The sequence below is a fragment of the Myxine glutinosa genome, chromosome 10 (assembly GCF_964187855.1).
Source record: "Myxine glutinosa chromosome 10, kmMyxGlut1.1, whole genome shotgun sequence".
In the NCBI taxonomy this organism is placed as follows: domain Eukaryota; kingdom Metazoa; phylum Chordata; class Myxini; order Myxiniformes; family Myxinidae; genus Myxine; species Myxine glutinosa.
Window position 1 is genome coordinate 135,852,283 of NC_136270.1, and position 207,766 is coordinate 136,060,048.

Consider the following 207,766-nt stretch of genomic DNA (forward strand, 5'->3'; position numbering starts at 1 on the left):
TGCAACACTAACACAAGTGCGATAAATGGTTTTGCAACACTAACACAAGTGCGATAAGTGGTTTTCAACGCCAGTACGAGTGCGGAAAGTGGTTTTTGCAACAATAACACGAGTGTGAAAAGTGGTTTTGCAACACGAACACAAGTGCGAAAAGTGGTTTTGCAACACTTTGCACAAGCGCGGAAAGTGGTTTTCAACACCAACACTTGTAGGTAAAGTGGTTTTCAATGACAGCACGAGTGTGAAAAGTGGTTTTTGCAACACTAACATATGCGAATAATGGTTTACAACACCAGTACGAGTGCAGAAAGTGGTTTGCAACACTAACACAAGTGCGAAAAGTGGTTTTCAACACAAACACCATTGCAAGAAGTGGTTTTCAACACTAACCAAAGTGCAAAAGTTGTTTTCAAAACTTGCACAAGTGCGGAAAGTGGTTTTGCAACACAGGCACAAGTGGAGAACGTGGTTTTCAACATGAGCGCAAGTGTGGACAGTGGTTTTGCAACACTAGCTCAAGTGCGGAGAGTGGTTTTCAACACGAGCACAAGTGAGACAAATGGTTTTGCAACACTAACACAAGCACAAAAAGTGGTTTTGAACACTAAAAGGAGCGAGAAAAGTGGTTTTCAACACTAGCAGAAGTGCAAAAAGTTGGTTTCAACGCCAGCACAAGTGCGGAAAGTGGTTTTGCAATGCTAGCACATGTGAAAAGTGGTTTTAAATGCCAGCACAAGCGTGGAAAGTGGTTTTGCAACACTAACACAAGTGCAAAAAGTGGTTTTCAATGCCAGAACAAGTGCGAAAAGTGGTTCTACAACACTCGCTCAAGTGCGGAAAGTGGTTTTCAATGCCAGCACAAGTGGGGAAAGTAGTTCTGTAACACTAGCTCAAGTGCGCAAAGTGGTGTTCAACACCAGCACAAGTGCGAAAAGTGGTTTTGCAACACTAAAAGAAGTGCGAAAAGTGGTTTGCAACAGTAGCACGAGTGGGGAAAGTGGTTTTCAACATGAGCCAAGTGCGATAAGTGGTTTTGCAACATGAACCCAATAGCGAAAAGTGGTTTTCAACACCAGCACAAGTGCGGAAATTGGATTTCCATGCCAGCACACGTGTGGAAATTGGTTTTGCAACACTAACACAAATGCGAGTTGTTTTTTTCAACACTAGCTCAAGTGCGGAAAGTGGTTTTCAACACCAGCACAAGTGCAAAAAGTGGTATTCAATGCCAGCACAAATGCGGAAAGAGGTTTGCAACAATAACACAAGTGTGGAAAGTGGTTTTCAACACGAGCACAAGTGCGATAAGTGGTTTTGCAACACAAACCCAATTGCGAAAAGGGGTTTTCAACATTAGCACAAGTGCGATAAGTGGTTTTGCAACACTAACCCAATTGCGAAAAGTGGTTTTCAACACTGGCACAAGTGCGGAAAGTGGTTTTCCATGCCAGCACATGTGTGGAAATTGGTTTTGCTACACTAACAAGTGCAAAAGTGGTTCTGCAACACCAGCTCAAGTGCGGAAAGTGGTATTCAACGCCAGCACAAGTGTGGAAATTGGTTTTGCAACACTAACACAAGTGCAAAAAGTGGTATTCAATGCCAGCAAAAGTGCGATAATTGGTTTTGCAACGCAAACCCAATTGCGAAAAGGGGTTTTCAACACTAATAGGAGCGTGAAAAGTGGTTTTCAACACAAGCAGAAGTGCAAAAAGTGGTTTTCAACACCAGCACAAGTGCCGAAAGTTGTTTTTCAACACGAGCACATTTGTGAAAAGTGGTTTTCAATGCCAGCACAAGTGTGGAAATTGGTTTTGCAACACAGACAAATGCGAATTGTGGTTTTCAACACGAGCGCAAGTGCGAAAAGTGATTTTGCAACACTAACACAAGTGCGAAAAGTGGTTTTGAACACTGACACAATTGCAAAAAGTGGTTTTCAACACTAACCAAAGTGCGAAAAGTTGTTTTCAACACGGGCACAATTGCGGAAGTGGTTTTGCAACACAGGCACAAGTGTGAAAAGTGGTTTTGCAACACCAACACAAGTGCGAAAGTGGTTTTGCAACACTAACACAAGTGCAAAAGTGGTTTTGCAACAGTAACACAAGCGCGATAAGTGGTTTTCAATTCCAGCACGAGTGTGGAAAGTGGTTCTTGCAACAATAACAAGTGCGAAAAGTGGTTTTGCAACACGAACCCAAGTGTGATAAGTGGTTTTCAACACTAGCGCAAGTGTGAAAAGTGGTTTTGCAACACCAACACAAGTGCGAAAAGTGGTTTTGCAACACTTGCACGAGTGCGGAAAGTGGTTTTGCAACACTTGCACGAGTGCGGAAAGTGGTTTTGCAACACTTGCACGAGTGCGGAAAGTGGTTTTCAACACCAACACTTGTGCGTAAAGTGGTTTTCAATGCTAGCACGAGTGCGAAAAGTGGTTTTGCAACACTAAACCAAATGTGGTGGTTTTAAACACCAGCACGAGTGCTGAAAGTGGTTTTCAACACAGGCATGTGTGGAAATTGGTTTTTGCAACACTAACAAATGCGAATAATGGTTTACAACACTAGTACGAGTGCAGAAAGTGGTTTGCAACACTAACACAAGTGTGGAAAGTGGTTTTCAACACGAACAAATGCGAATTGTGCTTTTCAACACTGGCGAAAGTGCGAAAAGTGGATTTGCAACACTAACACAAGTGCGATAAGTGGTTTTCAACACTAACGCCGTTGCAAAAAGGGGTTTTCAACACTAACAGGAGCGTGAAAAGTGGTTTTGAACACAAGCAGAAGGGCAAAAAGTGGTTTTTAACACCAGCACAAGTGCCGAAAGTTGTTTTTCAACACGAGTACATTTGTGAAAAGTGGTTCTCAATGCCAACACAAGTGTGGAAATTGGTTTTGCAACACTAAGACAAATACGAATTGTGGTTTTCAACACTTGCGCAAATGCGAAAAGTGATTTTGCAACACTAACACAATTGCAAAAAGTGGTTTTCAACACTAACCAAAGTGCAAAAAGTTGTTTCCAACACGAGCACAATTGCGGAAAGTGGTTTTGCAACACAGGCACAAGTGTTTAAAGTGGTTTTGCAACACCAACACAGGTGCGAAAGTGATTTTGCAACACTAACACATGTGCGAAAGTGGTTTTCCAACAGTAACACAACCGCGATAAGTGGTTTTCAATACCAGTACGAGCGTGGAAAGTGGTTCTTGCACCAATAACACAAGTGCGAAAAGTGGTTTTCAACACAAATCAAAGTGCGAAAAGTTGTTTTCAACACTAACATGATTGCAAAAAGTGGATTTCAACACTCGCAGAAGTGCAAAAAGTTGTTTTCAACGCCGTCACAAGTGTGGAAAGTCGTTCTGCAACACTAACAAAAGTGCAAAAAGTGGTTTTCAATGCCAGCACAAGTGCGAAAAGTGGTTTTCAATGCGAGCACAAGTTCGGAAAGTAGTTCTGCAACACCAGCTCAAGTGCGGAAAGTGGTTTTCAACACCAGCACAAGCGCGAAAAGTGGTTTTGCAACACTAACACAAGTGCGATAAATGGTTTTGCAACACTAACACAAGTGCGATAAGTGGTTTTCAACGCCAGTACGAGTGCGGAAAGTGGTTTTTGCAACAATAACACGAGTGTGAAAAGTGGTTTTGCAACACGAACACAAGTGCGAAAAGTGGTTTTGCAACACTTTGCACGAGTGCGGAAAGTGGTTTTCAACACCAACACTTGTGGGTAAAGTGGTTTTCAATGACAGCACGAGTGTGAAAAGTGGTTTTTGCAACACTAACATATGCGAATAATGGTTTACAACACCAGTACGAGTGCAGAAAGTGGTTTGCAACACTAACACAAGTGCGAAAAGTGGTTTTCAACACAAACACCATTGCAAAATGTGGTTTTCAACACTAACCAAAGTGCAAAAGTTGTTTTCAAAACTTGCACAAGTGCGGAAAGTGGTTTTGCAACACAGGCACAAGTGGAGAACGTGGTTTTCAACATGAGCGCAAGTGTGGACAGTGGTTTTGCAACACTAGCTCAAGTGCGGAGAGTGGTTTTCAACACGAGCACAAGTGAGACAAATGGTTTTGCAACACTAACACAAGCGCAAAAAGTGGTTTGCAACACTAGCAGAAGTGCAAAAAGTTGTTTTCAACACTAGCACAAGTGCGGAAAATGGTTTTGCAATGCTAGCACATGTGAAAAGTGGTTTTAAATGCCAGCACAAGCGTGGAAAGTGGTTTTGCAACACTAACACAAGTGCAAAAAGTGGTTTTCAATGCCAGAACAAGTGTGAAAGGTGGTTCTGCAACACTCGCTCAAGTGCGGAAAGTGGTTTTCAATGCCAGCACAAGTGCGGAAAGTAGTTCTGTAACACAAGCTCAAGTGCGCAAAGTGGTTTTCAACACCAGCACAAGTGCGCAAAGTGGTTTTCAACACCAGCACAAGTGCGAAAAGTGGTTTTGCAACACTAAAAGAAGTGCGAAAAGTGGTTTGCAACAGTAGCACGAGTGTGGAAAGTGGTTTTCAACATGAGCACAAGTGCGATAAGTGGTTTTGCAACATGAACCCAATTGCGAACAGTGGTTTTCAACACCAGCACAAGTGCGGAAATTGGATTTCCATGCCAGCACACGTGTGGAAATTGGTTTTGCAACACTAACACAAATGCGAGTTGTTTTTTTCAACACTAGCTCAAGTGCGGAAAGTGGTTTTCAACACCAGCACAAGTGCAAAAAGTGGTATTCAATGCCAGCACAAATGCGGAAAGAGGTTTGCAACACTAACACAAGTGTGGAAAGTGGTTTTCAACACGAGCACAAGTGCGATAAGTGGTTTTGCAACACAAAACCAATTGCGAAAAGGGGTTTTCAACATGAGCACAAGTGCGATAAGTGGTTTTGCAACACTAACCCAATTCCAAAAAGTGGTTTTCAACACTGACCAAAGTGCGAAATGTTGCTTTCAACACAAGCACAATTGCGGGAAGTGGTTTTGCAACACAGGCACAAGTGTGAAAAGTGGTTTTGTAACACCAACACAAGTGCGAAAGTGGTTTTGCAACACTAACACAAGTGTGAAAAGTGATTTTGCAACACTAACACAAGTGCGATAAGTGGTTTTCAACACCAGTTCGAGTGCGGAAAGTGGTTTTTACAGCACCAACACAAGTGCGAAAGTGGTTTAACACAAGTGCGAAAGTGGTTTTGCAACAGTAACAAGCGCGATAAGTGGTTTTCAATACCAGCATGAGCGTGGAAAGTGGTTCTTGCAACACTAACACAAGTGTGATAAGTGGTTTTCAACACTAGCGCAAGTGTGAAAAGTGGTTTTGCAACACAAACACAAGTGCGAAAAGTGGTTTTCAACACTCGCAGAAGTGCAAAAAGTTGTTTTCAACGCCATCACCAGTGCGGAAAGTGGTTTTGCAATACTGGAACAAGTGTGGAAAGTGGTTTTGCAACACTGACACAAATGCGAATAATGGTTTACAACAGTAGCATGAGCGTGGAAAGTGGTTTGCAACACTAACACAAGTGTGGAAAGTGGTTTTCAATGCCAGCACAAGTGCGATAAGTGGTTTTGCAACACTAACACAAGTGCGAAAGTGGTTCTGCAACACCAGCGAAAAGTGCAAAAAGTGGTATTCAATGCCAGCACAAATGCGGAAAGTGGTTTGCAACACTAACACAAGTGTGGAAAGTGGTTTTCAACACGAGCACAAGTGCGATAAGTGGTTTTGCAACACAAACCCAATTGCAAAAAGGGGTTTTCAACACTAACAGGAGCGTGAAAAGTGGTTTTGAACACAAGCAGAAGGGCAAAAAGCGGTTTTTAACACCAGCACAAGTGCCGAAAGTTGTTTTTCAACACGAGCACATTTGTGAAAAGTGGTTCTCAATGCCAACACAAGTGTGTAAATTGGTTTTGCAACACTAAGACAAATATGAATTGTGGTTTTCAACACTTGCGCAAATGCGAAAAGTGATTTTGCAACACTAACACAATTGCAAAAAGTGGTTTTCAACACTAACCAAAGTGCAAAAAGTTGTTTTCAACACGAGCACAATTGCGCAAAGTGGTTTTACAACACAGGCACAAGTGTGAAAAGTGGTTTTGCAACACCAACACAAGTGCGAAAGTGATTTTGCAACACTAACACAAGTGCGAAAGTGATTTTGCAACAGTAACACAACCGCGATAAGCGGTTTTCAATACCAGCACGAGCATGGAAAGTGGTTCTTGCAACAATAACACAAGTGCGAAAAGTGGTTTTCAACACAAATCAAAGTGCGAAAAGTTGTTTTCAACACTAACATGATCGCGAAAAGTGGTTTTCAACACTCGCAGAAGTGCAAAAAGTGGTTTTCAATGCCAGCACAAGTGCGAAAAGTGGTTTTCAATGCGAGCACAAGTTCGGAAAGTAGTTCTGCAACACCAGCTCAAGTGCGGAAAGTGGTTTTCAACACCAGCACAAGCGCGAAATGTGGTTTTGCAACACTAACTCGAGTGCGATAAATGGTTTTGCAACACTAACACAAGTGCGATAAGTGGTTTTCAACGCCAGTACGAGTGCGGAAAGTGGTTTTTGCAACAATAACACGAGTGTGAAAAGTGGTTTTGCAACACGAACACAAGTGCGAAAAGTGGTTTTGCAACACTTTGCACAAGCGCGGAAAGTGGTTTTCAACACCAACACTTGTAGGTAAAGTGGTTTTCAATGACAGCACGAGTGTGAAAAGTGGTTTTTGCAACACTAACATATGCGAATAATGGTTTACAACACCAGTACGAGTGCAGAAAGTGGTTTGCAACACTAACACAAGTGTGAAAAGTGGTTTCCAACACAAACACCATTGCAAGAAGTGGTTTTCAACACTAACCAAAGTGCAAAAGTTGTTTTCAAAACTTGCACAAGTGCGGAAAGTGGTTTTGCAAAACAGGCACAAGTGGAGAACGTGGTTTTCAACATGAGCGCAAGTGTGGACAGTGGTTTTGCAACACTAGCTCAAGTGCGGAGAGTGGTTTTCAACACGAGCACAAGTGAGACAAATGGTTTTGCAACACTAACACAAGCACAAAAAGTGGTTTTGAACACTAACAGGAGCGAGAAAAGTGGTTTTCAACACTAGCAGAAGTGCAAAAAGTTGTTTTCAACGCCAGCACAAGTGCGGAAAGTGGTTTTGCAATGCTAGCACATGTGAAAAGTGGTTTTAAACGCCAGCACAAGCGTGGAAAGTGGTTTTGCAACACTAACACAAGTGCAAAAAGTGGTTTTCAATGCCAGAACAAGTGCGAAAAGTGGTTCTGCAACACTCGCTCAAGTGCGGAAAGTGGTTTTCAATGCCAGCACAAGTGCGGAAAGTAGTTCTGTAACACTAGCTCAAGTGCGCAAAGTGGTGTTCAACACCAGCACAAGTGCGAAAAGTGGTTTTGCAACACTAAAAGAAGTGCGAAAAGTGGTTTGCAACAGTAGCACGAGTGGGGAAAGTGGTTTTCAACATGAGCACAAGTGCGATAAGTGGTTTTGCAACATGAACCCAATAGCAAAAAGTGGTTTTCAACACCAGCACAAGTGCGGAAATTGGATTTCCATGCCAGCACACGTGTGGAAATTGGTTTTGCAACACTAACACAAATGCGAGTTGTTTTTTTCAACACTAGCTCAAGTGCGGAAAGTGGTTTTCAACACCAGCACAAGTGCAAAAAGTGGTATTCAATGCCAGCACAAATGCGGAAAGAGGTTTGCAACAATAACACAAGTTCGGAAAGTGGTTTTCAACACGAGCACAAGTGCGATAAGTGGTTTTGCAACACAAACCCAATTGCGAAAAGGGGTTTTCAACATGAGCACAAGTGCGATAAGTGGTTTTGCAACACTAACCCAATTGCGAAAAGTGGTTTTCAACACTGGCACAAGTGCGGAAAGTGGTTTTCCAAGCCAGCACACGTGTGGAAATTGGTTTTGCTACACTAACAAGTGCAAAAGTGGTTCTGCAACACCAGCTCAAGTGCAAAAAGTGGTATTCAATGCCAGCACAAATGCGGAAAGTGGTTTGCAACACTAACACAAGTGTGGAAAGTGGTTTTCAACACGAACACAAGTGCGATAAGTGGTTTTGCAACACAAACCCAATTGCAAAAAGGGGTTTTCAACACTAACAGGAGCGTGAAAAGTGGTTTTGAACACAAGCAGAAGGGCAAAAAGTGGTTTTTAACACCAGCACAAGTGCCGAAAGTTGTTTTTCAACACGAGCACATTTGTGAAAAGTGGTTCTCGATGCCAACACAAGTGTGGAAATTGGTTTTGCAACACTAAGACAAATACGAATTGTGGTTTTCAACACTTGCGCAAATGCGAAAAGTGATTTTGCAACACTAACACAATTGCAAAAAGTGGTTTTCAACACTAACCAAAGTGCAAAAAGTTGTTTCCAACACGAGCACAATTGCGGAAAGTGGTTTTGCTACACAGGCACAAGTGTGGAAAGTGGTTTTCAACACGAGCACAAGTGCGATAAGTGGTTTTGTAACACCAACACAAGTGTCGAAAGTGGATTTCAACACGAGCACAAGTGCGATAAGTGGTTTTGCAACACAAACCCAATTGCGAAAAGGGGTTTTCAACACGAACAGGAGCGTGAAAAGTGCTTTTCAACACAAGCAGAAGTGCAAAAAGTGGTTTTCAACACCAGCATGTGCCGAAAGTTGTTTTTCAACACGAGCACATTTGTGAAAAGTGGTTTTCAATGCCAGCACAAGTGTGGAAATTGGTTTTGCAACACTAAGACAAATGCGAGTTGTGGTATTCAACACTGGCACAAGTGTGAAAAGTGGTTTTGTAACACCAACATAAGTGCGAAAGTGGTTTTGCAACACTAACACAAGTGCGAAAAGTGATTTTGCAACACTAACACAAGTGCGATAAGTGGTTTTGCAACACTAACACAAGTGCGATAAGTGGTTTTCAACACCAGTACGAGTGCGGAAAGTGGTTTTTACAGCACTAACCCAAGTGCGATAAGTGGTTTTGCAACACTAACACAAGTGCGATAAGTGGTTTTCAACACCAGTACGAGTGCGGAAAGTGGTTTTTACAGCACTAACACAAGTGCGAAAGTGGTTTTGCAACACTAACACAAGTGCGAAAGTGGTTTTGCAACAGTAACAAGCGCGATAAGTGGTTTTCAATACCAGCATGGGAGTGGAAAGTGGTTCTTGCAACACTAACACAAGTGTGATAAGTGGTTTTCAACACTAGCGCAAGTGTGAAAAGTGGTTTTGCAACACAAACACAAGTGCGAAAAGTGGTTTTCAACACTTGCAGAAGTGCAAAAAGTTGTTTTCAACGCCATCACAAGTGCGGAAAGTGGTTTTGCAATACTGGAACAAGTGTGGAAAGTGGTTTTGCAACACTGACACAAATGCGAATAATGGTTTACAACAGTAGCACGAGCGTGGAAAGTGGTTTGCAACACTAACACAAGTGTGGAAAGTGGTTTTCAACGCCAGCACAAGTGCGATAAGTGGTTTTGCAACAATAACACAAGTGCAAAAAGTGGTTTTCAATGCCAGAACAAGTGCGAAAAGTGGTTCTGCAACACTCGCTCAAGTGCGAAAAGTGGTTTTCAATACCAGCACAAGTGCGGAATGTAGTTCTGCAACACTAGCTCAAGTGCGGAAAGTGGTTTTGCTACACTAACACAAGTTCGGAAAGTGGTTTTGCTACACTAACACAAGTGCGAAAGTGGTTCTGCAACACCAGCTCAAGTGCAAAAAGTGGTATTCAATGCCAGCACAAATGCGGAAAGTGGTTTGCAACACTAACACAAGTGTGGAAAGTGGTTTTCAACACGAACACAAGTGCGATAAGTGGTTTTGCAACACAAACCCAATTGCAAAAAGGGGTTTTCAACACTAACAGGAGCGTGAAAAGTGGTTTTGAACACAAGCAGAAGGGCAAAAACTGGTTTTTAACACCAGCACAAGTGCCGAAAGTTGTTTTTCAACACGAGCACATTTGTGAAAAGTGGTTCTCAATGCCAACACAAGTGTGGAAATTGGTTTTGCAACACTAAGACAAATACGAATTGTGGTTTTCAACACTTGCGCAAATGCGAAAAGTGATTTTGCAACACTAACACAATTGCAAAAAGTGGTTTTCAACACTAACCAAAGTGCAAAAAGTTGTTTCCAACACGAGCACAAGTGTGAAAAGTGGTTTTGCAACACCAACACAAGTGCGAAAGTGATTTTGCAACACTAACACATGTGCGAAAGTGGTTTTCCAACAGTAACACAACCGCGATAAGTGGTTTTCAATACCAGCACGAGCGTGGAAAGTGGTTCTTGCACCAATAACACAAGTGCGAAAAGTGGTTTTCAACACAAATCAAAGTGCGAAAAGTTGTTTTCAACACTAACATGATTGCAAAAAGTGGATTTCAACACTCGCAGAAGTGCAAAAAGTTGTTTTCAACGCCGTCACAAGTGTGGAAAGTCGTTTTGCAACACTAACAAAAGTGCAAAAAGTGGTTTTCAATGCCAGCACAAGTGCGAAAAGTGGTTTTCAATGCGAGCACAAGTTCGGAAAGTAGTTCTGCAACACCAGCTCAAGTGCGGAAAGTGGTTTTCAACACCAGCACAAGCGCGAAAAGTGGTTTTGCAACACTAACACAAGTGCGATAAATGGTTTTGCAACACTAACACAAGTGCGATAAGTGGTTTTCAACGCCAGTACGAGTGCGGAAAGTGGTTTTTGCAACAATAACACGAGTGTGAAAAGTGGTTTTGCAACACGAACACAAGTGCGAAAAGTGGTTTTGCAACACTTTGCACGAGTGCGGAAAGTGGTTTTCAACACCAACACTTGTGGGTAAAGTGGTTTTCAATGACAGCACGAGTGTGAAAAGTGGTTTTTGCAACACTAACATATGCGAATAATGGTTTACAACACTAGTACGAGTGCAGAAAGTGGTTTACAACACTAGTACGAGTGCAGAAAGTGGTTTGCAACACTAACACAAGTGCGAAAAGTGGTTTTCAACACAAACACCATTGCAAAAAGTGGTTTTCAACACTAACCAAAGTGCAAAAGTTGTTTTCAAAACTTGCACAAGTGCGGAAAGTGGTTTTGCAACACAGGCACAAGTGGAGAACGTGGTTTTCAACATGAGCGCAAGTGTGGACAGTGGTTTTGCAACACTAGCTCAAGTGCGGAGAGTGGTTTTCAACACGAGCACAAGTGAGACAAATGGTTTTGCAACACTAACACAAGCGCAAAAAGTGGTTTGAACACTAACAGGAGCGAGAAAAGTGGTTTTCAACACTAGCAGAAGTGCAAAAAGTTGTTTTCAACACCAGCACAAGTGCGGAAAATGGTTTTGCAATGCTAGCACATGTGAAAAGTGGTTTTAAATGCCAGCACAAGCGTGGAAAGTGGTTTTGCAACACTAACACAAGTGCAAAAAGTGGTTGTCAATGCCAGAACAAGTGTGAAAGGTGGTTCTGCAACACTCGCTCAAGTGCGGAAAGTGGTATTCAATGCCAGCAAAAGTGCGATAAGTGGTTTTGCAACGCAAACCCAATTGCGAAAAGGGGTTTTCAACACTAATAGGAGCGTGAAAAGTGGTTTTCAACACAAGCAGAAGTGCAAAAAGTGGTTTTCAACACCAGCACAAGTGCCGAAAGTTGTTTTTCAACACGAGCACATTTGTGAAAAGTGGTTTTCAATGCCAGCACCAGTGTGGAAATTGGTTTTGCAACACAGACAAATGCGAATTGTGGTTTTCAACACGAGCGCAAGTGCGAAAAGTGATTTTGCAACACTAACACAAGTGCGAAAAGTGGTTTTGAACACTAACACAATTGCAAAAAGTGGTTTTCAACACTAACCAAAGTACGAAAAGTTGTTTTCAACACGGGCACAATTGCGGAAGTGGTTTTGCAACACAGGCACAAGTGTTAAAAGTGGTTTTGCAACACCAACACAAGTGCGAAAGTGGTTTTGCAACACTAACACAAGTGCAAAAGTGGTTTTGCAACAGTAACACAAGCGCGATAAGTGGTTTTCAATTCCAGCACGAGTGTGGAAAGTGGTTCTTGCAACAATAACAAGTGCGAAAAGTGGTTTTGCAACACGAACCCAAGTGTGATAAGTGGTTTTCAACACTAGCGCAAGTGTGAAAAGTGGTTTTGCAACACCAACACAAGTGCGAAAAGTGGTTTTGCAACACTTGCACGAGTGCGGAAAGTGGTTTTGCAACACTTGCACGAGTGCGGAAAGTGGTTTTGCAACACTTGCACGAGTGCGGAAAGTGGTTTTCAACACCAACACTTGTGCGTAAAGTGGTTTTCAATGCTAGCACGAGTGCGAAAAGTGGTTTTGCAACACTAAACCAAATGTGGTGGTTTTAAACACCAGCACGAGTGCTGAAAGTGGTTTTCAACACAGGCATGTGTGGAAATTGGTTTTTGCAACACTAACACAAATGCGAATAATGGTTTACAACACTAGTACGAGTGCAGAAAGTGGTTTGCAACACTAACACAAGTGTGGAAAGTGGTTTTCAACACGGACAAATGCGAATTGTGCTTTTCAACACTGGCGAAAGTGCGAAAAGTGGATTTGCAACACTAACACAAGTGCGATAAGTGGTTTTCAACACTAACGCCGTTGCAAAAAGGGGTTTTCAACACTAACAGGAGCGTGAAAAGTGGTTTTGAACACAAGCAGAAGGGCAAAAAGTGGTTTTTAACACCAGCACAAGTGCCGAAAGTTGTTTTTCAACACGAGCACATTTGTGAAAAGTGGTTCTCAATGCCAACACAAGTGTGTAAATTGGTTTTGCAACACTAAGACAAATATGATTTGTGGTTTTCAACACTTGCGCAAATGCGAAAAGTGATTTTGCAACACTAACACAATTGCAAAAAGTGGTTTTCAACACTAACCAAAGTGCAAAAAGTTGTTTTCAACACGAGCACAATTGCGGAAAGTGGTTTTGCAACACAGGCACAAGTGTGAAAAGTGGTTTTGCAACACCAACACAAGTGCGAAAGTGATTTTGCAACACTAACACAAGTGCGAAAGTGATTTTGCAACAGTAACACAACCGCGATAAGCGGTTTTCAATACCAGCACGAGCGTGGAAAGTGGTTCTTGCAACAATAACACAAGTGCGAAAAGTGGTTTTCAACACAAATCAAAGTGCGAAAAGTTGTTTTCAACACTAACATGATCGCGAAAAGTGGTTTTCAACACTCGCAGAAGTGCAAAAAGTTGTTTTCAACGCCATCACAAGTGTGGAAAGTCGTTTTGCAACACTAACAAAAGTGCAAAAAGTGATTTTCAATGCCAGCACAAGTGCGAAAAGTGGTTTTCAATGCGAGCACAAGTTCGGAAAGTAGTTCTGCAACACCAGCTCAAGTGCGGAAAGTGGTTTTCAACACCAGCACAAGCGCGAAATGTGGTTTTGCAACACTAACACAAATGCGATAAATGGTTTTGCAACACTAACACAAGTGCGATAAGTGGTTTTCAACGCCAGTACGAGTGCGGAAAGTGGTTTTTGCAACAATAACACGAGTGTGAAAAGTGGTTTTGCAACACGAACACAAGTGCGAAAAGTGGTTTTGCAACACTTTGCACAAGCGCGGAAAGTGGTTTTCAACACCAACACTTGTAGGTAAAGTGGTTTTCAATGACAGCACGAGTGTGAAAAGTGGTTTTTGCAACACTAACATATGCGAATAATGGTTTATAACACCAGTACGAGTGCAGAAAGTGGTTTGCAACACTAACACAAGTGCGAAAAGTGGTTTTCAACACAAACACCATTGCAAGAAGTGGTTTTCAACACTAACCAAAGTGCAAAAGTTGTTTTCAAAACTTGCACAAGTGCGGAAAGTGGTTTTGCAACACAGGCACAAGTGGAGAACGTGGTTTTCAACATGAGCGCAAGTGTGGACAGTGGTTTTGCAACACTAGCTCAAGTGCGGAGAGGGGTTTTCAACACGAGCACAAGTGAGACAAATGGTTTTGCAACACTAACACAAGCACAAAAAGTGGTTTTGAACACTAACAGGAGCGAGAAAAGTGGTTTTCAACACTAGCAGAAGTGCAAAAAGTTGTTTTCAACGCCAGCACAAGTGCAGAAAGTGGTTTTGCAATGCTAGCACATGTGAAAAGTAGTTTTAAATGCCAGCACAAGCGTGGAAAGTGGTTTTGCAACACTAACACAAGTGCAAAAAGTGGTTTTCAATGCCAGAACAAGTGCGAAAAGTGGTTCTGCAACACTCGCTCAAGTGCGGAAAGTGGTTTTCAATGCCAGCACAAGTGTGGAAATTGGTTTTGCAACACTAACACAAATGCGAGTTGTTTTTTTCAACACTAGCTCAAGTGCGGAAAGTGGTTTTCAACACCAGCACAAGTGCAAAAAGTGGTATTCAATGCCAGCACAAATGCGGAAAGAGGTTTGCAACAATAACACAAGTGTGGAAAGTGGTTTTCAACACGAGCACAAGTGCGATAAGTGGTTTTGCAACACAAACCCAATTGCGAAAAGGGGTTTTCAACATGAGCACAAGTGCGATAAGTGGTTTTGCAACACTAACCCAATTGCGAAAAGTGGTTTTCAACACTGGCACAAGTGCGGAAAGTGGTTTTCCATGCCAGCACACGTGTGGAAATTGGTTTTGCTACACTAACAAGTGCAAAAGTGGTTCTGCAACACCAGCTCAAGTGCGGAAAGTGGTATTCAACGCCAGCACAAGTGTGGAAATTGGTTTTGCAACACTAACACAAGTGCAAAAAGTGGTATTCAATGCCAGCACAAGTGCGATAAGTGGTTTTGCAACGCAAACCCAATTGCGAAAAGGGGTTTTCAACACTAATAGGAGCGTGAAAAGTGGTTTTCAACACAAGCAGAAGTGCAAAAAGTGGTTTTCAACACCAGCACAAGTGCCGAAAGTTGTTTTTCAACACGAGCACATTTGTGAAAAGTGGTTTTCAATGCCAGCACAAGTGTGGAAATTGGTTTTGCAACACAGACAAATGCGAATTGTGGTTTTCAACACGAGCGCAAGTGCGAAAAGTGATTTTGCAACACTAACACAAGTGCGAAAAGTGGTTTTGAGCACTAACACAATTGCAAAAAGTGGTTTTCAACACTAACCAAAGTGCGAAAAGTTGTTTTCAACACGGGCACAATTGCGGAAGTGGTTTTGCAACACAGGCACAAGTGTGAAAAGTGGTTTTGCAACACCAACACAAGTGCGAAAGTGGTTTTGCAACACTAACACAAGTGCAAAAGTGGTTTTGCAACAGTAACACAAGCGCGATAAGTGGTTTTCAATTCCAGCACGAGCGTGGAAAGTGGTTCTTGCAACAATAACAAGTGCGAAAAGTGGTTTTGCAACACGAACACAAGTGTGATAAGTGGTTTTCAACACTAGCACAAGTGCGAAAAGTGGTTTTGCAACACTTGCACGAGTGCGGAAAGTGGTTTTGCAACACTTGCACGAGTGCGGAAAGTGGTTTTGCAACACTTGCACGAGTGCGGAAAGTGGTTTTCAACACCAACACTTGTGCGTAAAGTGGTTTTCAATGCTAGCACGAGTGCGAAAAGTGGTTTTGCAACACTAAACCAAATGTGGTGGTTTTAAACACCAGCACGAGTGCTGAAAGTGGTTTTCAACACCAGCATGTGTGGAAATTGGTTTTTGCAACACTAACACAAATGCGAATAATGGTTTACAACACTAGTACGAGTGCAGAAAGTGGTTTGCAACACTAACACAAGTGTGGAAAGTGGTTTTCAACACGGACAAATGCGAATTGTGCTTTTCAACACTGGCGAAAGTGCGAAAAGTGGATTTGCAACACTAACACAAGTGCGATAAGTGGTTTTCAACACTAACGCCGTTGCAAAAAGTGGTTTTCAACACCAACCAAAGTGCGAAAAGTTGTTTTCAACACTAGCACAAGTGCGAAAAGTGGTTTTGCAACACAGGCACAAGTGTAGAACGTGGTTTTCAACATGAGCGCAAGTGTGGACAGTGGGTTTGCAACACTAACCCAATTGCAAAAAGTGGTTTTCAACACTAGCACAAGTGCGGAAAGTGGTTTTCCATGCCAGCACACGTGTGGAAATTGGTTTTGCAACACTAGGACAAATGCGAGTTGTGGTTTTCAACACTAGCGCAAGTGCAAAAAGTTGTTTTGCTACACTAACACAAGTGCGAAAGTGGTTCTGCAACACTAGCTCAAGTGTGAAAGTGGTATTCAACGCCAGCACAAGTGTGGAAAGTGGTTTTGCAACACTAACACAAGTGCAAAAAGTAGTATTCAATGCCAGCACAAGTTCGGAAAGTTGTTCTGCAACACTAGCTAAAGTGCGGAAAGTGCTTTTCAACACAAGCACAAGTGCGAAAGTGGTTTTGCAACACTAACAAGTGTGATAAGTGGTTGCCAGTGAGTTCGTGCCTCCACTCTTCTGGGCAGGCATCCCACGAGAAGTGGGAGAAGTATAAAACATGGACACTACTACGACTTCAAGGAAAGAAGTCTATTTCAAAAAAGTGGCTCTGGGGTGAATTAACGGGGGTAGAAAATATCAAGGTTTTGGATGGGTGCAGATCAGAGATGGTGGTGAACAGCTGTTTTAAAGACCTGGAGGGAGGAGTGGAATTGAAGAGAGTGAGGGAGTTTGTTCCAGAGGTGGGAGAAAAGAGGAATGAAGGAGTGAAGGTGAGCAGAGAGTCTTGACTTTGGTAGTTTCACCAGAAGAGGGTTGCTGGCAGCTTTTGTGTGACTTGTAGGATTATTTGGGGGACAGAGCACAGAGAGAGCTGGGGGAGCAAGGCTGGAGAAGAGTCTGTAGAAGACAGAAAGACCACCAACCTGCCTGCGGTGAGTGAGTGAAAGGCCCTCGGAGTTAGCTTCATCGCAGGAGATTCCAATGATTCTGAAAGCTTTGGTTTCAACAGCGTGAAGCCGAGCTCGGTGTGAGGCAGGAGCACCAGCCCAGAGGCGAGAGCAGTATTCCATTGAGCTGCAGATGAAAGCCTTGTATGTGGGGAGCTCAGGTGTGCCAAGGAAGGACTTCGCACGACAGAGGATGCCCAGTCGGTGACTGGCTTTGGAGGCCAGCTTGGAAGTGTGGTTTTCCCAGGAAAGGTCATGGCAGATAGTGAGACACAAAAGCTTGAGTTGACATCTTCTTGGAGAGGATTGTTCAGAAGGTATATCGAATAGAAAGTGGATTGAAATGTTCCACTTGTTTGACCAGTTTATGATTTTGTCCAGGTCTGCAGAGAGTGAGGAGGCTGCAGACTGCCGATCTATGGGATGATGTATGGAGCGGCAGAGAGTGAAGTCATCAGCAAAAAGATAGAGAGAATTTTCACGACAGTCGGAGAAATCATTGATGAAGAGGAGAAAAATCACAGAGCCAAGAACACTGCCTTGGGGAACTCTAGGCTGAACAGGAAGAGATGACAGAAATCCATTCAGGGCCACACGTTGACTACGACCAGAGAGGAAGTCCACAAGCCATGCGTGGAGATTTCCATGGATACCATAGGAGAGTTTGGTGAGCAGAGTGGGGTGCCAGACCGTATCGAAGGCATGCGATATGTCAAGGGAGATGCCCCTGATTTCCTATTTAGCATTGAGGACCTCCATCCATTGTTCAGACAACAGAAGCAGCATGTCCAGAGTAGAGTGACCTGGTCTGAAACCAAATTGATGATCAGAGATCAACCCATTGGAGAAGAGGAAGGATTTAATGTCAGAAGCGGTGATGGATTCCATGACCTTGCTGATTAATTGGGAGCAGGCCGATTGGTCTGTAGTTGCATCGATCTGTTTTTGCACCTTTTTTGTGTAAAGCGGTAATGTTGGCGGATTTCCAAGCTGATGGCAGATGACCTTGAGCAAAAGAGAGGGTGAAGAAAACAGAGAGAGGGTGAGATAGAGCGGCAGAGCAGGATTTTCGGACCTGTGGGCTGATGCCGTCTGGTCCAGTTGCAGAATCAGAGTCAAGGTTTGACAGAAACTTATCCACCTTGTCAGGACACAGAGTCCAAGAGCAGCTGGGTTTGACTGGGTAAGATGGGTACAGAGAGAGATGGGGTTTGGGACACATGATTTTGAGGCAAACACAGAGTTGAAGCATTCGAACTTGCCGTTGCAGGCCAACTTGCAGTTGACCCGGGCAGCTCTTGCAGAGCAGAAATTTGATGAACTGACTTGTCGGAACGTGGTATCCTATGACGGTGCCACGTGGAAAGTCACTGAGCTCTTCCGTACAGCCCATTCTTCTGCCAATGTTTGTCTATGGAGATTGCATGGCTGTGTGCTTGATTATATATACCTGTCAGCAATGGGTGTGGCTGAAACAGCCATATCCACCAATTAGAAGGGGTGTCCGCACACGTTTGGCCATGTGGTGTATCTGTTGCTTGCTTGGCTGTACTGAGGTACTGCTTGCACTTGTTCTCTGCCGACTGCCAATGATAACCATTGGACGCTCAACGTCGGTCGGTGTCATGGTAGCCGACAAAGTGATTTTTTCATTTAAATATCATTGGTGCAGTATTTTCCTTTTTTGGTGCATGTTCATCAAATAATATGGCATCCTCTTCATGACTGCAAACGGCCACCAAATGTCAGTCTCGCAAAAAATTTTAAAGGCTTCGTGTTAAACAATCGGCTCTTCTATTTAAACGGGGGAAGACATCCTTTCGGCACGATGAAGCTGAAGGCTGTTCAGCTTTTGAACGTCAACCTCCCTCTTCCATCAGCATTTACATCCTGCCGTCAGAAGTCAGGTAGCTGAATCTGTCAGTTAGGTGTGGCAATGCAGGTACATTGATTACAGCAAAAGGCAAATCCGTTTTTATTAATGGTACATATTAAAAAGCATAGCTTTCATCAACCAAATTGTTGTACCCACAATAAGGTCAAATTTACAAGCCAAAACACCACTGAAAACCGAGCACGTAGTGTCATGTCAATGAGCAAACAGCATTTGAGGTAGTCAAGGGAAGGATCAAGTGGATTCCATCGAAATTGCTCTCAAAGAGAAACTGTTTTCAGATTTGGATGCATCATCTCAAAAATAAAACAATACAAAAGAGAACATGACCGAGACATGGTGAGAGAACTGATTGGATCATTCCAACAAAAGAGATTTAGAATGAATGTCATCGTGGTTGTTGTTGCTTTAAGAAGAAAAAAGTGCAAAAACAATAATAAACAACAATCTACGGCAAGACAGACCGCAAGAGAGCAAAGCGAATGGCAATTACCTATCTCTGCTTTTGCATCACACAAATGCGAAACCATAGACAATGAGAAAAAGCAAGTGCTCACCATGGAATGCTTTTGTGAAGCAGATTTTAGATTAATACAAATAATATTGTAAGCAAAAGCAAAGGCAATCCTGTGATTGCTCACACAGGAGACACACAAAAACTGGATGAGAAAGGAGAATAGTGGAGGAATAAAGAAAACCTTGCCCTACAGATTTCTCCCATGGCGCCCCAAACCTTATAGCCCGTGGCGCCCCCAATCCTACGGCCGATGAGGCCCCCAATCCTGCGGGCCGTGGTGCCCCCAAACCTGCGGGCCGTGGCGCCCCCAATCCTGTGGCCAGTGGCGCCCCAAATCCTGTCGCCCGGCCTGACGCGGATGCTGAAACGCGTTGTGATGCCAACGGTGCGGCCGCTGCCGCCGATGGTACGGCCGGTCGATAGGACCGTTTGGTAAAGGATTAATGGCAACTTGTGGTTGAAGTTGTCTTGGCCAAGGTTGCTCCTGTTCTATCCCACCATATTGGTTCTCAAAAGCCCATCGTTGTTCTGGAACAAAAACTCTATTTCCATCCACGCCATCGTTGTGTGGGTTTCGCAACAAAACATTGCGTGGAGGAACTTCATTTTGGTTTAAAGGAAGATGATGTGGTGGGGGGACCACACTATGAAGGTTTGCTCCAACAGGAAGTGGTCTGTGAGGCTGTTGTGGCTGGATTTGTTGAGCCAGAGCAGGTGGCGCTGGATGTTGGGCTTCAACACGTGACTGCTTTGAAGGAACAGGAGATAACGTCGGTCCAATTCTTTTGTTTCCTTCAGAGAAGTACAACCAAAGGTGAGAATTATTAATTATATCATTTTAACAATAATGTCAATGATGTTACATAAAATGGCTTTTCCACGGAAAATTATACTGCAGCCACCGCAAGCACAACGCCAACGGGTTGGCCAGGTTAGCACGGATGCCCAACGCTACAATCACAGGTGAGCCATGAGCCTAAGATCTCTAAACTTTGAAAACATTTATATGCAGTACCTATGAGCGAAGGAATTCCACCTTCAAATGCACTTCCGAGATATCTAAATGCAGTGCGTTGATACCTCCGCTCCATGAACAGAACTTCTGAAGTCATACCCAAAAGAATACATAGTATCCCAATTATCCAGCAATTATTAACTTATTCCAAAGTATTGTTACATTTGTGGGGGTAGAGGATGGAATACCATAGTACAGATAGGATCCTATAGGAAGAGCTTGGACCGTGGACACGTAGGAGACATCTCGATGCATTAAGTAGGGAAACTGGAGCTTACGGCTGTTTACGTGTCTTCACACGTGGGGTGGAGCTATGGCAATCAGATAGGGGTGAAGACTACTTATTCCCCAGTATGTGATTGCCCTCGGTGGCTTTTCCCTATGTTTTTGTCCCCCGTCGCACCGCGGAGCGAAAGGGGGACTATGGTTTTCCCCTCCGTCCGTGTGTCCGTCCGTGCATGCGTCCATTCGTTCGTCCGTGCGTGCGTCCGTTCGTTCGTTCATCCATGCGTAAGCGAAGGACCGAATTCTAATTTGGTGTGTGGGTGCAATCCACGTCAAAATCCAAGATGGCCGCCACCATGTATGTCTGAACCTTGAGCAGAATATCTTGAAAAATAAGCGAAGTAACAACTTCTAATCTGGTGTGTGGGTGTATCTAGGCATAAGGAAGGACGCTATTGAAAATTGGGTCGACAAGTCAAAATCCAAGATGGCCACCACCATATATATATATATATGTCTGAACCTTGTGAGCGAAATATCTTGAAAAATAAACAAACTACTAACTTCTAATCTGGTGTGTGGGTGTATCTACGCATAAGGGAAGAACGCTATTGAAAATTGGGTCGCCACGTCAAAATCCAAGATGGCCACCGCCATGTATGTCTGAACGTTGTGAGCGGAATATCTTGAAAAATAAGTGAAGTACCAACTTCTAATCTGGTGTGTGGGTGTATCTAGGCATAAGGAAGAACGCTATTGAAAATTGGGTCGCCACGTCAAAATCCAAGATGGCCACCACCATATATATGTCTGTACCTTGTGAGCGAAATATCTTGAAAAATAAACGAACTACTAACTTCTAATCTGGTGTGTGGGTGTATCTACGCATAAGGGAGAACGCTATTGAAAATTGGGTCGCAACATCAAAATTCAAGATGGCCGCCTTCCGTCTCCCACTTTGTCAACTCATCACTTCACAGATGGGGGACCTAGGGGTAACGCTGGTTACAATTATAACAAGGCCAACCATAAAAAACCTTGTTACAATAACAATAACAACAATTTCATTTCATTTCAACAATTTCAGCCGTGCTTTATTTCACTCAATTCGTTATTGTGGCATTTAATTTGTCGTGTGTGTTTATTTGTTCTGTGGGTTCGAGCATAAACCCGTGTGGCTTCCGTCCAGGTAAGCACTTTGGTTCCCTCACTCGCGAGCGATGGACCAACCGCCAGTTTTGGCTACGCGCCTCGGAATAAAGGACCATTACGGCTATTCGTCGCCCAGTGGTTTTAACCACCGGTCTGACCGAACAGCATTATATATAGTACGGTATATTGGAAAGGGGTTCTGTGGCATCGACATCACGAAAACCACTGGCAAAAGTTTCCTGTCAGATTAACACAATGGAAACTAGAACGCCACTCACTAGAGCGCATACTCCCGCCATGGTTTAGTTGGAATAATACGTTTTGTTTAACATCCCCTCTCCCCAAAACAATAAATGAAAAAGAAAGTAGGCCCTAACTGTCAGATAATTTATTTTGATATATCTCGGAATTGAAGGAGAAAAACATCATTTAAGAATCAGAATAAAAGCTTTAATGCAGTAAAACAGAAAAAATCTTTCCCAAAAAAATTCCCCAAAAAAATTCCTGAATCCGGAATAATATCCTGAGCTTCACCAAAAACTAATCAATTCTTCCTTATCCCAAGGGCAATCATCCCACCAACTTTCATCCAAATCCGTTCAAAACTTTTCCAGATATCTTGTTCACAAACACACGAACACATGAACATACGAACACACACACACACACACACACGGACGGACACGATCGAATGCGTTACTCCCTTGCGGGAGTAATAAACCTGAAAATCGCATAGCCAGAACAATAATTATTTATTTGGTCTGGAAAGCTCATGCAAGGTTTCTTCTTCTTCAGTCTCTCACAACCCTGGGTGAATATGTGATCTTTTTTTTTTAAAGTTGGAATTTTGCCAAATCTGTTTTATTTGTTTGTTGATATACCTCAGCCATTGACAAATCTGGATAAATTATAGTTTTATTTGAGGTTCAAATTAACCCGGGAGATTGTGTCAAACGATGCCTGCAAGTCTGTACATGTGATAAATTAATTAATCATCCACAGTCGAACTCTTCTTCTTCACGCAATAACTTCCAGCTTCCAGACCGTACATCCAATGATTTTCAAATTTTGCACACTTGTTACTCTTCATGACTTCTACTACAGTATGAAGTTTCACGGCGATCAATGAAGTGGTTCAAGAGATATAAATGTTTTTATTATTTGCGTTTAATTAACGATGTCTGCCAAACCACGTTACCAATCGCAAATTCCAAAAGGACATTTTAGTAGACCGATATGCTGAACAGATCTGTGAAGTTTCCCCTCGATTGGATCACAAATGAGGGAGGAGCTAGATTTTAAATGTTTGTCCTTATAAACGTCATAACTCTGAAACCATGTGATGCATGACGTCATGCTCGTTGACTTTTTTGTTCGTCATGGGTATGCGATTCTGCCTGCAAAGTTTGGCCTCGATCTGTTCAGGCGTTTTGGAGAAAATTGGATTTTAGTGTTTTTCACTCAAAACAATATGGCGGCCGAACCACGTGACGTCATAATTACCATAAAAATATTCCACAGACCGAGTCCCTCCTATGGTGAAAATTTGCTCTCAATCGCTCCAATTATTGCAGAGAAAATGGTTTTTAAAGGAAAACAGAAAAGAAAATTCACGAAAAAAATTCCTGGATCCGGAATAATATCCTGAGCTTCACCAAAAACGAATCAATTCTTCCTTATCCCAAGGGCAATCATCCCACCAACTTTCATCCAAATCCGTTCAGAACTTTTCCAGATATCTTGTTCACGAACACACACACACACACACACACACACACACACACACACACACACACACACACACACACACACACACACACACACACACACACACACACACACACACGGACGGACGGACACGATCGAATGCATTACTCCCTGGCGGGAGTAACTGGATTGGTACTCGGTAGAGAGCATACCTCCGCCAGGCTGAACAGTTTACGGTTTGTATCCCACTGATGGGCCGGATCTACATCCCTACCTGAACCAAAATCAAATCGGCCTGTTCTCGTCATCGAACCAACTCATCCATCTAGTTGTCATAACCGGTCCATAACGTCTTAAAACATCATGCCATGCGTTTGCATCGTTTTTGGCCCCATCAATCAATTACGAAAAATGACAAATAATTATTGTATCCGGTTTCGGATCTTCACCAAAATTGAATCATTCATCCTCGTTAAAAAACCCAACATGTCCACCAAATCTGTCCGTAACCTTTTGAGATATCCCGTTCACAGGCAGAGAAACGGGTGAAAACAACGTCCGTCCATCTTCGGTGGCGGAAGTAAATTTGTCAGGAAAAATCAGCAAATTAAAAGCTTATTGGGTGGAAGGAGACGAATATGAAGAAGCAGCAGCAAAATAAGGGATCACTTTATGTAAATAAAAGCATGGATAATGGAGCTAAAAATAAATCCATAAGGGATCACCATGTAAATACAAGCATGAATAATGGAGAGAAAAATAAATCCATAACGTTTCACTTTACGTAAATACAAGCATGGATAATGGAGATAAAAATAAATTCATAACGGATCACTTTGCATAAATACAAGCATGAATAATGGAGATAAAAAGAAATTCATAACGGATAACTTTACGTAAATACAAGCATGAATAATGGAGATAAAAAGAAATTCATAACGGATAACTTTACGTAAATACAAGCATGAATAATGGAGATAAAAATAAATCCATAACGTTTCACTTTACGTAAATACAAGCATGGATAATGGAGATAAAAATAAATCTATAACGTTTCACTTTACGTAAATAAAAGCATGGATAATGGAGATAAAAATTAATCCATAACGTTTCACTTTACGTAAATACAAGCATGGATAATGGAGATAAAAATAAATCCATAATGTTTCACTTTACATAAATACAAGCCTGGATAATGGAGATAAAAATAAATTCATAATGGATCACTTTACGTAAATACAAGCCTGGATAATGGAGATAAAAATAAATTCATAATGGATCACTTTACGTAAATACAAGCATTGATAATGGAGATAAAAAATAAATTCATAACGGATCACTTGACGTAAATACAAGCATGGATAATGGAGATAAAAATAAATTCATAACGGATCACTTTACGTAAATACAAGCATGAATAATGGAGATAAGAAATTCATAACGGATAACTTTAAGTAAATACAAGCATGGATAATGGAGATAAAAATAAATTCATAACGGATCACTTTACGTAAATACAAGCATGAATAATGGAGATAAAAATTAATTCATAACGGATCACTTTACGTAAATACAAACATGGATAATGGAGATAAAAATAAATCCATAACGTTTCACTTTACGTAAATAAAAGCATGGATAATGGAGATAAAAATAAATCCATAACGTTTCACTTTACGTAAATACAAGCATGGATAATTGAGATAAAAATAAATGCATAATGTTTCACTTTACATAAATACAAGCCTGGATAATGGAGATAAAAATAAATTCATAACGGATCACTTTACTTAAATACAAGCATGAATAATGGAGATAAAAATAAATTCATAACGGATCACTTTACGTAAATAAAAGCATGGATAATGGAGATAAAAATAAATCCATAACGTTTCACTTTACGTAAATAAAAGCATGGATAATGGAGATAAAAATAAATCCATAACGTTTCACTTTACGTAAATACAAGCATGGATAATTGAGATAAAAATAAATGCATAATGTTTCACTTTACATAAATACAAGCCTGGATAATGGAGATAAAAATAAATTCATAACGGATCACTTTACTTAAATACAAGCCTGGATAAGGGAGATAAAAATAAATTCATAACGGATCACTTTACGTAAATACAAGCATGGATAATGGAGATAAAAAATAAATTCATAACGGATCACTTTACGTAAATACAAGCATGGATAATGGATAAAAATAAATCCATAACGTTTCACTTTACGTAAATACAAACATGGATAATGGAGATAAAAATAAATCTATAACGTTTCACTTTACGTAAATACAAACGTGGATAATAGAGATAAAAAATAAATCCATAACGGATCACTTTACGTAAATACAAGCATGGATAATGGAGATAAAAAGAAATCCATAACGTTTCACTTTACATAAATACAAGCATGGATAATGGAGATAAAAAATAAATTCATAACGGATCACTTGACGTAAATACAAGCATGGATAATGGAGATAAAAATAAATTCATGATGTTTCACTTTACGTAAATACAAGCATGGATAATGGAGATAAAAATAAATTCATAACGGATCACTTTACGTAAATACAAGCATGGATAATGGAGATAAAAATAAATCCATAACGGATCACTTTACGTAAATACAAGCATGTATAATGGAGATAAAAATAAATCCATAACGTTTCACTTTACGTAAATACAAGCATGGATAATGGAGATAAAAAATAAATTCATAACGGATCACTTGACGTAAATACAAGCATGGATAATGGAGATAAAAATAAATTCATGATGTTTCACTTTACGTAAATACAAGCATGGATAATGGAGATAAAAATAAATTCATAACGGATCACTTCATGTAAATACAAACATGGATAATGGAGATAAAAATAAATTCATAACGGATCACTTTACGTAAATACAAGCCTGGATAATGGAGATAAAAATAAATTCATGATGTTTCACTTTACGTAAATACAAGCATGGATAATGGAGATAAAAATAAATTCATAACGGATCACTTTACGTAAATACAAGCATGGATAATGGAGATAAAAATAAATCCATAACGTTTCACTTTACGAAAATACAAGCATGTATAATGGAGATAAAAATAAAACCATAACGTTTCACTTTACATGAATGCAAGCATGGATAATGGAGACAAAAATAAATCCACAACGTACAAAAATACTAACCTTCACTCTGCACTCCTTCAGCCTGTTGTTGAATTTCCGCCATGGTTCTCACATCATCCTCCTAATAAATAAGTAAAGTGATTCAGCAAATAAATTGTAAAGTAAAGAAATAATAACTTCTAAATTGTAAATGGCCAAAAACAAGTGTCCAATGGCGTTCAAAATGAACATGGCATTCAAAATAATCATGAAAACACTCAAACAAATAAACAAATGAATGGGAAGATGAAAAACATTGCAAAGCTGGTGGATGAAAAGAGTGTGGGACTTCAAACAAATAGAGTGTCAGAGGCTGTAGAGCTCGATAGGCCATGTTGGAGCGTGACCCCACCTCGGGGTTGGTCCAGAGTGAGCAAGCGGTGCATTTGGTGCAGGGCTTTCCCGGTTCACGGACGTGCGAGCAGAAATGTTTATAAGTGATGTCCTTCTTGCGGCACACGTAACAGAGATGTGCACCACATCGGCACGTCATCTTGTTGCAGCCGTCGCTCTTCAACAGCTCGGCTCCACATTTGTGGCACTTCCGTACCAACGTAGCGGTCATCTTCTCCTCCCTGGCAGAAACGGAGAACATTCACGATGGTTAGCGTGAAAAGTGATTCAAAATAAAGCCTAAGCCGCACCAACTGATTTCTTCAGACGCGACTGGATGGTCGCGCAGATAAATCGGGCCCTGTCGGACCGATTAAACATGTTCGATCTTGGTTGGTCACAGTCGATATTTGTCTGTAGGTGTGGACCCCTTTACGACACACGCAACTGGACAAACGTGCTCCTGCAGAGCCAATCATAGAACAGTACTGCCTCTCACCTTCCTGAATCAAATCACAAATTTCTGGACTGAAGTACATGAGGATGAGTTGAGTCGGCTATGGTTTGACAAATCTGCTTTGCATGATATCACTCACATCCGAAGCTTATGCAAACCGTATTTTTAAAACAAAGGCCTTCACTCATGCTGTAGATGCCACTACCGGATGTACAGGTTCCCCTTACCACTCTGATGTCGTCACCTTCGTCTGACTAGCAAATCCACCAAAATTGCAAGACAATAGTTTTGGTTAAATTTTACCCGTGTTATTTCATTCTTCTCCTGTTACTGTACTTTTGACACGCTACTATTTCAAGCCGTGCCAGAGAGACCAATCATTGCTTATCTTCCTGGTTTTGTGGCGGAACCCATGATGGTCAGTCCTTTGGTGTGGTCTGGTATCTCTTAGCCGCTGCAATTTTCCATAATTTCTGACAATTATCCCATGGCCGTCTCGTTGCATCACGCTGGAAGAAATATGTTGATGTGGCCTAGGCTTAACACTGACAAGCTGTTGTTTTGTGAATACACATCCTTAGCCCGTCCCCCGCTCAGCCGGAGATGAAGTCTTGCATTCACTTCTGTGTGTCTGTGTGTCTGTCCGGGCCGTAACTTTTTTCTTTTTGTTAGGAAGTTCGTTTACCATTTGAGTTTTTGTCATAACATTCTCAACAAAGCTTTACTATGGGAATATGAAGACAAATTAATAATTTGGTCAACGGTCAACGTCAATTAAAATCGTAAATTTTCATCCATTTGACCTGAAATGTTAAGAATTTGCATATTTGGTCACTGAATTGGTTCACCAATAAAAAGCTAGGAGATTGTGTTTGCTTTTTTTAGATCAAAATGCCAAAGGTCAAGGTTGTATAAAATATCAATACGTCAGTAATCCAATATGACCCAATTCATCCAGCTTAACCTGTGTTCTGTGAAGGTCAAAAGGTCTAAGGTCAATCAGGTCAAGGTCACAATATCAATTTCCATCCGATTGAATTGAAATTTTAGCAGGGTTTGCATATTGGGTCACTGAAGCCTATTGCTTTTGAGGTCAAAAGGTCATGGTCACTAAAATCGTCCATTTTTTTTTTGCATTTTTTTTTTTGCCGTTTTCGTCATGTTTAGCATACGGAAGAAAAAGTCCGAATACAAAGCGGACATGAATGGGCTTTTCACTTTCAGATGCTTCATAGTCCTTTAAGATGCGTTTTTAAACAGGCCATTGAGGTATTTGCCACAGAGATCCTATTGAGTCCCGCTTGATAAATCTACCCTCAACATCTGCCTCGTTCCATATAACAAAATGACGAGTTGCCACATGTCTGAGTTGCAACGACTTTGCCTCAAATGCTACAAAGAACATTTGCTTTTATTTGAAACAGCTAGACCATATGCAGATTATGACATATTGACCATATGCAGATTCAATTGACCAGTTTATTTGGAATAAACACATTGCAGTGACACAAAGTTATTGGCGGCAGGATATCCTGGAGGTGCAAATACTTGAATCCGAGCTGTTCTGCATGGGTTCAAATCTCAGCCCTTCTACAAGCTGTCATCGGTCTGTCAGCACTGGTCGTTATATGAATGAATGATCGTTTTAAGGCCATTTTTCCCCGCTAGAGCGGGGGTTAGCCTTGCGGTCCCCATGACAATAAGGGTTCCCTGTTTGAGGCAATGTTTTTATGGCCGGATGCCCTTCCTGACGCCAACCCTTAGTCGCCTCTTACGATGCACAGGGATACGGTGCACCTATTCTAAACCGGGGTACACACCGGGATCATTCATCCCAGCAAGCTGGTACTCAATTTGCCGACCTCGGAAGGATGACAGGCTGAGTCAACCCCCCTGGCGTTAATTCAGCGATCGACCGGGATTCGAACCCAGGATCCTAGGATCCCAAGCCGGCACCCTAACCGCTAAGCCAACACCAGGCTCTGAACATGGCATTCAACAATAAAGTCGGTCATTAGTCGACAATAAATCTCATGGTATCCTGCGCGAAGAGGTGAGTCATCATCGGACTGCTGAACAAATTACAAATGCCGGCCAAAATCACCTTTAGTGGAAGGTCAAGACTGGCCAGCCAGTTGGTGAGACTTGCACGAGAATCGTCCCCACCGGCCAACCCCAAAATAAAGCAGAAATAATTGGAGCTGTTAAAGTGGCAGTAGTGATAGTTGTGGTAGTGGTGGAACTTGTACATAGTCATGCCACACGAGAGTTCCAGCACTTCTGTCCCCTGTCTTGGGTTACTTGTGATTACTTGTGAGATGTATTAATGGGTTACTTGTGAGATGGTGTAATTACTTATTTTCAAAACACTTGTTTTTCAACCAGGTGATGCGAGATCACAATTCAGGAAAAGGTAAGTAGAACAAGAAAAAAAAAAAATGAAACAATTTTTCCATTTTAAAGAGGTACCATTTCCGTCTGCAGTAAAGCACCTTCTGGCTCATTCTGCACTACAAATCGGAATAAACGAGAACAGCACTCGGCAGAGCGCATACTCCGCCAGGCTTAACAGTTTATGTTTTGTATCCCACTGATAGGCCGGATCTGGATTTGGACCTGAACCAAAATCGAATCGACTTGTTCTTGTCACCTAACCAACTCATTCACCAAGTTTATAGTGTAGCAGCATAGCAAACCTGTTGTGCATTTTGTGATACAAGCACCAAATTTGGCACAAATGTACATTAATATGTTGCGAACATTTTCAGATATTGGGCCACTTGAAATTCCGTAATTTTTTTTTTCAAATTTTTTCAAATTTCGTAATTTCAAATTTTTCGGGTGACACCGTCACAATTTCGGTCTTCGAGGCCGGCCGATATAGTGGGGCGGCTTAGCCCAAATATTCAAAAGAATTGTGCATTTTGTGATACAAGCACCAAATTTGGCACAAATGTACATTAATATGTTGCGAACATTGTGTGGTCAGCAATGAAGACGAGAGTCTGAATTACATGTATGCAAAAGACCTTGTGAACCAGTGAAGCAAATACACGGGTAAGCATGAATTAAATCTAGGGCATGATATAATTTCCATGATGTTTACCTCTACACTCAATGGTGGAAGGAGGTAATGTTTTGATCCCAGCTTGTCTGTTTGTCTGTTTGTCTATTAGTCCACAAAATTCCAGACAAAGCTTGTAGTGGTGGTAGTTGTAGTGGTAGTGGTGATAACAGAAATTGTTATATAGAACTGAACTTATATTATTATTATATGCAGAAAATAACTTCATTTCTATATGCCCTGCAGTGGACAGGTTAATTGGTTTATGCACTGAAGGGGTCACCCTGGTGTGCACTGCTGTGTTCTGCCTCACTGAGTTGTTCAGGTATGATGTACTCAGCACAAGCTTCCGGTCGGCCCGGAGGTGGGGGTGCGGGGCCTGTCACGGAACGTCAAAACAAACGGCCTGCCGGGGCCGCCCAAAAGTCGGGCGTGAGGGGCGCGTCCGCTAATGGAACGCCTCTCGCTTCCCAGATCGAGGGCCACGTGGTCAGGAGAACCTCGTCCCTTCCGGTCACACTTTGCCTATCGGCCGGCCTCGAAGACCGAAATTGTGACGGTGTCACCCGAAAAATTTGAAATTACGAAATTTGAAAAAATTTGAAAAAATGAATTACGGAATTTCAAGTGGCCCAATATCTGAAAATGTTCGCAACATATTAATGTACATTTGTGCCAAATTTGGTGCTTGTATCACAAAATGCACAATTCTTTTGAATATTTGGGCTAAGCTGCCCCACTATTAGTCGCAACTCGTCCATAACCTTTTTAAATATCATGTTATGTATCGCTTTTCGCCCGATCTTTCAATGGTGAAGAATCACTGAGAAAATAAATAATTCCCGTATCCGAATCCATAGTCAGATCTTCACCAAAATCGAATCGATTCTTCCTTGTCTCACACACAACCTCTCCACAAAGTTTCGTCCAAATCCGTCCACAACTTTTTGAGATATCCTGCTATGTATCGTTTTTGGCCCTATCTCTCAATGGTGAAGAATCACTTTAAAAATTCGAGCAGCCGGATCGGGATGCGGATCTTCACCAAAATCGAATCATTTCATCCTTGTCACATACGCTACATCTCTTCAAAATTTCGTCTCAATCCGTCCACAACTGTTTGAGATATCTTGTTCACAAACAAACAGACAGGGATGAAAACATAACCTCGATCCACTTTCGGTGGCGGAGGTAATGAACGCAACAAGAACACATGACCTCAATCACAAAATTATCAACTTACACAGAGACTCGGAATTTTAAGTCCACAGATTTCTCGATCTGCTCGCAGAGAAGACCGATGTGGTCTTTCCACAACTCCTTGCATTTCCGGCATGACTTCTAAAAAATAGAAGGACGCGGCGAGCCAAAAATAAATTAACAAATAAACAAACAAATAAATGTCTCATTTAAAAATGCAAATTCAAACCATTTTAGAATTTTAAGAGGACACAAATCAAATGATTACGTCATCAACAGTGTGTCACGTGACAGGCTCTGATAAACGGCTTCTCAAATAATAAAAGGCAACATTGACTTGGAATGCACAGAACCCCCAGCGATATCGCAGGAAGTTGTTTCACCAAGAGTGCAGACACCCGTCGCCCAACGATTTCCACACAGGCTTGAACAACAAAAGATACGGTGGCTTTTTTATTCATTTATTTTCTTTTCTTTACCAAAGCGAGGCTCATGGAAGAGCAACGTAGAACTTTGAGTGGGCCAAACTTCAAGGGAATGAACAAACAGGATAACAGGAAACGAGGAGGAAAGGAGTAATGGGTGTAACCAAACTCAGCAAGTAAAATTATTGTGTTGGTAAAGGTTAATGGGAATAATAAAGGTCATGCGTCAGGATGGGGTTTGACACAAAATGGTGGTGGCACTGCTTGGTTGAAGTCCTGCAGGGAAGAGAGAGTTTTTACCGACATACACCTGAACACTCTGTTTAATGATTACTTTGTGGCGGACACAAAAGCCCACTGGCGTGGTGACATCATTCCGCGCACCAAGTGGGCGGTGGCCACGCCCGAGGGGTAGGCGTGGCCTCATGATATACACCGGGCGCGCAGCCCGGAGCGCGCCAGTGTTACAGTGAGCTCCTGAAATAAAGACGCTTATAAGTTACCGCTTGTCCGCTTCCTCCTTGCTCGCAAGCAGCGCGCGTAACGCCGCGCTTTACTGGTGACCCCCTTGACGTTGGATCTGCCGGAGCGATACTTCCACACGCGACGCCATTGCCATGGCCAACTTCATCAAACTTCCCGAATTTTGGGAGGCTCAGGCCGAAGTCTGGTTCGTCCAGGCCGAAGCCCAATTTCAGCTTCGGCACCTCACCGGCGATGACACGCGCTATTGCCACGTTGTCGCCTCCCTCGGGCCCGGCACGGCCGCTCGAGTTGTGTCCGTCCTTCGCCACCCACCGGACGGCCACAAGTACGAGGCACTCAAGCGGCTACTCCTAGCCACGTTCGGCCTCACGGACGACGCACGGGCCGACCGCCTCCTGGATCTCCCCGAGCTCGGTGACACGCGCCCGTCGGTCCGAATGGACCATATGCTGTCACTGTTGGGCGACAAAGCCCCCGGTTCTCTATTCCGGGCGCTTTTCCGTCGCCAACTTCCAGCACAGGTTCGCCTCGCGTTGGCCGGGACCGGGCTAACGGAACCCCGAGCATTGGCAGCCGAGGCGGACAAGTACTTCGCCACTTCGGACACGCGGGCGAGAGTCGGCGTGGCCGTCACGGCCCTCGTGGCTGATGCTGCTGATGCTGATGCTGCTGATCCACAGCATCAGCTTATACAGCATACACAGCATGCTGATACGCACCTCGTGACCGCCGCCACGCCCCGCCCACCGCCGAGGGGGAAAACCGCCACCGCGGGGAAACCTGCCAACTCCACCGGCCTGGCGGAGCCAGCCGCGCTCCTCCAGCTCCACCACCTGGTGCTGGTTCCACGCCAAGTTCGGCCACGAAGCTCGGCAGTGTCATCCGCCATGCTCCTTCAACAGGTCGGGAAACGCCTGTACTGGGCCGGCGCTCAATAGTGGCGATGAGCGCCGACCGTTCGAGCAGCCTGCTGTTCATAACGGACACCTTCTCCGGGCGCCGTTACCTGTGCGACACGGGAGCGCAGGTGAGTGTCGTTCCCGCCGGCACGTCAGACAAGCACGCCGCGGGTGGGGGCCCCGCACTGCTTGCCGCGAACGGGACGCCCATCCGTACGTACGGAAAACACTGCCTCTCTCTGCGGTTCGGAGGGCAGGTTTTCCGATGGACGTTCGTCACCGCCGACGTGCCCATGGCACTGCTTGGCGCGGACTTCCTGTGCGCTAATGGGCTCCTGGTCGACGTCAAGCGCAGACGTCTTGTCCAGGCCGAGACGTTCAGCTCGCTCGCTTGTGCGTTGCCCAGCTCAACGAGCGGCTTGCCAAGCGGCTTGCCGAACGGTTCGGTTCCGGCCACGTTGGTCTGTACGCTTCCGGCAGCGGACACATTCACCCGCCTCCTCGCCGGCTTCCCGGCCCTCACGCGGCCCACCTTCTCGGCGGGGGCCGTCAAGCACGGGGTGGCCCATCACATCCCCACCGTCGGGCCACCGGTCTACGCCCGGGCATGCCGCCTCGAGCCGACGAAGCTGGCGGTGGCAAAAGCAGAGTTCGCTACCCTGGAGCGACTCGGCATTGTTCGGCGCTCAGAGAGCACTTGGGCGTCGCCGCTGCACATCGTGCCGAAGCCCGGCGGGGGATGGCGACCGTGCGGGGACTATCGCCATCTCAATGACGCCACGACTCCCGACCGCTACCCCGTCCCCCACATTCAGGACTTTTCCGCCCGTTTGGCGGGCATGTCCTTCTTCTCGAAGGTGGACCTCATACGCGGCTACCATCAGGTCCCCGTCAGGCCGGAGGACATCCCGAAGATGGCGGTCATCACGCCATTCGGACTCTTCGAGTTCCTGCGCATGCCCTTCGGTCTGAAGAATGCGGCTCAGGCGTTCCAGCGACTGATGGACAGCGTCCTGCGTGACTTGGATTTTGTCTACGTCTACCTGGACGATATCCTCGTCGCCAGCGCGTCCCGCGAAGAGCACCTACGCCACCTCCGCACGCTCTTCGAACGCCTGGGCCAGCATGGCCTGATTGTGAACCCCGCAAAGTGCCGGTTCGGCGCCACCATAATCGATTTTCTGGGGCACCGTGTCACCAGGCACGGAGCCGTCCCCCTGCCGGCCAAGGTGGAGGCGGTGAAGGGGGTTTCCGCGCCCCCGCACGATCAGAGGGCTGCAGGAGTTCCTGGGCATGGTGAACTTTTACCATCGGTTCCTGCCCCGTATCGCCCAGCTCCTGCGCCCCCTGCACGAAGCTCTCCGAGGTAAGCCGGGCAAAGGCGACGTTACCTGGACCGAGCAGATGGACACGGCGTTCACGGGCGCGAAGCTCGCCTTGGCTAACGCCACCATGCTCGCGCACCCGGCGCCCGATGCACCGATCGCCCTCACCACCGATGCCTCGGACTACGCGGTGGGCGCGGTGCACGAGCAATGGGTGCGTGGAGCTTGGCAACCGCTGGCGTTCTTTAGCCGGCAGCTTCGCCCGCCCGAACGCCGTTACAGTACCTTCGACCGCGAGTTGCTCGGGCTTCACTTGGCGGTCAGGCACTTCCGCCATCTGCTCGAGGGCCGTGCGTTCACTGCCTTCGTCGACCACAAGCCGCTGATCTTCGCGATGGGCAAGGTCACCGAGCCGTGGTCGGCCCGGCAGCAGCGTCACCTCTCGGCCGTGTCCGAGTACACGACGGACATCCAGCACGTCGCGGGGAGGGACAACCCGTTGGCGGATTGCCTTTCCCGGGACGTCGCCCACGCAGTCCACCTCGGCATCGACTATGCCCGGATGGCAGCGGACCAGGCCGATGACCCCGACGTCCAGGCCTTGCGGACCACTGTCACGGGCCTCCGCGTCACCGAGGTGGCGTTCGACGGCGCGGGCGCGGCCCTCTTGTGCGACGTCTCCCTCGGGCGTCCTCGCCCCATCGTGCCCGCGGGCTGGCAGCGCCAGGTGTTTGACGCCATCCACGGCCTGTCCCACCCGGGCGCGAGGGCCTCCCAAAGGCTGATCGCCGACAAGTTCGTCTGGCATGGCCTCCGGAAGGCCGTCCGCGGCTGGGCCAGGACGTGCCTCGCGTGCCAGCGCGCCAAGGTGCACCGGCACACCCAGGCCCCGTTGGCCCCGTTCACGGTGCCGGAACGCCGGTTTGACCACGTCCACGTAGACCTGGTGGGACCTCTGCCCCCCTCGCGGGGTTTCACCTACGTCCTCACCATGGTGGACCGCACCACCCGGTGGCCGGAGGCCGTGCCCTTGGCGTCGACAACGGCGGCCGATGTCGCGCAGGCTTTCATCGCCACCTGGGTCGCCCGGTTCGGCGCCCCCTCAGACATCTCGTCCGACCGCGGCCCCCAGTTCACCTCGGAGCTCTGGGGGGCGGTCGCGCAGGGGCTCGGGGTCCGGCTGCACCGAACCACGGCCTACCACCCCCAGGCTAACGGCCTGTGTGAGCGATTTCACCGCTCATTGAAGGCCGCGCTCCGGGCCACCCTCCGCGACGGCGGCTGGGTCGACAGGCTCCCCTGGGTCCTGCTGGGCCTCCGGACGGCGCCCAAGGAGGACCTGCGCGCATCCGCGGCGGAGTTGGTCTTCGGGCAACCGCTGCGGGTGCCGGGCGAGTTCCTCCCCGACTCCACGGCACCATGGTCCGCGGCACAGCAGCGCTCCGCTCTGCAAGAGACCGCCCAGAGGTTCGCCCCGGTGCCAACGGCATGCCACGGGCACCCACCGACGCATGTCGCCCCGGAGCTTCGCATGGCGGAGTACGTCTTCGTCCACCGGACACCACTGCGGCCCCCGTACGACGGGCCTTTCCGCGTGCTGGAGACCGGGGCGAAGCACTTCACCCTGGACATCGGCGGTACTCCTGACCGCGTTTCGGTAGACCGCCTCAAGCCGGCCCACCTCGATGTGGACCATCCACCGCCAGTGGCCCGACCCCCACGTCGGGGCCGCCCCCCTGCGGGCGGACCCCCGGCACCGCCCAGCCCCGCCGCCCCCCGGTCCTGCACCCATCCCAGGGGCAGCCAGGGGCATCCCACCTGGCATCCCTGCACCCCGGACGCCGCCGATCGCCAGGGGTCGCTTCGCCGGGTCATTCGTCTGCCCCGCAAACTGGCCCTCCAGGTGCGCGGGAATTCTGGGGGGGCGCGTGTGGCGGACAGAAAAGCCCACTGGCGTGGTGACATCATTCCGCGCACCAAGTGGGCGGTGGCCACGACCGAGGGGTAGGCGTGGCCTCATGATATACACCGGGCACGCAGCCCGGAGCACACCAGTGTTACAGTGAGCTCCTGAAATAAAGACGCTTATAAGTTGTCCGCTTCCTCCTTGCTCGCAAGCAGCGCGCGTAACGCCGCGCTTTAACTTCCCCACGCTATCCCCAATCCAAAAACCACCATTAAACCCCACCATTCTGTTTGCACCTGCTTCAGCCAACGCAGAATTGGTGGGGAACACCTGAGTGTGGTGCAGGGACACTCTGCCCCATGAAGGGAATATTAAACGGGAACATTAAAGGGAATTCCACCGTGAGGAGACAAATTGCAGGAAGATGACATTGCAAGCTGGACGAGAGGTTACTACACAAGGCGGTCTCGGATTGGATGACAGAGACGAGACCATTCACCGATATTTTATCCTCGTGCTATCGAGCCGTTAGGATAACAGAAAGCCATTGGAAAAGCTTGGGGGCTTCCATCCTCCTGCACGTGGTTTCAAATTGGCCAATGAGCATTTGGGCCACGCACCACATGCACGGGATAGCTGAACAAATGCTCGCACTCCCCATGCATGCAACAACGTGTAGATAAATAATTTTGAAAGGAAACCTTCTTTATATAGCAGTTAACCACCATCCAGTCATACATTTCCTGCTTTAATGCAGATGTGTCAAAGATCAAGAAGCAGCGACAGGACAAAGTGTGTGGAGCGGCGAATTATTATTTAAAAAATTTGCTTCATGAAAACATCGAGTTGAGGTGGTTTTCATTGCACAGTAAGTGCTGTCGCTATCGCCTGTCAAGAAAATCCGTATTAAAGAGAAGCTTGGGTGAAAAAAACGTTGTTGGCAGTCGAGATGAGTAACAACGATGCCCCGCTGCCTTGGCTGCAAACTCAAACTTAAGAACTGTAATGAAAATGTATCCAAGTTGAACCCAGGTGTGATGCTCGCATGAACCACTGAGGGGTGTCTATAAGAACTCAGACGTCTGCGGCACCGGGCCACTCCTGCGACATTTAATCTACTAGGGCATGCCCGTACTATATATAAGCTAGGATGTGCCCGTACGTGGGTGCCCGTTCCTTGCCAAAAAAAAAAAAAAAAAAAAATTTGTGTAGGGGTGTGTGTGTGTAAACATCCTAGGGCGTGCCCGTACGTGGGTGCAAAAAAACATGCGTGCAAACAACAACAACAAAAAAAAACTTTGAAACCACGTGGCAGTAACGACCACAGAACCCCCCCCCCCTCTATTTACATGAATGGTTTGGTCCATTCGCAACGACCACAGAACCCCCCCCCTCTATTTACATGCAATGGTTTGGTCCAAAGCGAACGGTTTGGTCCATTCGATGTGATTCGATGATTCGATGTGAATGGTTTGGTCCATTCGCAACGACCACAGAACCCCCCCCTCTATTTACATGAATGGTTTGGTCCATTCGCAAAGCCAAAGCGAACGACCACAGAACCCCCCCCCCTCTATTTACATGAATGGTTTGGTCCATTCGCAAAGCCAAAGCGAACGACCACAGAACCCCCCCCCCCCCCCCCCTCTATTTACATGAATGGTTTGGTCCATTCGCAACGCCAAAGCGAACGGCGAACGGCTAAATCGCCATAGCTCGGTAAGTACTTGTCCGATTAATTTCAAACCTTGAAAAGGCACATCCTCGGGTCCCCAGCAATATACCTGGCAAGTTTCAAGTATATCGGACCCGTGGTTGTCGAGAAACAGCGGTCACAGACACACAGACACACAGACACACAGAGATTGCTGGAATTATAGATAGACTAGGGCATGCCCGTACTATATATATGCCCGTACTATATATCTATCTAAAATTATATCCCCCCCCTCTATTTACATGAAATGGTTTGGTCCATTCGCAACGCCAAAGCGAACGGCGAACGGCTTGCGAGTACAGTGACAATCCCCCCCCTCTATTTACATGAATGGTTTGGTCCATTCGCAACGACCACAGAACCCCCCCCTCTATTTACATGAAATGGTTCGGTCCAAAGCGAACGGCTTCCGGAGTTTGGTAAAGAAATCGCCATCGCGTACACAAACGCGCAGGAAAGCGAATGAATCGCAAATTCGTTTTTATTAGTTTTAAAACATCGTTTAACGCCAACATAGCGCCAACATAGTTTGCAAACGTGAAATAAATGAATACGCTCTCAAATGTGCCATCCGAGGCAGAGTGTGTCCGCCACGTTCGGCACACGCGCTAGTTCGCTGCTCTCTGATTGGTTGAAGCGTTTTTTGGACATATCTCGGTAAGTAATTGTCCGATTAATATGAAACCTTGAAAAGGCACATCCTCGGGTCCCCAGCAATATACCTGGCAAGTTTCAAGTATATCGGACCCGTGGTTGTCGAGAAACAGCGGTCACAGACAAACAAACACACAGACAGACACACACACACACAGAGATTACTGGAATTATAGATAGATGACATGTAGACTCGGATGGTGCGTATATGCAGATAGTCTAGGCTTGCTTGCATTGACTAATATTATTGATCCTTTCTATATGATGCCATGATCCTGATATATATATTGCATGATTGTATTCTACAGGATGTTGCCAGAGATCAGATTGCCATTAAACCTACCTACGGGACAAAGTTGTGGACTTGATTGATTTTCCACTACAATTAATGACAATCTGATCTACGTACACATGAGCAAGTACAAGATGACCTTGTACGCGATTCTTTTGTCTCGGGACTCAGCTCCTCAACCGTTAGACAAAGGCTTCTTGTAGCTGAGGACTTGACGTTCACGGAAGCTTTACGGCTAGCTCACGTCTACACTCAGGCTCAGGAACAATCTGACGCGTATGACCACACGCGCATCACTGTGGGGATGTCTCGTCAAGCCCGACCGGAGAGAGCTACCGCCGAGGACGTGGGAGCAGACTCGACATCACTGCCGGCATCCCTGGCCTCTCCCGAGGAGGACCCAGATCCAGGCTTGACGGCAGCCGCCGCTGCGGGACCGAAGCCCGGACGAAACGCTACGTGTTACTTCTGCGGGAATCGACAACATCCCAGGTCGGCGTGCCCGGCTCGGGAAGCGATATGTCATTTGTGTTCGACCAAAGGGCACTTTGCAAAAGTTTGCCGAAAAGCTGCGCGGGGCAAACAAACTCGCTCGACATTGAATGTGCTTATCGCCGAGCAAAAGGGCCGAGCACAGAGCGGGGCGCCTCACCCGACTTTGATGAGAGGCGCACCTCCTCGTGGGCCCCTGGCTGCACGCTCGACCTTGATGAGATTCATCGGGCCGACAAAACAAATGGCGCAAACACGACCGAACGCGGAGCGACCGTCCTTGGCCGGTATCCGAAAGTCTCATGATGGCTTTGAAACTTCTCGCGTGACACGAGCGCCATCCGAGGGCTGCTCATACGAACTACAAGCTCCTGCTTTGGCACAGAAAACTGCAGTTGGTTTTGAAACTACGCGCGTGACACAAGCGCCATCCGGAGGCTGCTCGAACGAACAAAGAACTTTAGCTGGCATTGGATCTACACGCGAGGCGCGAACGTCTCGCTCGGATGGCTCGATACCTGCAGGACCACCCGGCCTGGCTCAGGCCATTATCCCACTTATGATCGAGGGAACTTTTGCTCGGGCTTTAATCGATACGGGGTCCACAGATAGTTATGTCGATCATCGACTGGTGCAAAAACATGGATGGCCGATCCTTGGGACAAGACGTCGGATCTTTATGGCCTCTCAAGGGCTTAGGCTCAGCACAAAAGGGGAATGTCGATTGAAGCTTGTGATAAAGGGACGAATATTTCCAGATGTACATCTCATGGTCTTACCAGCATTATGTGCCGATATTTTGCTCGGACATGATTTTCTTAAGCGACATGGACGGTTGGAAATGGAATTTGGTGGTACTGATACGCTTGCTGTGTGCGCTCTTACAGGGATGGACATTGAGCCGCTGTCGCTGTTCCCCAATATGACAACGGACTGCACACCTGTAGCGGTAAAATCGCGGCGTTACTCACGAGCTGACGCGCAATTCATTGCGGAAGAAACGGCCCAGCTCTTAAAGGAAAGTATCATAGAACCTAGCCGGTCGCCGTGGCGGGCCCAGGTCTTGGTGGTACGAAGTGAAGCGCATCGCAAATGCATGGTAATCGACTATTCGCAGACGATTAATCGATTTACACAGCTGGACGCCTACCCCCTACCGGGGATGGACGCCCTGGTTCGACAGGTGGCCCAGTACTCGGTCTATAGCACTCTCGATCTGCGTAGTACGTATCATCAAATCCCCATCTCAGGGGGCCGACAGCATCTATACCGCGTTTGAATCGGGTCAAAGGTTATACCAGTTCACCCGACTACCTTTTGGGGTCACGAACGGGGTCTCTTTTTTTCAGAGGGCTATAGACCTCATCGCTAAGGAGAACTTGACCGACGTCTTTGTATATCTGGACAATCTTACGGTTTGCGGGTATGACCAGGGGCATCATGATGCAAATCTGAAGCGCTTCCTCGAGGTCGCGCAAAGGTATCGCCTAACCATGAATGAGGCTAAGTGTCATTACTCCGTGCGCACGATAGATCTTCTGGGGTACACCGTGACCCATGGCTCTGTTGCTCCAGATAAGGAGCGTCTGCGACCCTTGCTCGATATGGCCCCGCCCTGCGATCGAGCTTCGCTGAAGCGTGCTCTCGGGCTGTTCGCCAATTATTCTAAGTGGGTGCAAAATTTCTCCACGAAACTCCGCCCACTTATGGCCTGCGAAGCGTTCCCCATGAGCCCTGCCGCCATGGCTGCTTTTCGGGGCCTTAAGTCCGACATCGCTGGCGCCGCTGTGGCGACGATTGACGAGAACAAATCTTTCGTTTTGGAAAGTGATGCCTCGGATCATGCGATAGCAGCGACTCTCTCCCGGGGGGGGGGGGGGGGGGGGGGCCTGTGGCTTTCTTTTCGCGGACTCTCACCTCCGCTGAGCGGAGGCATTCGTCTGTCGAAAAGGAAGCGTACGCGATCGTCGAGTCGAAAAGGAAGCGTACGCGATCGTCGAGTCGATTCGGCGTTGGCGTCCGTACTTGCTCGGACGATGCTTCCAAATCATCACGGACCAACAGAGCGTTGCGTTTATGTACAACACCTTACATGCTCAACACATTAAGAATGAGAAAATCACTCGCTGGCGTATCGAACTCGCTGACTTCTGCTACACCATCAAATATCGCCCGGGGAGGGATAACCCGGTTGCCGACGCCTTATCGCGGCCGGCTACGTGTGCGGGTCTCATATCTTTGGAGGGTCTGCGCGCTTTGCACGACACTATGTGTCAGCCTGGGGTGGCGCGTTTTGCTCATTTTGTGCGGTCGTAATCTGCCATACTCGGTTGAGGACGTTCGCCGGGTCTGTCGCGACTGTGCTGTATGTGCGGAACTCAAACCACGTTTTTACAACCCTCCCATGGGGACGCTGGTCAGGGCTACTAGACCGTGGGAGCGATTGGCGATGGATTTCAAAGGGCCGCTGCCGGTGTCGAGTAACTCTCGTTATCTGCTCACTATCGTTGATGAGTACTGGCGATTCCCTTTTGCTTTCACATGCGCAGATATGACGGCCGCCACAGTTATACGGTGCCTGCAGAACTTGTTTTCTATGTTTGGGTATCCGGCCTACGTGCATACAGATCGAGGTGCGGTGTTCCTGTCCCAGGAAGTGAGGAGCTTCTTGCTCCAGAATAATGTCGCTTCTAGCTATACCACCCCGTATAGACCACAGGCGAATGGACAGGTTGAACGCTTCAATGGGATTATATGGAGGGCCGTCACGCTAAGCCTCAGGTCCCTCGGCCGGGGCCTAGATAAATGGGCTTGGTCATTACCTGCGGCGCTGAACTCAATTAGGGCTTTACTATGTACGGCCACCAACCAGACTCCTCACGAACGGCTGTTTCACCACCCAAGGAGCTCGGGTAGTATCCAATCTTTACCTAGTTGGCTCGCTGAGCCGGGGCCGGCCTACCTCAAAGGCGCAGTTCGCACGAGCAAGTACGATCCCCTAGTGGATAAGGTGCAGGTACTCCAGGCTAATCCCGAGCATGCTCGCGTGATGATGGCAGATGGACGCGAGTCTACTGTCTCCGTACGCCATCTCGCCCCTTGCGGGGCCATCGACCCTTACGGGGACATCGACGAACTGATTTACGAATCTATGGACTCTCCCGGGGCTCCGCCTATGGAGCATCTGCCATCCCTCCTGTCGCCAGATACACCCCTGCCTGAAGGCACTGTGGTGCCCCTCCGACGCCTGCCTCCAGCGGCTACTCCGATGCAGGGGACTCCGGGCTTGAGGATGTAGTACCCAGTAGTTTCCGGACCCGTGCTGGCAGGGCAATTCGCCGCCCTGACCGCTACAGATGGACCGACTGACATGGACTGACATCGCTACTCTACTAATGCTGTCGCATGCTTGATTCCTGCCTAGCGGCAGTGTAGTTCTAACGGCGGGGAGAATGTAATGAAAATGTATCCAAATTGAACCCAGGTGTGATGCTCGCTTGAACCATTGAGGGGTGTCTATAAGAACTCAGACGTCTGCGGCACCGGGCCACTCCTGCGACATTTAATCTATGACATGTGGACTCGGATGGTGCGCATATGCAGATAGTCTAGGCTTGCTTGCATTGACTAATATTATTGATCCTTTCTATATGATGCCATGATCCTGATATATATATTGCATGATTGTATTCTACAGGATGTTGCCAGAGATCAGGTTGTCATTAAACCTACCTACGGGACAAAGTTGTGGACTTGATTGATTTTCCACTACAAGAACACGAAAACAAGTGCCCAAAATAGGAAAGGTACCTGTTTGGAGAATGTGGGTGGAGAATGTGGTGTTCTCCTGGTTGGAGAATGTGGCGTCAAAAAGCAATACCAGTATAGTGTGGGAATAGAAATACAAGGTTCGTTACTGAAGGTTGATATTTTTTCGGTGAAGTTTTGACGTGGAGTGTTGTGGAGCGTTGTGGAGCGTTGTGGTGCGTTGTGGTGCGTTGTGGTGCGTTGTGGTGCGTTTCGGCGCGTTGTGGAGTTACTCTTAATTTCTTTCTTTCATCTTCCCTTTTCGATGTATAGGGAGAGGTGAATATTTCAAATACATTTTGGAAGGTTCACCTGGCTGTGCCTGGGTGGGTTTGAGGGTAGAGGGGTAACAGCCAAAACCTGAATCCTTTTCAGGTTCCTCCTGATGACTCGATCTTCATTTACCATTCCAAGTTGCTCCTGAAGACCTTTCTCACCTTCACTCTTTCATTCCCCTTTTCTCCCACCTCTGGAACAAACTCCCCCACTCCCTTCAATCCCACTCCTCCCTCCAGGTCTTTAAAACAGCTGTTCACCACCATCTCTTATCTTCCCCCATCCAAAACCTTTATCTTTTCTACCCCCGCTAATTCACCCCAGACACACTTTTTTTGAAATTCCAACTTCTTTCCTGGAAGTCCATGCAGTGTCCATATGTTTTATACCTCTCCCACCTCCCCCCCAAGACCTCTCCCTCCCACAGTTCTCTCAATGTCCCTGCTCTCAAATGTTGTGTTTGTGTCCTTCCCCCTCTCTCCCCATCTTGTCAACCGCTCCCCTTATTTTGTTTTATGTGTCGGTTTGACTTTTTGTGCAATTAATGTTAGCTCTTTCACGAGCCTCGATCTTGTACACAAAAAAATATATATAAAAAAAAAGACTCCAGCTTTACCTTTTCCAGTTGCTCCTGAAGACTCCATCTTTACCTTTTCCATTTGCTCCTGAAGACTTCATCTTTACCCATTCCAGTTTTCCTGATGACTCCATCTTTACCCTAGTCAGGTCTCTCCTGTTGACTCCATCTTTACCCATTCCAGTTGCTCCTGAAGACTCCATATTTACCTTTTCGATTTGCTCCTGACTCCATCTTTACCCATTCCAGTTCTCCTGATGACTCCATCTTTACCCTAGTCAGGTCTCTCCTGTTGACTCCATCTTTACCCATTCCAGTTCTCCTGTTGACTCCATCTTTACCCTATTCAGGTCTCTCCTGACGACTCCATCTATACCTGTTCGGATTCCTTTCTGGTGGCTCCATCTTTTCCTATTCGAGTTCCTCCTGATGACTGCATCTTTACCTGTTCGGATTCCTTCTGGTGGCTCAAATGCTGTATTTGGTCAGTTATTTGATTACGCACAAACAAAATACAGCTCAAATTTTGAGCATCCTTGTATTATCGTACATTTCCAAACAAAATCAACAAAACACACCCTTGCTCTGTGGCTTGGCAAGGTGACGTCGACTCACCTTTAGGCACTTGGGATTAGGGCAGGAAAAAAAGGTGACGTCATCATCCACAAACGCTGCAAAATCACAATACGGACACCTGCAACGCAGTTAGAGAATGTGTTTAAGTCCATCAAGAGTGGGATGGTTGAAAATAGAACATTCTGCATGACATCACAAAAATGGCCAAATTGCACCATCAAACTATCAAAAAAAAAAAACTGCCCAAGTATCGTGTTGCTTTATCCGTATTCTACCAAGGTACAGTGTATTCTACCAAGGTACAGTGCGTTCAGAAACTATTCACACTCCTGGACTTTTTTTTCACTTTTTGTTGTGTTGCAGCTTGAATTTAAAATGGATTAAATTGAGATTTTTTTTTCACTGATCTACACATGATGATGTCAAAGTGTATGATGATGTCAAAGTCATGATGATCATGATGATCTACACACCCATGATGTCAAAGTGGAATTAACTTTTTTTTTTTTTTCATTTTTACAAATTGATTCAAAATGAAAAGCTGAAATGTTTCGAGTCGATTAGCTCAGGTGCATCCAATTTCCTTTGAACATCCTTGAGACGTCTCTACAACTTGATTAGTCCACCTGTGGCCAATAAATTGATTGGACATCATTTAGAAAGAAACATCTTTCTATACAAGGTCCCACAGTTGATAGTGCATGTGCATAAAACTGCATTGTGCAGAAACTAGTGCAGTACAGAAACTCTACCATCAAGTTCAAGGAACTGTCCATAGAACATAGAATTGTGAGGAGGCATAGATCTGAGGATGCCCAGTCGGTGACTGGATTTGGAGGCCTGCTTGGAAATGTGGTTTTCCCAGGAAAGATCATGGCAGACAGTGAGACCCAAAAGCTTAAGTGACAGAACCTCTTCGAGAGGATTGTTGAGAAAGTAGATGGGAAGGTTCTGAGGGAGGGTATAAAACAATTTCTAGAGTGCTGAAAGTTCCCAAGAGCACAGTGAGCTCCATCATTAGGAAATGGAAAGAATATGGAACACTCAGACACTTCCTCGAGTTGGTGGTGGCAGCATCATGCTATGGGGGTGCTTTTCAGCGGCAGAGACTGGGAGACTGGGAGACTTCTAAGGTTAGAGGAAACAATGAATGGAGCCAAATACAGGTAAATCCTTGAGGAGAACCTGCTTCATAGTGCAAAAGACCTTCGACTGCGGTGAAGATTTATGTTCCAACAGGACAATGACCCCAAGGATACAGCCAAAGCAACACTGGTTGCTTCAGAACAAGAAAGTCGAAAGTCCTTGAGAGGCCCAGCCAAAGCCCAGACTTGAATCCCATTGAGAATCTGTGGAAAGACTCGATTGCTGTTCACCGAAGCTCCCCATCCAACTTGACAGAGCTTGAGCAAATCTGCAAGGAAGAATGGGAGAAACTCCCCAAATCCAGAGGTGCAAAGCTGATACAGACATACTCAAGAAGATTCAAAGCTGTAATCGCTGCCCAAGTCACTTCTATGGACTCAGGGGTTGAATACTTATGTAAATTAGATATTTCTGTATTTCATTTTCAATAAATTTGTAAAACTCTCCAAAAACAAGTTTTAATTTTGTCATTATGGGGTATTATGTATATATCAGTAAAAACATTTTTTAAATTTAATGCATTTTAAATTCAGGCTGTAACACAACAAAATGTGAAAAAGTCAAGGGGTCTGAATACTTTCTGAAAGAACTGCAATGTAATTCATGTAAAAGTAACACTCATATATTGGTATATCGAAAGATGTCCTTCATATGATGCATGCACAATCTCATCCACGAGCTTTGAGGCGCATCCACACAAAATTATTCATCCAGAGTAAATAAGCACATTCTACAGCCAAGTTCTGTGTGAATGCAAGTTAACACGAGCACACTTTGGAGGAGTTAAACTGTCTGGGATCATCAATGATTATCCTTCTCTCTGAGAAGTCTGTGTGAACATGGCTCAATCATTTGCTCCAGTATGACTCGCTGAGGATGACAACGACCCACTATTAATAGGGGTCTCACCCTGACATCAGGTGCTGGTGTGGAACATAGGTTCACAGTTAGCAATTCAGTGGACATTTCATTGGATATAATTCTTCATGGAACAGCTTTCCAGAAATGCCTCCATGGACCGATTCCCTTGGCTGGTCGAGGAGGGGCTGGCATCGCCAAAGCAGGCTTCCAAAGCCGATCAGCTGATTGTTACAGCTGGTAGGGGTTAAACACGAGTGCTCACATATGCAGAACACAGAGAAATAAATGAGGCACCATTGCACCCCCCAAAATGGCTTAGCATGGAGTAGAGTTATTTCTCTTAGTGTCATCCATCCTTCACCAAAAAAATCCGAACATGCAAAACAAGGAAAGGTATTTCTTGAGAAAAACAAAGGCAAGCTCAACTCGCAATGGAAAGTGTTGATAGAGGGAAAGGGGTCAGTGGTGCAACTCAACCAACCTGTCAAGATTATTGTTGAAGAAAACTGAGATCGATTCCTCGACTTCACGTTCATTGTATTTTTGGAAGACTTTGGCTGGTAAGACTGCTTCTAGCTGTGCATGAGGAAAGCTGGCAAGGCACTTGGCTTCCATGCACTGAAGTCCTGCCTACACACACAACCACACCACACCACACACACACACACGAAATTTGACAAAGTTGTTGACCTTTGGCCTATGGTGACCATTTGACCTCAAAATCAATAGCACGCAATGGAATTGCATCAATAGCTTTAAAATCAAAATCAATAGCTTCCTTTTGACCGACTCCACCATTTGAATAAGTTTCGTGAAGATCGGTTTAAAATTGTGACCAGCAGGTGAGCAGGCGATCGACATAAAGACAATGAATCAGACAGAATAACATGCGCGACCAACCAATATACCAATAGAAAATCTTCGATTTTCACAAGTAACAAAAAACCAGGGTGCAGGAAGTTATTACCTGTGTCATCCCAAAGCCATGTCACACCATCGTTTTGATCCCAGCACAATTTTCACAGCAAATCATGATCTTACTTTTTGTCTCCTCTCCATTTCCCTCTCTATCCCTTGTACAAATGAATGAATGAATGATCGTTTTAAGGCCATTTTTCCCCGCTAGAGCAGGGGTTAGCCTTGCGGGCCCCATGACAATCATGGTTCCCTTTTTGAGGCAATGTTTTTATGGCCGGATGCCCTTCCTGGCGCCAACGTATTTTTATTTTTGCGCCAACGTATTAAAAACGTATTTTTAACTCGGTCACAAGAAACTCATTTTGCAATAAATGTTCGTTTCCCATAAATCGTACACTTTCAAAAATCCAATCTCACCCCTCCCCTCCAAATCTTCCCCATAACCCCTCCCCTCCAAATCTTACCCATCACCCCTCCCCTCCAAATCTTCCCCATCACCCATCCCTTTCAAATCTCCCCCCTTGCCCCCTCCCTCCTAAACTACTCCCTCACCCCTCCCCGCCAAGACGCCCCCTCGCCCCTCCCCTCCTAGACTCCTGCCTCACCCCTCCCCTCCAAATCTCCCCCATATCCCATCCCTTTCAAATCCCTCCCCTTGTCCCTTCCCTCCCAAACTCCCCCCTCACCCCTCCCCTTCAAATCTCCCCACCCTCATTGCTTCTCGATTTCCCCCCGCTCACTCCCCCTCCTCAAAGCGTCCTCCCCGCTTCTTCCCCCTTCAAACTCTCACCTCCATCTCCCCCAACCTTCTGCCTCGCTCTTCCCCCTCCTCAAATAACACCTCATTGTGGCTCACCCAATCACCATCAAACCTTTTGTCCGCCCCATCCTTCCCTTTCTCCGAGCTATTCTGAAATCTCTGACACACCTTCAACAGCTCTCCCTACCTCTTCCACCTCTTCCACATCTTACCCTACCCCTCCTCCCCCCTGTTCTGTATCTGATGCTCCCCCTTCCTCTTCATTAACGGTATGGACCTCAAACATCCGGGGCCTTCGTTCAAACTTAACTGATCTCTCCATACAGGTTGCTTCTGTCAAACCAGACGTGATCTGCTTAACAGAAACTTTCCTCCTTTATGATGTCTCTGATTCCATAGTATCTCTCCCGGGCTACTCCCTCCTCCGGTATGATAGACCTGAGCCTCGTCCTGGAGGCGGGGTTGCTATCTTTATCAAAAACTCTCTTCCTCACTCGCCCTGCACTGCACTCTCTCCACCTCACCCCCAGGAATACCTCTGGCTACGGCTTCCCCTTAGCTCCCACCTCTTGTTCATATGTGTGTTGTACCGTCCACCAAACAGTGATGACTCCATCTACATCTCGCTGTCTGATGATATGGACCAACTTCTATCTACTCATCCCAACTCTCTCTTCCTCATATGTGGTGATTTCAACTGTCATCATGCCAGTTGGCTGGGTGTGGGTACCTCTCTCACCAGCCATGGCTCCTCAGCAAAGGACTTCTGCGACTCACTGGGACTGACACAATCTGTCAATTTCCCGACCCGGATCTCAGTCAACGGAACATCTTCTCTTCTGGACTTGGTTATGACTAACTTCCCTGAAAATGTCTGCTGCTCTTCTTCTGCTCCGATCGGATCATCTGATCATGTCCTTGTTAAAGTGGACATCTCTCTGACCATCCTCAGGGAGCCTGCTCAGCGTCGACGAGTCTGGCATTTCACTCAGGCCAACTGGCACGGTCTTCAAGCAGCCATCAATCATCTGGACTGGTCTCCCATCTCTACCACCTCTGACATCAACTCATCCTGGGAATTCTTCCAAAGTAAATTGCTCTCTCTCATGCACAGATTTATCCCATCTCGTCTTCAGTTGTCATACCCTTCCTCCCGTCCATGGTACACGGAATCTTGTGGTGAGGCTGTTGCCCAGAAACAACTTGCCTTCGTCTCCTGGAAAGCAAATCCAACGGAAGGAAATCTCATTTCCTTTCACAAAGCCCGAAACAAGTGTGTGTCCACCCTCAGGAGAGCCAGGAAACAATATCTCTCCGTTCTCAAGACCGAACTCTCTTATCTGTCTCCCTCTTCCAAATCCTGGTGGCGTCTGGTCAAATCCGTTTCTGGTGTTTGTTCCCCCTCCATCCCCTCCCTTACCTCAAACGGCTATACAGCTGACTCCGCACGTGAAAAAGCTGAATGCCTCAACTCTGTGTTTGCCTCTAAATCTTGTGTCCCAAACCCATCCCTCTCTGTACCCACCATACCCAGTCGTACCCTGCTGCTCCTGGACTCCGTGTCCTTTCCTCCTGACAAGGTGGAAAAGTTTCTGTCAACCCTCGACTCTGATTCTGCAACTGGACCCGACGGCATCAGCCCACGGGTCCTAAAATCCTGCTCTGCTGCTCTATCTCACCCTCTCGCTGTTCTCTTCACCCTCTCTTTTGCTCAAGGTCAACTGCCATCTGCTTGGAAATCAGCCAACATCACCGCTTTGCACAAAAAAGGTGCAAAAACAGATCCTAGCAACTACAGACCAATCAGCCTTCTCCCAATTATCAGCAAAGTCATGGAATCCATCATTGCTTCTGATATGAAATCTTTCCTCTTCTCCAATGGCTTGATCTCTGATCATCAATTTGGTTTCAGACCAGGTCACTCTACTCTGGACATGCTGCTTCTGCTGTCTCAACAATGGATGGAGGTCCTCAATGCCAAACAGGAAATTAGAGCTGTCTCCCTCGACATATCACGTGCCTTCGACACGGTCTGGCACCCCGCTCTGCTCACCAAACTCTCCTCCTTTGGTATCCATGGAAATCTCCACGCATGGCTGGCAGACTTCCTCTCTAGTCGTCGTCAACGTGTGGCCCTGAATGGGTTTCTCTCATCTCCTCTTCCTGTTCAGGCTGGAGTTCCCCAAGGCAGTGTTCTGGGCCCCGTGCTTTTTCTGGTCTTCATCAATGATCTCTCTGACTCTCTCGAAAATCCTCTCTATCTCTTTGCTGATGACTCCACTCTCTGCCGCTCCATTCCTCTTCCCTCAGATCGGCAGTCTGCTGCCTCCTCACTCTCTGAAGACCTGGACAAAATCACAGACTGGTCAAACAAGTGGAACATGTCTTTCAATCCTGACAAATCTCACACTCTTACTATGTCTCTCCGAAAAGATCGACTGGACAACCCTCCCATCTACTTTCTCAACAATCCTCTCCAAGAAGTTCTGTCGCTCAAGATTTTGGGTCTCACTATCTGCCATGATCTTTCTTGGGAAAAACCACATTTCCAAGCTGGCCTCCAAAGCCAGTCGCCGACTGGGCATCCTCCGTCGTGCGAAGTCCTTCCTCGGCACACCTGAGCTCCTCACCACATACAAGGCTTTCATCCGCAGCTCAATGGAATACTGTTCTCCCCTATGGGCCGGTGCTCCTGCCTCACACCTAGCTCGGCTTCACGCTGTTGAAACCAAAGCTTTCAGAATTATTGGAATCTCCCGCGATGAAGCTATCTCTGAGGGCCTTTCACTCACTCACCGCAGGCAGGTAGGTGGTCTTTCTGTCTTCTACCGACTCCTCTCCGGCCTTGCACCCCCAGCTCTCTCTGTGCTCTGTCCCCCAAATATTCCTACAGGTCGCACAAGATCTGCCAGCAACCCTCTGATGGTTAAACTGCCGAAATCTCGGCTCTCCGCTCACCTTCACTCTTTCATTCCTCTTTTCTCCCGCCTCTGGAACAAACTCCCTCACTCCCTTCAATCCCACTCCTCCCTCCAGGTCTTTAAAACAGCTGTTCACCACCATCTCTTATCTTCCCCCATCCAAAACCTTGATCTTTTCTACCCCCGCTAATTCACCCCAGATCCACCTTGTTTGAAATTCCAACTTCTTTCCTGGAAGTCCTGGCAGTGTCCATATGTTTTATACCTCTCCCACTGCCCCCTTCCCACGCCCCCCCCCCCCCCCCCAAAGCCCTCGCCCTCTCTCAGATCTCTCGATGTCTCCATGTCTCTCGGTCCCTGCTCTCAAATGTTGTGTTTGTGTCCTTCCCCCTCTCTCCCCATCTTGTCTACCGCTCCCTATGTTATATGTTTTATGTGTCGGTTTGTCTTTCTGTGTGATTAATGTTCGCTCTTTCACGAGCCTCGATATTGTATACAAAAAAAAAAAAAAAAAAAAAAAAAAAAAACCCTTAGTCGCCTCTTACGATGCGCAGGGATACGGTGTACCTATTCTAAACCGGGGCTACACACCTGTATCATTCATCCCAGCAAGCTGGTACTCCATTTGCCGACCTCGGAAGGATGACAGGCTGAGTCAACCCCCCCTGGTGTTAATTTAACGATCGACCGCGATTCGAACCCAGGATCCTAAGATCCCAAGCCGGCACCCTAACCGCTAAGCCAACACCAGGCTTGTACATCTTTGACAAATGCATATTATCCCCTCCCACCACCACACAAGGCCCATCAACAAAACGAACATTGAATTCCAGTTAAAGAACTCAATACATCATGCACAACTTTGAACATCGAGAAGAAAAAAACAACGCAACAAAAATGTCAATCAATCCGTTTTCAAATTGTATTCAAGGATCAATTAGAAGAGACTATTGGCGTGACTCAAAACAAGTAATAAAACAAGAAGACGTCATACAGACCACGATACTTGCAAAATCCACCCATTTCATCCAGATTAAAATTTACGATCTCGATCAAAGCTCGGGTTAATAGGATGAAAAGTGATGATTTTTCAAATGAAAATTGATGATTTTAGAAGTTTCACCTTGAGTTGCCCTTTGACCTTTTGACCTCAAAAATAGTTGGTTTCCCAATTCAGTGAGGCGCTATACAAATGCTGTTACATTTTCAAGTCAATCGAATGAAAATTGATGAATTTTCAGATGAAAATTGATTTTGGAAATTTGACCTGGAGTTGACCTTTGACGTCAAAAATAGTTGGTTTGCCTATTTAGTGACTCGATATGCAAATGCTGTTCTATTTTCCAGTCAATCCGATTTAAAATGGCGATTTTAGAGATTTGACCTCCAGATGACCCTTGATCTCCAGATTACCTTTGACCTCAAAATCAATAGCTTCTCAATTGTGACGACCTCTACAACTTCGTGAAGTTTCGTGACAATTGGTTTAGAATTGTGACCTGCAGGCCGGTGACAGACAAACAAACAGACGGAACCACAAACGCAACCGACCAATATACAGGGAGGTGTGACGATTTTCAGAAAACTTGTACACAGTTATTTTTAGTCGAATTTCAATTTTTATTTTTTTTAAAGACTACATATATAATGCCATGTAATACACTGTAACAAAGGCATTTTAAAAATGTAATTCATGTTTGAAAAATGACATCATCTAAATGACGGCCGTTCTTGTCCAAGCATTCTTGCAGACGCGCGGAAAAGTTGTCCATAGACCTTTCAACCATGGCAAGTGGAATAGCTCGAATTTCTCTGGTGATGGCATCTGAAAGGGTCTCAAGAGTGCGTGGTTTTTCAATGTAAACCTTAGATTTCAGGTAACCCCATAAAAAATAGTCACAGGGTGAAAGATCGCGCGATCGAGGGGGCCACTCCACATCCCCACGGATTGAAATGAGGTGCCCTGGAAAATGTTCTCTTAATAAGGCCATTGATTCTCTTGAGGTATGGCAAGTAGCCCCATCTGGCTGAAACCAAACTGTAGGGAGGTCAATGCGACGTCGTCTCAATTCAGGCAGTAAGAACTCGCGCAACATCGTAACATAACGTTGTGAGTTTGACTGTCACAGTGCGTCCGCCTTCCTTGAAAAAATAAGGCCCAATTATGCCGAATCGGACTATTCCGTCCCACACAGTGACTCGCTCGCAGTGCAGGGGTCTTTGATGGAGTTCTCGTGGATTTGTTGCTGACCAATATCGGGTATTTTGCTTGTTTACACTTCCCGACAAGTGAAAATGCGCCTCATCACTCATGATGAGAACAGTGTCATCCCTCAGCAGTTCCAGCATTCTTTCTGCGAACGTAAACCGCCGTACGAAATCATTCTGCTGCAGTTCTTGAACCACCATGATTTTGTACGCGTGATAATGAAGGTCCAACTGCAAAATTCGACAAACTGATCTGTCTGACATCCGTAGAGCGCGAGCGTGCCGTACCGCTGACCGACGAGGGCTGGCCTCCACAGCTTGTCGAACCCTTTCGATGTTTTCCGGGGTCCTAACGGTTCGATCACCTACCCGAGCTGCTCCCGGCCTCACAGATCCAGTTCTCCTGAAGTTTTTTTTATCCACTTCAATATTGTGTTTCGAGACGGAACGGCACCACGTCGACCAACATTGAAGTGAGTACGAAATCTGCGCTGCGTAAGCACCACCGAACTACCCGTTTGAATAAACGTCTCAACAACAAAGACGCGATGTTCAATCGTCCACAGCTCCATGGCTACTGAAATGGCGCCTAACAACGAGTAACCAACAGCCATCACGCATGCGCTAGACCCCCCACTTGCATTGTTATACCCAATTCAACCATGAATTACATTTTTTAAATGTCTTTGTTACAGTGTATTAAATGGCATTATATATGTAGTCTTCAAAAAAAATAAAAATTGAAATTAGACTAAAAATAACTGTGTATGAGTTTTCTGAAAATCGTCACACCTCCCAGCCCTGTACTTGGGCTGGGATAATCGTCACACCCTGTACTTGAAAAATCTTCGATTTTGCAAGTAACAAACAAAAACTTTCTTTTATATATATAGATATACAGGCAGTCCCCGGGTTACGAACGAGTTCCGTTTTTAAGTCTGTCTGTAAGTCTTGATTGATTTGATTTAATGACAGACAAACAGACAGACAGAACAACAAACACAACTGACCAACATACTTGAAAAATCTTCGATTTTGCAAGCAATCATGAGGAACTTGTAGTTGAAGGATTATTCAAATTTATCTACGTTTCAGACGCACACGGCATGTAGACCTGTGACATGCACAACCAACCACTGCAAATGCAACAGAAGAGTTAAACGTCTCCAAAATGCTTCTCCTTTCTGTTCTCAAATACGTATCAGAAGGTATTATGTACAGAACTAACAAAGATAACGACATTAAAGATGGCACACAGCTCATCTTACATTTGAAATTGAATTCACTTGTTAAAACCACAGATGAAGAACAATGTACATATGCCATGAGGTCTGAAGATGTGGAAGTAACGTTCACACCAAGCTGTGCCACAATGTTTGAGCTCACACAAAATGGCTGATAAATTGGTCCATATTACATACGCAATGCACGACTTATCCTGAGGTTTAATAATCTCCGCCACCAAAGGTGCATGGAGGTTATGTTTTCACCACACTCTGTCTTTGTTTGTTTGTGAACAGGATATCTTAAAAAGTTGTGGACAGATTTGGACAAAATGTGGTGGTGAGATTGGGTGTATGACATGGACAAAATGATTAGATTTTGGTGAAGATCCGGATCTGACAATTTTTAAGTGAGTCTTCACCATTACGATATACGCCAAAAAAAAAATTAGAGCACGATCTATCAAAAAGCTGTGGACAGATTCGGACGAAATATGGTGGAGAGATTGGGTGTATGACATGGACAAAATGATTAGATTTTGGTGAAGATCCGGATCTGACAATTTTTAAGTGAGTCTTCACCATTACGATATACGCCAAAAAAAAAATTAGAGCACGATCTATCAAAAAGCTGTGGACAGATTCGGACGAAATATGGTGGAGAGATTGGGTGTATGACATGGACAAAATGATTAGATTTTGGTGAAGATCCGGATCTGACAATTTTTAAGTGAGTCTTCACCATTACGATATATGCCAAAAAAAAAAAATTAGAGCATGATATATCAGAGGGCTGTGGACGGATTCGGACGAAATATGGTGGAGAGATTGGGTGTATGACATGGACAAAATTATTAGATTTTGTAGTACAAGCATTTTACGAAAAATAGCTGTGCAACCTCACACAAATTGCAACAAAAACAAACTCAACGAATTTTGATTCCTGGATATGTCTTCTATCACATGAAAAAAGTCTTAAGGAATCGTCTGGGGGGGGGGAATTATGAAAATCATCAATGCTTAACCGGACCAAAAACGGATTTTTTTGGCCACAAATCAGTGTTCTTGCATGGTTGTTCAAATGACTTATTAATATATACCATGCTTAATGTTTGGTGAAGAGGATTTAAATCAATGAAGAATTCAAGTTTATAAAGAAATTCAGAACTTGACATCGTCATCATCATCATCATCATCATCATCACATGGCATCTGTAGCGAGTTCATGCAGCCAGATCCCCTGCAGTTTCCACAAGCTAGAGTACACTCAATGTTATTTTTCTTGCATGTGCATCTCAGGGTGCTGCAGTCAGCCTGACAGTTGCACCTGATCACCTGCAGCAGGTTTTCAGGAGCAGGAGCTCGGGCTGTCTGGAATGGCACAAGCCCCTCGTCGCACTCCTGACACCCCCACTCAGTCCGACGAAGTCCATCTGCCGATCCCTTCCATTCTTGAACTTGCAGGTACACACGCAGGCTGTGGTACATTTCTGCTCCTGCTGTTGGTGGCAACATCTGTGGTTGAACGGGAGATGAGCTTGAAGCCACCTTCTCACAGAAGCGCTGATGACGGAGGAAGTCCAAGGTGTCAGTGGGTTTTCCATTGTAGAGGATCACCAATGCTTTTGCTCCTGCATCAGCGACATCTTGCTTGGAAGCAAAAGGGGTGTCAAACACCTTGGCCTGGTCACGGAATGCGCTGCTTGCTTTGAATCGCTTGAGAGACGCTCCCTTTCCTATTCCATGGAGGCGAGATGTTGTGTCGCATCCAAGAACTGCATGTATAAAGAGCACGTGCTTGCATATGTCTGGACCAAGTACAGCAATACCCCGGCCTACGTCATTAATCGATTCCATAAGCCGTGACGTAACTCGGTTTTTGACGTAAACCAGGCGTAATGTCTTTAAAATGCCTTAAAATGAAGACAAACACCGTAAAACTAGAATAAATAACTGGAGGAGGCTGCGGCTTCGCCCTGAATCTTTGCCGCTCCCCGTCGGGAGTCCCTCCATTGTTTTCTATCGGTCGGGTCTTCTCCTCGAACGTGGTGACCGGCACGGACGTGTCGACCGTGAGCGGGCTTGTGTGCTGAGTGGCTCCGCGGCCCGCTTCACCACGGCGTGCATTACCCAACGTGTCCGAGCAGTTTCACCGGTGGTCGTGTCGTGTCGTCTGTGACGAACGAACGAGCTCAGGGTTCCGTGAACCCGGCCGCCCCGGGGATCGACGCTCGCCTCCGAGTCGTAGGCGTACCCGGTCTTTCCTTGAGCGGCCGAAGTTGCATGCTTCTTTTTTTTGGACGATGCGATATACGCAGAAACGACGACATACAGGCAGGCATTTGCAAATCCATGCACATGTGCACATGCACACATGCACACGTCGATCGGTTCGTCGACGCCGGATGCCGGCGAGGTGCCCGACGAGGCACCCCAGCTCGAGGAAAGGACACGGTCGTTCGTTTCACATTGGCCATGGGCCATGGGGCCTGACATCGTCGCGGACATTGCACACTCTGCACGGTGACGTGACCTGACGTCTGGCATGGACGGTCGTCCGAGCCGGCATCGTCGTCATGTTTCGCCGTTGCCACGTTACGTTGGTTGTTTTACACAGTAAAGGAACCTTTACACAGTAAAGGAATAATCACAAAAATACCAGCGAAAGGCAAATCAAGCACACGACCGCAGCACAGGACAAAATGCATATGGCGTCGCCTTTGTTTTGAATGAGAACCAGCAGCTACGCGTACGTACAGTATACTGTACGTACATTTTAAAATATTTTAAATGTGCTTTCTATTGTATTTTAAATTGTTCTTTTAGCTTCTTTTATTGTTAATTTATGTACTATTTTATTTATTTTAAATATATTTTTAAGGAAAAATTAATTTTTTCACGTCCTCCTATTGTGATGTAGGAGTGACGTAAAGTCGCACATAATGACGTTCGCTGCACTGAAATTTACTCTAGAAGAGGCGTAAAGTCAGATTTGACGTAAGTCGAAATGGCGTAAAACGGGGTATTGCTGTAGTTGTTTTGTAGCTTTGATGTTCCAAATGTGAGGCTTCTTTCTGTTCTTTTTTTGGCTCAGGACAAAAGAAGATGTCATGGGATTCCAGACTTGCATGGTAGATGAGGAGGATGAGGAGGTCTGTGTCATCACCATCTAGCTCAGTGTTGGTGGCAGCAGCAGACTGCACGGCCTTCTGCACAATCAGGAGGTCAGCATCCCCTGAAGCATGGTGCGTCTCAGTTTTTTTTCTGCAGCTCTTCACTCAGCATGAAAATGAATCGCTGCTTATTCTGTTTGTTTGCAAGGAACTGCTCCTTCATTGAAAGAGGCATGTCAGCTGCAAATGTCACAGTTGCGCCAGCATTTCCTTTCGAACGTCTCTGGTGTGTCATGTCCTTTGTGTTGGTGCTCTCATAACCATCAAACACGACAATGGCATTTCCATACCTCTTCGTCACATATTCCGTGTACTGGTGACAGATGTCTTTGTATGTTGCTCCGCGAGACCATGGGATGCGTTGAAGAAGTGCCCCTCCATCCAAGACATACTGGGTGTCATCATCTGGGATAATTGCAGGAACATCAGATCCGAGGAAATCCCTGATGGCACCAGCAAGGGCTTGTGTGCTTCTCTGAGAAAAAGAGAGGAATCAAAGAGTGCTGGTGGATAGCTGCATAGTTCATGCTTGAAGGCTGACTCTAGTTCATCAGCTTTTTGCGCAACTGTAATTAGTCTCTGGAAGAGAAGCTGTGGGTCAACCTGGACTTGATCACTATCAATCTTGACAGACGACTTCATGCCGAATGTGACTGCTTGGTATTTCTTCTTTAAGGTGTACTCAGCTGTTGTTCTTTCATCCATTGACCTTAATATCGATTCCCCAACCGACTGAGCTGAATCGACGTTAACAGTTGGGTGGGCATTGACTCCAGTGGCAATGCTCCGCAGACTTGAGTCATTGCTGAATGGATTTCGCTCTTGTAGATACTTGAGAACTGATAGAGTGTCTTCCTGTATTCCTGTAAAACCTCCCTGGCTGTTGTCCTGAAGGTAACCACGATTGGCTTTCCATTAATCTCTGTCTGGATTATCCTCTCACCAAAGTGTTCATGCAGCCTCGTCTTCATGTGGGTGTAGCCATATGCCTCATGTTTTGTGTCTGACAGTTTCGCTTGCATAAGGGTAATGAGATCATTGACAGTGATCTGCTCGTCGTCATTTTCTTCAAGATATTTTGCAACATCCAAGAATGTTTCAGTCTTCTCATCAGCTTTAGGCCTTCCAAGCTTTGCTCTCTTGGAGATTTCCGTGTTCATCTGCTGAGCCATGGGTATCTGCTTCTTTGTGCGGAAATTGACGCTGCAAGTCTGATGGTACACTGCATCTGCAGCGTGCAGGTCATGAACATGCAGAATTCGCGCCTTGACAGTACCTGACCAATCATCTGCTCGTTCGTGACATGTTGCCAGGAGCGTTTCTTTGAATTCAATGGTCTTGACTTGAAGAACTTCCTGCTTCTTCCTCTTTCTTCCAAACGTTGCTGGTCTACCACAAAAAAGGCAATCAGTCTGGAAAGAGAACCTCTCCTCAGATGACCTAAGTACTTGTCTGTCATTGCTTGTGCTTGGCTTTGACTCTTCTTGCTTGGTGTCATTGGCTATCTGCTGTGGGTGACAGTATGTGCGGCGACAGTCTTTGTGTACCTTTTCTCCAGGCACAGTGTCAATGCTGTCTTTTCTTGCGTTGCTGACCTGGTTGATGGCAGAACTTCCCTTTTCTCCAAGAGTTGATGCCGTTGACCCTCTCTCGTCTATAGATTTCTTGCAGATGGCACACACTTCAGATACCTCCATGGCTGAAAACAGAAACCACTATCTACACTTCGTAAACATCAAACACTTAGTATTATCACAACTGAAAGATGCCCATTGCAAAAAAATATAACATGGAAAAATATTGCTCTTACTGCTACTGCACGCTTTCTTACTAGGAACTTTACACTACTTATTTTACAGCTTTTTGTTTTACTTAAAACGAAATCTTTTCAGAAGATACACAAGAATATCCTTTTTGACTCCAATAAAGAATGAGCATGACCTCTAATCATCAAAATAAGATCAGAAGCAGATTCCCCACTGCTAAAAAAAAAAAAACTACATAGATGCATTATGCATTATTCTTATCTTGTTATCCCAAAATTACCTTGATGGTGACCTCGTAGAGTTTCTGTGACCTTATATCACCAAAATAAGATCAGAATTTGATTCCTCGACCCCAAAAACCTATAAAAAGTGGTATTACTCATGATTGTTTTGCTTTTGATTTTTTAAATAACAATTGTCACTAAGATGGATAGCGGCCATATTGGATTTTGCCGATTTGAGAACTTCCCCTCAGAGGATCTCTTAAGACTTTTTTGGGGTCAAAGAGGATATATTCAGGGACACAAAACAAGTGAGTGGGTTTTTGTTGCAATTAGTGTTTTTTTTTTTGTTTTTTTTTTTCTTTTGGAAACTGAATCGAGGCTCGTGAAAGAGCTAACATTTATTTCACAAACAAATCAACCAGACAAACAAAATATACAAAAAGAGGGAGCGGAAGACAAGATGGGGAGAGAAGGGGAAGCACACAACCACAACATTTGAGAGCAGGGAGAAGTGTGGGAGGGAGAGGGCTTGGGGGCAGGAGGCGTGGGAAGTGGGAGGGGGGTGTGAGAAGTATAAAACACAAGGACACCAAGGACTTCCAGGAAAGAAGTTGGTATTTCAAAAAAGTGGATTTGGGGAGAAATTAGCGGGGGTAGAAAGGATCAAGGTTTTGGATGGGGGAGGATAAGAGATGGTGGTGAACAGCTGTTTTAAAGACTTGGAGGGTGGAGTGGGATTGAAGAGTGAGGGAGTTTGTTCCAGAGGCGGGAGAAAAGAGGACTGAAGGAGTGAAGGTGAGCAGAAAGTCTTGATTTTGGCAGTTTAACCATAAGAGGGTTGCAGGCAGATCTTGTGCGACCTGTAGGAATATTTGGGGGACAGAGCCCAGAGAGGGCTGGGGGGGCAAGGCCAGAGAGGAATCGGTAGAAGACGGAAAGACCACCAACCTGCCTGCGGTGAGTGAGTGAAAGGCCCTTGGAGTTAGCTTCATCGCGGGAGATTCCAATGATTCTGAACGCTTTGGTTTCAACAGCGTGAAGACGGGCGAGGTGTGAGGCAGGAGCACCAGACCAGAGGGGAGAGCAGTATTCCATAGAGCTGCGGATGAAAGCCTTGTATGTGGTGAGGAGCTCAGGTGTGCCAAGGAAGGACTTCGCACGACGGAGGATGCCCAGTCGGCGACTGGCTTTGGAGGCCAGATTTGAAATGTGGTTTTCCCAGGAAAGATCATGGCAAATAGTGAGACCCAAAAGCTTGAGTGACAGAACTTCTTGGAGAGGATTATTCAGAAATTGGATGGGAGGGTTTTCCAGTCGGTCTTTTCGGAGAGACATCGTAAGAGTGTGAGATTTATCAGGATTGAAAGACATGTTCCATTTGTTTGCCCAGTCTGTGATTTTGTCCAGGTCTGCAGAGAGTGAGGAGGCTGCAGACTGCCGATCTGAGGGATGAGGAATGGAGCGACAGAGAGTAGAGTCGTCAGCAAAGAGATAGAGAGGATTTTCAAGAGAGTCAGAGAGATCATTGATGAAGACCAGAAAAAGCACAGGGCCCAGAACACTACCTTGGGGAACTCCAGCCTGAACAGGTAGAGGAGATGAGAGAAACCCATTCAGGGCCACACGTTGACTACGACCAGAGAGAAAGTCCGCCAGCCATGCGTGGAGATTTCCATGGATACCAAAGGAGGAGAGTTTGGTGAGCAGAGCAGGGTGCCAGACCGTATCGAAGGCACGTGAAATGTCAAGGGAGACGGCTCTAATTTCCTGTTTGGCGTTGAGGACCTCCATCCATTGCTGAGAAAGCAGAAGCAGCATGTCCAGAGTAGAGTGACCAGGTCTGAAACCAAATTGATGATCAGAGATCAAGCCATTGGAGAAGAGGAAAGATTTCATATCTGAAGCAATGATTGATTCCATGACTTTGCTGATAATTGGGAGAAGGCTGATTGGTCTGTAGTTGCTGGGATCTGTTTTTGCACCTTTTTTGTGCAAAGCGGTGATGTTGGCTGATTTCCAAGCAGATGGCAGATGACCTTGAGCAAAAGAGAGGGTGAAGAGAACAGAAAGAGGGAGTGAAAGAGCGGAAGCACATGATTTTAGGACCCGTGGGCTGATGCCGTCAGGACCAGTTGCAGAATCAGAGTCGAGGGTTGACAGAAACTTTTCCACCTTGTCAGGAGGAAAGGACACAGAGTCCAGGAGCAGCTGGGTACGACTGGGTACGGTGGGTACAGAGAGGGATGGGTTTGGGACACAAGATTTAGAGGCAAACACAGAGTTGAGGCATTCAGCTTTTTCACGTGCGGAGTCAGCCGTTAAGCCGTTTGAGGTGAGGGAGGGGATGGAGGGGGAACAAACACCAGAAACAGATTTGACCAGACGCCACCAGGATTTGGAAGAGGGAGACAGATAAGAGAGTTCGGTCTTGAGAACGGTGAGATATTGTTTCCTGGCTCTCCTGAGGGTGGACACACACTTGTTTCGGGCTTTGTGAAAGGAAATGAGATTTCCTTCCATTGGATTTGCTTTCCAGGAGACGAAAGCAAGTTGTTTCAGGGCAACAGCCTCACCACAAGATTCCGTGTACCATGGACGGGAGGAAGGGTATGACAACTGAAGACGAGATGGGATAAATCTGTGCATGAGAGAGAGCAATTTACTTTGAAAGAATTCCCAGGATGAGTTGATGTCAGAGGCGGTAGAGATGGGAGACCAGTCCAGATGATTGATGGCTGCTTGAAGACCGTGCCAGTTGGCCTGAGTGAAATGCCAGACTCGTCGACGCTGAGGAGGCTCTCTGAGAATGGTCAGAGAGATGTCCACTTTGACAAGCACATGATCAGATGAGCCGATTGGAGCAGAAGAAGAGCAGCAGACATTTTCAGGGAAGTTTGTCATAACCAAATCCAGAAGAGAAGATGCTCCGTTGACTGAGATCCGGGTCGGGAAATTGACAGATTGTGTCAGTCCCAGTGAGTCGCAGAAGTCCTTTGCTGAAGAGCCATGGCTGGTGAGAGAGGTACCCACACCCAGCCAACTGGCATGGTGACAATTTAAATCACCACATATGAGGAAGAGAGAGTTGGGATGGGTAGATAGAAGTTGGTCCATATTATCAGACAGCGAGATGTGGATGGAGTCATCGCTGTTTGGTGGACGGTACTACACACATATGAACAAAAGGTGTGAGCGAAGGGGAAGCCGTAGCCAAAGGTATTCCTGGGGGTGAGGTGGAGAGAGGGCAGTGGAGGGCGAGTGAGGAAGAGAGTTTTTTTATAAAGATAGCAACCCCACCTCCAGGACGAGGCTCAGGTCTATCATACCGGAGGTGAGTGGGTTTTTGTTGCAACAAAAACCCACTCTCCCAGTAACCTGGGAGAGATACCAAGGCATCAGAGACATCACGAAGGAGGAAAGTTTCTGTTAAGCAGATCACATCTGGTTTGTCAGAAGCAACCTGTATGGAGAGATCAGTCAAGTTTGAGCGAAGGCCCCGGATGTTTGAGGTCCATACCGTTAATGAAGAGGAAGGGGGAGCATCGGGTCCAGAACAGGGGGGGAGAGGTAGGGTAAGATGTGGAAGAGGAGGAAGAGGAAGGGAGAGCTGTTGAAGGTGTGTCAGAGATTTCAGAGATTTCAGAATAGCTTGGAGAAAGGGAAGAATGGGGTGGACAAAAGGTTTGATTGAGATTGGGTGAGGCACAGTGAGGTGTTATTTGAGGAGGGGGAAGAGCGAGGCAGAAGGTTGGGGGAGATGAAGGTGAAAGTTGGAAGGGGGAAGAAGCAGGGAGGATGCTTTGAGGAGGAGGGGTGAGAGGGGAGTCTAGGAGGGGAGGAGCGAGGGAGAGTCTCGGAGGGGAGGGGTGTGGGGGGAGTTTAGGAGGGAGGGGAGGGAAGGGGCAAGGGGGGAGATTTGAAAGGGATGGGTGATTGGGAGGATTTGGAGGGGAGGGGTGAGATTGGATTTTGAAAAGTGTACGATTCATGGGAAACGAACATTTTTTGCAAAGTGAGTTTGAGACCTTCGAGTCAAAAATACGTTTGAGGACACTGAAGGAGGGGTGGAGTTCTGGATAGTTTAGGGAATGTAGAAAGGAGGAACTGTAAGAGATGGTATTATATATAATTTTTGGAATGAATAGATTTGGTGAGCAAGACGAAAGCATCCTTTTGTAGGAAAAGAAGAAAAGGGTGTTATAATATATGAGAAAAAATAGTTGTTCAGGGGAGAGATTATACATTTCTAACCACGTGATCGCGAACGAAGAACGAACGAACAAAAAAGAACAACAAATAAACGAATAAGACCTGGGAAGGAAATATTTTTTTGGGGGTTTTTTTTTTTTTGAGTAGAGATATTAAACAAGGAGGTATGGGGTGAATGACTGGGACGAAACAGAGAACGAAAATAAATGCAGCGCATTCGACGAATCGCTGAGAGAAAAACAAAACCACAAGGTCAGAGACGGTACGGTAGCCAAGCCTACGAGTACAACTACTAGGCCTCAGAATACTCGATACGCATTAACCGACGATTGTGTATACATGTACGAAAAATTAGCACCGAAAATTTTCCAAAAGATACGCTATAGGTACATACACCGAAAGATAGATACAGTCTCGACAAAAACACAATTGAGAAGGATCACTTAGCTTCGAAAGCGTGAGCGCATGGAACAGCTTCGAAAAGACGTGACCTCGCCGTGTCTTAAATACAAAATGCCTGTACTATTGGTGAAGATCCAGATCTGACAATTTTTAAGTGATTCTTCCCCATTACGATATATGCCAAAAAATATTTATAGCACGATATCTCAAAAAGTTGTGGACGGATTCAGACGAAACTTGGTGGAGATATTGGGTGTGTAAACAAGGACGAATTGATTTGATTTTGATAAAGATCTGAATATGGATAAGGATATGAGAATTATTTAATTTTTAAGTGATTCTTCACCATTGAGAGATCGGGCGAAAAGCCATATATAACATGAGAATTAAAAAATATTATGGACGAGTTATGTCTAAACTTGGTGGACAAGTTGGTTAGGTGACGAGAACAAGCCGATTAGATTTTTGATAAAAGTCTGAATCCAGATCCGGCCTATCAGTGGGATATAAAACAAACTCTTCAGCCTGGCGGACGTGCACTCTACCGAGTGCCGTTCTAGGTACTCGAGTAGTCAGGACAGTGTGATGAGACGGTAACCAAAGAAACTAGAGATATCACACACTGGAGCAAATATTGTGCCTCTCATAACACAAGTTTTCATGGTTCTGTTTGGATATTGTTGGAATATGTTTAAACCGCAGCCGTGATGCTGACGCCCCCCCCCCCCCCCCCCCGAATTTCCATGTTTTAAACGTTTCCCAGTGTGTACCCTGGTCAGAATAGGTACACCGTATCCCTGCGTGTCGAAAGAGACGACTAAGAGGGTTGGCGTCAGGAAGGGCGTCCGGCCATAAAAACATTGCTTCAAAAAGAGAACCATGACAATTACAACTACATATGGGCAGGGTGCAGCCCGAAGTGGAGATCAGTTTCTGAGGTTTGGGACATGGAATGTAGGGACAATGACAGGGAGATCAGGAGAAGTAGTGGAAGTATTGGTCAGAAGAAGAGTGGACATATGTTGTGTGCAAGAGACGAGATGGAAGGGAAGTGGTGTGAGAATGGTGAAGGGTAGGCAGGGACAGAAATACAAGTTTGTGTGGCAAGGGTGCCCGGAGGGCGTGAATGGTGTTGGTGTCCTGTTTTCTGAGGAGTTTGTAGACAGTGTGGTGAGTGTGACTAGAGTGAGTGATAGGTTGATGATGGTGAAAATGATGATTGGAAAGCTCTTGGTGAACGTCATCTCGGGATATGCTCCGCAGGTTGGTCGAAGCAATGAAGAGAAGGACAAGTTCTGGTGTGCGATTGAGAAGCTGATGGAAAACGTGAAAGATGAGGAAGTTGTTGTGGTGGGAGGAGACCTGAATGGACATGTGGGAAGGAGTATGGATGGTTCTGAGGGAGTTCATGGGGGTTACGGATATGGTGTGAGAAATGGAGAAGGTGAAAGGATTTTGGAGTTTGCTGATTTGTTGATTTGCAATACTCAGTTCCAGAAAGAGGATAATAAGCTTGTTACATACACGTCAGGTGGGTCGACGACAACCGTTGACTACCTGATGGTGCGTAGGCGAGATAGGGGGCACCTCCGGGACACAAAGGTGATCCCGGGGGAGGAGGCTGTTTCACAGCACCACTTGGTTGTCTGCGACATAAGGGTGAAAGGTGCGAGGAGAGCTCGGCGGGTGAAGTACCAACCAAGAATGAAGGTGTGGAGGTTGAAAGAGGTGACAGTAAGGGAGGCATTAAAAGAGAGGCTGAGTAGGGTAGAGGATGATGTGGTTGAGCTTGAAAGTGGTTGGATGTCAATGAAAGCTAGTCTGTTGGGAGCCGTTGGTGAGATATGTGGATGGACAAAAGGACCACCGAGGCACTCGGAAACATGGTGGTGGGATGATGAAGTTGGAAAGAAGATTGACGAGAAGAGGAAGAAGTTCAAGGAGTGGCAGAAGGCGAAGGGTACGGGAGCAGAAACAGCAGAGCATGAAAGTTATAAGGCAGCCAGGAAGGCTGCAAAGAAAGAGGTAGCAAAGGCGCAGGAGGCATGTAGGAAAATGTTCGGAGAACGCTTGGATTCAGAAGAGGGTCAGAAAGCAGTATTCAGGATTGCAAAGCACATAGCGAAAGAGAGGTGTGATGTGATGGGGGTGAGTTGCTTGAAGGATGAAGTGGGACAAATCGTTGTCGACCCAGATGGAATTAAAGGAAGATGGAAAAGATATATGGAAATGCTGTTGAATACAGAGAATGAATAGGATGGCAACATAGAGAGTAACCCAGTTTTAGGACCGGCAGAGACGATAACTGAGAAGGAAGTTGAGGAAGCGATAAAAGCAATGAAGAGTGGAAAAGCGGGAGGGCCGACGGGAGTTGTGGGAGATATGTTGAAGGCAGCAGGAATTTGGCGTGTGAAGAGAATGACAGAGATCTGTAATCTGGTGGTGAAAGAAGGCCACATTCCAGTGGACTGGGAACTGAGTACCCTCGTCCCTCTATACAAGGGGAAAGGTGACCCTCTGGAGTGTGGCTCGTACCGAGCGATAAAGTTATTGGAGCATGGAATTAAGGTATTGGAAAGGGTGTTGGAGAGGAGGATAAGGAAGAAAGTGAAGATCGACGAAATGCAGTTTGGATTTATGCCAGGAAGAGGAACGACAGATGCGCTTTTCATTGTGAGGCAATTGCAGGAGAAGTACATGGAGAAGAGGAAGAAGTTGTTTTTTGGGTTTGTTGATCTGGAGAAAGCATTCGATAGGGTTCCACGCAAAGTATTGACACGGGCATTGAGGAAGTTAGGAGTGGAGGAATGGTTGATCAGAGTAGTGATGGCAATGTACAAAAGAGCGCGTACAGCTGTAAGGACGAAGGATGGGAACAGTGGTGAGTTTGAGGTGAAGGTGGGAGTGCATCAGGGGTCGGTACTAAGTCCACTACTATTTGTAGCTGTGATGGAGGTGCTGGCTCAGAACGTAAAGGAGGGTTTACCATGGGAGTTGTTGTATGCAGATGATCTGGTGTTGATTGCGGAAAGTATGGATGGACTGAAGGAAAAGATGAACAAGTGGAAGGAATGTATGGAGACAAAAGGTCTGAAGGTGAATATCGGAAAGACGAAGGTGATGGCAAGTGGTAAAGCATGTGGTGAGGTGGAAAGAACTGGGAAGTGGCCGTGTGCTGTGTGCAGGAAGGGTGTCGGAGTGAACTCCATTCAATGTACAATGTGCGCTGAGTGGGTTCATCAAAAATGTAGTGGTCTGAGAGGGTCATTTACCAGTGTGGCAGCTACATTCAAATGTAAGGTGTGCACAGAGGGAGCTGCAGATGGAGGAAATGTTGAGTTGGATCTTGGAGACGGCGTGAACCTGGAAGGTGTGAAAACATTTTGCTACCTCGGAGACATGCTGAATGGAGAAGGTGGATCAGACTCGGCAACGGTTGCTCGAGTGAGATGTGCATGGAAGAAGTTTCGGGAACTGAGTGGCATGTTGATGAGGAGGAGAGTGTCGCTGAAGCTGAAGGGAAAGGTGTATGCTGCATGTGTGAGAAGTGTTATGATTTATGGGAGCGAGACATGGGTAATGAACGTAGAGCAGCAACGAAGGCTGGAAAGGGTGGAAATGCGAATGGTTCGATGGATGTGCGGAGTATCATTGAGAGAGAGGAAGACAAATGATGAAATGCGAAAGATGATGGGAATATTGCCTGTGATTGATGCTGTGAAGAGGAACAGGTTGAGATGGTTTGGTCATGTGTTGAGGAAGGATGAAAGTGACTGGTTGAGAAGAGTGATGGAAATTAATGTAGAAGGAAGTAGAGGATGGGGAAGACCAAGAAAGACTTGGCTAAAGATGGTGGAAGAAGAAATGCGGGCAAGGGGGTTAACAAGGAGAGATGCAGGAAATAGGGCAAAATGGAGAAGATTGTCATGGGGACCGCAAGGCTAACCCCCGCTCTAGCAGGGAAAATGGCCTTAAAATGCATGTTGTTGTTGTATTTAACACCGCAGTGGATCCCGTAAATGAATTTCTGCTTCCTGGCAGAGAATCCATAGAAGTAAGGCAACAATTAACTCGTACATTTTACCACCAATGCCATTGTGACTTGCTCCTCTCTCCTTTCCTTGAGGTACCATTCACCACCACACACCTCAACCCAACTCTCTCCATCTCAGACATGGTGATTTCAATTGTCACCATGTAGATTGGCTGTGTGTTGGTTCCTCTCTCAGCAGCCATGGCACTTCAGCAATGGACTTCTGTGATTCCATGGAAATGACTCAATCTGTGAATTTTCCAACCTGGATTTCTCTCAAAGGCAAATCCTCCCTTTTGGACTTGATGATGACCAACTTTCCCGCAAATGTCCCCTGCTCTTCCTTTTGTCTAATTGGTTCATCTGATCATGCGATTGTAAAAGTCAACATCTCTGGCAATTCTCAGTAAGCAGCGTCAACGCCGGTGAGTCTGGCAGTTCACTCCGGCAGATTGGCAGGGACTGGAAGCAGCCATCTCTCTTGACTGGTCTCCCATATCTACTGCCCTGATGTTAACTCAGCCTGGGAATGCTTCTGCAGAATCCTGCTCTCTCAAGCACAAATCCATCCAGTCTCATCTTCAATTATCCTACGCTTCTTCCCACCCATGGTACAATGAATCCTATAGTGAGGCAATTGCTCTGAAACAACTTACCTTCTCTTCCTGGAAGGCTAAACTGACTGGTCAATCTCAGTGCATTCCAAAAAGTGCGCAACAGGTGTTTGTGCACTCTCAGGAGAGCCAGAAAACATCATCTGGCCAACCTCAAGAATGAACTTTCAAACTTGTCTCCCTTCTCTAAAACCAGGTGGCACTTTAAGTCTGTCTCTGGAGTCTGCTCCCCTTCAATCTCTTCTCTCTCTTCAACCACAGCTGACTCCGCTCGTGAGAAGGCCCAATGACTCTATTCTGTGTTTGCTTCCAAATCTTGTATCCCAAACCCCTCATTCTCAGTACCCATCCTTCCCAGTAGTACCCAACTGCTCCTGGATTCTGCCGTTTTCACCTGAAAAGGTGGAGAAGTTTCTTTCAACCCTCGACTTGGTGGACGTGCTCGACTTTCACCTTGGACCGGATAGCATCAGCTCGCATGTCCTAAAATCTCGCTGTACTGCTCTTTCACATCCTGTTTATGCCATTTTCACCCTGTCATTTGCGCTAGGTCATCTTCCATCTGCTTGGAAATCCATAATCACTGCATTACATAAAAAGTGCAAATACCGACTGCAAAAAACAATCAACACGAAGGGAAATAAGAATAAGATGACAAAAATGAAAAAGATAGAGAAGTCGAAGGAGCAGAAGAAAAATAAGAAGAAGAGGTAAAGAGGTTGAAAAGAAGAAGAACCTAAAAGACGTTCAGAGATGAAGCCAGTGGACAAGTAGTAGGTTGGGATTGGGCCAACATTGGTGTAAATGACAAACGTGAGCAAAACACCAATGCTTACCTTCGCAGCACCAAACACTGCTTCCTGTGCATATCGCACGAGGCAGGTTTTGCAGAACAAGTGCCCATCATTGCACTGCGTGATCTCTTCAAACACAAACTCTCCATAACAGCAGCCACACTCGATAAGCTGCCCGTCCTGCAGGTTCATCCAAAATAGTAAAAAATATTTTTGTTTGTTTGTTTTACTAATTCAGGCAGCCAATGATTTTCCATTTCAAAAGATAAATTCCGTTTCATATCATCAATGGAAAAATAAACATTAATTTGTGTACTTGTATTAAGGGATGGCAGGATGGCCTGGAGGTACACACACTCAGGTAGGCATGCATTCCTCCGGCAATCAGGTGCAGAAGGACATCAGAAGACACCAGCATAATTTACAAGAATAACAGCAAGCAATGGACAAATCAACAAAGTACACGGGATTTTAACCCAGGATCCCAATATTATGAGCCAAGGTGCCAAAGGGGAATGCTCAACAGGGCAATTCAAGCAACAGTGAAAAACTTGGAGGAGAAAGTATCAAGAGCCAAACTGAACATTATTACCATTGTATACTGCTCCTCGTTCATTTGCATTGCGAGTTTGAAGTCCTTCATCTGTGGGCCGGGGGCGAGAGGTGCGGGGAGGATTTGGACAAAGGCGTGCCACATCACAATCATGGAGAAAGTCATTTCTTCAAATAGCTCTCTCCAATTACACCAACAACAAAAAAATTGTTAAATCTTCATTCCACATCACCCCAAATGAAGAACTGTCATGCCGGTTCTTCACAGCCAGGGCGATTCATGAGTGTGTGCATGCCATCTGTCGAATGGACGTTAAGCCGGATGGCCCATCTACGATCACTAGTTGGTGTATGGTAAACATACCATGGTGTCCTTCACCAAAAGTAGGCAAGTAATCACAGGCACCCTGGCTAAATTACAAATTCCTGCCATGACTAACTGCTCGGAAGGCAATCAGCCAAGGCTGTCCCTGCCTGCCTCTCTGTCTGCCTGTCTGTCTGTCTGTGTCTGACACACACACACACACACACACACACACACACACACACACACACACACACACACACACACACACACACACACACACACACACACACACACACACACACACACACACACCCCCTGCTGGCGTGTTCTGAGTTAGGTGTGGCATCATGGCGGCAGTGTACGTGTGTGTGTGTGTGTGTGTGTGTGTGTGTGTGTGTGTGTGTGTGTGTGTGTGTGTGTGTGTGTGTGTGTGTGTGTGTGTGTGTGTGTGTGTGTGTGCGCGCGCGCGCGTGTGTGTTTCGTTGTTATGTTTGTGTTTTATTCGTTTATCGTCTTCTTCTTTCATAGTATTCTCTGGCCTCCCTTTTCTCTTCTCCACCTTTTCCCTTCAGCCAGCCACCCCCCCCCCCCCCCGCCCCCCGCCCCCCCCCCCTCAACGTTCCTTTTTCTTTCCTTCCTTACCCTCGTTATTTGTGTCGATTCATCGTGTTTGTTCTCCCTCGTCCTTTTACCTTCCCCACATTCCTTTTCGAGACGAGAGAGGCAGCATTAATCGTTTCATAGAAAGAAAGGTGTGTCGGGTGACTTTTTGAGGCCCACCGTGCACCTCCTTTTTGTTGAAAACGATTGTTTTCTTTATATTATACAGCATTTATTTTAGCTTTATTGCCATGAGGCTTGGATGGTTCATTTGGTAGTTTTATTTTTCTTTAATTCAAATTTTCTTCCATCCTCCCTCCTGCCGAGGATCGGTGAGTGCGGATGTGGTATGTGTGTGTTCGTTCACCAAGGAAATAGTGGCGGCACATGCAAATCGCTATGCTGCTTTCGAGAATCTGCCTCGCAAGCATGAAACATTGTGCACTCCTCCGGAAGGTTTTGCCGTGGAGAGTGTGGTGTTATGTATTGGAAATTTGATCTGGATGGAAAATGTCCGTGCGGCCTCACGAATGAGTAAACGAGTCATTGCGTTCGTGGCAAATGTCAATTTTGTTGCTCGTGTAGTTGAGCAAGGTTTGGTCTTAGACTCGGGGCTGTTTTTAATGGCGTACCCCCTAGCCTAGACACTCCTGCTCGGAAGGTAACAATCTCTAACGTCCCACCCTTCCTGAAGGGTGACTTGATTACCGCTGCATTGGCAAAGTATGGAAGAATCGTTTCACAAATGTTGACAATTCATTTGGGAATCAAGCAGGACGATGCAAAGCATGTGATGTCCTTTAGGAGAAGTGTTTACATGGTATTGAAGAACGACAATAAGGAGTTGAATTTAATGTTAAAATTCACTCAAGATGGGCACGACTACCAAGTATATGCTACCACAGATTCACGAAAGTGCTTTTTGTTTGGTGGGTTTGGGCATATGAAGCGGTTTTGTCCCAAAAATAAGGAACAGGCCGAAAATCGCACTGCAGTTCCTCCTCCTGTGGAGGGAAATGTAAGAGATGAAATTCCAAGTGTTTCCTCCAAGGTGCCTCAACCGACCCCTGTAAACGTAAACAATGTTGTATCAGAGGAGCAGGATGAAAGTGGGAACAATGGGTTCACTCTGGTTAAAAAACGAAAGTCAAAAATAAGAGATGCATCTCCAATCTCTTATTTAAAAAAAAAGCCTGTTACACTGAGCAGGATGGAAGTATTCCCAGTGGAGGGAATCAATTTGCTGCTAAACAGGCTCTGCAAGATGAGGAGGGTTCCAGTGGTGCTATGGACCAACAGAAACAAGATGATGTAAGTGAGCATATAAACTCAATTGAGAGTTGACAAACGTTTCTCGGGAATGACTTGCGGTCGGCTGTAGAAGATCGTGAGGAATAGTGTGAAGTTGTTGAAAGTGGTGGGGGGAAGGTAGACAACGTAATTTGGATAGGCCCCTGGTAGATGATCCTCTGGTGCCTGAATCATTGTCAGGCAGCGGAGAGGGTTCTGTGGTTCCTCTACCTCTCGGTGTGGGTGAACCACTGTTGCCAGAATTCTATGTCAGGTGGTGAAAATGTAAATTCAGTTCTTCAAACCCCCGGTGGGTCCGCAACAAATTCTATAAAGCAAAGTGGGGAGAGTAACGAGGGGGTTATAGTTTCAGAGGTAGAGGTATTTGATGACACCATGGAGTGTAAGGGTGATTCAGCCTCAGACTCGGAAATTGATGATGTAGAAAAAGTGCCGTTTCAGACCGATGAGCTGAAAGTCACCCCCTCGGATGATGAGATAAAGGTCTTTCTAAAAGGCTCCTATCGTAAACGGAACGTTGATTTGAGGGATTTTTTTTTTCAGACCTTCCGGGACTTATAAATCGACTCAAGGAAATTACTCGGAGTCTGAATGACTCCGTTTTTACAGATACAAATATATTCCGGTTAAAGAAATGGGTTAAAAAAGCCCAGAATTATTTAAAGAAAACCCAGAAGGATTTGAAGTCCTAACTCCTCCATCCTCATGGCTGAGGTGCGTTTTGGGAGTATAAATATTCATGGAGGTGTAGCCTTAGGGTGTAAACTCCAGGTTAAATCCTTGGTAAAGAGATTGAAGCTGGGAATTGTCCCGTTTCAGGAAACTCACAGGACCCTGAATTCTCATGCCGATTGGAGGCAGCTACCGAAAGGACAACTTTTCTTTCGCGATAAAGATTGCATTACTGCAGGAATTTTTCTTTTTGCATCCTGCTCTGCAAACCACCTCTGTCGTGTTCACTGAAGTTGTGCAGGGATACCTCACCACTTCGTCCTTTGTGTTGGATAGCTATAGCTTTTTTTCTTGTGAATATGTATGCTCCAAGTAAAAGCAAGGAGAGGAATGACTTGTTGTTAGAATTGACTGGGATTTTAAGGAATATTGGGTCCCATGATTTTATTGTGATTGGGGGGGATTTTAATTGCACATTAACCCCTGCGTTGGATTGCAATAGTGCGGAACCTCACCCTGAGTCAGCTAAGCCTTTAGCAGAGGCAGTTCGGTGGTTTTTATTGGATGATGCATGGAGGGTTCAGCACCCTAAAGAGTGCGGGTTTTCATGGTGTAAATGTGTAAGGAATATTGTCATGTTAGCGAGGTTAGATAGGTTTTATGTTAATAAGCAAATGATGAAGGATGTTTTGAGAACATATCTTATTCCATCGGGTTTCTCAGACCACAGTTTAATTGTCCTAGTTTTTAAACTAACATCTCGTTTGGAGGGGTATTGGGGGGAGGTCTTCTTATAGGAAATTAAATATAGATATGCTCAGTAATACTTACTTCCAAGAAGCCTTTCCGGTGGTGTGGCAGGACCTCGTTTGCAGAAGAGAGAGTTTTGTTAATTTGCGAACTTGGTGGGACAATGCGAAGGCGCAAATTGTTGTGCTTTGCCAACAGTTTCAAACGTTTACCTCAAAGCAAGGAAGAGTAGAGAAACAAGTTTTGGAAAGAGACTACAAAATTGCAAGGAAATTTAGCAAAACAACCGAATGTGCAGAAGCACAAGCTATTGGTGGAGAAGCAATCGCTTCTGAAAGCGATTGTAAATTATAAGGCCGTGGGTGCCATGATTAGACTTAGGATGGATTGCTTATATAAAATAGACGCACCTACTAAGTATTTTTTTAATCTGGAAAAAGAATCTGTGCCACAAAAGCAAATGGGATGCCTCAGGAGGCCGGGGGGAAAACATTTGTTTGTCACAATGCCAGATAAAGAAGGTCGTTTCTGATCACTTTACAAAGTTATTTTCTAATGTGGAAGTGCAGGAGAGTGCAATGGAGCATTTTACAATGGAGCTGCCTCAACTAAGAGAAGATCATAAAGTGAATCTTGGAACTCCATCGACGTGACATGAGCTGGAACAGTCACTGATGCCGATGACTACAGGAACAGCCCCAAGTCTGGATGGCCTTCCAGGCCATAAAAAAAAGTTCTGTAGGACTTTCTGGACACTTGTAGGCCCTTGCTTGCTAGAGGTCTTTTAAGAAAGCATTGAAGGTGGTGAACTTCCTCAGCTGCCGTAGAGCGGTTTTCTTCATAAGAAAGGAGACCCACAGCTCATCACAAGTTGGCAGCCTGTTTTGCTTGTATCAGTTGACTATAAGATTTTTGTGAAAGCATTGGCACGACGTTTATTGCCATTGGAGTCATTGGCACAAAATAAGCATTGGCCCTTATTTGGAAGATTTGATACATTGTGATTTTTATTTTTTTGTATACAATATCGAGGCTCTTTTAAAGGCAAACATTGATCACGGAAAGACAAACTGACACATAAAACATAAAACATATGATAAAGAGAGCGGGAGACAAGATGGAGAGCAGGGACATCGGGAGATCTGTGGGAGGGAGAGGGCTTGGGGAGAGGAGGCATGGGAAGGGGAGGGGGGAGGCGGGAGAGGTTAAAAAAAACACATGGACACTGCTAGGACTTCCAGGAAAGAAGTCGGTATTTCAAAAAAGCGGCTCTGGGGTGAATTAACTGGGATAGAAAATATCAATGTTTTGGATGGGGGAAGATAAGAGATGGTGGTGAACAGCTGTTTCAAAGACCTGGAGGGAGGAGTGGGATTGAAGAGAGTGGGGGAGTTTGTTCCAGAGGCAGGAGAAAAGAGGAATGAAAGAGTGAAGGTGAGCAGAGAGTCTTGATTTTGGCAGTTTAACCATAAGAGGGTTGCTGGCAGATATTGTGTGAGCTGTGCAAGCTCGGTTTGAGGGAGGGAAGCACCCTCAGCCTACTCCTGTTCATCATGGTGACAGAGCTGGTAAGCAGGAAGGTAAACATGAAGGTTATTTTGGGAAGGATATTGAATGCGGAAGATCGGGTTGTTGTGGTGGAAAGTAAGTGGCTGAATAATCCTCTCCAAGAACTGTCACTCAAGCTTTTGGGTCTCACTATCTCCCATGATCTTTCCTGGAAAAACCACATTTCAAATCTGGCATCCAAAGCCAGTCGCCGACTGGGCATCCTCCGTCGTGCGAAGTCCTTCCTTGGCACACCTGAGCTCCTCACCACATACAAGGCTCTCATCCACAGCTCAATGGAATACTGCTCTCCCCTCTGGGCTGGTGCTCCTGCCTCACACCTAGCTCATCTTCACGCTGTTGAAACCAAAGCGTTCAGAATCATTGGAATCTCCCGTCATGAAGCTAACTCCGAGGGCCTTTCACATATTCACCGCAGGCAGGTTGGTGGTCTTTCTGTCTTCTACCGACTCCTCTCCGGCCTTGCTCCTCCAGCTCTCTCTGGGCTCTGTCCCCCAAATATTCCTACAGGTCGCACAAGATCTGCCTGCAACCCTCTTATGGTTAAACTGCCAAAATCAAGACTCTCTGCTCACCTTCACTCCTTCATTCCTCTTTTCTCCCGCCTCTGGAACAAACTCCCTCACTTTCTTCAATCCCACTCCCCACTCCAGGTCTTTAAAACAGCTGTTCACCACTATCTCTTATCTTCCCCCATCCAAAACCTTGATCTTTTCTACCCCCGCTAATTTCACCCCAAATCCACTTTTTTGAAATACCAACTTCTTTCCTGGAATTCCTTGGTGTCCTTGTGTTTATACTTCAAAACCCTTCCCACACCGCCTCTCCCCAAGCCCTCTCCCTCCCACACATTCCCAATGTCCCTGCTCTCAAATGTTGTGTTTATGTGCTTTCCCCTTCTCTCCCCATCTTGTCTACCGCTCCACTTTTTATATACTTTTTGTTTGTGTGATAAATGTTAGATCTTTCACGAGCCTTGATTATGTATACAAAAAAAAAAAAAAAAAAGATGTGGGGAAAGATTTGAATAAATACAAACTAATGTTACGGATTCGTCACTTCCGTTGTTGTGGTTTTCATCCACTGTAAACATTTTTGATTCCATGTACTATTATTGTTGTCGTTTGAGGGAAATAGAGATTACTATTTGCAAAAGGGAAAAAGTTAATGTTTTAAATGAAACCGGAACCGGACGACGACGAAGAGGAAGAGGAGGAAGAGAAGGTGGAGCAAGTGAGTCGGACAAGAAGCCGAGCTGCTTCAAGGTCCTGAGCGAACGTTGACGAACGCGGGTCACGTGTGAACTTTGGGGTTTGTTGGGAAAGGGATTCCTGCGATAGAGTTGTTATCGCTGTGACAGATAAACCTGCGTGACAAGTTTTGCGGTTGATTCCGGAGACAATCATCGGAGTGCCGTTACGCCACGAGAACAGGCCGTCGGCCATTTTGACTCGCGCGCTTTGCGCATCGCTCAAGGTTTTTCACTTCGCTTCAACCATTCTCACCACATCCAGACGTTAATTTGGTGTGTGTGTGTGTGTGTGTAACGTGGCTTTGGAGTGGGAAATCTGCGGTTCGCCGATTGAGAGCCGTCAAACGTCCATACCTGAAGGTGTGATTTCCCCGTCGCTTCTCGAGGACACCTTCGCCCATCTTTGGCAGTGCAACTGCCAACCCAACGGGATTCTGGTCTCGAATGGACATCGTTCTGACGATCACTTGAGCGGATCGACTTTGGCTTGATGCCGGAATAGAGACATTGGGGAATGTTCTTCTTTTCGCTCACTTGGAGCACAGTGAGTTATATTGTACGAACCTGATGGTACCATCGTAGGAAATATATATTGGTTGTACAATTGATTACTATTGTTGTTGTACTTTTATTCTTGTGTGATCTTAATACAATACTTGTTTGTTGGTAACAATTGGTGTGGTTTCCCCATTGATCTTTGACATACAGAATAACACATCTTTCTGCCGTGACTCCTCTCGGGGCTCGGAGGTACACCGTGACCGGGGTTTGGGGAGGAGCACGTAACAGAAATCGGAGGCTCGTCTTTGCTGACAAAATTCCCAAATCTCGTCCGGGATTAAATTCCCTAACATTCGTCCGGGATCGAATTCCCTAACATTCCCAAAATTCCCAAATTTGGAATTTTTCTAACATTCTCAATTTTTTCAAAAAAAATTGGACATTTTTTGTGTGAAGGTTAACAGGTGTTAACTACTGATAGTCATCATGGTGTTTGACGCAGAAAAGTTTGCGGCGTCCCCGAATGAGGCACAGTTCCAAGCGTTAAAAAGATCGGAACTCTTGATATTGGCCAAATATTTTAACTTGGAGGTCCGAGTTAATATGAAGAAAGCAGAGATGCAGACATCGGTGGTAGAATCTCTGGTGGGACAAGGAACATGGAAAGAGGTAGCCTTGGATTGGTTACCCGAGGAAAAATAAAATGTGGAGCTCCGGAAAATGGAGATGCAACTGCAGAGCCAGGAAAGGTTAAAAGCAGAGGAAAGGAGAGCTGAAAAAGAACTCGAGGAGAGAAGAGCAGAGGAACGGAGAGCTGAAAAGGAACTCGAGGAAAGAAGAGCAGAAGAAAGGAGACCTGAAGAAGAAAGAAGAGCAGAGGAAAGGAGAGCCGAAAGGGAGTTAAAGGAACGTGACATTGAGTATCAGAAGGAACTTAAACTCAAGGAGCTGGAATTAATGGGAGAACGGAGAGAAGTAGTATCCATGCCGGCTAGTTCGACAACTAGTCAGAACACTTGGGATGTTGGTAGGCATGTGAGGTTGGTTCCACACTTCAATGAAAAGGAGGTAGACAAGTTTTTTTTACATTTTGAGAAGGTGGCTCAAATGCTAAAATGGCCTGTGGGGTCCTGGACTATGTTAGTGCAAAGTGTTTTTGTGGGTAAAGCTCAAGATATCTATTCGGCTTTACCGATTGACCAATGCGCAGATTATGAGAAAGTGAAGAAAGCCATTCTCAAAGCCTATGAATTGGTCCCTGAAGCTTACCGGAAAAAATTCAGGGATGCCAGGAAGGGGGAGAGTGAGACCCATGTGGAGTTTGCCAGAATGAAGGAAACCATGTTTGATCGGTGGTGTGACTCGAAGGGGATTGGGAAAGACTTCAACCTGTTGCGACAATTGATCTTGGTGGAGGAATTCAAACAGTGTGTCCACGCGGACATTAAAGTACATCTGGATGAAAAGAAAGTACCAGAGTTGTATGAGGCAACAACCGTGGCAGATGACTATGCCTTGACATGCAGGATGGGGTTCCACAAACCTAACTTCCTGCCTAGAGTTAGCCAGGGGAGTTATGATAAATCAGGGGCGGAGAACAAATATTCATGGAGGCGGCCTAGAGATGACTATGGGGACAAATCTGATACCGCGACTTTTAGGGATCAGAAGACAACAGTTGCAAGACAGACTTATCTTCCGGGGAGCCCGAGGCAGACCACGAGTTTTTCCTCCGGGCATACTTGTGCTTTTTGCAAGAAACCTGGGCATTTGATGTCCCAAGGTTACGCCCTGAAAAGGAAAAATCAGGAGCGGAGTCAAACTCGTGCAACTCCGAATGCATTGGCAAATGCGAGAAATCGTCCTTGGAGGACAGTGCCTTGTGAAGGTTCCCATGCCAAAGTTACGGCATCACAGAACGACCTTGTTCAAGAGGGTTACAAACCTTTTATTTCAGAGGGGTTTGTGTCACTGGATGGGGACTTAACGAACCAGAGACCTGTTAGGGTATTGAGGGACACAAGAGCACATCAATCTTTGATGCTTGAGGGCATTTTGCCATTGTCAGAGAAGACAGCAACTGGTGTTAGTGTTCTTTTACAGGGGGTTGGTGGCTATGTTAAAGCTCCACTTCATGTCATCCATTTGAAGTCTGATTTGGTGTCAGGACCGGTAACCGTAGGTTTACAAGCCATTCTTCCTGTAAAGGTAATCTCTTTCGTTATCGGGAATGATTTGGCCGGTGGTTGAGTTTCTGGTAATCCGATGTTTGTTGAAAAGCCTAGTATGGAAAATAACACCACACAGTTAGAGCAGGAGATTCCGGGTATCTTTCCATCCTGTGCCGCGACTCGTGCTATGGATAGGAAACGCTCTGAGGAGAAGGAGAAGGTACTGACGTCACGCTTTGCACAGGCACTTCTTGTCGAGTACCCTGAAACTAAGTGTCAGCACACACAAGTCATGGATGGAGGCAATGTTGGCAAGCTCTTTGTAGGTGGACTGAACTTTGACACAAGGGAAGATGTTCTGGACTCTGTCTTTGGCAAATATGGACCACTCTTGGAAGTGCTGCTGATAAAAGACAGGGAGACGCAAAAGTCGAGAGGGTTTGGCTTTGTCACGTTTGAAAACACAAAGGACGCCAAAGATGCACAAAAGGATTTGAATGGCAAGGATTTGGATGGTCAGACCATAACAGTAGAGAAGGCAGGCCATGGGCGTCGAGGGGGGCTACAGAGGAGGAAAACGTGGAGGTAGTTTCAGGGGTGGCTTTGGCTCCCGGGGTGGGAGTAGTAGTTTTGGTGACGGCCGCAGTCGTGATTACTACGGAGGCTCCCAGCAGCAGCAGCGCAGTTTTGGCAACTCTCGATGGGATGACTATTACGGTGGTAGCTGAGATGGGGACCGCTACTCACGTGACGACAGCACCCGACTCTACAACTGTGATTATGATTTTTATGATCAAGAGAAGAGTTGGAAGCACTGAGTGCTCAGGAGCAGCCGAGCCAAGATTCCTAGACGGATTAACCCGTGAACTCCACGTTCCTAAATACGTCCATGCAGTGAATACTTCCAGGCCTCACCACCCAACCACCATGAAACCTGGCTCTCAGCTCGGCCTCCTTCAAAAAGTGCTATAGAGTTGCTTTGCTTTGGATTTTTGATCACAACCCCTTAACCTTCATTCAAATTTTAAAAAATGAAAAATAAAAATCAGAGGTTGATGAGATGGAGTTTGGCTTTGCAGGAGTTCAACTTGGAAATTGAGCATGTAAAGGGCAGGGACAATGTCGTTGCCGATGCTTTATCCAGAGTGAACTAACTTTGGAAATTCCTGTAGGTGGTTTGGAAGTTTTGTTGCTTTATTTTGGGGAATATTAATTATTGTTGCTCACGTGAATTCATAATTTGGGTGTGAGTTTTACTTTTGCTTGTTAAAAGAGTTTTTGCTTGCAAAGAAAGTTTTCACTATGTTCAAACTTTCTTTCTTGAGGGGGGGAAGTGTTACGGATTCGTCACTTCCGTTGTTGTGGTTTTCATCCACTGTAAACATTTTTGATTCCATGTACTATTATTGTTGTCGTTTGAGGGAAATAGAGATTACTATTTTCAAAAGGTAAAAAGTTAATGTTTTAAATGAAACCGGAACCGGACGACGACGAAGAGGAAGAGGAGGAAGAGAAGGCGGAGCGAGTGAGTCGGACAAGAAGCCCAGCTGCTTCAAGGTCCTGAGCGAACGTTGACGAACGCATGTCACGTGTGAACTTTGGGGTTTCCTGGGAAAGGGATTCCTGCGACAGAGTTGTTATCGCTGTGACAGATAAACCTGCGTGACAGGTTTTGCGGTTGATTCCGGAGAGAATCATCGGAGTGCCGTTACGTCACGAGAACGGGCCGTTGGCCATTTTGACTCGCGCGCTTTGCGCATCGCTCAAGTTTTTTCATTTCGCATCCAGACGTTAATTTGGTGTGTGTGTGTAACGTGGCTTTTGAGTGGGAAATCTGCGGTTCACCGATTGAGAGCCGTCAAACGTCCATACCTGAAGGTGTGATTTCCCCGTCGCTTCTCGAGGACACCTTCGCCCATCTTTGGCAGTGTAACTGCCAACCCAACAGGATTCTGGTCTCGATTGGACATCGTTCTGACGATCACTGGAGAGGATCGACTTTGGCTTGATGCCGGAATAGAGACATTGGGGAATGTTCTTCTTTTCGCTCACTTGGAGCCCAGTGAGTTATATTGTATGAACCTGATGGCACCATCGTAGGAAATATATATTGGTTGTACAATTGATTACTATTGTTGCTGCACTGGTATTCTTGTGTGATCTTAATACAATACTTGTTTGTTGGTAACAATTGGTGTGGTTTCACCATTGATCTTTGACATACAGAATAACACATCTTTCTGCCGCGACTCCTCTCGGGGCTCGGAGGTACACCGTGACCGGGGTTTGGGGAGGAGCACGTAATACTAATTAAAGGCAGATCACATGGATTTACCAAAGGGTAAACTTTTCCCACCTGTGGAACAAAGTTCAACATTCTCTTCAATGTCATTCTTCTCTCCAGGTCTTCAAGACGGCTGTCCACCAACATCTCAAATCATCCAATCCAAAACCATGATATTTTTGACACCCATTAAACCACCCGCCATGACACTCCCCCCACCCCCAACTTCTTTTTTTGCGTCTCCCTCCATCCATATTGTCGACCCACTGTTTATGGAAGGAGAACTCCCCTGCTCCTCAACGTTACTCGCATCCATTGTTTGTCCATCTCTGTTTATTTTCTCCAACAACCCTGCTGTTGGCATTCCCCCCTTCTCGTTCCGCTGCTCTGTTGGTCTGTTGGTAATTTTGTATCCTGACCTGGATTTCTTTCTTGAGGGGGGGAAGTGTTATGGATGATCGAGAGCTGTGTAAAGTGTAACTCACTGTGTAAAGAGCTGTGATCGAGCTCTTCCACGAGCCTAGACTCTGCATTCAAAAAATAAATAAATAAATAAATAAATAAAAAGGGGGGGATTCATGTTTAACAATTTCAGTTCTACGAAGTCGTTTTGGATGAGAGAAGTGCATTCAATGTAGTTTATCGAGACTTTGAGAAGGAATTTGATGAAGTATCCCATATAAATGCTGCCGTTAGCCAAGGTGAGGGCTTGCTGAGTGGCTGGTCAGGTCGCTAACTGGATTAGTGATAGGAAGCAAAGAGTGGCCATGAGTGGGAGGATGTAAGTAGTGGGAAACCTCAGGGGGGCAGTCCGAGGACCATTATTATTCATAATTTATATCAACGATTTGGATAGTGCGGTGAAGAGTAGGCTTTCTAAATTTGCAGATGACACGAAGCTTGGAGTTGAGGTAGATATCAGAGAGGGGGTGATCTGATTCAGAAAAGTCGAGATACTTTAAAAGATTGGGCAAACGATTTGCAGATGGAATTTAGGCTGGATAACTGTAAGGTGCTGTGTGTGATGGGTAAAAAAAAAAAAATAGAGATTACATGATGCAAGAGGCCATCTTGGAGCATGTCACACAGAAGGATCAGGGGGTAGAAATATATTTTGGGGGAAAGCAGACAGGACATTGCCAGGTAGTTACAGGTAAACCAAACAGGATTTTAAGTTGTACTTGTAGGGGGATAAATTATAAATCAAAAGTGGCAGCTTTAACACTGTGTAAGGAATTATCGAGGCCTCATATAGAATATTGTGCATGGTTTGGGTCACTACATCTGAGGAAGGACGTACTGTAGCTGCCATAGAGCGGATACAGCATCGAGCTGCCAGACTGACTCCAGGCCTAGCTCAACTGAGCTATGAGGAGCAGTTGAAGGAGACAGAACTTTATACATTGGAAAGGAGGTGATTAAGAGGGGATATGATGGAGATGTTTAAAACAATGAAGAGTGTGGACAGGATACGTGCAATGGAGTTTTTCAGCAGAACGTACTGTTAGGAGCAGGGGCCGTAGCTTGAGGGGAAAGAACGTGACAGTGAGGACAGATTTAATGCAGGGGTCTTTCAGTTGGAGAGGTTATCATTTGGACGAATGATCTCTCAGGAAAGGTCGTGGCAGCAGAGGGATGGATACGTTTAAATAGGGTATAGATAGGTACCTGGATGCATTGGAGATATTGGCATATATGTAGATTGGAGGTAGCCTATGTATGGATGGGTGACGATACAGGGGTTGGTGCAGCGCAGGTATGATGAGCCGAATGGCCTCCTCCTGCATCAAAGTTCCTTGTGTATCCTTGTGTAATTCGCAAGTAGTTAAATAAACCACGCGGTAACATTTTATATTTGCTGGTGCTACCATCTTCCGTTGGGGATGAAGATGAAACTTTGTAATTTGTTCGAAGAAGAAGAATAAAAAATATAGGAGGAAGAAATAAAAAAAAAAACAACTCACTGATGACATAACCAAAGCAGGAAAAAAGACAGTTTGTTCCCCTACCTCCACCATTTCCTTGATCTTCCTCTCATAGAATTCCAATTCCCGCTTTAGCTCTTTGTGCAGATCATTTTTGAACAGGGGAGACACGCTGTACTTCCTGGGTCGGTCCAGGAGATGTATTGTAAGATCAGCAAACACCCGCCCTACAAACGACATTTGTCACACCACAGCAAGACCTTCATTTTACTTTTTACAGTATTATTACTCCCACCAGGGAGTAATGCATTCGATCGTGTCCGTGTGTGTGTGTGTTCGTGTGTTTGTGCACAAGATATCTGGAAAAGTTCTGAACGGATTTGGATGAAAGTTGGTGGGATGATTGCCCTTGGGATAAGGAAGAATTGATTAGTTTTTGGTGAAGCTCAGGATATTATTCTGGATCCAGGAATTTTTTGAAGGATTGTTTACCATTGGAAGATAGGGCTCATTTTTTTTTTTTTTACATTATCTTCTATATTTAACATTGTGATATGAAAATAGTTTTCATATTTGTTGTAAATGTAGTTTAAACTCGTGGTTATGCGTTAGAGCGGTGTATTTTGTCAGCAGCATCGTCTTCAAGGTTCTTTTTCTAATAAAGACATATTCTGTCATTTTAAAACCACCAAAGTGTGTATTAGGTTTCCCTGTTTCATAAAATGTATCGTTTGATACGTATAATGCTTTAAAACTGTTTTTTTGTTGTTTTTTTAACCACAGAAGAGATATCAACATTTACCTCAGCGAATGTCAATTGCGGTGTCAGTATTTGATGAACTTATAAAAACTTAGGTGAGTTATAAGTGTGACCAGCATGTGCACGGGATTCTTCCCAGAAGAATGAGTGGTCACATTAGCTTGTACGACTTAAAATGAACGAGTTTTGTTTTCACGTTTGGGCCAGTTTTACATGTTGTATCCCCGAGGTTTTACATGTTTCAAGGAATGAAACGAACGTTTTTCCTGGCTTACAATAATTTTATTTGAAGACACACACGCATCAAAATACACTCACTTATATAGAATTGAACGCTGAATCCGAAAATGTAAGTGAAATTGCCTTGTATTTTTTTTATTTTTACATTATCTTCTATATATTCTAAATATATATCTGTGCAGTGTCTGTCTTGTGTTGTCACTGAACTACTCCCTCAAACTTTTGTGAAATCGTACTATTCCAACTTGACCCATGGCGGGAGTATGCGCTCTAATGAGTGGCGTTCTAGTTTGAACAAAGAGTACGAAACAGAGTGCGGGTGTGCGTGAGACAGAGCGCGGGTGTGCGTGAGACAGGGCGCGGGTGTGCGTGAGACAGGGCGCGGGTGTGCGTGAGACAGGGCGCGGGTGTGCGTGAGACAGGGCGCGGGTGTGCGTGAGACAGGGCACGGGTGTGCGTGAGACAGGGCGCGGGTGTGCGTGAGACAGGGCGCGGGTGTGCGTGAGACAGGGCGCGGGTGTGCGTGAGACAGGGCGCGGGTGTGCGTGAGACAGGGCGCGGGTGCGCGTGAGACAGGGCGCGGGTGCGCGTGAGACAGGGCGCGGGTGCGCGTGACACAGAGCGCAGGTGCGCGTGAGACAGAGCGAGAGTGCGCGTGAGACAGAGCGAGAGTGCGCGTGAGACAGAGCGAGAGTGCGCGTGAGACAGAGCGAGAGTAAGCGTGTGCATGAGACAGAGCGAGAGTGAGCGTGTGCGTGAGACAGAGTGAGAGTGTGCGTGAGCCAGAGCGAGAGCGAGAGTGTGCGTGAGCCAGAGCGAGAGCGAGCGTGTGTGAGAGACAGAGCGAGAGCGAGCGTGTGCGTGAGACAGAGCGAGAGCGAGAGCGAGCGTGTGCGTGAGACAGAGCGAGAGCGAGAGCGAGCGTGTGCGTGAGACAGAGCGAGAGCGAGCGTGTGCGTGAGACAGAGCGAGAGCGAGCGTGTGCGTGAGACAGAGCGAGAGCGAGCGTGTGCGTGAGACAGAGCGAGAGCGAGCGCGTGCGTGAGACAGAGCGAGAGGGACGTAGGGGTGAGACAGAGTGAGCGTGCGCGTGAGACAGAGTGAGCGTGCGCGTGAGACAGGGTGAGACAGCGTGACGTGCGACAGAGTGAGGGTGCGCGTGAGACAGAGTGAGCGTGCGCGTCAGACAGAGTGAGCGTGCGCGTGAGACAGAGTGAGCGTGCGCGTGAGACAGAGTGAGCGTGCGCGTGAGACAGAGTGAGCGTGCGCGTGAGACAGAGTGAGCGTGCGCGTGAGACAGAGTGTGCGTGCGCGTGAGACAGAGTGTGCGTGCGCGTGAGACAGAGTGTGCGTGCGCGTGAGACAGAGTGTGCGTGCACGTGAGACAGAGTGTGCGTGCACGTGAGACAGCGTGAGCGTGAGACAGCGTGCGCGTGAGACAGCGTGAGCGTGCGCGTGAGACAGCGTGAGCGTGCGCGTGAGACAGCGTGAGCGTGCGCGTGAGACAGCGTGAGCGTGCGCGTGAGACAGCGTGAGCGTGCGCGTGAGACAGCCTGAGCGTGCGCGTGAGACAGCCTGAGCGTGCGCGTGAGACAGCCTGAGCGTGCGCGTGAGACAGCCTGAGCGTGCGCGTGAGACAGCCTGAGCGTGCGCGTGAGACAGCCTGAGCGTGCGCGTGAGACAGCCTGAGCGTGCGCGTGAGACAGCGTGAGCGTGCGCGTTAGACAGCGTGAGCGTGCGTGAGAGACAGCGTGAGCGTGAGACATCGTGAGCGTGAGACAGCGTGAGCGTGAGACAGCGTGAGCGTGAGACAGTGAGCGTGAGCGTGCGACAGAGTGAGCGCGCGCGTGAGACAGAGTGAGCGCGCGCGTGAGACAGAGTGAGCGCGCGCGTGAGACAGAGTGAGCGTGCGCGTGAGACAGAATGAGCGCGCGCGTGAGACAGAGTGAGCGCGCGCGTGAGACAGAGTGAGAGGGAGCGTGTGCGTGAGACAGAGTGAGAGTGAGCGTGTGCGTGAGACAGAGTGAGAGTGAGCGTGAGACAGAGTGAGAGTGAGCGTGTGCGTGAGACAGAGTGAGAGTGAGCGTGAGACAGAGTGAGAGTGAGCGTGTGCGTGAGACAGAGTGAGAGTGAGCGTGAGACAGTGAGCGTGCGCGTGAGACAGTGAGCGTGCGCGTGAGACAGTGAGCGTGCGCGTGAGACAGTGAGCGTGCGCGTGAGACAGAGTGAGCGTGCGCGTGAAACAGAGTGAGAGTGCGCGTGAGACAGAGTGTGAGTGCGCGTGAGACAGAGTGAGAGTGCGCGTGAGACAGAGTGTGCGTGCGCGTGAGACAGAGTGTGCGTGCGCGTGAGACAGAGTGTGCGTGCGCGTGAGACAGAGTGTGCGTGCACGTGAGATAGCGTGAGACAGCGTGAGCGTGCGCGTGAGACAGCGTGAGCGTGCGCGTGAGACAGCGTGAGCGTGCGCGTGAGACAGCGTGAGCGTGCGCGTGAGACAGCGTGAGCGTGCGCGTGAGACAGCGTGAGCGTGCGCGTGAGACAGCGTGAGCGTGCGCGTGAGACAGCGTGAGCGTGCGACAGCGTGAGCGTGCGCGTGAGACAGCGTGAGCGTGCGCGTGAGACAGCGTGAGCGTGCGCGTGAGACAGCGTGAGCGTGCGCGTGAGACAGCGTGAGCGTGCGCGTGAGACAGCGTGAGCGTGCGCGTGAGACAGCGTGAGCGTGCGCGTGAGACAGCGTGAGCGTGCGCGTGAGACAGCGTGAGCGTGCGCGTGAGACAGCGTGAGCGTGCGCGTGAGACAGCGTGAGCGTGCGCGTGAGACAGCGTGAGCGTGCGCGTTAGACAGCGTGAGACAGCGTGAGCGTGAGACAGCGTGAGCGTGAGACAGCGTGAGCGTGCGACAGAGTGAGCGTGAGACAGCGTGAGCGTGCGACAGAGTGAGCGTGAGCGTGCGACAGAGTGAGCGCGCGCGTGAGACAGAGTGAGCGTGCGCGTGAGACAGAGTGAGAGTGAGCGGGTGCGTGAGACAGAGTGAGAGTGAGCGTGAGACAGAGTGAGAGTGAGCGTGTGCGTGAGACAGAGTGAGAGTGAGCGTGAGACAGTGAGCGTGAGACAGTGAGCGTGCGCGTGAAACAGTGAGCGTGCGCGTGAAACAGTGAGCGTGCGCGTGAGACAGTGAGCGTGCGCGTGAGACAGAGTGAGCGTGCGCGTGAGACAGAGTGAGCGTGTGCGTGAGACAGAGTGAACGTGCGCGTGAGACAGAGTGAACGTGCGTGTGAGACAGAGTGAGCATGCGCGTGAGACAGTGTGAGAGTGCGCGTGAGACAGAGTGAGCGTGCGCGTGAAACAGAGTGAGAGTGTGGGTGAGACAGAGTGTGAGTGTGCGTGAGACAGAGTGTGAGTGCGCGTGAGACAGAGTGAGAGTGCGCGTGAGACAGAGTGAGAGTGCGCGTGAGACAGAGTGAGAGTGCGCGTGAGACTGAGTGAGAGTGCGCATGAGACACAGTGAGAGTGCGCATGAGACAGAGTGACAGTGCGCATGAGACAGAGTGAGAGTGCGCATGAGACAGAGTGAGTGTGTGTGTGAGACAGAGTGAGAGTGTGTGTGAGACAGAGTGAGAGTGTGTGTGAGACAGAGTGAGAGTGTGTGTGAGACATAAAACGCATGAAAACAAACAGTAACACACATGAAACTAAAAATAAAGTGAGCGGGAGATAGGAGGGGCAGAGAGAGAGGGAAGCACAAGAGTAGAGAAAAGGGATATCGGGAGATATGTGGAAGGGAGTGGGCTGGGGCGGCGTACACGGGATAAACAAGATGGACACTACAATGGATTTCAGGAAAGAAAACGGAATTTGAAAAAGGTGGATTTGGGGTGTTTTACCGGGGGTAGGAAAGATTTGGATGGGGGAAGACGAGAGATGGTGGTGAACAGCTGTTTTAAAGACCCGTTGGGAGGAGAAGGAATGAAGGAGTGAAGATGAGCAGAGAGTCTTGATTTTGGCAGTTTCACCAGAAGAGGGTTGCTGGCAGATCTTGTGCGACCTGTAGGAATATTTGCTGGACAGAACACAGACAGAGCTGGGGGAGCTAGGCCGGAGAGAAGTCGGCAAAAGACAGAAATACCACCAACCTATCTGCGGTGATAGAGTGAAAGGCTCTCAGAATCGGCTTCATCACAGGGGATTCCAATGATTCTGAAAGCTTTGGTTTCTGCAGCGTGAAGCCGAGTTAGGTGTGAGGCAGGAGCACCAGCCCAGAGGGGAGAGCAGTATTCCATTGAGCTGTGGATGAAACCTTTGTATGTGTTGAGGAGCTCAGAGGTGCCCAAAAAGGACTTCGCACGATGGAGGATGCCCAGTCGGCGACTGGCTTTGGAGGCCAGCTTGGAAATGTTGCTTTCCCAGGAAAGATCATGGCAGATAGTGAGACACAAAAGCTTGAGTGACAGGACTTCTTTGAGAGGATGGTTGAGAAAGTATATGGGAGGGTTTTCCAGACAGTCTTTTCGGAGAGACAAAGTGAGAGTGTGAGATTTGTCAAGAATGAAAGACATGTTCCACTTGTTTGACCAGTTTGTGATTTTGTCCAGGTCTGCAGGGAATGAAGAGACTGCTGCCTGCCGATCTGAGGGTTGAGGCAGAGAGTGGAGTCATCAGCAAAGAGATAGAGATAATTTTCCAGAGAGTTGGAGAGATCATTGATGAAGACCAGAAAAAGCACAGGGCCCAGAACACAACCTTGGGGAACTCCAGCCTGAAGAGGAAGGGGAAAAGAGAGAATTCCATTCACAGCCACACGTTGACTGCGACCAGGGAGGAAGTCCGCTAGCCAAGCATGGAGAATTCCATGGATACCATAGGGGGAACATTTTCAGACATTCAGCTTTTTGACGTGTGGTGTTAGCTGTGTGATGTGATGTGATGTGTATGGAGTCATAACTGTTTGGAGAACGGTACAACACACATGAACAAAAGGTGGGAGCGGAGGGGAAGCCGTAGCCAGAGGTACTCCTGGAGGTGGGGTGGAGAGAGGGCAGTGCAAGGAGAGTGAGGAAGAGAGTTTTTGATAAAGATAGCAACGCCACCACCAGGACGAGGCTCAGGTCTATCATACCGGAGGAGTGAGTAACCAAGGAGAGATACCAAGGAGTCAGAGACGTTTGAAGGAGTTATGTTTCTGTTCAGCAGATTACGTCTGGTTTGCCAGAAGCAACCTGTATGGAGAGATCAATCAGGTTTGAGCGAAGGCCCCGGATGTTTGAGGTCCATACTGTTAAGGAAGAGGGAGGGGGAGCATCAGGTATAAGAGAGGGTAGGGTAAAATGAGGGAGAGGAAGAGGTAGTGAGAGCAGTTGACAGTGTTGGAGGTTGCAGGACAAGTGGCAAGTGGCAAGTAGAGAGGGCAAGATGAGGAGGATGACAAAAGGCTTGGTGGTGATGTCGTGAGGCAGAGTGAGGAGTAATACGAAGGGGGGCGGGAGGGGGTTGGCCCAGGGGGAAGTCGAAGATTGGAGGAGATGGAGGAAAGAGTTGGAAGAGAGAGCGATGGGGGAGCAATCAGCTTTGCGGATCAGTTAAGATGGAACTTTGAAGAGGAGGGGTGAGGGGGAGATTAGAAGGGGCTTTAAAAAAAAAAATTTGAAGGTCAGATGAAAACAAATTTGAGTAAAAAGGAGAAAAGTTGAAAGATCGTGAAGGAGTATGGTGAATTACGTCATGAATAGAATTGGAATAGAAAGGTGAAATTGGCTGGAAAATATGGAGATGGAGGAAAGAGAATGGGAGGGGCAACAACGCGTGGTTGCAGGCGGGGGCAGGGGTTTGTAAGGCGAGAAGGAAATAATTTATTTTATTTTTGTTGTTTTTTTGTTAGCATCTCAAACATTAATCAAAGGGTAAGAAGTTCGGAAGAAGTTAGAGGTGAAAATAAAAGGTAGTACAGAGAAAGGACGATCATGGACACACAACGACTAACAAGGAAAGTAAAACACGGTTCGAAAAATCCGACGAATACTCACAAAAATGTACGAACTTTAAAACTATATTGAACTAGAAGCTCATAGTAAACACAAAAACAGCAAAAAACAGGAGAAGTTCGACAAAAACGATGAGGAGAAACTTATCCTTGATGATACCGCAGCAGCCAACCCAAAGGGCATCAACTGTGCCCAAGGAACCGGAAGTGGGATTTATCAGGGATTTCAACAACAGCCTTCAAAAACTGCTGATTTTTCGGAGCATCGATATGTACGTTAAGTAACAACAATTTACAAAAGATAGACGAGGTGTCATTAGTATGTTTACCAAATGTGTACCGATTTTTTTAAAGTAGCTTTCCTTTTCATTACCTCCACCACCAAAGGTGGATGGAGGTTATGTTTGCACCCGTCTGTCTGTCTGTGAACAAAATATTTCAAAAAGTTGTGGACGGTTTCAGACAAAATTTGGTGGAGAGGCTGGGTATGTGACACAGATGAAATGGTTAGATCTTGGTGACGACCCGGATCCGGATCTGAGAATTTTTAAGTGATTCTTCACCATTGAGTGATGGGGCTAAAACTGATATCTCAAAAGGTTATTGATGGATTCGGGTGAAACTTGGTGGACAGGTTGTGTGTATGACATGGACGAATCGATTCGATTTTGGTGAAGATCTGCATGTGGATTCGGATACGATAATTATTTAATTTTAAAGTGATTCTTCACCATTGAGAGATCAGGCGAAAAGCGATTATATAACATGTTATTTAAAAAGGTTATGGACGAGTTATGCCTAAACTTGGTGGATGAGTTCGTTTGGTGACGAGAACAAGTCGATTAGATTTTGGTTCATGTTGGATCCAGATCTGAATTATCAGTGGGATACAAACCACAAACCATTCAGCCTGGTGGAGGTATGCTCTCTACCGAGTGCCATTCTAGTCAAATACACAGTGCCATATCGGATGGGTGGAGATGAACACACGACCACTGCCACCTTAGGCGAGGCTAGTGGTCTATTGGAATTCTCTGTGAAGATGTTCGCTTTTGTTTGATCTTGGCCATTTCAAATATTAAGAGGAGGAAAAAAAACTATTCGGAGTGACTTGAGCATTCAATCTCATCTGTGATTGAAATCATGGAGTTTAACTTGTCAAATTAACAAAGAATAACACGTGTAATCGGAGTATGCAAACAATTTAGACATTTGTTAACCTACAGTGTTGACACATGGGAGAAGACAAAACACAAAAGACAAGGGAAGTGAATAAGGTGCACCAACAGACTGACCCGATTGAAAGGTGCACTTAAAGGATTGTCCATCTGCTTCAGAGACACCCTGCAGTGTTTCAGCAAGGACCTAGACAAGGATGAGTAAAAATACCAAATCAAATCAAACAAATAAAGGCAATTGCACCAGCAGGAACTTGTATGAAAAAGTGAAGGAGAAATAAATAAAATTTAAAGGCCACATGCACACATGTCATACAAATATGGCCTACAATTAACATTCAAGGCCCACTCCTCCATCGAGCTCAGTATATTGAGCATACCACCTCATCTATACTCGCATTACGTGACAAAACCTATATCGCTATATCAGACTCGGTAGCGTAACGGTTTGGGTGTCGCTCCAAGTGTGGTAGATCGACAGTTGTATTCTGACAGTCATGCCGAAACTTAGAAAATGGTATGTGCTGCTTCCTCCTTTGAACCCAGCATTTAGTTTTAGAGGACAGAGAACGGACAAAGACAGAGGTTTCGCACCCATGGGGAAGAGGACATCCCTCATTAATGTCAAGGGCAATGTCATAAATGTACCCAGAAGGCACTAGAAAGTTAAGTCACTTCCCTCAGGCTCACAACAAGTTGGTGTCTCCTGTATTTGTCTGCATGTGTAAGTGATTTGTGTTGCAGCTCCTTCATGGGCGAGAGACTATGTAGATAATATATACTGTTGTGGATATGAGAATTGTGTTTTTTATTGTGTTTTTTTTATTATTATTGCTTTATTCTGGACCCTCCTGCCTCCAGTCTGTTGTATAAAGGTCAAAGGGCGTTCCCGTAGTTAGTTCCATAAAGCATACATGAAGGACACTATAATATCCCTGTTCAGTAGTTTATTTCCTTATTCTGTGTATTAGGTTAAGGCTTTGTCTTCCATTAAAATGACACTCCATTGCACCAAGTGAAATAAGATAGATTCCCTTCATTCCCCATTCCCACTCCCAAAACTTCCATTGCCAAGCCTCAATTGCCAGCTACATCCCCTCCAAGCCTCCATTGCCAACTGCACTGGGCAGTTTGCCAGGTTTGCTACAGCTGTGGTTGCTGATTTCGCCCCAAAGCCGCCATTAAGCATGTGCTCAGCTCGGGGAAGAAGGGCGTGCCCGCCCATGGTCATCAAGGGCGGAGCCAGAGGGCCGTGCTGACCAATCAGGGCCGAGGCGAGCTGACCGATGGGCGTGTCCAAAAGGCCGGCGGCTTGATCGCCTGAGGCGCTATAAAAGCGCGCGCGCAAGAAGCAAGGACGACGTTGTTGAGTTGAGTGGTTGGACTGAGTACGAGACGAGTCAGACGAGTCCTGGAGAAAGCACGCGACGTCCACAGAGCAGCAGCAGCAGCCACAGCAGCAACAGCGGCAGCTTCAGCAGCAGCAGCAGCAGCAGCAGCCACAGCAGCAACAGCGGCAGCTTCAGCAGCAGCAGCAGCAGCAGCAGCCACAGCAGCTTCAGCCACAGCAGCTTGGGGGGACTTGACGGCAGTTTACGAGCAGGGCCGCGAAGGAACGGCGGCTGCTAAACGCGCCGATCGTGCTGCAGTACCCGTGGACCTTCCTCTCCCTCCAGCCATCCACCTCCTGCCTTTCCATCCTTTTGTGTACGTGAGTTTGTTCTGTGTGTCTTGTCCCTGGGTATTAATTAAGTTTGTATAAGTTAATAATTGCACTGTGTCTCTGATTCTTCTGTAAATTATTTTCTTATCTTTCCTTCTTCCTTGGTTACTTTGAGCGTGTAAATAGTAAGAATAAATTTAGTAGTATTTCCAACCTTTTTGTCTTCTTCTTCTTCTTCTTCTTCACATCCGTGTCGCCTTAGTCTTTTCCCCATTGAATATCTGTGGCGCGATCCGGCCAACGTTCAGGAATCGGGTTAGTCGGGGTAACTGTTCGGCCGCGGTGCCATCCGCTCGGCAAACCAACATCCTTATCCGCGGTCCGTAACAATTGGTAGTCAGGAGTTGGGATTCGAACCTGGGACTAAATTTATTTAGCCCAAATTTTGGAACACCAATTGTACTATTGGCAGTAACAATTTGTGTCGGGAGCGGGGTCGGACCCGAAGCGCGCTTAACGCGCTCAAAATTACAAGCTGCTGAAATTTGTTTTAAAGAAAAACCCGAATTTTGAAATCGCGCAATGGCTAGTCAAGGCGATCGGATGCCGGTGGGGGAACTAGAGGAGGGGTTAGGAGTAACCCAGGATCAGAGGGAAGAAATGGAGGAGAACAATGAGGAGGTGGTTGAGGAGGTTTCAGGCGCGCAAAATGTGTGCGCACGCACGCGCACACACACGAACACACACACACACACACACACACACACACACACACACACACACACACACACACACACACACACACTACCCGGCGTTGCCCGGGTTCTTTTTGAATGAATTTACTACTATAATTCAGCTTTTACTCACGGCCGTAGAAGATTGACTACAATAATTGAGCTCAGCTTTTAATCGCGAAATGCGCCCAGCCCGGCAGAGGCGGCCTCGACCGGCCTCGCCACCGAGCCTATAATCTTCCCGGGGCCCGTCCCGACATTTTTTTGTTTTAGAGGTTTCCTCCTATCTTTCACCGTTCAGGAGATTAGCGCGTGCAGACAAACAAACAAACAAACAAACTAGAAATCGGTCAGAGACCAAGGACTTGCCGGAATTAAAAATATGGCGGCCGAACCATGTGAGTAGTGTATATATGTTGCTTCTGGGACACTCTCATTTTCCCATTGACTTACATGTTAATTTTCCTCTTAACCTCATTGCCCATTAACGCCTCTATTTCTCCCACCCTAATCTTTATGAACCTTTTGTCTATAGTACCTATCCTTTATGTTGTTCATTAGACCACTCAAACACTACAAATATTTGTTTTCCCTTATAGACCTATAATCCTTCTTCTACATATCATCTGGCAGATTATCTTTGACCCACTCAAACATCAACCCATTCACTTACATGTTAATTTTCCTCTCACCTCTTTACGAACCTTCTAGCCTTTTGACACCTATCCTTAATGTTGTTCATTAGACCAATCAAACAATGATTCCCCCTTGGTCTTATGGTACTCTTACTATCAATGATCCCGAGTAGACCACTCAAACATCGATCCTACAAATATTTGTTTATGTGTGGGAAATAATTTAATTCTCTTGCCACTCCCTTCACCATCTAATATATTAACAAAAAAGATGTTTGAGTTTGGTTCTTTATTAAGATATTTTAACTGAGCTAAGACAAAATGGTAAACCTCCCTCAATGTCCTTGTCTGAGCACCTCCTGTACCACACACTTTTTGGTAGGCTCTGCCCACTTTTTGTTAAGCTCCGCCCACTTTTGCTAAGCTCCGCCCACTTTTGCTAAGCCCCACCCACTTTGTTAAGTCCCACCCACTTTATAAACTCTTCAGCATTGTATCATTTCCAGGTAAGACATTACATTATTTTCAGGGAATTTCCATCACATCATTTCCAGTTAAGACACGCCCAGGTTTGCCCAGGGAATTTCCACAGGAAATGACACCCACCCAGCCCTTCTTATAAAAGGCACCGACCACACAGGCTTTTTCAAACACGCTTTCTGCTTCACTTGAGAATGGACTACTATGCCGAAATGGAATGGGATAACTTTGCTATTCCTTGGAGTCCTACTACCTGTGTAGAACTCAACCTTCAGATTGATAAACTGGACTCGAACCTCTCATCAATGGAGGTAAGTTTGTTTATTTATTTATTTATTTATTTATTTAATTAATTACTTATTTAATTTTTTTTTTTTTTTTTTTTTTTTAGATGAGACTCGTGCGTGTAAGAGTTAACAAAGTTTATTTTAATATTCATAGAGCTTGATTTATACAAATAAAAATATTGTATTAAATTAATACATTATTATTTTCTTTCACAGGAAATTGTATCTGAGATACGAAATGAAAATTCTGCTTTTAACACAACTTGGGATGAAGTTATTTTTTTGTCTGAAGACATTTTGAACAACCAAGACCCCCAGAACGAGTTCTACCTTGATGACCCAGCCAAAGAGTTATACTTTGGAGATCCACAAAATCCTGAAAAAGAGTTTTACCATGATGATACTTGTTGTGAGTTAACAAAACAAAACCCACTGAACAAGTTCTACCTTGATGAGCCAGAATTACAAGTCATACATTGGAGACCCACAAATTTCTTAAAATTGGGAAAGCGGCGTTCTCCCTGATGGTCCGCAGTTATACTATGTGAGACACATCATAGAAACCCTAAAAAATTGTGAAACGGGAATTCTCCCTGATGGTCCGCAGTTATACTATGTGAGACACATCACAGAAACCCTAAAAAATTGGGCAAGGAGAGTTCTCCCTGATGGTCCGCAGTTATACTATGTGAGACACATCATAGAAACCCTAAAAAATTGGGAAACGGGAATTCTCCCTGATGGTCCGCAGTTATACTATGTGAGACACATCACAGAAACCCTAAAAAATTGGGCAAGGAGTGTTCTCCCTGATGGTCCGCAGTTATACTATGTGAGACACATCATAGAAACCCTAAAACATTGGGAAAGGGAAGTTTTCCCTGATGGTCCGCAGTTATACTATGTGAGACTTATCACGGAAACCCCCAATATTTCTGAAAATTGTGGTTCTACCTTGGAGATTTGGAAAGATGGTTATATTTTTGGAGACTCGGAATGGGGGTTTTGTTTTGATGACTCGGAATGTGATACCTATCTTGGAGGCTCAACAGGAATGTGGTTATACCTTGGGAACTTGGAAAGTTGGTTTTATTTTGGAGACTCTACCTGTGGGGTCCATCTTGGAGACTCTTTGCATTCTAAAGCAATGAACAATGTTCTTTGTTTAATGACGCTTGATTTAAGCAATATCAAGAAAGTTTGAGGAAGAAAATGCTGGAAAATCCTTTCTTCCCATTTCTACTTCTTCAAACTTGAAAGCCTTGAAAGACAGAATTGGGAGAAGAGGAAAAAAAATAAATGAAATACGTATTTTAAAAAGAAGGAAAAAAAAGATTATGTTAGGGTTAGGGTGGGATTTTGAATGTGAGGGTTAGGGTTGGGGTTGGGTTAGGGATGGGGTTGGGTTAGGGTTGGGATTTTGAATGTGAGGGTTAGGGATGGGTTGGGTTAGGGATGGGGTTGGGTTAGGGATGGGGCTGGGTTTGGGATGGGGTTGGGTTAGGGATGGGGTTGGGTTAGGGATGGGGTTGGGCTAGGGTTGGAGTTGGGTTAGGGATGGGGTTGGGTTAGGGATGGGGTTGGGTTAGGGATGGGGTTGGGTTAGGGATGGGGTTGGGTTAGGGATGGGGTTGGGTTAGGGATGGGGTTGGGTTAGGGATGGGGTTGGGTTTGTATATTATTATGACTCACTCACACATACACACACACACAAAAGTTAAGCCCCAACTGAAAAGTTGAGGGATTCTGTGTTTGGGGTTCACAGATCTCAAGAACGTATCCCCATTGTACACACAAAAGTTAAGCCCCAACTGAACAGTTGAGGGATTCTGTGTTTGGGGTTCACAGATCTCAAGAACATATCCCCATTGTACACACAAAAGTTAAGCCCCAACTGAAAAGTTGAGGGATTCTGTGTTTGGGGTCCACAGATCTCAAGAACGTATCCCCATTGTACACACACACAAAAGTTAAGCCCCAACTGAAAAGTTGAGGGATTCTGTGTTTGGGGTTCACAGATCTCAAGAACGTATCCCCATTGTACACACACACAAAAGTTAAGCCCCAACTGAAAAGTTGAGGGATTCTGTATTTGGGGTTCACAGATCTCAAGAACGTATCCACATTACATTTTATTTATTTATTTATTTTTTCAAGGGTATTATCTGCTTACTTGTGTTTTTTGTAATTATTGCGAGTAAAATGAACCCAAGATTTCTTCTCCATTTAAATCATATAATTTGTAGGTCCAAGGGACTGTATCCATTACATCAATGATTTTAAATAATTCACGAGTCCATTTTTGTGTATAACCTTTCTCAAAATGACTTTTCCATTTGTATATTCTTACAATATCACCAACTTTAAACTTGGGCTTTCTCAAATTAATCTCCTTTTCATATTCTAATTTTGTAAATGTTTCCGATGGTTTTGATTTTGTTGATGAATGAACTGTATCATTGTAATTATCTACAATATCCTGAATTAAATACACCCATTTTTGAGAACCGAGTTGTGTGAATTTTTTATATAGTCTCTCTTTCAAAGTACGATTAAAACGCTCAATAACAACTGCTTTTCCTTCATTAAAGGTGCTGTATAATTTAATACCCTTCCCCTTTAGAAATTTCATGAATATTTTGTTATAGAACTCTGTTCCCTCGTCAGTCCATAACTTCTTTGGTTTCCTTTTATCCCTATCAAATATTAGCTTAAAGGCTAACATTAAAGTATTACCTCTCTTGTTTTTCAAAGGAACAACCCAGGCAAATCTACTCCTCAAATCAATAATGGTTAAAGCATACCTGTATCCCTTATCATTATTTAGTTCGATTAAATCAGCGGACCATATGTGGTCAGTGTATTTAGAATAAACTTTCCTTCTTTTAAACTTTGTGATTATAGGTTTATGTAATTCATTAGCCAAAAGCTCCTCAGTCTTGATAACATCATTGGAGTTTAATAGTTTTTTGGGAAATAACCAAGACCAAGTTTCAATTTAACACTTATCATTTTTTTCACAATAAACCTATCAACTTTCTCTCTCAATGTCGGATTTCGTATCAAGGACAAATTATACAACATTTCTCTGTCTGCTTCATGTTTTTCATCCAATGTAGTGGTATTCCCATAAGCAATATCATGCTTCATACACACTTCATCAACCCTATTTATAGGCTTGGACCAAGGTTTAGGATTGTCAGCCTCATCTAATCTTTTATCCAGGTTTGTTCCTGGACCACAGAAAGAATATCCAGGTAGATGTAGTTCCCCAGGAATTCCAGTTGTTGTAAATTTACTTCCTGACAGAAACTTTTGTATGTCTCCTCCACTTTTAGGAGAGATGAATTGGCACTTTTTAGAGCCACACACTTGACATATTCCTTTTTGATAAACTCTATTATTTTTAGCTTTAACATGAGATATTTTTAGATTTAGTTTTCTTTTTACATTTGAGACAATAACTCATATTTATTTATCAGAAAAAGTCCGACAGAGTATCAAAACCTTTTTGGTTTTCAGCATATACATTTCTATCTTAATTTTTAAAACATAAAGAATCCTTAGGAATGCCTTCACTCTCTCCTCCATTTATTGACAAATAAAAACTAACTAAAGTCAATAACACCAACATCATCAACTATATGACCTTTGTCTTCTTCATGTAAATCTCCTCGCTGAACTCATCTCAACCATTTTTAAAATCATTATCTTAGTAAGAGTCGTTAATTCTTTATTTTCCTCTTCGGTGCGTTGAGATCGAGTTATTTGCTGTAATACACTCAATCTTTTACGAATCTCACCGATTTTCATCTTTTTATATTTTTCCTCCCTCTCTCTTTGCTCCCTTTCCTCCCTCTCCTCCTTCTCCCTTTCCTCCCTCTCCTCCTTCTCCCTTTCCTCCTTCTCCTCCCTCTCCTCCTTCTCCCTTTCCTCCCTCTCCTCCTTCTCCTTTTTCTCCCTTTCCTCCTTCTCCTTTTTCTCCCTCTCCTCCTTCTCCCTTTCCTCCCTCTCCTCCTTCTCCTTTTTCTCCCTCTCCTTTTTCTCCTTTTTCTCCCTTTCCTCCTTCTCCTCCTTCTCTCTTTCCTTCTTCTCTTCTTCAACTCCTTCCCTTGCTACCCTTGAGTTTGAACCCCAAAGAATATTATACATATACTCATCTGGATTTTGAGATATTCTTGTATCAATAATTATTTTTCTCATAATAGGATACCAATAAGATTTGTTGATGATTTCTAAAAGAGTTTTATATTTCATAACTTTGAGAAGTTCATTTTTATTTAATATTTTTAACAAGTCTCTATTTGTGGGTTTAACAATATCAGTATAAGGCCAGTTTTTTATGACAAAATTCCCATGTATATGCTCCAAATCATAAGGTATGTAATACCGAGCACCCTTTTCTTGTAGGTATCCTTGAATACAAAAATTATAATTCTCTTGTAGTCTTCTTCCTGCCATTTATGTATCAGAAATATATGTGAGATTAATATTATGACAGGTAATACCACCCCATCTTCCCACTACCAAATCGGTTTGTATTCCTCGGCTTTCTATCCTTATCTCATTACCTTCCTTCTTTGTCATGCTAACCATCGCTATACTATCATAGATTTTTCTTTTCTTAAAATCATGTATTTGTTGTTTACTAATTGTACTTCCACATAAATCCTTATCCTCGCCAAGCGGATAATATTCTTCTTTACGAGACCGATTCAAATCATGTAGGTCTTCTAAGTTTATTGAAAAATACCAATTATACCCAAAATCAGGCATATCATACCCCCATTTATTAATTCGCATATTAACTATATGTCCTTCTTTATAAAATTCAATTGTAAGCAGGTAGTTAAATTCAATGAGGAAAGGTGTATGGTCAGTATAACCAGGTGTTGTGGTTGTAAATTTTACTTGTTTAACAAAACGTGCTGTTTTCTTTCAAAATATATATTGTGATAAATCACTGTATCTAATTAAGTCATTCGCATCTGTAGGGTTTGGATAATTGATTAATTTATAAGTATTCTTCATATTAATATTTTTACTTATACTATATTTTTGTCGTTCAGCCTGTGCCTTTGTATAATAATTTGATAAATCAATATCCTGAGAGGATTCTCCAAAGATAGAACCATCTTTTCCAACATGTCATTTGTATTAGATTAAAAATGATATCATAAAAATTTTCATTATTGTTGAGTTGAAATAATACCACCTTTAGAGGCCATTTTTCCCCGCAAGCGGGGGTTGGCCTTTTTCAGGAACTGTGGTTGTTGTTGTTTTTTTCGGTCCCCTTTTTGAAGCAATGTTTTATGGCTGGATGCCCTTCCTGACGCCAACCCTTTTTGCCGCCTTTAACGACAAGCAGGGAATTACCAGTGAACTGGTACTCAATTAGCCGACCTCGGAAGGATGACAGGCTGAGTCAACCCCCCCTGGCGTTAATTCAGCGATTGACCGGGATTCGAACCCAGGATCCTAGGATCCTAAGCCGGCACCCTAGCCGCTAGCCCAACACCAGGGATACTGGTCAGTATAACCAGTATAACCAGGTCAGTATTCAGACATTCTGAGTTGAAATAATACATATAAACATAATTGACCACAACATTTAGAATTAATTTCTTGAACTTGAAATGTTTGATAAACACCATTCTGTAAGAATTGCATCACTTCAACAGGTGGTGGCATACCATAACTATCAAAATAATATTTATCCTGACTATTATGAATACAAACCCAATGAGAACCATTCTGTGTGTCTAAATTCATAATAATATTTTTTGTATTCTTGGACAACTTTGTTAATTCATCTCTCATACAGATTACCACGTGATCAATTTTTAGTTTTTTACAATACTTAGCTAGTTTTATATTTGACGTTGTATTCTTTCCAAATTGTTTACACCATTTATTCATTTATTTATGAGAAAGATACAATCCATGACCCCATTTAGTTAGTTTAACACCTGCTTGAGCGATAGAGGAAAGCATATCTCCAACCAACAATGTAGCTTTATCAGGTAGACTTTCAAGTTTTTGAGCAAAATCTACAATTACACCACTTCCACTAATTTGTTTCTCCAACTCCTTGTTATGTCTTTCCAATTCTTTTTGAGCTTTTAGTTGTGCCTTCCTTTCGTGAGCAGTTTTTACCGCTGCTGAAATACCACCAGTCAATGCTCCCGCCGCACTTAAACCAGCAAATAAAGGAATTAGAAACGGGAGAAATCCTCCCTCTTGTATTGAATATTTCTTTAACATAGGTTTTGTCATTTTAATTTAAAGTGATCCAGCATCATTTAGTGTTTTTACCTGCTCTCTTGTGAGTAAAACATCAATTCTTACTGCTCCTTTTCTTTGCATTGTATTAACATTAATAATACAAGGCTTTTGATTTTGAATAAAAAAACCTCCCTCTTGAATACAAGATGTTAATTTATTAAGATTGATTTGATTAACATATACCGATTATTTCCTACTCATTTATTTATGAGAAAAAATCTATGTGATATTAATCATTACACCATTATCTGTATTAATCTGTAATTCTGTTTCCTCAAAAAGCAAACAATAAGCATCAACTTCTTCATTCTCTCCTCTTTCAATGTATAGAGAAGTATCCACTCTATTAGACTTTATAGTTTCCTTTTGAGAACTCAGGTCAATTGCGTAGATTGTATAAAGTTTTTGAAATGCAACCATATCCAAAATAGGGTCATTATTACCGTTGCTTTCACACACCTTTTGGTAAGACTTGTGGGCTTCCGCATAATCATTTTTTTCCCAATCAATTTCCAATCTATCTCGCGGATAAAATGTGCCATCAAGAGAAACCCGAAGTTGTTTAACCTTAGCATTATCACTCAGCGCATTATTCTTATCAGTACCTTCATCTCTATCTGGTTTCTTAAAAATGAGCCATAGGTATCGTGGCTTTCCTTGAAGAACACCTAAATTCCAAGTGTAGGTAGTGTGTTCCAGTTTAACGTGTTGACATCTTCTTTTAAGGTATGATACATTTAGTGGTATCTTTGAGTTGTCTTCTATTTAACATCTCTTCCGTTTTAAGATGAGGAGTATATTCACTAATATACCAACACAAATCATTAATAACAAATTTATTATTATCACAAAAAGCATTTTGAGCCCCAAAAAGCAATCTATTTACATTATCATTCCTTTGTAGTTGAAATCTAATTTTAAGCCCATACAAAACTTTATCACAATCACAAAATCCAAATATACCTTTAAGAGGTACTGCTACGGTAAAACTATTCTCTGCTGTTGTTTCATCATTATACATTGCCTTCCTTTGACTATAACCAGGGTCAGCATTTGTTCCCGTTGACATATCAGGAATAAAACCTTCAACAGCTCCCTTACCCATTCTATCACTAAACGAATATAGTGTAAATTTCATCATTTCAGATGTAGCAGAGACATAATCAACCGCTTCAACCTCTTGTGTTCCAATATGCAGGCGGACACTATCAAACATTTTCCAGAAGAAATCATTTACGAGTGTAGCATTAGTATTATTCGCAGCCTTAGTGAATTTAAATTTACACAGCAAGAAACTATCAGCTATATTCAAGTAAGTTTGTTGATTATTTATTTCAAAACTTTTTGTTCCGTTTGAATTCCAGTCTGTTCCTGTTATAGCATTTACCTTAAAATAGTCTTCCTTTTTAGTGGAGTTTGAAATGATAATCGTATCATCCAAATCATAGATACTATCAATCGCTTCCATACTTGTATTTATATAGCATTAAAATTGTTGAAACCCTGACCCAAGTATTTTAATGATTTTTTGTCGTTCTTGTGAAGATAGTTGAGTTTTACCTTTTTTTATTTCTTTGATTGCTTGTAATTTATGAGACTCCTTTTGAGCATCTTTTATACTCTTTATAGCACCCGCAACTGAGCCCACGGCAGAAGCAGTTGAACCAATTAGGTCTTTATGTTTAAGAATGGTTGAACCAATACCCATTAGAGTATCAATTATCCCATCTCCTTTATTTCTAAATTGATGTCCCACACCCCGTTGTCTCTTTGGTTTATAGTATCCTCTACCAAGAAACATACCTTCACCCTTATAGTATGGTGAAAGGAACATCCCATCCCCTGTAATTACTTTCTATTTTCCCAACTCGTGTTTTCTCACAATAACCATTATTTATTTATTGAAAAACTTCACATAGGTGAATTCTGATGGATATAATTTCTTCATTAAAGGAGATCATACGATTATCTTGATCGGTTATCCTAAAATTTACTCTGTATATGGTTTTTCCTGACACAGGTAAATCGACAAGATTTTTTGGTTCCATATTGAATTTATAACCAATCGGTGTTGAGTATGCGCTGAATGAAAATATTGTATTTGTTCTTATTCCATCGTTATAAGCACCATCAATCAAATCACAATGAATTAATACCGAATTTATACCGGAGGATATTTGAATGACATTATCACTGTAAAACGTCCCGTTAGTTTCAATCTTTTTTGAAGAGAAACCCAATAGCTCTCTGAATGAATTTTCAATCGTGAAATCAACTTTATAATTATTTTTAAGTTTAATAGTTGATTTTGAAGTGTGTTTTTGAATATCTATTACAATATTTTTAGGTTCATCACCTTTTTCTTTCATAAGGCGAGAGACTTCTGAAGATATTTGAGAAATCTCGTAAGCTCCGGGTGAAACGGTTATAGTTTTATATCCACTTCCTGGATTATAACTAAACTTGTTGTTTTTCTCTGTGATATTAAAAAGGGTATTGTAAGTCTCCATTGACAACAAAGAAGCCTCATATTCTTTTGTGGGGTCAAGTTGTAGTGGGTAAGGGAATGAAGCTGTGTAATCACTCGTTGTGAAATTAAAACTAATAATTGTGCTTCTCATCTTATTTAATATCTAATAAAATATCTTTGTATTGACATTTATTAATTATTTTCATATTCATCAACTGATCTAAAATGGCTGAGGATTCATTAAAACAATTGTTGTTTCCAGCCTTCTTACTACCTAACAACAATAATAGCCTATTAACTAATTGTGGTGGGTCATTTGGAAGAAAACTAACACCCGAACCAAGCTTACTTAAAGCATCAATAATGTTTCTCCTTCTCATTCTTCTTCCTTTTACCAGCAACAGAAACTCCATAATCAAGTGAGTTTAGTAAATCAATATATACCCTATCTTCCTCTCTTTCCATATCAAGTGGTTCATCAAAATATTTTGAACCGCTGAATCCGGAGTTTGTTAGAAGAAACATTAATCTTGGAGTTAATTCAACATTTGGTTGAGCAGAACTTAAGAACACCAATTTATCATTAAATATCAATAACTTTTCTTTCACAAGATAGAACTGTGCTGGTTCTTCTGTTGGAATGAGACCAGCTCTGGTTTTTGAATCCGCTGAATATTCATTGTTTTGAAGAGCTTCCACAACATAATTAGGGGGTTGATTTACCTCCTCCAGTTTCCGAAATAATCCTTCATCATCATATTCTAATTCTCCAAGTTCTTGCTCTGTCATTTGACTAAAATCTTTGAGCATTTGAAGTTTTTTTGGAGTAAATTCTACCATGGGAACTGTAGGTGAAATCGTTTGTTGAGTTTTTTAAAGTGGTTTAAAAAATTTCTCTTGTTTTCTTTCAAAGGCTTCTTCACCAGTTAGTTTTTGTCTCCGTTTCTTCTTTATCTCTTCCTGTTGCTTTACAACTTTTGAAACCAACTCTTGATGTTCTTTAAACTTTCTTGCTCTTTCTTCGGTATTCATCTTCTGTATTTATTTATTGAAAAATATCATTTAATGAATTGTAAAGGTTAATGGGAAAATTTTCCTTTTCTTCGTCATTATAGTAAACTAGGGCGTGCCCGTACTATATATATATCTAAAATTATATCCCCCCCCCCCTCTATTTACATTAAATGGTTTGGTCCATACGGGTTTGGTCCCGTACGTGCGTGCAAAAAAACATGCGTGCAAACAACAACAACAAAAAAAAACTTTGAAACCACGTGGCAGTAACGACCACAGAACCCCCCCCCCCTCTATTTACATGAAATGGTTTGGTCCATTGGCAACTTTGAAACCACGTGGCAGTAACGACCACAGAACCCCCCCCCCCCCCCTCTATTTACATGAAATGGTTTGGTCCATTCGCAAAGCCAAAGCGAACGGCTTGCGAGTACGGTGACCATACCTTGGGAACCACTTGTCCGATTAATTTCAAACCTTGAAAAGGCACATCCTCGGGTCCCCAGCAATATATCTGGCAAGTTTCAATTAGATCGGACCCGTGGTTGTCGAGAAACAGCGGTCACAGACAAACACACACACACACACACACACACACACACACACACACACACACACACACACACACACACACACACACACACACACACACACACAGAGATTACTGGAATTATAGATAGATGTGTTGAAATAAATCCTTTTCTTTAAATATTTCATCAAATTCTTTATTGGTATTAATACGAGTTGTTATTTCTTCTTCACTAATACTTGTATCTCTGCTTTTCATACGTTTGCGTTGAGTCTCCTCATCGATATCAAAACCGAATGATAAAATCTTAACTCCATCACCACGCAAATGTTTAATAATTTATCTCATTCCTTCAGGATTAGTTTCTAAAATCCCAAGACCATTAGATTTTACTTTATTTAACTCACTCTTACAATGTGAATATTTTGTAGAACCAAGAGAGACCTCCTCAAATATTTGACCTTTGTTCCTCAATCGCATATGTTCCTCCATTGAAATGTAGTAATAATCTTTCCCTTCTACTTCTCCTGGTCGCATTGCTCTGGTTGTAGTACCTACAAAACGAATCATCGGGTGTTTTTAAAAAAAACTTGCAATCTTTTCATTTTTACTATTCAAGAGTTTAGATTTATGAAAGTTATTTCCTGAAGCAGATTTACCCACAAGATTAATAATAATTGTTGTCATTTATGTGTGTAAAATATCAGTTAGTATCTCATCTTGTTTCACAACAATATATTTATATTTTTCAATCGTGTGTTTCATATAATTTTCAAATTCTTTTTTACTACATAACGTAGAGCAATTATCTCTCCAAAAATTATTTACATCTATTGAATTTAATTTAAATAAAATAAAAGTATTGCCATTGTTTCTTATTCAGTGTCGAGGGAGTTGAAAATATGACTGACTAAGATAAATACAATTACAAGAAGAATGTCTCCCTCTTGTATAGTAGCTATCCATTACTGTTTGGTTTCTCTCATTAACACAATCATCAAAGATAACGAGGTTCTTTTTTGATTTATCTAAATCTTGAGGTGAAGGTATATCATCCGTATTATCACTGAGAATACAAGTTATGGGTTTTGATTTTGATTTCTGTGTATCACAAAATAGTTGTATTATATCCTCAATGTTGTAATCATTACCTTCGCAAAAGCGGAAGGTTATGTTTTGATCGCTGTGTATTTATTTGTATGTCTGTGTGTGTGTGTGTATGTTATTCGCATAACTCAAAAAGTATTCAACCGAATTGCATGAAATTTGGTGGGATGATTGGTTATTATACGGGACACATTTGATTAGATTTTGGGAGCAATCGGGTCAAAGGTCAAGGTCAAGGTCACGAAAAGGTCAAAATCGTATTTTTGTTGTTCTGTTCCCTACACTCCCATGCCAAGTACAGAACAGTAGCTGCGGCGAAGGTATGCGCTCTACCGAGTGCCCGTTCTAGTTTAGTTTGTTTTGAAGTTTAAATAAACCGATAATGTCTTCCTTTTTAAGACCCGCATTAAAACCTTGTGATAGTAGTTGATACTCGGGTTGAAAACTTGACTTCGTAAAAATTATTAAATTATCATAATCTAAAAAGTTGGGGGTAAGGAGCATCTTTAAAAGCAAAGAGGTTTTTCCACATCCGCTTGATCCAACTATTAGACATCTTAATGAATTTGGAAGATTTTTATGGTTGTTAAATTTTATCTTGTTTTCCCAAACGGGTAAAAAATCATTCATTTATATATTTGGAAAACAAGTCATCTAACTTTTTTTGAGCTATTTTAGAAACTCTATATTTTATCCTGAGTTCAGGTTTAATTTCAAAATAATTCATTATTTTATTTATATAGTATCTTGTATTAACATTTCCATTAAAATTATTTTGAATAATAAATATCATTAAACCCTGATACATTTCCTCAATACAAAGAGTCTCTTCCCTTGAAAGAAATGGTGTATTATCATCATAATACTTAACATTCATCTCTCTTATTAATCTTGTAAAGTAATTCATTTTTGGTTCTAATTTAAAAGAGTTATATATTTTTTATTTTTTTTTATTATCATTAATTAGAAGATAATCACAGAAAATACTGTTACAGATACGACTTTGATGGTATGGTGGGCCGAGCGGGATGGCCGCCGTATCCGTACAAGTTACCCGATTGTGCCCGAACTATACTCGACGTTGACGAGCCGCGCTATGCTGGCTCAATAAGAAAAAGAAGACACCCGGCTGGATTACAATCACACAATACGACACCAAGGGTTCAGTTCTCAAGACCTCCGGAGGAGATTATATTCGTACGGAAAGGTCAGATTACAGGGACAAGAGGGAAACATAGGAAGGTGGGCACTTAGACACAACCTTATATTAACCCTAGACAGACCACAGATAAACGGGACAACGCTGACTCACACGGGATTTGATGGCAAGGAAAGCGGCAGTCGATGGCTCAGGTGCACCTGTGCTCAGGGCAGGATCACGTACGGTGGTGTCCAGAGATGCGTGAAGGTATCACAGCGCTTGTGGGTCGCGACTTTGGTCTCAAGCTGGGGAGGTCGCTCAGCGCTCGGGAGGGTGGCGTCTTGTCCTTCCAAGCTCGGGGCGCATCTCACGTCACGTCCGGCGCGGGGCCGCGTATATCCGGCGGGGAGTCACGCCCTCGCTCGTTAGCTCCGCCCCATATGGCATCGGCCCATGGCTTCTCATTGGGTGCGGGGGTTACCGGCTCCGCCCTTGACGAGGGGCCGACAGGGAGCCCCCTTCTGGGTAACCCCGTCGAGCACATGTTCAATGGCGGCCAACCGAGCCGGAGTGAGGACGCAAAGCCGCTGTTGTTGTGGTTGTTGTTGGAGCTTGAGATGATGGGAAGAGATGCGGGGAGGTATGGGAAGGTCCTAAACTCCTACTGGTGCCATATCATCACATTCTGGTGCAACGAAGAGTCATAATTAATGGAAACAAGTCCTTAACTGACATAGATTAAGAATAACTAGCAAGATGTCCTATAATTGTCTACGTGTGGTGCGGGGGACCTGGGCACGACATTTAATGGGGGAATGAAGGGGAAGATCGGCTCTAATGGGTGTTGTTTACAGACAATGGGACTAGGGAATGGGGTAAGGGGAGAGTTGGGGAGTATCGGAGAAGATAGGGGAATATTTACAAGCGGATATGGAGGCCAAATTCCATATTCGCAACATTGCACCCTTCTCTACCCTCGGGGCGTCCCGACCCGATAAAGTTTTACCTACTTTAGTGTGGCACGCAATGTAGTTCCCTCTACTATTAACTCTACCCTGAGTGCGACAGTTTTACAGATATTCACAAATGAGTAAATATGTCCCCCTGCGACGTTGCACCCTTCTCCTCACAGAAACACACCCACAGGATAACCGAATCCGGAAAGAATCCTCAAACTAAACATACAGCCGGTAGGGAGCATTATTTACAAGACTACGCTGCTATTTACACTACGATCCAGGACCTGTTTTTGGAGGAACACATGCAGATGTTATGCATAGAGAGAGCGCGCTTGCCAACATCGATACACCAACCCACGAGTGCTCTGTGGCCGACGGCCTTTAATAACGTGCAGAGCACCCTTTCCCGAGCATCAACAGCACCACCCCACCACCAATCGGTGCAGTCACCATTGTTCAATGATTAAAAATAAATGCGACAACCCCTAACCCTGCAGGTGTCTCTTGCTCTTCTTGTGGTGCACTTGGTGGTGTTAACTATTAGTGGTTCACCTGTATGGCATAGGTGCCACGTTGACCCATAGGTCCATCCCCGGGTGGTGCTTGGCCGCAAACGAACTGCGGTCCATTGTGGGTGGCCACAAACATTGCGGTCCATATGGTGTACCGATCCAGGCAGCGAACAGCGAAAGTGCAGGCCCACAACTGCGTCGCCAGCACCTCTCTCTCCTCTCTCTCTACCCCAAAGCCAGATCCTCGGAGGTGGGAGACAACAGAAGAAACAAGTGAGTAAGGTGGTAAGGGCGCAAAAGTGCACGCAATACAAGATGATGCACACTGGGGGCACATGGGAACCAGGTGAGACAGGTACGTTCCTATCGTACGCCCCCCCCCACCAGGTAACCTACATGGCCCCTCCCTTACCCCTTACTGCATCCACACAACACAACACTACTCATAAACATCTACTTTACAAATCAACAAACATCCCTACTGTCTTCCCCGTTCCTCCCATATACCAAATTCGTCTTCTCTCCCTCCTAACCAATCAAATTTGCCATTTTCAACTCTCATCAAAATTTGCCATCTCCAACTGCACATCAAAATTTGCCATCACCAATTCATCATCAGTCCCTCCTAGGGAGGGAGAGATGGAATCACCCCAATGTCTCATCCACGTCGTGATGCGTCTCACAAATCCTCACAGCAATCTCATTTCCTGCACAAAACAAAGAAAACACAGGTGTGGAGTCATCATCATCACCACAGGTAAGTGGCTGCGTATGGTGCGACAGGTTCTTCAATCCTAACTATTTCCTAAATGACTTTAACAACTTTACACTACCCGGGGTCTCTCTCCGGCCAAACCATTGGCCCTCTTACACTATGGGTTCTAAAAACCAATTCCCATTGGCCAAACTGTGGTGCTCTTCAATTTGGGGTCTCACTCCCCCGATTCATCTCCCGGTGCCCTCGCACAATTTCTGGGCTGTGGCGTGTACCTCTCCCAGTGGGTCTACCCACCTGCACACCTCCACCACTGCAGTTGCCTCCGAGCTTACCTGCTCCTTGCCCTAACCTAACTACCTGGGGAAGGCCCTCTGGCACTCTCCCCACTCGGTGCCCTCTCTGGCACTGGGCTGCCCGATCCACACCCGGGATCCTCAGGCACCCACTCACAACTACCGGCTCCCAGAGCCCACCTGCGGCCTCACCTGGCCGACATCCTCACAGTGGTGGAGTGCCCAACCAACTACACACACTAACAGGCTACACGCCCAGCCATTTCCACAACACTAATGCACCCATTCACAACACCATTCTGCAACCGCACCACAAATGCCAATATCCAACCACAATTTTCCTGTACCCTCTACCTAACACTTACACTACCCGCCCCGGGTACTCGTGAAAGGGGTCCACTCTTCCCCCATCCACACCTTCGCACCACGCACACCACTCCATACCACTTACTCCAACTCTCTCCACACACCTGTACTTGCACCCTGTGCTCTCACACCTGGTGCCACCTGCACCCTTCTCTCCCCAAGCGCATTCGCGCTGATCCACACACTCACTACTCATACACTGCTCCACACACCTGTCCAATTGCACACCTGTGCAATCACACCTGTTCCATCCTCACACACACGGCATCATCCCAGCTAACTACTCCCTTCTGAAACTTGCGCTTCCCAGTCGTCCCTTTAAACTATTGCGCTCCCTCGTCATTATCATCCACTCTAATCTACCTGCGTCCCCACTACAGGTATCAGTCACTAACTAACCTTATCGTCACCTAATGTCAATCCTCGCTAGATCCCTACACACCATATCCTAACCCCCCCGGGCTAGTTTTCACTGCCATACACCCCATAAGCTATTGCGCATTTGCCCCACACATATGGGAAGGATGGTGGATTTGCCATCCCACCACATCGGGGGTCTCTCACTACCAATTTCGCACATCAAATTTCAACAAATTAAAAATTTGCCAATCACTAACCATCATCTGCCAATCACTACTGCCAATCCCTTGCCAATCGTCAAATTTTGTTTTTCTCTAATTTTGGGTCCAAAACACTAACCTCATCACCCAGTCTACTCACTAATACCTCTCGGTGCGCCAATCCCTGTCCAAAGCCCGGCTTCGTAAAGCCAAGCAATGGATGCTGGTTGTTCTGTGCCAGTGGCTGGCTGCATCCTGCCTTCGGTGCAGGGAAGGAGGTTTACCCGGCCCGAGATCCCACGCACCTTCTCGGCACGGAGCCATCCAATGTCCCGATCTCGACCTGCCGGAATTCCTCAACAAAAAGTGGTCGCCATGACGACTCTTTCTATCGGGCCGCCCGCTCCGCCTAGTGGAGCACGGACGTTCAAAGCGAGGCCCAGCACGCACCGAGGGCCCGATTCGGCTATAAGTCGTTCTAAACTCTACCCCGTTTAATGTCGATGCTTCACCTGCATGCTTACATCCCGAAGCCCGTTCCTTGCTCACACATCCCGCCGTGCCCATGCTCCTCGTACCTTTCCTTACACACCCAGGTACACCCATTCCACTCACAGCCTTGGTCACACACCTGACCACCGAACACTTTGGCACACATTCGTTGCTCGCACACCTCACCAATACACCGCTTCGCACCCCCTCCTCTGTCACCTCCTCTGTGACAATCACAGGTGTGCTCTCATTCGCACACCCAACCACGTGCCTCACTACCAACTCCAGCGTGCATTCCCACTCACGCTCTACCATTCCAGGTGTGCATCCTTCCATCCCAGGTGTACATCCTCGCTCACCTGTCACAACTAACTCACGCTCCATGTCACTCTCACTACTTTCACCTCCATTCCTGACAGCGCACTCACCCTTACTCTTGACAGCGCACTCTTTCCTCATGCACCTGTCCGTCACACACCTTTCTCGCGCACACTCTCCCGTTACACCCTCTGTAACACTCACCACAGGTGGACACTCTTCCTTACTTCTGACAGCGCACTCTTTCCTCATGCACCTGTCCGTCACACACCTTTCTCGCGCACACTCTCCCGTTACACCCTCTGTAACACTCACCACAGGTGGACACTCTTCCTTACTTCTGACAGCGCACTCTTTCCTCATGCACCTGTCCGTCACACACCTTTCTCGCGCACACTCTCCCGTCACACCCTCTGTAACACTCACCACACCACGCTTCCATGTGCTCCCTCGCACACGCGCTACGACCGACTCACTCTCGCCAGCACCCTCACTCCTTGGCACGCACTTTTTCCTCACACACCCCAGAGTCGGATTTTCTCGCACACCTCCTTTTTCGCACACCAGACCTGTCGCACACTTCACCAACGGCCTCTCACGAACACCCGGGTCCATCTCGACCCCCAAGCTCCTTAAATCCCCTGGCGCATCATACGCACGACCATATTGGTCACCACTTACACCGGGTCCTCTTCCTCTTCGCTTCTCCTCCATCACCTGCGAATCCCTCATCCGGTTAATGAGCACATCATCACGATCCAAACACAGACTTTGGACCAATTCTTTTATCTCCTCTTTTATCTCTTTGTTATCCCCTCTCCGTCGCTTCTTAATTTCGCTCACCCCTTCTTCCACTTCTTCTAATTTGTGCCTCACCTCTTTTATTCCCCGGTACGTCTCCTCAAGCTCGTCCTCCAAGGCTACCTTGACCGTTTCCATGTGCGTCCTTACCTGCCGGTCCTTCGTCTCCATTACCTCTACCACCTCGTCCAACCTCGTTGTCAGTCCCTCACGTATCATCTGACATTGCCTCTGTGTCGCTATCAAGTCGTTTTTAATTTCTTTTTGTGTCGCCTTTAAACCTCCTAATACCGCAGTGTTCCTTTGAACCTGCTCCACTAACTCCGTCTGTCCCACCGTCAGCTGCTCCACCTCCTGCGTCAGGTCCTCTATGCCCCCTTGTAACTTTACAGTCCCCTTTCTCACCTCCTTCTCCATGTGCTCCTTACAGTGCCTCACCTCCTCGCGCACTCCTCCGACCTCCTCACTCACTCCTCTTCTGATCTCCTCTCCCATCACTTGCATCTCCTGCCCAGATGCCACCCTCATCTGCTCCATTTCCTCCCTGTGAGCATCCAGTTTGGTTTCTACCCCCATTCTGACCCCCTCTATCTGCTGCTCCATTTGTTTAACTTCCCTTTCCGCTTGGTCCCTCATGTCCCTCAATTTGCCTTCCATACTGTTTTCTAACCCCTCTAACCCATTTTTCACTCCCTCTATCTGATTCTCCTGGGCAGCCATTCTATTTTCTACCCCCATTAACCCATTTTTCACTTCTTTTATCCCGTTGTCTAACCCCTCAAAATTATTGTCTAACTTCCCAAATTTCTTGTCTAACTCCTCAAAATTATTGTCTAACCCCTCACTGGTACCCCTCGCTTCGTCCCTCATTACCCCCATTTGCTCACTCTGAGCCCTCGCTTCGTCCCTTATTACCCCCATTTGGCCCTCCAATCGCTCACCCTGAGCATCCATCCGGTTCCCCATTTGTCCCATTTTGGCTTCTAGCCTGTCCATAAGGGCCCCCATTTGCAGGAGGAAAAGGTTCGGATCCACCAGGGGCGCTGTCACGGTCGCCGGCGCGGTGACCAGCGAGGCGCCATTTTGCGCGCCTGCTACCCTCGCTGTTTCGCTCTCCTCACGTGTCTCAATTTGGTCCTGGACCGACCCTGCTTCACTCTCCCCTACCGGACCCCAGCCGTCTTGATCCGCCATAGCGCGACTTGCAAAATTCGAGTTTCGTAAAACAAAACAAATTTCGGCCGCTCCAAATTTTGACCAAATTTTTTTTTTCCTCTATTCGTTTTTTTTTTTCCAAAATTTGGTCGGGCCTCGAATCTCACTCCCGACACCAATTGTTACAGATACGACTTTGATGGTATGGTGGGCCGAGCGGGATGGCCGCCGTATCCGTACAAGTTACCCGATTGTGCCCGAACTATACTCGACGTTGACGAGCCGCGCTATGCTGGCTCAATAAGAAAAAGAAGACACCCGGCTGGATTACAATCACACAATACGACACCAAGGGTTCAGTTCTCAAGACCTCCGGAGGAGATTATATTCGTACGGAAAGGTCAGATTACAGGGACAAGAGGGAAACATAGGAAGGTGGGCACTTAGACACAACCTTATATTAACCCTAGACAGACCACAGATAAACGGGACAACGCTGACTCACACGGGATTTGATGGCAAGGAAAGCGGCAGTCGATGGCTCAGGTGCACCTGTGCTCAGGGCAGGATCACGTACGGTGGTGTCCAGAGATGCGTGAAGGTATCACAGCGCTTGTGGGTCGCGACTTTGGTCTCAAGCTGGGGAGGTCGCTCAGCGCTCGGGAGGGTGGCGTCTTGTCCTTCCAAGCTCGGGGCGCATCTCACGTCACGTCCGGCGCGGGGCCGCGTATATCCGGCGGGGAGTCACGCCCTCGCTCGTTAGCTCCGCCCCATATGGCATCGGCCCATGGCTTCTCATTGGGTGCGGGGGTTACCGGCTCCGCCCTTGACGAGGGGCCGACAGGGAGCCCCCTTCTGGGTAACCCCGTCGAGCACATGTTCAATGGCGGCCAACCGAGCCGGAGTGAGGACGCAAAGCCGCTGTTGTTGTGGTTGTTGTTGGAGCTTGAGATGATGGGAAGAGATGCGGGGAGGTATGGGAAGGTCCTAAACTCCTACTGGTGCCATATCATCACATTCTGGTGCAACGAAGAGTCATAATTAATGGAAACAAGTCCTTAACTGACATAGATTAAGAATAACTAGCAAGATGTCCTATAATTGTCTACGTGTGGTGCGGGGGACCTGGGCACGACATTTAATGGGGGAATGAAGGGGAAGATCGGCTCTAATGGGTGTTGTTTACAGACAATGGGACTAGGGAATGGGGTAAGGGGAGAGTTGGGGAGTATCGGAGAAGATAGGGGAATATTTACAAGCGGATATGGAGGCCAAATTCCATATTCGCAACAATACATTGTTTGTATGAACCCTCATTATTAAGCCCTATTCTATCACAAGCCGGACAATTCTCTAATTGATCATATGGAGAGTCTGGAAATTCTAAATATCCTTCAGAACTTATCATATTTATTTGGTAAATTTTTACTTGAACTAAACGCAAGTTTATTCGTTAATAAATACAATGTTTCAAAGCACAAAAGACAAATTTCAATCAATCTCTACTTCGGTGGAAGATATAGAAAAATATGTCAAAGATGTTAAATTGAACAAAGATAAATATGGACATTTTTGGGTAAAACCAGTTATGGAAAATAACATGAGCCCCTCTATTTCATTTAAAGGAAGAGCTCTAACTATACCTGGAAAGACATCCATTAAAGTAAATCTAACAAAAGTTTCTCCTCTATGCCTGGCAATTTATTCAAAGCTTGAAAAAGTGATCGATCGCGATACTTTGAAAAAGAATGATAAGACCATCAACAATACTCGTGGAGAAATTAGTATTTACTTTAATAATCCAAAGGGTGTAGATCTAAGTAAAATGAATGATGTTAATATTTCTGGTGAAATGTCATTTCGTTCTATGATAGTTAGAGATTATTTAAAGATAACTTTTGATATTAAAAATGTAGAGATTGAATCTGTTAATGAAAGAAAGTATATAGATATTGATGGGAATATTTTTCCTGCTAATTAAATATGAGTCATTACAGCAGTGAAGATTTTACTATTTTATTGAACTCGGACGATAATGATAGTATTTCATTGAACTCGGACCATGGCGATGATAGTATTTCATTGAACTCAGATGATAGTTATGATGCTAATAGTTTGTGCTCAAATGATAGTTATGAGAGTAGCTTTATTGATGACTGAGTATGATTCTGAGTATTCATGTGATAGTTATGACTCAGATGATTCTGAGTGAAAAAGTGTTTTAGTTTAAGTATAGTTTCATATATAAAAAGCCTGTAAAAAGGCACTTTCTTCTACAAGTGTTTTATTTTAAGCACAGTTTCATCTTTAAAAAAGCCTCTAAAAAGGTGTTTTACTTTAAGTATAATTTTGCTATATAAATATGATCAAAGCAACGTATTGCGACATTTGTGAACAAGAATATAAACAATACAAAAGCCACCTTAAAACTAACAAACACACATTTAATCTACTTCACCTACTATCTCCTATTCAGAAGGAAACAAAACACTGTTCTGCCTGTAATAAAAATATCCTCAAGAAAGGCTTCGAAATACATCTTAAAACAAATCTACATTTATCAAATTTTATCACAACTAAAAACTCTGATGGCACATTCAAAGGACATATTAAAATAAGAGTCTTTAACTTCAAACCTCCTGAACCAGTCCATAGTTGAGGCTGTAGAAATAGTTAAACCTGCTGTTCAAACGTTGATTGAAAAAACACTAAAAGAAATGAAACCACTTAAATTTTATATGGGAGTAAAATTAGAAATGACAAAGGACGAAGGAGTTATAGATACACCATACATGAGAACTGAGCCACACTTTATATCTTCATATCAAGATTTTAAAACATCAGGAGTCTATGATGAACTTATTAAACAAGAGCAAGATGTGGATAATTCAATCGTAGGAAGTGGATTCAATATAGGAAAAATTATTTACATAGACATTCATATTCTTAAATCAGATCCTCTAAAAGCTTCTTCTTACATTGATTTACCCAGTGTTATCAAAAATAGAAAAGCAGTTATCAATATCAAAAATAAAGACAATAAATGTTTTCTCTGGTCTATTCTAGCACACTTACATCCTCCACATTTTCATGATGAAAGAGTATCTCATTATAAAAAATATGAGAATACATTAAATACGAAAGATCTAAAGTTTCCGATGACTTTAAATGATATTCCTAAATTTGAAAAGTTGAATAATTTATCAGTTAATGTTTATGGTCGAACAGAAACAAACAACATTCAGGTTTTAAAGCTTTCTGACAATTGTAAACAAACTCATATTAATCTTCTATATTTTAATTCAGATGAAAATTCACATTATACATACATCAAAGATATTACAAAATTAATAAAACCACAAGTATGTAAAAGAACAAATAAAATATATATTTGTATGCGTTGTCTTAACTTCTTCCATACACAAGAAAGATTAGATAAACATTCAAATTATTGTGGTGAACATAAATCAACGGTAATCAACATGCCCAAAAAAGGCTCAAAGATCACATTCAAAGATGAAAAGAAAACAATAAAACATCCATTTGTTATATATGCTGATTTTGAAAGTATTTTAGAAAAAATTGATACTGCTTCTCCAGATCCAAAAGAATCATACACAAATAAATATCAAAAACATACTCCTTGTGGTTTTTGTTATTATATCAAATCATCCCTTGGTGATGAATATAACAAGTTAGAGATGTATAGAGGCTCAAATACCCCAGAGGAGTTTGTGAAACGACTAGAAAAAGACTGTGTTTGATTAACCAAGATAATGAGAGAAACCAATAAACCAATGTCCTTAACAAGTAAAGAAAAAAGAGAATTTAGACAGCCAAAGGTTGCCTGTCATATTTGTGAGAAGAAAATTGGTGAAGGTCTAAAGGTTAGAGATCATTGTCATCTCACTGGTAAATATAGAGGTCCGGCTCATCAAAGTTGTAATATTAATTATCAACTCCCCTCTTTCATTCCTGTTTTTCTTCATAACAACGCTCATTATGATACACATCTATTTATCAAGGAACTCTCAAAGACTTCTGGAAGTATCTCAGCAATTCCAAACACGGATCAGAAATACATTTCATTCACAAAAACAATTCACACATCTCCGATTACTCATATCAGATTTATTGATACATTTAAATTCATGGCAAGTCCATTGGCTAACTTGGTTCAAAATCTTAAAGAGTTTCCATGTCTTTCAGAGTATTTTTCAGATAAAGATTTACTAACACAAAAGGGAATTTACCCCTATGACTATATGGACTCTTGAGAGTTTCAATGAAACACAACTTCCTTTAAAAGAAAATTTCGATAACAAATTAAATAATAGTCATATATCTGATAAAGATTATGTACACGCACAAAATGTTTGGAAAAAATATAACATTAGGAATCTTGGTGAGTATCACGATTTGTACCTCAAAACTGATGTGCTTTTGTTGACTGATGTGTTTCAGGCTTTCAGAACAATCTGTCATTCTGGATATGGATTGGATCCTGCTCACTATTACACTGCTCCTGGATTGGCTTGGTGTGCGATGTTGAAAATGACAAAACAAGTTTTGGATTTGATAACCGATGTTGATATGCTTTTGATGATTGAAAAGGCAAAGAGAGGAGGAATTTCACAAGTCTGTTCAAAGAGATATGCTAAAGCAAATAACAAGTACATTCCAAATTATGATCCATCGGTAGAGAGCTCCTACTTGATGTATTATGATGTGAACAACCTGTATGGCTGGGCAATGTCTCAGGCTCTTCCTTATGGAAAACTTAGATGGGTAAAGGAAAAAGATTACAAAAAGGTTTTACAAGATGTATGTATCTCTACACAAAAAGAATTGGATGATTCAAAGGTTGGTTATTATTTTGAGGTCGATTTGAAATATCCAGAGGAACTTCATAACCTACACAAAGATCTCCCATTTGCTTGTGAAAAGGAAAGTCCAAAGAAGGAGTGGTTAAGTGATTATCAACAATCATTTAATATAGGTGATTCAACAGAAAAATTACTTACTACATTATATAACAAGAAAAATTATGTTCTACACCAAATAAATTTGCGACAATATTTATCAAAAGGTCTAAGAGTAGAGAAGATCCATAGGGTTCTAAAGTTCAATCAAAGTCATTGGTTAAAGGGGTACATTGATTTTAATACACAAAGAAGAACAGAGTCAAAAACAGATTTTGAGAAAGACTTTTATAAATTGATGAATAATGCGGTCTTTGGTAAGACCATGGAAAATGTGAGAAAAAGACAAAATATCAGACTATCAACATCTTGGAAACAAGCATCAAAATTAATTAATAGACCGAGTTTTACTAGAGCTGAGGTCTTTAATGAGGACTTTTGTGCGATCCATTTGATTAAAGAGAGTATTGAAATGAACAAACCTATTTATATTGGAACATCAATTCTTGATTTATCAAAGTCATTAATGTATGATTACTTTTATAATAACTTGGGGAAGAAATATCAAAATGATGTTAATCTACTTTATATGGATACAGATAGTTTTATTTTGCAAATTAATACTGATGATGTTTATTCAGACATGAAAAAGGACATTAATATCTATGACACTAGTAATTACAGTCCAGAGAGAGAGTTGTTCTCTTCTAAAAATAAAAAGGTGATTCGAAAGTTTAAGGATGAATTAGGAGGAAATGTCATGAGTGAATTTGTGGGATTGAGGTCTAAGGCTTATGCTTATAAATACATTGTGAATAACGTTGAAAAGACTGATAAGAAGTTAAAAGGTGTAAGGAAAAAGGTTATTAAAGAAACAATAAACTTTAAGGATTATTATAACTGTTTAACAACAAAGAAAGAAGAGTTTAGAAAGATTAATGGAATAAGAAGTTATAAACATAAATTATATTCAGAAGAGGTGAATAAGAAAGCATTGGGGCTTTTGATGATAAGAGGTTTATTTTAGAAAAATGGAATTGATAGTATACCTTATGGTTATATAAGTATATAAGTTATAAGTAATAAGTTAAAAAAAGGGGGGTGGGGGGGTTAGGGATTTTAACGGGCTACCGCCACCTTTTACTGTTATATAAATGATAGAACCAAGTACCAACCAGACTAAACAGTGGAGGTGTAATCAACCTTGGTATATAAATGGTAAACATAACGAATGTGAAAAATATCAAATAGGTATAATTGAAAAGACAACTGGTAAAAAAATTTACAAAACAAATAAGAGAATTAATTTAAATACCGGTGAATTGGGTAAAAAAGATGGAAATATTTTTGAGTGGACGGAAAACTTTGATGGTTGTCAGGAAAATATATACTTTAATTTAAAAATGGTATGTGGCACTGGAGGCGCTCAAACAAGAACATTGAGGGAGGTTTCCCATTTTATCTTAGCTCAGTTAAAATATCTTAATAAAGAACCAAACTCAAACATCTTTTTTGTTAATATATTAGATGGTGAAGGGAGTGGCAAGAGAATTAAATTATTTCCCACGCATAAACAAATATTTGTAGGATCGATGTTTGAGTGGTCTACTTGGGATCATTGATAGTAAGAGTACCATAAGACCAAGGGGGAACCATTGTTTGAGTGGTCTAATGAACAACATTAAGGATAGGTGTCAAAAGGCTAAAAGGTTCGTAAAGAGGTGAGAGGAAAATTAACATGTAAGTGAATGGGTCGATGTTTGAGTGGGTCAAAGATAATCTGCCAGATGATATGTAGAAGAAGGATTATAGGTCTATAAGGGAAAACAAATATTTGTAGTGTTTGAGTGGTCTAATGAACAACATTAAGGATAAAACCACCGTTTAGAGGCCATTTTTCCCCGCAAAGCGGGGGTTGGCCTTTTCGGGGACCGTGGTAGTTGTTGTTTTTTTTGGTCCCCTTTTTGAAGCAATGTTTTACGGCCGGATGCCCTTCCTGACGCCAACCCTTTTTGCCGCCTTCAACGACAAACAAGGAATTACCAGTGAACTGGTACTCAATTAGCCGACCTCGGAAGGATGACAGGCTGAGTCAACCCCCCTGGCATTAATTCGGCGATCGACCGAGATTCGAACCCAGGATCCTAGGATCCTAAGCCGGCACCCTAGCCGCTAGCCCAACAACAGGGATAGGTACTATAGACAAAAGGTTCATAAAGATTAGGGTGGGAGAAATAGAGGTGTTAATGGGCAATGAGGTTAAGAGGAAAATTAACATGTAAGTCAATGGAAAATGAGTGTCCCAGAAGCAACATATATACACTACTCACGTGACCGATGACATCATCATTATTTGTTTTATAAACTAATTTATTCCGAGATTATGCTCAATAAATGGCATCTTGATCAGATGAAGTTTTGTACTTGTCGAATTATGACGTCATAATGGAGGCACCGATGACATCATTAACATATTTTATTCCCCATGGAGAGTTCTTTACAATGAGCCATGTCTCAATTTTTTCTATTCAGAACTTTCTGAGATATAGAGGTGCAAAGTTTTCTGGTTTTTCCAAGATGGTGGCCAAACCATGTGACTGATGACGTCATTATTTTTTCTCTCCACCAGTTTATGCCAACATGGTGCTCAAGAAATTTCACCTTGATCGGATGAAGTTTTGTACTTGTTGAATTATCGAATTATGACGTCATAATGGAGGCCTTGGGCCGAGAGAGTTCAAAATTGGGCACAGTCTATTCCAGGGCAAGACAAACGTGTGTAAAGTTTGGCGATTCTAGGTGCAACGGTGTAGACGTAGTACTGCGCACAAACAGACAGACAAACCACACTTTCTTATATATGTGTATATAATATATATATATATTTATTTATATTTAAGTTCAGAAGCAGGACAACAACCTCGACTGTACCTTGCGTGTGAGGGCGTAGTGGCCAATATTCAGAAAAAGATGCCTAATATCAGCGACCATAACTCGGCGGAAATCCTTTTTGAGCAGCTCACGAGCCTGATGCCAATACAACACTTCCCCCACCACAGGAAGTGCAGCCAAGTCAAAATAATTCAACTCCTCCTCCTGTAACACAAACGGCAAAATACCAATTCCAAGCAGTCACACTTTTACGCACTGAACATGGCATGATCGACACAAGGGGCTATGGATGGCAGAGACATGCACAGGGTTCATGGAAAGTCTCTTACAATGGCAATGGGAATTTGTAGATGATGGTGGACTCGAGCTAAAAGGAACAAATCACAATCCCCCCCTCCTCCCCCTAGTAAAACACAGTGGTGGTGTCCCTTTTTGTGTGGTGGTTACATATGGACTTGTTCATGCAATTGTGGACTTAAAGACAGACGTTGTTATGGACGGACCATGTTATTATGGACTTAACAAAAATCTAAATATCGTTTATATATTTTCGATTGCAGCTTTCTTTTCGTTTGCCGTAGTTTATTTCTATATTCCCCTTCTCAGATTTAGAGAGGAGGAAGATGAAGCAACAGAGGCCACTTCACATCTGGCTATTTATTGCAACGACATGAAGACAAGAGCTGGTTTGAGACTTTATTACCAAGATAGCTCACGTACAGTCTGATGCTTGAACCCACATCTCATAGCCACAAGAGGGTGTCACATGCCACCCTTTTGACAAAGACACTTAGTTGTAATGACGTGCCGGCACAGAATAGGCACATGCAATTTTTCTTTTCAAAACAACAAGCATTGATCAAACTCTTACCACGATCACATCACCAGCAAGTCCAAACAGCACACCACTATCATATCACCACCTAGCTCGGCTTCACGCTGTTGAAACCAAAGCTTTCAGAATCATTGGAATCTCCCGTGATGAAGCTAACTCCGAGGGCCTTTCACTCACTCACCGCAGGCAGGTTGGTGGTCTTTCTGTCTTCTACCGATTCCTCTCCGGCCTTGCTCCCCCAGCTCTATCTGTGCTCTGTCCCCCAAATATTCCAACAGGTCGCACAAGATCTGCCTGCAACCCTCTTATGGTTAAACTGCCAAAATCAAGACTCTCTGCTCACCTTCACTCTTTCATTCCTCCCGCCTCTGGAACAAACACCCCCACTCTCTTCAATCCCACTCCTCCCTCCAGGTCTTTAAAACAGCTGTTCACCACCATCTCTTATCTTCCCCCATCCATAACCTTGATCTTTTCTACCCCCACTAATTCACCCCAGATCCACTTTTTTGAAATTCCAACTTCTTTCCTGGAAGTCCTTGCAGTGTCCATGTGTTTTATACCTCTCCCACCTGCCCCCAAGCCCTCTCCCTCCCACAGTTCTCTCGATGTCCCTGCCCTCAAATGTTGTGTTTGTGTCCTTCCCCCTCTCTCCACATCTTGTCTACCGCCCCCCTTATTCCATGTTTTAAGTGTCGGTTTGACTTTTTGTGTGAATAATGTTAGCACCTTCAAGAGCCTCGATCTTGTATACAAACCCCCCCCCCCCCCCCAAAAAAACCCAGCCAGTCCAAACAACTCACCACCATCACATCACCAGCCAGTCTAAACAACTCAACACGATCACATCACATCACCAGACAGTCTAAACGTCTCACCGCTATCATATCACCAGCCAGTCTAAACAACTCACCATTATCACATCACCAGACAGTCTAAACGTCTCACCACTATCATATCACCAGCCAGTCTAAACAACTCACCATTATCACATCACCAGACAGTCTAAACGTCTCACCACTATCATATCACCAGCCAGTCTAAACATCTCACCACGATCATATCACCAGCCAGTCTAAAAAACTCAAAACGATGACATCACCAGCCCAGCCCATCTCAATCGAAATCTCTCACGAAATCGAAATCTCTCACTAAATCTAAACATCTCACGAAATCTAAACATCTCACTAAGTCTAAACATCTCACTAAATCTAAACATCTCACTCAATCTAAACATCTCACTTAATCGAAATCTCTCACTTAATCGAAATCTCTCACAAAATCAAAATCTCTCACTAAATCTAAATCTCACGAAATCAAAATCTCTCACGAAATCAAAATCTCTAACAAAATCGATATCTCTCACAATCAAAATCTCTCACTAAATCAAAATCTCTCACTAAATCTAAATCTCACAAAATCTAAATCTCTCACAAAATCTAAATCTCTCACAAAATCTAAATCTCTCACAAAATCGAAATCTCTCACTAAATCTAAATCTCTCACTAAATCTAAATCTCTCACTAAATCTAAATCTCTCACTAAATCTAAATCTCTCACTAAATCTAAATCTCTCACTAAATCTAAATCTCTCACAAAAACTAAATCTCTCACAAAATCAAAATCTCTCACAAAAACTAAATCTCTCACTAAATCAAAATCTCTCACTAAATCAAAATCTCTCACTAAATCTAAATCTCTCACTAAATCGAAATCTCTCACAAAATCGAAATCTCTCTCAAAATCTAAATCTCTCACTAAATCTAAATCTCTCACTAAATCTAAATCTCTCACTAAATTTAAATCTCACTAAATCTAAATCTCTCACGAAATCTAAATCTCTCACGAAATCTAAATCTCTCACAAAAACTAAATCTCTCACAAAATCTAAATCTCTCACAAAATCTAAATCTCTCACAAAATATAAATCTCTCACAAAATATAAATCTCTCACAAAATATAAATCTCTCAAACAACAACACAACAACATGCATTTTAAAGGCCATTTTCCCTGCTGGAGCGGGGGTTAGCCTTGCGGTCCCCAAGACAATCTTCTCGATTTTGCCCCCTTGCCGGCATTTCTTCTTCCACCATCTTTAGCCAAGTCTTTCTCGGTCTTCCCCGTCCTCTACTTCCTTCTACATTCATTTCCATCACTCTTCTCAACCAGTCACTTTCATCCTTCCTCAACACATGACCAAACCATCTCAACCTGTTCCTCTTCACAGCATCAATCACAGGCTCTATTCCCATCATCTTTCGCAATTCATCATTTGTCTTCCTCTCTCTCAACGATACTCCGCACATCCATCGAACCATTCACATTTCCACCCTTTCCAACCTTCGTTGCTGCTCTACGTTCATTACCCATGTCTCGCTCCCATAAATCATAACACTTCTCACACATGCAGCATACACCTTTCCCTTCAGCTTCAATGACACTCCCCTCCTCATCAGCATGCCACTCAGTTCCCGAAACTTCTTCCATGCACATCTCACTCTAGCAACCGTTGCCGAGTCTGATCCACCTTCTCCATTCAGCATGTCTCCGAGGTAGCAAAATGTTTTCACACCTTCCAGGTTCACGCCGTCTCCAAGATCCAACTCAACATTTCCTCCATCTGCAGCTCCCTCTGTGCACACCTTACATTTGAATGGAGCTGCCACACTGGTTAATGACCCTCTCAGACCACTACATTTTTGATGAACCCACTCAGCGCACATTGTACATTGAATGGAGTTCACTCCGACACCCTTCCTGCACACAGCACATGGCCACTTCCCAGTTCTTTCCACCTCACCACATGCTTTTCCACTTGCCAACACCTTCGTCTTTCCTATATTCACCTTCAGACCTTTTGTCTCCATACATTCCTTCCACTTGTTCATCTTTTCCTTCAGTCCATCCATACTTTCCGCAATCAACACCAGATCATCTGCATACAACTCCCACGGTAAACTCTCCTTTACACTCTGAGCCAGCACCTCCATCACAGCTACAAATAGTAGTGGACTTAGTACCGACCCCTGATGCACTCCCACCTTCACCTCAAACTCACCACTGTTCCCGTCCTTCGTCCTTACAGCTGTGCATGCTCTTTTGTACATTGCCATCACTACTCTGATCAACCATTCCTCCACTCCTAACTTCCTCAATGCCCATGTCAATACTTCGCGTAGAACCCTATCGAATGCTTTCTCCAAATCAACAAACCCAAGAAACAACTTCTTCCTCTTCTCCATGTACTGCTCCTGCAACTGCCTCGCAATAAAGAGCACGTCTGTCGTTCCTCTTCCTGGCATAAATCCAAACTGCATTTCGTCGATCTTCACCTTCTTCCTTGTCCTCCTCTCCAACACCCTTTCCAATACCTTCATTCCATGCTCCAATAACTTGATCGCTCGGTACGAGCCACACTCCAGAGGGTCACCTTTCCCCTTGTATAGAGGGACGAGGGTACTCAGTTCCCAATCCACTGTAATGCGGCCTTCTTTCACCACCAGATTACAGATCTCTGTCATTCTCTTCACACCCCAAATTCCTGCTGCCTTCAACATATCTCCCACAACTCCCGTCGGCCCTCCCGCTTTTCTACTCTTCATTGCTTTTATCGCTTCCTCAACTTCCTTCTCAGTTATCTTCTCTGCCGGTCCTAAAACTGGGTTACTCTCTATGTTGCCATCCCATTCATTCTCTGTATTCAACAGCATTTCCATTTATCTTTTCCATCTTCCTTTAATTCCATTGGGGTCCACAACGATTTGTCCCACTTCATCCTTCAAGCAACTCACCCCCATCACATCACACCTCTCTTTCGCTGTCTGCTTTGCAATCCTGAATACCGCTCTCTGACCCTCTTCAGAATCCAAGCGTTCTCCGAACATTTTCCTACATGTCTCCTGCGCCTTTGCTACCTCTTTCTTTGCAGCCTTCTTGGCTGCCTTATAACTTTCATGCTCTGCTTTTTCTGCTCCCGTACCCTTCGCCTTCTGCCACTTCTTGAACTTCTTCCTCTTCTCGTCAATCCTTTTTCCAACTTCCTCATCCCACCACCATGTTTCCGAGTGCCTCGGTGGTCCTTTTGTCCATCCACATACCTCACCAACGGCTCCCAACAGACTATCTTTCATTGACATCCAACCACGTTCAAGCTCAACCACATCATCCTCTACCCTACTCAACCTCTCTTTTAATGCCTCCCTTCCTGTCACCTGTTTCAACCTCAAGAAACCGATCTCCACTTCGGGCTGTACCCTGCCCATATGTAGTTGTAATTGTCATGGTTCTCCTTTTTTGAGAAAATTGTTAGTTATTTGAAAAAAGTGCAAGGGTGCCAATATTTTTGGTCACGACCAAAATAAAGAGGATGTAGTGTAATAAAGAGGTGGCACAGGGACAATGACAGTGAGGAATGTCAAATTACCTTTTTATCAAGAGAAAGGAAGATGGAGGATTCCGGCAGGACATTCAGTTCTGAAGATCGAACTGCTTGCTCTTCACCGAGTAAATCCTTGTTCTCCAACAAAAAGTTGCAAACACTGTGCCACCAGAAAGAGAAGAGCACATACTGTTGACTCCAAATAAAAGCCTTATGCATATATGAAGCATGTTAAAAAAATTTTTTTTAAACGCTGGTGTTTTTTAAAAACGCTAAAAAAGTCACAAAAAGCAGTAGCAAACATTACTTCGGTAATGCTACACGGCAATGTCGGGCCAAATGGCGTATTCATTTCCTTGTTTAAGGTCTACATAAGTATACAACCATCCTCCCACCACAGCCATCCCATAGAGTGCCATCCAGGTGAAAACTGTGTACTTTGCATATCAATTTCCAATTTACATATGGAATATGAATACTGTATATAAATACAATTGGTTCAATTCCCAACATAGCCTCAACCTCATGTAAAATGGGAGTATCAGAGGGACAAATAAAGTATGGAATGAATAGACAGGAATAGAGTATGGAATGAGAGGAGTTTGGGGCACGTGTGCTGGAAAATGAGTGCAGGGCACTCGTGACCCCACAGGAGTACACATCCATGCAACGGGGGCTGGCGATATATTCCCATCTGGAGGTGGAACTGGCAATTACCACAGAGAGCTAAGTAGTATGGCAGATATGTGCAGGAATTGTGCCTTTGATGATACAAGCATGGCATTTGGTACACAGAGTATGTCCAAAGAAAGACATTTGGCTATAGGGCCATCGCAGATTTGTCGTTTTTTGAAAAATGGCCGCCATTGTTGTCACAGGACAAATCTGCAATGGCCCTATAGCCAAATGCCTTCCTTAGAGCATACTCGAACTGTGTGCCAACTCTCGTGCTTGTATCATCAAAGGCACAATTCTCCCAAATATTTCACCTATCTGCCGTACTAAAAATTGGGCGCCATTTTTATTGGACACATCTGTGATGACTCTAATAATAGTCAGAATATTTAACTGTGTACCAAATACCATGCTTGTATGATTCAAACAACAGTTTATACAAATTAATATACCATATACCATATACCATATACCATAATATACCATATAAATGGCGGCCATTTTAAAAACATTACCACAGGGCAAATATATGATAACCCTATAGTTAGGGGTCTTTAATTATGTGCCAAATGTCAAGCTTGTGTGATCACAACAACAGTTTATACACAGTAATGTACCAAATATATGTAAAATAACAAGCAATGGAGACCATTTTGAAAAATGGCCGCCATTGTTGTCACAGGATAAATCTGCAATGGCCCGATAGCCAAATAGCTTCCTCAGGGCATACTCTAACTGTGTGCCAACTCTCGTGCTTGTATCATCAAAGTCATAATTCTCCCAAATATTTCACCTATCTGCCGTACTAAAGTGGGCACACACATGAATGGTACGAACAGGGAGTGTGGGGTTCTTGAAGCGACTCTCCATTTTATCTCAAAATGTTGTGGACGGATACGGACGAAACTTGGCGAACAGCTTGGGTGTATGACAAGGAAGAATTTATTTTGATTTTGGTAAAGATACGAATCAGAATGCAGATCAGGCATTTCAGGCAGAATCCAGATCTAAAAATGAGGCTAAAAATGATACATAGTTCTTACTACTGCACAATATCTCAAAAGGTTATGGTCAGATTTGGTCAAAACTTGGTGGACAGGTTGGGTGCCTGACAATGACGAATTGATTTGATTTTGGTGAAGATCCGAATTCGTATCCGGATCCAGATCCAGATACGATAATTTTATAAATCCTAGATGTTGGATGATGAAAACAACAAGCTGATTAGATTTTGGTGTAGGTCAGCAGATCCGGCCTATTAGGAGGATTCAAAACGCTTGGCGGAGTCATGCAGTCTAACGAGTGTCATTCTAGTTACCCTCACCTGAGGAGAGGGCATTGCATTTGGGACCATTTTTTTTTGTAGGTTTGTCTGTTTGTCCGCACAGAACGCGAGCATGGTTTTTTCTGCAACCATTGGTCGATTGCCAATAAAATTTAACCATAGGTCACATGGTACAGGCACCATCTTTGGAAAAACCAAAAAAAAATATGCACCTCTGGAGCTCCGAAACCACTCCATGGAAAAAAAATAAAAAAAAATAAAAAAAATAATCAAACGTGGCTCATTGTCAAGTACTCCCCATGGAGAACAACATATATTCATGATTATGTCATTGGTGCCTTCATTATGACATCATAATTAGAGAAGCAGAATGCTTGATCCGATCAGTTTGAAATTTATTGAGCATGATCGGCACAAAAATTGTTTGTATCGGAGAACTAAATTGATGATGTCATGAGTCACGTGCTTTGGCAGCCATATTGGATTGAACATAAACCTCCGTCGTGAATAAACCACACAACACAGCAGCTGATAAACACCACACAAAATACACCACACCAACACGTCCTGGCGAGAGTCTGCAATTGCTGATTGCGCTTTCTTGTTATTTCATGTTTTTCCATCAATATGATGAATTTAAAGGTTTTGCAATGTTCTCATTTACATCACACTTATGCAAAAGACGAAGGACGTTGTGCAGATCACAGTACTTGTGAAAACCAGAAAACAAATTTGACCTTAAAATAATTGGTGGTTGAATTGAATGACTAAATTGAATGACTAAATATGAAAATCCTATTCAAATTTCAAGTCAATCTGATGAAAATTGACGATTTTAGAAATTTGGCCAATGTTGCCGTTTTCATCTTCAGACCTCAAAATAATTGGGAGTTGAATTCAGTGATCCGATGGAAAAATCCTTTTCAAATTTCAAGACAATATGATGAATATTGAGGATTTCAGAAATTTGATGAAGTTGTTGACCTTTTGACCTCAACATCAATAGGCTTCTTGTCCATGACCAACTCTACCATTTGGTGAAGTTTCATGCAGATCGATTTAAAATTTTGACCTGCAAGCGATTGAAAGACACACCGAGCCACAGACAGACAGACCGAGCCACAGACAGACAGACCGAGCCAGACAGGGCGACAGACCGAGCCAGACAGAGCGACAGACCGAGCCAGACAGAGCGACGGACCGAGCGAGACAGAGCGACGGACCGAGCCAGACAGAGCGACGGACCGACACAGACAGAGCGACGGACCGACACAGACAGAGCGACGGACCGACACAGACAGAGCGACGGACCGACACAGACAGAGCGACGGACCGACACAGACAGAGCGACGGACCGACACAGACAGAGCGACGGACCGAGCCAGACAGAGCGACGGTCCGAGCCAGACAGAGCGACGGACCGAGCCAGACAGAGCGACGGACCGAGCCAGACAGAGCGACGGACCGAGCCAGACAGAGCGACGGACCGAGCCAGACAGAGCGACGGACCGAGCCAGACAGAGCGACGGACCGAGCCAGACAGAGCGACGGACCGAGCCAGACAGAGCGACGGACCGAGCCAGACAGAGCGACGGACCGAGCCAGACAGAGCGACGGACCGAGCCAGACAGAGCGACGGACCGAGCCAGACAGAGCGACGGACCGAGCCAGACAGAGCGACGGACCGAGCCAGACAGAGCGACGGACCGAGCCAGACAGAGCGACGGACCGAGCCAGACAGAGCGACGGACCGAGCCAGACAGAGCGACGGACCGAGCCAGACAGAGCGACGGACCGAGCCAGACAGAGCGACGGACCGAGCCAGACAGAGCGACGGACCGAGCCAGACAGAGCGACGGACCGAGCCAGACAGAGCGACGGACCGAGCCAGACAGAGCGACGGACCGAGCCAGACAGAGCGACGGACCGAGCCAGACAGAGCGACGGACCGAGCCAGACAGAGCGACGGACCGAGCCAGACAGAGCGACGGACCGAGCCAGAAAGAGCGACGGACCGAGCCAGAAAGAGCGACGGACCGAGCCAGACAGAGCGCCGGACCGAGCCAGACAGAGCGCCGGACCGAGCCAGACAGAGCGCCGGACCGAGCCAGACAGAGCGCCGGACCGAGCCAGACAGAGCGCCGGACCGAGCCAGACAGAGCGCCGGACCGAGCCAGACAGAGCGCCGGACCGAGCCAGACAGAGCGCCGGACCGAGCCAGACAGAGCGCCGGACCGAGCCAGACAGAGCGCCGGACCGAGCCAGACAGAGCGCCGGACCGAGCCAGACAGAGCGCCGGACCGAGCCAGACAGAGCGCCGGACCGAGCCAGACAGAGCGCCGGACCGAGCCAGACAGAGCGCCGGACCGAGCCAGACAGAGCGCCGGACCGAGCCAGACAGAGCGCCGGACCGAGACAGACCGGGCGACGGACCGAGACAGACCGGGCGACGGACCGAGACAGACCGGGCGACGGACCGAGCCAGACAGGGCGACGGACCGAGACAGACCGGGCGACGGACCGAGCGACAGACAGACAGACCGAGCGACAGACAGACAGACCGAGCGACAGACAGACAGACCGAGCGACAGACAGACAGACCGAGCGACAGACAGACAGACCGAGCGACAGACAGACAGACCGAGCGACAGACAGACAGACCGAGCGACAGACAGACAGACCGAGCGACAGACAGACAGACCGAGCGACAGACAGACAGACCGAGCGACAGACAGACAGACCGAGCGACAGACAGACAGACCGAGCGACAGACAGACAGACCGAGCGACAGACAGACAGACCGAGCGACAGACAGACAGACCAAGCGACAGACAGACAGACCGAGCGACAGACAGACAGACAGACCGAGCGACAGACAGACAGACAGACCGAGCGACAGACAGACAGACCGAGCGACAGACAGACAGACAGACCGAGCGGCAGACAGACAGACCGAGCAACAGACAGACAGACAGACCGAGCGGCAGACAGACAGACCGAGCAACAGACAGACAGACAGACCGAGCGGCAGACAGACCGAGCGACAGACAGACAGACCGAGCGACAGACAGACAGACCGAGCGACAGACAGACAGACAGACAGACCGAGCGACAGACAGACAGACAGACAGACCGAGCGACAGACAGACAGACCGAGCGACAGACAGACAGACCGAGCGACAGACAGACAGACCGAGCGACAGACAGACAGACCGAGCGACAGACAGACAGACCGAGCGACAGACAGACAGACCGAGCGACAGACAGACAGACCGAGCGACAGACAGACAGACCGAGCGACAGACAGACAGACCGAGCGACAGACAGACAGACCGAGCGACAGACAGACAGACCGAGCGACAGACAGACAGACCGAGCGACAGACAGACAGACCGAGCGACAGACAGACAGACCGAGCGACAGACAGACAGACCGAGCGACAGACAGACAGACCGAGCGACAGACAGACAGACAGACAGACCGAGCGACAGACAGACAGACAGACAGACCGAGCGACAGACAGACAGACAGACAGACCGAGCGACAGACAGACAGACAGACCGAGCGACAGACAGACAGACAGACCGAGCGACAGACAGACAGACAGACCGAGCGACAGACAGACAGACAGACCGAGCGACAGACAGACAGACAGACCGAGCGACAGACAGACCGAGCGACGAGCGACAGACAGACCGACAGACCGAGCGACAGACAGACCGAGCGACAGACAGACCGAGCGACAGACAGACCGAGCGACAGACAGACCGAGCGACAGACAGACCGAGCGACAGACAGACCGAGCGACAGACAGACCGAGCGACAGACAGACCGAGCGACAGACAGACCGAGCGACAGACAGACCGAGCGACAGACAGACCGAGCGACAGACAGACCGAGCGACAGACAGACCGAGCGACAGACAGACCGAGCGACAGACAGACCGAGCGACAGACAGACCGAGCGACAGACAGACCGAGCGACAGACAGACCGAGCGACAGACAGACCGAGCGACAGACAGACCGAGCGACAGACAGACCGAGCGACAGACAGAACGAGCGACAGACAGACCGAGCGACAGACAGACCGAGCGACAGACAGACCGAGCGACAGACAGACCGAGCGACAGACAGACCGAGCGACAGACAGACAGACAGACAGACCGAGCGACAGACAGACAGACCGAGCGACAGACAGACAGACCGAGCGACAGACAGACAGACCGAGCGACAGACAGACAGACCGAGCGACAGACAGACAGACCGAGCGACAGACAGACAGACCGAGCGACAGACAGACAGACCGAGCGACAGACAGACAGACCGAGCGACAGACAGACAGACCGAGCGACAGACAGACAGACCGAGCGACAGACAGACAGACCGAGCGACAGACAGACAGACCGAGCGACAGACAGACAGACCGAGCGACAGACAGACAGACCGAGCGACAGACAGACAGACCGAGCGACAGACAGACAGACCGAGCGACAGACAGACAGACCGAGCGACAGACAGACAGACCGAGCGACAGACAGACAGACAGACAGACCGAGCGACAGACAGACAGACAGACAGACCGAGCGACAGACAGACAGACAGACAGACCGAGCGACAGACAGACAGACAGACCGAGCGACAGACAGACAGACAGACCGAGCGACAGACAGACAGACAGACCGAGCGACAGACAGACAGACAGACCGAGCGACAGACAGACAGACAGACCGAGCGACAGACAGACCGAGCGACGAGCGACAGACAGACCGACAGACCGAGCGACAGACAGACCGAGCGACAGACAGACCGAGCGACAGACAGACCGAGCGACAGACAGACCGAGCGACAGACAGACCGAGCGACAGACAGACCGAGCGACAGACAGACCGAGCGACAGACAGACCGAGCGACAGACAGACCGAGCGACAGACAGACCGAGCGACAGACAGACCGAGCGACAGACAGACCGAGCGACAGACAGACCGAGCGACAGACAGACCGAGCGACAGACAGACCGAGCGACAGACAGACCGAGCGACAGACAGACCGAGCGACAGACAGACCGAGCGACAGACAGACCGAGCGACAGACAGACCGAGCGACAGACAGACCGAGCGACAGACAGACCGAGCGACAGACAGACCGAGCGACAGACAGACCGAGCGACAGACAGACCGAGCGACAGACAGACCGAGCGACAGACAGACCGAGCGACAGACAGACCGAGCGACAGACAGACCGAGCGACAGACAGACCGAGCGACAGACAGACCGAGCGACAGACAGACCGAGCGACAGACAGACCGAGCGACAGACAGACCGAGCGACAGACAGACCGAGCGACAGACAGACCGAGCGACAGACAGACCGAGCGACAGACAGACCGAGCGACAGACAGACCGAGCGACAGACAGACCGAGCGACAGACAGACCGAGCGACAGACAGACCGAGCGACAGACAGACCGAGCGACAGACAGACCGAGCGACAGACAGACCGAGCGACAGACAGACCGAGCGACAGACAGACCGAGCGACAGACAGACCGAGCGACAGACAGACCGAGCGACAGACAGACCGAGCGACAGACAGACCGAGCGACAGACAGACCGAGCGACAGACAGACCGAGCGACAGACAGACCGAGCGACAGACAGACCGAGCGACAGACAGAACGAGCGACAGACAGACCGAGCGACAGACAGACCGAGCGACAGACAGACCGAGCGACAGACAGACCGAGCGACAGACAGACCGAGCGACAGACAGACCGAGCGACAGACAGACCGAGCGACAGACAGACCGAGCGACAGACAGACCGAGCGACAGACAGACCGAGCGACAGACAGACCGAGCGACAGACAGACCGAGCGACAGACAGACCGAGCGACAGACAGACCGAGCGACAGACAGACCGAGCGACAGACAGACCGAGCGACAGACAGACCGAGCGACAGACAGACCGAGCGACAGACAGACCGAGCGACAGACAGACCGAGCGACAGACAGACCGAGCGACAGACAGCCCGAGCGACAGACAGACCGAGCGACCAATCAATATACTGTCGGACTCTGACATTCGCAGGAGATACATGTTCCTGAAAAATGCTGCGAATGTCGAATCCTTGAATGTCGGGGCAACGTTTCATTGGGAAAAAGGGAATCGGTTGCCGGCGGTTCCTGGTTCAAAATAAATGTGATTTTTTATTGTTGTTGTTATATATATATATAAATCTTAAGAACTCTAACGCACATAAATAGTTTCAAACAAAAATGCTTACAAATAAAAATAAAAACACTGGAGAGCTTTTCCAAAAGGTTAGCTCAATTTTTTTGCCACAAGCGTCATGTTACTTTATGGAAAACGAACCATTTGTTTTGCCTCAATCTTGCGTGCGTGCCATATAGTGTAGCAGCATAGCAAACGCAAACCTGTTGTGCATTTTGTGATACAAGCACCAAATTTGGCACAAATGTACATTAATATGTTGCGAACATTTTCAGATATTGGGCCACTTGAAATTCCGTAATTTTTTTTTTAAAATTTTTTCAAATTTCGTAATTTCAAATTTTTCGGGTGACACCGTCACAATTTCGGTCTTCGAGGCCGGCCGATATAGTGGGGCGGCTTAGCCCAAATATTCAAAAGAATTGTGCATTTTGTGATACAAGCACCAAATTTGGCACAAATGTACATTAATATGTTGCGAACATTGTGTGGTCAGCAATGAAGACGAGAGTCTGAATTACATGTATGCAAAAGACCTTGTGAACCAGTGAAGCAAATACACGGGTAAGCATGAATTAAATCTAGGGCATGATATAATTTCCATGATGTTTACCTCTACACTCAATGGTGGAAGGAGGTAATGTTTTGATCCCAGCTTGTCTGTATGTCTGTTTGTCTGTTAGTCCACAAAATTCCAGACAAAGCTTGTAGTAGTGGTAGTTGTAGTGGTAGTGGTGATAACAGAAATTGTTATATAGAACTGAACTTATATTATTATTATATGCAGAAAATAACTTCATTTCTATATGCCCTGCAGTGGACAGGTTAATTGGTTTATGCACTGAAGGGGTCACCCTGGTGTGCACTGCTGTGTTCTGCCTCACTGAGTTGTTCAGGTATGATGTACTCGGCACAAGCTTCCGGTCGGCCCGGAGGTGGGGGTGCGGGGCCTGTCACGGAACGTCAAAACAAACGGCCTGCCGGGGCCGCCCAAAAGTCGGGCGTGAGGGGCGCGTCCACTAATGGAACGCCTCTCGCTTCCCAGATCGAGGGCCACGTGGTCAGGAGAACCTCGTCCCTTCCGGTCACACTTTGCCTATCGGCCGGCCTCGAAGACCGAAATTGTGACGGTGTCACCCGAAAAATTTGAAATTACGAAATTTGAAAAAAAAAATTACGGAATTTCAAGTGGCCCAATATCTGAAAATGTTCGCAACATATTAATGTACATTTGTGCCAAATTTGGTGCTTGTATCACAAAATGCACAATTCTTTTGAATATTTGGGCTAAGCCGCCCCACTAATAACGCGTCTTGATCCCGGAAATAGTTGCCGTTTCAATAGCTCGGAGTTTAAGCTTGAAGGATGATCCGGTATTCTGTGTTATCTTACGAGGATAGATGTTGAGTTTAGATTGCATAATTTTAAATGTCCTGGCATCACAGTTCTTGTGCTAGAATTTCATTTTATTTTAGATTCAAAATAAAAGTTCATTTTAACTTACCAGGAGCCAGCCTCGCTAATCAGGGCAAGATATCGATGGTGTAAATGTTGCGCTGATCAGCGAGACTGGTTCATGGTACGCAAATAAAAATGAACTTGATTTTGGATCTAAAACAAAATGAAATTCTAGCACAAGGACTGTGATGCCAGGACATTTAAAATTACGGTATGCAATTTAAACTCAACATCCATCTTCATAAGATAATACAGAATACCGTATCTTCTCTCAAGCTTAAACTCTGAGCAGTTAAAACGGAAACTATTTTCGGGATCAAGACATGCCTTGGGAAGCACGCTTTAATCGTGTGCGGACTGCAATGTAAATTCCTGGTCCAAGTTTGTGGTTTGGTTCCGTGTTTTGTGAATGACCCAATGCACCTCCACATATGGTATGGAGGTTATTAAGTGCTTTTATACACCCATGTGCTCCTGTTCCACATTATTTTTCAACTTGATGCCAGCAAACAAGGTTAAATCGAGTGATGGAATACTCACCTCCATTCCTTCATCCCTCTCCAAACTCTCTGTCTATGGCAGAGAAGCCCATCTCCACACATGTCTTACTGACTGCCTCAACTCTCGTAGTCAATGTGTGGCTCTCAACGGAATCCTTTCATCTCTTCTCCCTCTCAAGGCTGGAGTGCCCCAAGGCAGTGAGTGCTCTGAGCCAAGCCCTATTCCTGATCTTCATCAATGATCTCCATGACACTGGAAATCCTCTTTCTATTTTCTGATGACTTCACCCTCTGCCATGACATCCCTCATCCTTCAGATAGGCAGGCTGTAACCTCTTCCCATTCATAACAATACTCTTCAAGAGGTTCTGCATTCAAACTCCTGGGTCTCACTATCAGCCATGATCTTTCTTTGGAAAAACAACATTTAAAAGTTGTCCTCCAAAGAAAGCCAGACGCAACCTGGCTAGGAATCCTCTGTCGTAAAAAGTCCTTCCTTGGCACACCTGAAGTCCTATCCACCTACAAGGCCAATCCACAGCTTGATGGAGTACTGCTCTCCCCTCTGGGATGGCTCCTACAAGGCCGTCATCCACAGGTTGATGGAGTACTGCTCTCCTCTCTGAGCTGGCTCCGACAAGGCCATCATCCACAGCTTGATGGCGTACTGCTCTCCCCTCTGGGATGGCTCCTACAAGGCCGTCATCCACAGCTTTATGGAGTACTGCTCTCCCCTCTGGGATGGCTCCTACAAGGCCGTCATCCACAGCTTGATGGAGTACTGCTCTCCCCTCTGGGATGGCTCCTACAAGGCCGTCATCCACAGCTTTACAGAGTACTGCTCTCCTCTGTGAGCTGGCTCCTACAAGGCTGTCATCCACAGCTTCATGGAGTGCTGCTCTCCCCTCTGGGATGGCTCATACAAGGCCGTCATCCACAGCTTTACGGAGTGCTGCTCTCCCCTCTGGGATGGCTCATACAAGGCCGTCATCCACAGCTTCATGGAGTGCTGCTCTCCCCTCTGGGATGGCTCATACAAGGCCGTCATCCACAGCTTGATGGAGTACTGCTCTCCTCTCTGGGCTGCCTCCTACAAGGCCGTCATCCACAGTTGATGGAGAACTGCTCTCCTCTCTGGGCTTTTTTTTTTTTTTTTTTCTTGTATGCTCAATCGACGCTCGTGAAAGAGCTGACATTTACTTCACAAATAAATCAACCAGACAAACAAAATATATAAAAAGAGGGAGCGGAAGAAAAGACAAGGGGAAGCACACAAACACTTGAGAGCACACAACATTTAAGAGCAGGGAGATGTGTGGGAGGGAGAGGGCTTGGGGGGAGGAGGCGTGGGAAGGGGGGGGTGGGAGAAGTATAAAACACAAGGACACCAAGGACTTCCAGGACAGAAGTTGGTATTTCAAAAAAGTGGAATTGGGGTGAAATTAGCGGGGATAGAAAACATCAAGGTTTTGGATGGGGGAAGATAAGAGATGGTGGTGAACAGCTGTTTTAAAGACCTGGAGGATGGAGTGGGATTGAAGAGAGTGAGGGAGTTTGTTCCAGAGGCGGGAGAAAAGAGGAATGAAGGAGTGAAGGTGAGCAGAGAGTCTTGATTTTGGCAGTTTAACCATAAGAGGGTTGGCAGGCAGATCTTGTGCGACCTGTAGTAATATTTGCGGGACAGAGCCCAGAGAGAGCTGGGGGGGCAAGGCCAGAGAGGAGTCGGTAGAAGACGGAAAGACCACCAACCTGCCTGCGGTGAGTGAGTGAGAGGCCTTTGGAGTTAGCTTTATCGCGGGAGATTCCAATGACTCTGAATGCTTTGGTTTCAACAGCGTGAAGACGAGCTAGGTGTGAGGCAGGAGCACCAGCCCAGAGGGGAGAGCAGTATTCCATTGAGCTGCGGATGAAAGCCTTGTATGTGGTGAGGAGCTCAGGTGTGCCAAGGAAGGACTTCGCACGACGGAGGATGCCCAGTCGGCGACTGGCTTTGGAGGCCAGATTTGAAATGTGGTTTTCCCAGGAAAGATCATGGCAGATAGTGAGACCCAAAAGCTTGAGTGACAGAACTTCTTGGAGAGGATTATTCAGAAAGTGGATGGGAGGGTTGTCCAGTCGGTCTTTTCGGAGAGACATCGTAAGAGTGCGAGATTTGTCAGGATTGAAAGACATGTTCGACTTGTTTGCCCAGTCTGTGATTTTGTCCAGGTCTGCAGAGAGTGAGGAGGCTGCAGACTGCCGATCTGAGGGATGAAGAATGGAGCGACAGAGAGTAGAGTCGTCAGCAAAGAGATAGAGAGGATTTTCAAGAGTCAGAGAGATCATTGATGAAGACCAGAAAAAGCACAGGGCCCAGAACACTGCCTTGGGGAACTCTAGCCTGAACAGGAAGAGGAGATGATAGAAACCCATTCAGGGCCACACGTTGACTACGACTAGAGAGGAAGTCCGCCAGCCATGCGTGGAGATTTCCATGGATACCAACAGAGGAGAGTTTGGTGAGCAGAGCGGGGTGCCAGACCGTATCGAAGGCACGTGATCTGTCAAGGGAGACAGCTCTAATTTCCTGTTTGGCATTGAGGACCTCCATCCATTGTTGAGAAAGCAGAAGCAGCATGTCCAGAGTAGAGTGACCAGGTCTGAAACCAGAATATTTTCTACCCTCGTTACCCCCTGTCCCACCCCAATTCCTCCTCCTTCCAAATTTCCCATTTTTCACTCCAGCCAGTTTATTTATGTGTCCATCACGTCCACCACAGACGCATCTTCCTGCCCCCCATTCCTCCTCACACACATTGTTTGGCCAAGTTTCCCTTTGCTATGTCCTTCCATTCAGCTGTTGGTGTTTCTCCCCTCTCTCTGCTATTCCTTTTGTTCTGTTGCATCTTGATCCGTTAAATGTTCCAGCTCTTCCACGAGCCTCAACTCTGTATAAAAAGGAAAGCACACATTGGTGAACCATGAGTGATTTATGCACGAGTCATTCGGTGAATAAGTGGCAGCATCTAAATGTGAATTTGGCAGAGGGCTGGTTGCAAATGACTCAATCAAATAATAGACTGGGCCCTGTGCCCTGTGGCCCTGTGCTTTTTCTGGTCTTTATCAATGATCTCTCCGACTCTGGAAAATCCTCTCTATCTCTTTGCTGATGACTCCACTCTCTGCCGCTCCATTCCTCTTCCCTCAGATTGGCAGTCTGCACCCTCCTCACTCTCTGAAGACTTGGACAAAATCACAGACTGGTCAAACAAGTGGAACATGTCTTTCAATCCTGACAAATCTCACACTCTTACCATGTCTCTCCGAAAAGATCGACTGGACAACCCTCCCATCTACTTTCTCAACAATCCTCTCCAAGACGTTCTGTCTTCTTGCTCAAGAAGCAAGCTTCCAAAAGTGAGATCAAGCTCAAGCTTTTGGGTCTCACTATCTGCCATGATCTTTCTTGGGAAAACCACATTTCCAAGCTGGCCTCCAAAGCCAGTCGCCGACTGGGCATCCTCCGTCGTGCGAAGTCCTTCCTTGGCACACCTGAGCTCCTCACCACATACAAGGCTTTCATCCGCAGCTCAATGGAATACTGTTCTCCCCTATGGGCTGGTGCTCCTGCCTCACACCTAGCTCGGCTTCACGTTGTTGAAACCAAAGCTTTCAGAATCATTGGAATTTCCCGTGATGAAGCTATCTCCGAGGGCCTTTCACTCACTCACCGCAGGCAGGTCGGTGGTCTTTCTGTCTTCTACAGACTCCTCTCCGGCCTTGCTCCCCCAGCTCTCTGTGCTTTGTCCCCCAAATATTCCTACAGGTCACACAAGATCTGCCAGCAACCCTCTGATGGTTAAACTGCCGAAATCTCAGCTCTCTGCTCACCTTCACTCTTTCATTCCTCTTTTCTCCCGCCTCTGGAACAAACTCCCTCACTCCCTTCAATCCCACTCCTACCTCCAGGTCTTTAAAACAGCTGTTCACCACCATCTCTTATCTTCCCCCATCCAAAACCTTGATCTTTCCTACCCCCGCTAATTCACCCCAGATCCACCTTGTTTGAAATTCCAACTTCTTTCCTGGAAGTCCTGGCAGTGTCCATATGTTTTTTTCCTCTCCCACCCCCCTTCCCATGCCTCCCCCCCCACCCCCAAAGCCCTCTCCCTCCCACAGATCTCTCGATGTCTCTCGGTCCCTGCTCTCAAATGTTGTGTTTGTGTCCTTCCCCCTCTCTCCCCATCTTGTCTACTGCTCCCCATGTTATATGTTTTATGTGTCGGTTTGTCTTTCTGTGTGATTAATGTTTGCTCTTTCACGAGCCTCGATCTTGTATATACAAAAAAAAAGGAAAAAAAAGACCAAATACAGCATTGGAGACATCAGGAGAAACCTGGATAGGATTCGGGTTTCAGCTGCTACTATTCATCCACCCTCAAACCCATCCAGGCAAAGGCAAATGAGCTTTAAAAATAATTTCCAAGAGTTTATATCTCCGTAGATATATTGAAAAATAAAGAGTAAAGAAAAAGAAAAAGAAAACAAGAGAGAAATAAAAAATAGGAAAGAAAGAAATTATGAGTAAAAGACACCAAAAAACAATAGGCAAAGCGCTTTAACACCTACTGTACTAACTTGTTGGAATCGTGGAGATGATGGGTTTTGATTAGATTTTCAAGAAAAGCTTTCTCAACATTCGGAAAGAAATCCATCTGAAGAACAAAAGAAGAGAAGGTTCAGACCAGGGTTATATACACACAAAAGTAATTTGTGGCAAAAACAATAAATGATATGATTTCCACGAGTTCAAACAATCAGTTGTAAAATGTTATGAGGTAGAAAGCAAAGATGCCAACTTATGGGAGTGAAGTATGATGCAAAGAGGCAGGATGACATGACAAAGAAAAATGACAACTGAAAAAAAAATGGCAAAAATAAGAGCAAAATTAAAAATGAAAAGCTGAAATGTCTTCAGTGAATAAGTATTCAACCCCTTTGTTATGACACTACAAACTGAGCTCAGATGCATCTACTTTCTTTGATCATCCTTGAAACGTTGCTACAACTTGATTTGAGTCCACCTGAGGCCAATTCAATGAATTGTACATGATTTAGAAAGAAACACACCTTTCCATAAAAGGTCCCACAGTTGACAGTGCATGTCAGAGAAGAATCTCTACTATGAAGTTCCAGGAACTGTTCGTAGAACTCCGAGATATCATTGTGAGGAGACCTAGATCTGGGAAAGGGTAAAACAAGTTCTAGTGTTGAAAGTTCCCAAGAGCACAGTGAGTTCCATCATTAGGAAATAGAAAGAATATGGAACTACCCAGACTCTTCCGAGAGCAGGACGTCCAACTAAACTGAGCAACCGGGCAAGAAGGACCTTGGTCAGAGAGGTGACCAAGAACCCAATGACCACTCTGACAGAACTACAGAGTTCCTTGGCCAAGATGGGAGAATGTGTCAGAAGGACAGGTCTCTGCAGCACTTCACAAAACTAGCCTTTATGGGAGAGTGGCCAGACGGAAGCCACCACTGAGAAAAAGGCACACGACAGCACACCTGGAGTTTGCAAAAATGCACGTGAATAACTCGGAGCATGAGGGAAATATTCTGTGGTCTGACGAGATGAAAATTGAACTATTTGGCCTGAATACAAAGTGCTACGTCTAACGGAGACAGAACACAGCCCATCACCCATTTAACACCATCTCTATGGTGAAGCATGGTGGTGGCAGCATCATGCTATGGAGATGCTTTTCAGCAGCAGGGACTGGGAGACTTGTACTGATAGAGGGAACAATGAATAGAGCCAAATCCAGGCATATCTTTCAGGAGAACCTGTTTCAGAGTGCAAAATACCTCAGACCGCAGCAAAGATTTACATTCCAACAGGATAATGACCCCAAGCATACAGCAAAGGAAACACTGGATTGGCCTCAAACAAGAACATGAAAGTCTGTGAGTGGCCCAGCCAAAGCCCAGACTTGAATCCCATTGATAATCTGGAGAAAAACTTGATGATTGCTGTTCACCGACGCTCACCATCCAACATGACAGAGCTTGAGCAAATCTGCAAAGAAGAATGGGAGAAACTCCCCAAATCCAGATGTGGAAAGCTGATACAGACATACCCAAGAAGGCTCGAGGCATACCCAAGAAGTATACTTCCCAAGAAGACATACCCAAGAAGAAGTATTGACTCATCGGCTGAATACTTAGCAAATTAGATATTTCTGTGTTTCATTTTCAATAAATTTGTCGAACTTCTAAAAACGTTTTCACTGTCATTATTGGGTATTTTTTGTTGATCAGTGACAAAAAAAAATAATTTCATCCATTTTAAATTCAGGCTGCAATGTAACAAAATGTGAAAAAGTCAAGGGGTATGAATACTTTCTGAAGGCACTGTACACACAGATGATATGATAAATAATTATTCAGGGTAACAGCAAAAAAAAAAAAAATCCAGTAAAACCAACCGCAAAAATGAAAGCAGCTCGATTGAAAGGACATGGCAAAGAAATATCACAGAACAAGATTATCTTGCACATCTAAAAGTAACAGTGAGTCATTAAAGTCGAGAGCATGCAGCCAAAATAAAAGGGGAGAAATCTCCAACAATATGAAGTCTCACCACTTCTTGGAGGATGATTTCAATGTACTCAGTTTCTTCATTCACCCACAGGACAGGCAATCCTGCAGGACCACCCCCAACTTCCGCCAGCTCAGGAGCTCCTGTGGGGTACCACCCAGCCACCGAAGCAGGCTCAGAATTTGCTGCAGGGATGTGTCGAGCCATCGCCTCAGGGTCTGCCGCAGGACCGACCCCAGCCACCGCTGCCGGCTCAGCCTTTGCCCCTGGGCCGCGCACAGCCACCGCTGCCGGGTCAGCCTTTGCCCCTGGGCCGCGCACAGCCTCCGCTGCCGGGTCAGCCTTTGCCCCTGGGCCGCGCCCAGCCACCGCTGCCGGCTCAGTCTTTGCCCCTGGGCCACACCCAGCCACCACTGCCGGCTCAGTCTTTGCCCCTGGGCCACACCCAGCCACCACTGCCGGCTCAGTCTTTGCCCCTGGGCCACGCCCAGCCACCACTGCCGGCTCAGTCTTTGCCCCTGGGCCACACCCAGCCACCACTGCCGGCTCAGTCTTTGCCCCTGGGCCACGCCCAGCCACCGCTGCCAGCTCAGTCTTTGCCCCTGGGCCACGTCCAGCCACAGTTGCTGACTCAGGCATTGCCACGGACCCAACCACCGCCGGCTGAGGCTTTGATGTGGGGCCGCGCCCAGCCACTGCTGTCGGCTCAGGCTTTTCCGCCTCGCCTCTCACAGCCACTGCTGGCTTCGGCCTTGCTGCAGAGCCTCTCACAGCCGCTGCTGGCTTAGGCCTTGCTGCAGAGCCGCTCACAGCCGTTGCTGGCTTAGGCCTTGCTGCAGAGCCGCTCACAGCCGCTGCTCGCTTAGGCCTTGCCGGGGCGCCACGCCCAGCCTCTACCGCGAGTCGAATTACTGCAATATCTCCAGCTGCTGCTGGATCCAGCCGGTCCATGGGGCCACACCCAGCTGCCACCCCCATCTGCCTTGCTGTGGTATTATGCCCAACCACCCACCCTTCCGACAGTTTTTCTGGGCCACGCCAAGCCTTTGCTGGCTCCGACTGTCCCGCTGTACTGCATCCAGCCACCACTGGCTCCAGCTGTGCTGTGGGGCCGTGTACTCCTGATGTTTTCTGCTCTTTTGCATGGCCGTGTCTTTTATCCTGTACCTGCTTTGTAATGATGTCCTGCTCTTTCTTCCAGGCACACTTTTCAGCTTGTCCCTGCCCCGTCATACAGCTTTGCCACTTGGCAACGTCTGGCTTCCACATGTCTTCCAAAACCACCAATGATGGCTGTTTGCTTTTCAAATGAGACACCTGGAAGAGAGCATTTTCTTCTCAACTATTAAGTGGGGAAAGGGGAGGGAATAAAATGCATTTTCCAGAATGTAATATTAAACCAAAGTCCTGCTTTGTGCAAACAAGGGAAAGACCTCAGCATTGTTCGATGTCCCAAGCAGATGAGCATTCATGCGATGTTGTCTCCGCGAATGAGGCAAGTTGTTGAACGACACTCCCAGTTCATCCCACGTTAGATCTACAAGAGGCTGCATATAGCAATTACGATAAATGGATGGCGATAAATATATTAACTCATGATACCAAAACAATTATTCTCCAATTTTGTTTCGCGAAATAGAATGCACTGCATTGAGATTGGCAAAAGATTGTCAAATAAGTGACATTTTATAACTACAGGCAGTCCCCGTTACGAACGAGTTCCGTTTTTAAGTCTGTCTGTAAGTCGAATTTGTATATAAGTCGGAACAGTTACGTACGGTTCACATCTAGCGTCAATTAGTCAAATGTTTGTCTTAGTATGTCGTATATATTTTACCGAAAACATCTATAGGTATAAAAAACATTAAAGAAACATTTCTTAAACTGTTTAGATAGAAAATAAAAGATAATGATTAAAGGTTGACACTTACTCTCGTTCCAATAGATGTCTTGTATACCTTGAAACGATCATACCTTGATATATCTCTCCGATATTATGGACCTGGTGTTGGAGAGGATGGACCTGGTGCTGGTGCTGGAGAGAATGGACCTGGTGCTGGAGAGGATGGACCTGGTGCTGGAGAAGATGGACCTGGTGCTGGAGTCTGGGATTGAGACTGCTACTGGAGAGTCAAGGTCTGATTCTGCTGCTGGAGAGTGTGGGTTTACTTCTGGAGTCAATTTCTTAAAGTAAACATCAAGGGAGGCTTGAACATAGCTTTTCTTTTTCTCATTATAAATGGCATTGTAGCAGCTGAGGCCGTCGGTAACTATCCGGTAAACTTTGGTGAACCTCTCTGCATTAGGATCTTGCTCCTCTAACTTTGCCATCCCTGCTTCAATGAGACGAAAGGCTTCAGCGAACTCCTTTGTCAAAAACTTCTTGGGTTCTGGGGTTTCTAGGTCCCGGCCTTCTTCCTCAAAAGCTATCATCTGCTGCTCCAGCTCCATAAGGTCCTCATTGGTCAGTTCTTTGGCATGGGATTCAAGCAAGTCTAAGACATCATCTTCATTGATGTCTAACTGCAGTTGATTATTACCAATATCAACCACAGCTTGCCTGGCTTCGGCAATGTCCTCAGCTGTAAACCCCTTAAAACCATGTGCGAATTGGGGGCACAATTTGTTCCACACTCCTTTCATGTTGGTTTTCTTCACTTCCTCCCAAGAATCTGCAATGTTTTTGATGCCATCGTAGACGTTGTAATTCCTCCAGAACTCCTTTAAGGTCATTGCATCATCTTGAATAGCCCTGACTGCTTGTGTGAAGGTCCGGCGTAAATAGTAAGCCTTAAAGGAGGCTACAACCCCCTGATCCATTGGCTGAAGTAGTGATGTGGTATTGGGTGGTAAAAAGACGACCTTTACATTGAGGTGAAGGTCATCTAAAGTGCTTGGATGTCCGGGGACGTTGTCAAGCACAAGTAGAATTTTGAAAGGAATCTTCTTGGCCAAGCAATAACATTCAGCAGCAGGAACAAAATAGTTCAGGAACCAATCTTCGAAGAGAGCTGTTGTTACCCAAGCCTTTGTGTTTGCCTTCCAAATAACGGGAAGAGATGCCGTGATGATTCGGCTAAGTGCCCTCGGATTTAGGGAGCGATACACAAGCATAGGCTTAAGCTTGCAATCCCCGAATGCATGACCACCAAGCAATAACGTTAGCCTATCCTTGGATGCCTTATGCCCTGGAGCAGTTTTTTCCTCTTTTGAAATGTATGTCTTTTCAGGCATTTTTTTTCCAAAATAAGCCAGTCTCGTCTACATTAAATATTTCTTCAGGCACATCACCTCCCTCCTCAATAATTGTTTTCAACATTTCAGGAAACGCTCTCGCAGCACTGACATTGGCACTCGCTGCTTCACCTTGCAATTTAAGTGTAAATTTACCCTCCCTTTGAAACGGTTGAACCAACCCCTACTCGCAACAAATTCTTCATCACAAGCACCTTCACTTGCTACACGTGCAGTTTTTAAATGACTGAAAAGGCTTCGAGCCTTTTCTTGCACTAAGCCAAGGCTAATAGGAATATTATGCTGATTTTGATCCTCTAACCAAATTACCAATAGCCTTTCCATTTCGACAATTAAACCACTGCGTTGCTTTGTGATAATTGTCGCTTTCATTGGGACAGAGCCTTTTACATGCTCCATTACTCTCCCCTTCTCCTTTTATAATTGTCCCGATCGTTGACCGACTGTAGCCTAACGCTTTTCCAATGTTTGTTGGTGTCTCGCCTCTCTCCGATCGCTTTATTATTTCCACTTTAGTTTCAATCGTGATCGTTTTCCTTTTCTTCGATGCATCACCATCACTTGCATCAGATTTACGCTTTGGAGCCATGATTACGAGGGTAAACACACGAAAATTTTAAGTCAAAACACAACGCACACAACAGTGTTTACGCGATCCAACTTAAAATGGCGACGATGGCGTGGCGTTGTTCTCCCTCGAGCCGACGAACCGCTGAAAACGCACAGTGTTTTGAGCGTCGCGCAGAGTAGTCCACCCGTTCGTTAGTACGAACCATTGTATGTAACTCTATTTTTTAAATAATAGGCTTTACGGAGGTCGGTACGTAAGTACGGGCGTTCGTAAGTCGGGCGTTCACAACCTGGGGACTGCCTGCACAGATAATACAACCTTTTCCCCATCATCAGCAAAGTAATGGAGTTGATTAATGCAGCACAGCTCAAAACACATCTCCAACATCTCCAATCTTGTTATGCATCCACCAAGATAACTCCATCTCAAAAATACCGTTTATGCTACGTCAACAGTGGAGAGATAACATCCAGTTCAAATATAGATTAAAAACAAGACCGAAAGTCTAACATCGGCGTAGCTGCGCTTGTTTGATACTCGAGTTGAAGAGGATAGTATGACCTGGCCGGAAATACCAGTTCACAAATATTGTCAGTATTAAATTATTTTGAAGTACTCTAAGTCTCTAACCTGCTAGTCACTATGGAAACGAAGAGATTGCATTGAGACTGGTTTATCCTGTATGTTGGTCAGTTAGTATCAAAGTGACCTCAGCACCATCCCGACACACACAACTGTGTGTGTTACGGAATGAGGGGTTTTACGGCGGTCGGAGTGAAAATCCTGCCACGAACCTCCTTGAGAGAGGACCCAGTGAGTTGGAACTCATTTTGCAACATTTATATTTTAAAGCAACATTTTCTTGGGAACTATTAACTCTCCAAGTTTCACTCTCGATCTGTTGCCGAGTTTATAAGATCTCACGATAAACAACGTTGCGGGTTTGTCGGCCTGGAGCATGTGCAGTTCCTCTCCTTATCTGGAGTTATCTGGTTGGCAAATATGCGCAGATCGAGTGGGTCTCCTACTCTACTCGCTGCAATGTACAGCTGTCCGTGTGTAAAAACACATGACAGGTTCGACCGCTTTGACGACATGTTCGGCCTGCACGGCATATCATAATAATAATAATAATAATAATAATAATAAAAATAACAAGTACAGATACATTCAAAGTACACCGCCCCCATGCCAAATAATTAAATATCCTACAACGCGGCATTGCCGGGGCGCCTCTGGCGCCCAGCAATACCGCAGTGCAGCTCATAGAGGCTGCATTGAGAGGGAGAGGTGTACACTAATTGATAGATTAATTGTATCATTAAAATCAATAAAAGATTATCACAAAATATTTTCTTAATCAATTGGCTAATAGCATAACTAAACCACTAGCGCTTCATCCGAAGATGTATGTTTTTGAAATTTAATTAAATGTCATTAATAAAAATTTTAATAATTAATTGATTAATCAATAAATAATTAATCGATTAATCAATAAATAATTAATCGATTAAATGATTAATTAATAAATCAAAAATATCCTTGATAGCCACATCACTTGGTCACTGTCATGTCCAAATATTAGCTTCCCAGCTCAAAAGGTGCCTGAGATATTGGCCAAATGAGAAAGAAAATAAATAAATGATTAATAATGAAAATAAATCAATAATAATCATTAAACAATTAAATTATTAATCAATTCGGTCACAGAACACATAAACCACCACCATTTCATCAGAATCTGTAACTGAAAAAAAAAGAAGTTTTTAGTAATTAATCGAATAATTAAATAATTAATCGATTAATTGATTAATTGATTCATCAATAAATCAAAAATATCCTTGATAGCCACATCACTTGGTCACTCATGTCCAAATATTAGCTTCCGAGCTCAAAAGGTGCCTGAGATATTGGCCAAATGAGAAAGAAAATAAATAAATGATTACTAATGAAAATAAATAAATAATAATCATAAAAAAAAAAAAATTATTAATCAATTCGGTCAGAGAACACATAAACCACCACCATTTCATCAGAATCTGTAACTTATCTGAAGAAAATTTTTTCCGTCATTAATCGAATAATTAAATCATTAATCGATTAATTGATTAATTAATAAATCAAAAATAGCCTTTGCAGCCAAATCACCTGGTCATTGGCAGGTCCAAATATCAGCTTCCTAACTCAAAAGGTGCCTGAGTTAATGGTCAGAAGAGAAAGGAAATTTGATTAATTAAATAAGTACTGAAGTAATCGCTAATAATTAAATAACTCCTCAATTAATTGATTATTCAAAAAACAAAAAATACCGTTTTTGACAAAGGACTTTCTCAGTACTGTGCCGATATTTCAGCTTCCTAGCTCAAAGGATGGCTGAGATATCGTCCGGACAAACAAACAAGAAAACAAGTACACATACATTCAAAGTACACCGCCCCATGCCAAATAATTAAATATGCTGCAGCGCGGCATTGCCGGGGCGCCTCTGGCGCCCGGCAATACCGCAGTACAGCTCATTGAGGCTCCATTGGGAGGGAGAGGTGTACACTAATTGATTGATTAATTGTATAATTAAAATCAATAAAAGATTATCACAAAATATTTTCATAATCAATTGGCTAATCGCATAACTAAACCAGTAGTGCTTCATCCGAAGATGTATCTTTTAGAAATTTAATTAAAGAAGTCATTTATAAAAAATTAAATAATTAATTGATTACTCAATAAATAATTAATCGATTAATCAATAAACACTTAATAGATGAAATGATTAATCAATAAATCAAAAATATCCTTGATAGCCACATCACTTGGTCACTCATGTCCAAATATTAGCTTCCCAGCTCAAAAGGTGCCTGAGATATTGGCCAAATGAGAAAGAAAATAAATAAATGATTAATAATGAAAATAAATAAATAATAATCATAAAAAAATTAAATTATTAATCAATTTGGTCAGAGAACACATAAACTACCACTATTTCATCAGAATCTGTAACTTAAAAAAAAAAAAATTTTTTGTCATTAATCGAATAATTAAATAATTAATCGATTAATTGATTAATTAATAAATCAAAAATATCCTTTGCAGCCAAATCACCTGGTCATTGGCATGTCCAAATATCAGCTTCCTAACTCAAAAGGTGCCTGAGTTAATAATGGTCAGAAGAGAAATGAAATTTAATTAATTAAATAAGTACTTAATTAAACGCTAATAATTAAATAACTCCTCAATTAATTGATTATTCAAAAAACAAAAAATACCGTATTTGACAAAGGACTTGCTCACTACTGTGCCGAAATTTCAGCTTCCTAGCTCAAAGGATGGCTGAGATATCGCCCGGACAACCAAGAAAACAAACAAGAAACCAGAGTGAAAACTGAGTACTCTCTTTCAGCGTGCGTCACTGCCGAGCCCCCTTTGGTGCCCGGCAATGACGATTTGCAATGCCTGGAGATGGCATAGGAAAGGAGCGGTGTACAACAAGTACAGGTACATTCAAAGTACACCGCCCCCATGCCAAATAATTAAACAAGTACAAATACATTCAAAGTACACCGCCCCATGCCAAATAATTAAATATGCTGCAGCACGGCATTGCCAGGGCGCCTCCGGCGCCCGGCAATACCGCAGTGCAGCTCATTGAGGCTGCATTGGGAGGGAGAGGTGTACACTAATTGATAGATTAATTGTATCATTAAAATCAATAAAAGATTATCACAAAATATTTTCTTAATCAATTGGCTAATAGCATAACTAAACCACTAGCGCTTCATCCGAAGATGTATGTTTTTGAAATTTAATTAAATGTCATTAATAAAAATTTTAATAATTAATTGATTAATCAATAAATAATTAATCGATTAATCAATAAATAATTAATCGATTAAATGATTAATTAATAAATCAAAAATATCCTTGATAGCCACATCACTTGGTCACTGTCATGTCCAAATATTAGCTTTCCAGCTCAAAAGGTGCCTGAGATATTGGCCAAATGAGAAAGAAAATAAATAAATGATTAATAATGAAAATAAATCAATAATAATCATTAAACAATTAAATTATTAATCAATTCGGTCACAGAACACATAAACCACCACCATTTCATCAGAATCTGTAACTGAAAAAAAAAGAAGTTTTTAGTAATTAATCGAATAATTAAATAATTAATCGATTAATTGATTAATTGATTCATCAATAAATCAAAAATATCCTTGATAGCCACATCACTTGGTCACTCATGTCCAAATATTAGCTTCCGAGCTCAAAAGGTGCCTGAGATATTGGCCAAATGAGAAAGAAAATAAATAAATGATTACTAATGAAAATAAATAAATAATAATCATAAAAAAAAAAAAATTATTAATCAATTCGGTCAGAGAACACATAAACCACCACCATTTCATCAGAATCTGTAACTTATCTGAAGAAATTTTTTTCCGTCATTAATCGAATAATTAAATCATTAATCGATTAATTGATTAATTAATAAATCAAAAATAGCCTTTGCAGCCAAATCACCTGGTCATTGGCAGGTCCAAATATCAGCTTCCTAACTCAAAAGGTGCCTGAGTTAATGGTCAGAAGAGAAAGGAAATTTGATTAATTAAATAAGTACTGAAGTAATCGCTAATAATTAAATAACTCCTCAATTAATTGATTATTCAAAAAACAAAAAATACCGTTTTTGACAAAGGACTTTCTCAGTACTGTGCCGATATTTCAGCTTCCTAGCTCAAAGGATGGCTGAGATATCGTCCGGACAAACAAACAAGAAAACAAGTACAGGTACATTCAAAGTACACCGCCCCCATGCCAAATAATTAAACAAGTACAAATACATTCAAAGTACACCGCCCCATGCCAAATAATTAAATATGCTGCAGCATGGCATTGCCAGGGCGCCTCCGGCGCCCGGCAATACCGCAGTGCAGCTCATTGAGGCTGCATTGGGAGGGAGAGGTGTACACTAATTGATTGATTAATTGTATAATTAAAATCAATAAAAGATTATCACAAAATATTTTCATAATCAATTGGCTAATCGCATAACTAAACCACTAGTGCTTCATCCGAAGATGTATCTTTTAGAAATTTAATTAAATAAGTCATTTATAAAAAATTTAATAATTAATCGATTACTCAATAAATAATTAAGATGAAATGATTAATCAAGAAATCAAAAATATCCTTGATAGCCACATCACTTGGTCACTCATGTCCAAATATTAGCTTCCCAGCTCAAAAGGTGCCTGAGATATTGGCCAAATGAGAAAGAAAATAAATAAATGATTAATAATGAAAATAAATAAATAATAATCATAAAAAAATTAAATTATTAATCAATTTGGTCAGAGAACACATAAACTACCACTATTTCATCAGAATCTGTAACTTAAAAAAAAAAAAAATTTGGGTCATTAATCGAATAATTAAATAATTAATCGATTAATTGATTAATTCATAAATCAAAAATATCCTTTGCAGCCAAATCACCTGGTCATTGGCATGTCCAAATATCAGCTTCCTAACTCAAAAGGTGCCTGAGTTAATGGTCAGAAGAGAAAGGAAATTTGATTAATTAAATAAGTACTTAATTAAGCGCTAATAATTAAATAACTCCTCAATTTATTGATTAATCAAAAAAAAAATAGCGTTTTTGACAAAGGACTTGCGCACTATTGTGCCGAAATTTCAGCTTCCTAGCTCAAAGGATGGCTGAGATATCGTCTGGACAAACAAGAAAGAAAACAAGAAAACAAGAAAGAAAACAAGAAACCAGAGTGAAAACTGAGTACTCTCTTTCAGCGTGCGTCACTGCCGAGCCCCCTTTGGTGCCCGGCAATGATGATTTGCAATGCCTGGAGATGGCATAGGAAAGGAGCGGTGTACAACAAGTACAAATACATTCAAAGTACACCGCCCCATGCCAAATAATTAAATATGCTGCAGCGCGGCAATACAGCAGTGCAGCTCATTGAGGCTGCATTGGGAGGGAGAGGTGTACACTAATTGATCGATTTATTGTATAATTAAAATCAATAAAAGATTATCACAAAATATTTTCATAATCAATTGGCTAATCGCATAACTAAACCACTAGTGCTTCATCCGAAGATGTATCTTTTAGAAATTTAATTAAATAAGTCATTTATAAAAAATTAAATAATTAATTGATTACTCAATAAATAATTAATCGATTAATCAATAAATAATTAATAGATGAAATGATTAATCAATAAAACAAAAATATCCTTGATAGCCACATCACTTGGTCACTCATGTCCAAATATTAGCTTCCCAGCTCAAAAGGTGCCTGAGATATTGGCCAAATGAGAAAGAAAATAAATAAATGATTAATAATGAAAATAAATAAATAATAATCATAAAAAAATTAAATTATTAATCAATTTGGTCAGAGAACAAATAAACTACCACTATTTCATCAGAATCTGTAACTTAAAAAAAAAAAAAATTTTGGTCATTAGTCGAATAATTAAATAATTAATCGATTAATTGATTAATTAATAAATCAAAAATATCCTTTGCAGCACAATTACCTGGTCATTGGCATGTCCAAATATCAGCTTCCTAACTCAAAAGGTGCCTGAGTTAATGGTACGAAGAGAAAGGCAATTTAATTAATTAAATAAGTACTTAATTAATCGCTAATAATTAAATAACTCCTCAATTAATTGATTAATCAAAAAACAAAAATACCGTTTTTGACAAAGGACTTGCTCACTACTGTGCCGAAATTTCAGCTTCCTAGCTCAAAGGATGGCTGAGATATCGCCCGGACAAACAAACAAGAAAACAAGAAAACAAGAAAGCAAGAAAACAAGAAACCAGAGTGAAAACTGAGTACTCTCTTTCAGCGTGCGTCACTGCCGAGCCCCCTTTGGTGCCCGGCAATGACGATTTGCAATGCCTGGAGATGGCATAGGAAAGGAGCGGTGTACAACAAACAACCAGAGTGAAAACTGAGTACTCTCTTTCAGCGTGCGTCACTGCCGAGCCCCCTTCGGTGCCCGGCAATGACGATTTGCAATGCCTGGAGATGGCATAGGAAAGGAGCGGTGTACAAGAAAGCAAGAAACCAGAGTGAAAACTGAGTACTCTCTTTCAGCGTGCGTCACTGCCGAGCCCCCTTCGGTGCCCGGCAATGACGATTTGCAATGCCTGGAGATGGCATAGGAAAGGAGCGGTGTACAACAAACAAACAAGGAAACAAGTACAAATACATTCAAAGTACACCGCCCCATGCCAAATAATTAAATATGCTGCAGCGTGGCATTGCCGGGGCGCCTCCGTTTCTTGATTAATCGATTAATCAATAAAAAATAAAAAATGAAATGATTAATCAATAAATCAAAAATATCCTTGATAGCCACATCACTTGGTCACTCATGTCCAAATATTAGCTTCCCAGCTCAAAAGGTACCTGAGATATTGGCCAAATGAGAAAGAAAATAAATAAATGATTAATAATGAAAAATAAATAAATAATAATCATAAAAAAATTAAATTATTAATCAATTTGGTCAGAGAACACATAAACTACCACTATTTCATCAGAATCTGTAACTTTAAAAAAAAAATTTTTTTTGCCATTAATCGAATAATTAAATAATTAATCGATTAATTAATAAATCAAAAATAGCCTTTGCAGCCAAATTACCTGGTCATTGGCATGTCCAAATATCAGCTTCCTAACTCAAAAGGTGCCTGAGTTAATGGTCAGAAGAGAAAGGAAATTTGATTAATTAAATAAGTACTTAATTAATCGCTAATAATTAAATAACTCCTCAATTTATTGATTAATCAAAAAACAAAAAATACCGTTTTTGACAAAGCACTTTCTCACTATTGTGCCAAAAGTTCAGCTTCCTAGCTCAAAGGATGGCCGAGATATCGCCCGGACAACCAAACAAACAAGAAAGAAAACAAGTACACATACATTCAAAGTACACCGCCCCTTGCCAAATAATTAAATATGCTGCAGCGCGGCATTGCCGGGGCGCCTCCGGCGCCCGGCAATACCGCAGTGCAGCTCATTGAGGCTGCATTGGGAGGGAGAGGTGTACACTAATTGATTGATTAATTGTATAATTAAAATCAATAAAAGATTATCACAAAATATTTTCATAATCAATTGGCTAATCGCATAACTAAACCAGTAGTGCTTCATCCGAAGATGTATCTTTTAGAAATTTAATTAAATAAGTCATTTATAAAAAATTAAATAATTAATTGATTACTCAATAAATAATTAATCGATTAATCAATAAATACTTAATAGATGAAATGATTAATCAATAAATCAAAAATATCCTTGATAGCCACATCACTTGGTCACTCATGTCCAAATATTAGCTTCCCAGCTCAAAAGGTGCCTGAGATATTGGCCAAATGAGAAAGAAAATAAATAAATGATTAATAATGAAAATAAATAAATAATAATCATAAAAAAATTAAATTATTAATCAATTTGGTCAGAGAACACATAAACTACCACTATTTCATCAGAATCTGTAACTTAAAAAAAAAAATTTTTTTTTGTCATTAATCGAATAATTAAATAATTAATCGATTAATTGATTAATTAATAAATCAAAAATATCCTTTGCAGCCAAATCACCTGGTCATTGGCATGTCCAAATATCAGCTTCCTAACTCAAAAGGTGCCTGAGTTAATAATGGTCAGAAGATAAATGAAATTTAATTAATTAAATAAGTACTTAATTAAACGCTAATAATTAAATAACTCCTCAATTAATTGATTATTCAAAAAACAAAAAATACCGTATTTGACAAAGGACTTGCTCACTACTGTGCCGAAATTTCAGCTTCCTAGCTCAAAGGATGGCTGAGATATCGTCCGGACAACCAAGAAAGAAAACAAGAAACCAGAGTGAAAACTGAGTACTCTCTTTCAGCGTGCGTCACTGCCGAGCCCCCTTTGGTGCCCGGCAATGACGATTTGCAATGCCTGGAGATGGCATAGGAAAGGAGCGGTGTACAACAAGAAAACAAGTGCAGATACATTCAAAGTACACCGCCCCCATGCCAAATAATTAAATATCCTACAGCGCGGCATTGCCAGGGCGCCTCAGGCGCCCGGCAATACTGCAGTGCGGCTCATTCAGGCTGCATTGGAAGGGAGAGGTGTACACTAATTGATTGATTAATTGTATAATTAAAATCAATAAAAGATTATCACAAAATATTTTCATAATCAATTGGCTTATAGCATAACTAAACCACGAGTGCTTCATCCGAAGATGTATCTTTTAGAAATTCAATTAAATAAATCATTAATAAAAAATTAAATAATTAATTGATTAATAAATAAATAATTAATCGATTAATCAATAAATAATTAATCGATTAAATGATTAATCAATAAATCAAAAATATCCTTGATAGCCACATCACTTGGTCACTGTCATGTCCAAATATTAGCTTCCCAGCTCAAAAGGTGCCTGAGATATTGGCCAAATGAGAAAGAAAATAAACAAGTACACATACATTCAAAGTACACCACCCCCTTGCCAAATAATTAAATATCCTACAGCGCGGCATTGCCGGGGTGCCTCCGGCGCGCGGCATTGCCGGGGTGCCTCCGGCGCCCGGCAATACCGCAGTGCAGCTCATTGAGGCTGCATTGGGGGGGAGAGGTGTACACTAATTGATTGATTAATTGTATAATTAAAATCAATAAAAGATTATCACAAAATATTTTCATAATCAATTGGCTAATCGCATAACTAAACCACTAGTGCTTCATCCGAAGATGTATCTTTTATAAATTTTATTAAATGTCATTTATAAAAAATTAAATAATTAATTGATTACTCAATAAATAATTAATCGATTAATCAATAAATAATTAATAGATGAAATGATTAATCAATAAATCAAAAATATCCTTGATAGCCACATCACTTGGTCACTCATGTCCAAATATTAGCTTCCCAGCTCAAAAGGTGCCTGAGATATTGGCCAAATGAGAAAGAAAATAAATAAATGATTAATAATGAAAATAAATAAATAATAATCATAAAAAAATTAAATTATTTATCAATTTGGTCAGAGAACACATAAACTACCACTATTTCATCAGAATATGTAACTTAAAAAAAAAAAATTTTTTTGGTCATTAATCGAATAATTAAATAATTAATCGATTAATTGATTAATTAATAAATCAAAAATATCCTTTGCAGCCAAATCACATGGTCATTGGCATGTCCAAATATCAGCTTCCTAACTCAAAAGGTGCCTGAGTTAATGGTCAGAAGAGAAAGGAAATTTCATTCATTAAATAAGTACTTGATTGAATGATCGTTTTAAGCCTGGTGTTGGCTTAGCGGTCAGGGTGCCAGCTTAGGATCCTAGGATCCTGGGTTCGAATCCCAGTCGATCGCTGAATTAACGCCAGGGGTGTTGACTCAGCCTGTCATCCTTCCGAGGTCAGCAAATTGAGTACCAGTTCACTGGTAATTCCCTGTTTGTCGTGAAAGGCGACAACAAACAGGGTTGGCGGCAGGAAGGGCATCCGGCCGTAAAACATTGCTTCAAAAAGGGGACCAAAAACAACAACAACCACGGTGCCCGAAAAAGGCCAACCCCCGCTTTGCGGGGAAAAATGGCCTCTAAAGGTGGTTTTTTTTTTGTTTTGTTTTTATTGAATGATCGTTTTAAGGCCATTTTTCCCCGCGAGAGCGGGGGTTAGCCTTGCGGGCCCCATGACAATCATGGTTCCCTGATTGAGGCAATGTTTTTATGGCCGGATGCCCTTCCTGACGCCAACCCTTGGTCACGCTCTGGCGATGCGCAGGGATACGGTGTACCTATTCTAAATCAGGGTACACACCGTGATCATTCATCCCAGCAAGCTGGTACTCAATTTGCCGACCTCGGAAGGATGACAGGCTGAGTCAACCCCCCTGGCGTTAATTCAGTGATCGACCGGGATTCGAACCCAGTATCCTAGGATCCCAAGCCGGCACCCTAACCGCTAAGCCAACACCAGGCTAATCGCTAATAATTAAATAACTCCTCAATTAATTTTTTTTTTGTTTTTTTGTTTTTTTGTATACAAGATCGAGGCTCGTGAAAGAGCGAAATTGATTTTAGCCTGGTGTTGATTGATTGATTAATCCAAAAACAAAAAATACCGTTTTCGACAAAGGACTTGCTCACGACTGTGCCGAAATTTCAGCTTCCCAGCTCAAAGGATGGCTGAGATATCACCCGGACAAACATACAAGAAAACAAACAAGAAAACAAACAAGTACACATACATTCAAAGTACACCGCCCCCATGCCAAATAATTAAATATCCTACAGAGCGGCATTGCCAGGGCGCCTCCGGCGCCCGGCAATACCGCAGTGCAGCTCATTGAGGCTGCATTGGGAGGAAGAGGTGTACACTAATTGATTGATTAATTGTATAATTAAAATCAATAAAAGTTAATCACAAAATATTTTCATAATCAATTGGCTAATAGCATAACTAAAACACTAGTGCTTCATCCGAAGATGTATCTTTCAGAAATTTAATTAAATAAGTCATTAATAAAAAATTAAATAATTAATTGATTACTCAATAAATAATTAATCGATTAAATGATTAATCAATAAATCAAAAATATCCTTGATAGCCACATCACTTGGTCACTCATGTCCAAATATTAGCTTCCCAGCTCAAAAGGTGCCTGAGTTAATGGTCAGAAGAGAAAGGAAATTTGATTAATTAAATAAGTACTTAATTAATCGCTAATAATTAAATAACTCCTCAATTTATTGATTAATCAAAAAAAGAAAAATACCGTTTTTGACAAAAGACTTGCTCACTATTGTGCCGAAATTTCAGCTTCCGAGCTCAAAGGATGGCTGAGATATCGCCCGGACAAACAAGAAAGAAAGAAAACAAGAAAGAAAACAAGTACACATACATTCAAAGTACACCGCCCCATGCCAAATAATTAAATATGCTGCAGCGCGGCATTGCCGGGGCGCCTCAGGCGCCCGGCAATACCGCAGTGCAGCTCATTGAGGCTGCATTGGGAGGGAGAGGTGTACACTAATTGATTGATTAATTGTATAATTAAAATCAATAAAAGATTATCACAAAATATTTTCATAATCAATTGGCTAATCGCATAACTAAACCACTAGTGCTTCATCCGAAGATGTATCTTTTAGAAATTTAATTAAATATGTCATTTATTAAAAATTATATAATTAACTGATTACTCAATAAATAATTAATCGATTAATCAATAAATAATTAATAGATGAAATGATTAATCAATAAATCAAAAATATCCTTGATAGCCACATCACTTGGTCACTCATGTCCAAATATTAGCTTCCCACCTCAAAAGGTGCCTGAGATATTGGCCAAATGAGAAAGAAAATAAATAAATGATTAATAATGAAAATAAATAAATAATAATCATAAAAAAATTAAATTATTAATCAATTTGGTCAGAGTACACATAAACTACCACTATTTCATCAGAATCTGTAACTTTAAAAAAAAAAAAAAAAATTCATTAATCGAATAATTAAATAATTAATCGATTAATTGATTAATTAATAAATCAAAAATATCCTTTGCAGCCAAATCACCTGGTCATTGGCATGTCCAAATATCAGCTTCCTAACTCAAAAGGTGCCTGAGTTAATGGTCAGAAGAGAAAGGAAATTTGATTAATTAAATAAGTACTTAATTAACCACCTTTAGAGGCCATTTTTCCCCGCAAGCGGGGGTTGGCCTTTTTCGGGAACCGTGGTTGTTGTTTTTCGGTCCCCTTTTTGAAGCAATGTTTTATGGCCGGATGCCCTTCCTGACGCCAACCCTTTTTGCCGCCTTTAACGACAAACAGGGAATTACCAGTGAACTGGTCCTCAATTAAGCCGACCTCGGAAGGATGACAGGCTGAGTCAACCCCCCTGGCGTTAATTCAGCGATCGACCGGGATTCGAACCCAGGATCCTAGGATCCTAAGCTGACACCCTAGCCGCCAGCCCAACAACACCAGGACTTAATTAATCGCTAATAATTAAATAACTCCTCAATTTATTGATTAATCAAAAAAAAAAATACCGTTTTTGACAAAGGACTTGCTCACTACTGTGCCGAAATTTCAGCTTCCTAGCTCAAAGGATGGCTGGGATATCGCCCGGACAACCAAGAAAGAAAGAAAACAAGAAAGAAAACAAACAAGAAAGAAAGAAACCAGAGTGAAAACTGAGTACTCTCTTTCAGCGTGCGTCACTGCCGAGCCCCCTTTGGTGCCCAGCAACGACGATTTGCAATGCCTGGAGATGGCATAAGAAAGGCGCGGTGTTCAACAAACAAACAAACAACCAGAGTGAAAACCGAGTACTCTCTTTCAGCGTGCGTCACTGTCGAGCCCCCTTCGGTGCCCAGCAATGACGATTTGCAATGCCTGGAGATGGCATAAGAAAGGCGCGGTGTACAATAATCACAATCGTCGGCATCATCATCATCATAATAATCATCAAAAGTGACTGGTTGAAAAGAGTGACGGAAATGAATGAAGAAGGAAGTAGAGGACAGGGAAGACTGAGAAAGACTTTGCTAAAGGTGGTGGAAGAAGAAATGCGGGCAAGGGGGTTAACAAGGGGAGATGTGGGCAAGGGGGTTAACAAGGGGAGATGCAGAAAATACGGCAAAATGGAGAAGATCGTCATGGAGCCCGCAAGGCTAACCTCCGCTCTTGCAGGGAAAATGGCCTTAAAATACATGTTGTTGTTGTATTGTTAAAGATCCTAGTCTTCCTGCGTTTAACATGATCGGACCACTACGTTCTGGCCGTCGGTACCGCAGTGTTGAAACATCCACCAACCCTTTCAGGAATACCTTATCCTAGTGTGGTCCGACTTTTAAACCATTAATCTTGACTTTTATATGTCTGCTTTTCTTTTCTTTTTTGGCTTCCTTTTTTGTTAAATTATATATTTAATTGAGAGCACTCATATTCAAATAATTCTACTGTCGTTCTGTGATATTCATGGATGCTACATATGGCAAAAAACTATCTGAATCTCTATCCGTCATGCCATTTACCCAGAGAAGCAAAAATAAAAAAGAAATTGCGACAGGTGGCAGCTTTTGTTCTGCCAGTGAATGGGCAATTATTTTTGATGGAGGAATAGATACAACCAATCAGGTTTTCCCCTGTGTCTTGTAGAACAAATCACACCACAGAATAGCACAGCAAATCCTCTGCAGTATACAACCTCGAACCCAACTTATAACATTCACAAATTAGAATAGAGCAGACACCTCCGCCAGGTGAACAGTTGGCATTTTGTATCCCCCAGATAGGCTGGACCTGCATCAGGACCTGAACCAAAATCTGATCAGCTTGCTCTTGTCACACACCCAAATCATCCCAAAGAGTTATGGCATAACTCATCCGTAACTTTTTGAAATGTTGTGCCATGTATTGTTTTTAGTCCCATCTCTCAATGGTGAAGAATCACTTTTAAAATTCTAGTACCCAGATCCAGATTTTCACCAAAATAGAATCATTATTTCCTTGAAACACACAACCTGACCACCAAAATTCGGCCAAATCCGTACACAACTTTGTGAGATATCCTGCTCACAGACAGAAAACAGATACACAGGACAGACACACAAGACAAACAGACAGGGGTGAAAACATAACCTCCGTCCACCTTCGGTGGCAAAGGTAATCACAGGTTGGGGTTACCAGGTGGAAAAAAAAATCATCTGTGCAAAGTAATTGGAGTGCAAAAATAAACAGATAAAAAGGGTCAGTACCGGAAAATGAGAGTCATCACCACTGCCATCACCATTGGACGAATCATCCGAAACGATGAGCACTTCAGGGGTACGTGCCTGGGTCCACTCTACGGACAAAGAGGACCATCGTGATGTTCAAGTCAACCACCACGATTGAGTCGTGCCAATAGAGTACAGCATTACAGAAACAAGCACATATTTGACAGTTGCGGTCACGGCTCGATTTGCTTCGGCCTGATACACCGGCAGTTGTTACGGCGATCGATATTCATTCGTTTCTCGCTGGAACAGCCAACTTTGGCGTGAGACTATTAACACCGACAGAAATGGGTACCGGCCACTGTGATCCGAGTTTTCTGACCGGAAAAAATTCCTTGTTCGTAGTTGGGCTGGTCTTGCCTGGAAACGTCAGGTGAATCAATTTTTCGCTCACGAGTCTGATCATTCATATACAACCAATTCCATTCCGCTGTCTAATGTGTCCTCTTCCATTGAGGTGCCCGTGACCACGTTCTGACCGCAATGTCCCTCTATCTGCGAATCCAGATGTTCAGGGCGCTGATAGTAGCATGCATGTTCTTCCGGTATCGGTTGCACCTGGTTTGGTGGCTGGTGGGGAGCCATCACCTGTTTCCCATGCCACGTCGTCGCCAGTCGTGTCTGCGACTCAATGTCCGCGAGTTTCTTCCAGATATGTTGTTCGACCCGTGTATTTGGGTGACCATGTGACTGACTTAAGGGGGGTAGGAGTGTAGTACCGTGTACGGCCAAGTGAGGCCGCCATTGGCATGGCCGAGTGAGCTCCGCCTGGATGGAATAAAATGGCGCTCGTTTCTCTCCATGTATCCTCCTCATTGTGCTAAAGATACGACATCTCAACGGTCTTTATCAGTCAGGGGGCAGCAGCTGTAGTTTAATGAAAACGAGAGTTCAATGAACACCTTATCCCAAGAAATCTTCAGAAACAAGTGCGTGGGCAGGGTGTACGAGTGGCAAATTTGATTGGTCGTGATGACTAAAACGCAGTAACATTTTGTTCAAGAACGACTAAACGGAAGGATTTTGAAAGTGCCAAAAGGCGATTTGTGTTCTGCAGTGTTCAAGTACATATTTAAATTTCATCAAGATTTTAAAGGTGTAAAAAAAAAAAAATTGGAAATTTATTCGCCGCCGGTGCAGCTTCTTTTACACCGCCTTGTTTAAGACATTACATTAGATATTTGGTGCATGTTGTTTATGTCCTTTATGACGTTGCTAAAAACAGGACGTTTCCTGTTTGGAATGATTTTCAATTTTATTTGACACCCAGACAGAGTAAAAATATTACCTTACTCCTCTCCTCGCATGACCGACGTGGAGATCGGTTTCTGAGGTTTGGGACATGGAATGTAGGGACAATGACAGGGAGATCAGGAGAAGTGGTGGAAGTATTGGTCAGAAGAAGAGTGGACATATGTTGTGTGCAGGAGACGAGATGGAAGGGAAGTGGTGTGAGAACGGTGAAGGGTAGGCAGGGACAGAAATACAAGTTTGTGTGGCAAGGGTGCCCGGAGGGCGTGAATGGTGTTGGTGTCCTGTTTTCTGAGGAGTGTGTTAACAGTGTGGTGAGTGTGACTAGAGTGAGTGAAAGGTTGATGATGGTGAAAATGATGATTGGAAAGCTCTTGGAGAACATCATCTGGGGATATTGTCCGCAGGTTGGTCGGAACGATGAAGAGAAGGACAAGTTCTGGTGTGCTACAGGGAAGCTGATGGAAAACGTGAAAGATGAGGAAGTTGTTGTGATAGGAGGAGACCTAAATGGACATGTGGGAAGGAGTATGGATGGTTTTTACGGAGTTCATGGGGGTCACGGATATGGTGTGAGAAATGGAGAAGGTGAAAGGATTTTGGAGTTTGCTGATGGAGCTGATTTGTTGATTTGTAATACTCAGTTCCAGAAAGAGGATAATAAGCTTGTTACATACACGTCAGGTGGGTCGACGACAACCGTTGACTACCTGCTGGTGCGTAGGCGAGATAGGGGGCACCTCCGGGACACAAAGGTGATCCCGTGGGAGGAGGCTGTTTCACAGCACCACTTGGTTGTCTGCGACATAAGGGTGAAAAGTGCGAGGAGAGCACGGCGGGTGAAGTACCAACCGAGAATGAAGGTGTGGAGGTTGAAAGAGGTGACAGTGAGGGAGGCATTAAAAGAGAGGCTGAGTATAGTAGCGGATGATGTGGTTGAGTTTGAAAGTGGTTGGATGTCAATGAAAGATAGTCTGTTGGGAGCCGTTGGTGAGGTATGTGGATGGACAAAAGGACCACTGAGGCACTCGGAAACATGGTGGTGGGATGATGAAGTTGGAAAGAAGATTGATGAGAAGAGGAAGAAGTTCAAGGAGTGGCAGAAGGCGAAGGGTATAGGGGCAGAAAAGGCAGAGCATGAAAGTTATAAGGCAGCCAAAAAGGCTGCAAAGAAAGAGGTAGCAAAGGCACAGGAGGCATGGAGGAAAATGTTCGGAGAAAGCTTGGATTTGGAAGAGGGTAAGAGAGCGGTATTCAGGATTGCAAAGCAGATAGCAAAAGAGAGGTGTGATGTGATGGGGGTGAGTTGCTTGAAGGATGAAGTGGGACAAATCGTTGTGGACCCAGATGGAATTAAAGGAAGATGGAAGAGATATATGGAAATACTGTTGAATGCAGAGAATGAATGGGATGGCAACACAGAGAGTAACCCAGTTTTAGGACCGGCAGAGAAGATAACTGAGAAGGAAGTTGAGGAAGCGATAAAAGCAATAAAGAGGAGAAAGCGGGAGGGCCGACGGGAGTTGTGGGAGATATGTTGAAGGCAGCAGGAAATTGGAGTGTGAAGAGATTGACAGAGATCTGCAATCTGGTGGTGAAAGAAGGCCGCATCCCAGTGGATTGGGAACTGAGTACCCTCGTCCCTCTATACAAGGGGAAAGGTGACCCTCTGGACTGTGGCTCGTATCGAGCGATAAAGTTATTGGAGCATGGAATGAAGGTATTGGAAAGGGTGTTGGAGAGGAGGATAAGGAAGAAAGTGAAGATTGACAAAATGCAGTTTGGATTTATGCCAGGAAGAGGAACGACAGACGTGCTTTTTATTGTGAGGCAGTTGCAGAAGTATATGGAGAAGAGGAAGAGTTTGTTTCTTGGGTTTGTTGATCTGGAGAAAGCATTCGATAGGGTTCCACATGAAGTAGTGACATGGGCATTGAGGAAGTTAGGAGTGGAGGAATGGTTGATCAGAGTAGTGATGGCAATGTACAAAAGAGCACGCACAGCTGTAAGGACGAAGGACGGGAACAGTGGTGAGTTTGAGGTGAAGGTGGGAGTGCATCAGGGGTCGGTACTAAGTCCACTACTATTTGTAGCTGTGATGGAGGTGCTGGCTCAGAACGTAAAGGAGGGTTTGTCATGGGAGTTGTTGTATGCAGATGATCTGGTGTTGATTGCAGAAAGTATGGATGGACTGAAGGAGAAGTTGAACAAGTGGAAGGGAAGTATGAAGACAAAAGGTCTGAAGGTGAATATCAGAAAAACGAAGGTGATGGCAAGTGGTAAAGCATGTGGTGAGGTGGAAAGAACTGGGAAGTGGCCGTGTGCTGTGTGCAGGAAGGGTGTCGGAGTGAATTCCATTCAATGTACAATGTGCGCTGAGTGGGTTCATCAAAAATGTAGTGGTTTGAGAGGGTCATTAACCAGTGTGGCAGCTACATTCAAGTGTAAGGTGTGCACAGAGGGAGCTGCAGATGGAGGGAATGTTGAGTTGGATCTTGGAGATGGCATGAAGCTGGAAGGTGTGAAAACATTTTGTTACCTCGGAGACATGCTGAATGGAGAAGGTGGATCAGACTCGGAAACAGTTGCTCGAGTGAGATGTGCATGGAAGAAGTTTCGGGAACTGAGTGGCGTGCTGACGAGGAGGGGAGTGTCGTTGAAGCTGAAGGGAAAGGTGTATGCTGCATGTGTGAGAAGTGTTATGATTTATGGGAGTGAGACATGGGTAATGAATGTAGAGCAGCAACAAAGGCTGGAAAGGGTGGAAATGCGAATGGTTCGGTGGATGTCGGAGTATCGTAGAGAGAGAGAGGAAGACAAATGATGAATTGCGAAAGAGGATGGGAATAGAGCCTGTGATGGATGCTGTGAAGAGAAACAGGTTGAGATGGTTTGGTCATGTGTTGAGGAAGGATGAAAGTGACTGGTTGAGAAGAGTGATGGAAATGAATGTAGAAGGAAGGAGATGACGGGGAAGACCGAGAAAGACTTGGCTAAAGATGGTCGAAGAAGAAATGCGGGCTGGGGGGTTAACAAGGGGAGATGCAGAAAATAGGGCAAAATGAAGAACATTGTCATGGGGACCGCAAAGCTAACCCCCGCTCTTGCAGGGAAAATGGCCTTAAAATGCCTGTTGTGTTGTGTTGTACTCCTCTCCCCGCATGCACGGTTGGGACAAATTCAGAACCAAAGTTCAGTAAAATGCAGGTAAATTTTCTGGTCCAAGTTTAAAATATAACATTAAATTGAAATCAAGTTGTTCCTCGATCATAAACTGAGGTTTGCAGACAGACAAAGTGAATCAATCGCTTAATCCTGACTTTCACTTCGTGGGCATGGGGTAACAATGATTTTTAAAAATCCTTACCTGCTTGGGAAGAATTTCTATTGTTCGGCAACCCCTGAAATTGCTTCATTTCCATCCTGCAAAAAATAAAAAGAATCAAACATTGGCTTTGACGAGTCGAGCATGGGCCTTGTTTGATCCCGAGAGCGTGTCTACAACCGATAAGTCACGCACTGCGCCGCGGGAGACAAAGGGCATACATATGCTTGATGCATGAGAGAGGAGGCATGAGAGGGGTAATGAAGCCATATAAATCACAGAGCGAACAACAGCACCAGGAAATTAAATAAATGACACCAACTATACATGGTGTTGCCTGGTGTTGACTTAGTGGTTAGGGTGCCGGCTTGGGATCCTAGGATCCTGGGTTCGAATCCCGGTCGATCGCTGAATTAACGCCAGGGGGGTTGACTCAGCCTGTCATCCTTCCGAGGTCGGCAAATTGAGTCCCAGCTTGCTGGGATGAATGATCACGGTGTGTACCCCGATTTAGAATAGGTACACCGTATCCCTGCGCATCGTAAGAGCATGACCAAGGGTTGGCGTCAGGAAGGGCATCCGGCCATAAAAACATTGCCTCAAACAGGGAACCATGATTGTCATGAGGCCCGCAAGGCTAACCCCCGCTCTAGCTGGGAAAATGGCCTTAAAACGATCATTCATTCATATTTTTCAACTACACATATATGCATACCAGCAAATGCAAACAAAACTATGTCAAACAACGCAACGTTAGACAATGCAGAACGGCAAATGCAAACAAAACTATGTCAAGCAACGCGGAGTTAGACAATGCAGAACGGCAAATGCAAACAAAACTATGTCAAACAACGCAGAGTTAGACAATGCAGAACGGCAAATGCAAACAAAACTATGTCAAACAACGCAGAGTTGGACAATGCAGACTGCCAAATGCAAACAAAACTATGTCAAACAACGCAACATTAGACAATGCAGACCGGCAAATGCAAACAAAACTATGTCAAGCAACGCGGAGTTAGACAATGCAGAACGGCAAATGCAAACAAAACTATGTCAAACAACGCAGAGTTAGACAATGCAGACCGGCAAATGCAAACAGAACTATGTCAAACAACGCAGACCAGCAAATGCAAACAAAACTATGACAAACAAAGCAGCGTAAGACAATCATTGGAATCTCCCACTATGAAGCTAACTCTGAGGACCTTTCACTCACTCATCGCAGGAATGTAGGTGGTCTTTCTGTCTTCTTCAGACTCCTCTCCGGCCGAGCTCCCCCAGCTCTATCTGTGTTCTGTCCCCCAAATATTCCTACAAGTCGCACAAGATCTGCCAGCAACCCTCTTCTGCTGAAACTGCCAAAATCAAGACTCTCTGCACCATCTCTTATCTTCCCCCATCCAAAACCTTGATCTTTTCAACCCCCATTAATTCACCCCAGATCCACTTTTTTTGAAATACCAACTTCTTTCCTGGAAGTCCTGGCAGTCCATGTGTTGTTTTTTTTACCTCTCCCACCCCCCAACCGCCCCTTCCCATGCCCCCTCCCCCCAAACCCTCTCCCTCCCTTGAGGGGGGGTGCATGAACTTGACAGAACTTATTGGAGAGGATTGTTGAGAAAGTAGATGGGAGGGTTTTCCAGTCGGTCCTTTCTGAGAGACATTGTAAGAGTGTGAGATTTGTCAGGATTGAAAGACATGTTCCACTTGTTTGACCAGTCTGTGATTTTGTCCAGGTCTGCAGAGAGTGCGGAGGCTGCAGACTGCCGATATGAGGGATGAGGAATGGAGCGGCAGATAGTGGAGTCATCAGCAAATAGATAGAGAGGATTTTCCAGAGAGTCGGGGAGATCATTGATGAAGACCAGAAATAGCACAGGGCCCAGAACACTACCTTGGGGAACTCCAGCCAGAACAGGCAGGGGAGATCAGAGAAATCCATTCCGGGCCACACGTTGCCTACGACGAGAGAGGAAGTCCGCAAGCCATGAGTGGAGATTTCCATGAATACCATAGGAGGAGAGTTTGGTGAGCAGAGCTGGGTGCCAGACCGTATCGAAGGCACGTGATATGTCAAGTGAGACAGCTCTGTTTCCTGTTTGGCATTGAGGACCTCCATCCATTGTTGAGACAGCAGAAGCAACATGTCCAGAGTAGAGTGACCTGTTCTAAATCCAAATTGATGATCAGAGATCAAGCCATTGGAGAAGAGGAAGGATTTTATATCCGAAGCAATGATGGATTCCATGACTTTGCTGATAATTGGAAGCAGGCTGATTGGTCTGTAGTTGCAAGGATCTGTTTTTGCACCTTTTTTGTGTAAAACGGTAATGTTTGCTGATTTCCAAGATGCTGGCAGATGACCTTGAGCAAAAGAGAGGGTGAAAAGAACAGAGAGAGGGTGAGATAGAGCAGCAGAGCAGGATTTTAGGACCCGTGGGCTGATGCCGTCTGGTCCAGTTGCAGAATCAGAGTCGAGGTTTGATTTTAAAAAAAACTTCTCCACCTTGTCAGGAGAGAAGGACGCAGAGTCCAGGAGCAGTTGGGTTCGACTGGGAAAGATGGGAACAGAGATGGGTTTGGGACAAGAGATTTTGAGGCAAACACAGAGTTGAGGCATTCGGCTTTGTCACGTGCGCTGTCAACTGTGTAGCCATTTGAGGTAAGGGGGGGGGGGGATGGAGGGGGAACATACACCAGAAACGGATTTGACCAGACGCCACCAGGATTTGGAGGAAGTAGACAGGTTTGAGAGTTCAATCTTGAGTGTGGAGAGATAGTGCTTCCTGGCACTCCTGAGGGTAGACACACACTTGTTTCGAGCTTGGTGGAAGGAACTGAGATTGCCTTCAGTTGGATTTGCCTTCCAAGAGGCAAAGGCAAGTTGTTTCAGGGCAACTGCCTCACCATAAGATTCAGTGTACCATGGACGGGATGAAGGATAAGACAACTGAAGGCGAGATGGGATAAATCTGTGCATGAGAGAGAGCAGTTTGCTTTGGAAGAATTCCCAGGAAGAATTGATGTCAGAGGCATTAGAGATGGGAGACCAGTTCAGATGATTGATGGCTGCTTGCAGACCGTGCCAGTCGGCCTGCGTGAAATGCCAGACTCGTCGGCGCTGAGGAGGCTCTCTGAGAATGGCCAGAGAGATGTCCACTTTAACGAGGACTGTTCTGAAATGGCCAGCAATGAGCCCAGATCTAAATCCCATTGAACACCTGTGGGAAGATCTGAAAACAGCAGTTGGGAGAAGGCACCCTTCAAATCTGGGAGAACTGGAGCAGTTTGCACAAGAAGGGTGGGACAAACTGCCAGTAGCGAGGTGGAGGAAGCTCATCATGGCTATCGGAAGCGCTTGACTGCAGCTGCTTAATCCAAAGTGTGTGCTACCAAATATTACGTCTACGGTGTCAATAATTTTGTCAATGCCATTTATTTAAAAGGATACATTAAGTTCTGAATCAAAAACAACGGTTCTGTAATATTAACAGTGAAATAAAGAATTAATGGAGACCAAATACTTTTGTGAATTTAAAGTTATTTTTCGAGAAAATTGTGAGTTATTTGAAAAAGGTGCAAGGGTGCCAAGATTTTTGGCCACGACTAAATATAATTATGTAAGAATGTGGGCAGGGGTATAACAGTAGACGTTGCGACCTTGAAGAGTGCCAGTCTACTTGATGATGTATTTATATAAATCGCATTAATATTTTTACAATTCATATTGTATTTTTCCCAATTCCATTTGGTGTCATTTTATGATCTTCAAGAAAACTTGTTTTAATCTGCCAACTATGGCTCCCTGTGCTAACACAAGCACACATGACGTCGTGTCGTGTCATTTGCTAAAGGAAGAAGACATATTCCCTCAAACTAATGAAAGGTGACACCTACTCCCTCTGGTTGGAAACTCCCTGCACAATCCAATATCAAGGTAACTTGGTCGTCAAACAATCCTAAATTCAAGTTTTGATCTTCACGCAAAAGCTCTGGTACATCAGTCTTTGAGGTTCTATTATTCACGTCGTTTTATCGAGCTCTCAAACCGAGCAATCAAAATAACAAAAACGACTAGAACGGCACTCAGTGGAGAGCATACCTCCACCTGGTTAGCCATATCACTCAATGGAGAAGAATCACTTAAAAAATTATACTATCTGAATCCGGTTCTTCACCAAAATCGAATCGATTCTTCCTTGTCAGACACACATGTCCAACAAGTTTCGTCCAAATACATCCATAACTTTATGAGATAACCCACTATGTATCGTTTTTGGCCCTGTCTCCCAATGGTGAAGAATCACTTCGAAATTAAATAATTCTCATATCCGAATCCATATTCAGATCTTCACCAAAATCGAATCGAATCGTCCTTATCACACACAGAACCGGTCCAACAGGTTTCGTCCAAATCCATCCATAACTTTTTGAGATATCCCACTATGTATCGTTTTTGGCTCTGTCTCCCAATGCAATGGTGAAGAATCACTTCGAAATTAAATAATTCTCATATCCGAATCCATATTCAGATCTTCACCAAAACCGAATCGAATCGTCCTTATCACACACAGAACCGGTCCAACAAGTTTCGTCCAAATCCATCCATAACTTTTTGAGATATCCCACTATGTATCGTTTTTGGCCCTATCAGTATCTCCCAATGGTGACGAATCACTTCGAAATTAAATAATTCTCATATCCGAATCCATATTCAGATCTTCACCAAAACCGAATCGAATCGTCCTTATCACACACAGAACAGGTCCAACAGGTTTCGTCCAAATCCATCCATAACTTTTTGAGATATCCCACTATGTATCGTTTTTGGCCCTATCAGTATCTCCCAATGGTGACGAATCACTTCGAAATTAAATAATTCTCATATCCGAATCCATATTCAGATCTTCACCAAAATCGAATCGAATCGTCCTTATCACACACAGAACCGGTCCAACAAGTTTCGTCCAAATCCATCCATAACTTTTTGAGATATCCCACTATGTATCGTTTTTGGCCCTGTCTCCCAATGGTGAAGAATCACTTCGAAATTAAATAATTCTCATATCCGAATCCATGTTCAGATCTTCACCAAAACCGAATCGAATCGTCCTTATCACACACAGAACCGGTCCAACAAGTTTCGTCCAAATCCATCCATAACTTTTTGAGATATCCCACTATGTATCGTTTTTGGCCCTATCAGTATCTCCCAATGGTGAAGAATCACTTCGAAATTAAATAATTCTCATATCCGAATCCATATTCAGATCTTCACCAAAACCGAATCGAATCGTCCTTATCACACACAGAACCGGTCCAACAAGTTTCGTCCAAATCCATCCATAACTTTTTGAGATATCCCACTATGTATCGTTTTTGGCCCTATCAGTATCTCCCAATGGTGACGAATCACTTCGAAATTAAATAATTCTCATATCCGAATCCATATTCAGATCTTCACCAAAACCGAATCGAATCGTCCTTATCACACACAGAACAGGTCCAACAGGTTTCGTCCAAATCCATCCATAACTTTTTGAGATATCCCACTATGTATCGTTTTTGGCCCTATCAGTATCTCCCAATGGTGACGAATCACTTCGAAATTAAATAATTCTCATATCCGAATCCATATTCAGATCTTCACCAAAATCGAATCGAATCGTCCTTATCACACACAGAACCGGTCCAACAAGTTTCGTCCAAATCCATCCATAACTTTTTGAGATATCCCACTATGTATCGTTTTTGGCCCTGTCTCCCAATGGTGAAGAATCACTTCGAAATTAAATAATTCTCATATCCGAATCCATGTTCAGATCTTCACCAAAACCGAATCGAATCGTCCTTATCACACACAGAACAGGTCCAACAAGTTTCGTCCAAATCCGTCCATAACTTTTTGAGATAACCCACTATGTATCGTTTTTGGCCCTGTCTCCCAATGGTGAAGAATCACTTCGAAATTAAATAATTCTCATATCCGAATCCATGTTCAGATCTTCACCAAAATCGAATCTAATAGTAATAGTCCTTATCACTTATCAGACACCCAACAAGTCCACCAAGTTTCGTACCGTCCACATCTTTTTGAGATATCCTGCTATCAGCTATGTAGCTGCATGACGTCATGAGGCCATTACTCCTAAGGCTAAACTACCGAACAGGCCGCAAGGCCCAGACAGAAGGTGCTTCGGATATCACTCCCTCCAGATCACAATCACCGAGAAATCAATCCCTTTCCTGATTAACAACATTTATAATTATCGTGATTTTCCCATTCTCAAGACAAGTTAACCTTACTTGCTACTGCACTGGTAGAACAACGTTAACGCTGCCCGCCGGGTTAACTCATCCATGCACCTACGGTCCACCTGTACCCCCCCTACCCTCTACCCTAGATACCCAACCTTGTGCAAATGTTGGCGAAGACCCCAAGAATCAAGGCTCCAGGTAACTCGAAGGCCACACTCACGGATGCGCAACACACGCTGCGTGAAGCAAGTTCAAAAACATCCCAGGCTCAAGTGCAGCGCGAATTCCAAAAAAAAAAAAACAGCACTTCCGGGTCAACACCAAGGCCTTCCGTTTCCATCAGCCCTCTTCACTAACGCAAGTGTTTTAATGAACAAATCGCACCAGCAATGATTTATATATGTATATTCCATTGATTCCATTCAAGTAATCGTAATTCTGATGACGCAGCACTTACACGGAAGGAAGAAACGAAGGAACACAATTTACCTCCAAAACAGCGGATGTGAAGCATACTCAACTCCATGGCATGTGGCCAAATTCAAATCACAAACGCTGACGTCATTCACCTGTGAAATACTGTACAGCACCTGGATCACAAGGATTTACTATTCCCCGAGCTGTTTGGTCTCCATGTCTACAAATGTAAAATAATTGCCAAAAACAGAAAACTTGAGTAAAGTTAACGCGGCAAAAAGCTTTCGTCTATACACCGCCCATGAATTCGTCGTTTTCACAAGAAATAACGGGTAAACATTTTCAAAGCACCATTCTAAAGGTGAGAACATGATAACAACATATCCGTACATGGACATCAATAATAGAGACAAAGTAGCAAATAATATGGACGCAACAAGGAACGTACAAGACCATATATTTATTACGTACTAACTCATCATGTCCCAAAAGCACGGAGGTATATAATAAACTGGAGAGCCAATGACGGCTGTCGGCTGAAGCTAGCGGAAGTTGCTTGGCGGCCATATTGGGAAGCCGATTGTGACATTCGTCCACATCCATCAGGGCAAGTAATACAATACACCGGACTCGAACATGCAACTAAATTGGAAGTTTATTGTTCAATATTTGTTATTTTTCCTTAGCTATCTGATGCCAATAACTGCAAATGAGGGTTGTATAAATTACAGCACTAGGTGGTTTGCCATTGCCTTCCCACTTCGCAGTAGCAGTAGGTAGGGCAGGAAGTTGTTCAGGGTCCTGGTACGAATCCCGATCCTGGTATTTCACGGGCAGGGCGACTGATCATCCTGGCGAACGTTAAGCCGGCTGTCTTGTCTGCTAGTGAAGGAGCTGGGGCTCCCACGTCGATCGGGGAATCGGAATCGGGGAATGGAAGCTGAATGACAGTTGGAAAGTGCCTGTAGCATACTTTATGATAAATGGATTGTCGGGGAAGGAACAGGCGAATTTGGTGACACAATGTCTACTAAAATTGCATGATATCGGTGCAGAGGTGGTTTCCTTAACTTGCGATGGACCGTCCGCTCATTTGACAATGTTACGTGAGCTAGGTGCCGACATCACGCCGCAGAATGTGAAACCAACATTTCCCCACCCAGCAAATCCCGAAAAGAAAATTTGTGTTGTACTCGATGCATGTCACATGCTTAAACTTGCAAGAAACTGTCTTGGATCCATGAAAATGATGGAGGATGGCAACAAAAAAGTCATCGCGTGGAAATACATCCAGGCACTCTTTGATCTGCAGAAGAGGGAAGGCTTGCGTCTGGAAAATAAGCTCTCCCGGAAACACATCGAGTGGAAGAGCAATGTCATGAAGGTGGACACAGCTGCTCAGACATTGAGCACTAGTGTGGCAGATGCAATTCGGTTTTGCAGGGACACTTTGCAACTATCAGAATTTCAGGGCAGTGAGGCTACCTGCCAATACATTGAAACATTGGACAAACTGTTTGACATTCTAAATTCTCGCAATCCATTGGCACGAAACTACAAGGCACCACTCATGACATCACGAGAAGGACTTTTCCTGCCATTCCTGGATACTGCCTACAGTTACTTGTCCAACATCAAAAACATGAATGGTCAAGTTATGACCAATACGCGTTTGAAAACCCCCTTCATTGGTTTCATGATCTGCATAGAGAGTGTCAAAATTTTGTATTTCACATATGTCAAACCTGCCTCATCTCCCCTGCGATACCTGCTCACGTACAAAATGAGCCAAGACCACATTGAACTTTTCTTTGGAGCGGTCCGCATTGCATGTGGAAGTGGGAATAACCCAACGGCCCGGCAGTTTGTTGCCGCATATAAGCGCCTCTTGATGCGACATGACATCAAGTCTGCAAGTGGGAACTGTTCTGCACAGGACTCAACCAGAATCCTGAATGCGGCTTCCTTCAAGTGCGTTGCAAAGCAGGCTGTGCCTGACGAGAGTCACGACATGTTGGTGGCCAGACGATACGACCTGGAGTTGAGATCGCCGGCAAAAGAGGACCACGACTATGCGGATATTCCAAATTTTGAGCAACTTTCCATCTTTACAGAGTCATGTGTTGGCTATATTGCCGGCTATGTGGTGAGGATGGTGAGGAAGACTCTGAAGTGTAGCCAATGTCTTTCTGCATTGACCAGTAACAACGAAGAATGGCAAACCACACCAATGTACAGCCTGATTGTTACCAAGAACAGGGGTGGCCTCATAGTTCCCTCGCACAGTATTGTTCGTGTCTGTGAGGCGACTGAACGCTGTGTCAAGAGGCTCCTGGCTGTAAGCAATGGCAAAATGCCTCGTGAAAGTGGGATAAGAGTGGCAATTTCCACTTCTGTCCTTTCTGAGGTCGGTCGGTCTACATTTGCTTCCTTGGATCGGCACATGTTTGACTGTGAGGCAGACAGCAACCATGTGTTTGCTTTAATACATTCTGTATCACAATCATACAGCAGGATACGTTTCCATCATGTTGTGAGAACACTCGATGATGACATGAAGGAAGAGCGCATCAGGAAAAAATATTGCAAACTGGTCCTGTTTGCTCACCAGTGAGGCAACACCAGAGCAAGCTGAAATATAAGAGCGACCTCATCTCTACATGGTGTGGGTGTGTTTTGTGGGTTAACTGTGAATTGTGTGGGTTAACTACATGACAGCGTTTCATGTCATTTATGTGACTGACTCACTGTTGATGTGTTGCTGACCCATGTCAGTGTAGAATAAACTCTGGTTATCATTATATCTGCGTGGTTTCTAACATCTCGGTAATAGAAACATACACATCTTAGTTACAATATAATGACTGAATTAAGTAACATCATATAACATGACAACAAATCAGATCTTTATATTGAGGAACATTATAGAACAAGCCAAAGAATGGCAAACGACGATGTACCTCAATTTTATAGATTTCTAGAAAGCTTTCGACTCCTTGCCCAGAGAAAGTCTGGGTCATAATGAAGGAATACAGCATACCTGGAAAATTAGTGAACCTTGTAAAAGCCCTTTACCAAGACTTTCAATGTGCGGTCGTCGACCAAGGTGAAACAACAGAATGGTTCAAGGTGAAGACAGGAGTTAAACAGGGGTGTAACATGTCAGGATTCTTATTCCTACTAGTGGGTGATTGGGTCATGAGAAGAACGATAAAGAACACCGAGCGGTAATTTTGGGCACTTTTTTTTCAAACAAGCTCTAAACCATTGGATTCCCCAGGAAAAATGCGTCTAGAACCAACTTCAAACTTAATGAACACCATTTCCTTAAAGAACGGGATTCTGAGCCCGAATATCAGTTCAAATATTAGTATTCTATATTAATTAAATAGTCGGCGGTCCTAAAATTCGCTCCAGCTGCATCATCAGTGCGCCACGCCTTTGCTTTGACAGGCTTACGATCGGCTTCCCAATATGGCCGCCAGACTATTTCCGGTGGCTTCACGGCGGCTAATGCTGCGAGGTGGCCAATTGGCTCTCCATATTATATACCTCCGTGCCCAAAAGACGTCCTCAGACACCTCGTACAGTAGATATACATATTGTACTAACAGTCGAAACCGCACCTTGTGCGGAAGGAATTTCGACTTTAGAAAAAGAGAAGCAGGTGAGATTCCAATTAATTAATCATCTATAATTCAGCAAGCAACACGATAATAACAAGCACGCTGTATTGCGCTGCAATACACGTCCCCTACCGGCAGTCTGTCGTCCGGAAAATAGTTGGGGAAATCTCCAAGGGGTTATTCATCCACAGGTTCTGAATCGTTCCCAATCGCTAATTACCTCAGGACGGGCTCACCTGTGATTCGCACTCGGGACTTCGATTTATGCACCTTGCAGACAGGTCAGCAGAAGCACGAGAAAATACGTTGTTTTTCAAGATCAATGATCGATGTGTATATAATATATATGTTGCTCGGCTTGGCTCCGCCCCTCCTGAAAGAGCGCGCTGTGTCACGCTTTTGACGTTCGCGAGACGAGACTGAGGGCGCGCGTTGCGGCTTGAGGAGAACTCTAGAAAAAACAAAGTGCCATAACTTTGTCAAAAATGATCGAATATGCAAATTTATGCACGGCTGATGCTGCTTTTCAAACTTGATCTGAGGTATGCTGAGACACGTGTGTCACGCCTCGCCTCGTTGATAAGCCCGCAAGGTAGCTCCATGGAGCGGCCTGCACGTATTGCACTGTGTGAATTATATAATTACCAACTCACGGTCTGAGGTACTAGCGATTCAAGAGATATCCTTTTTTTTTCTAATATTTTCGCTCAATGAACGATATCTGCCAAACAACGTGACATTTCGCAAATTCCAAAAGGACATTTTGGTAGACTGACATGCTGAACAGATCTGTGAAATTTCCCCTCGATTGGATCAAAAATTAGGGAGGAGCTAGGTTTTAAAGGTTCATGCCTAAAAATGTCATAACTCTGAAACCATGTGATGCATGACGTCATGCTCGTTGACTTTTTTGTTCGTCATGGGCAATGCGATTCTGCCTGTAAAGTTTGGCCTCAATCTGTTCAGCCGTTGCAGAGAAAAAGGGTTTTCGTGTTTTCACGAAAAACAATATGGCGGCCGAACCACGTGACTTGTGACGTCATAATTACCATTAAAATATTCTACAGACCGAGTCCCCCTTACGGTGAAAATTTGATCTCAATCGGTCCAATTATTGCAGAGAAAATCTTTTTTAAAGGAAATTAAAACTTAAAATGGCACTGAGTTAAGGATCATCAGAATTATCAGAATTCCCAAAGTTCAAAGTGCCATAAGTTTGTCAAAAATGATCGAAACGTCGTGAAGTTCGAACTTGACCTGTAACTTATCATGAGGAAACCATGTGCCAAGTTGAAATCATTAGCTTGAAGCGTTTAGAAAAAAAGTCCGAAAAACGGTTCTTTGCGTGACGGACGGACGGACGGACGGACGGACGGACGGACTGACGGACTGACGGACTGACGGACTGGCTGACAGACTGACAGACTGACGGACGAACGGAGGGACGGCGTGCAAACCTATAGTCCCCTCCGGTGTACACCGGTAGGGGACTAATAACAAGCATTCTGAGTATTGCGCTGCAATACATGTCCCCTACCAAAGTTCAAAGTGCCATAACTTTGTCAAAAATGATCGAATATGCAAATTTATGCACGGTTGATGCTGGTTTTCAAACTTGATCTGAGGTATGCTGAGACACATGTATGTCACGCTTCGCCTCGTTGATAAGCCCGCAAGGTCGCTCCGTGGAGCAGCCTGCACGTATTGCACTGTGTGAATTATATAATTACCAACTCACGGTCTGAGGGACGAGCGATTCAAGAGATATCCTTTTCTTTTATTTCTTTTTTTAAATATTTTCGTTTAATGAACGATATCTGCCAAACAACGTGACATTTCGCAAATTCCAAAAGGACATTTTGGTAGACTGACATGCTGAACAGATCTGTGAAGTTTCCCCTCGATTGGATCAAAAATTAGGGAGGAGCTCGGTTTTAAAGGTTCATGCCGAAAAATGTCATCTCTGAAACCATGTGATGCATGACGTCATGCTCGTTGACTTTTTTGTTCGCCATGGGCAATGCGATTCTGCCTGTAAAGTTTGGACTCGATCTGTTCAGCCGTTGCAGAGAAAAAGGGGTTTTCATGAAAAACAATATGGCGGCCGAACCACGTGACCTGTGACGTCATAATTACCATTAAAATATTCTACAGACCGAGTCCCCCTTATGGTGAAAATTTGATCTCAATCGGTCCCATTATTGCAGAGAAAATCTTTTTTAAAGGAAATTAAAACTTAAAATGACACTGAGTTGAGGATTTTTTTTTTTTTTTTTTTTTTTTTTTTTGTATACAAGGTCGAGGCTCGTGAAAGAGCGAACATTAATCACACAGAAAGACAAACCGACACATAAAACATATAACATAGGGAGCGGTAGACAAGATGGGGAGAGAGGGGGAAGGACACAAACACAACATTTGAGAGCAGGGACCGAGAGACATGGAGACATCGAGAGATCTGAGAGAGGGCGAGGGCTTTGGGGGGGGGCGTGGGAAGGGGGCGGTGGGAGAGGTATAAAACATATGGACACTGCCAGGACTTCCAGGAAAGAAGTTGGAATTTCAAACAAGGTGGATCTGGGGTGAATTAGCGGGGGTAGAAAAGATCAAGGTTTTGGATGGGGGAAGATAAGAGATGGTGGTGAACAGCTGTTTTAAAGACCTGGAGGGAGGAGTGGGATTGAAGGGAGTGAGGGAGTTTGTTCCAGAGGCGGGAGAAAAGAGGAATGAAAGAGTAAAGGTGAGCAGCGAGCCGAGATTTCGGCAGTTTAACCATCAGAGGGTTGCTGGCAGATCTTGTGCGACCTGTAGGAATATTTGGGGGACAGGGCACAGAGAGAGCTGGGGGTGCAAGGCCGGAGAGGAGTCGGTAGAAGACAGAAAGACCACCTACCTGCCTGCGGTGAGTGAGTGAAAGGCCCTCAGAGATAGCTTCATCGCGGGAGATTCCAATAATTCTGAAAGCTTTGGTTTCAACAGCGTGAAGCCGAGCTAGGTGTGAGGCAGGAGCACCGGCCCATAGGGGAGAACAGTATTCCATTGAGCTGCGGATGAAAGCCTTGTATGTGGTGAGGAGCTCAGGTGTGCCGAGGAAGGACTTCGCACGACGGAGGATGCCCAGTCGGCGACTGGCTTTGGAGGCCAGCTTGGAAATGTGGTTTTCCCAAGAAAGATCATGGCAGATAGTGAGACCCAAAATCTTGAGCGACAGAACTTCTTGGAGAGGATTGTTGAGAAAGTAGATGGGAGGGTTGTCCAGTCGATCTTTTCGGAGAGACATAGTAAGAGTGTGAGATTTGTCAGGATTGAAATGGCTGACATTTCATCTGGTGTAATCTGACAATGGTGTAATCATCAGAATTATCAGAATTCCCAAAGTTCAAAGTGCCATAATTTGTCAAAAATGATCGAAACGTCATGAAGTTCGAACTTGATCTGTAACTTATCATGAGGAAACCATGTGCCAAGTTTGAAATCATTAGCATTAAGCGTTTAGAAAAAAAGGTCCGGAAAACTGTTCTTTACGTGACGGACTGACGGACGGACTGACAGACTGACGGACTGACGGACGGAGGGATGGAGTGCAAACCTATAGTCCCCTCTGGTGGACACCGGTAGGGGACTAATAATAATAATGTAACGATGAATACAATACTTTATACAACATCTGCATACATAAAGTTGTCCATATATAAAGTTGTATTTCTGTCTGTCCATCCATAGAATCGGCCCCACCATTTTGCATACCGTTGGAATCCTCTTGGAAATGAAAAGGAAGGAAACCATTTTCAAACCTACAGGGTGGCCAGTCTGCGCATGTACAGATTTTCTGCCGCCTTTTTCATCCGTTTATGCCTTCCTTGTACATTGTACGTTTTGTGTGGCGGACACGAAAGCTCACTGGCGTGATGGCATCATTCCGCGCACCAAGCGGGCGGCGGCCACGCCCGAGGGGTAGGCGTGGCCTCGGGATATACACCGGGCGCGCAGCCCGGAGCGCTCGAGTGCTACAGTGGAGCTCTTGCAATAAAGACTCTTTTAACTTACCGCGTTGTCCGCTTCCTCCTTGCTAAACAAGTAGCGCGCGTAGCACCGCGCTTCAGTTTCATCGTTTTTCATAGCAGTGGGGCCCACCAAACTTGAATTGGTCTTCACGACCTTGGAACATACCTGCCTGTTGTAGTCCTTGAACACTAACTTACCTTTCACAAAGCCCAGATGTGATTGGGCCAGGGCGGGGGAATGCCATGCTGCGGAAAGACCTATTGTTATTAAGCTGCTCTATACACCTCAACCTGGCACGTGTTTAAAACATGGGAATTCTTATTTTAGTCAGGTTCACTATGTCAATAAATTATATTTCGTTCAAAATCATGGTAGATTAGCAAACCTATACATTTTTGGAAAGGTTATAGCATAAGGAAACTAAAAATCAATGTTTACATTTGGAGAGATACCTGTATGGCGGTCATTTTGGATTTTCAAAATGGCCACTGTAAAATACATATTTTGTTCTATTTCTGCCTCTAATTACCCTAAAAACTTTTAAAAATATACTAAACCTAGATTTTCAGGGACAAGGAATCCAATGAAAGTATCAAATTAGTGCTATGGGGAATGGTAAGACACGAATCAAAGGTTTTGAATTGCAAAATACTGTCTTTATATTCGCGATAAGTTGCATTAATCAAATACATGTTATCATTTTGTACAGGCAGTTAATAACATCAAAATGTGTCACAATAATTCATATCACCAAACATACACAGGCAGTCAGCAAAATCATATATACACATGCAGTCAGTATAACTTCACATCTACACAGGCAGTCAATGGCAAAATATACACAGGCAGTCAATGGCATCAAACATACACGATTACAGAATATGCCATTTAGAGTTCGTCATCACTGTCCTGTGTGTCGTATCCGACAATATAGTCCGCATCGTTTTCACAGTCCGTTCCACACAAGCAAAGGTCGGTCAAATTGATTGGCAAATCGAATTGGTCGAATGGTCGATCGAATCGAATTCGATGAATCCAATCGAATCGAATCGATCGAATTGGTCGAATGGTCGAACGAAGCGATTGGTCGAATGGTCGAATGGTCGAATTGGTCGAATCGAATTGGTCGGAATTGGCAAATGTAAACATTGATTTTCAGATTTTCCATGTAATAACGTTTCCAAAAATGTATAGGTTTGCTAATCTACCATGATTTTGAACTAAAAAACATCGTGAACCTGACTATTTGTAGTTAATGAGCCTTATCAACTCAAGAGGTTATGACGATCATTTCGGTGTACAACATATTGTGTATCGTAAAACTCCAGTAGAACTCCACAAAAAACATGCCACACACACACACACACAAACAAACACACATACACAAAACACACACACACACACACACACAAACAAACACACATACACAAACAAACAAACAAACACACAAACATCTGGTTTTTTCATTTCTGTTCCTCACAATTCTATCTCTCTCTTTTATTCATAGACACACACACACACACACACACACACACATACACACACACACACACACATACACAAACAAAAAAACAAACAAATACACACAAACACACAAACAAACAAACATACACACACACATACACACACACAAACATCTGGTCTTTTTCATTTCTGTTCCTCACAATTCTATCTCTCTCTTTTATTCATAGACACACACACACACACACACACACACATACACACACACACACACACATACACAAACAAAAAAACAAACAAATACACACAAACACACAAACAAACAAACATACACACACACATACACACACACAAACATCTGGTCTTTTTCATTTCTGTTCCTCACAATTCTATCTCTCTCTTTTATTCATAGACACACACACACACACACACACACACACACACACACACACACACACACACACACACACACACACACACAAACATCCATTTATAGTATACTAGTATAAACGCCCGTCTAAAATGACAGGTTGGAACTGTATATTCAATGTGAGCTAAATTCTGAAGCCCAAGCCTCATGTCAGGTGTGCTTACGTCTTCTTTATTTATGAGAAATCATAAGGAGGTAAATGAACACTCGTTGTACTCTGTGCACGTTGCACATCCCGTGGAGCGAATTTCACCTCCTTGCACCTTGTATTTATTGCTATTTTAAAAAACCTTTCTGTACAGGTTCCGTTTACAAGCCACCGTCTGCAATTCCAATTTAAGAGACATAATTACTCATTTATGGAAAATGTTTTTCAAGTTTGTTTTATTCTCAAAAATAGACCGTTGTGAACTCACATTTGTGTTTAAAACAAGTACAAAAAGTTTTAATCAAAACAAAAGCCGCGTCGATGTTACACAATGCCGAGATGCAGCTGTGCCTATAACGTCGATGTTATAGGCACAGGACATTCCTATTGATTCGATTACTTGATGTTATTTTTGTGCAAAGTGAAAATATATCTCGGCAATTTCCGGTGTGTGGCGACAAATTTTTAATATATCTCGGCATTTTCCCGTCTGTTATTTCAGGCGGTGTATGACTGACCATGCCACGATTTAAACAAAATATATATATCTCGGCAATTTCCCGTGTGTGGCGACACGTGAACGAAGCTATCTCCTCTCTCCACATTATTGTGACGACGTATAAATTAAATATTTCATCGTGACGATTGTCATCAAATGGACGAATTTTTAATATATCTCGGCATTTTCCCGTCTCTTATTTCGGGCGGTGTATGACTGACCATGCCGCGATTTAAAAAATATATATCTCAATGGACTTGAAGTTACAGGCCTTTGAGAATTCATTTCGTTCTATAAAGGGCAACTTTCATCGGATTTTCTTCCCGTTTTTTTTCAACCGAGTCTAAAACTATGTTAGCGACTGTGAACAATGAAATGATATATCGAATTTGATTTGAAATAAAACTGTGTGAGAGAGGAAGACACCACGGGCCTACAAAACAGGCCTCAAAGCTATGCGAGTTAATAAAATGGTGGATATTTGTTTATATGAAGGCTCTCCCAGAATGGGTGGAGCTTTGAGGTTTTGTCTTCTCTGCAAGAACAAGAAGAAGAACAAGAACAACAACAACAACAGCAGAGGGCACTCTATGAGCAGCGTCTGTGACGCGGCTAAAAATTGATGTTTAAAACCGACTGGAATCGTTTTGATGAAGGGGCACAGACACCTGTACAAACACACAAACTGACATTGTGTTTCATATGGTAGATGATGGGAATGAGGATGCTTGAACATTGTACACGGTATATTAAAGTGAGGAACTGTGCCATGGTGGAAGTTAGGAATGCAAAATGTGACTTTCACAACAGACTGGCTCAAATTTCGGTAATATTCATCCTGATGAAGCAGCACTTACACTTGGATGGAAGGAAGAGGTGAAGCACAACCACAAGAATGTTTGGTCTTGTTTGAAAAGTCACATGAAACCTTAACCAGGAATACCTCTCCTTCAAAAACCTGATGGATCATGGAATTTAGAGAACCAGACAATATAAAAACATTTTCCCAGCGTCTTCACATTGGATGCTTCCACTGCAATCTTCGGACCACTAATATATCGGGATTGAACTGTCTGTCTCTAATCTAGGAGCACAATGAATGTGGTGATGGTAATGATTCTGGAGCTTTCTCAACAATCCTCTCAAAGAAGCACATAAGTTTCAGATACCTCTACTCACTAATCTGGGAGTGTTTCATTTCAACAGAGCACATAAGTTTCAGATACCTGCGCATGCGCACGACTGCGCATGCGCAAGATTGGAGGTCAGGTCTCTTCAAAGCTGTCCAGGCGCTCACGCGTTTGAAGTTAAGTAATTTTTCACAATTGTGTTTTTGTCGAAACTGTATCTTTCTTTCGGTGTGTGTACCTATTGGTGTGTCTTTAATAGGATTCTCGGTGTTGATTTTTCATACCTGTGTACAGAATCGTCGGTTAGTTCGTGTCGCGTATTCTGAGGCCTAGTGTTGTAGGTTACCGTGTCCGACCTTGGCTTGAGGCTTTGTTTTTGTCTCAGCGGTTCTTCGATTGCGCTGCAATTACTTTCGGTCTCTGTTTTTTCCAGTCTTTTCACCCCATACTTCCTTGTTTAAAATCTCAACTCAAAAAACAAAAAACCAAAAAAATATTTCCTTCTCTGTTCTTATCCGTTTGTTCTTTCTTATTTGTTTGTTCGTTCTTCGAACACGTTGTTCGTGATCACGTTGTTAAAAATGTTTAAACTGTCCCCTGAAGAACTGTATTCTGTCGTATACTACAACACCTTTTTCTTCTTCTTCTATAAAAGGATGCTTTCGACTTGCTCACCAAATCTATTCATTCCAAAAAAAAATTCCATCTCTTACAGTGCCTGTTTCATACATTCCCTAAACTCTCCAGCACTCCATCCATCCTTCAGTGTCCTCAAACTTATTTTTGACTCGAAGGTCTCAAGAAACTTATTTTGCAACAAATGTTCGTTTCCCATTAATCGTACACTTTTCAAAATCCAATCTCACCCCTCCCCTCCAAATCTTCCCCACCACCCCTTCCCTCCAAAACTTCCCCACCACCCCTTCCCTCCAAAACTTCCCCATCACCCCTTACCTCCAAAACTTCCCCATCACCCTTCCCTTCCAAATCTAACCCCTTGCCCCTCCCATCAAAATCATCCCTATCACCCATCTCTTTCAAATATTCCCCCTTGACCCTCCCCTCCAAATCTTCCCCATCACCCATCCCTTTCAAATCTTCCCCCTTGCCCCTCCCCTCCAAATCTTCCCCATCACCTCTTCCCTCCAAAGCTTCCCCATCACCCCTCCCCTCCAAAACCTCCCCATCACCCCTCCCCTCTAAATCTAACCCCTTGCCCCTCCCATCCAAATCATCCCTATCACCCATCTCTTTCAAATCTTCCCCCTTGCCCTCCCCTCCAAATCTTCCCCATCCCTTTCAAATCTCCCCCCTTGCCCCTTCCCTCCTAAACTCCCCCCACACCCCTCCCCTCTCCCTCGCTCCTCTCTTCCTAGACTCCCCTCTCACCACTCCTCCTCAAAGCGTCCTCCCCGCTTCTTCCCCCTTCCAACTTTCACCTTCATCTCCCCCAACCTTCTGCCTCACTCTTCCCCCTCCTCAAATAACACCTCACTGCGCCTCACCCAATCACCATCAAAACCTTTTGTCCACCCCATTCTTCCCTTTCTCCAAGTTATTCTGAAATCTCTGACACACCTTCAACAGCTCTCCCTACCTCTTCCTCCTCTTCCACATCTTACCCTACCGCTCCCCCTCCATGTTCTGTATCCGATGCTCCCCCTTCCTCTTCTTTAACAGTATGGACCTCAAACATCCGGGGCCTTCGCTCAAACTTGACTGATCTCTCCATACAGGTTGCTTCTGACAAACCAGACGTGATCTGCTTAACAGAAACTTTCCTCCTTCATGATGTCTCTGATTCCTTGGTATCTCTCCCATGTTACTCCCTCCTCCGGTATGATAGACCTGAGCCTCGTCCTGGAGGGGGGGTTGCTATCTTTAGAAAAAATACTCTCTTCCTCACTCGCCCTGCACTGCCCTCTCTCCACCTCACCCCAGGAATACCTTTGGCTACGGCTTCCCCTTCGCTCCCACCTTTTGTTCATATGTGTGTTGTACCGTCCACCAAACAGTGATGACTCCATCGACATCTCGCTGTCTGATAATATGGACCAACTTCTATCTACCCATCCCAACTCTCTCTTCCTCATATGTGGTGATTTCAATTGTCACCATGCCAGTTGGCTGGGTGTGGGTACCTCTCTCACCAGCCATGGCTCTTCAGCAAAGGACTTCTGTGACTCACTGGGACTGACACAATCTGTCAATTTCCCGACCCGGATCTCAGTCAACGGAGCATCTTCTCTTCTGGACTTGGTTATGACTAACTTCCCTGAAAATGTCTGCTGCTCTTCTTCTGCTCCAATCGGCTCATCTGATCATGTGCTTGTTAAAGTGGACATCTCTCTGACCATTCTCAGAGAGCCTCCTCAGCGTCGACGAGTCTGGCATTTCACTCAGGCCAACTGGCACGTTCTTCAAGCAGCCATCAATCATCTGGACTGGTCTCCCATCTCTACCGCCTCTGACATCAACTCATCCTGGGAATTCTTCCAAAGTAAATTGCTCTCTCTCATGCACAGATTTATCCCATCTCGTCTTCAGCTGTCATACCCTTCCTCCCGTCCATGGTACACGGAATCTTGTGGTGAGGCTATTGCCCAGAAACAACTTGCTTTCGTTTCCTGGAAAGCAAATCCAACAGAAGGAAATCTCATTTCCTTTCACAAAGCCCGAAACAAGTGTGTGTCCACCCTCAGGAGAGCCAGGAAACAATATCTCTCCGTTCTCAGGACCGAACTCTCTTATCTGTCTCCCTCTTCCAAATCCTGGTGGCGTCTGGTCAAATCTGTTTCTGGTGTTTGCCCCTCCATCCCCTCCCTCACCTCAAACGGCCACACCGCTGACTCCGCACGTGAAAAAGCTGAATGCCTCAACTCTGTGTTTGCCTCTAAATCTTGTGTCGCAAACCCATCCCTCTCTGGACCCACCGTACCTAGTCGTACCCAGCTGCTCCTGGACTCTGTGTCCTTTCCTCCTAACAAGGTGGAAAAGTTTCTGTCAACCCTCGACTCTGATTCTGCAACTGGACCTGACGGCATCAGCCCACCGGTCCTAAAATCCTGTTCTTCCGCTCTTTCACTCCCTCTCTCTGTTCTCTTCACCTTCTCGTTTGCTCAAGGTCATCTGCCATCTGCTTGGAAATCTGCCAACATCACTGCTTTGCACAAAAAAGGTGCAAAAACAGATCCCAGCAACTACAGACCAATCAGCCTTCTCCCAATTATCAGCAAAGCCTTGGAATCCATCATTGCTTAAGATATGAAATCTTTCCTGTTCTCCAATGGCTTGATCTCTGATCATCAATTTGGTTTCAGACCTGGTCACTCTACTCTGGACATGCTGCTTCTGCTTTCTCAACAATGGATGGAGGTCCTCAATGCCAAACAGGAAATTAGAGCTGTCTCCCTCGACATATCACGTGCCTTCGATACGGTCTGGCACCCCGCTCTGCTCACCAAACTCTCCTCTTTTGGTATCCATGGAAATCTCCACGCATGGCTGGCGGACTTCCTCTCTAGTCGTAGTCAACGTGTGGCCCTGAATCGGTTTCTCTCATCTCCTCTTCCTGTTCAGGCTGGAGCTCCCCAAGGCAGTGTTCTGGGCCCTGTGCTTTTTCTGGTCTTCATCAATGATCTCTCTGACTCTCTTGAAAATCCTCTCTATCTCTTTGCTGATGACTCTACTCTCTGTCACTCCATTCTTCATCCCTCAGATCGGCAGTCTGCAGCCTCCTCACTCTCTGCAGACCTGGACAAAATTACAGACTGGGCAAACAAGTGGAACATGTCTTTCAATCCTGACAAATCTCAAACTCTTACGATGTCTCTCCGAAAAGACCGACTGGACAACCCTCCCATCCACTTTCTGAATAATCCTCTCCAAGAAGTTCTGTCACTCAAGCTTTTGCGTCTCACTATCTGCCATGATCTTTCCTAGGAAAACCACATTTCAAATCTGGCCTCCAAAGCCAGTCGCCGACTGGGCATCCTCCGTCGTGCGAAGTCCTTCCTTGGCACACCTGAGCTCCTCACCACATACAAGGCTTTCATCCGCAGCTCAATGGAATACTGCTCTCCCCTCTGGGCTTGTGCTCCTGCCTCACACCTAGCTCGTCTTCACGCTGTTGAAACCAAAGCGTTCAGAATCATTGGAATCTCCCGTGATGAAGCTAACTCCAAGGGCCTTTCACTCACTCACCGCAGGCAGGTTGGTGGTCTTTACGTCTTCTACCGCCTCCTCTCTGGCCTTGCCCCCCCAGCTCTCTCTGGACTCTGTCCCGCAAATATTCCTACAGGTCGCACAAGATCTGCCTGCAACCCTCTTATGGTTAAACTGCCAAAATCAAGACTCTCTGCTCACCTTCACTCCTTCATTCCTCTTTTCTACCGCCGCTGGAACAAACTCCCTCCCTCTCTTCAATCCCACTCCACCCTCCAGGTCTTTAAAACAGCTGTTCACCACCATCTCTTGTCTTCCCCCATCCAAAAGCTTGATCTTTTCTACCCCCGCTAATTTCACCCCAATTCCACTTTTTTGAAATACCAACTTCTGTCCTGGAAGTCCTTGGTGTCCTGGTGTTTTATTTCCCCCCCCCCCCCCCTTCCCACGCCGCCTCCCCCCAAGCCCTCTCTCTCCCACACATCTCCCTGCTCTCAAATGTTGTGTTTGTGTGCTTCCCCTTCTCTCCCCATCTTGTCTTCCGCTCCCTCTTTTTATATATTTTGTTTGTCTGGTTGATTTGTTTGTGAAGTAAATGTTAGCTCTTTCACGAGCCTCGATTCAGTGTATAAAAAAACAAAAAAAAACAACCTCTACTCCCTAATCTGGCAGTCTTTCATTTCAACAGAGCACATAAGTTTCAGATACCGCTACTCACTAGTCTGGCAGTCTTTCATTTAAACAGCGCACATAAGTTTCAGATACCTCTACTCACCAGTCTGGCAGTCTTTCATTTCAACAGAGCACATAAGTTTCAGATACCTCTACTCACCAGTCTGGCAGTCTTTCATTTCAACAGAGCACATAAGTTTTAGATACCGCTACTCACGAGTCTGGCAGTCTTTCATTTATGGCAGTTTAACTATAAGACCTGCAGGAATATTTGGGCCAGCTTGGAAATGTGGTTTTCCCAAGAAAGATCTTGGCAGATCGTGAGACCCAAAAGCTTGAGCGACAGAACTTCTTGGAGAGGATTGTTCAGAAAGTAGATGGGAGCGTTTTCCAGTCGGTCTTTTCGGAGAGACATAGTAAGAGTGTGAGATTTGTCAGGATTGAAAGACATGTTCCACTTATTTGACCAGTCTGTGATTTTGGCCATGTCTGCAGAGAGTGAGGAGGCTGCAGACTGCCAATCTGAGGGATGAGGAATGGAGCGGCAGAGAGTGGAGTCATCAGCGAAGAGATAGAGAGGATTTTCCAGAGAGTCGGAGAGATCATTGATGAAGACCAGAAAAAGCACAGGGCCCAGAACACTACCTTGGGGAACTCCAGCCAGAACAGGAAGGGGAGATGAGAGAAACCCATTCAGGGCCACACGTTGACAACGACCAGAGAGGAAGTCCGCAAGCCATGAGTGGAGATTTCCATGGATACCATAGGAGGAGAGTTTGGTCAGCAGAGCGGGGTGCCAGACCATATCGAAGGCACGTGATATGTCGAGGGAGACAGCTCTAATTTCCTGTTTGGCATTGAGGAACTCCATCCATTGTTGAGACAGCAGAAGCAACATGTCCAGAGTAGAATGACCTGGTCTGAATCCAAATTGATGATCGGAGATCAAGCCATTGGAGAAGAGGAAGGATTTGATATCCGAAGCAATAAATGGATTCCATGACTTTGCTGATAATTGGGAGCAGGCTGATTGGTCTGTAGTTGCAAGGATCTGTTTTTGCACCTTTTTTGTGTAAAGTGGTAATGTTTGCTGATTTCCAAGATGCTGGCAGATGACCTTGAGCAAAAGAGAGGGTGAAAAGAATGGGGGGGAAATTATGAGCCATCACACAAAATATATTTGGCCCACTCCCCCCCAGGCTGTTCTCGAAGGGAGCGGGTGTTTTTAGTTCCTGAAATATTAAATGGAGTAACAGAAAACAAACAAGGTTTCATTCTGATTTTTGCGGTTTATTCCAATGTCACTTGTTATTTAAATATTTGTGTTGAAGGTCCTGGAAAACAACTTTTTATCCTTTTTTTTTTTTTTGTACACATAATCGAGGCTCGTGAAAGAGCTAACGTTTATCACACACGCAAATCACACAGACAAACAAACAAACAAAGTATATGAAAAGGGGAGTGGTAGACAAGATGGGGGGGAGAAGGGAAGGCACATAAACACAACATTTGAGAGCAGGGACATCAGGAATGTGTGGGAGAGAGAGGGCTTGGGGGGAGGCGGCATGGGAATGGGGGGGGGTGGGGGGGGGGGGGGGAGAAGTATAAACACAAGGACTTCCAGGAAAGAAGTTGGTATTTCAAAAAAGTGGATTTGGGGTGAAATTAGCAGGCGTAGAAAAGATCAAGGTTTTGGATGGGGGAAGATAAGAGATGGTGGTGAACAGCTGTTTTAAAGACCTGGAGGGAGGAGTGGGATTGAAGAGAGTGAGGGAGTTTGTTCCAGAGGTGGGAGAAAAGAGGAATGAAGGTGAGCAGAGAGTCTTTATTTTCGCAGTTTAACCATAAGAGGGTTGCTGGCAGATCTTGTGCGACCTGTAGGAATATTTGGGGGACAGAGCCCAGAGAGAGCTGGAGGTGCAAGGCCGGAGAGGAGTCGGTAGAAGACAGAAAGACCACCAACCTGCCTGCGGTGAGTGAGTGAAAGGCCCTCGGAGGTAGCTTCATCATGGGAGATTCCAATGATTCTGAACGCTTTGGTTTCAACAGCGTGAAGACGAGCTATGTGTGAGGCAGGAGCACCAGCCCAGAGGGGAGAGCAGTATTCCATTGAGCTGCTGATGAAAGCCTGGTATGTGGTGAGGAGCACAGTTGTGCCAAGGAAGGACTTCGCACGACGGAGAATGCCCAGTCGGCGACTGGCTTTGGAGGCCAGATTTTAAATGTGGTTTTCCCAGGAAAGATCATGGCAGATAGTGAGACCCAAAAGCTTGAGTGACAGAACTTCTTGGAGAGGATTATTCAGAAAGTGGATGGGAGGGTTGTCCTGGAAAACTCCTGGAAATTTGGTCTTCCGTGACTGTACGAACCCTGATTTACCTTTCATATTGCGGATATCGATTCTCCATGACATTATCTCAACCTGATTAGATCAAAGTGGCGATTGGCTGAATTATGTTGGCATGGCAACCATCTCTGTAGCTTAGCTTATGCACATGATATTAAAAAAATACGTTCAAGATTTAGCTTTCCTATTACACATATATTTACCACCCAAAAGGCAGGGTACCTCCAGTATCAACTCTTTGTTCACCTATAAATTGGTTTTCATTTTCAACCACTTGGAGGATTAACACGAATCTCTTAACATAAGAGCTCCTACCCATGGCATGTTCATCAGCCATCACTGGGTCTTCACTTGATTTGAAAATACACTGGATGCTGTGAAGACACAAGGCAGGTTGTCTTTCAATAATGTGAGGACACAAGGCAAGTTGTCTTTAGATGCTGTGAAGACACAAGGCAAGTTGTTTTTAGATGCTGTGAAGACACAAGGCAGGTTGTCTTTCGATGATGTGAGGACACAAGTGTTACGGATTCGGCACTTCCGCTGTTGTGGTTTTCACCCACTTGACATGTTTCTGATATCATGTGTTATTATTATTCTCAAACTGTTTAGTACTCAGGAACAGCTATCTAAAGTTAAAAAGGTTAACGTAAAATGATACAGGAAACCGACCCGGAAGAAAAGGCGAAAAAGAAGAAGGCGTGAGGACAGTGAAAACGACGCGGTCTGAAAAAGCTCCGTACCGAGCGTGGTCGAGGCTGCGGCTCGAGTGAGAGCCGTCCGCCATTTCCCCCCGCGCGCTGCCTTCATCGGAATAGGTTTTTGTCGCGTCGGCTGGGCGTATCCTCCGGTGGTTTGCCGGGGACGGCTGTGCAATAAAGCGGCGTTTGAGGAGTACACGGCGATTCGCTGATTGAACGGCAAACGTGTACGTCGGCGCGCGTCTTTGGAGAGTGTCCATTCTACCGCGAGTTTGCTGGGTGTTGGACCGCGTGACTTCTGTGTCGCTTCGACCGCCTACGCCTCGATTGCTCTTGATCGGACATTGTTCCAACGATCGCCGAAGCGAATCAACTTCGCCTTGAAGGTTATAGAGACATTGAAGAGGTTCTTTCCATGTACTGGGAACAGTGAGTTCGATTACTTTAACGGGTGGTACCATCCTAAGATATATTGATTTTCTGGATTTGCTTTCATTATTGGTAATGTTATTCGTGTGTGGTTTTTAATATATTATTGGTTTGTTATTACCCATTGATGTGGTTTCCTTATTGATTACGACACGGAATAAAATATATTTTTCTGCCGTGACTCCTCCCAGGGTTCGGAGGTATACCGAGACCAGGAGGCCGGGGAGGAACACGTAACAGAAATTGGGGGCTCGTCCAATTGACTCGTGGGCTCGAAATTGGGTCTGCGTCCGGGATCTAAAATTCCCTAAATTTAGTCCGGGAAAGAATCTTGTGTTAAGGTTAACAGGTGTTAACAATAGTCACCATGGAGTTTGACGCAGATAAGTTTGCAGTGACCCCTCGTGAAGCACAGTTCAGAGCGTTAGTAAAATCGGGCCTCTTGAAATTGGCCAAACATTTTAGCTTGGAGGTCCGAACTAATATGAGGAAGGCAGAGATGCAGACAGTGGTGATACAATCTATGGTGGGATTAGGAACATGGGAAGAGGTAGCCTGGGATTGGTTACCCGAGGAACAAGAAATTTGGGGAGCTCCAAAAAATGGAGATGCAATTGCAGAGCGAGGAAAGAAGAGCAACAAAGGAAAGAGAACTCCAGGAAAGGTTAAAAGCCGAGGAAAGGAAAGCAGAAGAGAGAAGAGAAGAGAAACAAGCAGAGGAAAGGAGAGTTGAAAGAGAACTCCAGGAAAGGTTAGAAGAGAAAAAAGTACAAGAAAGAGCAGAGGAAAGGAGAGTTGAAAGAGAACTCCAGGAAAGGTTAGAAGAGGAGATCTCGCGAGATCTTGGAGACGGCGGCAGGGATTTTCGAAGCTCCACACGGTCTCCACGTTTTTCGAAGTTAAGTCTGTTCACAATTGTATTTTGTCGAAACTGTATTTATCTTTCGGTGTGTGAAGTTATTGTGTGCAACTTTGGTTGTTTCTCGGTGTTTATCTTTCATAAATTGATCGTCTGTTTGCCGTGTCGTGTCTTGAGGCCTTGTACAGTGTGCACTGTACAACCTTGAGGCTTTGTTTTTCTCTCAGCGGTCCGTCGTTTGTGATCCAATAACTTTCGTTCTCTGTATTCCCAGGCTTTTCACCCATAGCCTACTTCCTTGTGTAAATCTCAACTCCAAAAAAAAAAAAAAAAAAAAACATTTCCTTCTCTGTTCTCATTCGTTTATTCATTCTTATTCGTTAGTTCGTTCTTCGACCACGTGTTTCTCCCCCATTTCCCCAGATAGTTTTCACTCATTAACCTTCAATGTTTACACTTTCCCCTCAAGTTATGTATTCCGTCATATTTTATAACACCTTTTTCTTCTTCTTCTTTAAAAGGCTGCTTTCGACTTGCTCACCAAATCAATTCATCCCAAAAAAAATATCCATCTCCTATAGTGCCTTTGTTCTACATTCCCTAAACTCTCCTGCACTCCATCCTCCATCCAGCGTCCTTAAACGTATTTTTAACTCGAAGGTCACAAGAAACTCATTTTGCAATAAATGTTCGTTTCCCATAAATCGTACACTTTCAAAAATCCAATCTCACCCCTCCCCTCCAAATCTTCCCCATAACCCCTCCCCTCCAAATCTTCCCCATCTCCCCTCCCCTCCAAATCTTCCCCATCACCCATCCCTTTCAAATCTCCCCCCTTGCCCCCTCCCTCCTAAACTACCCCCTCACCCCTCCCCGCCAAGACGCCCCCTCGCCCCTCCCCTCCTAGACTCCTGCCTCACCCCTCCCCTCCAAATCTCCCCCATATCCCATCCCTTTCAAATCCCTCCCCTTGTCCCTTCCCTCCCAAACTCCCCCCTCACCCCTCCCCTTCAAATCTCCCCACCCTCATTGCTTCTCAATTTCCCCCCTCTCACTCCCCCTCCTCAAAGCGTCCTCCCCGCTTCTTCCCCCTTCAAACTCTCACCTCCATCTCCCCCAACCTTCTGCCTCGCTCTTCCCCCTCCTCAAATAACACCTCATTGTGGCTCACCCAATCACCATCAAACCTTTTGTCCGCCCCATCCTTACCTTTCTCCGAGCTATTCTGAAATCTCTGACACACCTTCAACATCTCTCCCTATCTCTTCCACCTCTTCCACATCTTACCCTACCCCTCCTCCCCCCTGTTCTGTATCTGATGCTCCCCCTTCCTCTTCATTAACGGTATGGACCTCAAACATCCGGGGCCTTCGTTCAAACTTAACTGATCTCTCCATACAGGTTGCTTCTGTCAAACCAGACGTGATCTGCTTAACAGAAACTTTCCTCCTTTATGATGTCTCTGATTCCATAGTATCTCTCCTGGGCTACTCCCTCCTCCGGTATGATAGACCTGAGCCTCGTCCTGGAGGCGGGGTTGCTATCTTTATCAAAAACTCTCTTCCTCACTCGCCCTGCACTGCACTCTCTCCACCTCACCCCCAGGAATACCTCTGGCTACGGCTTCCCCTTCGCTCCCACCTCTTGTTCATATGTGTGTTGTACCGTCCACCAAACAGTGATGACTCCATCTACATCTCGCTGTCTGATGATATGGACCAACTTCTATCTACTCATCCCAACTCTCTCTTCCTCATATGTGGTGATTTCAATTGTCACCATGCCAGTTGGCTGGGTGTGCGTACCTCTCTCACCAGCCATGGCTCTTCAGCAAAGGACTTCTGCGACTCACTGCGACTGACACAATCTGTCAATTTCCCGACCCGGATCTCAGTCAACGGAACATCTTCTCTTCTGGACTTGGTTATGACTAACTTCCCTGAAAATGTCTGCTGCTCTTCTTCTGCTCCGATCGGATCATCTGATCATGTCCTTGTTAAAGTGGACATCTCTCTGACCATCCTCAGGGAGCCTGCTCAGCGTCGACGAGTCTGGCATTTCACTCAGGCCAACTGGCACGGTCTTCAAGCAGCCATCAATCATCTGGACTGGTCTCCCATCTCTACCACCTCTGACATCAACTCATCCTGGGAATTCTTCCAAAGTAAATTGCTCTCTCTCATGCACAGATTTATCCCATCTCGTCTTCAGTTGTCATACCCTTCCTCCCGTCCATGGTACACGGAATCTTGTGGTGAGGCTGTTGCCCAGAAACAACTTGCCTTCGTCTCCTGGAAAGCAAATCCAACGGAAGGAAATCTCATTTCCTTTCACAAAGCCCGAAACAAGTGTGTGTCCACCCTCAGGAGAGCCAGGAAACAATATCTCTCCGTTCTCAAGACCGAACTCTCTTATCTGTCTCCCTCTTCCAAATCCTGGTGGCGTCTGGTCAAATCCGTTTCTGGTGTTTGTTCCCCCTCCATCCCCTCCCTTACCTCAAACGGCTACACAGCTGACTCCGCACGTGAAAAAGCTGAATGCCTCAACTCTGTGTTTGCCTCTAAATCTTGTGTCAAACCCATCCCTCTCTGTACCCACCATACCCAGTCGTACCCTGCTGCTCCTGGACTCCGTGTCCTTTCCTCCTGACAAGGTGGAAAAGTTTCTGTCAACCCTCGACTCTGATTCTGCAACTGGACCCGACGGCATCAGCCCACGGGTCCTAAAATCCTGCTCTGCTGCTCTATCTCACCCTCTCTCTGTTCTCTTCACCCTCTCTTTTGCTCAAGGTCAACTGCCATCTGCTTGGAAATCAGCCAACATCACCGCTTTGCACAAAAAAGGTGCAAAAACAGATCCTAGCAACTACAGACCAATCAGCCTTCTCCCAATTATCAGCAAAGTCATGGAATCCATCATTGCTTCGGATATGAAATCTTTCCTCTTCTCCAATGGCTTGATCTCTGATCATCAATTTGGTTTCAGACCAGGTCACTCTACTCTGGACATGCTGCTTCTGCTGTCTCAACAATGGATGGAGGTCCTCAATGCCAAACAGGAAATTAGAGCTGTCTCCCTCGACATATCACGTGCCTTCGACACGGTCTGGCACCCCGCTCTGCTCACCAAACTCTCCTCCTTTGGTATCCATGGAAATCTCCACGCATGGCTGGCGGACTTCCTCTCTAGTCGTCGTCAACGTGTGGCCCTGAATGGGTTTCTCTCATCTCCTCTTCCTGTTCAGGCTGGAGTTCCCCAAGGCAGTGTTCTGGGCCCCGTGCTTTTTCTGGTCTTCATCAATGATCTCTCTGACTCTTTCGAAAATCCTCTCTATCTCTTTGCTGATGACTCCACTCTCTGCCGCTCCATTCCTCTTCCCTCAGATCGGCAGTCTGCTGCCTCCTCACTCTCTGAAGACCTGGACAAAATCACAGACTGGTCAAACAAGTGGAACATGCCTTTCAATCCTGACAAATCTCACACTCTTACTATGTCTCTCCGAAAAGATCGACTGGACAACCCTCCCATCTACTTTCTCAACAATCCTCTCCAAGAAGTTCTGTCGCTCAAGATTTTGGGTCTCACTATCTGCCATGATCTTTCTTGGGAAAACCACATTTCCAAGCTGGCCTCCAAAGCCAGTCGCCGACTAGGCATCCTCCGTCGTGCGAAGTCCTTCCTCGGCACACCTGAGCTCCTCACCACATACAAGGCTTTCATCCGCAGCTCAATGGAATACTGTTCTCCCCTATGGGCCGGTGCTCCTGCCTCACACCTAGCTCGGCTTCACGCTGTTGAAACCAAAGCTTTCAGAATTATTGGAATCTCCCGCGATGAAGCTATCTCTGAGGGCCTTTCACTCACTCACCGCAGGCAGGTAGGTGGTCTTTCTGTCTTCTACCGACTCCTCTCCGGCCTTGCACCCCCAGCTCTCTCTGTGCTCTGTCACCCAAATATTCCTACAGGTCGCACAAGATCTGCCAGCAACCCTCTGATGGTTAAACTGCCGAAATCTCGGCTCTCTGCTTACCTTCACTCTTTCATTCCTCTTTTCTCCCGCCTCTGGAACAAACTCCCTCACTCCCTTCAATCCCACTCCTCCCTCCAGGTCTTTAAAACAGCTGTTCACCACCATCTCTTATCTTCCCCCATCCAAAACCTTGATCTTTTCTACCCCCGCTAATTCACCCCAGATCCACCTTGTTTGAAATTCCAACTTCTTTCCTGGAAGTCCTGGCAGTGTCCATATGTTTTATACCTCTCCCACTGCCCCCTTCCCATGCCCCCCCCCCCCCCCAAAGCCCTCGCCCTCTCTCAGATCTCTCCATGTCTCTCGGTCCCTGCTCTCAAATGTTGTGTTTGTGTCCTTCCCCCTCTCTCCCCATCTTGTCTACCGCTCCCGATGTTATATGTTTTATGTGTCGGTTTGTCTTTCTGTGTGATTAATGTTCGCTCTTTCACGAGCCTCGATCTTGTATACAAAAAAAAAAAGAAAAAAAAAAAAAAAAAAAAAAGAGAAAAAAAGCAGAGGAAAGGAGAGCTGCAAGGGAACTCGAAGCAGAGGAGAGAAAAGCGGACGGAGTTAAAGGACCGTGAAATGGCGCTTCAGCAGGAAATTAGACTCAAGGAGCTGGATGTAATGAAAGAACGGGGAGTGGTACCATCCATGCCGACTGGTTCGACACCTCGTCAGAACACCTGGGATGTTGGCAGACATTTGAGTTGGTTCCACCCTTCAATAAAAAGGAGGTAGCCAATTTTTTTTCACACTTTGAGAAGGTGGCTCAACTGCTAAACTGGCCTGAGGAGTCCTGGACCATATTAGTGCAAAGTGTTCTGGTGGGTAAAGCTCAATATATTTATTCGGCTTTACCGATTGACCAATGTGCAGATTATGAGGGATTGAAGAAAAACATTCTCAAAGCCTATGAATTGGTCCCAGAAGCTTACCGACAAAAATCCCGGAATGCCAAGAAGAGGGAGAGTGAGACCCATGTGGAGTTTGCCAGAATGAAAGAAACCATGTTTGATAGGTGGTGTGATTCAAAAGGGGTTGGGAAAGACTTGGAACTATCGCGACAATTGATCCTGGTGGAGGAATTCCAGCAGTGTGTCCACGAGGACATTAAAGTACATCTGGAGGAAAGGAAAGTACCAAAGTTGTATGAGGCAGCAACCATGGCAGATGACTATGCCTTAACCCACAGGATGGGGTTCCACAAGCCTAACTTCTCGCCATGACCTAGCCAGGGGAGCTATGGTACATCAGGGGCGGAGAACGAAAATTCATGGGGGCGGCCTCGAGATGACTATGAGGACCGCTCTGATACCACGACTTCAAGAAATCAGAAGACAACAGTTCCAAGGCAGACGTATCCTCCGGGGGGCCCGAGGCAGATCACGAGTTTTTCCTCCGGGCCGACTTGCGCTTTTTGCAAGAAACCTGGACATTTGATGTCTCAATGTTATGCCCTGAAAAGGGAAAATCAGGAGTGGAGTTTGAATAGTACAACTCCAAATGCAATGGCCATTGTGAGAAATCGCCATCAAAAGGGTTACCAACCATTTATTTCAGAGGGGTTTGTGTCACTGGATGGAGCCTCGACTAACCGGAGACCTGTTAGGGTATTGAGGGACACAGGAGCACATCAATCTTTAATGCTTGAAGGCATCTTGCCATTGTCAGAGGAGACGGCAACTGGTGATGGTGTTAGTTTACAGGGGATTGGTGGCTGTGTTAGTGCTCCACTTCATGTCATCCATTTGGAGTCCGATTTGGTGTCAGGACCGTTCACCGTCGGTTTACAAACCACTCTTCCTGTAGAAGGAGGATCTTTTGTTATCGGGAATGATTTGGCCGGTGGTCAAGTTTCTGGTAACCCGATGTTTGTTGAAAAGCCTAGTATGAAGCGCCATGAAGAGAAGAGTACCCTGAAACTAAGTGTCAGCACACGCATGCCAGGGATGGAGGCAATATTAGCAAGCTCTTTGTAGGGGGACTGAACTTCAAAACAAAGGAAGATGTTCTGGAGTCTGCCTTCAGCAAATATGGACCGCTTTTGGAAGTGCTGCTGATAAAAGACAGGGAGACACAAAAGTCAAGAGGGTATGGCTTTGTGACGTTTGCAAACTCAAAGGACGCCAGAGTTGCAGAAAAGGATCTGAATAGCAAGGAGTTGGAGGGTCGGACCATAACAGTAGGGAAGGCATTTCCTAGGTGTCGAGGGGGCTACAGAGGAGGACCACGGAGTAGTAGTGGTGGTGGCCGCAATCGATATTATTATGGAGGCTTCCAGAGTTATGGCAGCTCCCGAAGGAAGGATTTATCAGAGCAGTGGCCGAGAAGGAGACCGCTATTCATGTGACTACAGTGACAAGTGGTCCAACCGTAATTGTTAGGAAAGTTAGAAAGAGTTGAAGCACTGAATGCTGCGGAGCAGCCGAGCCAAGATTCCTACATGGATTAACCGTGAACGCCACGTTCCTAAAGGCGTCCATGTAGTGAACTTTCCTACATGGATTAACCCGTGACCTCCATGTTCCTAAAGGCGTCCATGTCGTGAACTTTCCTACACGGACTAACCGTGAACGCCACGTTCCTAAAGGCGTCCATGTAGTGAATATGTCCAGGCCTCACCACCCAACCACCATGGATCCTGGCCCTCAGCTCGGCCTCCCGGAAAAAGTGCTATCGATTTGCTTGACTTTGGATTTTTGATCAACCCTTTAACCTTCATTCAAAAGAAACAAAGTAAAAGTCAGAGGTTGATGAGATGGAGTTTGGCGTTGCAGGGGTTCCACTTGGAAATTGAACATGGAAAGGGCAGGGACAATGTCGTTGCTGATGCTTTGTCCAGAGTGAATTAATGTTGGAAATCTCTGTGGGTTGTTCGAAGTTTGTTGCTTTATTTTTGGGAGATATTAATTGCTGCTCACAGGAATTGGTGATTTGGGGTTGTGAGTTTATTTTTGTTTGTCCAAAGAGTTTACATGCAAAGAAAGTTTTCACTGTGTTCAAACTTTCTTTCTTGAGGGGGGGAAGTGTTAAGAATTCATCACTTCCGCTGTTGTGGTTTTCACCCACTTGACATGTTTCTGATATCATGTATTATTATTATTCTCAAACGGTTTAGTACTCAGGAACAGCTATATAAAGTTAAAAAGGTTAACGTAAAATGATACAGGAAACCGACCCGGAAGAAAAGGCGAAAAAGAAGAAGGCGTGATGACAGTGAAAACGACGTGGTCTGAAAAAGCTCCGAACCCAGCGTGGTCGAGCGTACATGGCGAGTGAACTTTGAGTCCTTGAAAGGAATCTCGTGCGATCGGTGTTATCGCTGGAGTTGTGGAAAAGCCTGCGAAGTCAGGTACAGGTGTGAGGTTCCGGAGAATCTTCGCCTCGAGGCCGCGGCTCGAGTGAGAGCCGTCCGCCATTTCGCCCCGCGCGCTGCCTTCATCGGAAAAGGTTTTTGTCGCGTCGGCTGGGCGTATCCTCCGGTGGTTTGCCGGGGACGGCTGTGCAATAAAGCGGCGTTTGAGGAGTACAGGGCGATTCGCTGATTGAATGGCAAAAGTGTACGTCGGCGCACGTCTTTAGAGAGTGTCCATTCCACCGCAAGTTTGCTGGGTGTTGGACCACGTGACTTCTGTGTCGCTTCGACCGCCTACGCCTCGATTGCTCTTGATCGGACATTGTTCCAACGATCGCCGAAGCGAATCAAGTTCGCCTTGAAGGTTATAGAGACATTGAAGAGGTTCTTTCCATGTACTGGGAACAGTGAGTTTGATTACTTTAACGGTTGGTACCATCCTAAGATATATAGATTGTCTGGATTTGCTTTCATTATTGGTAATGTTATTCGTGTGTGATTTTAAAAATATTATTGGTTTGTTATTACCCATTGGTGTGGTTTCCTTATTGATTTCGATATGGAATAAAATATATTTTTCTGCCGTGACTCCTCCCGGGGTTCGGAGGTATACCGAGACCAGGAGGTCAGGGAGGAACACGTAACAACAAGGCAGGTTGTCTTTAGATGATGTGAAGGCACAAGGCAGGTTGTCTTTCGATGATGTGAGGACACAAGGCAGGTTGTCTTTCGATGATGTGAAGACACAAGGCAAGTTGTCTTTAGATGCTGTGAAGACACAAGGCAGGTTGTCTTTCGATGATGTGAGGACACAAGGCAGGTTGTCTTTAGATGATGTGAAGACACAAGGCAGGTTGTCTTTAGATGCTGTGAAGACACAAGGCAGGTTGTCTTTCGATGATGTGAGGACACAAGGCAAGTTGTCTTTAGATGCTGTGAAGACACAAGGCAGGTTGTCTTTAGATGCTGTGAAGACACAAGGCAGGTTGTCTTTAGATGCTGTGAAGACACAAGGCAGGTTGTCTTTCGATGATGTGAAGACACAAGGCAGGGCGTCTTTAGATGCTGTGAAGACACAAGGCAGGTTGTCTTTAGATGCTGTGAAGAGTGAAGACACAAGGCAGGTTGTCTTTAGATGATGTGAAGACACAAGGCACGTTGTCTTTAGATGATGTGAAGACACAAGTCAAGTTGTCTTTAGATGATGTGAAGACACAATGCAGGTTGTCTTTCGATGATGTGAAGACACAAGGCAGGGGCTCTTTCTCTCACAACATCGATGCATCTCCTCTGCATTCAGATATCCAACAGATTTTCCTTGTTTCTTGTTCGACGTTTTCTGTAATAAGCTTCACATGAATTGCTGGGTCAGGGTACAACAGTTGATCTCCTTTAATCTTTAGCTCTCAGCTCTTCCAGTGCTCACAGTATCCATGTTCTTCCCTTTCGCTGCCTCCGTTGATGCCTGGATGGCCATTTTCTCGTACTCTCCTCCATAACCAATGACCTGGTTCTTCTCATCACCAAATACCTCAAACAGTACAACTGACTTTCTCATCAAGACCGTTTTTCTGCTCCCTTTTAGTGTCTGAATCTTTTCGACGTGAGTGCTCAGTAAAATCGACCCCTTCCTTTCGTCTTCTTGCGGTGCTCTTTCTGCCTTCCATGGCTGGTTTTCATCACCAGCTTTTTGGGCTTCGTATCACCAGAAAAACCTACTTCACGGCAAAGTTGCAGCACATCACCTCCATCTTCCTTGCTTCCAGGTTCAGGCTCTTTCATTTCATCCTTGCTCAGATGTTCCCGAGGATTCTTTTTTCCATGTTGATCAATTTTCTTCAGATTTGCTGCATCAGCTCCATGTTTATCGAGTACGAGCAGATTTCGATGTGGACTTGATCCCGATAAATCAACAAGTTCAAGGATACAGGTCTGGAGACTGAATAACTGCACACTAGGGTGCATCAAACGCACAACTATTTTTAAAAAGATGTTGGATTGATCTGTCCCAAATTTTATTTTGTTCCAATCATAAAATAAAGTTGCTATGCAAAATTTGGTAAGGTTTGGACATCATCTTCTGGGTCCACCTCACCATTTCATATTTTGAGTCGGTGGTATCAGAGTTGGAAATTTGACACGCAGCTGTTTTGAGGCCCATAAATAAAAATGAAAGGATTGACTGATTGCTACATATAATAACTCTTTGTAAAGGTATTATTGTGCTCTGTAGCAATATATCATCATCATAGGGATAGGGATACAATTCATTTATATACAAATAGTCAAAATAATGATTTTTTTCAAAATATGGATATAAAGCTAAATGAAGAGTATTTTTAAAATATAATATATAAATTAAAGAATATCCTGAATGTTGTAGTCATCTTGTCTTTACAGAGATCTTTTAACTAGACAAGATGATTAAAACAATTATTAGGCTATACTCTAATAAAATTGGATAATTGATTTATTTGTTGTACATAATTATGAAATGACATTATTGTTACTAATACTACCTTTTTCTTTCAGATAAAACAATGGATGGCACAGTAAAGAAAGCATCTGTTGCAACAAGAGAGTCCACCAAGGTGTTTGGTCTTGGAAGTGCCATAACTGAACAAGATTCCCAGATCAATGGCACCAGACTTCCAACTTGTTTACAAGTACTACGTTGTTTCATGTGGCACACGGAAGATGGCAAACTTGAACGACGCTCTCGGTGGGAATCAGCAAAGCTTGTACTGCAGAAAGTGACACCATTTTATGGCAAGGCTAATATTCCTATCATCTCTGAACGCAAGGCTATTGAGAATATTATCAAACTTGCAGATGATAATTCCAAGCTTAGATCAATCCCTATCAACCGAAGAACAACTCCAGCAAGCATCACAAAGGTGAATCAAATGGAGATGAAATTTATGGAGACATTTCCCTTGTGGCCCAATGATGCTAGTTCTCATATCAAGAATCCTGAAGACTTAGCATTCCTTGAATCTATGAAGACAGATCGCTGTGCAACATTTGGCTGCCAAGATAAACTGTTGGCAGATAAGATGCAGCGTAAAGTGAACCGCGAGGAAAAAGAATCAGAGGCGAGCAAGTATGGAGCTGGAGTTCAACATAAATACTACAACCACTGTGTATAATATTAGTGACAGTGATGAAGAAGTAACTCTTGGACCTTCAACAAGCACACCAACAACCTCAAGAAGTCATCATCGTTTAGTTAGACCTGGCACATCAGTTTTCATTCCACATGACATCCTGAAGAGGCCCAGTCTTGTTTCACTGGCAACAAGGATGAAGATGACACCAACCCAACAGGCTGCTTTCACAGAAGCTCTTATTGAAGAAACAGGAGGGGATGTAGCGAAGGTGTCAACATCATATGCTACAGCAGATAAATCAAGACGCAAAATTGGACAGCATATTGCTACTACCTGTAAGGACAAATGGATACCTCCGAAGCTTGCGACGTTGCACTGGGACTCAAAGCTGCTTCCATGCTTAACTAACCAAAACACTTTTGAAGAACGCCTGGCTGTGCTTTTGGGTTCTCAAACTGATATGAAGCTGCTGGGTGTTCCATCCTACAAGCCTGGAACAGACCGTAAATCTGGAGATATAATTGCTCAGCTGACTAATAACCTACTTGAATCATGGAACTGCCAAGAGAATGTTGTCAACTTGACATTTGACACAACTGCATCTAACACCGGCCACATCAGTGCAGCTTGTGTAACAATTCAACAACGGCTTAACAAAGCTCTTCTGTGGTCAGGCTGCAGACACCACATTGGTGAAGTCATTCTTACGCACATTTTTACTGATCTTAAAGTTGAAGCATCTAAGTCACCAGATATCTTCCTCTTCTCAAGGTTTCACAAGAACTTTGAAATGTTTCCACACACATTCAATGAACCACTTTCACGATTTCATCCATCTCAACTAAATGAAGCAGCAACAAGTTTGACAAGTGACTGGCAAAATAATGTTCTCAGACTCTGTCACACCGAGCAATCTCGAAGACGTGATGATTATTTGGAATTTGTTGATCTGTGTACTGTATTCCTTGATGGTGAAGTAGCTGAACATCAAATAACATTCAAGCGTCCTGGTGCACTGCATAAAGCCAGATGGATGGCGAAGCTCCTCTACTCAATCAAATTATGTCTCTTCGAAAAACAAATCGCTGATCTTCCAGCAGGTACAATTACCACAGAAAAACAAGTGCCAAAGATCAGAGAATTTGTCACGTTTGTCACTCTAGTATACAGCTCCTGGTGGATGACATGTACCTCTGTCACCGATGCCCCATGGAATGACCTGCAGCTCATCTCCAAACTGAAACAGTATGAAGCTGTCAATGCTGGAATCTCAAGAAGTGCCCTGAAAGCCTTCATACGACATCTCTGGTACTTCACAGAAGAGATAGTTCCACTTGCCCTCTTCAGCTCAGTTGTTCCTCATGACCATCGCCGTGCTCTGGCAGACAGACTTCTGGAGGTTCAGCCAGATTTTCCAGTAACCAACCCACAAGGACGGTTTGGTACTGGGTTTGGAAAGCCCAGATTTCCTGATGACTTGACTGAGAAGACCACTGGCTGATTTTGTTGGACCAGATTCATGGTACCTATTTCATCATCTGAAGCTTGACTGGGCATTTCTAGTTACCGATGTTCAAGAATGGACTAACTCTGCAGCCTACCAGACATCATGGACTAATGTTGAAGCCTTGAATGTGGTGAATGACTCTGCAGAAAGGGGAGTTAAGCTTAGCTCTGACTTCCTTTCAGCAGCCAGAAGTGAAGACCACTACCAAAATGTGCTACAAGTTGTTGAGCACAACCGCAAGGAGAAACCGAATCTTCGAAAGCGAGCAGCTCAAGACTAAACTGTCAGAAATATCCATGAAAACTACAGTATCTTTGTTTTGTTTCTATTTTCATGTTCATCCAGAGTCAGATGTACTCGTATTAAGATGATAAATGCTAAGATTGTGTATATATGATTCTACTGTAATAAAAATTATATCATTCTGGTATCTATAATACATATGATTATACCAATAAAATCATGATTTTGACTATTTGTGTATAAGTGAATTATATCCCTATCCCTATGATGATTATATATTGCTACAGAGCACAATAATACCTTTCCAAAGAGCTATTGTATGTAGCAATCGGTCAATCCTTTCATTTTTATTTATGGGCCTCAAAACAGCTGCGTGTCAAATTTCTGACTGATACTACCGACTCAAAATCTAATTTGCTGAGGTGGACCCAGAAGATGATATCAAAACCTTACCAAA

At 44.5% G+C, this 207,766-nt stretch overlaps 1 protein-coding gene across 8 annotated transcripts; it reads right to left on the bottom strand.

Annotated features, from left to right (window-relative positions):
- Positions 1 to 18,884: 18,884 nt before the first annotated feature.
- RNF216 (ring finger protein 216) lies at positions 18,885 to 174,496 on the bottom strand. Of its 8 annotated transcripts, none has more exons than XM_078786163.1 (18): positions 174,347 to 174,496; positions 167,973 to 168,028; positions 163,334 to 163,422; positions 146,108 to 146,221; positions 144,717 to 145,991; positions 142,712 to 142,788; positions 127,997 to 128,111; positions 122,777 to 122,941; positions 92,522 to 92,591; positions 84,335 to 84,477; positions 70,949 to 70,999; positions 70,399 to 70,536; positions 47,593 to 47,741; positions 45,144 to 45,222; positions 31,716 to 31,813; positions 26,971 to 27,193; positions 26,640 to 26,700; positions 18,885 to 20,136 (listed from the first exon to the last, which is right to left on the bottom strand). In XM_078786163.1, the coding sequence occupies exons 2-18, from the start codon at positions 168,025 to 168,027 to the stop codon at positions 19,586 to 19,588; spliced, it is 3,453 nt and encodes a 1,150-aa protein (XP_078642289.1). In that variant the 5' UTR covers position 168,028; positions 174,347 to 174,496; the 3' UTR covers positions 18,885 to 19,585. The 8 variants fall into 8 exon arrangements, 7 of the variants coding, with proteins under 7 accessions (XP_078642289.1, XP_067954513.2, XP_078642292.1 ...); XM_068098412.2 differs by having other exon boundaries at positions 174,412 to 174,494; XM_078786166.1 differs by having other exon boundaries at positions 146,108 to 146,211; positions 174,412 to 174,467.
- Between the last annotated feature and the right edge of the window lie 33,270 nt (positions 174,497 to 207,766).

Excerpts from the sequence above, each read along its gene's own strand:
- RNF216 (XM_078786162.1), bottom strand. The coding sequence starts at position 174,295 with ATGGATGAGTTAACCCGGCGGGCAGCGTTAACGTTGTTCTACCAGTGC. Across the intron at positions 168,029-174,239 it reads TTCTACCAGTGCAGTAGCAA|GATGGAAATGAAGCAATTTC; the intron begins GTAAGGTTAACT and ends TATTTTTTGCAG. Across the intron at positions 71,000-84,334 it reads AGATCAAGGAAATGGTGGAG|ATGAAGGACTTCAAACTCGC; the intron begins GTAGGGGAACAA and ends CCCGGCCCACAG.